Source organism: Vanessa cardui, chromosome 19, assembly GCF_905220365.1.
Source record: "Vanessa cardui chromosome 19, ilVanCard2.1, whole genome shotgun sequence".
In the NCBI taxonomy this organism is placed as follows: domain Eukaryota; kingdom Metazoa; phylum Arthropoda; class Insecta; order Lepidoptera; family Nymphalidae; genus Vanessa; species Vanessa cardui.
The window spans coordinates 2,602,498-2,830,312 of NC_061141.1; the positions used below are offsets into that span (position 1 = coordinate 2,602,498).

At 34.4% G+C, this 227,815-nt stretch overlaps 12 protein-coding genes, 1 long non-coding RNA gene and 1 pseudogene across 15 annotated transcripts; 9 read left to right on the top strand and 5 right to left on the bottom strand.

Moving 5' to 3' along the window:
- Positions 1 to 14,143: 14,143 nt before the first annotated feature.
- On the top strand, positions 14,144 to 16,918 carry LOC124538080. The gene is made up of 2 exons (XM_047115084.1): positions 14,144 to 14,197; positions 14,540 to 16,918. Exon 2 carries the CDS (start codon positions 14,540 to 14,542, stop codon positions 16,544 to 16,546), a length of 2,007 nt encoding a protein of 668 aa, XP_046971040.1. The 5' UTR covers positions 14,144 to 14,197; the 3' UTR covers positions 16,547 to 16,918.
- A 27,228-nt stretch (positions 16,919 to 44,146) lies between these two features.
- On the top strand, positions 44,147 to 45,718 carry LOC124538103. Its single transcript, XM_047115105.1, has 4 exons — positions 44,147 to 44,156; positions 44,777 to 44,835; positions 44,917 to 45,453; positions 45,624 to 45,718. Coding segments are annotated over exons 1-4 (693 nt in total). The 5' UTR covers positions 44,147 to 44,154.
- A 15,388-nt stretch (positions 45,719 to 61,106) lies between these two features.
- On the top strand, positions 61,107 to 63,484 carry LOC124538104. Its single transcript, XM_047115106.1, has one exon. The coding sequence runs from the start codon at positions 61,107 to 61,109 to the stop codon at positions 63,111 to 63,113; it is 2,007 nt and encodes a 668-aa protein (XP_046971062.1). The 3' UTR covers positions 63,114 to 63,484.
- A 10,066-nt stretch (positions 63,485 to 73,550) lies between these two features.
- Positions 73,551 to 77,426, top strand: LOC124538105. Its single transcript, XM_047115107.1, has 5 exons — positions 73,551 to 73,605; positions 73,730 to 73,909; positions 74,022 to 74,907; positions 74,985 to 76,420; positions 76,712 to 77,426. The coding sequence occupies exons 2-5, from the start codon at positions 73,902 to 73,904 to the stop codon at positions 77,424 to 77,426; spliced, it is 3,045 nt and encodes a 1,014-aa protein (XP_046971063.1). The 5' UTR covers positions 73,551 to 73,605; positions 73,730 to 73,901.
- Positions 77,427 to 86,056: 8,630 nt separating this feature from the next.
- On the top strand, positions 86,057 to 113,903 carry LOC124538106. The gene is made up of 2 exons (XM_047115108.1): positions 86,057 to 86,465; positions 113,020 to 113,903. The coding sequence occupies exons 1-2, from the start codon at positions 86,360 to 86,362 to the stop codon at positions 113,901 to 113,903; spliced, it is 990 nt and encodes a 329-aa protein (XP_046971064.1). The 5' UTR covers positions 86,057 to 86,359.
- On the bottom strand, positions 88,296 to 95,143 carry LOC124537901. The gene is made up of 3 exons (XM_047114862.1): positions 94,844 to 95,143; positions 94,138 to 94,512; positions 88,296 to 88,505 (listed from the first exon to the last, which is right to left on the bottom strand). The coding sequence occupies exons 1-3, from the start codon at positions 94,911 to 94,913 to the stop codon at positions 88,414 to 88,416; spliced, it is 537 nt and encodes a 178-aa protein (XP_046970818.1). The 5' UTR covers positions 94,914 to 95,143; the 3' UTR covers positions 88,296 to 88,413.
- LOC124537902 lies at positions 104,443 to 104,867 on the top strand. Its single transcript, XR_006966941.1, has 3 exons — positions 104,443 to 104,530; positions 104,621 to 104,722; positions 104,812 to 104,867. It is a non-coding gene; the product is annotated as an uncharacterized LOC124537902 (long non-coding RNA).
- A 292-nt stretch (positions 113,904 to 114,195) lies between the features above and the next one.
- LOC124538046 lies at positions 114,196 to 116,749 on the bottom strand (annotated as a pseudogene).
- Positions 116,750 to 126,643: 9,894 nt separating this feature from the next.
- LOC124538108 (piggyBac transposable element-derived protein 2-like) lies at positions 126,644 to 132,429 on the top strand. Its single transcript, XM_047115109.1, has 2 exons — positions 126,644 to 126,710; positions 130,433 to 132,429. The coding sequence occupies exons 1-2, from the start codon at positions 126,644 to 126,646 to the stop codon at positions 132,391 to 132,393; spliced, it is 2,028 nt and encodes a 675-aa protein (XP_046971065.1). The 3' UTR covers positions 132,394 to 132,429.
- A 10,408-nt stretch (positions 132,430 to 142,837) lies between these two features.
- Positions 142,838 to 145,563, bottom strand: LOC124538011 (telomere length and silencing protein 1 homolog). The gene is made up of 3 exons (XM_047115015.1): positions 145,035 to 145,563; positions 143,064 to 143,622; positions 142,838 to 142,973 (listed from the first exon to the last, which is right to left on the bottom strand). Exons 1-2 carry the CDS (start codon positions 145,459 to 145,461, stop codon positions 143,132 to 143,134), a joined length of 918 nt encoding a protein of 305 aa, XP_046970971.1. The 5' UTR covers positions 145,462 to 145,563; the 3' UTR covers positions 142,838 to 142,973; positions 143,064 to 143,131.
- Positions 145,564 to 146,367: 804 nt separating this feature from the next.
- Positions 146,368 to 157,637, top strand: LOC124538004 (malate synthase-like). The gene is made up of 7 exons (XM_047115008.1): positions 146,368 to 146,801; positions 146,934 to 147,192; positions 147,716 to 148,043; positions 148,434 to 148,608; positions 152,945 to 153,053; positions 155,188 to 155,442; positions 157,358 to 157,637. Exons 1-7 carry the CDS (start codon positions 146,551 to 146,553, stop codon positions 157,607 to 157,609), a joined length of 1,629 nt encoding a protein of 542 aa, XP_046970964.1. The 5' UTR covers positions 146,368 to 146,550; the 3' UTR covers positions 157,610 to 157,637.
- A 5,549-nt stretch (positions 157,638 to 163,186) lies between these two features.
- On the bottom strand, positions 163,187 to 167,069 carry LOC124537849 (AN1-type zinc finger protein 2A-like). Its single transcript, XM_047114795.1, has 6 exons — positions 166,815 to 167,069; positions 166,650 to 166,692; positions 166,004 to 166,190; positions 165,268 to 165,422; positions 164,137 to 164,239; positions 163,187 to 163,470 (listed from the first exon to the last, which is right to left on the bottom strand). Exons 1-6 carry the CDS (start codon positions 166,867 to 166,869, stop codon positions 163,330 to 163,332), a joined length of 684 nt encoding a protein of 227 aa, XP_046970751.1. The 5' UTR covers positions 166,870 to 167,069; the 3' UTR covers positions 163,187 to 163,329.
- A 410-nt stretch (positions 167,070 to 167,479) lies between these two features.
- On the top strand, positions 167,480 to 177,642 carry LOC124537847 (probable pyruvate dehydrogenase E1 component subunit alpha, mitochondrial). Its single transcript, XM_047114794.1, has 8 exons — positions 167,480 to 167,686; positions 167,797 to 167,871; positions 168,156 to 168,324; positions 171,264 to 171,487; positions 172,362 to 172,533; positions 174,407 to 174,556; positions 175,707 to 175,882; positions 176,894 to 177,642. The coding sequence occupies exons 1-8, from the start codon at positions 167,633 to 167,635 to the stop codon at positions 177,071 to 177,073; spliced, it is 1,200 nt and encodes a 399-aa protein (XP_046970750.1). The 5' UTR covers positions 167,480 to 167,632; the 3' UTR covers positions 177,074 to 177,642.
- Positions 177,643 to 182,036: 4,394 nt separating this feature from the next.
- On the bottom strand, positions 182,037 to 218,041 carry LOC124538034 (multidrug resistance protein homolog 49). 3 transcript variants are annotated; one of them, XM_047115035.1, is made up of 24 exons: positions 217,857 to 218,041; positions 204,519 to 204,701; positions 201,907 to 201,952; positions 200,564 to 200,757; positions 199,295 to 199,439; positions 197,437 to 197,537; positions 196,676 to 196,847; positions 195,781 to 195,905; positions 195,183 to 195,372; positions 194,421 to 194,642; positions 193,286 to 193,527; positions 192,889 to 192,976; positions 191,357 to 191,565; positions 191,108 to 191,274; positions 190,558 to 190,820; positions 189,610 to 189,761; positions 188,599 to 188,713; positions 187,761 to 188,010; positions 186,907 to 187,102; positions 185,543 to 185,705; positions 184,833 to 185,027; positions 183,884 to 184,093; positions 183,172 to 183,318; positions 182,037 to 182,581 (listed from the first exon to the last, which is right to left on the bottom strand). In XM_047115035.1, exons 2-24 carry the CDS (start codon positions 204,683 to 204,685, stop codon positions 182,342 to 182,344), a joined length of 3,999 nt encoding a protein of 1,332 aa, XP_046970991.1. In that variant the 5' UTR covers positions 204,686 to 204,701; positions 217,857 to 218,041; the 3' UTR covers positions 182,037 to 182,341. The 3 variants fall into 3 exon arrangements, with proteins under 3 accessions (XP_046970991.1, XP_046970990.1, XP_046970992.1); XM_047115034.1 differs by having other exon boundaries at positions 190,558 to 190,841; XM_047115036.1 differs by lacking the exon at positions 217,857 to 218,041 and adding an exon at positions 202,088 to 202,134 and having other exon boundaries at positions 190,558 to 190,841; positions 204,519 to 204,620.
- Between the last annotated feature and the right edge of the window lie 9,774 nt (positions 218,042 to 227,815).

Here is a 227,815-nt window from a genome sequence, read left to right on the forward strand (position 1 = left end):
TGGCCGAGAAGAAAATGATCAGAGAGATAGTAGTCCAAGTATTTGTAATCAGTTCCTCATGGCATCTAATGCTTCACTTGAAATGATTGATGTTATGCAGCCAACAGAAGCTTCACAAAGAGGGCCACAAACGCCACAAATATCGCCTAGGGTAGAAGACATACATCAGAGATTCTTTAGTCCGAGTATTTATGATCACAGTAAAGACAATATTAATGAAATGTCTGGTGAAGTACCCGGTCCCATAACTCCGGAAATGATTAAACCTTATCCTAAAGCCCCGCCACGTAAAAATTGCGCAACAGGACGAAAAAAAGGAAGTTCGCGCATCTTGACTGACACTCCAGAGAAGAATGCAATCGAAGCAGCACATTTAAATCGGATGAAAAAATTAGAAAAGCCTGCTATTCGTCGACGTACAAAAGAAAGCAAGCCAAATACCAAAGTAAAGAAACCTAGAAAAGGCAAGCAACTTCCTAAAGGCAAATCTAAATCAAAAAAGAGTTCTATATTCACATCAAGCTCTGAATCTGATGATCATGACAGTCACTTCTCCATGAATGACGACACAGACTTGGATGCGACTGATGCCAGTAGCAGTCAACATGAAGATGAAGAACTGCAGGATCCAGTTCACAATACTAATTTTACTAGCGAAAATCTGAAAGTAGGGGACTTTGTATTAGTTCAGTGTCCGTCAGAGAAACGAACAGCATCTGTAGCTTTCGTTGCTAGAATTGAAGAAAGGGACTTAAATACTTTTACTGTCAATTTTTTGAAGAGAAAAGGAAATCTGTTTTACTTTCCTGAAAAAGTTGATAGATGGCCAATTACTATTTTGGATATAGTAACAAAACTGCCAGCACCTAACGACGCACCTGGCACGTCCAGAACTGCATCAAAACTTTCTTTTAATTTCAATTTTTCTTTCTTTTCTATGGGATAGGTACCTTACATGTTTATTTTTAAAATATTCTGCAATGTGATTATTTTTGTTACCAAAGTCGAAGTCTGACTAAATTAAGAAACTATTATTTTAAATATAATTACTATAAGACAAGATTTAACTGTAAAAGTTTGATATAAGTTTATTTTATGTTTGATTTTGAGTCTGTGGCAATATATATGATTATATTAACAACAAACTAATACTTTATTCACTCTATTTCCTGCATTAAAACCAGTTTTTCAAAACTGCCCCATGTCGATTCAAATGTGCCCCCATGGAGAGGCAGATTTGAACAAATTTGGCTTTTAAAAAAAACAAAAATATCGTCATAAGACTTTTATCAAATTGAAACATCTCGTCATTTTTATATTAATCAAAGACTAAGAAAGCTAAGAAAAATATTTTGTTTAAATTTTTCTTTACAGTTGATTTGTTACAAGCCAAAATATAAAAAATGTGCTAAGGTGCCCCCTTCTCCCCTACACTGATTTTTAGATTATGAAACTGATTGTGATATCACGTTCCTTACGTACAAAATATAAGACTGATTTAAATATAATTATGTTGATTTTTGAGAAGATTTATATACATTTAGTTTATAAAAATTGTATGCATAACATATGTGACAGAACGCCTTATGACGTTCACGTCTATATCCGTTCTGTCATATCATGTGTTATTCTAATAGTTGCGCTGTGACTCTACGCCTATGGGCAATGTATGAAAAATAGTACTGTCTCAGCAACCATAACATGTGAGAGAGTACTGTCCGTCAACGTGTTAATAATTTATCCATCAAGTTGATTATACATAGTTGGTGTACCGGGGTGAACAGAATTTTAAATGGAAAGATATCCCGATTCAATTATGAAGAATATACATTCCTGTGTGAAAACAGCAACCGACAAACTTTTTCAGCATGCTTGCGATGAAGAAAAAGATTTGACTGCTGAACACCAAGGTGACGAAAACTCTACAAAGCTTACCGTGTCCGGCGATGGAACTTGGAAAAAGCGAGGATATACTTCCTTGTATGGAGTGACATCATTGATCGGATATTATTCTGGGAAAGTAATTGATATCCTCGTGAAAAGTGCCTATTGCAAACAATGCGAAACTTGGAAAAGCAAACTTGATAGTGAAGAATATCGACAATGGTATGAAAACCATCAAGATGATTGCAGTTGTAATCATTCAGGTTCTTCTGGAAAAATGGAAGTTGATGCAGTGATCGACCTATTCAAGCGTTCAGTGAAAAAATTCGGAGTGCAGTACAGAAATTACATTGGAGACGGTGATTCCAAAACGTACTCTGGGATTGTGAAAGCTGCCCCATACGGTGATCAAGAAGTCGTGAAGAAGGAATGTATTGGACACGTACAGAAGAGAATGGGAACGCGACTCCGAAATTGTGTGAAAAAGAAAGTGGAAACGGTGGAAAAAAAGATGGAAAAAAATACAAAAAAAAACTCTCGGTGGAAAAGGCAAGCTGACAGCAAAATGATCGACAAGTTGACAGTTTATTATGGCTTAGCAATAAGGAGAAATTGTGATTCGGTTGAGAATATGAGTAATGCAATCTGGGCCACATTTTATCATTACTGCTCGACGGACGAAAATCCACAACACGCAAAGTGTCCGATCGGATTGGACTCATGGTGCTCTTGGCAGCGGGCAGCAGCTGCTGATAACTTATCAGTTTATAAGCATGATTATCAGCCATTTCCACAAGAAGTTGCTGAGGCCCTGAGGCCCATTTATGAAGATCTCAGCAATGAAAAATTATTGGAAAGATGTGTGGGTGGTTTCACCCAAAACAATAATGAAAGCTATAACCAACTGGTGTGGAAGATCTCTCCAAAAGTACTTCCAGCCGGATCAAAAACGGTGGAAATGGCTGCATATATAGCTGCTGGCATCTTTAATGAAGGGACAGCTGGCCTTTTATTTTATATGAATGCAATGGGCATCTCACTTGGGCCCAATGCGCATTCATATACAGATAAAGAAGATGCGCAGCGCATCAAGATCTCCGACCTGAGATCACACGCGAGCACCAGAGAGGGAAGAATGGCTCGCAGACAGCATCAAATCGAATTATTAGAAGCTGCCAACGATGCGAACGGATTGTTATATGGCCCTGAAATAGATGACTCCAAGGGTTTTGATGTCATACGTCTTCCCCCCTATCACCCAGAATTAAATGCTATTGAAAATATTTGGGGTATTGTAAAAAAATATATCGCATCAAAGAATATCGAACAAAACATGACGAACATGGAAAGACTGATCTTTGAAAGCTTGAATAGAGTAACCAGTGAAACATGGCAAAAAACCTGTGCTCATGTTGAAAAAATTGAAAAAGAATACTTAAAATACGTCGACCTGGATTTTGAGTTCATAATTAACTTAGGGAACGATTCTGACGAAAGCGAATCGGAAATTGAATTTGATAGTGATTAAGTGCTGATTTTTTTTTGTTTCTTCTCTGTAATAAATAAAAATATTATTTACTTTCAACTGTTGTTCTTTTTCTCTGCAACTTATCATTCTAATAGCTAAATATTATTTACTTAAATTGTCTATATAATTTATTAAATAAATATATAATGCGTGTCAGATTTCTTTCCTAACGCTACCTACGTTTACACACACTAGCGCGCCTATCACTACACGTCACTACTACAACCAGAGCCAAACGGACTTCGTGAAATAGAATATCTATACCTGTGAAACAGAAGTTTTGTATAAAAAGCAAAGTAGGGTGAGTGGGGGGAAGATGAAAAACGGGGTAACACAAAAAGGCATCAATAAAGAAAAATTTTGTGTAATTTACCCAATGCAGGCACTTGTCGTATCGAGGGATCGGTTGTGTGTTACAAGGGAATATTTGCGCTGCGGAATTTACGCGAGCAAATCGGGTGTTTTATTTTACCCCGTGTCGCGTAACTTCATATACGAGGTAGGTACGAGTTTTTTGTTTGTATACATACTTATTATTTTTAATTGTTAGTTATGTTTTTAAGTTCAAATATCGCTACTTTTTGTATTTTAGGACTTATTGTAACATTCCGTCTTCACCCGCCAATATTTGAAGGGGTAAGATAAACATATAAAAGTTTCCATCTTGCCCCGTTTACAAAAGTCATACTAATGGTCACATGCTCTCAAAGTGTATTTGAATATATATTTTTATTGTTACAGTCCATATATAAATTGTCAGCAGTACCGAATAAATAAAAATTAAATTCAGTTTGTCAATTTAGAAACATTACCATGCCACGTAACTACGTCCGAAAATCTCTACGTGCAAGCTCCTACACTCATGAAGACGTGGCAGAAGCCGTTGAGAAAGTGAAAAGGAAGGAACTGACATTATACGGCGCGGCTAAATTTTTTAAAATACCCATTGCTACTCTTCATAATCGTTTGAATAAAAAAACCGGTGTTAAAAGTGATACACTTGGTCGCCCTCCCGTACAAGATTAGCAAATGGTCTTAAAGTTTTAGAAAAATGGGGTTTCGGTCTATCTAGAAAAGAAGTAATTTTATTAGTGGAACGCTATGTTCGATTGAATAAAATATGTACCCCATTTAAAGATAACACTCCAGGACCGGATTGGTTCACAAACTTCCGTAAACGACACAACCTTTCACTTAAAAAAGCTCAGTCTCTGGAACATTTAAGAAAAAATAACACTAATCCTTTTATTATAAATGAATACTTCACAATTTTGGAATCAACGTTAAAGGAATTAAATTTGGAACAACGGCCACATTTAATATGGAACGATGAAACATCAGTGTGTTTAAACCCTTCAAAAACAAAAGTAGTCGGAAAGAAGGGGGCCCCATCTTCTCGAATTACACATGGTACTGGCAGAGAAAATATCACTGTTTTAACGGCAGTTAGCGCCAATGCCAAGAAAAAGTCCTTTAATCATATTTAAGGGGAAATTTGTATGGGATTCATGGGTAGCTGATACCGACGGCAAATATGATTTTGAGCTGTCTTATGTCAAAGAGGATGGATGGATACACAAATATTTTAAAACTTTATAGAAAAAGTGTTTATCCCTGCCCTTGGAAAGGAAAGACCAATCCTTCTAGTTTACGACGGACATGGCAGTCACGTTGATCTCAATGTAGTCGAATTAGCTATTCAAAACAACATAACAATTTTAAAATTACCGCCTCACACATCCCATATCCTACAACCGTTGGACGTGGCTGTATTCAAGTCTTTTAAAAGTAGATGGGACGCAAAATTAATTGAAGGGCAACGACACAATACAGGTGTTAAAAATTTGGAACGATACCAAAGACGAAATAATATTAAACGGCTTTAAAAAAGTGGGAATATATCCTTTTAACTCTAAGGTGGTTCCGACTGATAAATACGACCCGAGAGCATACAAGCGTTGGGAAGAAACGCAAAAAAACAACCCTCACTCTTCACATCCACAGTCTGAAAATCCGTCAGTAAATGATACACAATACCCCCTACCACCACATGTAAATTAACAGTTATCACAACAAGATCCGCGATTTCATATTTTGTCAACGTTAAGCCCAGTTAGTTTAAAAGAAATTTGCATTAATGCTATCAATCTTCGGATGAGAAATGACATGTTTTTAAATTATGAAAATACTTCTTTAGACTTAGAAAATATTCATCTGTTGGCGGATGTGTCAAAGAATCACGAATACGCACGAAAATTCATAGCGTACCAGAAAGAAGAACTACCTGAATGTTTGACATCAGATAATGTTAAAATTCAAAATGTATCAACATCGGCAGCACAAAAATCAAAAATTAATATAATTTCTAATGAATTAGTCAGCTTCGAAGAACTTCTTCTTGAAACAGTCAAGCAAACCCCTCGACTCGATACGAAGATCAAAAGAAGGCGTATAGCGGTAGGAGAGGAAGTAATTACAGAGACTATGAAAAAAAACTATAATGAAAAATCAACACAAAATATACTTGAGACCAAAATAGAAATACCAAAGAAAACTCCAAAAAAGAGTGAAGTTGTAAAAGAAAAACTGGGAAATATTAAAAAAAGTAGTGAAATAAAAAAAGAACGTAATACTAAAAAATATCAAATGAAGAAAGAAGACCAACGGGAAAAGAAAATATCTAAAAATATAAAGAGAAAAATGAAAGTATTGTATAGCGAGACGGAAAGCTCTGAAAGTGAGATAGAAGCTAAAACTCTTGAATCTGATGATTCTGACTATAATAATATGGAAGAATTTATTGACAAATGCTTAAAAGAACAAGACGAAGATCAGGAAAATGTAAATCCTTGGCCAATTACACCATTGAGGCTAGGTGAAATTACAATGTTTGACGATAAATCTAGTGAGTTAAAGAAAGATGATTGGGTTGTAGTACAATTTACTACAAGAAAAAACGTCAAACATTTCGTCGGAACGATTTTGTCATATGAAAACCATATGCCTGTAATAAAATTTGTACGAAAAGTCAAAGAGACGAGGTCGAATACGATTATATCTTTCACCTATCCAGATGTGGAAGATATAAGCGTCCTAAAACATACGGAAGATATTGTTTGTATTCTTCCACAACCGGAAATTTCTCGTCGCGGCCAAATAAGGTTTGAAGTCGATTTAAAAAAAATCAATATTCAATAAGTCGTTAATTGTTGTTTTTGTTTTTTCTTTTGTTGATTTTTTAAAAAAGATTTATGATTAGTTTAAACAATTGTGTTTAGTATCTTATATTTTATATTAACTTTTTCCACTTCGTGTCAGTTTTTAAGCACATAGCTGGAGTAGATTTTTTTAATTATTATTTTTTTTATCTTTATGCCTGTGTACTCCGAACCCGGTGGGCAGAGGTGCAATAGCATCCATCACTGGCCGAACAAATTTTTAGGTCCCAATGTAATTGGTGGTCGCCTTATTGACATCGCTCGGGATTTCCAAACTCGGGGTTGTGCTAATAGGATTTCTTTACACGTACTACATCATAGTGCAGAAGAATGAAACATTCTGGAAAATCCGTAATCATTGATTTTTTAAGTTAAGTATTAGGTAAAATAAAGACTTGTTATCGGTATTTTAGTCAACATCAATTTGCAATTTGACTTTGACTTACAGATTACAAAATATAAGTTCCTAAATATGCCAAATTTAAGTTAATTATTTATTGTTTTTATATAGTACTAGCTTTGCCAACGACTTGGCTCGTGCAGAATAATATTTTTTTAAAATAAATAATATTTAAATGAATCTTATATTATAAAAATATGTTATTTTGGTACATGTATGTATGTATGCTATACGCATACGCTATATAGTACAGGATCCGGGGCCTATTTTGTCACTTGATTACTATCAAGCTAATTTTCCGTGAGTAGCTTCATTTTGATAAGACGCCCAACAATTTCCTGTGCGAAAATTCTCGATATTGGTAGCTAACAGAGGTAGCAATAATAAAATATGTCGATTTGATGATTCTCAAATATTAATTACTAACTGGATTGTTTTTTATTAAATCTTAAGATAATTATCTAAATTATTTGAAAAAATATTTGTCCTACAAAATCTATGGTTTCATCAAAGAGTCCTCCCCCTCCAACATGTATTGATAACGAGATCACCAAAAATTATTACTAACCAGCTGATTTTTTTTTTATTACTTAGTTAATATATATATATAATGTAACGGTCATATTGTCCTACAAATTCCGTGGTATGTTATCCCGGTCCTACGGTCGAAAGTAGTAGTACAGATCATAAATGTAAAAATAGCGTGGTACGCTATTGCGGTGCTCCAATTGAATATATATTGGAAAGTCATGAAATTAAAAATCAATTTATTTCTCAAGCGTGAGAAAAAAAAATCTTGACTTTTCGGTAGATTTCACTTAACAATAAGTTAAAAAATTACTGAACGCCAACTGAAATTAAACAAAACAATAACAAAGAAAACTTTGTGCCGCTTGGGTTTCTGTATTTTTCTACAAAAGCTGATTCACGCCGTTACGCGTGCGCAGAGCATTTTTACTCCGTCGTAGTAGGTATCCCACGTTTGTGTCGAGTATAAGCGTGTTAGTAAGCATTTTTCAGTTCACGTGCTGCAAAATAATTATGGAGTGTTTTTTGTGTAATTTGCTTTGTGAAAATCCTACTTTCCGAGAGAAAAGGGAAGAAGTGAAGAAGTTTAATGCAGACATTTGGCTTTCCTGTAAAACTTTTTTATCTGCTCGAAAACATCATCAACAAAAATATGGAGATGTTATATTACCTGAAAATTGGAATGACGAAGTAATAGGTTATCATTCCTCTTGTTACAAAGAATTTCGAGTGAAATCAAAATATTTGTCTTATGAAAGGTAAGTCGCTCGAATATTTTTTTACTTTATTTTTAAAATTATTGAAAGATAATGTTTATTATGAACTAAAATAGTATTTCATGAAAAACGCTAAAATAAATAAAAATCGTAGCGTGGTCACATTATTACCTAAAAACTGCTAGTTTTAGTAAACCAGAAGTAATTAATTAACTTTTATAATTACATTTTTTTTGAGACTTCCTTTTGAAAAACTAGTTTTATAAAAAAAATGTGGTAATAAAATAACAGAGTTTTGAATATATCACATCTTAAGACACTTCAAAAAGACTCAGTGATTTTTCTGCCATGATCCTTTGGAGTATAATATAAATATATTTAATGCAATAATAAACTAAGCCACGTGTTTATTGTTTACTCATTCAAGCCTCGGAGAATTCAAATACGTTCGGAAATGCTCGACTCTTCTCGGGAAGTTTTTTATTATTTACATTTGTTCTTGTATAACTATTTTACCAAATATTAATTTAATATGGGATCATTTTTTCAATATCGATAATCTTAAGTGATATTTATGTAGACTGTGTGTACTTGCATCTTTCTCAAATAAATAATTATTTATTTTTTTTAAAATAATTTCTCATATACACAGCACTGAGCCAGCTTCAACATCATCTACGTCTCAATCTACCGCAATTATTGATTCCTCGATTTCTTTAACGTCTGCTCCAAATGCAGAACCAGACCCATTGCCATGCACTTCACGGTTAGTTAATTAAAATTTTTTTTTTATTTGTTATACAAATCTCAAAAAATCTTCTTGACATTATTTATTTATTTTCCATTATAAAACTGCTGCGCACGTTATTATTTACAGAAATATTGACCAAAATTCAACATTAGTAAATGATGAAACCAGTAATATCGAAGACTCGGAAAATACTGTTGAGGGGGACAATACAGATTGTGAAGTAGATGTACAAAGTTTTCGAGATGATGAGTCAGCAAAGAAATGTTTTTTTTGTGAAAAAGTCAATATAAAACGTAAAGGGCGACAAATTTACTGTCGTAAAATTAAAAACAAAATGTCCTTTCTGGAAAAAATTAAAAATTATTCAACAGAACTGGGTGATATAGAGATGTTACTAAAAATTCAAGACGAAACTAACTCGGTTAACGATGATTTTTTGGCGTATCACAATATATGTAGTGTGAATTATTTTGCGAAATACCAAAGGAAAACGAATCCACCTCCAAGTAATGATTGGGCTACGAAACGAGAAGGCCATAAAATTGCCAGAGAACGATTGATTAATTATATTCAGCAAGAAATTATTATAAATCGACGAGTGATGTCATTAGCTCACTTGAAATATTGTTATGCTGAATTTGTGAAAGAAATGTATGACCACGCAAATTTAGAAGCTACCACATTCAGCAATAAAGCTCTTAAGGATTTTATACAAGCTCAATTAAGACACAAAATATCATTGGTTAATATTTCTAATCAACAATTTGTTATTTCATCTGATGTAGATATTGAAACAACCGATGATGAAGAAATCAGTAATATATTATTTCAACAAGAAGCACAGGATTTCGCCTTGAAATATCGAAAAAATATATTGAAAATTGAAAAAAAACCTTTAACTGATTTCATTGATAGTGAAGTATTAAATGAAGGAGAGTGCGATGTTCCAAAATGGTTGGATTTATTTTGGACTACTGCTTTGAACGGTATTGGCAAAGAAAGCTGCGATCGGGTTCAGAGATTGTCTTCATGTTATTCGCAGGACTCAATCTACAGTATCACTAAAGGTTATATTAAACCGCGAAAACATATTTTACTGGGTATAACAATGAAAAGCCTCACGGGAAGCAAAAAAGTTGTGGATATATTAAGCAGACAAGGTTACTGCATCAATTATCCAAGCGTACTGGAATTGGAGACGTCTGCTGCATATCCTTGTGCCACTAATAATCGATCATGTCCTGCCGGCATTCAACCAACTTCTTTATTATCATCTGGAGTAGCGTGGGATAATTTCGACAGATATGTAGAGACAAGCTCTGGTAAAAATACCTTGCATGACACTGTGGGTATCATTTATCAAAATATCCCTACAGAAGAAGAATTGAACATCATCAAAAGGAACGATGCATCTACAGAAGCTCAACAGAATTTATCAGTTAATGTTCGTGATTTGACTGGCCGTAGAAAACGTTCGTTTGAGGAACAGACATTTGAAAATGTACCGTACGCGAAGCAACGTCGTCCAGAATTTTGGCGTAGTAGTGTAGCGTTATCTGAAGAACCGCAAAATTTAATTAATTTTCAGCACAGATATTTTACATGGATACTTTCCCATTACTTTCAAATTTCAAACACGCCAATGTGGGTAGGATATAATGCCAAAATTTTAAAAGATGACAGTAGAATTCAAAAGATTGAGTATTTAACGCAAATTAATAATTCACCCACGGATCCGGCTGTTGTAAAGGAGACCATGCGAAGAAGTTTGCAAATCGCTTCGGAATGTCAGAAAAATTTCTTCAGCGTTACTTACGATTTAGCTATGGCCAAAATTGCTTTACGGATACAGAGTGCGGAGGATGAATTTCAAAAACTTTTCATTAATTTTGGACCTTTCCACATAATGTTATCATTCATGAAAGCTATCGGAAAATTTATAAGTGGATGTGGGTTAACAAATATTCTTATAGATAGCGAAATTTTGGCCAGTGGTTCTATCAATTCCTTTATAAGTGGGAAACACTTTAATCGGTGCAGGAAAATTCATCCTCTACTTTCTCTTGCTTTGCAGATTTTGCATTTGGAAAGGTTTTTACAACATTATCAGAACCTGGAAAATATTAAAGAATACTTAGAAATATTTAATGAGCAACAAAATGATGACCCACAAATAACCAATGGGAATTTAAAGATCTTATTTAACAAATATGAAGAATATAAAAATGAAACTTTAAATGGAAGTCATGGTAAAACACCTCAAATTTATTTAATGTACACAAGATTAGTAGAATATTATCTCCAATTAGAATATAGTATTCGTATAGGTGACTTCAGTTTATTTGTACACACTTTACCGAAAATAACAAATGTCTTTTTTTCAATGAATCATCATAATTATGCAAGGTATATGTCTATTTATTGGGATAAGTTGATAAATATTGAAACTACACATCCCGGATTGCTTGATGATTGTCAAAAGAGTTTCATAGGCATTCGAAGAACAATGAAACCTTTTTCAAGAATCCCAGTTGATTTAACACTTGAACAAACAATCAACGCTGACGCTGCTTCTAAAGCTTCTGGAATTATTAATATTACAAACTCGTTCTCTGCAAGACAAAAATGGTCAATTATTCATTCACTACGTACAAGTATTATATCTAAAGTAATGGAGTTTTGTAATATGAAATCAACAGATGATATTACGAATGATTTAAAGAAGTCAACTATTAATAAATCTACCAAAAACTTAGAAGTACTGATGCAACTGATAAAGCAGTATACCAATCCTTTTGCATTAGAGCTGTCAGAAGATCATCTTTACAATATATCGAAAGGTCAGTCAGTGAACGATGAAATATATAAATTTTTATCATCAGTTGAGATCGAAGGCGAAAAACAACAAAAGAATTTCATTGCTGAGACTCGAGCTACACCAGATAGGTTTGATAAAGCCATAACTAAAAATAAAATAATTAATTTTGAGTACAAAAATACGAAAAAAGTCAAAATTAATGGAAAATTGGACTTTTAATTGAAGATTGGACAAGGGACGAATTTATTATATTGATCACAGGAAAAACTGTTAAACTTAACTATGATCAATGTTACACTTATGAGGTGTCTAGTGAAAATAAAATAAAAAGAGTCATTGACTATAACCTCTCGTGTTATCATGAAGAAGCTGATACCAAAATTGTATACCACATTTGTCAATTAAATTCTAACTATCGTGTGCAGATACATTGTACAGATTCTGATATACCAATAATAATGCTGGCTAATTTTAAGTATTTAAAAGATGAAATTCAAGTAATAATTAATTTAAGCACGAGTAAAAAAAAAATGTACTTAAACATAAATGAAATGTATGAAAAACTTGGGGATCAATTATCTTCTCATCAATTCTCTACAGGAAATGATTATAATCCCGCTTTCTTTCGTAAAGGAAAAAAGAGACCTTTTAGTATTTTAAAGAAAAATAAAAAATTTCAAGAGGCTTTTATTCAACTCCTACACATTGAAAATACAGCATTAACAACATCGAATGAGGTATTTCAAATTATTGAAGAGTATGTATGCAGAGTGTATTCATTAAAAATAAAAAATGATATCAACAAAGGACGGTACGAGTTATTTGAAAAAGGATATAGATCAAAAAATCAGAATGAAAAAATTTTAAAACAAAAAATCGTAGGATATGATCCTTCCAGTTTGCCACCAACAAAAGAAGAATTGTTACAACAAATTAAAAGAACTGTATTTATCTGCAATGTATGGTGTAACGCACATATGCGGTACCCCACGGAAAAATTGCCGGAAAATTTTGGATGGACAATAATTGATGGCAAATATGAATACTATTGGTTTGATGGTCCCCAAAGTCTATCTTTTGAAGAATTATCTTCTGAAATACAAGGTAACCTATTTATACTATTGTTATTTATTGATTGATTATTCATTATTATATAATTTACTTAATTTTTTCATGTTATTATAGAGTCAGATATCACAAGTGCGGAAAGTGACACAAATGAAGATGACAGCGATGTTAGTAGCGAAGATTATGATTCATCGGATGAATAAGATGAAGATTAATTTTTATTATCTATAAATACACCAATACACCAATTTTTGTACCTCATTTTTCAAAAAAATAAACTTATTTAAATTTTAAAAAAGATTTTCTCATTTTATCTTATGTTAGAAATCGGAAAACGAAAAAATGACAATTTTTGTCGGACTAGTGATACATACCTGTTTTTTTGTAGGACATTGTTTTATTTGGGCACTGAACACACTAACCTATTATGTAATATTTTTGGCCTACAGTTAGTAATGAGAAAAATGGTCTTATGGTATTAACAATTTCTGACCGTAGGACCGGGATAACATACCACGGAATTTGTAGGACAATATGACCGTGACATTATATATATATTAACTAAGTAATAAAAAAAAAATCAGCTTGTTAGTAATAATTTTTGGTGATCTCGTTATCAATACACGTTGGAGGGGGAGGACTCTTTGATGAAACCATAGATTTTGTAGGACAAATATTTTTTCAAATAATTTAGATAATTATCTTAAGATTTAATAAAAAACAATCCAGTTAGTAATTAATATTTGAGAATCATCAAATCGACATATTTTATTATTGCTACCTCTGTTAGCTACCAATATCGAGAATTTTCGCACAGGAAATTGTTGGGCGTCTTATCAAAATGAAGCTACTCACGGAAAATTAGCTTGATAGTAATCAAGTGACAAAATAGGCCCCGGATCCTGTACTAATATACTTACTTAATATTTATCTTAATGTAACGGTCAGCCTTTCTTCGGGAGTTATAGTTGTTCTAAGTTTAGTATTTTGATTGGTTATATAGTCCTTAGTTAAATTCCGCAATAAATCAAATGATCTCGATTAAGTCTTAGCTTTATAAGGTACCTGAGGTAAATAAGGCCCAGGGGGTAATAAGGCCCACATTTAAAATTTCGTGTTATATATTTCTATGACACTTCACTGTTTACGCACACGTGCAAATTGTCGGTATGAATATCTCGGTACCCGTCCGCAGTCGCTAGCGCCGCCATCTTGCCAGTTACATGCGATGTGTTGACGAAGTGACCGGCGACTGTGCAATTTTATAATTTTTTTATCAAGAAACTGTAAGTATTTTTATGGTTAATTCATTATTTGACTAATATTGCTGTATTTATTATCTTAAGTATGTGTTGTACAATACAAAGAATATTGTTTTCCCTATCTAGCGTAAGAGTTTTTAGGTTTATTAGGTTATTTTGTAAAAACGTGGCATAAGGTTAATAAGGCCCATTATAAAGGTAGTTGGGCCTTATTGGCCTCTGAATATTTGATTATCAGATTGTAATTTTTTTGTGTTCCAGGTCATGTTACTATGTGAATTTTAATGCCAATAAGTAATTTATTTATTTATTTATATAAATAAATAAATAAGCACATGTTTAATATTGTTGCATATTTTAATTAAGATGCCTCCGAAGAGAGCCAAGTGGACAGAAGACAATTTAAGGGCCGCTTTAGCGGCAATAGAACGAGGGCAACTGACGCAACGAGCTGCAGCTGAGCGTCACAACATTCCAAGACGCACTCTCCGAAATCATATTAAATCAAAAAGTAATATTAGGCGCTTAGGTCGTCGTTCAATATTGACAAATCACCAAGAAAAAGATCTTGTACAGCGGATCATACGATTTGCTAACATTGGTTTACCTATTACTCCAAAAGTCATACGGCGACAAGCATTTTTATTTTGCGAGAATCATGGTATTAAGCACAATTTCAATAAAGACATTGGTATTGCGGGCAAAGACTGGCTTAAAATGTTTTTGAAAAGGAACCCAGAAATTTCCAAAAGAAAAGCCCAATTTATGAATCCAGGCAGAGCACAAAAATTAAACCGTCCTATTGTTGCTCAGCATTTCCAAGAAGTGAAAGACCTATATGAGGAATTAGACATTCTACAGAACCCGCAACGCCTCTATAATATGGATGAAAAGGGGTGTAGACTTACTATCCATCATCAACAAACTGTTTTGGCACAAAAAGGAGCTCGTCGAGTCCATTTGATTGCACCTGAGCACGCCGAAAATGTAACCATAGCAATGTGTGTTAATGCTGTTGGTACCGCTATCCCGCCAATGATCATCTTTAAAGGCCAAAGACAAAAACCAGAATATACAGATAATTTACCAGCTGGATCTATCGTAAAGATGGCTCCAAAAGGAAGCATGACCACGGAGTTATTTATAGAATTCATCAAGCATTTAGGGAAGTTTAAAACGCAGGGGAAAGTCTTGTTAATCTTTGATGGAGCGTCCTCGCACCTGGATTATGCAATTGTTGAAGAAGCAGATAAGCATGATATTGAGCTTTATTGTTTGCCTAGTAACACAACACATGAACTTCAACCCCTCGACAAGTCTGTGAATAAGTCTTTCGAACATCACTGGGATCAAGAAGCTATGACATACATGTATCAAAATCCTGACAGACGCTTGACGAAATCGAACTTCAACAAAATATTCTCAAAAGCTTGGTCGAGGGCACTGACTCATGAAAATATAATAAATGGATTCAGGGCGACTGGATTGTTTCCATTTAACCCTGATGTGTTACCAGATGAAGCATTTGCACCAGCGATCTTGACCGAACATCCACCTCTACAAACTTCAACTATTATTGAGCCAAACCTAGAGTACCCAGAAGTAATGTCACGTTTTGATACTGTTTCACCATCAATACTTAACAACGAAGAATGTACTATGGCTGACATTGTTACCCCAGAAAAGCAAATTGGTGTAATGGGTTTAACTGATATTGCTACGTCAACCTTTCCTGTGAAAGAACCACTAAGCAAAAATACTAATTGCAATGCTTCAACTCCATCGCCCAAAACATCAACATCTGGTATTGTAACAAAACGTCCTCTTATTTTAAGTTCAGACTCAGATACTGATATTGAGCCTGACGCTGCTGTACAGATGTTGAATAGAAATATTCACGCCAGAATCAATATATATACCTCCGAAGAAGACTCAGACGATGATACTCCACTAGCTAGTCTTAAAACAAAGGAAACTAAATCCCCGTTCCACGAACTTATGCCTACTCCAAACTATGCTGTAATCAAAGACAAGCCAAGAAGAAAGGCCATCAATTATAGAGGTCAACGGATCACTAGGGACCTTATTAAGAAAAGAGAAGAAATAAAAGAAAATGAGATGAAAAAGGTGAAAAAATCGAAAAAAGCCAAAGAGAAAACTAAAGATTGTAAGATTAAGCCTGGAAAAGATAGCAGTAAAGTAGCAGTAAATAAGTCAAAAATAATTGAATCTGAATGGTTCTGCCATGCTTGCAAGGAAGGACGTGTATCAGACATGCGACAATGTGTCCAATGTTTAAAATGGTACCACGAAGAGTGTGTCGGGCTCTCAACCGACGATAAAGATACGTTTTATTGCTGTGATTGTGATTAAACAAGTCAGAAAACTATATTTTACCGTCTCAGTATAAATAATTTGTTTGTTAATTGTTTTAGAGAGAGATTTATTTAAGATATGTTTTTTTTTTGTTTGAGAGTCTATTTTTTGATACTAGGAATATGATTAAAAGAACTGAGTTAAGTGCCTTTAATTAAAGTCTGATTTTAAGTGTTATAAATTAATATGAAAGTAATATCTTGTTTGTTTAAAAAGAAAAGAACTGATTATTTAAGTTTTCAAAGTTACAAAACATGTTGTGATTCTAATGTACCTTAATTAAGACCACTAGTTCCTTGAATTTAAATTGTCTACGAATAATATTAAGAGGGCAATAAGGCCCATGTTAAATAAATAAAGGAAAATGATTAAATTAGTTAATAACAGCAATTGACTTTTATTCTAACTTATTTCTAGGTAAATTTATGACGATTTACTGTAAAAATAAAGCAAATTTTTATATAGGCTTTAATATACTACCGTAGTATAATAAGGCCCCTGAGAAGGGTTTTTAAAAAGTGTATCTTCTTATTAAAAAATATGCTTTTCTTATTCTTTATACACAATTTATTACAGCAACATATACAAGCTATGTAAACAAAATGTTTTTGACATCCTATACACATTATACTCCGATTTAAAGCAATATTCTTTTAGGTGGGCCTTAATTGCCGCAGGTACCTTATAGGGAATGAAATTGCCCAATTTCTAGTCGACGAATATTTAAGGGATGGACCCAATAATTACGCTAACTTCTTCTTCTGCTTTTTCTTCGGATCCATCTCGAATCCACGACCACACCGTATAAGCGCAGGCAGCCGTGAGCCGACTGATGAGCTGACACTGAATATTCAGGGTCGCTGGTGCCGTATAGAACGGATTGACCGCCGCGGAAGAGAACTTCCGTCAAGTGTGGCAAGGCCCTTTATGTAAAGATGAACTCGAGAGTTAAATAAAATAAAATAAAAAAATGACATTCAAATTAAAAAAAAAAAACAAATTCATATCTGGTATTTTTTTATCTCTCCATTTGATATGAAGTTATGAAGCTAGGTGCACAGATGTATCCGACGGGTTGTAACTTGGATTATTAAAACCGTTAATTTTGTTAAACAGTTAGCACTGTGTTAAAAAATAACAGCGTTAGTTTGCAATATTATCAGCTACCAAGAAGACGTCTCACAAAAAATGCTGTCCCTACAATAAACTTAAATAAGATAGTCCACCAAACTGCAACCTTCAAAATCTGGGATTGCCTTACTGGATACTTGTTAGTATTTTTTATAACACTTTAGTTGTCCAACCTATCCAACTTGAGTTGTTCTGAGCCGGAAAGTTGTATATATACAGATTATTTGACACATTTCCTGTTCATTATAGAAATTATATACATTTCCTAGGAACTTTCTCATTTAAACAGATAAAAACTTTACTTTACTTCTTACATGCACTATAAGACCTCCACATTAAAGTTCTAAGTACATTGGAGTGGTTATGGTTCTGAATAGATTTTTATTTTCCATATCTCTCGTTTATGGGTATGGAGCTGCATAACATCCATGATTAAAACCACTCAGTAAGAGTAAAACTAAAATAATAATATTTTTAACCCCCTACGAAAAAAAGAGGGGTGTAATAAGTTTGACTGTTATGTGCGTCTGTCTGAGGCACTGTATCGTTTAAATAAGTGAACCCATTTGGATGCATTTCATTCAAGCACACGTAAAGCATAAAGGATGCTTTATTTTTTTATTGTTTGGTAACATTAACTACCTAGTTTTTCGTGGATTTCTCAGTCAATTTTTGAACTGTGACCACAGCTCCTGGTTGCATACCCTTTCAATAGATGTTATTACGTTAGGAAGTACTTAGTATAATGAGATTTATATTTATTTTCTAGATAAAAATCCCACATTAGAACAAGCTGTCACATCTTTGACATTGATGCTTTATTAGCCACAATGAACAATAATAAAGGTAATGATTTTTTGATAATGAATCAAAAAAATATGTAACTGGATATGTAATAAAAAAAATGAAATCGAAAATTTTCAAAAAATGCGATATTTGTGTACGAGATTTATGTAGATCAGAAGCTGATTTGCAATCTTTTAATTATGAAGTTGATTACACAAAACAATCATTATTCCACCCTAGCGATAATTTGAATAATTTGATGGATGATATTTATCACACTATTATAAAATGCGTAAGTGATTGTCCAGAAACATTACTATTAAATAAAAAAATCAAATATATGCTTAATTGTGCATGCGATTATAATTTAATTACTTGTGATCAACATAAGGAGGAGCTGATTGATTGTATTAATAATATTTATCAATCAAGTTGATTATACATAGTTGGTGTACCGGGGTGAACAGAATTTTAAATGATAAAATATCCCGATTCGATAAGAATGAGTATGTGCGTATGAATGTTATAAAAAAAGTCGCAAATAAAAAACATTACATTAAAACTGTGTTGTAATTTTTGGTACATACTCTAAAACATAATGATTATACAGGGTTACAGGGTAATATGTCACGATCCTTTTAAAGATCCCATATAAACCTATATCCCATATAAAACTCCCCCATAAACGGATTGGCGGGTAGACTGAGTTCTGCGGCATTTGCGGTCAAAAAAATTAGATTATTTACTGATGTTGATACGGCTCGACTAGTATATTTTAGTTACTTTCACAGTATAATGTCCTACGGTATTATGCTCTGGGGTAACGCAGCCGCTATCCAAACTATATTTGTGCTGCAGAAGAGGGCTATTCGCGCAATCTATAACCTAGGAGCCAAGGAATCATTAAGGTATAGATTTAAAGAAATTAAGATATTGACTGTTGCTTCTCAATATATATTTTGTAATGTTTTGTATGTACGGAAAAATATTAATGTTTTTATGAGAAAATGTGATTCTCATAACATTGGTACAAGGAACAAACACAATCTTGTTACTCCTGTTACTCGACTGCATAGAGTCAGTAACTCTTTTGTGGGGCAATGTATACGCTTCTACAATAGGATCCCAGAAAGCGTTCAAAATGCTTCTGTTGCCAAATTTAAAAAAATTGTCAAGGAACGCTTGTGTGCAAAAGGTTACTATACAATTAGCGAGTTTATGTTTGATGGCACACCTTGGGAATGAAACGATCGCCTCCTGGCTATTTCTAATCATATACTACTATGTATCTTATTAATTTGACAAAAAAAAAAATAACAAAAAAACAGATCCGCTGAGTTTCTTTCGCCGGTTCTTCTCAGGTCAGGGTGTTCCTTTTTCCGAACCGGTGGTAGTGTTTATTTGACAATCAATAAGTAAGTGTAATGCTTCTATGTTGAATAAAGGAATTTGAGTTTAAGTTTGAGTTTGAAAATAACAAATGTGTCCGTTCTCCAGATGAAGAAGATGTAATTATTCGTCATTTTCGAGAGGTCCCTTCAGTTTCCACCAATATTGTGGCAAACCGACTGGGCGTATCTCAATGGAGAGTCTGGTTTACTGTCCACGCGGCTGGATTGTATCCCTATCATTACACACCCGTACACGTGATTGAAGAGGGAGATCCTGCAAGACGTTTAGATTTTTGCCGATTTAGGCTACACTGTGATGCAGAAAATCCCAATTTTTGAGAAAAAATTCATGGACAGACGAGTCAAAGTTTGACAAAGATGGTATTACTAACTACCACAATATTCGATATTGGTCTCAAAAAGAACAGGGAAACCCTCACAAAAAGCGATTAAGCGGTTCACAAAGACGTTTCTCGGTAAACGTCTGGATGGGGATTATCAATGATAATCTTATTGGGCCACATTTCCTACCTGATAACTTAAATGGTGAAAGTTATGAAAGCTTGCTTAGAGAAATCCTGCATGAGGTACTCGAAAATGTTTCGCTGAAACTTAGGCAGAGAAAGATATTCCAGCATGATGGTTGCCCCGCACACTTTCGAATGTCCGTAAGACAGTGGCTAGACAGCAATTATCGTAATAGATGGATTGGCAGAGGAGGACCAATCCCATGGCCAGCGAGAAGTCCAGATTTGACTCCGATGGACTGTTATGTCTGGGGGCATATGAAAAGCCTGGTTTATGATGTTTCACCAGTAGGGGAGACCGAGGGCATTTGAAACAAAGGTGATTTGAAACAGTACAGATTTCTTGGAACTCAAAACCGTTAGCGAGCTGTTAACGTCGCTTTACACCAACTTCCCCCCTCCCGCGGACATGTCAGTTGGCGTCCGTCGCGTAAGTCGTGCGGTTGTGGAGTTTTGTGACAAAAATCGTGAAAAGTAAGTTTTTAACGTATTTTTAAGATGCTTATATTTTGTTAAGGGTTTTGTATTTTGGTTTAAGATATATATGTTTCAAAAGCCCATTAACTAATGATTTGTTATATATATTTGGTACAATTGGTTTCTGTGTATTTTCTTCTTGATCACAAATTTAATAAAACTTGGGAGGTTATTTCTTACTGAGGAGATTTGAAACAGGCTGTTTCAACTCTCCTCAGTACTCTCCGTTTTCAATTTTATATCACAAATATTTTGTTTGTTGATTTAATTAGGTTATTTTGTTTCAGCATGCCTACTGATTATAAACGAAAGACTGATAGAGGTATGGCGAGTCGCGAGATATATGATCTCGCAGCAGAAGAAGTGACCTTGCGACAGAAAAGTCTCCGTGACGCGGCTTCGAATTACAACCTGAACCATACCTCCCTCTACAGATATATTAAGAAAAAAACTGCTTATAAAGCTAACGAAACGGCGAATGCTCCAACGGTTGGATATCCAGAAAAGACTGTTTTTACAGCTACAGAAGAGAAAGAACTCTGTGACTATCTTTTAAACTGTGCTGCTGCTAACTTTGGCCTAAGAACTAAGGAAGCCAGAACTTTTGCCTATAGTTTGGCTGTCGAATATAATAAAAAAATTCCTTCTTCTTGGACTAAGCATAAAATGGCTGGAGAGGTTTGGCTTCGATCTTTTATGAAGCGTCATCCGGATCTTTCTCTAAGACTACCTCAACCTACGAGCATCGCTCGAGCTACAAGTTTTAATAGAACAAACGTGCAGCTTTTTTTCCAAAATTATACCTCAGTAGTTGACAAATACAAGTTGCAAGCAAAGGATATATGGAATGTTGACGAATCGGGCATCACGACTGTTCAGAAACCAGACTGCGTCATTGCCCGACGAGGACAGAAACAAGTGAGTGCCATGACTTCCGCAGAGAGGGGAACATTAGTTACTATAGCACTAGCAGGAAATGCCCTTGGGAACCACATACCTCCCATGTTTATATTTCCGCGAAAAAGATTTAATGATCACTTTATACGTGATGGACCTATTGGATCAATTGGCACTGCGAATGGGTCAGGGTGGATGCAAGAAGAAGACTTCTATATATTTCTTGCATTTTTTAAAGACCAAGTTAGGCCATCTAAAGATAATAAAGTCCTATTGTTATTAGATAACCACGCTTCACACACTATTGTTAAAAATATCGAGTTCTGCAAGGAAAATGGCATAGTCCTATTAACTTTTCCAACTCACTGCACCCATAAGTTGCAGCCAATGGACAGAGCTGTTTTTGGACCGGTGAAAAAAGCAGTCAACACAGCTTGTGACAATTGGATGCGGTCTAATCCAGGAAAAGTAATGACGATCTATGATATTCCTGGGATAGTAAAAACTTCGTTTGATACAGCCGTCACACCGCGAAATATATCTTTCGGATTCATCCATACCGGACTTTGGCCAGTTAACACTGAAATATTCCAGGACGCTGATTATCTTCCTAGTCAGGTTACTGATCGCTCTTTAGCCCTTTTGCTGTTAGAGGGAATATTTTTCCCACCATCTTTTATATAAAAAAAAACTGCAAATTGTAGTAACTTTTTAAATTTGGCAACACTAAATGAAAAAAGAAAGTTTATTTTTTTAATTTGACATTGACATATGACATATCGTATACGAATTTTTTCAAAACGGCTGCATTGAAAATTAAAAACAGGAGTTTTTTCAATTGCGAGAGAAATCGGTATAAATCTTCAAATTCACTTGGTGATTTATGGTAAGTTCTTTTAGTTTTTGTAGATATATTTCTAATATCTTGGAAATCAGACGTATTTTTGGTTTATCTTGCACCAAATTTTTTTTGCAATAATTTTTCTTGGTGGTAAGAATATTCCCTCTAACCGTAACCCTAACCTTACCGTAACCGTATTGTACAGATTGACTGAAAATGAGCAGGAAAAAACTAAAAGATAGTGAAATAGAGTCGGCTCTGGAGGAAATGTTCGGTTTACCATCAGATCCAGACCAGTCTGAAGACGATGAGGAATCGGATGAGGAAAATGTTTTACAATATCATAATGCAAAACTGCAGCGGATTTTGGAGGATTTAGATGAACCAGGATTGCGATCTTCAGATATAATGACGGCTTCTCCTCAACCTTCCACGTCGAGTGATGAACCGGACCCGCATTGTTTTGTAAGATTTGAAAGGGCATCGTTGTCGCCTAAACCTTCCACGTCGAATGCAGAACTGCCTAGTAGCGCCGATCCGTGTACAGTTCAAACTGCAAGGGGACAGGGAAGTGGATATGAGATGGAAACTGGACGAGAAATAGGACAGAGAAGGATAGCTGGAATAAGTCTGGACCATGGAGATAGTGGACCAGATTCATCAGAGTCATCAGAGTCAGAAGTAGAGTCAGAAACAAATGCTTCTGACGAAGATGAAGATACGTGGAAGAAAAAATTATGGACTGACAAGAGGCCACAACCAGACATCTTTGATAGTGTACCAATGACTCCAAGACGCATGTTACCATCAAGTGCCAGGCCTGTTCGTCACTTTGAAAATTTTTTTACTCAAGAAGTTTTCGAATTGATTGTTACAGAAACAAACCGATATGCTAATCAAAATAACGTAGTGGGGTGGACTGAAATTTATAACAAAGAATTGGAGGCTTTCTTGGGAATTCTAATTATAATGGGCTACCACATTTTACCTTCTTTAGAACTTTATTGGTCATCAGATCCTGGTTTTAGAGTTGATGAAATATCTTCCATTATGCCCTACAGAAGATTCAAGCAAATTCTAAGATGTTTGCACTTGAATGATAATTCAAAACAACTAGATAGGTCTGATCCCGCCTATGATAAATTATACAAAGTAAGACCATTGTTGACCCTACTCAACAGGGTATTTCAAGAAAACGCTCATAACTCATCATCACAGTCCATAGACGAATCGATGATTCTTTTCAAGGGGAGGTCCTCATTGAAACAATACATGCCCCTTAAACCTATAAAAAGAGGTTTCAAGGTGTGGTGCCGTTGCGACAGTTCTACTGGTTATTTGTATGAGTTCGATATATATACCGGAAAAGAAGGTAACAGTGTGGAAGACAATTTAGGAGCAAAGGTAATCACGAAATTAACTGAAAAATTGAAAGGAATGGCAGCTGTGCATGTCACATTTGATAATTTTTTTTGTGGTTTTAATATCATGAATTATCTGCATGCTAATGGCATTTATGCTACTGGCACCGTACGCAGACAAAGAGCAGACTTGCCTCAAATTGTAAAGAGCAAAAGGAAACTGAAATTAGAAAAAGGTCAATATAAATGGAGAGTAAAAGAAGACGTAGCTTTTGTGATCTGGCAGGACACAAAAGAAGTTCTATTTTTGACTAATGCTTTCCATCCAAAGGAAAATGAAACGTTCGTACCCAGGACACAAAAGGATGGTACAAAGGTTGAAGTTCGATGCCCTGCAGTAGTAAAAGAATACACAGGCAGAATGGGAGGAGTTGATTACTTCGATCATATCAAAGGTACATATTCAGTTGGACGAAGAAGCAAACGATGGTGGCTCCGCATTTTTTATTTTCTTTTTGATGCCTGCATCACAAATGCATTTTTGCTTTACAGTGCAAATGCTAATTCTGCAGCACTAAACAACTTAGAGTTTTGTGTTGCCTTAGCAAGAGGGCTAATTGCAGGATTTTCATCACGGAAACGGCGTTCAGCTGGAGTCAATTTTATTGTAAGAAAAAAAGTTGCGCTTTCCGAAAATCACCAAAAGTTGAAAATTATCAATGTTACTGCTCCAGAAATTCGATTTTCTAACGTTGGAGAGCATATGCCAGTTGATCTACCCTCGTATCAACGATGTCGTTATTGCAGCACTAAGATAAAAGATAAGCGGTCCAAGATCAAGTGTAGCAAATGTGATGTTCCATTATGTGTAACGCCTTGTTTCCTAAATTTTCATAAACAAACGCCAACATAATTTGTACATCCATTTATCTACACTTTTTCTTGGCCACTTGTCCTAAGTGTTTATGGACATTATGTTTTTATCTTGTGTGACATATGTATTCTAATTGGTATATACATATGTGCCTAACTTTTCTGTTTATTTTATTTACCTTACCTCCCACATCATTTCTACGTTGTATTCTTATAATATTCAATGTTCGTATGTTGTCTTAGTGCTTAGTTTCTTGTGCACTCTTCTCTGCATAGCTTTCCAATTACATGTTACATTTATTTAATTATTTTTTCGTATGATGTTAATTCGCCTCCAGGCAGAGGCAATATTTTTACCACCAATAGAAAAAATAAAAAATTTTTAATTTTTTTTCAAATTTATATTTTTAGGCATCAAAAATAATCTGAAGTCGAAATCAGATTTCATTTATCGTAGCTCGATCGTTATGTCCGTTAAGGGGTTAGCGACTTCCAATAGTCCTGGTCCATCCAGCTCTAACTTGGTCGGCATTTCAAGAAGTGAAGAACCCGTGCCATTTTCTACCCTTGCAGACAGTATTTTACACGATTCCCGTACACTTAGTCCATCAATCATAAATTTACCGGCTACTCCTCCTATATATAGCTACGATATAGAAGACGTACCTAAGCCTGCAGAAAACCCTCGTGAGAATTCGCCTGATCTGGCGATATCTGAACCCGTTGTTCCCTCTACAGTTATTACATCTGATGTAATACCTGTAGCATCAACATCACGAGATACTTCAGTTACTATGACAGCAATTCCATTCTCACCTGACTCTCTTCGACCCTTGCCAAAGGCTCTTCTTTGCCACAACTGCTTGTCAGATTGATATTTTTAATTTCCATAATATTTTTATTTTTCTCATTTGTGAGATGGTTGTATTGTTACTAAAATATTCTAAGAAATACTGATTAATCAAGACTGATTGTAAAAGTTAAGGAACGACTGAAAGCTAATAAGCATTTTATGTTAAAGACTTAGAACTTATATTAGGTAATGTTATATAAGATTGTAAAACATTTTGTTTATGTGAGGTTATCTATTATTTTGATTCATGTTACTAATAGGTCGATGTGATATTAGCGGTACTTTTAGCTACTTTAGAAGTAGATTATTCGTAGACTTGTAGTTACCTAAACTGAAAATTATATCAGTATAGAATATTGATAAAAAAGTTAGTTTCGTACTTGAAAAGTTTTATTTCAATAAATACCATTATATTATATCTTCATTTTTATTATAATATCCCTCAACACTTCTTCAAAATATATGTTTCAACTCTCCTCGACCCCTGTTTCATCTTACCTCGGTATGAGGGGAGTTGAAACAAATTAACTTGTTATGGTTTGGTCGATTTTTCACCGTAATATTTATCGCTTACCATTTCTTTATGTTAATCATTCGCAAGTGTAAAGAATGACCTATCGTTTGGTACTAATATCATATGATTTCTATCTACAGCGTTGGGTTTATGAAACAAAATGTCAAAATTGTTTCAATTCCCCTGGGATTCCCCTACAAACAATTGAAGAACTCAAAACAAGAATAATGAATGCTGCAAATTCTATTCGACATAGCTTGAGTAGTGTTGTAGTAAAAAGTGAATTAAGAAAAAGAATGCGTATTTGTATACGAAATACGAAATAATCTCATTTTGAACACGAATTATGAATAATAAACAGTGTAATTTCGAAAGTATGGAGTAGTAACTAACCAAGGAGGTGTTCAAGCAAATCAAACAAACCAACAAACCAATTTCAGGAATTCAATATGGGTGATGAACCACAAGCATGTTACATCCCCGCTTAAAAAGAGGTCAAAGCGTGGCCATTTGACAAAAAATGAAAAAAATGTTGCTATTAACATATATAAGCATGTTAGAAGCAACATCACGTCGTACCCATACGAGTCCGAGGTCTTAAAAACTACGGCCAATATTATGGGTGTGGCGCAGTCCACCATTTACAGAATACTAAATGAATATAAGAAAGTGCACAAAATAGACTCTCCCACAAAAGTAACAAAACCTTCTGTTTTTATGAAATAATCGATTAACGATTAATTAAATAAAAAAATCGATTATTCGATTATTTAATTACAGAATAAAAACTTCACACCTTAGTATTAAACTTATAGTAATTAAAACTGCACCAAATATGTTTACAATTCAATAAAAATAACTTTTAATAACTTGTATTAATATAATAATACTATTATTTTTTAAAAACAACCTTTTCGATTATCGATTCCACATCGATCAAAATCATTTACCATATAGTCTATGGTAACATGACATTGACACTTAACATCTGAGTCTCACTTGTTTCGAGTTTTTCGATGCGTTTCGAGTGCTTTCGCGATCATTTTATGTTTTCAACGACCACTGCTTTGTTTTTTACGGACTCCGAGCCCGCCTACGTTTTACGACCCTTGCTTTCACATTGAACACCGACGATCGCCTGCACGTTTGACTTGGAATTGTTAATTTGGATTATTTCGCCGGCTTGTGTATTGGATATTACTGAAACGATGGATCGCTGTGTGACTTGTGGGAAAGCAACTAGTAACTGCGATACATTACGTCGACGACCATTAAACGATGAAATAATTCTATCAGTGATTCGGCAACGGCTTGCATTGCCCCAAGCCTCGTCTACGCCATCGTCCCCTGAAGAGTTGACTGTAGTACAGTTGGACTCTAGTCGTTCCGCCGAACCAACACCTGGTTCGTCCCGGGATATGCCAGAGCAGCCGTCGTCTTCTGGTTCCAGTGGAACCTTTATATGATATTTTCTACACTTTGTAAGTTAGTCATTTTAACCTTTCGTTTATCTAAATTCATAGTTATAAAATTTTAAGCCATAAGTTATAAACTGATTAACTTACTGAACGTCATCAAAATATTCACACATATAAAGTACTTGAATTTGGTTTATAACAGTGGAATTTTTTCATATTGTTTCAGGTACTCATGAGCAATATATTGCTTTCGCTGAGCAGCGAGGCTTACTGCCAACTTCCAAAATGTGTACATACCACAAGCAACCTATGAAATTGAGTGAAACCACGAGTCATGGTCACGTGGGCAAGTTTATTTGCCGAAAAGGCAAATGCCGAACCGAATCCTACAGTAGGTCATTGGGAACATGCTTCGAAAACTCAAGGTTGCCACTACCTTTGATATTCCAATTAACATAATTATTTAGTGAGAATTACACTTATGAATTGGCACGAAAGGAGACAAAACATTGGAGAGAAACTGTAGTATCTCAAGCTACGATTGCTGACTGGTACAGCTACTGCCGATAAGCAATCGTAGTATATTATTTGGTAAATGAAGAAAGTCTTCAGAAAATTGGAGGCCCAGGCAAAATTGTTCAGGTGGACGAGTCCAAATTTGGAAGTAGAAAATATAATAGAGGACGGAATGTAGAAGGACATTGGGTTTTGGGCCTCATTGAAGATGGAAGCGATGATCTTCGCTTAGAAGTATGCCCCGAAAAAGAGCGAAATGCCGATGTTTTAGTGGGGCTAATTAAGAAACGTGTTCAGGAAAGCACCACAATACATACTGATTTTTGGAAAGGCTATAATTGCCTTCCCGAACATGGCTACATACATAAAAAAGTAAACCATAGTGATCCCGTCAATAAATTTGTAGCACCAGACGGGGTCCATACACAAAGAATAGAGAGTCACTGGAGAATAATGAAAAGATTGTATGCAAAAGAAAATTACAAAGGAAATTTTACAGAATGGTAGATAGAGGTGATGTGGAGGCGAAAAATTAAAATTAACCATTGTATAAAATATATCTATAAATAAAAATTTATACTTATAACACTCTTTTATTTTAATGGTATGTAGATCATCCAAATTAGTGACAGAACCGAATTAGTCAACCCCGACCCTGCATGATACTAGTATGCCCTACCCCTAGAGTGTATATAAACCCGGAGGCGCAGAGGGAGCAGCTCCCGCCCGCCATAACAGCAGACACCATGCGAGCCGAAACGGCTAAAGCTGGTCAAGCCGAAGCTGCGTAATATCTAAGAATATTCGTCAAACACACGCAACCAACCAAAGGAAACCCTGTGCTGCTTCTACTGGATGGCCATTGCAGCCACAAGACATTGGCGGCAATCAATTTTTGCAGAGAAAATCATATTCACTTGATAAGTTCGCCACCACACACTACGCACAAGCTCCAGCCTCTGGACAGGACATTTATGAAGCCATTTAAAGATGCATACAGCCAACGATGCGACTTGTGGATGAGAACAAATGCTGGATGTCGGATAACGGATTACGACATTGCTGGTTTAGTTAAAGAAGCATTTATAAAAGTAGCTCGATTGAATATTGCTGTATCTGGATTCAAATGCACTGGAATCCATCCATTTGACAGATATTTATTTTCTGACCTAGATTATTTGGCGGCAGATATGACCAATATACCACTAGAGCAAATAGAAACTTCATCGAACGCACTAAATAACGAACAAGATGTCGTGATATCAAACTTAATCATTGCAGAGCAAATGGAAGAATTTGAACAATCTATTAGTGAGCCTATAACCTCAAGTCCCAAACCGTCGACAAGTTCTGCTCCCGATCTTGTTGAGACAATCTTAACTTCATCGCCCTACAAAAAAGTGGCAGAAGAAAAAGAAAATGTAAAGAACATGAAACATAAAAAAAGGAAATAGAATCTATCTTGCGTATCTAACAGAATCTAAGTTTGAAGTTGCAATGCAAGGTAAAGGAAAGCAAACCAAAGGAATTAAAACCAAACGAAAGAGCGTAGACAAAGTAAAAGAAGCGACAAACGTGAAACCTAAAGCAAAGAAAGGAAGTGAAATACAACCATTAACTGAAACATCTAACACAAATATAACAATTTGCGTAGTTTGCTTCGAAGACACTGACGAAGACTGGATCCAGTGCTCATTCTGTCTTGGGTGTGTACATGAAGCATGTGCAGACATTCCAGAGTGTGGAGATGGCTACATATGTGATTGATGCAGGTTATTTTGAAATGTCCGGTGCTAGGGGTATGGCACAAATATTCGTCCGGTATTAGGTGCCACTTTTTAAAATTATATTTTTTGTTACCAAAGTTTGATAGTATTAATTATTTTTTAGCAGAAGTTGCAGTTTTGTTAATTTAATTTGATTTCTAAATTTGAAGACTTAATTTAATAAACATTTCTTAAAATATTTGTTGTTTTATTTATAAATAACCTTAGGTGTCCGGCACTAGGAGACTTCCCCCTACTCCGGGACATTTACAGAATACTAAATGAATATAAAAAGAGCACAAAATAGACTCTCCTACAAAAGTAACAAAACCTTCTGTTTTTATGAAATAATCGATTCACGAATAATTAAATAAAAAAATCGATTATTCGATTATTTAATTACAGAATAAAAACTTCACACCTTAGCATTAAAATTATAGTAATTTAAACTGCACCATATATGTCTACAATTCAATAAAAATAACTTTTAATAACTTATATTAATATAATAATACTATTATTTTTTAAAAACACCCTTTTCGATTATCGATTCCATATCGATCAAAATCATTTAGTATATAGTCTAAGGCAACATGACATTGACACTTAACAATTATACCAGTTGCATTGTTATCTTTTTTTTACCTGTGGCAACACTTACTAAATGTCATAAAAAAACTTCTCTCAATAAATTAAAATTATTTTATATTTTAAATTAATTGTAATTAGTTCTGATCTTACATTCTTATCAATGTATTAATCAGTTATATATAAAATATAACAATAAACTGAGTGTCGTGCGTTAATTGTGCATAGTGTTTCTTTTGTGTTGTGTTCGTCAGCTGACATTACGCAGGTAACGAACTCAATTTTGAAAAGTTTTCTTGTTCGACTTCTTATTATCCCTTTAACTCACCTTAGAAACCCATTTTAAAATATTTACATACTAAATATTATTAACTGATTGATCACACTGCTTACTGTTATATTATTTGTTCATACAACTTCTATTTTTTTTAATCAAATATGATGACTCGTAGTATCAAGGCACGTCAGGCGGAGGAACAACTCCAGCTGACGCTCCAGGAACTAAAGGCATCCAGGACACAGTGTGATTTATTACTAAAAGAAAGGGATGATAACGAACAAGAATTCTTGCAAATTCTTAATAGAAACAATAATCTAAAAACTGAGCTTTCTCAGTTACATTTGAAATACTTAGATATGGAAGAACAAAGAAATAATCTGCAACAAATAGTCAGTGGGTTTGATAATTGCAGAGATGAGTATGAGCAAGCCCTCATGCTCACCAATGAGTTAAAAATTAAATTACATAAGGCCCAACTATATATTTCTGAATTGGAAGATAATAGCTTAAACCTAAAGGCCTCTCAGACCCAGTGTCTATTTGATGAACTGGTGGGAAATTCAGCCTCTTTAGTGTCCCCAATCACCAATACCAATGACATCACAACAATTGATTTGACTGGTGATGACTCCGGCTCTTCCAGTCTAGTATTAGGTAAAAATAAATTAAAGAAATACGTTAAAATTAGTAAATATATTAAGAAAACTCAAAAATTAATAAAATCAAGAAATAATTGCTTAAATTATGAAAACATTTATAAAGAAAGAAACACACTCAGACGAAAAATCATTGAATATTCTAAGAATGTTAAAGTAATGAGACAAGGTTATGAGGCTGATGTGAATGCTCTTCAGGCTGAGATAACATATTTACATAAATCTTTAGATATAATGTCAAAAAAATATGAAATGTCTCAAAAAGAAATATCTAGTCATATTACTGCCGTGAACAATCTTCTAGACTTGAGTAAATACAATTCTGAGCGCTTTGACTCTCTTATAAAAAACTATACTTGTGATAGTCAGGGCCGTTCAGTCTCTGGGGATGGTTCGGGGCTGCTCAATGATGCAGTGTCCTTGTCTCAGTCAACAGCTCATGACAGCGCCATACCCAACATAACACATCATGTTCCCACCAAAAAATGTACTAAAATCTATAGTGATGAATTGGGAAGAAACATGGGTGTTTGGCTCAATGACATGTGTAAGGGACAATCAGTATCAAATTATTGTATGCCGGGTGCAAGTTATTCCCATATTATGAATAGTATTTTGAATAGTACTCATTGTCCTAATACTACACTAATTATATTAGTTGGGAGAAGGGGAAATGTAAACAAAAAAATTCTTGAAAATTATTATTCTAAATTATCAAATTTAAATGTGGATAGAATATTAATGTTCACATTTCCTTATATTAAAGATGTGCCACAGGAAAATTCTATTAGATTTAAATTAAATAATATGTTACATATCATGTCAAATACTTATTATGTAACAAAAAATGATATATGTAATAAAATAAAACTAATTGACATTAATAACATAATTAATTATAATTCTTGTATATTGACATGTGATAGGTGTCACCTATCTAATTTTTATAAGAGACAGATAGCTAGTTTGCTATCATATTTTATTATTAAAAAATCAACCAATGGTTTGGTTGACCAGACAACTGCTTCTATTGAGCAGTATAATAATAACAATTTAAGACCATATATTTTGGAACATGTTCCAAGTAATTTAAATTAAGTTCTAAGACAATAGAGGTAGTCTCTGGCAACGATAATAATTCTAACTATAATTGTAAAAAAATTGTTACTATAGAAGCCAATAAAAATAATAAGAAAGTAAATAACAAAAGAATTGTAAATCTGGTGCACCAAAATATTCAAGGAATGTTAGGGAAAGACTTAGAAATTGAATTATTTTTGACCTGTAATGGCATTGATATTTTGTGTTTAACTGAACATTGGCTTCTAAATTATCAGGTTATGTTTAACTTTAGTGGGCACCAGATTGCTAGTCTGTTCAGTAGAAATAAAGCTATACGTGGTGGCTCTTTAATACTCCTGTGTAAAAATATAAAATTTAAAGAACGTAAAGATATTGTGAGCCTTTCTATTGAGCAAACTATAGAAATAGCCTGTGCAGAGCTTGAGCGTGTCATTGTTGTATGCGTATACAGGCCCCCTAGTGGATTATATGAATTGTTTGAAAATATATTGGACAATGTTCTATCTAAATTATCTGGATCTAATAAAGAAATTATTGTTTGTGGAGATTTTAATATAAATTTATTATATAATTCAACCACAAGTATTAGATTCAGATCTTTGTTAAGTTCATATAATCTGGTAAATCTGTTCTTAGAACCAACTAGAATAACAGATTCCACAGCAACTTGCATTGATAACATATTTGCTACCTATATTCCACAAAACAAAATTATTATTAATAACCTAAGTTCAGATCATTGTGGACAACAAGCCTTATTTAATTTTCATGTTAAAAAAATAAGTACTTCTGAAAAGATGATGTTTGTTCCTTTGACCGCAAGTCGTATTGAGAAGTTTAGAAGTAATATTATGGCTAATCTCCCTCACATACATTTCAGTGATAATCCCAATGTATTATATAACAATCTATTTAAATTAATTAAAAACAGTTTTAAATCTATATTCACTTCTAAAACAGTTAATACAAAAAACTTTTTAAAATTCAGTGATTGGGCGACTATTGGAATTCATAAAAGTAGGCAACGAATGTATGAGCTTTACAATGAAAGAACGTACAATCATAGTGCCACTTTTGCCAATTATGTAAGTAACTATTCTAAATTATTTAAAAAAGTGTGCTTTTTGGCAAAATCTTTAACTATAAAAAATAAAATTAAGAATGCACATAACAAGATAAAAATGACTTGGAAAATTATTAATTGTGAAACTGGTAGAGTTGGCAGTTGCAACTCCGAATTGAGCCTGAATTATAATAATAAAGTAGTAAATAGTCAAAAGGAAGTTGCTACAGTTTTTGAAAAATTTTTTGCTGACATACCAGTTTTGACAACTAAGTCACTTATATCTTCTCCAGATGTTGCCGAGTCATTGATGAAAGAAAATGTAAGAGCTTGTAAATCTAACTTTAATTTTACCCTTGTAAACCCCAACGACATAATACGCGCCTTTAAGTCACTAGACATCAAGAAAACGGCTGATTTATGGGGTATTTCTCTAAAGGTGATAAATTCGATTATTGATGTAATTGCACCTTTTCTTGCTTTAATATTTAATAGTTGTGTCCAACGTGGTATATTTCCTGACCTGATGAAACATAGTAAAGTTATTCCAATGTTTAAATCTGGTAGTTCTTCAGACCCTAATAACTATAGGCCAATTTCGATTCTACCTACCCTGAGCAAAATATTTGAGAAAATAATTCTGAATCAATTATTAGAACATTTTAACAAACATAATCTGCTTCATAGTAAACAATTTGGATTCACGAGGGGTCGCTCGACAACAGACGCTGGTATCGAGCTTATTAAGAATATCTATGAAGCCTGGGAGGAGTCACGGGATGCCTTAGGGGTTTTCTGTGACTTATCCAAAGCCTTTGATTGTGTTCAACATGAGACTCTGGTCAGGAAACTTTATCACTATGGAATTAGAGAATGTGCGCTTGACCTTCTGACTTCTTATCTTAACAATAGAATTCAGAGGTTTGACGTTAAAGGAAATAGGTCTCCTGGGGTCTCAGTTGGTATGGGGGTTCCTCAGGGATCAATTCTTGGACCTTTTCTGTTTCTCACATATATAAATGTTCGACACGCATCCAATAAAAGCCACCTAAACTACGGGATTACACTCAGTAAAACAACCGTTGCAAGGTGAACTGACTTTATTCACACTTGAGAGAAAAATGCCCCGTATGTAAACAAGGCGACCCTTATATACCTTCCCGCGAACACAATGCCTGCGCGATTCAGAAAAGAGCTGCCGTTGCTTACCGCCTATGACATATATAAAGATTCAGTTCAAAACTTCGCTAGCGCGATTCAGGATGACTCGTGACTTGTTTTAGTGACATACTACATATTTTATTTCATACATTTTATCTTATTTTATATTGTATTTTATTTTAAACTTATTTATTATTTTATGAATATTTACATAAAATGTGAGGCTTTAACATTCCGCCCACCATGGACAGAATGTCCATTAAACATGAGTAATGAAAACAATAAACAAGATCAAAGCACTAAATTAAACAATGAAAACACTTAAATGGCTAAATTTATTCTAACATAACTCCTTATTCTGTTATTGGCAGAATACACAGCTTTGACGTTGGTCTTTTAATTATATTACCTTTACAACGCAAACTAACTACGCGAGTAATATTATCCACCCCAGGATGCTTATCCACGACTAAACCAAATAACCACTTAGCTGGAGGTAAATCATTCTCTTTTACTAGTACTACATCCCCAACTTTAGGCTCTGAAATCTGATGTGCCCATTTGTATCTATGGAAAAATTGAGTTAAATACTCTTGTTGCCATCGGCGCCAAAAATGCTGCACCATACGCTGAGTTAATTGCCATCGTCGAAGATTACTTATGTTACTAGTTTCGTAATTCGAGTTTGGCACAAGCACTAAAGGTTCGCCTATCAAAAAATGTCCAGGTGTAAGTGGAAAGGGATCCTCTGCATTAGAACTGACTTTGGATAATGGCCTGGAGTTAAGACAAGTTTCGATTTGAGATAAGACGGTGGTAATTTCTTCAAACGTAAGTGTCGAATCACCAATAACTCTTTTCATGTGGTACTTGGCTGACTTTATTCCTGCCTCCCAAAGTCCTCCGAAATTAGGAGCGTGTGGAGGAATAAAGTGCCAACGAGTATTATTTGTTGCCAGACAATTAGCTATTTCGTCTGCTATACCGGACCTTTCATCAGTGAAGAGAGTTTTTAACTCCCGTGATGCACCGACAAAGTTTGTACCATTGTCACTCCAGAGGTCAGTGCAATGACCACGTCTTGCTACAAATCGTTTAAAGGCTGAAAGAAAACCTTGAGATGTCATGTCACTCACAACTTCTATATGAATTGCACGGGTAGCCATACATATAAACAAACATATATAGCCTTTATATGAGTAGTAATTTGTAGTACGTAGCGAGATAGGCCCTGCGTAATCAACACCGCTCTGAATGAAAGGTCGACAAGCACTAACTCTAGCTGCTGGTAGTTGACCCATTAATTGATGAGACGTACGAGCATTGTTGCGAAGACATATTACACAATTACGGACGTAATATTTGGTTAGATTTTTACAATCGATAATCCAATATTTAGTTCTTAAAAAAGTTATCATTATTTGTGGACCGCCGTGCATAGTTCTTTCGTGGGCATCGGCTATTAACAAATTAGTTAACGGTGATTTTCGAGGAATAATAACCGGATGTTTCATATTATCCGCGATATCAGATAACTGCAACCGCCCACCAACACGGAGAATTCCAACTTTATCCAGAAATGGATTCAGTGAGGTAAGTTTGCTTTTATTATTTACAGTTCCTGATTTCGCTAAGCTCTCTAATTCAGAATAAAAATGTTGTGCTTGACATTGACGAATACATATGTTTAATGCTTCGGTTAGTTCTTCAGAAGCAAATGTTTTGCCATAAGATAATCTAGGTTTATTATGTAAACAGTTCTTAAAAAATCTTCTACAAATAGCTATTATTTTCAAAAGTTTATTTATCGACGAAAATCTTTCCCATAAATGAAATGTATCCTGAGTAACTAAATGATGTGTCTTGATCTTTTCTTCTAAATTTGTTTCTAGTAAATAATCTCCCTTTTTATAAATTATTTCCTTATCTTTCAGCCATTTTGGACCTACCTTCCATAAATTATTCTCAGGGTAATTTAAACCTTGTACACCTCTAGATGCACAATCTGCTGGGTTATCTGCAGACTTTACATATGCCCATTGTGTTCCATTCATATAGCTAAGAATCTCTGATGTTCGATTCGCAATGAAACATTTCCACCTACTTGGATGGCTATTTATCCAAGCCAGCACAACCGTAGAGTCAGTCCACGCATGAACATTCTGTTTTGAAACATTGTAAATTTCCGCTACTTCTCGAAGCAATTTTGTTAACAGGACAGCACCGCACAACTCCAGACGCGGAATAGTGACCTTTTTCACTGGAGCTACCCGCGTTTTTGACGTAATGAGAAACACGTTTACTTCACCTGACTTACTAATAACTCGAGCGTATACAACTGCCGCATATGCATCATTCGAAGCATCGCTGAAGCCGTGAAGTTCAAGCAAGGAATCATTATCTCTGGTATGTATCCATCTAGGAATTTGAAATCCGGTAAGTAAATTTAAATTATTTCTATATGAAATCCATTCATCTAACAATTGTGGTGGAAGTGGTTCATCCCAATTTATTCCAGATATCCACAATTTTTGGATGAATATTTTAGCAACAATTATAGTTGGTGCGATCCAACCCAACGGATCGAATAAACGAGCAATATCTGACACTACTTTTCTTTTAGTTACAGGGTGATTCAACGGTGGCAGCTGCACGGAGTACTCAAAATCGTCGGATCTTCGGTTCCAGGTAAGTCCTAGTATTTTTCTTATTTCATCTGTTTTTAATTCTAAAAATTCCTCATTACAGTTTGTTTGTACATTTTCATTTTGTAAATGTTTTAATAATTCATCATTATTACTACACCATTTCTGCATTTCAAAACCCGCTCCCTTTAGTAAAATCTTCATTTCTTTGCATATTTTTCTTCCTTCCGCAACATTCTGGCATCCAGTCATTAGATCATCCATGTAGAAATCCTGTAAGACTCTTTGTGAAACATACGGCATATTACAACCATCGTCAAGAGCAACTTGTTGTAATGCCTTTACAGCTAAATAAGGCGCGGAAGCCGTGCCGAATGTTACAGTTAATAATCTTAAATGTTCTAAGTTGCTTTCAGGATCATCTGGGTTACGCCATATAATTCTTTGGAAGTCTGTATCTTCTGGATAAACCTTAACTTGGCGATACATTTTAATAATGTCCGCTACGAAACATATGGGATGAGTTCTCCAACACATAATAATATGTCTCAAGTCCGATTGAAGATTGGGACCAACCAACAAGTCACTGTTCAGTGATTTTCCATTAGTGCCCGGACAAGACGCATCGAACACTACCCTCACCTTGGTTGTGGTTTTGTCCTCTCTAATTACAGCATGGTGAGGAAGATAAACGGCATCTTTTTTGTCAATTTCATCATTTGGCACACGCTCCATGTGTCCGAGATCCAGATACTCCTTAATTACACTTACATATTTTGATTTTAGGTTTGAATTTTTTAATAATCTTTTTTCTAACAATAAAAATCGTTTAATAGCGATATCCTTTGAATTTCCGTACTTGCAAGTAGGATCTGAATCTCGGAAAGGGAGTTTCACAACATACCTGCCAGTTGAATCTCGTTTAGTCGTGGCAGCAAAAATCTCTTCACATCTTACTTCTTCTTCAGTAAGTATTTTCTTATTCATGTCATCTTCTGATTCCAGCTCCCAAAATTTGCGAAGCAATTCATTATCATCAAGCTGAGTATGTAGGTTAATAACATTAGAACGATGACCATTACCACTATTATCCACACATCCTGAATAAACATGTCCAGATAAGATCCAACCTAGTTTGGTTTTTTGAGCTACAGGAGAACCAGGTGGACCTTTGATTAAACCATCTTCCAATATCTGGGCATATACCTCGGCACCCAATAATAAATCGATTTTATTGGGTACATTGAATGTGGGATCGGCTAAGTCTGCTTTAGATAGTTCTTTAACTATTTCGATAAAAACCTTTCTTTCAGGTAAGAAAGACGTAAGATTACGCATGACGTGAGCCTTAACGCGCAAAATAAAATTGGAATGAAGTGATTGAATGGTTAAATAAACAACATACTTGGATTCTATCAATCCATTATGATCACTTCCCAATCCTGAAATCACACCTTTGTGTGGGATTTTCTTAAGCCCATACAGTTGAACCGCAGCTTCGGTAATGAATGACGCCTGAGACCCTTGATCGAGCAAGGATCTCAGTGTCATAGTTGCTCCTGTTCTACTCTCGACCTTGACTAAGGCAGTGGCCAATAGTACTTGGCTTTGACTATTCGCAAAACAGGCAACAACGTTTGAGTCACCTCGCAAAGAAGTCGTAGGTGCAACATCTTTGGCATCCGAGTTCTCGTTTGCAACATTAAATTGGACGTTTTTAGGGTGTAAAAGAGAATGATGCCGTTTTTTACATACCTTGCAGCAAGTGAATTGGCGACAGGAAACAACAGAATGATTGGATCCTAGGCAGTTAAAACACAAACCCTTGGACTGAACAAAATTACGTCGCGTGTCTGTATCTTCCTTAGAAAACTTTTTACAAAAACATAACTTATGATTTTCATTACAGAAAGGGCAAACAATTGATGAAACATGGTGTGACTTTACAGTGGCTTGTTTATTATAAGCTAATTTAGAACCTTTATTATCACAAAACTCTAAAGATCTGAATCTCTGTTCTAAAAATTCTTTAAACATCTCTATATTTGGCAATTCTTGTGTATAATTACATACCTTTGCTTCCCATTGCCTCCTAGACTCTATATCTAATTTTAAACATAAAATATATATAATTAAAATATCCCAGTTATCTATGTTTATCCCTAAATTTTTTAAAGCATTCATACATTCGTTAGTATTATCTAATAATTCCCTTAACGCCTGAGATGATTCTGACACAATGTTTTTCTGACTCATAAACCTCTTTAAAATACAGTTGACTATATATCTTTTATTATTGTAACGATTCTCTAACTGATTCCAACATAAATTATAATTTGAACTAGTTATAGGTATATGACGAAGCAGTTGTTCTGCTTCTCCAGACAAATGTGACTTTAAATAATGCAACTTTTGTACATCATCTAAGGAAGCGTTACTATGTATTAAGGAAACAAATAAATCACGGAAAGAAGTCCATTCGGTATAATTCCCAGAAAAAGTAGGGATTACAATCTTAGGCAATCGCACACTTACGGTATTACTTTGACCTATTCCGTTATTTATTTGTAGACCAATATTACATTTATCATTTATGTGCAAGTCTTTAAGTACATCTTTCAATATAGATTTATATTCCATATAAGCCTCCTCAGTTACATCAAATGTGTCTTCCTGAAAATAATCCGAAGACTCTAAAATTTCTTGATCAAAATCAGATAGCATTTTAAAGTGACTATCTTTAAATAAAATCCATTGTGTCTCTAAATTCTCAAGACGAGTTTCAACATAAGATATTGTAAGACGCTCTTTCGGCGACTTCTTGAAATTAATTTTACCTCTAGATATTGCAGAAGCAATGTATTTTTGAATTCTGCTTAATGTTTCCATTTTAACCAAATCAATATGTATTTTTACAATGAAATCAGATATATTTTAACTTAATGTAATCTTATACTAACACTTAACAATTGAAATACTTAAAGTCCTTATATAATGTGACAAAATTTTTCTAAGTCCAATTTTTTTTTCAAAATTTTTCTAAGTGTTTTTACATGTAATGTCTAGTGGAAATCCGGCATAGGTTCCCCGTAGTATCACTTTTTAACGAATTATTCTAAGTCCTAAACTACTTAAACTATCTTGAAATATTTTACAAGTCCGGAGTTAACTTTACTACTATTTGCACTTTATTGGTAATCTCACTGCACTATTTCTCGAAGTTATTAATGAAACAATAGTACTCACGATTTTCCACGAGCTCACTCACTACTCACTTCCCTTTGATGTTTGGGTTCCTTTACTGCTTAGCCGCTCGCTGCTTTTATTGTGACTTTTCATCCGCTTGGCTTTCTCGTACTGATGAATTGATGATGATTCTTGTGATATATTTGCTGCCTCACCGCGTCTTCCAACACTGTGTCAAGAACCATACACCACCGTAGTAGGGGCTGGAGAGGTGCCCCATATAACTACCAGAGGGCACCTCTGTTATGCTGTCTTCCCAATCCGGCTCGAAGGACCAATATGTTCGACACGCATCCAATAAAAGCCACCTAAACTACGGGATTACACTCAGTAAAACAACCGTTGCAAGGTGAACTGACTTTATTCACACTTGAGAGAAAAAAGCCCCGTTACATACGGGGACCCTTATATACCTTCCCGCGAACACAATGCCTGCGCGATTCAGAAAAGAGCTGCCGTTGCTTACCGCCTATGACATATATAAAGATTCAGTTCAAAACTTCGCTAGCGCGATTCAGGATGACTCGTGACTTGTTTTAGTGACATACTACATATTTTATTTCATACATTTTATCTTATTTTATATTGTATTTTATTTTAAACTTATTTATTATTTTATGAATATTTACATAAAATGTGAGGCTTTAACAATAAATGACTTGCCCTTTCTTGTTGGGAACAAACATGATATAGTATTGTTTGCTGATACCTCCTTAGTTTTTAAAATTAATAGAAAACAGGTACAGTACGACGACGTAAACAATGCTATAGCTGATATAGTACATTGGTTTAGCGTAAACAATCTTAGGCTTAATAATAATAAAACAAAAATTGTGAAATTTAGTACACCAAATGTACATAATGTAAAAGCCGATGTACTCATTAACGGGGAATCTATGGATCCAATTGATTCTGCTGAGTTTCTTGGCCTTACTGTTGATGCCAAGTTGCAATGGGGCCCCCATATTAACGGATTGGCGAGTAGACTGAGTTCTGCGGCATTCGCGGTCAAAAAGATTAGATTATGTACCGATGTTGATACGGCTCGCTTAGTATATTTCAGTTACTTTCACAGTATAATGTCATACGGTATTATGCTGTGGGGCAACGCAGCCGCAATCCATACTATATTTGTGCTACAGAAGAGGGCTATTCGCGCAATCTATAACTTAGGAGCTAAAGAATCGTTAAGGAATAAATTTAGAGAAATCAAGATATTGACTGTTGCTTCTCAATATATATTCTGCAATGTTATGTATGTACGAAAAAATATTAATGATTTCATGAGAAAATGTGATACTCATAGCATTGGTACAAGGAATAAACACAAACTTGTTACTCCTGTTACTCGACTACATAGAGTCAGTAACTCCTTTGTGGGGCAATGTATACGGTTTTACAACAGGATCCCAGAAAGCGTTCAAAATGCCTCTGTTGCCAAATTTAAGAAAATTATTAAGGAACGCTTGTGTGCAAAAGGTTACTATACAATTAATGAGTTTATGATCGATAGCACACCTTGGGAATGAAACGATCGCCTCCTGGCTATTTCATCTCATATTAAATTGTTTAAATAATATATGAGACAAATAAAAAAAAAAAAAACCGCTGAGTTTCTTTCGCCGGTTCTTCTCAGGTCAGGGTATTTTCTTTTCCGAACCGGTGGTAGTGTTTCAATTGACCATCAATAAGAAAGTGTAATGCTTCCATATTGAATAAAGTTATTTGAGTTTGAGTTTGAGTTATCTCAGTCTCACTTGTTTCGAGTTTTTCGATGCGTTTCGAGTTCTTTCGCGATCATTTTATGTTTTCAACGACCACTGCTTAGTTTTTTACGGACTCCGAGCCCGCCTACGTTTTACGACCCTTGCTTTCACATTGGACGCCAGCCACGAATATCTGTTTCGAATGTTTACTGTTCGAAAGATTATATTAAACTTATTAACTTAATGAACGTCATCAAAATATTTACTATAAAGTACTTGAATTTGGTTTATAACAGTGGAATTTTTTCATATTGTTTCAGGTACTCATGAGCAATGTATTGCTTTCGCTGAGCAGCGAAGCTTACTGCCAACTTCCAAAATGTGTACATACCACAAGCAACCTATGAAATTGAGTGAAACCACGAGTCATGGTCACGTGGGCAAGTTTACTTGCCGAAAAGGCAAATGCCGAACCGAATCCTGCAGTAGGTCATTGGGAACATGGTTCAAAAACTCAAGGTTGCCACTACCTTGTATATTCCAATTAACATAATTATTTAGTGAGAATTACACTTATGAATTGGCACGAGAGGAGACAAAACATTGGAAAGAAACTGTAGTATCTCAAGCTACTATTACTGACTGGTACAGCTACTGCCGGGAAGCAATCGTAGTATATTATTTGGAAAATGAAGAAAGTCTTCAGAAAATTGGAGACCCAGGCAAAATTGTTCAGGTGGACGAGTCCAAATTTGGACGTAGAAAATATAATAGAGGACGGAATGTAGAAGGACATTGGGTTCTGGGCCTCATTGAAGACGGAAGCGATGATCTTCGCTTAGAAGTATGCCCCGGAAATGAGCGAAATGCCGATGTTTTAGTGGGGCTAATTAAGAAACGTGTTCAGGAAAGCACCACAATACATACTGATTTTTGGAAAGGTTATGATTGCCTTCCTGAACATGGCTACATAAATAAAAAAGTAAACCATAGTGACCCCGTCAATAAATTTGTAGCACCAGACGGGGTCCATACACAGAGAATAGAGAGTCACCGGAGAGTAATGAAAAGATTATATGCCAATGAAAATTATAAAGGAAATTTTACGGAATGGCTAATAGAGGTGATGTGGAGGCTAAAAATTAATATAAATCATTTAGATCCTTTCGAAGAAGTAATAAAATGTATAAAATATATATATAAATAAAAATTTATACTTATAACACTCTTTTATTTTAATAGTATGTAGATCATCCAAATTAGTGACAGAACCGAATTAGTCAACCCCGACCCTGCATGATACTAGTATGCCCTACCCCTAGAGTGTATATAAAAGTCCGGAGGCGCGGAGGGAGAGCAGCCCCCGCCCGCCATAACAGACTGCAGGCACCATGCGAGCCGAAGCGGCTGAGGCTGGTCGCCGCAGGCGGCCAAAAACCGAAGCTGCGTAGGCGAGTTTCAATCGCAACAGCAGTGGTCAGCAATCGAGCAAAGCCTCGACATCGTAGTCGAAAACGATTGCGAACAAGTCGATATTGGCCTCGGCGAAGCATCTTCGGACGAACGAAGATTCCGCCTGAGAAGAGGAGGTGATGCCGCCGAAGAAGAAAAAGACTCAGAGGGAAGCAGCGGTGGTGAGTTCGGACAGCGAGGAAGACAACTCAGAGAACTTAATCGATATGCTAGACGCAGCTATAGGCATGTATCCACTAAGAACAAATGGAATGGATTAAATGGTCAAAAATTTTATTTCTGTGTTTAGTTTCAGAAATATAAATTAATTCAATGAAATATTATAAGATTGATTTCGCTATGTTAAAACTTCGATGTAAGTATACAATAGTGAAATATAATCATTATAAGATAAATCCTCAATCTTTCAATAACGTTATCTATAAAGCGTTATTTATTGATTGGTATAATAATTACAGTATTGACATATTTTAAGGTTAGAAATACAAAGCAAAATATACAAAAATGATACTTTTACACGTTAACTACTACTTTAGTCTTTACTTTTACTTACTTCCAGCTTGTCTAGTTGTAAAACATAATAGAATAATAAATCAGCTGCTTCTCATAACGTATAGATCGTAAGATCCAACCCCAGGAATCCTATTTTGGTTGGATGGATGTATGGATGTTTGCTACTCTTTCACGCAAACACTACTGAAGGGATTTGGATGAAACTTGGTATACATATAGTATATATCCTGAAAGAACACATAGGATAGTTTTAATCCCGAAAAAGCAACGGGAACGGGAATTATCGCGGGTGAAACCGCGGGCGTCAGCTAGTCATAAAATAATTTGGAAACCATGTCAAAGGCAATAATACTAGCCAGCCACTCTCAAACTTTAGTCAAATATTACAACTGCTTTTCACTGTAAATGTTAAAAAATGGGATTATTGCACCTACATACTTATATTAATATATTTAATTTCAGGTCCTCACGAGATTCATATGGAGACGATGCTGTGAGCTATGTACAAGTGAAACGAGAGGGTAAACTGTGTATAGTGAAGTGCAAAATATGCCCGGAGCATAAAATTCATGCAAAATTATATAACTGTACACTTATTTTAGATGAAGAAGAAGAAAATGTTCTCTCTGTGAGGTGCGAAGACTGTGTAGCTTCCCAGGGGGGATGTAAACATGCAATTGCATTTCTTATGTGGATTCATCGCAGAAGTGAAGAACCTTCCTGCACTTCTATCGAGTGTTACCGGAAGAAGTCAAAACTTTCCAGGGTTGGTAGTAGCCTTAAATACATTACGGCCAAAGAACTTTCAAAGGGTAATCCTGTATTTCCAGGGAATTCATCTGCCCTCAAGAAGTTTTTACAAGAAGCTAAGAAGAGAAAAATTGCAGATTGTGAGCTTTTGAAATATCAACCCACACATTGTGTGAGTGATGTAGAAGCTATTTCAATGCACAAATTTGCATATAGTCATAAAGAGAAAGATGTGGAAGATTTTTTGGGAAAAATACAGATAGCAGAGTCTGTAATACAGAAAATAGAGGAATTAACTAGGGAGCAATCAAAAAGTGCTCTTTGGTTCGAATTAAGATATGGTCGAATAACTGCTTCTAAAGCATTTGAAGTAAGCAGATGCAAAACAAGTGATGTAACACTTATAGCTGTCTACTTGGTGGCAAAATACCCGACACGCAATCTATGAAGCGTGGCCGCAGTTTAGAAGATGATGTGAGGAAAACTGTGATAGAGAAATTAAGAAAACCAATTTATAAATGTGGTCTCTTATTGAGCTCTAAATACCCAATGATTGCAGGTTCCCCAGATGGAATTTTTGAAGATGGCATTATAGAAATCAAATGTCCTCTTAATGAAAAGACTTACAAGAACTATGTCAAGAATGGAACATGAACAAGCCACAGAAAAATACAACGCACAAATGCAAATTCAAATGTACCTATCACAAAAGAAATATTGTTATTATTGTATAGCTGACCCTGACTATCCAAATAATAAAAAAGTGAATATAATAAAGGTATCATTCAACCTTACTTATGTTGAAGATTTAATTAATAAGTTAATAAACTTTTGGAAAATAAACATATACCCTTTATTAAATCAAAGTGTAGAGTAAGTAAATGTGCTTATATGAAAAGGAGTGTTTATTTAAATAAAAAACTTTTTATTGAATTATAAACTAGTTTTATTTTATCAAAGAATCTTGCAAATTAACAAGCGCACATGCTATGATAATTATGTCATCTAGTATTTTAATAAATTTAAAATTAACACATACATGTGGCTTGAGCATATAAAATTCACGTAAGCGCCTAATTACTCTTTCTACGTGAATTCTAAGGCTTGCAATCTGTTTTGTAACTCTTGCTTGGTTCTTTGTCATTTTTACCCCTGTTTCTACACTAGGAGGTCTTACCAGAGTTACATTAGCTTTCTGTAGAAATTTCTCTACATGTTTAAATCCCCTATCTGCCATTACTATCATGCCACTTTTTAATGTTTTTATAAAATCACACGATTCAACTATACATGTGTCAGTTGTTCTCCCTCCAAATCCAGGAGAAATATAATTTATGAGTCCATTTGGTGTGCATGATATCAAATACTTAATTGTATTTGCCTTTTTATACTCTGACCATGTCATGGCCTGGTTTATGGCCTTCGACGGTTTTTGCACCTCTATCTCAAGGCAATCTATGATACAACCGACATTATTGTATCTGTGTCTAAAAGCCATTGGTAAAGTCCTTTTTATCATATCTTTATCAAGTTCCACAATAAAAGGACGCATCAAACTAGCAATTAGAGGTATGTTTTTTAATATTCGTCTGCCAGCTGATTAAATGTAACATCTAATCTTATCTTGTTTAAACATAATAATAAACGATGTTTTGGAATTTTTAGCTCATCTTTTAAAATATCAATTAAGTAATAACAGTCACTGGGAATACCAAGATACAAGCGTGGCTTTTTTTCAATTTTTTTAATTGTGTACTCCAACATCATATCAGCTTGACTTTTTCTTTCTTCTGCAATCAATTCACTATCTGAAGATGACTTCACTTGCAAAGAATGTACGGATGATGAACAACTAGAGGATGGCTCGCATGGTGTATATAAGGAAACGTCACTATCTGAGTGCACTTCCTCAATCAACATTTTTTTTTTAAATTTTGTTCAGGTTTGAGCCAGAAGGATATAATTTTTTAATGGTCTCATCTTTAAATGGGGATGTAAAACTCGATGTTACTGATGGCTTCAAGGGTGACAATGCCTGGCTTACTGTTTTAATTCGGGTCTGACTTGCTTTGCTCCTGAACTTGTGTGTGATATGTACTTGAACTGATTTGTCCACTTTCTGTTCACATAAAGGTTCAGGCTCATTCTGTCTGGTTGTATGAAAATCTGAAAAATAAATAAAAGTAATTAGTTTCATAATCATTACTGAGAAATTATTGTAATGACAAATGAATGCAATATGTAATCAATCATACTTAAATCCTCACAGAGGGTGAATCAGACTATCAATATGAACAGCTCTTCCTATAGGACCAAAGCTGAAATTTGGCATTCCCATAAACCTTGCCGATGGGCCTAGCTCTTGTATTAAAATGTAAAACAAATAATTGAGTTCTCAGCATTGGTCCCATAGGAAAAGTTGTTCATATTGATGGTCTGAGTCACCCTGAGAGTTTCTTAGCATAGTTGATTACACATTGCATATTTAAACATACCTGAGCTTGTATGTGGAATATCTTTGAGACTTTGCGAACAAGTTTGTTCTGGATTTTCCAGACGCTCCATATTTTTTTTTGTATTCTCTTCAAGACACTCTGCTATTATCTCCATTCTCTTTTTTTAAACATAAATGGTCGTTCTGTGCTGCTACATGTCCGTTTCCTTCTGTCTTCCTGACATTCAAATTTACTTGGGGTACATCCTGGTTTCAATAGCACTTTTGATACTTTTCCCATGATATGATACTCAGTATAATTGAGCATATCATTAGGCAACTACAAAAAAACAAGAAATGGTGCTTATTGTGTACAATAAATAATGTGGGACAACAGAACTCCATGAAAAACCTTTACTAAGATCTAACCTCAAACCATATTTACAAAAATTATGTAAGAAAAATAAATATCTTTTTCTATTATTACGTGTTCGCTGGATTGCATTTTATTTAATACTTACATCGAAATGGTCTTCACAAAAGTACATTCTTGAAATTGATGATAAACAATTTGCATCATTTCGCCTTGCAAGATTTAGCCACTTTTTCCTTACTTCTGCGTTGCTTGGGACAAATATAAATAATTTGTTTGGCGTTTTAATGCTTGTGCTTTCACACTGGGGCACCATACAGTACTTATAATACGACGCATCCATTTTTTATCATGAAATATCAACAATCGCCATACACAAACAGCTGTGTTTTGCACGGGATGACGTCATACTGACGCCATGACAGTTTTGAGCATTTTCGGTGGAAAATAAATGTCATTTTTATAAATGCAAAATACAAATTGAAAATCGATATATTTTCAAAAAATCATATTTTTTCCATGTATAATGGATACTCAGGTATATTAATTAGCAATCAATCAAATTTAGGCAACTACCCTATTCAAGCGCAATGTTCACTCCGGAACACTGGGTCAATCTCACAGAGTATGTCCTTGAAACACCTAGACAATGTTGTGACATTGAAATCGCGGGGCGAACGTTGTACGCAAATGGTGAAGTTAGAAATCTATCCCTATAGCGAATGCTTGAAGAAAGACAACAAGGATAAAAAAATGAAAAAAATGTTGCTATTAACAGATATATAAGCATGTTAAAAGCAACATCACGTCGTACCCATACGAGTCCGAGATCTTAAAAACTACGGCCAATATTATGGGTGTGGCGCAGTCCACCCTTTACAGAATACTAAATGAATATAAGAAAGAGCACAAAATAGACTCTCCTACAAAAGTAACAAAACCTTCGAGATCAATAATAGCAAATCTGGATGACTTTACGCTAACTGAGATCATAAGAAAAGTTCACGACTTTTACTACCGCGGTGAACTCCCGACGGTCGACATGATTGTTGAAGCGGTCAATTCTGATCCCGATTTTCCGTCACTATCGTGGACCACTATGTGTAGGATTTAAAAAAAATCAATTTTAAATACATTAAAAGATCAAGGCGAAGTTTGCTCCTCGATAAACCAGATTTGCAAATTTGGAGGTAGAGGTATTTGCTCAAAATGGAAGCATATCGGCGGGAAAACCGAATAATCTATTACTTAGACGAAACTGTGGTTAATGAAGTTGTCTTGTTATTTCATATTATAGATATAAATTATATTCCGTTTTTTAACGTTAAATTTTTTTAGGACATACTGCTAATTATATTTGGGTCGACAACGACATCGAGAACTCCCGTCGAGCCTTTTTAAGTGGGCTCACAACAGGCCTCACAAATCCTGTAAAAGGAAAACGAATCATAGTCGCTCATATAGGGAGCGACGACGGGTTTTTTCGATGACAGTGAACTCATTTTTGAGTCTAAAAAGCAAGAAGGCGATTACCCTGGAGACATGGACGCCAATTATTTTGAAAAATGGTATTATTCTCTATATAACACTCTTACTCTCCTTGATGTTCATAATAATTTTATTAATAAATAATTTTATTAGTAATGGTATCTAATAATACGTTTTTTTTTTCTATTAAGGTTCCTCGTTATACTTTAATTAACAAGTTAGAACCAGGGTCAGTCGTCGTAATGGACAATGCCCAGTACCACTCACGCCAAGTGGAGCGAATGCCAAATATGTCTTGAAGGAAAGAAGACATACAAGCTTGGCTTACGAATAAAAGAATAGCTTTCGAACGAAGCGAAATAAAAGCACAGCTTCTGAGCAAGATAGATAAAGAAACATTTAAAATAAAATATATTGACTATATAGCCAATGCTAAAACATAACAATTTGTCGTCTTCCTCCATATCATTGCGAGCTCAACCAAATCGAATTAATTTGGCCTCAAGTTAAATCTTATATTGGCCGAAAAAATAAAACCTTTAAAATTCTAGAGGTTAGAAATCTGCTCCACGAGACTATTAAAACGATAGACAAAAATAAGTGATTACGGTGCATTGACTATGTAATAAAAGAGGAAAAGAAAATGAAAGAATTGGACGGAATTTTGGATGTCACGACGTCGGACCCTACCAAATGTATTATTGCGGTTTCTGACAGCTCAGCAACCGAATGAAAATAAATATTTATTTCATAATTGTTGTTTTATTTTACCTGCAATAAAATAATTTAAATTCATATTACTATTACGACATAACAAAATGTGGAGTTCACGTTGCAGATAAGTTGTGCGCTTCGTATGACGCGTGTCGTAACTCAAAGAAGTGGCCGCTGACAATCTTTTATGCCATGTCAAACATGATGGCAATTAATGGACTCATTAATTACTATTTTATAGCATAAACAATAAGTCAAACAGAAAACGACGCCGTTATTGGAAAAATCTAGGCCTTGCTCTTGTGATCACTTGAAATTCCGCCGGAATGTTCAAAGTTTGCCACGAGAACTTCGAAAAAAAATTTGCCAATTTTCAGAGGAATCTACAGAGGAGCCCTCAGCAAAAAAAAAACAAATGCTCGTAAGAGGTGTCAAGAGTGTCCTGCAAGCAAAGGTCGCATAACTACACGCGTGTGTGAAAGATGCAACAAGCATATTTACCCTCAACATATAGTGCCTTTCTGGGCTAATTGTATTGGTAATAATGAGTCTGACTAATTTATTTTTCATTCTTTTATCTTAGAAGATGTAGTGGGTGAATTTTGAAGAGTTAAGTTTTTGATGTTGGCAGCATGTTGGCTAGTTATGGCGCCAAACGTCACCTGTCGAAGTGAAAAATTTTCAGCATACTCTGCCATTTCACCATGGAAAAACTTACAAACGAGCAAATCGTTGAAATTTATTATCAAAATTCGTGTTCTGTGAAAAATATGCATCGTTTGTTACGCCCATGTTACGGTCGTCATAATCGACCTGGTGAATCAACAATTCGTGCAGTTATGAAAAATCTTCGCACTAAATTTACTTTATTAGACATTAAACTATCGACACGCATGCGTACAGTGCGTACCGAAGACAATATTGTAGTCGAAGCGTTTAGTGTAAATGAGGATCGTGAAATATCAATTCGTCGCCGATCTCAGCAATATGGCATGTGTTACTCAACCTGCTTTGTTTTTTACGGACTCCGAACCCGCCTACGTTTTACGACCCTTGCTTTCACATTGGACACCGACGATCGCCTGCACGTTTGACTTGGAATTGTTAATTTGGGTTATTTCGCCGGCTTGTGGATTGGATATTACTGAAACGATGGATCGCTGTGTGAATTGTGGGAAAGCAACTAGTAACTGCGATATATTACGTCGACGACTATTAAACGATGAAATAATTCTATCAATGATTCGGCAATGGCTTGCAACTCAGTCTGTAAGTAAATATAAACTCTCCTAAGTAATTAGCTACTTTAACTTAATGTATGTATTTTAAATCTACCTTGGGAGAATTAAAGGCTCACATTTAGATTAGAAAGCCACGAATATCTGTTTCGAATGTTTACTGTTCGAAAGATTATATTAAATTGCCGAAAAGGCAAATGCCGAACCGAATCCTACAGTAGGTCATTGGGAACATGGTTCAAAAACTCAAGGTTGCCACTACCTTTGATATTTCAACTCACATATTTATTTAGTGAGAACTGTACTTACGAATTGGCACGAAAGGAGACAAAACATTGGAGAGAAACTGTAGTATCTCAAGCTACGATTGCTGACTTTTACAGCTACTGCCGATAAGCAATCGTAGTATATTATTTGGTAAATGAAGAAAGTCTTCAGAAAATTGGAGGCCCAGGCAAAATTGTTCAGGTGGATGAGTCCAAATTACTTCCAGTAGAAAATATAATAGAGGACGGAATGTAGAAGGACATTGGGTTTTGCGCCTCATTGAAGATGGAAGCGATGATCTTTCCCTAGAAGTATGCCCCGAAAAAGAGCGAAATGCCGATGTTTTAGTGGGGCTAATTAAGAAACGTGTTCAGGAAAGCACCACAATACATACTGATTTTTGGAAAGGCTATGATTGCCTTCCTGAACATGGCTACATACATAAAAAAGTAAACCGTAGTGACCCCGTCAATAAATTTGTAGCACCAGACGGGGTCCATACACAGAGAATAGAGAGTCACTGGAGAGTAATGAAAAGATTATATGCCAATGAAAATTATAAAGGAAATTTTACGGAATGGCTAATAGAGGTGATGTGGAGGCGAAAAATTAATGTAAATCATTTAGATCCTTTCGAAGAAGTAATAAAATGTATAAAATATATATATAAATAAAAATTTATACTTATAACACTCTTTTATTTTAATGGTATGTAGATCATCCAAATTAGTGACAGAACCGAATTAGTCAACCCCGACCCTGCATGATACTAGTATGCCCTACCCCTAGAGTGTATATAAAAGTCCGGAGGCGCGGAGGGAGAGCAGCCCCCGCCCGCCATAACAGACTGCAGGCACCATGCGAGCCGAAGCGGCTGAGGCTGGTCGCCGCAAGCGGCCAAAAACCGAAGCTGCGTAGGCGAGTTTCAATCGCAACAGCAGTGGTCAGCAATCGAGCAAAGCCTCGACATCGTAGTCGAAAACGATTGTGAACAAGTCGATATTGGCCTCGGCGAAGCATCTTCGGACGAACGAAGATTCCGCCTAAGAAGAGGAAGTGGTACCGCCGAAGAAGAAAAAGACTCAAGAGGTAAGCAGCGGTGATGAGTTCGGACAGCGAGGAAGACAACTCAGAGAACTTAATCGATATGCTAGAGGCAGCTATAGGCATGTATCCACTAAGAACAAATGGAATGGATTAAATGGTCAAAAATTTTATTTCTGTGTTTAGTTTCAGAAATATAAATTAATTCAATGAAATATTATAAGATTGTTTCTAATTTTACGAAACAAAATTTGTAAATTTAGGCATTAAGTCACGTGACATTGAACACCAATCAGGAAGCGTTACGTCATCCCGTGCCAAACACCATTGTTGTTATGAGCGTCAGAGTTATTGTTTCACGGTTTAATCTTTTGTTGTCAGTTTTATTTAATTAGCCAAACCATTATTTAGAAAAAGAACATGGAATCTGGATTCACGAAAGGAAACAGCAATAACTTGCCCAGGATTGACGTTGTTATGCTTGGCAAGTTTTTCGCATCAAACAGCGACTTCTGCTCATCGGAATTTCGCAATATTAAAACTTCGATGTAAGTATACAATAGTGAAATATAATCATTATAAGATAAATCCTCAATCTTTCAATAATGTTATCTATAAAGCGTTATTTATTGATTGGTATAATAATTACAGTATTGACATATTTTAAGGTTAGAAATACAAAGCAAAATATACAAAAATGATACTTTTACACGTTATAGTACAGGATCCGGGGCCTATTTTGTCACTTGATTACTATCAAGCTAATTTTCCGTGAGTAGCTTCATTTTGATAAGACGCCCAACAATTTCCTGTGCGAAAATTCTCGATATTGGTAGCTAACAGAGGTAGCAATAATAAAATATGTCGATTTGATGATTCTCAAATATTAATTACTAACTGGATTGTTTTTTATTAAATCTTAAGATAATTATCTAAATTATTTGAAAAAATATTTGTCCTACAAAATCTATGGTTTCATCAAAGAGTCCTCCCCCTCCAACATGTATTGATAACGAGATCACCAAAAATTATTACTAACCAGCTGATTTTTTTTTTATTACTTAGTTAATATATATATATATAATGTAACGGTCATATTGTCCTACAAATTCCGTGGTATGTTATCCCGGTCCTACGGTCGAAAGTAGTAGTACAGATCATAAATGTAAAAATAGCGTAGTACGCTATTGCGGTGCTCCAATTGAATATATGTTGGAAAGTCATGAAATTAAAAATCAATTTATTTCTCAAGCGTGAGAAAAAAAAAACTTGACTTTTCGGTAGATTTCACTTAACAATAAGTTAAAAAATTACTGAACGCCAACTGAAATTAAACAAAACAATAACAAAGAAAACTTTGTGCCGCTTGGGTTTCTGTATTTTTCTACAACAGCTGATTCACGCCGTTACGCGTGCGCAGAGCATTTTTACTCCGTCGTAGTAGGTATCCCACGTTTGTGTCGAGTATAAGCGTGTTAGTAAGCATTTTTCAGTTCACGTGCTGCAAAATAATTATGGAGTGTTTTTTGTGTAATTTGCTTTGTGAAAATCCTACTTTCCGAGAGAAAAGGGAAGAAGTGAAGAAGTTTAATGCAGACATTTGGCTTTCCTGTAAAACTTTTTTATCTGCTCGAAAACATCATCAACATAAATATGGAGATGTTATATTACCTGAAAATTGGAATGACGAAGTAATAGGTTATCATTCCTCTTGTTACAAAGAATTTCGAGTGAAATCAAAATATTTGTCTTATGAAAGGTAAGTCGCTCGAATATTTTTTTACTTTATTTTTAAAATTATTGAAAGATAATGTTTATTATGAACTAAAATAGTATTTCATGAAAAACGCTAAAATAAATAAAAATCGTAGCGTGGTCACATTATTACCTAAAAACTGCTAGTTTTAGTAAACCGGAAGTAATTAATTAACTTTTATAATTACATTTTTTTTGAGACTTCCTTTTGAAAAACTAGTTTTATAAAAAAAATGTGGTAATAAAATAACAGAGTTTTGAATATATCACATCTTAAGACACTTCAAAAAGACTCAGTGATTTTTCTGCCATGATCCTTTGGAGTATAATATAAATATATTTAATGCAATAATAAACTAAGCCACGTGTTTATTGTTTACTCATTCAAGCCTCGGAGAATTCAAATACGTTCGGAAATGCTCGACTCTTCTCGGGAAGTTTTTTATTATTTACATTTGTTCTTGTATAACTATTTTACCAAATATTAATTTAATATGGGATCATTTTTTCAATATCGATAATCTTAAGTGATATTTATGTAGACTGTGTGTACTTGCATCTTTCTCAAATAAATAAATATTTATTTTTTTTTAAATAATTTCTCATATACACAGCACTGAGCCAGCTTCAACATCATCTACGTCTCAATCTACCGCAATTATTGATTCCTCGATTTCTTTAACGTCTGCTCCAAATGCAGAACCAGACCCATTGCCATGCACTTCACGGTTAGTTAATTAAAATTTTTTTTTTATTTGTTATACAAATCTCAAAAAATCTTCTTGACATTATTTATTTATTTTCCATTATAAAACTGCTGCGCACGTTATTATTTACAGAAATATTGACCAAAATTCAACATTAGTAAATGATGAAACCAGTAATATCGAAGACTCGGAAAATACTGTTGAGGGGGACAATACAGATTGTGAAGTAGATGTACAAAGTTTTCGAGATGATGAGTCAGCAAAGAAATGTTTTTTTTGTGAAAAAGTCAATATAAAACGTAAAGGGCGACAAATTTACTGTCGTAAAATTAAAAACAAAATGTCCTTTCTGGAAAAAATTAAAAATTATTCAACAGAACTGGGTGATATAGAGATGTTACTAAAAATTCAAGACGAAACTAACTCGGTTAACGATGATTTTTTGGCGTATCACAATATATGTAGTGTGAATTATTTTGCGAAATACCAAAGGAAAACGAATCCACCTCCAAGTAATGATTGGGCTACGAAACGAGAAGGCCATAAAATTGCCAGAGAACGATTGATTAATTATATTCAGCAAGAAATTATTATAAATCGACGAGTGATGTCATTAGCTCACTTGAAATATTGTTATGCTGAATTTGTGAAAGAAATGTATGACCACGCAAATTTAGAAGCTACCACATTCAGCAATAAAGCTCTTAAGGATTTTATACAAGCTCAATTAAGACACAAAATATCATTGGTTAATATTTCTAATCAACAATTTGTTATTTCATCTGATGTAGATATTGAAACAACCGATGATGAAGAAATCAGTAATATATTATTTCAACAAGAAGCACAGGATTTCGCCTTGAAATATCGAAAAAATATATTGAAAATTGAAAAAAAACCTTTAACTGATTTCATTGATAGTGAAGTATTAAATGAAGGAGAGTGCGATGTTCCAAAATGGTTGGATTTATTTTGGACTACTGCTTTGAACGGTATTGGCAAAGAAAGCTGCGATCGGGTTCAGAGATTGTCTTCATGTTATTCGCAGGACTCAATCTACAGTATCACTAAAGGTTATATTAAACCGCGAAAACATATTTTACTGGGTATAACAATGAAAAGCCTCACGGGAAGCAAAAAAGTTGTGGATATATTAAGCAGACAAGGTTACTGCATCAATTATCCAAGCGTACTGGAATTGGAGACGTCTGCTGCATATCCTTGTGCCACTAATAATCGATCATGTCCTGCCGGCATTCAACCAACTTCTTTATTATCATCTGGAGTAGCGTGGGATAATTTCGACAGATATGTAGAGACAAGCTCTGGTAAAAATACCTTGCATGACACTGTGGGTATCATTTATCAAAATATCCCTACAGAAGAAGAATTGAACATCATCAAAAGGAACGATGCATCTACAGAAGCTCAACAGAATTTATCAGTTAATGTTCGTGATTTGACTGGCCGTAGAAAACGTTCGTTTGAGGAACAGACATTTGAAAATGTACCGTACGCGAAGCAACGTCGTCCAGAATTTTGGCGTAGTAGTGTAGCGTTATCTGAAGAACCGCAAAATTTAATTAATTTTCAGCACAGATATTTTACATGGATACTTTCCCATTACTTTCAAATTTCAAACACGCCAATGTGGGTAGGATATAATGCCAAAATTTTAAAAGATGACAGTAGAATTCAAAAGATTGAGTATTTAACGCAAATTAATAATTCACCCACGGATCCGGCTGTTGTAAAGGAGACCATGCGAAGAAGTTTGCAAATCGCTTCGGAATGTCAGAAAAATTTCTTCAGCGTTACTTACGATTTAGCTATGGCCAAAATTGCTTTACGGATACAGAGTGCGGAGGATGAATTTCAAAAACTTTTCATTAATTTTGGACCTTTCCACATAATGTTATCATTCATGAAAGCTATCGGAAAATTTATAAGTGGATGTGGGTTAACAAATATTCTTATAGATAGCGAAATTTTGGCCAGTGGTTCTATCAATTCCTTTATAAGTCAAACACTTTAATCGGTGCAGGAAAATTCATCCTCTACTTTCTCTTGCTTTGCAGATTTTGCATTTGGAAAGGTTTTTACAACATTATCAGAACCTGGAAAATATTAAAGAATACTTAGAAATATTTAATGAGCAACAAAATGATGACCCACAAATAACCAATGGGAATTTAAAGATCTTATTTAACAAATATGAAGAATATAAAAATGAAACTTTAAATGGAAGTCATGGTAAAACACCTCAAATTTATTTAATGTACACAAGATTAGTAGAATATTATCTCCAATTAGAATATAGTATTCGTATAGGTGACTTCAGTTTATTTGTACACACTTTACCGAAAATAACAAATGTCTTTTTTTCAATGAATCATCATAATTATGCAAGGTATATGTCTATTTATTGGGATAAGTTGATAAATATTGAAACTACACATCCCGGATTGCTTGATGATTGTCAAAAGAGTTTCATAGGCATTCGAAGAACAATGAAACCTTTTTCAAGAATCCCAGTTGATTTAACACTTGAACAAACAATCAACGCTGACGCTGCTTCTAAAGCTTCTGGAATTATTAATATTACAAACTCGTTCTCTGCAAGACAAAAATGGTCAATTATTCATTCACTACGTACAAGTATTATATCTAAAGTAATGGAGTTTTGTAATATGAAATCAACAGATGATATTACGAATGATTTAAAGAAGTCAACTATTAATAAATCTACCAAAAACTTAGAAGTACTGATGCAACTGATAAAGCAGTATACCAATCCTTTTGCATTAGAGCTGTCAGAAGATCATCTTTACAATATATCGAAAGGTCAGTCAGTGAACGATGAAATATATAAATTTTTATCATCAGTTGAGATCGAAGGCGAAAAACAACAAAAGAATTTCATTGCTGAGACTCGAGCTACACCAGATAGGTTTGATAAAGCCATAACTAAAAATAAAATAATTAATTTTGAGTACAAAAATACGAAAAAAGTCAAAATTAATGGAAAAGTGAGAGAAGTTAAGATACAAAGAGATGTTTTTGGTCGTCTACTTTATGCGTCACTACAAATAAAATTGATATAGAAAAAGCATTAAGTTATCCTCTAGCTCCTATTCCATTTTCACTTTGTCACACAAATGGAACAATTTGCAAGACCCCCAAATCTGTGGTTATTAATGAATTACTAGAATATCAAACTGAAATACTAAATCCTCCAGAAGCAGACATTCACTTAGTAGATGGATTTTATTTATTACATACATTGAAGAACCTTCCAAACAAATATGGTAAAATCTCGATGCATATATTAAAAATACTTACATATAACAGAAAAGAAGTACATATTATATTTGACAAATACAAAAAACCCAGTATTAAAGATTTTGAACATGATTTGAGAGGTGAAGAGGACACACAGTATGACGTAATACGTTAAGACTCTAATCGTCCTGCAGATTTCTGCAAATTATTTGAGGAGCAACAACTTTAAAGAAAAATTTGTCGAATTTTTAATTGAAGATTGGACAAGGGACGAATTTATTATATTGATCACAGGAAAAACTGTTAAACCTAACTATGATCAATGTTACACTTATGAGGTGTCTAGTGAAAATAAAATAAAAAGAGTCATTGACTATAACCTCTCGTGTTATCATGAAGAAGCTGATACCAAAATTGTATATCACATTTGTCAATTAAATTCTAACTATCGTGTGCAGATACATTGTACAGATTCTGATATACCAATAATAATGCTGGCTAATTTTAAGTATTTAAAAGATTAAAATCCAAGTAATAATTAATTTAAGCACGAGTAAAAAAAATGTACTTAAACATAAATGAAATGTATGAAAAACTTGGGGATCAATTATCTTGTTCACTCGCTATATGCCATATTTTTACAGGAAATGATTATAATCCCGCTTTCTTTCGTAAAGGAAAAAAGAGACCTTTTAGTATTTTAAAGAAAAATAAAAAATTTCAAGAGGCTTTTATTCAACTCCTACACATTGAAAATACAGCATTAACAACATCGAATGAGGTATTTCAAATTATTGAAGAGTATGTATGCAGAGTGTATTCATTAAAAATAAAAAATGATATCAACAAAGGACGGTACGAGTTATTTGAAAAAGGATATAGATCAAAAAATCAGAATGAAAAAAATTTAAAACAAAAAATCGTAGGATATGATCCTTCCAGTTTGCCACCAACAAAAGAAGAATTGTTACAACAAATTAAAAGAACTGTATTTATCTGCAATGTATAGTGTAACGCACATATGCGGTACCCCACGGAAAAATTGCCGGAAAATTTTGGATGGACAATAATTGATGGCAAATATGAATACTATTGGTTTGATGGTCCCCAAAGTCCATCTTTTGAAGAATTATCTTCTGAAATACAAGGTAACCTATTTATACTATTGTTATTTATTGATTGATTATTCATTATTATATAATTTACTTAATTTTTTCATGTTATTATAGAGTCAGATATCACAAGTGAGGAAAGTGACACAAATGAAGATGACAGCGATGTTAGTAGCGAAGATTATGATTCATCGGATGAATAAGATGAAGATTAATTTTTATTATCTATAAATACACCAATACACCAATTTTTGTACCTCATTTTTCAAAAAAATAAACTTATTTAAATTTTAAAAAAGATTTTCTCACTGTATCTTATGTTAGAAATCGGAAAACGAAAAAATGACAATTTTTGTCGGACTAGTGATACATACCTGTTTTTTTGTAGGACATTGTTTTATTTGGGCACTGAACACACTAACCTATTATGTAATATTTTTGTCCTACAGTTAGTAATGAGAAAAATGGTCTTATGGTATTAACAATTTCTGACCGTAGGACCGGGATAACATACCACGGAATTTGTAGGACAATATGACCGTGACATTATATATGTATTAACTAAGTAATAAAAAAAAATCAGCTGGTTAGTAATAATTTTTGGTAATCTCGTTATCAATACACGTTGGAGGGGGAGGACTCTTTGATGAAACCATAGATTTTGTAGGACAAATATTTTTTCAAATAATTTAGATAATTATCTTAAGATTTAATAAAAAACAATCCAGTTAGTAATTAATATTTGAGAATCATCAAATCGACATATTTTATTATTGCTACCTCTGTTAGCTACCAATATCGAGAATTTTCGCACAGGAAATTGTTGGGCGTCTTATCAAAATGAAGCTACTCACGGAAAATTAGCTTGATAGTAATCAAGTGACAAAATAGGCCCCGGATCCTGTACTAATATACTTACTTAATATTTATCTTAATGTAACGGTCAGCCTTTCTTCGGGAGTTATAGTTGTTCTAAGTTTAGTATTTTGATTGGTTATATAGTCCTTAGTTAAATTCCGCAATAAATCAAATGATCTCGATTAAGTCTTAGCTTTTTAAGGTACCTGAGGTAAATAAGGCCCAGGGGGTAATAAGGCCCACATTTAAAATTTCGTGGTAATATATTTCTATGACACTTCACTGTTTACGCACACGTGCAAATTGTCGGTATGAATATCTCGGTATCCGTCCGCAGTCGCTAGCGCCGCCATCTTGCCAGTTACATGCGATGTGTTGACGAAGTGACCGGCGACTGTGCAATTTTATAATTTTTTTATCAAGAAACTGTAAGTATTTTTATGTTTAATTCATTATTTGACTAATATTGCTGTATTTATTATCTTAAGTATGTGTTGTACAATACAAAGAATATTGTTTTCCCTATCTAGCGTAAGAGTTTTTAGGTTTATTAGGTTATTTTGTAAAAACGTGGCATAAGGTTAATAAGGCCCATTATAAAGGTAGTTGGGCCTTATTGGCCTCTGAATATTTGATTATCAGATTGTATTTTTTTTGTGTTCCAGGTCATGTTACTATGTAAATTTTAATGCCAATAAGTAATTTATTTATTTATTTATATAAATAAATAAATAATCACATGTTTAATATTGTTGCATATTTTAATTAAGATGCCTCCGAAGAGAGCCAAGTGGACAGAAGACAATTTAAGGGCCGCTTTAGCGGCAATAGAACGAGAGCAACTGACGCAACGAGCTGCAGCTGAGCGTCACAACATTCCAAGACGCACTCTCCGAAATCATATTAAATCAAAAGGTAATATTAGGCGCTTAGGTCGTCGTTCAATATTGACAAATCACCAAGAAAAAGATCTTGTACAGCGGATCATACGATTTGCTAACATTGGTTTACCTATTACTCCAAAAGTCATACGGCGACAAGCATTTTTATTTTGCGAGAATCATGGTATTAAGCACAATTTCAATAAAGACATTGGTATTGCGGGCAAAGACTGGCTTAAAATGTTTTTGAAAAGGAACCCAGAAATTTCCAAAAGAAAAGCCCAATTTATGAATCCAGGCAGAGCACAAAAATTAAACCGTCCTATTGTTGCTCAGCATTTCCAAGAAGTGAAAGACCTATATGAGGAATTAGACATTCTACAGAACCCGCAACGCCTCTATAATATGGATGAAAAGGGGTGTAGACTTACTATCCATCATCAACAAACTGTTTTGGCACAAAAAGGAGCTCGTCGAGTCCATTTGATTGCACCTGAGCACGCCGAAAATGTAACCATAGCAATGTGTGTTAATGCTGTTGGTACCGCTATCCCGCCAATGATCATCTTTAAAGGCCAAAGACAAAAACCAGAATATACAGATAATTTACCAGCTGGATCTATCGTAAAGATGGCTCCAAAAGGAAGCATGACCACGGAGTTATTTATAGAATTCATCAAGCATTTAGGGAAGTTTAAAACGCAGGGGAAAGTCTTGTTAATCTTTGATGGAGCGTCCTCGCACCTGGATTATGCAATTGTTGAAGAAGCAGATAAGCATGATATTGAGCTTTATTGTTTGCCTAGTAACACAACACATGAACTTCAACCCCTCGACAAGTCTGTGAATAAGTCTTTCGAACATCACTGGGATCAAGAAGCTATGACATACATGTATCAAAATCCTGACAGACGCTTGACGAAATCGAACTTCAACAAAATATTCTCAAAAGCTTGGTCGAGGGCACTGACTCATGAAAATATAATAAATGGATTCAGGGCGACTGGATTGTTTCCATTTAACCCTGATGTGTTACCAGATGAAGCATTTGCACCAGCGATCTTGACCGAACATCCACCTCCACATACTTCAACTATTATTGAGCCAAACCTAGAGTACCCAGAAGTAATGTCACGTTTTGATACTGTTTCACCATCAATACTTAACAACGAAGAATGTACTATGGCTGACATTGTTACCCCAGAAAAGCAAATTGGTGTAATGGGTTTAACTGATATTGCTACGTCAACCTTTCCTGTGAAAGAACCACTAAGCAAAAATACTAATTGCAATGCTTCAACTCCATCGCCCAAAACATCAACATCTGGTATTGTAACAAAACGTCCTCTTATTTTAAGTTCAGACTCAGATACTGATATTGAGCCTGACGCTGCTGTACAGATGTTGAATAGAAATATTCACGCCAGAATCAATATATATACCTCCGAAGAAGACTCAGACGATGATACTCCACTAGCTAGTCTTAAAACAAAGGAAACTAAATCCCCGTTCCACGAACTTATGCCTACTCCAAACTATGCTGTAATCAAAGACAAGCCAAGAAGAAAGGCCATCAATTATAGAGGTCAACGGATCACTAGGGACCTTATTAAGAAAAGAGAAGAAATAAAAGAAAATGAGATGAAAAAGGTGAAAAAATCGAAAAAAGCCAAAGAGAAAACTAAAGATTGTAAGATTAAGCCTGGAAAAGATAGCAGTAAAGTAGCAGTAAAGAAGTCAAAAATAATTGAATCTGAATGGTTCTGCCATGCTTGCAAGGAAGTACGTGTATCAGACATGCGACAATGTGTCCAATGTTTAAAATGGTACCACGAAGAGTGTGTCGGGCTCTCAACCGACGATAAAGATACGTTTTATTGCTGTGATTGTGATTAAACAAGTCAGAAAACTATATTTTACCGTCTCAGTATAAATAATTTGTTTGTTAATTGTTTTAGAGAGAGATTTATTTAAGATATGTTTTTTTTTGTTTGAGAGTCTATTTTTTGATACTAGGAATATGATTAAAAGAACTGAGTTAAGTGCCTTTAATTAAAGTCTGATTTTAAGTGTTATAAATTAATATGAAAGTAATATCTTGTTTGTTTAAAAAGAAAAGAACTGATTATTTAAGTTTTCAAAGTTACAAAACATGTTGTGATTCTAATGTACCTTAATTAAGACCACTAGTTCCTTGAATTTAAATTGTCTACGAATAATATTAAGAGGGCAATAAGGCCCATGTTAAATAAATAAAGGAAAATGATTAAATTAGTTAATAACAGCAATTGACTTTTATTCTAACTTATTTCTAGGTAAATTTATGACGATTTACTGTAAAAATAAAGCAAATTTTTATATAGGCTTTAATATACTACCGTAGTATAATAAGGCCCCTGAGAAGGGTTTTTAAAAAGTGTATCTTCTTATTAAAAAATATGCTTTTCTTATTCTTTATACACAATTTATTACAGCAACATATACAAGCTATGTAAACAATATGTTTTTGACATCCTATACACATTATACTCCGATTTAAAGCAATATTCTTTTAGGTGGGCCTTAATTGCCGCAGGTACCTTATAGGGAATGAAATTGCCCAATTTCTAGTCGACGAATATTTAAGGGATGGACCCAATAATTACGCTAACTTCTTCTTCTGCTTTTTCTTCGGATCCATCTCGAATCCACGACCACACCGTATAAGCGCAGGCAGCCGTGAGCCGACTGATGAGCTGACACTGAATATTTAGGGTCGCTGGTGCCGTATAGAACGGATTGACCGCCGCGGAAGAGAACTTCCGTCAAGTGTGGCAAGGCCCTTTATGTAAAGATGAACTCGAGAGTTAAATAAAATAAAATAAAAAAATGACATTCAAATTAAAAAAAAAAACAAATTCATATCTGGTATTTTTTTATCTCTCCATTTGATATGACGTTACGAAGCTAGGTGCACAGATGTATCCGACGGGTTGTAACTTGGATTATTAAAACCGTTAATTTTGTTAAACAGTTAGCACTGTGTTAAAAAATAACAGCGTTAGTTTGCAATATTATCAGCTACCAAGAAGACGTCTCACAAAAAATGCTGTCCCTACAATAAACTTAAATAAGATAGTCCACCAAACTGCAACCTTCAAAATCTGGGATTGCCTTACTGGATACTTGTTAGTATTTTTTTATAACACTTTAGTTGTCCAACCTATCCAACTTGAGTTGTTCTAAGCCGGAAAGTTGTATATATACAGATTATTTGACACATTTCCTGTTCATTATAGAAATTATATACATTTCCTAGGAACTTTCTCATTTAAACAGATAAATACTTTACTTTACTTCTTACATGCACTATAAGACCTCCACATTAAAGTTCTAAGTACATTGGAGTGGTTATGGTTCTGAATAGATTTTTATTTTCCATATCTCTCGGTTATGGGTATGGAGCTGCATAACATCCATGATTAAAACCACTCAGTAAGAGTAAAACTAAAATAATAATATTTTTAACCCCCTACGAAAAAAAGAGGGGTGTAATAAGTTTGACTGTTATGTGCGTCTGTCTGAGGCACTGTATCGTTTAAATAAGTGAACCCATTTGGATGCATTTCGTTCAAGCACACGTAAAGCATAAAGGATGCTTTATTTTTTTATTGTTTGGTAACATTAACTACCTAGTTTTTCGTGGATTTCTCAGTCAATTTTTGAACTGTGACCACAGCTCCTGGTTGCATACCCTTTCAATAGATGTTATTACGTTAGGAAGTACTTAGTATAATGAGATTTATATTTATTTTCTAGATAAAAATCCCATATTAGAACAAGCTGTCACATCTTTGACATTGACGCTTTATTAACCACAATGAACAATAATAAAGGTAATGATTTTTTGATAATGAATCAAATATATGTAAAAAAAAAAAAATGAAATCGAAAATTTTCAAAAAATGCGATATTTGTGTACGAGATTTATGTAGATCAGAAGCTGATTTGCAATCTTTTAATTCTGAAGTTGATTACACAAAACAATCATTATTCCACCCTAGCGATAATTTGAATAATTTGATGGATGATATTTATCACACTATTATAACATGCGTACGTGATTGTCCAGAAACATTACCATTAAATAAAAAAATCAAATATATGCTTAATTGTGCATGCGATTATAATTTAATTACTTGTAATCAACATAAGGAGGAGCTGATTGATTGTATTAATAATATTTATCAATCAAGTTGATTATACATACAGTCAAAACCGTTTATAACGACATCGATTACAACGACCTATCGGTTATTACAGCCAGATTGTATGGTCTCGTCCGAATCCCTAGTAAACTATTCAGTAAACAAACCGCATATAACAACATCGGATATAGCGAAATATCGCTTACAACGACGAAACTTTATCGATATTCATCGGCTACAGATCGGCTATAACGACCAACCGCTTCTTGTCTCAGCAAAACAAAACAGTACAAACAATTTTAAATCTTATTGATAAGTATTGAAGGAATATTTAGGCATACCTACGCACTTTCTCCCACCTCATCCGAACCTCTTCCCGGCCATTTGACCTTGCATACTTTACACCGATTGTTTAGTGGGCTAATTGACTGCATGAGTGATAGCTTGATTTGAAAGTGTTGGTGTTGTTTAGACTGTGCATTTATGTGTTATTATGTCGCAAAAAAAGAGGAAAGTGTTTTCTGTTGAAGAAAAATCTCATGTTATATGGAGATTAGAAAATGGCGAGTCGAATAGTGAAATTGCCAAGGAATGTGGAGTTTCGCACTCGACGATATCAACGATTTGGAGGAATAGAGATAAAATAAAAGTTCTTTTCGAAAACAACTCTTTAAAACTTAAACGAGCAAGGACAAGTGAACACAAAGTTATAGAAGATGCTTTATTAACATGGTTCAAACATCAGAGAGCAAACAACGTCCCAATAAGTGGACCGATTCTGCAGCAAAAAGCCAATGACTTTGCTCGTCTTATGGGTAAAGAAAACTTTGAGTGTTCGTCGTCTTGGGTACAACGTTTTCGTGCTCGTCATAATATTGTGGCAGGAAAAGTTTGCGGTGAAGCAGCTGGCGTTCCTGAAGGAGTGTCTGAAGAGTGGCTCTCTCATAAGTGGCCTGCACTGTGCGAAGGATACACGCCAGAGGAAATCTTTAATGCAGATGAAACAGGATTGTTTTACAATTTAACTCCTGACAAAACACTTAAATTCAAAGGCGCGGCATGCAAGGGCGGAAAGTTGTCCAAAACCAGAATTACAGTATTGGTTGCGGCAAACATGACTGGTTCATGTAAAAGAAAATTGTTGGTGATAGGGAAAGCTAAAAAACCGCGTTGCTTTAAGAACATTCAATCTTTGCCTGTAACTTATGAAAACAACACTAGGTCCTGGATGACATCCCAAGTTTTTGAAAAATGGCTGCGTAGCTGGGATGCGGAATTGAAGTCTGGAGGAAATAAAATTCTTCTCCTAGTAGACAACTGTCCCGCTCACCCTGTAGTCTCCAATCTGAAATGCATAAAGCTTGTGTTTTTACCGCCCAATGTCACTTCTGTTTTACAGCCCATGGACCAAGGAGTGATAAAAGCTTTAAAAACACAATACAGAAAACTTCACGTGTTACAAATGATACAGAATATTAAAAACAGCAAAGATATTAAAAATCTTTCTGTTCTGGATGCAATTCTAATGATATCGGAAGCTTGGGAAACGGTCACACAGACCACTATAGCCAACTACTTTCGCCATGCAGGTTTCAAAGATCTCTCTCCATCACAAGCGGAGGACGACGATGATATTCCACTAGCGAGACTGATACAATCTACAGATGAAGACGACATACCACTTGCTGAACTGGTTACTCAGTTGCAAAGATTTACTGCTAAAGAACAAACAATTGAGATAGAGGAATTTATTGGAATAGATGACAGTGTCGCCGTGTGCGCCTCAGCTACTGAGGAAGAAATTCTTGCAGAAGCTGAAAGTAACAACCGTAACACTGACGAAGAAAATGAAGACCAGCAAGACCCTGAAGAACAGTTTCAGCCAACAACAGTTTCCGAGGCTCTTAACGCTATAACAGTTTTGCAAAAATTTGTTACCTTTAATGAACAGTTTGATATTGATGATACTCATACCTTGAGGAGTATGAAACGTAAAATGCAAAAATTATTTGAGACTGGGCTAAAAAAAAAACAGACCAAAATGACTGATTACTTTAAAATCTAGTGTAGATTTATAATCTTTAACTGTAAGCACCTAAGTACATTTTGTATTCTAATTACATATTTCGTAATAAATACATATTTTGATTTCCTTTTTGACTCGTTTACATACATACATAACCTATACCTATTCTAGATAGATGACTATGATAATACATATACATAACTATGTACTGTACTTGTGTATTATAACTGTATTGCTTATAACGACTATCGGATATAACGTCGGCAACTATACGGTCCCTCCAATGTCGTTATAAACGGTTTTGACTGTAGTTGGTGTACCGGGGTGAACAGAATTTTAAATGATAAAATATCCCGATTCGATACGAATGAGTATGAGCGTATGAATGTTATAAAAAAGTCGCAAATAAAAAACATTACATTAAAACCGTGTTTTAATTTTTGGTACATACTCTAAAACATAATGATTATACAGGGTTACAGGGTAATATGTCACGATCCTTTTAAAGATCCCATATAAAACTCCCCCATATAAACGGATTGGCGGGTAGACTGAGTTCTGCGGCATTTGCGGTCAAAAAAATTAGATTATTTACTGATGTTGATACGGCTCGACTAGTATATTTTAGTTACTTTCACAGTATAATGTCCTACGGTATTATGCTCTGGGGTAACGCAGCCGCTATCCAAACTATATTTGTGCTGCAGAAGAGGGCTATTCGCGCAATCTATAACCTAGGAGCCAAGGAATCATTAAGGTATAGATTTAAAGAAATTAAGATATTGACTGTTGCTTCTCAATATATATTTTGTAATGTTTTGTATGTACGGAAAAATATTAATGTTTTTATGAGAAAATGTGATTCTCATAACATTGGTACAAGGAACAAACACAATCTTGTTACTCCTGTTACTCGACTGCATAGAGTCAGTAACTCTTTTGTGGGGCAATGTATACGCTTCTACAACAGGATCCCAGAAAGCGTTCAAAATGCCTCTGTTGCCAAATTTAAAAAAATTGTCAAGGAACGCTTGTGTGCAAAAGGTTACTATACAATTAGCGAGTTTATGTTTGATGGCACACCTTGGGAATGAAACGATCGCCTCCTGGCTATTTCTAATCATATACTACTATGTATCTTATTAATTTGACAAAAAAAAAATAACAAAAAAAAAAGATCCGCTGAGTTTCTTTCGCCGGTTCTTCTCAGGTCAGGGTGTCAATTTGAGTTTAAGTTTGAGTTTGAAAATAACAAATGTGTCCGTTCTCCAGATGAAGAAGATGTAATTATTCGTCATTTTCGAGAGGTCCCTTCAGTTTCCACCAATATTGTGGCAAACCGACTGGGCGTATCTCAATGGAGAGTCTGGTTTACTGTCCACGCGGCTGGATTGTATCCCTATCATTACACACCCGTACACGTGATTGAAGAAGGAGATCCTGCAAGACGTTTAGATTTTTGCCGATTTAGGCTACACTGTGATGCAGAAAATCCCAATTTTTTGAGAAAAATTCATGGACAGACGAGTCAAAGTTTGACAAAGATGGTATTACTAACTACCACAATATTCGATATTGGTCTCAAAAAGAACAGGGAAACCCTCACAAAAAGCGTTTAAGCGGTTCACAAAGACGTTTCTCGGTAAACGTCTGGATGGGGATTATCAATGATAATCTTATTGGGCCACATTTCCTACCTGATAACTTAAATGGTGAAAGTTATGAAAGCTTGCTTAGAGAAATCCTGCATGAGTTACTCGAAAATGTTTCGCTGAAACTTAGGCAGAGAAAGATATTCCAGCATGATGGTTGCCCCGCACACTTTCGAATGTCCGTAAGACAGTGGCTAGACAACAATTATCGTAATAGATGGATTGGCAGAGGAGGACCAATCCCATGGCCAGCGAGAAGTCCAGATTTGACTCCGATGGACTGTTATGTCTGGGGGCATATGAAAAGCCTGGTTTATGATGTTTCACCAGTAGGGGAGACCGAGGGCATTTGAAACAAAGGTGATTTGAAACAGTACAGATTTCTTGGAACTCAAAACCGTTAGCGAGCTGTTAACGTCGCTTTACACCAACTTCCCCCCTCCCGCGGACATGTCAGTTGGCCTCCGTCGCGTAAGTCGTGCGGTTGTGGAGTTTTGTGACAAAAATCGTGAAAAGTAAGTTTTTAACGTATTTTTAAGATGCTTATATTTTGTTAAGGGTTTTGTATTTTGGTTTAAGATATATATGTTTCAAAAGCCCATTAACTAATGATTTGTTATATATATTTGGTACAATTGGTTTCTGTGTATTTTCTTCTTGATCACAAATTTAATAAAACTTACTGAGGAGATTTGAAACAGGCTGTTTCAACTCTCCTCAGTACTCTCCGTTTTCAATTTTATATCACAAATATTTTGTTTGTTGATTTAATTAGGTTATTTTGTTTCAGCATGCCTACTGATTATAAACGAAAGACTGATAGAGGTATGGCGAGTCGCGAGATATATGATCTCGCAGCAGAAGTGACCTTGCGACAGAAAAGTCTCCGTGACGCGGCTTCGAATTACAACCTGAACCATACCTCCCTCTACAGATATATTAAGAAAAAAACTGCTTATACAGCTAACGAAACGGCGAATGCTCCAACGGTTGGATATCCAGAAAAGACTGTTTTTACAGCTACAGAAGAGAAAGTACTCTGTGACTATCTTTTAAACTGTGCTGCTGCTAACTTTGGCCTAAGAACTAAGGAAGCCAGAACTTTTGCCTATAGTTTGGCTGTCGAATATAATAAAAAAATTCCTTCTTCTTGGACTAAGCATAAAATGGCTGGAGAGGTTTGGCTTCGATCTTTTATGAAGCGTCATCCGGATCTTTCTCTAAGACTACCTCAACCTACGAGCATCGCTCGAGCTACAAGTTTTAATAGAACAAACGTGCAGCTTTTTTTCCAAAATTATACCTCAGTAGTTGACAAATACAAGTTGCAAGCAAAGGATATATGGAATGTTGACGAATCGGGCATCACGACTGTTCAGAAACCAGACCGCGTCATTGCCCGACGAGGACAGAAACAAGTGAGTGCCATGACTTCCGCAGAGAGGGGAACATTAGTTACTATAGCACTAGCAGGAAATGCCCTTGGGAACCACATACCTCCCATGTTTATATTTCCGCGAAAAAGATTTAATGATCACTTTATACGTGATGGACCTATTGGATCAATTGGCACTGCGAATGGGTCAGGGTGGATGCAAGAAGAAGACTTCTATATATTTCTTGCATTTTTTAAAGACCAAGTTAGGCCATCTAAAGATAATAAAGTCCTATTGTTATTAGATAACCACGCTTCACACACTATTGTTAAAAATATCGAGTTCTGCAAGGAAAATGGCATAGTCCTATTAACTTTTCCAACTCACTGCACCCATAAGTTGCAGCCAATGGACAGAGCTGTTTTTGGACCGGTGAAAAAAGCAGTCAACACAGCTTGTGACAATTGGATGCGGTCTAATCCAGGAAAAGTAATGACGATCTATGATATTCCTGGGATAGTAAAAACTTCGTTTGATACAGCCGTCACACCGCGAAATATATCTTTCGGATTCATCCATACCGGACTTTGGCCAGTTAACACTGAAATATTCCAGGACGCTGATTATCTTCCTAGTCAGGTTACTGATCGCTCTTTAGCCCTTTTGCTGTTAGAGGGAATATTTTTCCCACCATCTTTTATATAAAAAAAAACTGCCAATTGTAGTAACTTTTTAAATTTGGCAACAATAAATGAAAAAAGAAAGTTTATTTTTTAATTTGACATTGACATATGACATATCGTATACGAATTTTTTCAAAACGGCTGCATTGAAAATTAAAAACAGGAGTTTTTTCAATTGCGAGAGAAATCGGTATAAATCTTCAAATTCACTTGGTGATTTATGGTAAGTTCTTTTAGTTTTTGTAGATATATTTCTAATATCTTGGAAATCAGACGTATTTTTGGTTTATCTTGCACCAAATTTTTTCTGCAATAATTTTTCTTGGTGGTAAGAATATTCCCTCTAACCGTAACCCTAACCTTACCGTAACCGTATTGTACAGATTGACTGAAAATGAGCAGGAAAAAACTAAAAGATAGTGAAATAGAGTCGGCTCTGGAAGAAATGTTCGGTTTACCATCAGATCCAGACCAGTCTGAAGACGATGAGGGATCGGATGAGGAAAATGTTTTACAATATCATAATGCAAAACTGCAGCGGATTTTGGAGGATTTAGATGAACCAGGATTGCGATCTTCAGATATAATGACGGCTTCTCCTCAACCTTCCACGTCGAGTGATGAACCGGACCCGCATTGTTTTGTAAGATTTGAAAGGGCATCGTTGTCGCCTAAACCTTCCACGTCGAATGCTGAACTGCCTAGTAGCGCCGATCCGTGTACAGTTCAAACTGCAAGGGGACAGGGAAGTGGATATGAGATGGAAACTGGACGAGAAATAGGACAGAGAAGGATAGCTGGAATAAGTCTGGACCATGGAGATAGTGGACCAGATTCATCAGAGTCATCAGAGTCAGAAGTAGAGTCAGAAACAAATGCTTCTGACGAAGATGAAGATACGTGGAAGAAAAAATTATGGACTGACAAGAGGCCACAACCAGACATCTTTGATAGTGTACCAATGACTCCAAGACGCATGTTACCATCAAGTGCCAGGCCTGTTCGTCACTTTGAAAAATTTTTTACTCAAGAAGTTTTCGAATTGATTGTTACAGAAACAAACCGATATGCTAATCAAAATAACGTAGTGGAGTGGACTGAAATTTATAACAAAGAATTGGAGGCTTTCTTGGGAATTCTAATTATAATGGGCTACCACATTTTACCTTCTTTAGAACTTTATTGGTCATCAGATCCTGGTTTTAGAGTTGATGAAATATCTTCCATTATGCCCTACAGAAGATTCAAGCAAATTCTAAGATGTTTGCACTTGAATGATAATTCAAAACAACTAGATAGGTCTGATCCCGCCTATGATAAATTATACAAAGTAAGACCATTGTTGACCCTACTCAACCGGGTATTTCAAGAAAACGCTCATAACTCATCATCACAGTCCATAGACGAATCGATGATTCTTTTCTAGGGGAGGTCCTCATTGAAACAATACATGCCCCTTAAACCTATAAAAAGAGGTTTCAAGGTGTGGTGCCGTTGCGACAGTTCTACTGGTTATTTGTATGAGTTCGATATATATACCGGAAAAGAAGGTAACAGTGTGGAAGACAATTTAGGAGCAAAGGTAATCACGAAATTAACTGAAAAATTGAAAGGAATGGCAGCTGTGCATGTCACATTTGATAATTTTTTTTGTGGTTTTAATATCATGAATTATCTGCATGCTAATGGCATTTATGCTACTGGCACTGTACGCAGATAAAGAGCAGACTTGCCTCAAATTGTAAAGAGCAAAAGGAAACTGAAATTAGAAAAAGGTCAATATAAATGGAGAGTAAAAGAAGACGTAGCTTTTGTGATCTGGCAAGACACAAAAGAAGTTCTATTTTTGACTAATGCTTTCCATCCAAAGGAAAATAAAACGTTCGTACCCAGGACACAAAAGGATGGTACAAAGGTTGAAGTTCGATGCCCTGCAGTAGTAAAATAATACACAGGCAGAATGGGAGGAGTTGATCACTTCGATCATATCAAAGGTACATATTCAGTTGGACGAAGAAGCAAACGATGGTGGCTCCGCATTTTTTATTTTTAAGCTATTGCATAGCTTCTATCGCAGGCCTTGAGCGCGGGGACTAAATCCAGAAATTCCGTAACGAAAAAACCTCACGCTCCCCACTCCGACGGGCACGGAGGTGTGGCTTGAAGGCCGTGCATCGTCTAACGTCGTGTCAGTTCGGCAGTCTTCGACACGGCGCTGTGTGTCGTGCGATTAGACGTATTGTACGACTTTACGGAACTCGCCCGAATCGAGACGAGCTGCTCCGAAATCGGACGAATACATAATCAGCTGTTTGTGAGAAAGTATATAGGTGTATAAGTATTTATCTACAACAGTGAACGGCTGTACTTGTAAAATTTGTGTATAAAGTGTTTTGAATATGAATGAACAAAGTGCATTTATTATTAATGAAGAAAGTCACGAAAAAATAGTGAAAGAAGACGAGTGAGTACTCTATATACATACATTTTATTATTATCACAAATGCAGTATTAATTCTAAATTGAAAATATAATACTGCTATAAAGATAACCTCAATTATTTATACCTAGATATTTTCGTTTTATAGAGAAGAAAAGCGTAAAGAGCTAAAAAGAAAAAAGACTAATGCACGTCAAAGGGCATATTATCAGCGTCAGAAAGATTTGAAAAAAAATGCAGGAATAATAAAAAAAACAGTACCAAAATCAAATGCTGAACGTCAAAGGAAATTTCGTCAACATAATGCAGAAAAATCTTACATGGATATGTAAGTTGATTTAATAATATTATTTCTTATTTATTTTTATCTATCTACAAACAAATTGTAATATATGCTTCAATATTATTTAATTTAAGGATTGTATCATTTTTTTTTACAGAAAAAGACGAAAATTGTGCAGTAATGAAGACAATATCGTGCGATGTAGCGCTGTTGAAAATATAGAAAATGTAACGCTACAAGAAAATCAATTTCACAGCCAACAACTTCATATTTATGAACAGCGTAATGAATGCATTACTCCTGAAGTTATTCTACACAGAAACACAGCAATTCCTGGCGATGGTAATTGTCTATTCCACTCGCTCATAAGTGTTTTGCAACTTAATATTGAGAGTTGTGACTTGAGAAATCAGTTGCGCGATTCACCCTATTTAAACTCCTGCCACAATCCGCAAGAAGCATATAACATTCTATCCAGCAGTAATGGTTACGGAGATTTGGATTGTTTGTACTTATTCTCTAAAATGTACAATCAAAATATTTGTGTACATTATTGTTTTTACAACATAACTACAACGAATGAAGACACTATCTTTTGTCATTTTAAAGCGAATGATACACAAAACTGGATTCATCTTCATCTTCGTGAACAACATTTCACACCTTTTTATGAAGTATCAGATTTATTGGAGACAGTACAAGACGCTACCCAAAATGAAGCCCATGTTGATGCCAATATTGAACTATTGCGTGATAATTACGATGAAGATCCTACAGAAGATAACCATAACAATCATGGAAATGAAATTGGGATTGATAGAGAAGATCGAATTGGTGAAAATAATACGGATTTCATTGATGATGATACTATTCCAGTTTATACAAATTATCGTAAACACAGTACAAGTCATATTGATTTTTATAACGAATTTACGAGTAATTCATTCGGTCATTCTTGTATTATTTGCGACAGACTATGGTGGAAAGGAGACTTGAAAAAGTCGACCAGTAAACATGAAAGTATTTTGAAAACAATACTACAGGTAATTTCATTTCTTAATTATTCACTTTATATTTTTTTCTTTCTATATCTTGATAATACGAACTTGATTTTTTTTAGAATTACATACCTGGTGAAATTGTTCAAGTCTGCTCTACGTGTTATACATCTCTGCAGAAAGAAAGAATTCCTCTCATGTCAACCTACAATGGTTTTGCATATCCGAAACTTCCATCACATTTACCAACGTTAAACCTTATCGAGCAACGGTTGATTTCCCCGAGAATACCGTTCATGCAGATTCGTAGACTGAGACACGTTAATGGTCAGTACGGTATTTATGGCCAGATAATTAATGTACCTGTTGAAGTTAATACAATGGTGAAACAATTGCCAAGAAACATTGAAGATGACCATTGCTTTTATGTGCATTTGAAAAAGAAGTTGATTCACAAAACTAGTTATGTCCACGGGCTTATAAATAAGAGCCATATTAAAGAGTGGTTGTCGTATTTAGTATCTACGCCTCTTTATATTTATCATGACATTAAAATCGATGAATCTTTTTTCACGGGCAATGAACGTACTTCGCAATTGAATATGGATGAAATAAGTGAACATGTGCCAATTGAAGACAATTTAGTTGCGCAGCAACAAACTCTTTTGTGGAATGATGATTATTTTTTGAGTATAGCACCCGGTGAATATAACAGGCCAATCAGTATTTTAATGGATGAACATGCGGAAGAACTATCTTTTCCGACAATCTACGGCGGTCAGTTTCGAACATACAGAGATGGTGTTATTGTTACTCCGTTCATGCAAGCTACCAGCGAACTTCGGCGTACTGATAGGCGTGCTACTGACCCACAACACCTTTTATACATCGCTGCTAAAATCATGAGGTTGAGAGTTAGTAAATGTGTCAATGTTGCGTTTAAGCATGTTGGACAAGGTACTTCAATTACAAAAGAGACCATTCAATCTGAAGAATATATAAATAATTGTTTAGAAACAAATCTCGCATTTCTTCGCTGCATACCAAATTCTGCTTGGTTTTGGTCAGATCGCAAAAAAGATGTTTTTGCAATGATCAGGCAATTAGGGCCACCAACTACTTTTATGACTCTCAGCGCCAATGAAACTGGCTGGGAAAATTTATTGAAATTATTGTACAAATTAAAAAACGAGGGAACGGAAATTTCAGGTGAGTTATTAGCAGAAATGAGTTATGTGCATAAAGCTCAACTTGTGAATGAAGATGCCGTAACTTGTGCAATCTATTTCAATAAAATGGTAAATTGTCTGTTAAAAATTTTGCAATCAAAGAAAAGAAATTCATTCGGAAAATATAGAGTAATACATTATTTCAAAAGAATAGAATTTCAACATCGTGGTAGCCCACATGCTCATATTCTTCTTTGGTTGGACAATGTTCCTGAAGATTTATCAAGTAATGATCCCGAAGTAATTAAATTAATCGACGAATTAGTTTCTGTGTCAGCGTCAGAGGCGTCTGGAAATATAAAACTAGTAACACACAAACACACATTCACGTGTTATAAAAAAATGAATCCTAATAAAAAACAAGAATGTCGATTTGGTGCACCATTTATGCCAACAAAAAAAACTATTAATTTGATACCTATGAAAAACACTGATCCCGATTACTCAGAAGCACTTTTCAAAGAATATAAGGAACGATTTAAGTTTATAAAAAATAATCTCGAAAATATTGACTACACAGATTTTGATGAATTTTACTCGCATAATGGTATTATTTCTGATGATCATTACTACGATATTATTCGTGCTGGTATCAGTAGACCAAAATTATTCTATAAAAGGACACCAGCCGAAAAATGGCACAACACTTTTAATCCATTCGTATTACATCATTTGAAATCCAACATGGATTTTCAGATTATACTAGATGAATATGCTTGTGCAACATATGTTGTTGAATATGTCAATAAGCATAATAGAGGGATAAGTAATTTGCAAAGACAAATAATTGACATAATGGACGAGCATCCAGAATTCGACATTGTCGATATCACGAAAAAAATGAGTATTGACATACTTCAGTCTGTTGAAATGCCGGCACAAGAAGCTGCTTGGTATTTATTAAGAGAACCTATGGCTAAGTCATCGGTGGTGACAGTCTACATTCCAACGGTATTTCCTACTGAACGCGCAAGAATTAGAAAATCTATGAAGGAGCTTGAAGCGTTAGATGATGATTGTACGAACGTTTGGAAAGAGAATTGGCTTGATAAATATGAGAAACGACCTGAAGAACTCCGCGATGTTACGTTAGCACAATTCGTTGCAAAATATTACCTAAATACAAAGGGGACTTACACTAAAAGAGACACTGCAAAAATAATAAGATACAGGAACTACGATATGGCTGACAATTACAACGATTACAGGCGTGAGATGGTTCTGTTGCATGTTCCTTTTCAAAGTGAAGAAAATGATATTATTGCTGAAAATAAGTTCATTCAAATATACGAGGACAACAAAGATACGATATTAGAACGTAGGAAAGAATTTTAATCAAATTTGGACATAGAGAAAACTTTAGAAATTTGTAGACAGTTGTGCCGAGAAAACGATGAAGAACAAGAAGACGAAGAATTATTAAGAGCGGTTGATATATTGCATGAAAGAGATCCTTATGACTTATTGCTACGCGATCCAAACTCAACTGCTAACGTTGATTTACAAAATGCATCTCTGCATAAACTTGGCGCTGTAGCTAAAAAAAGAGAAAATTTAATGGATTATCAACAATTCTATAATTTAATGCGGATGGCCAATGATCAACAAAGAGATATTCTTATGACTATAATCCATCATTTACAAACTTCAATTCAAGAACCGTTTCAAATTTTTTTTACGGGACCAGCAGGTACGGGAAAATCATTCGTTATCAAACTGATTATGGAAATTTACAATAGGTACACTGATAATGATGGTTACTGCAATGCCTATATTACATGTGCTTCAACCGGCAAAGCTGCCGTGGCCATTGACGGTACAACTGTTCATACAGCGCTGAAAATTTCTCTTTCAAAACTTTTGCCTCTATCATCAGAAACGTTGCAATTGTACAGATCTCTCTTCAGATATGTCAGAGTACTGATCATTGATGAAATTAGCATGGTTAGTGCTGAACTTCTACATAAAATCGATAATCGTCTAAAACAAATAACAGGCAAAAACACAGATTTCGGAAGTATAGATGTTATTTTGATCGGAGATTTACGGCAATTGCCACCAGTAAGATCGACACCAATTTACAAGACGATCAGAACCAGCATGATTGGGCCGCATTTATGGAGAAAATTAAAATTTTATCAACTCACCACAGTAATGAGACAAGCTAATGTTGCATTTTCACAAGTTTTGACAAAAATAGGTAATGGAGATGTACTAGATGAGCATGAGTTTCAACTTATTGAATCGAGATTTTTCAAAAAAGAGGATGTTGCTACATTATGTCCTGATGGAGTTCGTTTATTTTTTAAAAATGAAGATGTTGCCGCCTATAACAATTTGATTTTAAGCCAATGTGAAAACAAAGTTCTTTCAATGTCCGTAGACGTCATTATTGGCGCTAAAAGTGCTGAGCAAGAAGCTAATTTTAGACTTAAATTACATAAAAAATCTGTTATTGACACTGGAGGACTGCCTTATCACATTACTTTTGTCGTTGGAAAACATTATGTTATTACAACTAACATCGACGTTTCTGATGGTTTGTGCAATGGTGCTGTTGGGAAATTGGTACATCTAGAATTTGATGAAAGTAACACATTAATAAGAGTTTGGCTAGAGTTTTGTGGTTCAGATAAAGTGGGTAGAAAAAAAAGGCAAAAAGCAGCCGCTCTAGCAGTGCAAAACAGAGTTGGCAATCTCGCTGTTCCCATTGAATTACGAACAGCAAATATTTCATTAACATCGGATAGAAAATGTATAGCCAAACGCAAACATTTTCCATTAACTTCAGCTCTTGCTCTAACTATACATAAGTCGCAAGGTGGAACTTTTGACGAAATAGTATATGAGTATAGTAAAGCACATTCTCAGGAACTCGTTTATGTTGCGCTCTCTCGGGTGACTAATATTGAAAAATTGTATATCACGACAAAAAACGATAATTCTACATTCAGGTTTTATCATAATCGAAAGCAAGCTGCATCGACTGTATCTTTGTTGCAAGAATTCAAAAGACTGTCTTTAAATAGTGTTGAGACGATAGCTCAAAGTGTATTAGATTTTATTAGTAATAGAAATGGCATTTCAATAATGACTTTCAACTGCCAAAGTCTAAATAGTCATAAATACGATTTACAAGATTCAGTTACGAGACAAACAAATGTGTTACTTCTTACCGAAACTTGCATGACCCATGATAATCCGATTGAAATACCTAATTTTAATTGTATTGTTCACTTCAAACGAGATACTGTTTCAAAAGGTGGGGTAGCTATTTACCAAAATGAAAATGATATTACTAATATTATGACTCCGAATATTGAAATAAATATTGCACACGTTAGCGATGTTAATGTTAGGCGCTCAGTTGTTGGAGATATTTGTGCGTGCTTATGCAAACTTAGAAATGGCCTACAAATAGTTATGGTAGCAATTTACATTTCTCCGAATCCAAAATTGGACGAGGTAGAGCATTTTATTCATCGCACTTTACTGGAGTATACTGAAGAAGGGTCGAAAATACTTGGCACAAATGGTAATAAATTTCCACTTATCTTGGCTGGCGATTTCAACATTAACTTCGCTGATAAAAAATCAGAGCGGTTGACAACTTTTTTATCAAAAACATTGAATTTAAAAATGAATAATAATCCACAAGAGTCCACAACGAAATATGGGACCACCATTGACGCAGTATTTTCTAGGTATTTAGAGGATATTAAGTCACAAACTTATGTTTCTTATTTTAGTTATCATAAACCTATAGTTTCAATGATAAATATTCCTGAATAAGCAACAGCTACTGTAAGATAATAAAACCCACATGTATTGTAAAATAATAAAAAATATTTTAAACAATATTAACTTTTTATTTATTTAATAAAAGAAAAATTTGTTTCCCTATCCGTCACCACGCTCAAAAAGTGTAACTTGAATTAATATCAAAGAAAAAGAAATATTGTATGAATAAAATAAAAATAAAAAATAAATAATTATAATTGCATAAGTTGATACAGAATGCTATGCAATAGCTTTACCGCGGCAGTCCCCGAGTGCCACACGTATTTTCTTTTTGATGCCTGCATCACAAATGCATTTTTGCTTTACAGTGCAAATGCTAATTCTGCGGCACTAAACAACTTAGAGTTTCGTGTTGCCTTAGCAAGAGGGCTAATTGCAGGATTTTCATCACGGAAACGGCGTTCAGCTGGAGTCAATTTTATTGTAAGAAAAAAAGTTGCGCTTTCCGAAAATCACCAAAAGTTGAAAATTATCAATGTTACTGCTCCAGAAATTCGATTTTCTAACGTTGGAGAGCATATGCCAGTTGATCTACCCTCGTATCAACGATGTCGTTATTGCAGCACTAAGATAAAAGATAAGCGGTCCAAGATCAAGTGTAGCAAATGTGATGTTCCATTATGTGTAACGCCTTGTTTCCTAAATTTTCATAAACAAACGCCAACATAATTTGTACATCCATTTATCTACACTTTTTCTTGGCCACTTGTCCTAAGTGTTTATGGACATTATGTTTTTATCTTGTGTGACATATGTATTCTAATTGGTATATACATATGTGCCTAACTTTTCTGTTTATTTTATTTACCTTACCTCCCACATCATTTCTACGTTGTATTCTTATAATATTCAATGTTCGTATGTTGTCTTAGTGCTTAGTTTCTTGTGCACTCTTCTCTGCATAGCTTTCCAATTACATGTTACATTTATTTAATTATTTTTTCGTATGATGTTAATTCGCCTCCAGGCAGAGGGAATATTTTTACCACCAATAGAAAAAATAAAAAAATTTAAATTTTTTTTTCAAATTTATATTTTTAGACATCAAAAATAATCTGAAGTCGAAATCAGATTTCATTTATCGTAGCTCGATCGTTATGTCCGTTAAGGGGTTAGCGACTTCCAATAGTCCTGGTCCATCCAGCTCTAACTTGGTCGGCATTTCAAGAAGTGAAAAACCCGTGCCATTTTCTACCCTTGCAGACAGTATTTTACACGATTCCCGTACACTTAGTCCATCAATCATAAATTTACCGGCTACTCCTCCTCTATATAGCTACGATATAGAAGACGTACCTAAGCCTGCAGAAAACCCTCGTGAGAATTCGCCTGATCTGGCGATATCTGAACCCGTTGTTCCCTCTACAGTTATTACATCTGATGTAATACCTGTAGCATCAACATCACGAGATACTTCAGTTACTATGACAGCAATTCCATTCTCACCTGACTCTCTTCGACCCTTGCCAAAGGCTCCACCCAGGAAAGGAAATCAAACAAATAGACGCAAAGTGAAATCCGCTATCTTAACCGACACTCCTGTAAAATATGAACTAGCTGCAATCGAAGCAGTTAGAATGGCTAAGAAAAAAGTGAAAAGACCTAACTTTGAAGAAACCAAAAAAAGGAGATCAAAACCAGATACTAAAACTAAGAAGACCAAGGTTGGCAAGAAACAAAGAAGAAATGAAGACAGTGAAGAAGAAGAGGAATCTTTTTGCCTTTGTTGTTTTGAGTCATATTCTAATAGCAAAGCCAAAGAAAAATGGGTGCAATGTCTGGAGTGCAAACAATGGGCTCATGAAGCTTGCACTGGTGGGGAACTTTCTTATGTTTGCCACAACTGCTTGTCAGATTGATATTTTTAATTTCCATAATATTTTTATTTTTCTCATTTGTGAGATGGTTGTATTGTTACTAAAATATTCTAAGAAATACTGATTAATCAAGACTGATTGTAAAAGTTAAGGAACGACTGAAAGCTAATAAGCATTTTATGTTAAAGACTTAGAACTTATATTAGGTAATGTTATATAAGATTGTAAAACATTTTGTTTATGTGAGGTTATCTGTTATTTTGATTCATGTTACTAATAGGTCGATGTGATATTAGCGGTACTCTTAGCTACTTTAGAAGTAGATTATTCGTAGACTTGTAGTTACCTAAACTGAAAATTATATCAGTATAGAATATTGATAAAAAAGTTAGTTTCGTACTTGAAAAGTTTTATTTCAATAAATACCATTATATTATATCTTCATTTTTATTATAATATCCCTCAACACTTCTTCAAAATATATGTTTCAACTCTCCTCGACCCCTGTTTCATCTTACCTCGGTATGAGGGGAGTTGAAACAAATTAACTTGTTACGGTTAAGTCGATTTTTCACCGTAATATTTATCGCTTACCATTTCTTTATGTTAATCATTCGCAAGTGTAAAGAATGACCTATCGTTTGGTACTAATATCATATGATTTCTATCTACAGCGTTGGGTTTATGAAACAAAATGTCATAATTGTTTCAATTCCCCTCGGTTTCCCCTACAAACAATTGAAGAACTCAAAACAAGAATAATGAATGCTGCAAATTCTATTCGACATAGCTTGAGTAGTGTTGTAGTAAAAAGTGAATTAAGAAAAAGAATGCGTATTTGTATACGAAATAGGGGATCTCATTTTGAACACGAATTATGAATAATAAACAGTGTAATTTCGAAAGTATGGAGTAGTGAACTAACCAAGGAGGTGTTCAAGAAAATCCAACAAACCAATTTCAGAAATTCAATATGGGTGATGAACCACAAGCATGTTACATCCCCGCTTAAAAAGAGGACAAAGCGTGGTCATTTGACAAAAAATGAAAAAAATGTTGCTATTAACATATATAAGCATGTTAGAAGCAAATTCACGTCGTAACCATACGAGTCCGAGATCTTAAAAACTACGGCCAATATTATGGGTGTGGCGCAGTCCACCATTTACAGAATACTAAATGAATATAAGAAAGTGCACAAAATAGACTCCCCCACAAAAGTAACAAAACCTTCTGTTTTTATGAAATAATCGATTAACGATTAATTAAATAAAAAAATCGATTATTCGATTATTTAATTACAGAATAAAAACTTCACACCTTAGTATTAAACTTATAGTAATTAAAACTGCACCAAATATGTTTACAATTCAATAAAAATAACTTTTAATAACTTGTATTAATATAATAATACTATTTTATTTTTTATTTATTTTATTTATTTATATAAGTTTACAAAACTGACTTACAACTATAACTTACAAAATTAAATCTTAGCATAAGAGACAATACTTTTGTTGCAGTCTTCTAGATGTAAACCTAGCGCTCTTTAAAATAAATTTAAGTTACTCAAAGAATAACCGTACTTGTTTAAATCCTACTACTATTATAAAGGCGAAAGTTTGTATGTATGGATGTATGGATGTTTGTTACTCTTTCACGTAAAAACTACTGAATGGATTTGAATGAAACTTTACCACAATATAGCTTATACATCAGAATAACACATAGGCTACAATTTTTGAGGTTTCTAATGTGAGGTCGTAAAAAAACACATTTTTTGCGCTTACATTGCAAACGCTGACTGAATCCTACAAGATAGATCAAAACAATGTACTACAGTATTGTACAACTTAAAAAGGTCTACAAAAAAGTCCGTGATAGTATATGTTTATCTCTTAGGAACCACACTAATAACGAACCCACAATAACCATTTTTTATCCTTTACTTTGTACGACAAATAATGACTTATTTACGAAGCGATTTTAAGCGATTACTAGACTAAACGGGACGAACCTGAAGTCCACGCGAACGAAGTCGCGGGCAAAAGCTTGTACTACATAAAATATTTGTTTAATTTGCTTTTAATAGAGCAAGTGGACTCACCAAAGATATCTAAGTATTGACGAGTACAGTTCACAAGCGAACAAATACGGTAAATTGGTGAATGCTGACCAAGATTCGATTTGGTGTCGGCTGGGGTAAAAACTTTACGATTTTGAAGACGGCTGCCTTGGCGCGGTATTGAGAAGGTAATCTTAGCTAGTAACTCTGGTGCATCAATGAATCCGTTTAACAGCTTATATAAGAAGAGAAAGTCAGCAGCATCTCTTCTATGTTTGAGTGTTTGCATTTTATACTTAGCTAGGCGAGCGTCGTAGGAAATATATTTTTTAGCATTGAGATCTATATAAGCAAGGTGATAGAGAAACCGTTTCTGTACACGTTCTATTCTGTCTGACTGTACTTCGTAGCCAGGATTCCAGACAACAGAACAGTATTCTAAAATACTTTTTATTATACTATTGTATACTAGTATTGTTAGGCTTGGCTCTTTAAAGATTTTCATAAGTCTTAGTATAAGACCAGATAGTTGTGAGGCTTTTGATATAATATAATCAATATGGTATCTGAAACTTAAAGTGTTATCATATACTATTATTTTTTAAAAACAACCTTTTCGATTATCGATTCCACATCGATCAAAATCATTTACCATATAGTCTATGGTAACATGACATTGACACTTAACATCTGAGTCTCACCTGTTTCGAGTTTTTCGATGCGTTTCGAGTGCTTTCGCGATCATTTTATGTTTTCAACGACCACTGCTTTGTTTTTTACGGACTCCGAGCCCGCCTACGTTTTACGACCCTTGCTTTCACATTGAACACCGACGATCGCCTGCACGTTTGACTTGGAATTGTTAATTTGGATTATTTCGCCGGCTTGTGCATTGGATATTACTGAAACGATGGATCGCTGTGTGACTTGTGGGAAAGCAACTAGTAACTGCGATACATTACGTCGACGACCATTAAACGATGAAATAATTCTATCAGTGATTCGGCAACGGCTTGCATTGCCCCAAGCCTCGTCTACGTCATCGTCCCCCGAAGAGTTGACTGTAGTACAGTTGGACTCTAGTCGTTCCGCCAAACCAACACCTGGTTCGTCCCGTTATATGCCAGAGCAGCCATCGTCTTCTGGTTCCAGTGGAACCTTTATATGATATTTTCTACACTTTGTAAGTTAGTCATTTTAACCTTTCGTTTATCTAAATTCATAGTTTTTAAATTTTAAGCCATAAGTTATAAACTGATTAACTTACTGAACGTCATCAAAATATTCACACATATAAAGTACTGGTTTATTGGTTTATAACAGTGGAATTTTTTCATATTGTTTCAGGTACTCATGAGCAATATATTGCTTTCGCTGAGCAGCGAGGCTTACTGCCAACTTCCAAAATGTGTACATACCACAAGCAACCTATGAAATTGCACTCAATTTACAAAAACCACGAGTCATGGTCACGTGGCCAAGTTTACTTGCCGAAAAAGCAAATGCCGAACCGAATCCTACAGTAGGTCATTGGGAACATGGTTCAAAAACTCAAGGTTGCCACTGCCTTTGATATTTCAACTCACATATTTATTTAGTGAGAACTATACTTACGAATTGGCAAGAAAGGAGACAAAACATTGGAGAGAAACTGTAGTGTCTCAGGCTATGATTGCTGACTGGTACAGCTACTGCCGGGAAGCAATCGTAGTATATCATTTGGAAAATGAAGAAAGTCTTCAGAAAATTGGAGGCCCAGGCAAAATTGTTCAGGTGGACGAGTCCAAATATGGACGTAGAAAATATAACAGAGGACGGAATGTAGAAGGACATTGGGTTCTGGGTCTATTGAAGACGGAAGCGATGATCTTCGCTTATAAGTATGCCCCGGAAATGAGCGAAATGCCGATGTTTTAGTGGGGCTAATTAAGAAACATGTTCAAGAAAGCACCACAATACATACTGATTTTTGGAAAGGATATGATTGCCTTCCTGAACATGGCTACATACATAAAAAAGTAAACCATAGTGACCCCGTCAATAAATTTGTAGCACCAGACGGGGTCCATACACAGAGAATAGAGAGTCACTGGAGAGTAATGAAAAGATTGTATGCAAAAGAATATTATAAAGGAAATGTTACGGAATGGCTAATAGAGGTGATATGGAGGCGAAAAATTAATATAAATCATTTAGATCCTTTCGAAGAAGTAATAAAATGTATAAAATATATATATAAATAAAAATTTATACTTATAACACTCTTTTATTTTAATCGTAAGATCCAACCCCAGGAATCCTATTATGGTTGGATGGATGTATGGATGTTTGCTACTCTTTCACGCAAAAACTACTGAAGGGATTTGGATGAAACTTGGTATACATATAGTATATATCCTGGAAGAACACATAGGATAGTTTTAATCCCGAAAAAGCAACGGGAACGGGAATTATCGCGGGTGAAACCGCGGGCGTCAGCTAGTTATAAAATATTTTGGAAACCATGTCAAAGGCAATAATACTAGCCAGCCACTCTCAAACTTTAGTCAAATATTACAACTGTTTTTCACTGTAAATGTTAAAAAATGGGATTATTGTACCTACATACTTATATTAATATATTTAATTTCAGGTCCTCACGAGATTCATATGGAGACGATGCTGTGAGCTATGTACAAGTGAAACGAGAGGGTAAACTGTGTACAGTGAAGTGCAAAATATGCCCGGAGCATAAAATTCATGCAAAATTATATAACTGAACACTTATTTTAGATGAAGAAGAAGAAAATGTTCTCTCTGTGAGGTGCGAAGACTGTGTAGCTTCCCAGGGGGGATGTAAACATGCAATTGCATTTCTTATGTGGATTCATCGCAGAAGTGAAGAACCTTCCTGCACTTGTATCGAGTGTTACTGGAAGAAGTCAAAACTTTCCAGGGTTGGTAGTAGCCTTAAATACATTACGGCCAAAGAACTTTCAAAGAGTAATCCTATATTTCCATGGAATTCATCTGCTCTCAAGAAGTTTTTACAAGAAGCTAAGAAGAGAAAAATTGCAGATTGTGAGCTTTTGAAATATCAACCCACACATTGTGTGAGTGATGTAGAAGCTATTTCAATGCACCAACTTGCATATAGTCATAAAGAGAAAGATGTGGAAGATTTTTTGATAGATTTTTGATAGATTTTTTGAAAATACAGATAGCAGATAGTCTGTAATACAGAAAATAGAGGAATTAACTAGGGAGCAATCAAAAAGTGCTCTTTGGTTCGAATTAAGATATGGTCGAATAACTTCTTCTAAAGCATTTGAAGTAAGCAGATGCAAAACAAGTGATGGAACACTTATAGCTGTCATACTTGGTGGCAAAATACCCGACACGCAATCTATGAAGCGTGGCCGCAGTTTAGAAGATGATGTGAGGAAAACTGTGATAGAGAAATTAAGAAAACCAATTTATAAATGTGGTCTCTTATTGAGCTCTAAATACCCAATGATTGCAGGTTCCCCAGATGGAATTTTTGAAGATGGCATTATAGAAATCAAATGTCCTCTTAATGAAAAGACTTACAAGAACTATGTCAAGAATGGACAAGCCACAGAAAAATACAACGCACAAATGCAAATTCAAATGTACCTATCACAAAAGAAATATTGTTATTATTAAAAAAGTGAATATAATAAAGGTATCATTCAACCTTACTTATGTTGAAGATTTAATTAATAAGTTAATAAACTTTTGGAAAATAAACATATACCCTTTATTATATCAAAGTGTAGAGTAAGTAAATGTGCTTATATGAAAAGGAGTGTTTATTTAAATAAAAACCTTTTTATTGAATTATAAACTAGTTTTATTTTATCAAAGAATCTTGCAAATTAACAAGCGCACATGCTATGATAATTAGGTCATCTAGTATTTTAATAAATTTAAAATTAACACATGCATGTGGCTTGAGCATATAAAATTCACGTAAGCGCCTAATTACTCTTTCTACGTGAATTCTAAGGCTTGCAATCTGTTTTGTAACTCTTGCTTGGTTCTTTGTCATTTTTACCCGTTTCTACACTAGGAGGTCTAACCAGAGTTACATTAAGCTTTCTGTAGAAATTTCTCTACATGTTTAAATCCCCTATCTGCCATTACTATCATGCCACTTTTTAATGTTTTTATAAAATCACACGATTCAACTATACATGTGTCAGTTGTTCTCCCTCCAAATCCAGGAGAAATATAATTTATGAGTCCATTTGGTGTGCATGATATCAAATACTTAATGGTATTTGCCTTTTTATACTCTGACCATGTCATGGCCTGGTTTATGGCCTTCGACGGTTTTTGCACCTCTATCTCAAGGCAATCTATGATACAACTGACATTATTGTATCTGTGTCTAAAAGCCATTGGTAAAGTCCTTTTTATCATATCTTTATCAAGTTCCACAATAAAAGGACGCTTCAAACTAGCAATTAGAGGTATGTTTTTTAAAAATATCTTACTTAAATTTGCTGAAGTTGTTCCATATTCGTCTGCCAGCTGATTAAATGTAACATCTAATCTTATCTTGTTTAAACATAATAATAAATGATGTTTTGGAATTTTTAGCTCATCTTTTAAAATATCAATTAAGTAATAACAGTTACTGGGAATACCATGATACAAGCGTGGCTTTTTTTTCAATTTTTTTAATTGTGTACTCCAACATCATATCAGCTTGACTTTTTCTTTCTTCTTAGTCCAGTCAAAATAGACATTCCAGTTTGCATTAATTCCCAACAAGCTGGATTTTTGTGCAGGTCTTGAATACGTCATTACAAATGATATGTCAAAAGTCCCCATCGATCCCGCTTGTGCGTTGTTTTTTATTCGAGGTCAAAGGTCACAAATTTGCGTTTTTTGCGTATATCTCTGAAACAACGACGCTATCGAAAAATGGTTCAGACAAAGTTTGTAGAACGTAAAATTGTCTACAAAAAATATTTTAACACTTTTTCTTGTACGATGCACTGTTCTCGAATTATGGCTATTTTAAACATAGAAAATACGAATATACACTCATACGTGGCCAGTATGCATCATCGGGTTAACCATTTGAACAGAAAATATTAGAATATAGTTTTATTTGCCCCATGCACACAAGTACGTGAAAAATATACAATTCTGAGTGAGTCATCGTCCGTCTCTAATTATATTGGGCGGTTGGCCTTGAGAAACATCTGCCTGCGACACTCCATTGTTCGGGTCGAAACCTGTCTATACCTGCTTTCCGAAGGACATAGCTCTAGTAAATGCAGTCAGTTTTGAACGGTTTTTCGTAGTGAATAGACGTGTTTGTGCATTATATTCTCTTTTTAAACAGTGCCATTACAAAATTTTGTAAAAATGTCAGAAGTTTGCTTTATTTGCAATGAATCTTTGACTGAAGGCGAAATTGTGGTTGTTGATCGTGGGCTAAAGACTTTAATGGATTCAAGTACTGAAAGGGGTGATGGGTTCAATGAATATTTGAAGGACAAAACATCTGTAACGATACATAAGCAGTGTCGTAAAACATACACCCGGAAGAGCAGCATCGCTGCAGCTAAAAGACAGCGTGAGGCGGAGATAGCTACCACATCTGGGATTAGTCCTACTCGTACTAGAGTACGAGGTAATGAATCGTCTTTTTGTTTCAAGAAATACTGTTTGTTCTGTGGCAATGAAGCAGATAAAACGGCTGAAATGAAAAAAGCGCAGCATCTTCGACGAAGAGTGTCTCAAGTTTCAACCCTTGACTTCAAGAAAACCATCTTGAAGGAAGCTCAGACTCGTTCTGATAAGCTAGCAAAAAGTGTCATTGCCCGCATTCAGTATGAATATGACTTAGTTGCTGCTGAGGCTATGTACCACAGTGATTGTTACACTTCGTTTCTAAAACCCATTAGTGGAGGTAAAATCGGTCGTCCTGAAAGTGATTCTATTACTTCAGCGATGGAAGAAATATTTGCATTTATTGAAAATCATGATGATTGTCAATTTTCAATACAAGAATTGAAAGATATTTGCAAAGAACCATCGATCGATAATAGAACAATTAAGTCAAAACTCAAGTTAAAGTATGGTAATAGAATCATTATAACTGAGAAATTGGGAAGTTCAACATTCATTTGCTTCATCGACAATCAGCATGACGTCCTCAGCAAAGCTTGGTATGAGAATAAAAAGCAAAATGAAAAGGAAGAGAGGTTGAGAATACTTGAAGCAGCTGCAGCAATCGTTCGAGAAGATATTCAGTCGATAGTGTTTGACACTGATAATTATCCTCCACCTACTCAGATGTTCGAAGATATCAATAGTGATATTCCAGAATCTTTGACTTACTTGTTAGAGCAAATAATTTTGAAAAATAAACGATGCAAATTGGAACACTTGAAATTAATATGTACAAATGTCAGCCACTGTATTATGGCTGCTGTTCGGCCTAGGTCTTTCAAATCACGGTTACAATTGGGTCTCTCAGTATTTTTTCATCGACGGTTTGGATCAAAACGTCTTATTCAAATTTTTTCATCTTTTGGTTTGTGTGCATCGTATAATGAAACTATGATGTGTGAGGCAGCAGCAGTTCTTCATCGTCCACCTCATATTCTACCACCAGAAACTGGAACAATTATTCAATATGCTGCAGACAATGCTGACATTAATGTACATACCCTAGACGGTCATAATACGCTCCACATAATGGGTATCATTCAAATTATAACTCCAAAAGCATCAGTTATAGCCGAAAAACCCATATCACGAGTAAACAGAGTCCTTTCAGCGAAAGATTTTGCAGCAAAAGCTCATATACCGATAAAAGTCTATCAAAATGATGGCGCAGTTGGGTATAGTAAAATAGTTGCACAAAATATTGATTATGAAAGTAGCTCAGCAGTATCTTTACTGAAAAATGATATTTTATGGTTATATGGGAAATGGAAAGATTTACTATTACCTGGTTGGAACGGTTACATTGAACGTTTAACGAGTAATATCATGGATTTTTCAAAGTCTCAAATTCTCTTTTTACCATTCATTCAGCAACCAGCAAGTAACTACAATACTATCTACACAACTTTAGTCTGCGCTTTGGAAAATGCAAAACGTTATAATCACGATGTATGCATTATTACTTTTGATCAGCCTTTGTATGCAAAAGCTCGAGAAATCGTATCAGCAGCACCTGAAGGATCTGAGGTATCGAAGATCGTAGTAAGACTTGGAGGTTTCCATTTACTCATGTCTTTTTTTGGAGCAATTGGCCAAATTATGCAGGGAAGTGGCATAAAAGAGGTGCTCTGTTTGATTTATGCCACTAATTCATTAGACAAAATGTTGAATGGCCATGCTTATGCAAGAGCAGTTAGAGCACACACATTACTCCATCTCACTTTAGCAACAATAATATCAGAAGAACTTGTCATCGATGACGAGATGCATGCTAATCTACAAGATACTGTAGACCTTATAATGAATAACACAATTTCGTACGTTAATATTGAGAATGGCGATGAGATGGCTGAGGCATTACTTGAGCAGTTCAATCAAAAATTAAAGGAATATGAACAACGTGGACCAACTGCAAAATTGTGGACGCAATATTTTCACATGGTATCAATTGCTAAGGAGTTTATAAGAGCTGAACGTATGGGAGATTGGAAAGTTCATTTGAATAGCATTCGAGAAATGCTTCCTTACTTCCACGCATCAGGACATTTTCCTTATGCCAAATCTGCACATTTATATCTACAAGATATGTTACAATTGGAAAACTTGATTGATGATCCTGAGGTTTTCGAGAGATTTACACGGGGATTTTTCACAATTAGACGTTCTGATAAATTGAGTTGTGGAACTTCAACGGATATGGTCATTGAGCAATCGATGATGAAGTCAATGAAAACAGATAGAGGTGTTGCTCGAGGAAGAAGTACGCAAGAGAGCGTCATAAGTAAATGGATTTATGGCATGCATGCAATGAATACTGTGTGTGAAAGATTGGAGGATTTAGCGGATGTAAGAATGGACACGACAGATCAGCATGTCGATGCAAGGGATTCCCGCGTAAAGAGAGATACTGGAGACATCAAGAAACTTCGTGAATGGTTTTCGTCACATGATCCTTTTCCTGAATTGAACAAAATCATGTCCATTGCCAATGGAGTCGTCGGGGATGATAAAATCAATTGCCATAATGCTCGTGAAGTGGGTATTGCATCTATGAGTAAAATGATGGGCCAAACATTTAATAATATTAAATTGAAACGTGCTGATAAAGTACTACTTCTATTATCTATGAACAGTACCATGAAGATTCATGATGAGAAGGTACCAATAGATCCTGTATTATTATTTCAACGCATGAGTATTACGAAGACATTTCAAGATGAGCTTGAAAAATTCTTCGAGTACGAATAAGCCCCTTACCCTTTATCGCTCTTTGATGCAATTGGAATGCGTAAGACACAGAAGTCAGCCATTTATGATTGCTTTGAATGTGTGAACATTGATATCGAAAGTGCAAATGCTACCTACATCATCGATGGAGGATACCTGTTGCATCGTGTTGTGTGGGATCGAGAGAACACATTTGAGGATATTTTGGCCAAATATCTTCAGTATGTTCGTAGACACTTTGGTCACAACGTTACTATAATATTTGACGGTTACACTGATTATACAAAAAATATCAAAGCTGCAGAACAACGTCGTCGAGCTAAACAAACATCTTCATCGTCTGATATCGTTTTTGATCGATCAATGACTGTTCCGACAAACCAACAGCAGTTTCTTGCTAATACTCACAATAAATCTCGTTTGATTTCGATGTTATGTGAAGAATTTGCAGCTGCCAATGTTGTTGTGAAACAAGCTCAAAATGACGCTGATGTCCTCATTATTGAAACCGCAATTGAACAATTCCATAGCACCAATCCAACTATCGTTGTTGGAGAAGATGTAGATTTGTTAATAATATTAACTGCACGAACACCTAGTGATAAGATCATTTACTTTTTAAAACCTGGGAGAGCTCAAGTTCAAACGAAAATATATTCTTCACAAAGTTTAACTGCATATCCAAAATGTCAGCCTCATATATTATTCCTTCATGCGATAACTGGCTGCGATACGACATCAGCAATTTTCAAAAGAGGCAAAAATACAGTATTCAAATTGTTTGAAAAACGTGAAGACTTGATTGATAACGCAAAAGTATTTACAAATATTAACTCGTCAGCAGATGTTATCCTCACCAATGGAATTCGTGTTCTCCTTGCTATGTATGGAGCTCCAAAAAAAATGGAATCGATAGACAAGTATAGATATTTGAGTTTTGTGAAAAATACAAAAAACAATAAGAGAGTGCAGTTATCTTGTCTCCCTCCAACATCTGCTTCTGCTAATCAACACTTGTTTCGTGTGTTCTACCAAGTGCAAGTGTGGCTAGGCAATGATCTAAATCCTGAAGATTGGGGCTGGAAATTGATGAATAATAGTTTGGAGCCAATCCAGACTTTACTGCCACCTGCTCCAGAAAAATTACTCCATACAATTTTTTGTAATTGCAAAAAAGGCTGCACAAACAATTGCGGGTGCAGAAAAGTTGGATTGTATTGTTCATCGGTATGTACCAATTGTCAAGGCCAATCTTGCACCAACATTGAATCAAATACAACAGATGAAGATTGTTTCGAAATTAATGAGGATATAACTGATATATCTCTCTTCTTGGAGCAGTCTACACAAATCGAGCAAGAAGAGGAAGAAGACAGTGATGAAGAAGAAATGAGTGACTATGAAGAATTTGATGTTGAATGATGATGTAATTTTCTTGATGTTAAAATTTTCATTAAATTTAAATAAAAAAAAAATTTCATCAATAAAATAGTGTTCCATTACATTCCCTCGATCAAAATATATTGTGGAGTATTCCTACTGGGGAAACCACGTTAAAAAAAAAGCGCCGTGTACACTACCTCAGAGGTGGTTCGGAAATGTGTGCATATAGTCGAAAATACGACTTTCCTGCGCTCTAAAGTCACGATATCTCGAAAGCGATGCTTTGTAGGAGAAAAATGTTGAGATATTTTTTGTAGACAATTTTACGAACTACAAACTTTGTCTGAACCATTTTTCGATAGCTCTCGTTGTTTCAGAGATATACGCAAAAAACGCAAATTTGTGACCTTTGACCTCGAATAAAAAACAACGCACAAGCGGGATCGATGGGGACTTTTGACATATCATTTGTAATGACGTATTCAAGGCCTGCACAAAAATCCAGCTTGTTGGGAATTAATGCAAACTGGAATCATAATTTAGTCTATTTTGACTGGACTATCTGCAATCAATTCACTATCTGAAGATGACTTCACTTGCAAAGAATGTACGGATGATGAACAACTAGAGGATGGCTCGCATGGTGTATATAAGGAAACATCACTATCTGAGTGCACTTCCTCAATCAACATTTTTTTTTTAATTTTGTTCAGGTTTGAGCCAGAAGGATATAATTTTTTAATGGTCTCATCTTTAAATGGGGATGTAAAACTCGATGTTACTGATGGCTTCAAGGGTGACAATGCCTGGCTTACTGTTTTAATTCGGGTCTGACTTGCTTTGCTCCTGAACTTGTGTGTTATATGTACTTGAACTGATTTGTCCACTTTCTGTTCACATAAAGGTTCAGGCTCATTCTGTCTGATTGTATGAAAATCTGAAAAATAAAAAAAAGTAATTAGTTTCATAATCATTACTGAGAAATTATTGTAATGACAAATGAATGCAATATGTAATCAATCATACTTAAATCCTCACAGAGGGTGAATCAGACTATCAATATGAACAGCTCTTCCTATAGGACCAAAGCTGAAATTTGGCATTCCCATAAACCTTGACGATGGGCCTAGCTCTTGTATTAAAATGTAAAACAAATAATTGAGTTCTCAGCATTGGTCCCATAGGAAAAGTTGTTTATATTGATGGTCTGAGTCACTCTCTGAGTGTTTCTTAGCATAGTTGATTACACATTGCATATTTAAACATACCTGAGCTTGTATGTGGAATATCTTTGAGACTTTGGGAACAAGTTTGTTCTGGATTTTCCAGACGCTCCATATTTTTTTTGTCTTCTCTTCAAGACACTCTGCTATTATCTCAATTCTCTTTTTTTTAAACATAAATGGTCGTTCTGTGCTGCTACATGTCCGTTTCCTTCTGTCTTCCTGACATTCAAATTTACTTGGGGTACATCCTGGTTTCAATAGCACTTTTGATACTTTTCCCATGATATGATACTCAGTATAATTGAGCATATCATTAGGTAACTACAAAAAAACAAGAAATGGTGCTTAAAAAAAAAGTAAAGTAACAGCCTGTAAATTTCCCACTGCTGAGATAAGGCCTCCTCTTCCATTAAGGAGAGGGTTTTGGAACATATTCCACCACGCTGTTCCAATGCGGGTTGGTGGAATGCACATGTGGCAGAATTTCGATGAAATTAGACACATGCAGGTTTCCTCACGATGTTTTCCTTCACCGCCGAGCCCGAGATGAATTATAAACATAATTAAGCACATATATATGGTGGTGCTTGCCTGGGTTTGAACCCGCAATCATCGGTTAAGATGCACGCGTTCTAACCACGGGGCCGTCTCAGCTCAAAAATGGTGCTTATTGTGTACAATTAATAATGTGGGATAACAGAACTCCATGAAAAACCTTTACTAAGATCTAACCTCAAACCATATTTACAAAAATTATATAATATATAAATAATATAATAATTGTATAATTATATAAATAAACAATTTAATATGAGATGAAATAGCCAGGAGGCGATCGTATCATTCCCAAGGTGTGCTATCGATCATAAACTCATTAATTGTATAATAACCTTTTGCACACAAGCGTTCCTTAATATTTTTTTTAAATTTGGCAACAGAGGCATTTTGAACGCTTTCTGGGATCCTGTTGTAAAACCGTATACATTGCCCCACAAAGGAGTTACTGACTCTACGCAGTCGAGTAACAGGACTAACAAGTTTGTGTTTGTTCCTTGTACCAATGTTATGAGTATCACATTTTCTCATGAAATCATTAATATTTTTTCGTACATACATAACATTAGAGAATATATATTGAGAAGCAACAGTCAATATCTTGATTTCTTTAAATTTATTCCTTAACGATTCTTTAGCTCCTAGGTTATAGATTGCGCGAATAGCCCTCTTCTGTAGCACAAATATGATATGGATAGCGGCTGCATTGCCCCACAGCACTATACCGTATGACATTATACTATGAAAGTAGCTGAAATATACTAAGCGAGCCGTATCAACATCGGTACATAATCTAATTTTTTTGACCGCGAATGCCGCAGAACTCAGTCTACTCGCCAATCCGTCAATATGGGGGCCCCATTGCAACTTGGCATCAACAGTAAGGCCAAGAAACTCAGCAGAATCAATTGGATCCATCGATTCCCCATTGATGAGTACATCGGCTTTTACATTTTGTACATTTGGTATACTAAATTTCACAATTTTAGTTTTATTATTATTTAGTTTAAGATTATTTACGCTAAACCAATGTACTATATCAGCTATAGCATTGTTTACGTCGTCGTACTGTACCTGTTTTCTATTAATTTTAAAACTAAGGAGGTGTCATCAGCAAACAATACTATATCATGTTTGTTCCCAACAAGAAAGGGCAAGTCATTTATATATGTGAGAAACAGAAAAGGTCCAAGAATTGATCCCTGAGGGAACAATTTAAGTCTCCCGAGAAACGTGGATCGAAGCACTGTTTCAAAGACAAATTTGACGATTTTACTTTTGCCGCTATAAGGCGCAAAGTCCATCAATTTTTTTATGAAAATGAGCCACCCACCATCACAAAGGTAACTTAAACTTTATTTCTTTTATTGCATTATATTATTTGTCTACCAGAATATTCTTAAACGAAATTATTATTTTGCGCACATTTGCGTAATCAAAAACTTTGTTTTATGACTTTACAGATTCTTAAGGTTGTCAATGAAGTCCCAGACATACCTAATTTTTCTTGGAGTACATTAAGAAAGGTTATGAAACATTTAAATTTCAAATATGTCACAAAGTCAACAGTCGACATAGCATTTTAATTGACAGACATGATATTATTTTATGGCGTCAGCGATACCTTTGAAAAATTAAAGAGTATCGAAGGGAAGGAAGGTATATTTATTCCGAAGATGAAACCTGGATTAACGAAGGTATTTATTACTTATTTAAAATTTATTATTTATTTAAAATTTTCATCATATTTTAATTTCAATAATACTTTTTTTTTACTATTTAATGTCATGCACCGAAGAAAGCATGGATTGACCAGACCGTGTTATCGTCCCGCTAGGCCTTCCTAGACGGCTTGACCACTGGCTTAAAACAGCTTACAGGAAAGGGAAAAAGATTAATTATCGGCCATATAGGCGGGGAGGAAGGATTTGTTGAAGACAGCTTATTAATTTTTGAAGCCGAAAATAATAAAGAAGATTATCATCAAGAGATGAATACCGATTGTTTTGAGAAAAGGTTTAGTGAGGTCTTGCCAAAGTTAAAACCTCAACCCGTGTTTGTGATGGATAATGCCCCCCACCACTCCAGAAAACTAGAATCGCTGCCTACAATGTCTTGGACTAAAGCTAGAATACAAGAATGACTAACAATCAAAAGTGTTTCATTTGAAGCAACAATGGTTAAAGCAAATCTTATAGACATTGTACGGCAGCACAAACGAGAACATTGCAATGCAGCATGGGATAATTGTTTTACGTCTGCCTCCATACTACTGTGAGCTCAATCCCATTGAATTTATGGGCGCAGGCTAAAGGATATGTTGCAAAAAATAATAAAACTTGCAAAATGGCAGAAGTAAAAAAACTTTTAGAAGAAAGACTTCAACATATCACGGCTGAAAAATGTTGTAGCTGCATTGCTCATATAATTAAAGAAGAGGATAAAATGTATGGTCTCGACAACATGATCGACAATGTTTCAGACAGATTTATAATTAATGTCACCGAGAGTGATAGTGATGATTTCTCATCTGATAATGAATAAATACAAATTATGTATTCAGCATTGTTTATTATTTTCATTTACATTATGTATTGAAAACAATATCGGCAGATTTGAACACTAACTACTTAACAATTCAAGCAATTTCATTCATTTAAGAGTTTTTGAATCATTCACTTTGTTACATTAAAAATTATTTTCATAATTTTTAACTTTTTTTTATAATTATATAAAACGTCAAAAAAGTGTCAATTCGCTAAATTCCATGCCATTGACCCATTTTCCACTTAATTTATGTCGGTGTTGCTAGTACAACGCTTCGACTTGGCATTTTCTAAAATTTTAATTAATAAAATAAATTACATTTATTTTAAAGGTGCATTAAAACAATTATTAAAATAAGATTTTAATCATCTAATTCGTTTGCTGAATTTTATTAGAGGTAATTTCACATCGTTTCAGATTAATTTAATAGCTGTCTTACAGTTTAAAGGTTAGTTCTTCGATGTAGGTGTCGGAGTCTAGTTATGATAAACTTACTTTGCCTCAATTTTGACTTTTCTTAATTTTAATAATTATTCCAAAATTATTTCCCTGATTTAATTATGGATATAATTCCTTTTTCATTAAGGGTATTTTGGTAGTGATACTGGTCACATTCGCTAACCTTTCAAAGGTTCGTGACCTTTCGATTTCGTGCTTTTTGAATTTTGGAACTATCGGCTTCACACCGAATCCAAACTTCTAATTCGATATACTGAATATATCGAATTTATATTAACAATGAAGTTTTGAAGTTTGACAGAACTTTATATCATGTTTACCGACTCGTAAAAAATTTGACCCTTTGAAATGGTTCTCCGGAGTTGAGATCGTCAATTTGTGTAAGCAGGACTTTGAACCTCCAGAAGGAGGTTTTTTTTTTAATCGGATTTACCCACCACGTGGACTTCTTGAATGGAAATATTAAGAGTGAACAGCTCCAGGTTCCTGGTTAAGTGTGCCCAGATAGCGGCTGGTGTAACTCCAAGGACGGCAGGCCTGTTCCCTAAGCCGTTGTCGGTATCCACGTGTAGCTGGAAACTTTGGTGATGTACCCCCTTTCAATTATATTGTAAATTTCGTCTACACCGGTCTGGCGAACGGTGTATTCGTTCAAACCACATCAATTATTTTATTCGTCAGTGGCGCCTAATTTTCAACCTTAAATTTTAGATTAGTAACATTGAATTTTTAAACTTGCCTTTTATCCCAAGTGACCCACGCTGAGTCTAGCTGGCATAATTTATATAATAGTCATTATAATAAGTAACTAGTAAATTAAGTAATTGGTTGTTTATAATACTATGTTACTGTGCATTAAAAATTTTATAACCTAATATTGTTTCTTTATACCCACCCCGAAAGGTAAAGGTAACTTTGTCACAACACTATTTTTTTTTTCACTAAAAAGTGACAACACAGTAAATGTCAGTTGACTTCGTTTAATTAAAAATACGACTATATATAGAGATTTGCCCTGCCTTTGGGACCTGCGACTGCGACTGCGACATGCGAGTCGTACAAATACTTGACTCAGAAAAAAATGCGTGGGATATTTTAGCCAAAAAATTAAAATATATTGAGCCAACGGCCAACGTCGCGTCTGCAAAAAAGAAGATAGACAATCTAAGAATTTCTTATGTACGGAAATCAAAGAAGGTAAGTAACTTACTATTAGGTAATACTTTATAATGTAGGTACCCACATAATCTGTAGATACCCAGTAACAAATCACTTCCTGAAAGCAGTTCATCCCTAGAGAGCAACTTGGATGTCAGGGCTGCACCTGTTGAGCCATACACTGAAATCTTAACCTTATTACGTACGTAATAAAGTTTAAATTTAGTTGAAGAACGGAATCGAGAACCGTATGGATCCTTAGCCAACACAAAAACAAAAATCATCCGGAATATTGGTAGTTTGTTACAAACAGAGAACAGCCATATTTGTTTTCGACATTTCGAATTTGACAACGTGTTTGTGAAGTTCGGTGTATCTTGAAAATTTTATTTTCATTGATAATAACTGTGTTATTTGATTACTAATTGTATTGTAAAGGAGAATATACGACATTACAATTATAGGAAGTGTGCGATTTGTGGTGTGCGAAAGTTTTTCCTTTAGACCCAGATCAGTAAGTTAAATACCATATTTATTTTAAGTCTTCATTATTAAATTTATCAAAACGTCTAACATTTTAATGTTTATAATTTTACAAGTTTACAACAGAAAAACTTAAGTATCTGGTCGCATATTTGAATCGAACCGACTTCTGAAAAATAAACTTAGAAACATGCTACCCTTAATTTAACGAAAACATAAGCTTATGGATTCTAAATAATGACAATAAATACAATTTTAATTTAACTTGGATATATTTTTCAGATGACATACTGCCACAGGGAGACAATGAAATTAAAGTCCAGAGCTATACACGCTTAAGAAAGAATGATTGCAATATGGTATGTATTTGATACTATACAATGGATTTCTTTCCATTTTTTTTCATTTCCCATTAGCGTTTACTGCTGGACACCTTATACATACTGACTTGGTATTGTATAGTGGTTGCGTTTGTCTGGTTTGTTATTTCTAGCCAAAACATTTTTCCTATAACTTTCTGTGTTTATCTATGTTTACTGCCACTATGACTGAATTTTACTTTCATTTTAACTTAATTTGTTTTTATGATTGTTTTAGGTGTAGAGATTTTGACTAAACGAGAAAAACTGTTCCTGAAACGTCTGCAAGATACCAAAATTACCTTAAAGAGGATTGAAAAATCATCCTTAAATTTGGACAAATTAGATTCTGATGTTTTGAAATCCATTATAGATAATGCAGTAAATAATCAGGAAAGAAGTTCTGATGGGAAGCGCTGGGATCTAAAACACAAAATCTGTGCTCTAGCTATCTTTAAGAGATCTCCTAAAGCTTACCGCTTCAAGCAGAGTGTGCTACCACTGCCTAGCACAAGAACACTACAAAGAATTTTGAAGGAAATTCCCATGGAAACTGATATTCATACCCAAGTTATGCAGATATTAGAAAGGAAAGGTCAAGAGCTGGAAGATGATGAAAAGCATTGTGTTCTTTTGTTTGATGAAATGGCATTAAAAAAAAAGATTGATTTACAACGACTCTATGGATAAGGTTGAAGGGTATGTAGACTTGGGAGATGGAGAGAATATGGGTAGAAGAAATAAAATTTTTGGACATGCTTTAGTGTTTATGATTCAAGACATAAGAAAAAAATTTAAACAGCCTATGGCACATTATTTTGTTGAAGGAACAATAGAAAGTGAAAAATTAGCAGTGCTGATAAAAAACATAGTGGATTGCCATACACAAATCTAAATTTAACGTAGTCGCAACAGTTTGTGACCAAGGGCCAACCATCATGGGTGCACTTAACTTATTGAAAAAAATTGATGCCAGAAGCAAATTATTTTATTGTCAATGAAAAAAGGTGTTCATTATGTTTGACATTCCACATCTTTTCAAGTCAATTAGAAATAACTTCTTCCAAACTGGCGCGATGGAGTTTAAAGGAAAAATTGCTAAATGGTGTCATTTGAAAGAAGCAGAAGAAAGAAATAGAAACTTTCTACATTTCCAAAATATTAATTTATCAGTTGTGAATCCTACTTACAAAACTAAAATGCGTGTTAAATTTGCAGCTCAAGCACTAAGCAACACGATGGCAGCAGTTTTGAAGATGATGGCGTGGGGCGAAACCGACACCGCGAAGCGTGAAGAACTTAATGACACCGCATTTGTGATTGAACAAATGGACAAACTTTTTGACTACACTAATGGACCAGCATCACCAAAGTACGTCAAAAAAGGCATTCGGGAAAATGTATCAGAAAATTCAAAGCACGAGGAATCTTGGAATTATTATTTAAAATATATAGACACAATAAAATTTTTAAATTCTGACTCGCAGATTCGATTGCGAAATGACCGCTGCATAAAAGGTTTTCAAACAACTTTAAAATCATTAAAAGATATTTGGCATCTTCTTAATAAAGAGGCTAATTGTAAATATTTGAATTTACGCCAACTTAACAAAGATGCCTTAGAAAATTTGTTTGGTAACATAAGACAACACAGTGCAACAAACAGAAATCCTACATGCTCTCATTTCAATGCTGCTTTAAAATCCAGCGTTATTTCAGGTTTGTCAGGTCCACATAGCCGTGGTTCTAATTGTGAAGTTGATTATAACAACTTATTTGTATCTTACCAAGAACTAAATCAGAAATCCAAACCCGACTTAGAGCCAACTTCTGTACCAGAAAATGTAGATTCCGGGAATGATGTTAATGTTTGTTACCCTGTGTTGTCTTTACCTGAAGATTCTGAAATAGAATATTTTGAAAGTTCGCTCTGTAGCTTTGAAGAACAACCAGTCGTATATGTTAGTGGGTACTTAGTTGCAAGAGTCCTCACTAAATTTAATTGTGAATGTTGCAATTTTTATTTGAAAGAGGTAAATCCAGATTTTGACAATCCTCTTTATAAATATATCTCATTGAAGGAACGGTGGCAGGGTAAAATGTAACTAACCTATCCAAAGAAAGAATTATGTAATCTAGTAAAGGAAGCAAAAAATATATATGAAGAATTTGTTGCCCCTGACCTATTCAGACTAAACATTTGTCAGTATTCTATATTACAACTAAGTACACGCTGCAATATGACATGGTTTAAATGCGAAGCTCATTATAAATATGTAATGGAACATATATTTAGTTTAAGCCAACTCTTCATTAGAAGATCATATAAAATTATTAATTCTGATTTTGTAATATCAGAATGTGATGTAGCGGATAAAGTTAAAAAGGCACAACAGCTTAATAAAGACAAATAAATGTTCCTGGCTTTTTCTCATTAAGTACAGTATTGCTTAACCAGGTATAGTCTGTTTTTTCTTTGTTTGGTGCGATCTAAATCTTTTTATTCAATGTAAAAACTAATATTTAATTTACTTCATTTTGTTTGTATCGTAATTATGATACCAAGTAAAAGTAGTCTTTAACTCACTTGACGATTTTAAAAGTGCTTGTAACAACATATGTAAATAAAGTACATTTTGAGTTAAAAGTTTGTGCTTTTATTTATTTAAATCCAAAACTATAAAATGAAAAATACAGACATGATCTATTTTATCGACAGTTACAGCACATCCCTATTTTATCGATATCGATACATTTATTGTCGACACCACCACCTCCCTACAGTTGACAAAAAAGTGGTTAGGTTGGCAGTACTTTACTTCCGTATTTTACTTCCAATAGGTTGGTAAAGCTTTCCATAAGGTTCATATATGTGTACTTTATATAGGGAAAGGGGGCCCAAAGAGGGCACAATGCTCAAAGCGGGCATTCTATACAGTATTGCCATTTCAAATAATGGCGCGCTATCGGCGCGTGAGCGCGTTCCCCGCGGCCCTCCCACCTCGACTCAGTCGCTCAGTCCGCCTGCGATCACTCGTGTAGAATCTGCTACAGCGAAATGATTTTCACAAGTTTTTTTTAAATATTGCAAGGTATGTTAAATGTGTTCTCTTTGTTTTGATTTTTACAATCCTGTAATTGCAATATTTTGGTTATTAACGGCCTTACTTATAAAAATCAACTAATCAACATCTTAGAGACTAATTAACTAATCACTTATTAACTTCTTAATTAGTAATTAACTACTTCTTACTTAAAAACGTAGTTTAAGGTTTACTTAGTTAATGAACGGTTAATTAACGGGATTTTTATTTTACTCTACCAACACTGACCAATTAGTCATGTTGCACTGCCAAAATGCCGTCACCCAAGGCAAAAATTAAAAATACGAAATGTCAAACTGAAATCATTTCACTATTTTTGCTGTCAAACCGGCGTGCGTGGTAATTTAATCGAGTGTAACTTGTTTTGAATTGTTTCAATCGTTCGACAACAGTATTTCTCTTCCTCACTCGACTATTGTTTATTATAATGGAACATCAAATAGAAACGAAGCCCACTAAGAAAAGGGCCCGCTCTTCGAACTGGAACGAAGAAGAAAAGGTATTTTCATATTTTTACTTTTATATGTATTTTCACGTGCTACATTGGTGTTGTTATTCATCTTTCTATTCAGACCGTTTACGTTTGATGTTTTAATCTTGTTACTTTCTTGCAGAGACTATTAAGACAACTTATAATTGAAAAAATTGATATTATAGAGAAGAAAGACTGCTCTACAAATACGCATGCACAGAAGAAAGCGGCTTGGCAAGAGATACTGTCTAGGTAACAATAAATTTATAACATCGTGCACTTATAATTAGGAAATAATATTAACTAGGCATGTATAAAATTAATGAAATTAACCTATTTTTACAGTTTTAACAGTCTGAACAATAAACAACGAGACCTGACTCAGTTGATAACCCAGTGGCGACATACAAAAGGTCAAGTAAAAAGTAGGGAGTCGGAATATCGACGCGCTAGGCTGATGACAGGAGGAGGGCCTCCACCACCAAGCCCCCCACCTGAAAACATTGAAATCATTCAGTCTATACTAAATGAGTTTGTGGTGGACAGCAATGCATTTGACAGCGACAGTGCATTTATGAAAACAATAAAACAGGTATGTATTGTTTATACTTAATTGGTTACTCATCTATATTAAATAATTGATAATTAATATTAAATATTTTAAAACATATTTTTATTGCAGTCGCACACAGCTGAAATTAAAAACGTACATCGGCCAGAATTAGAAGTGCCACCAATACTATCCTCAGTTAATGTTATTTTAGATTCTGAGAAATCAATTGAGGTATTGTATACAATTATTGATTTTCACTTGATGAACTTTTTTTTATAAAATTATTTGTTCATGCTCATATGCTTTTTTTTCATTTGCAGTTAGTAAATCCTGAAGCAGAAATACAAATCACACCACTCGCTTCAACATCAGAAACTGTTCTGAGAAATAAAAACAATATAAAATATATAAATAAATATAAAAACATATATAACAATATAAAATAAATAAATAAAAACATATAACAAAAAAAAGGAAACTTTATAAACCCTCAAAAAAACAAACTAAAATGGTAAGCCAATTTAGTCACAGTACTTTATTTAGTAGTTAGTTACATCAGAAAGTTTGATAAATTTGTTCAAGAATGAGCAATGAAGTTAATATTTGCTACTTTATTTGACTTGGTATATATATTTATGCCCAATGTTTGTTTTGTTACAGGATGATTATGAACACCAATTATTTTTATTAACAAAAAAGCAAAGGAAAACAAAGAGCTACGAGAGGAAGAAATACATAAAAAAAGGAAGAAAATTTTGGAGTTGGAATGGCAATTTTGGGAAAAAAAGTTAAAGATGCTGGATTGAAACTGTTTTTTTTTATTAAATATGTTTTATTTTATTAAAAGTAAGTTTGCAAGACATAGCTGAAAGATTAGCAACAGCGATAACATTCGCAGAACATAAGATATACCACTATAGTATACTTAAATCTCAAATTTTAAAAGAAACAATTAGTAATATTCCGAAAGAAGTAATAATTTCTGATAACATTAATGATATAGAGCCCTTTTTTATGTAGAAAGTAAGATTATTAATCTAATTTTGTATTTCATAATTAGTATACCTTTAGTTAAGTTAATATAATACAAGAAAAATTGTTCCTATAATCCAAAACAATCCTTCCTGTACCTATCCTATTATGCGAAAAGTTACTCTAGCATGCAAATTCATAATTAAATTTGTAAAGGCAGCATTATACTTTCTGTGAAACAGAAGTTTTTTATAAAAAGCAAAGTAGGGTGAGTGGGGGGAAGATGAAAAACGGGGTAACACAAAAAGGCATCAATAAAGAAAAATTTTGTGTAATTTACCCAATGCAGGCATCATTCATAAGACCGCCATTTTATTACGTCCCACACCTCAGTCGACACTTGTCGTATCGAGGGATCGGTTGTGTGTTATAAGGGAATATTTGCGCTGCGGAACTTACGCGAGCAAATCGGGTGTTTTAATCTTACCCCGTGTCGCGTAACTTCAAATACGAGGTAGGTACGAGTTTTTTGTTTGTATACATACTTATTATTTTTAATTGTTAGTTATGTTTTTAAGTTCAAATATCGCTACTTTTTGTATTTTAGGACTTATTGTAACATTCCGTCCTTACCCGCCAATATTTGACGGGGTAAGATAAACATATAAAAGTTTCCATCTTGCCCCGTTTACAAAAGTCATACTAATGGTCACATGCTCTCAAAGTGTACTTGAATATATATTTTTTTTGTTACAGCCCATATATAAATTGTCAGCAGTACCGACTAAATAAAAATTAAATTCAGTTTGTCAATTTAGAAACATTACCATGCCACGTAACTACGTCCGAAAATCTCTACGTGCAAGCTCCTACACTCATGAAGACGTGGCAGAAGCCGTTGAGAAAGTGAAAAGGAAGGAACTGACATTATACGGCGCGGCTAATTTTTTTAAAATACCCATTGCTACTCTTCATAATCGTTTGAATAAAAAAACCGGTGTTAAAAGTGATACACTTGGTCGCCCTCCCGTATTTGATCATGAAACGGAAACAAGATTAGCAAATGGTCTTAAAGTTTTAGAAAAATGGGGTTTCGGTCTATCTAGAAAAGAAGTAATTTTATTAGTGGAACGCTATGTTCCATTGAATAAAATACGTACCCCATTTAAAGATAACACTCCAGGACCGGATTGGTTCACAAACTTCCGTAAACGACACAACCTTTCACTTAAAAAAGCTCAGTCTCTGGAACATTTAAGAAAAAATAACACTAATCCTTTTATTATTTATTTATTTATTTATTTATTTGGATAACCAACAAAAGTAACATTATTACATGCATTATATTATAAAGCTAATGACAATGACTTAAATGTTCTTTTAATTATAGGTTATCACATCATGCAAATATATATATTGTAGTGTATCAAAATTTAAATTAAGAAACAATAATGATTAAAAAACACAAGAAATCTTTTACATTATAACAAATAAATTAAGAATAATTATAAATGAATACTTCACAATTTTGGAATCAACGTTAAAGGAATTAAATTTGGAACAACGGCCACATTTAATATGGAACGATGAAACATCAGTGTGTTTAAACCCTTCAAAAACAAAAGTAGTCGGAAAGAAGGGGGCCCCATCTTCTCGAATTACACATGGTACTGGCAGAGAAAATATCACTGTTTTAACGGCTGTTAGCGCCAATGCCAAGAAAAAGTCCTTTAATCATATTTAAGGGGAAATTTGTATGGGATTCATGGGTAGCTGATACCGACGGCAAATATGATTTTGAGCTGTCTTATGTCAAAGAGGATGGATGGATACACAAATATTTTATAACTTTATAGAAAAAGTGTTTATCCCTGCCCTTGGAAAGGAAAGACCAATCCTTCTAGTTTACGACGGACATGGCAGTCACGTTGATCTCAATGTAGTCGAATTAGCTATTCAAAACAACATAACAATTTTAAAATTACCGCCTCACACATCCCATATCCTACAACCGTTGGACGTGGCTGTATTCAAGTCTTTTAAAAGTAGATGGGACGCAAAATTAATTGAATGGCAACGACACAATACAGGTGTTAAAAATTTGGAACGATACCAAAGACAAAATAATATTAAACGGCTTTAAAAAAGTGGGAATATATCCTTTTAACTCTAAGGTGGTTCCGACTGATAAATACGACCCGAGAGCATACAAACGTTGGGAAGAAGCGCAAAAAAACAACCCTCACTCTTCACATCCACAGTCTGAAAATCCGTCAGTAAATGATACACAATACCCCCTACCACCACATGTAAATTCACAGTTATCACACCAAGATCCGCGATTTCATATTTTGTCAACGTTAAGCCCAGTTAGTTTAAAAGAAATTTGCATTAATGCTATCAATCTTCGGATGAGAAATGACATGTTTTTAAATTATGAAAATACTTCTTTAGACTTAGAAAATGTTCATCTGTTGGCGGATGTGTCAAAGAATCACGAATACGCACGAAAATTCATAGCGTACCAGAAAGAAGAACTACCTGAATGTTTGACATCAGATAATGTTAAAATTCAAAATGTATCAACATCGGCAGCACAAAAATCAAAAATTAATATAATTTCTAATGAATTAGTCAGCTTCGAAGAACTTCTTCTTGAAACAGTCAAGCAAACCCCTCGACGAAGATCAAAAGAAGGCGTATAGCGTTAGGAGCAGAAGTAATTACAGAGACTATGAAAAAAAAACTATAATGAAAAATCAACACAAAATATACTTGAGACCAAAATAGAAATACCAAAGAAAACTCCAAAAAAGAGTGAAGTTGTAAAAGAAAAACTAGGAAATATTAAAAAAAGTAGTAAAATAAAAAAAGAACGTAATACTAAAAAATATCAAATGAAGAAAGAAGACCAACGGGAAAAGAAAATATCTAAAAATATAAAGAGAAAAATGAAAGTATTGTATAGCGAGACGGAAAGCTCTGAAAATGAGATAGAAGCTAAAACTCTTGAATCTGATGATTCTGACTATAATAATATGGAAGAATTTATTGACAAATGCTTAAAAGAACAAGACGAAGATCAGAAAAATGTAAATCCTTGGCCAAATACACCATTGAGGCTAGGTGAAATTACAATTTTTGACGTTAAATCTAGTGAGTTAAAGAAAGATGATTGGGTTGTAGTACAATTTACTACAAGAAAAAACGTCAAACATTTCGTCGGAACGATTTTGTCATATGAAAACCATATGCCTGTAATAAAATTTGTACGAAAAGTCAAAGAGACGAGGTCGAATACGATTATATCTTTCACCTATCCAGATGTGGAAGATATAAGCGTCCTAAAACATACGGAAGATATTGTTTGTATTCTTCCACAACCGGAAATTTCTCGTCGCGGTCAAATAAGGTTTGAAGTCGATTTAAAAAAATTCAATATTCAATAAGTCGTTAATTGTTGTTTTTGTTTTTTCTTTTGTTGATTTTTTAAAAAAGATTTATGATTAGTTTAAACAATTGTGTTTAGTATCTTATATTTTATATTAACTTTTTCCACTTCGTGTCAGTTTTTAAGCACATAGCTGGAGTAGATTTTTTAAATTATTATTTTTTTTATCTTTATGCCTGTGTACTCCGAACCCGGTGGGCAGAGGTGCAATAGCATCCATCACTGGCCGAACAAATTTTTAGGTCCCAATGTAATTGGTGGTCGCCTTATTGACATCGCTCGGGATTTCCAAACTCGGGGTTGTGCTAATAGGATTTCTTTACACGTACTACATCATAGTGCAGAAGAATGAAACATTCTGGAAAATCCGTAATCATTGATTTTTTAAGTTAAGTATTAGGTAAAATAAAGACTTGTTATCGGTATTTTAGTCAACATCAATTTGCAATTTGACTTTGACTTACAGATTACAAAATATAAGTTCCTAAATATGCCAAATTTAAGTTAATTATTTATTGTTTTTATATAGTACTAGCTTTGCCAACGACTTGGCTCGTGCAGAATAATATTTTTTTAAAATAAATAATATTTAAATGAATCTTATATTATAAAAATATGTTATTTTGGTACATGTATGTATGTATGCTATACGCATACGCTATATACGCATTAGGTAAAAAACGATTTTTTAATATTACAAATACACACTAATTTTTTTATAATACGCTTTTATAAGCTTTGGCTCTGTGTAACGGAATCTTTAATCGCGACTTTCAGCTATTAACAGAAGTCAAATTAATTCGAAACTTAAAACGTGTTAAGTGACAATGCAATTAGTGTGTTTTTTTATTTTTTTTTTAAATTATTATTTTTTATTTGAATACATTGAAGATAAATGATATTTCTTTTAAAGTTTTCCTGTTTTTTGTTAAGGCAATTTTTTAAGATTTTATTGAATGGTTAGCTCTTTAATTTTGAAATATTTATCCATTTACGTTTTGTGCTACATATTTTGCTGAAGAAAATGATACAAGGTACATCTACATGATTGTGTTTCAAATTATTTTGGCAATAAACAATAAAAGATTTTATATATTTTTCATTTTCTGAATAATCTTATCTATTTATATGTTTTATAATAAAACTACCGAGGTAAGCCTTAATTGTAAAGAACATCAAGAAATGGTATGGACAAAAGGATCTAATATATTAATCGGTGAAAATTCTCAATTAAATATTTCTGGCATCTTATGCCATAATTATTCATACTGAAAAATCCAAAGATAAAATTATTATTGCAAATATAGAATTACAAAAATTGGAAGTGGCTACTGAAATAGAATTATCCTACGACACTTCAAAAATAAAATCAAAACTCAAGCAATTAAAACAGATTAAATCTTTTGATGAGAATGTTCAACATAATATTATTCAATACAGTTGGATAAGTATTGTGACGATAATATTAATAGTTATAGTTTTTCTGCAAATTCTCAGATCCAAGGTTCGTGTGAAAACATGAACTTCAAATTTAAAGGGGGATAGTCACGCCACCGAGATGCAAGAACTTAATTTTAAAAGGAATGTAAATAATGATACATCGAACGAGGGTCATATTCAGAATGTAATTAAGAAACAATAGAACATTTGCATATTTTCGCTGAGTCCCACCACCATCTACAGCTGCCTATAGAAAGCCACACATTTGGAAGTAAAGTCAAGTGAGTAAGTTTTCTTGCCGAAAAGGCAAATGCCGAACCAAATCCTACAGTAGGGCATTGGGAACATGGTTCTCAAACTCAAGGTTACCACTACCTTTGATATTCCAATTAACATATTTATTTAGTGAGAATTACACTTATGAATTGGCACAAAAGAGACAAAACATTGGAGAGAAACTGTAGTGTCTCAAGCTACGATTGCTGACTGGTACAGCTACTGCCGATAAGCAATCGTAGTATATTATTTGGAAAATGAAGAAAGTCTTCAGAAAATTGGAGGCCCAGGCAAAATTGTCCAGGTGGACGAGTCCAAATATGGAAGTAGAAAATATAATAGAGGACGGAATGTAGAAGGACATTGGGTTCTAGGCCTCATTGAAGACGGAAGCGATGATCTTCGCTTAGAAGTTTGCCCCGGAAATGAGCGAAATGCCGATGTTTTAGTGGGGCTAATTAAGAAACGTGTTCAGGAAAGCACCACAATACATACTGATTTTTGGAAAGGCTATGATTGCCTTCCTGAACATGGCTACATACATAAAAAAGTAAACCATAGTGACCCCGTCAATAAATTTGTAGCACCAGACGGGGTCCATACACAGAGAATAGATGGTCACTGGAGAGTAATGAAAAGATTATATGCCAATGAAAATTATAAAGGAAATTTTACGGAATGGCTAATAGAGGTGATGTGGAGGCGAAAAATTAATATAAATCATTTAGATCCTTTCGAAGAAGTAATAAAATGTATAAAATATATATATAAATAAAAATTTATACTTATAACACTCTTTTATTTTAATGGTATGTAGATCATCCAAATTAGTGACAGAACCGAATTAGTCAACCCCGACCCTGCATGATACTAGTATGCCCTACCCCTAGAGTGTATATAAAAGTCCGGAGGCGCGGAGGGAGAGCAGCCCCCGCCCGCCATAACAGACTGTAGGCACCATGCGAGCCGAAGCGGCTGAGGCTGGTCGCCGCAGGCGGCCAAAAACCGAAGCTGCGTAGGCGAGTTTCAATCGCAACAGCAGTGGTCAGCAATCGAGCAAAGCCTCGACATCGTAGTCGAAAACGATTGCGAACAAGTCGATATTGGCCTCGGCGAAGCATCTTCGGACGAACGAAGATTCCGCCTAAGAAGAGGAAGTGATGCCGCCGAAGAAGAAAAAGACTCAGAGGGAAGCAGCGGTGATGAGTTCGGACAGCGAGGAAGACAACTCAGAGAACTTAATCGATATGCTAGACGCAGCTATAGGCATGTATCCACTAAGAACAAATGGAATGGATTAAATGGTCAAAAATTTTATTTCTGTGTTTAGTTTCAGAAATATAAATTAATTCAATGAAATATTATAAGATTGTTTATAATTTTACGAAACAAAATATGTAAATTTAGGCATTAAGTCACGTGACATTGAACACCAATCAGGAAGCGTTACGTCATCCCGTGCCAAACACCATTGTTGTTATGAGCGTCAGAGTTATTGTTTCACGGTTTAATCTTTTGTTGTCAGTTTTATTTAATTAGCCAAACCATTATTTAGAAAAAGAACATGGAATCTCGATTCACGAAAGGAAACAGCAATAACTTGCCCAGGATTGACGTTGTTATGCTTGGCAAGTTTTTCGCATCAAACAGCGACTTCTGCTCATCGGAATTTCGCAATGTTAAAACTTCGATGTAAGTATACAATAGTGAAATATAATCATTATAAGATAAATCCTCAATCTTTCAATAATGTTATCTATAAAGCGTTATTTATTGATTGGTATAATAATTACAGTATTGACATATTTTAAGGTTAGAAATACAAAGCAAAATATACAAAAATGATACTTTTACATGTTAACTACTACTTTAGTCTTTACTTTTACTTCCAGCTTGTAAAACATAGTTGGTAAAACATAGTTCCAGCTTGTTAAACTAGTTGTAAAACATAATAGAATAATAAATCAGCTGCTTCTCATAACGTATAGATCGTAAGATCCAACCCCAGGAATCCTATTATGGTTGGATGGATGTATGGATGTTTGCTACTCTTTCACGCAAAAACTACTGAAGGGATTTGGATGAAACTTGGTATACATATAGTATATATCCTGGAAGAACACATAGGATAGTTTTAATCCCGAAAAACCAACGGGAACGGGAATTATCGCGGGTGAAACCGCGGGCGTCAGCTAGTTATAAAATATTTTGGAAACCATGTCAAAGGCAATAATACTAGCCAGCCACTCTCAAACTTTAGTCAAATATTACAACTGTTTTTCACTGTAAATGTTAAAAAATGGGATTATTGTACCTACATACTTATATTAATATATTTCATTTCAGGTCCTCACGAGATTCATATATATATCATAAGTGAAACGAGAGGGTAAACTGTGTACAGTGAAGTGCAAAATATGCCCGGAGCATAAAATTCATGCAAAATTATATAACTGTACACTTATTTTAGATGAAGAAGAAGAAAATGTTCTCTCTGTGAGGTGCGAAGACTGTGTAGCTTCCCAGGGGGGATGTAAACACGCAATTGCATTTCTTATGTGGATTCATCGCAGAAGTGAAGAACCTTCCTGCACTTCTATCGAGTGTTACTGGAAGAAGTCAAAACTTTCCAGGGTTGGTAGTAGCCTTAAATACATTACGGCCAAAGAACTTTCAAAGGGTAATCCTGTATTTCCAGGGAATTCATCTGCTCTCAAGAAGTTTTTACAAGAAGCTAAGAAGAGAAAATTTGCATATTGTGAGCTTTTGAAATATCAACCCACACATTGTGTGAGTGATGTAGAAGCTATTTCAATGCACCAACTTGCATATAGTCATAAAGAGAAAGATGTGGAAGATTTTTTGGGAAAAATACAGATAGCAGAGTCTGTAATACAGAAAATAGAGGAATTCACTAGGGAGCAATCAAAAAGTGCTCTTTGGTTCGAATTAAGATATGGTCGAATAACTGCTTCTAAAGCATTTGAAGTAAGCAGATGCAAAACAAGTGATGGAACACTTATAGCTGTCATACTTGGTGGCAAAATACCCGACACGCAATCTATGAAGCGTGGCCGCAGTTTAGAAGATGATGTGAGGAAAACTGTGATAGAGAAATTAAGAAAACCAATTTATAAATGTGGTCTCTTATTGAGCTCTAAATACCCAATGATTGCAGGTTCCCCAGATGGAATTTTTGAAGATGGCATTATAGAAATCAAATGTCCTCTTAATGAAAAGCCTTACAAGAACTATGTCAAGAATGGAACATGAACAAGCCACAGAAAAATACAACGCACAAATGCAAATTCAAATGTACCTATTACAAAAGAAATATTGTTATTATTGTATAGCTGACCCTGACTATCCAAATAATAAAAAAGTGAATATAATAAAGGTATCATTCAACCTTACTTATGTTGAAGATTTAATTAATAAGTTAATAAACTTTTGGAAAATAAACATATACCCTTTATTAAATCAAAGTGTAGAGTAAGTAAATGTGCTTATATGAAAAGGAGTGTTTACTTAAATAAAAAACTTTTTATTGAATTATAAACTAGTTTTATTTTATCAAAGAATCTTGCAAATTAACAAGCACACATGCTATGATAATTATGTCATCTAGTATTTTAATAAATTTAAAATTAACGCATGCATGTGGCTTGAGCATATAAAATTCACGTAAGCGCCTAATTACTCTTTCTACGTGAATTCTAAGGCTTGCGATCTGTTTTGTAACTCTTGCTTGGTTCTTTGTCATTTTTACCCCTGTTTCTACACTAGGAGGTCTTACCAGAGTTACATTAGCTTTCTGTAGAAATTTCTCTACATGTTTAAATCCCCTATCTGCCATTACTATCATGCCACTTTTTAATGTTTTTATAAAATCACACGATTCAACTATACATGTGTCAGTTGTTCTCCCTCCAAATCCAGGAGAAATATAATTTATGAGTCCATTTGGTGTGCATGATATCAAATACTTAATTGTATTTGCCTTTTTATACTCTGACCATGTCATGGCCTGGTTTATGGCCTTCGACGGTTTTTGCACCTCTATCTCAAGGCAATCTATGATACAACCGACATTATTGTATCTGTGTCTAAAAGCCATTGGTAAAGTCCTTTTTATCATATCTTTATCAAGTTCCACAATAAAAGGACGCATCAAACTAGCAATTAGAGGTATGTTTTTTAATATTCGTCTGCCAGCTGATTAAATGTAACATCTAATCTTATCTTGTTTAAACATAATAATATATGATGTTTTGGAATTTTTAGCTCATCTTTTAAAATATCAATTAAGTAATAACAGTTACTGGGAATACCAAGATACAAGCGTGGCTTTTTTTCATTTTTTTTAATTGTGTACTCCAACATCATATCAGCTTGACTTTTTCTTTCTTCTGCAATCAATTCACTATCTGAAGATGACTTCACTTGCAAAGAATGTACGGATGATGAACAACTAGAGGATGGCTCGCATGGTGTATATAAGGAAACGTCACTATCTGAGTGCACTGCCTCAATCAACATTTTTTTTTTTTAATTTTGTTCAGGTTTGAGCCAGAAGGATATAATTTTTTAATGGTCTCATCTTTAAATAGGGATGTAAAACTCGATGTTACTGATGGCTTCAAGGGTGACAATGCCTGGCTTACTGTTTTAATTCGGGTCTGACTTGCTTTGCTCCTGAACTTGTGTGTGATATGTACTTGAACTGATTTGTCCACTTTCTGTTCACATAAAGGTTCAGGCTCATTCTGTCTGGTTGTATGAAAATCTGAAAAATAAATAAAAGTAATTAGTTTCATAATCATTACTGAGAAATTATTGTAATGACAAATGAATGCAATATGTAATCAATCATACTTAAATCCTCACAGAGGGTGAATCAGACTATCAATATGAACAGCTCTTCCTATAGGACCAAAGCTGAAATTTGGCATTCCCATAAACCTTGCCGATGGGCCTAGCTCTTGTATTAAAATGTAAAACAAATAATTGAGTTCTCAGCATTGGTCCCATAGGAAAAGTTGTTCATATTGATGGTCTGAGTCACCCTGAGAGTTTCTTAGCATAGTTGATTACACATTGCATATTTAAACATACCTGAGCTTGTATGTGGAATATCTTTAAGACTTTGCGAACAAGTTTGTTCTGGATTTTCCAGACGCTCCATATTTTGTATTCTCTTCAAGACACTCTGCTATTATCTCGATTCTCTTTTTTTAAACATAAATGGTCGTTCTGTGCTGCTACATGTCCGTTTCCTTCTGTCTTCCTGACATTCAAATTTACTTGGGGTACATCCTGGTTTCAATAGCACTTTTGATACTTTTCCCATGATATGATACTCAGTATAATTGAGCATATCATTAGGTAACTACAAAAAAACAAGAAATGGTGCTTATTGTGTACAATAAATAATGTGGGACAACAGAACTCCATGAAAAACCTTTACTAAGATCAAACCTCAAACCATATTTACAAAAATTATGTAAGAAAAATAAATATCTTTTTCTATAATTACGTGTTCGCTGGATTGCATTTTATTTAATACTTACATCGAAATGGTCTTCAAAAAAGTACATTCTTGAAATTGATGATAAACAATTTGCATCATTTCGCCTTGCAAGATTTAGCCACTTTTTCCTTACTTCTGCGTTGCTTGGGACAAATATAAATAATTTGTTTGGCGTTTTAATGCTTGTGCTTTCACACTGGGGCACCATACAGTACTTATAATACGACGCATCCATTTTTTATCATGAAATATCAACAATCGCCATACACAAACAGCTGTGTTTTGCACGGGATGACGTCACACTGACGCCATGACAGTTTTGAGCATTTTCGGTGGAAAATAAATGTCATTTTTATAAATGCAAAATACAAATTGAAAATCGATATATTTTCAAAAAATCAAATTTTTTTTCATGTATAATGGATACTCAGGTATATTAATTAGCAATCAATCAAATTTAGGCAACTACCCTATTCAAGCGCAATGTTCACTCCGGAACACTGGGTCAATCTCACAGAGTATGTCCTTGAAACACCTAGACAATGTTGTGACATTGAAAGCGCGGGGCGAACGTGGTACGAAAGTGGTGAAGTTATATATAGCCTATAGCGAATGCTTGAAGAAAGACAACAAGGATAAAAAAATGAAAAAAATGTTGCTATTAACAGATATATAAGCATGTTAAAAGCAACATCACGTCGTACCCATACGAGTCCGAGATCTTAAAAACTACGGCCAATATTATGGGTGTGGCGCAGTCCACCATTTACAGAATACTAAATGAATATAAGAAAGAGCACTAAATAGACTCTCCTCCAAAAGTAACAAAACCTTCGAGATCAATAATAGCAAATCTGGATGACTTTACGCTAACTGAGATCATAAGAAGCGTTCACGACTTCTACTACCGCGGTGAACTCCCGACGGTCGACATGATTGTTGAAGCGGTCAATTCTGATCCCGATTTTCTGTCACTATCGAGGACCACTATGTGTAGGATTTAAAAAAAATCAATTTTAAATACATTAAAAGATCAAGGCGAAGTTTGCTCCTCGATAAACCAGATTTGCAAATTTGGAGGTACAGGTACTTCCTCAAAATGGAAGCATATCGGCGGGAAAACCGAATAATCTATTACTTAGACGAAACTTGGGTTAATGAAGGTGAGTTGTCTTGTTATTTGATAAAATAGATAAAAATTATATTCCGTTGTTAAACGTTTAAATTTTTTTAGGACACACTGCTAATTATATTTGGGTCGACAACGACATCGAGAACTCCCGTCGAGCCTATTTAAGTGGGCTAACAACAGGCCTCAAAAATCCTGTAAAAGGAAAACAAATCATAGTCGCTCATATAGGGAGCGACGACGGGTTTTTTCGATGACAGTGAACTCATTTTTGAGTCTAAAAAGCAAGAAGGCGATTACCATGGAGACATGGACGCCAATAATTTTGAAAAATGGTATTATTCTCTGTATATCACTCTTACTCTTCTTGATGTTCATAATAATTTTATTAATAAATAATTTTATTAGTAATAGTATCTAATAATATGTTTTTTTTTTCTATTAAGTTTCCTCGATATACTTTAATTAACAAGTTAGAACCAGGGTCAGTCGTCGTAATGGACAATGCCCCGTACCACTTACGCCAAGTGGAGCGACTGCCAAATATGTCTTGAAGGAAAGAAGAGATACAAGCTTGGCTTACGAATAAAAGAATAGCTTTCGAACGAAGCGAAATAAAAGCTGAGCTTCTGAGCAAGATAGATAAAGAAATATTTAAAATAAAATCTATTGACTATATAGCCGAAGCTAAAAACATAACAATTTGTCGTCTTCCTCCATATAATTGCGAGCTCAACCAAATCGAATTAATTTGGGCTCAAGTTAAATCTTATATTGGCCGAAAAAATAAAACCTTTAAAATTCCAGAGGTTAGAAATCTGCTCCACGAGGCTATTAAAACGATAGACAAAAATAAGTGATTACGGTGCATTGACCATGTAATAAAAGAGGAAAAGAAAATGAAAGAATTGGACGGAATTTTGGATGTCACGACGTCGGATCCTACGAAATGTATTATTTCGGTTTCTGACAGTTCAGAAACCCAGTGTGGCAAGGCCCTTCATGTAAAGATGAACTCAGAGTTAAATAAAATAAAAAAATGACATTCAAATTAAAAAAAAACAAATTCATATCTGGTATTTTTTTTATCTCTCCATTTGGTATGACGTTACGAAGCTAGGTGCACAGATGTATCCGACGGGTTGTAACTTGGATTATTAAATCCGTTAATTTTGTTAAACAGTTAGCACTGTGTTAAAAAATAACAGCGTTGTTTGCAATATTATCAGCTACCAAGAAGACGTCTCACAAAAAATGCTGTCCCTACAATAAACTTAAATAAGATAGTCCACCAAACTGCAAAATTCAAAATCTGGGATTGCCTTACTGGATACTTGTTAGTATTTTTTATAACACTTTAGTTGTCCAACCTATCCAACTTGAGTTGTTCTGAGCCGGAAAGTTGTATATATACAGATTATTTGACACATTTCCTGATCATTTTATAAATTATATACATTTCCTAGGAACTTTCTCATCTAAACAGATGAATACCATTATTTTACATGCACTATAAGACCTCCACAATAAAGTTCTAAGTACATTGGACTTCGTTATGGTTCTGAATAGATTTTTATTTTCCATATCTATCGGGTATGGAGCTGCATAACATCCAAGATTAAAACCAGTCAGTAAGAGTAAAACTAAAATAATAATATTTTTAACCCCCTACGAAAAAAGAGGGGTGTAATAAGTTTGACTGTTATGTACGTCTGTCTGAGGCACTGTATCGTTTAAATAAGTGAACCCATTTGGATGCATTTCATTCAAGCACATGTAAAGCATAAAGGGTGCTTTATTTTTTATTGTTTGGTTACATTAACTGCCTATTTTTTCGTGGATTTCTCAGTCAATGTTTGAACTGTGACCATAACTCCTGGTTGCATACCCTTTCAATAGATGTTATTACATAAGAAGTACTTAGTATAATGAGATTTATATTTATTTTCTAGATAAAAATCACACATTAGATAACTATACGCGCGAACATGCTATCACGAAGATTCAGACTATGCACTGATGAGGTGAAATCTATATTATTTCGCACCTATTGTATGTGTCTCTATACAGCCGAATTGTGGATCAAATACACACAAAGTGCCATTAACGCTATGCGGGTGGAATATAACAACGCCTTTCGATTACTGTTCGGACTACCACGATACTGTAGCGCATCAGAAATGTTCACTGAAAGGAGAGTACACGGTTTCTGGGCACTGATGCGTGTAAGAATTGCGAGCACCTGGAAAAGATATACTCAAAGCAATAATTCATTAGTAAAAGCATGCTCGAGCATTAATGTAGGATATTTGTTAGAGCATTGGTCCGAAATACACACACATTATCAAGGGGTATGCGAATGGTTATTGTGCGGTCAAGCTTGTGCTCAGAATATTAATAATATTAAGTTAAGGTCTTTGTTTTAGTTTTTAAGTTCCTATTTGTCGATTTGAAGTGTAGCAAAGTTAAAAATTACATAATAAGTGTTTGTAAAATTGGAATTTTGGTTCTGGAACTAAAGTGATTTTATTATTTATTTATTTTTATTAGAACATGCTGTCACATCTGAGCCTTCGACATCTGTTACTTCTGTGCAGCCTATTCGTAAGTATTTTTTTTTATTATTTAGCATGTTTTCATCTATTACACACTAATAATATAAAGGCGATAGTTTATGTGTGTGATTAATTATGTAAGTTTATTACTTATTCACGCTCGAACGGCTGGACCGATTTGAATTAATTTCGGCATGTAGATAGCTCATTTTGGATTAACACAAAAAAAAAATCTCAGGTGAAACTGCTAATGTAACTATATATCTGTTACGGTTTAACGGCTAAACTACTGAACCAATTTTGATGAAATTTCTTATAGAATAAACTTAAACACCACGGAAGAACTTACTCTAGTTTTATCTGGCTTCGACTATGAATATGTTTGCAGCCGTAATAATCGATATTCATGCGGACGAAGTCACGGTTTAACGCTACTATTGTACAATGTACATATATGATATAGATAGATAATAATGTATGATATATTATATGATGATGTTGTAACAAAAACTAAACGGAAGCATTCTAATCCTGAATGCAGAAATTCTAAATTGATAAATAAACTAAAATTAAAATTAGGTAAACTTGCTATCAAATATAAAGATCAGAGGAAGAGAATTCAAGCAGCTAAAAACCTGTCAATGAATAAAACATTTTATAGAGCCATTGAAAAACTACCAGAAGAAATTAAAATCTTTACTAAATTGCAACTAAAAAGTGTAGCGAAACCGAGAGGAAGACGTTTCTCAGATCAAGAGAAAATCATGGCACTGACTATACTAAAGCAAAGCCCAAAGGCATACAAATTGTTGCAAAAAATGTTTGTCCTGCCATCAATACGTTGCTTGCAAAAGTTACTGAGCACATTAAGTGTACAACCTGGATTAAACCAGCACATATTAGATGATTTGGAAAACATTGCAAGAAATTTGGCACACGAAAAAAAGTATGTTAATATTTTATTTGATGAGGTTTCATTGGCCCCAGGCATAATATATAATGAATTTATGGACAAAATAATTGGTTTTGAAGATTTTGGATTATGTTTGAAGGTATTAAAAGTAAATGCAAACAGCCCTTTTGTAAGGCCTCAACAAAGAGTTCAGATTTGAAGAAATTATTAATAGAAATTATAAAACAAATTAATAGAACAGGCCTGAAGGTAGTGCCAACAATCTGTGACCAAGCGACAACCAATATAAAAGTGGTGCGAGAATTACACAATGTCACAAAAGCGGAATATTTGAGAAGAGGAATTGAATATAATTCAAAAGCATTTGAAATAGAAAACTTAAAAATATTTCCACTATTTGATACACCTCGCCTTCTTAAAGGAGTAAGAAATAATTTATTAAAAAAAAAAAGCTAAATATATACAAAATGGTGATACTAAATGGGCTGACTGGGAACATTTAAAAATGTTATGAGAAGTAGATGATGGAGACGATGAAATAAGATTGCTTAGTAAATTAACAGAAAAGCATGTCATTGATTTTAAAATACCTAAAATGAAAGTTAAATATGCAGCACAAGTGTTTAGCCCGAGGGTGTCTAGCGCTTTGCGGTTTTTATCAAGTTGGTATATTTATAATTTTACATACTTATAAGATTATATTTTTAACATAATTAGCAAGAGTAATTGAAAAATATTAATATTTTGTTTCAGAACACAAAATTCTACCAGAAGAATGCAAAGGAACAGCAGATTTGCTATTACTATTCGATCAACTTTTTGACTCCTTTAATGGTCATTCTTACGACGGTTCGACTAAAAAATATAAGCAGTGTTTAAAAAATAAATCACCCCATTTCCAACTAAGGTATGATTTGTTACCGATTTTAGAATCTATTGAATTTGAATCAGTAGTTAAAAAAAAATGATTCTCTGTTGATTAAATATGAATCGATTCCACCAGTAAAAATTTGGATACACAATATCAAAACCTTTATTAACTTTATTAACTAGAAATTTCAATCAGGATCCCTTAGAAAATTTCTTTAGTAGTATTAGAAGTAATGGTGTTCGTAATATTAATCCTTTTTGCAATCAGTTTATAAATGCGTATAAGACTTTATTAATCAATAATTTTAATTCTGTTCATTCTGTAAGAGCTAATTGTGAGAACGATTGTAATAAATCATATCAATCAATGGGAAATATGCTGAATAATAAATGTGATGATTCAGAGAATATTGATTTTGCATGTGAAATTGATGCTTTATCAACCATAATGAACAATAATAAAGGTAATGATTGTTTGATTTATAGTGAATCAAAAAAATATGTTACTGGATATGTAATAAAAAAAATGAAATCGAAAATATTCAAAAAATGCTATATTTGTGTACGAGATTTATGTAGATCAGAAGCTGATTTGCAATCTTTTAACTATGAAGTTCAAAACAAATACAAAACAATCATTATTCCACCCTAGCGATAATTTGAATAATTTGATGAATGATATTTATCACACTATTATAACATGCGTACTTGATTGTCCAGAAACATTATCATTAAATAAAAAAATCAAATATATCCTTAATTGTGCACGCGATTATAATTTAATTACTTGTGATCAACATAAGGAGGAGCTGATTGATGTATTAACACGTTGACGGACAGTACTGCCTGTAGGCGTCAAGCCAGTCAGAAGTAATACGACAGTACGCCCTTCGACGTCGATCTTTTGACTAGTTTAAACACAGTACGTCATAAGACGTGAAATTTTACAGGCATTCATAAGGAAGGGCATGTTGTACTGTCACCGAAGATATATTTTAGAGTTTGTACTGTCACCACACAATGTTTAAAAATCTGTTCAAAGAAAGTACCTGCACACACACATCCACATTTTTTCGGCACCGCCCTCACACACACTACGCCCATAGCCGTCGTGTTTTCATACATTTTGTTTAGTACTGCGCCACGGCGGTGCGCCGACAGGTCGTTACGTGATTTCGCGCGCAATTATTTTTTCCGAACGTAAGCATTGTTTGTTTTTAACGTAATTTTATTGTTTTATGAATATAAAATACTAAAACTAGTATATTTGTATATGCAAATAACTTATTTATGTTGCTAATGTATGTTTTCAATACCATTTAGTTGTAATACATTGTAAACTAATATTTTTGCAGATGGCTTCCCGCGATTCATATGAAAAAGAACAAAAGCGGATTCAGGACCTATTTGACGCTGCTTTGACTTCTGAATCTAGTCATGACCCCTTTGAAGATGATGGAGAATTCGGATCCGATGCCGATTTTCAACCATCTGGTGAAGTATCTTCGAGTTCCGAGGGTGAAGCTCAGGCATCACAAATGAGACACTAACAACATAGAACAGCTGCAGTATCCTCTGGTGAGTCTACATCCTATTCATCTAGTGATACAGATGACCCTGATGAACTTAGTAATAACATTATACAAAGTTCTGAGATCTCTGTAAACCAAGAACCTGCTCCATTAGTACCTGGTGTGTTTGTAAATGACGAAGAGAACACTAATGTGGATCAAGTCACCTCTGATCAACCGAACCCTAACAATACGAGTCCTAGGGTATCAGACATACCTCTTGCAAATGAATCATGGTCTCACACAATTGCCGAAATACCAGATTTCAATTTTGATAGCTCTCAATGTGGTATAACCGTAAATGTTGATGACATGAACGGAGTTCTTGATTTTTTCTACCTTGCATTTCCGCAAAATTATATAGAATACCTGGTAAACTGTACTAATAGTTATGGGAATGCTTTATGCAATAGTAATAAACCTCACACCAGACATAGCCGCAAAATGGCATACCTTGAAGTCACTTCTGAAGAGATTATGAAATTTTTTGGACTTAGCCTGCTCAAAGGTCATGTAAAATGTCCTAAACAAAGAAACCTTTTTTCATTATCCGATCCACTATATTATCACCCCATATTTAGTTACATAATGTCAGGACGAAGATATGAGCAAATCCTACGCTGCCTTTATGCATCGGAATTGGAAGCCAAAGGAGAAAATAAGGTTGTAAAATTTATTGATATGATGACTCTAAACTTTCGTAAAATTTGCAATGCTGGAAAAGAACTATCATTGGATGAGTCGCTTCTACTGTTTCGAGGTCGTTTGCACTTTCGTCAATACATCAAGTCGAAAAAGGCTCGCTATGGCATCAAATTTTATGAACTCACCACGTCTGATGGCTATGTGCTAAATATGAAAATGTATTCAGGTAAAGAAGCACCTGAGCAAAACTTGGGTGAAAATGGGTCTAAGACAGAAAAGCTCGTATTGCGATTAATGCGTCCGTATTTGCTACATGGTCATCATCTTTTTATGGATAACTACTATAATTCTGTGAATTTATCACAGAAACTGATTGATTTGAAGACTCACTGCACTGGAACCTTGCGGGCAAATCGTAGAGAAAATCCTGTATATATTGTAAAGAAAAAGCTGAAGAGAGGTGAGCACGTATGGGCACGTAAGAATAAAGTTTACCTTTCAAAGTGGAAAGATAAACGTCCAGTAATGATGATTACCACTGGCCAACATAATCGATTGTGGAAGTGAGTAACAGATTTGACAAGAGAAGACAGAAAGACGCAGAAGTGGAACTTTATAACAGGTACATGTCTGGCATTGATAGGACCGATCAAATGATATCTTATTACTCGTGCCCCCGAAAAACTATAAGATGGTACAAAAAGGTATTGTTTCACTTGCTAGATATTGCGGTATGGAATGCTTACTTTCTATATAAAAATTTAAGAAAAACAACGCCTCTTCGTATCATTATATTAACTTATATCGAGAGGAACTGATCAAGGTGATGATTGGGATTCATGATCGAAATATCAAAGGAAAAGACATGGTCAATCAAAGCAGCATTTATGATAACAGACGATTCCGACCAAGCACATCATCTGCTCCACAGGCAGTCAATATTTCTGGTACTGTAAATATCACAACTGGTCATTGGCCAGAACAAATTTTATCTAGACCTGGTACAGCAAAAACGTTTGCTTTCCTGAAGTGCAAAGTTTGTACTAAAAAAAATATTCGAAAGGAAACGAGCTATCGCTGTAAAGGATGCCCCGATAAACCCCCATTGTGTCCACCATGTTTCGAATCTTACCATAATAGTATTGACAATAATGAATAATTACACTGATTTTTAGATTATGAAACTGATTGTGATATCACGTTCCTTACGTACAAAATGTAAGACTGATTTAAATATAATTATGTTGATTTTTGAGAAGATTTATATACATTTAGTTTATAAAAATTGTATGCCATTGCAATAACTGTGATTGTTTTGATATTTGTAATAAATAAAACTTAATTTTGACTGATGAAAACTTTCTTTTATTTTTTACTATCACATAGACATAGACGCCTGAGGGCGTAAGTGCACAAAGCATATACTTAGGGCATATAAAATATGACACTACGGATATAGACGTTTACGCCTCAGAACGTACTGTCATATATCTACAAAAATACATAACCTATGTGACAGAACGCCTTATGACGTTCACGTCTATATCCGTTCTGTCATATCATGTGTTATTCTAATAGTTGCGCTGTGACGCTACGCCTATGGGCAATGTATGAAAAATAGAACTGTCTCAGCAACCATAACATGTGAGAGAGTACTGTCCGTCAACGTGTTCATAATTTATCCATCAAGTTGATTATACATAGTTGGTGTACCGGGGTGAACAGAATTTTAAATGGAAAGATAACCCGATTCGATAAGAATGACCATGTAAAACGCCAGGCGTATGAATATTATAAAAAAAGTCGCAAATAAAAACCATTACATTAAAACCGTGTTTTAATTTTTAGTAAATTCTCTAAAACATAATGATTATATTGAAATATTAAAAAAGTACTAGATTGATTGAAATTAATATTCTAATTGACAAAAGATCAATGTTTGATTAGAATTTTAATTTCAATCAATCTAGTACTTGTTTAAAAAGTAATTAAAGTCTCAGCTGGCGGCCAGGGTCAAAATCTCTTGATTCACATTTCCATTCATAGAGTGGCGCATCTATCTCAGTATGTATATATCATCTATGGTTGTCGGTTTTTGTCCATGCTCAAAGGCGCCTCAGTACGTTTGCCGCGCTCACTCAAGACGGTAGTGTTTTGCCTCGCTTGTTTCGTTGCGTGCTAGCGTCATGGATAAAGAACAGTGTCTTAAACCAACTATATGGTGAATATAGACGACTTTGGGATGCGCAATGTCCCGATTACGCTAATAGAGGACTAAGAGAAGATGCATGGAGAAATATAAGCCAGGAAATGAATATTCCAGTAGCTGACCTAAAGAAGAAAATTATAGTAGGTTTTTCTGGTTCTAATAGTAGCGGCTTCCTCAGTACTCTGAAACGGGAGCCTAAAATGCCAAAGGCATTCTCCACAACTCGTCTTGCTCTGGATAACCTGTAATTGAAGATCCTTTCCATTGAACCTCTTTCCGGATTACCTTCATAAGGTTTCAATATGTACTCATTGAGAGCAAAAGCTTTATCGCCTAGAATAAAATATGGGACTACAATTTTATACGGTATTTGTAAAATTTCTGGCGGAGGAATTCCAAATTCCTTCTTTTCGAGTTTTTATATAAATTGGTGTTTTTAAACACACCACCATCTGATATACGTCCCTTGCTGCCAACATCTACGTACATAAATTGGTAATTGGCGTCAACTAAAGCGAACAATACTATACTGGGAAACATTTTGTAACAGTCATAATCATTGCCACTATTTATCGGCGACTGTAATACAACATGCTTCCCATCCATTGCTGCTACGACGTGTGGGAAACTCCATTTGCTCTCAAACTCTTTTGCTTTGGTAAGCCACTCTTCTTCGGATGATGGTAACTGTAAATAAAATAAAATTGCAATTTTTATCTTTACAGAATGGAAGTCTGGATAGTACTCGAACTACAGTCATAGTAATGAAAAAACAAATGCAACTTCAAACACGGCAACAACGGAAGGACCAAAGTCAACTACAAGACCTAAAAAGAGAACCAAAATAAAAGATTCTGATGATCTTACTGATAACGCTATATATGTGAAGCATTAACACTGTTGCAGCAGTGTAGAATAGACAATGCATCAAAAAAAAAGATTCCTATGATATGTATGGCCAATACATAGCGAATGAATTGCGGAATTATGATAAAATTACATTAGCATACGTAAAAAATGGAATAAATAAAATTATTTTTGATGCAGGCATGGGAGCATACAGTGGTTATGGTTATTATACTCAGTCATATAGTGGACACGACAGTTTAAGCTACATGACTCATCCCTCTTCCTCACCGATGCCTAATTGGTCCAATCTGGTATGGTCTGACGAATCAAACTTTTAAGCCTATTTTACTGCTTTTGTTATAAATAAGAATCACTTATTTTTTTCACTTCAATCGTGAAAGCTAAGATCATTTAAAAAAAAAAACTTCTGTGTTTAAAAAGCGCGCGCTATAAGTCTTTGTTGATAAAACAGTATTTATCGTGGTCATCCGATCTAAGTCCGTCATATGCCGGTCTTACCTTTATTATAGATATTGACAACCTTTATAACAGATTGTTTTTTATGCGAATCGTTCATCATTCTGATGGTTTTTATCTTTTAGTCTATTATTATTATTTTACTATTTGAACTATATTTAGAGAATTAGAGACAAGTACAACGCGTTCTTACGTTGGCTATAAAATATTTATATTGATTCTTTTGTCAGAATGTGTTAAGTACTGAGAATACCTGATTTTTTGGAAATTGACCGATTTTTAAGAAGACAAGATTTTGTTTTACTATCCCAAAAGAAGTGGCCATGGATAATTACCCACTTCATACTTGCAAATCATTGTCATAACTGTAACTAAGATCTGGATCTACATTTGCCACATCATTTTCTAATTCATTAAAACATTATCCAAGATTTGTTAAATTTAAACTTTTTTTGATGCCGAAGCTGCTACCAATTTGCCATTTCTGACGACGAGTGTGACTATTGCTAAATAAAAATAATTGATTAGCTTAGCTTATCATCATGGTTAGCAATTATAGAAGGAAAACGACAATAGCAGCATATTCGAAAGAAAATCTAAAAGCTGCAGTTGAATTAGTCAGAAATGGGTCTTTAAGTGGATATATGGCTGCAAAAAATACGGAATCTCTAGAATGACCATAATGGATCATGTCTGTAGAGTCTGGCAAATGAAAGATGAGAATGAGTTTTTTGTGGAGCTTTTTATATGACAACACCAGCTGAATTGTCAAACGTCATTGTTCCGCCATTGATTCGTTTTGATTACATTGTTCACTTTCTGCAATTACTACGTTTTAGAGGGTTTACGATGAAGAAAACTATCAAAAGTAATGTTCGGAAGTTGTTGCATACTATGATGCGTAAATACAAAGAAAAACAAGAGGAGAGAAACATTGCTTTCAAGAAGAAACAAGAGTATTAACATGCGATATCGTCGTTTTTAGGTTAGTACGAATTATCAATTTTGATACTTATGTTTATGCAATAAATTTACTCGTCGTTACTCACTATTTAATACGAGCATAATAGAACTATGCGTGTATGTAGGTACTTATGTCAGGTTAAGATAATATTGTTATTTGCTTTTTAACAGAAGGACTCGGGGATGTCAAGGGAGTCGATATTGTCAAAAACACTTTAAAAAAGTTATGTGAGTTGGAGAATAAAGAAATTTCATTGAGCGAAAACCAATACATGGCAGAAATTGCTTTTTACACTGGTACGTACATATTTAAAGATGTATTTGAAATTTGATAAGACTCAAACTCTAAATCAATTGCCATATTTTAAGACAGACATGTTCATTGTTCATGCCCAACAATATGAAAATTTATTAGTCACTGTCAACATATCAAAGTGAAAATTTGAAGATTGAAATAGAACATTAACATACTAGAATAGAATAGAATTCATATTGTTGAGAATATAAATAAATAATGAAGGTAATAGGTATATGTGGTTACATACCACATCTGTATTATGTGTGAAGTAATTATATTCTTGGGGCGTAATTATGTACAAAATACCTGTAAACTTATATTTTCTTTATTTTTTGTAGAAGTAAGTATGTCAACACTTAATAGAATCAAACATGAGGGGTTAATCAATGAAGGTGTATGGAATACTCCAGGAAAAAAACGCCCTCACAAGAAAACTGTTTCAAACTTGGATAGCTTTGACATTCATGCATGCATTATACGAAACAAAATCAATGAATTTTATACCGTAAAAAAGAAGTTCCAACATTAAGGAGTCTCTTGACAGACTTACAAGAATCCATTGGTTTTCGTGGCTGTCGTGAAACACTGCTACATATATTGCTTTCAAATGAATTTCAATTCAAAAACAACAAAAATGAAAGCTCATTGTTAATTGAGCGTTATGATATTGCTGCATGGAGGCACAAATTTCTCCGAACAATTGCTACAAAAAGGGCAGAGGGTAAGCAAATTGTATACCTTGATGAGACTTACATTCATAAAAACTATAAACCCAAGAAATCATGGCAAGGTCCATCTACGAGTGGTGTTGTGGAAAACATATCTTCAGGAAAGAGGTACATTATTGTGCATGCTGGGCACCAAAATGGCTTTGTACCTAATGCGTTATTGCTTTTTAGCACCAAATCTAAGAGTGCTGACTATCACCATGATATGAATAGTACAAATTTTAACAAATGGTTGACCGAGAAGCTTATTCCGAATTTGCACAAGCCCAGTGTAATAATCAAATAAGAAAAATAAGACCCCGACAATGACAAACCGCAAAGCCGATATTCAAAAGTGGCTTGATGAAAATAATACAGAGTATAAAGAATTTTTCTCAAAAGAGGAATTGATGTGTGTAGTAGAGAAGCATAAACCAGACCCTATATATGTGGCAGATGACCTTCTCCAGCAGAATGGCCATGAAGTATTAAGACTTCCTCCGTATCATTGCGACCTGAATCCAATAGAGTTGATATGGAGTTCAGCGAAACGACTAATCGCAAAGAAAAATATTGGCTTATCTGCAGCAGACACAGAAGTACTTATTAACCCTTAATTTGGTAACGTCCGGTGGGACGAACATTACTTTTAAAAAAATCCTGCTCGTTTTTCATTCGATGTTCACTGACGCGTAATAGATAAAATATTTTTTTATATCATAAACTAATAGTAAAAAATAATTGTTTGATTGTGGCAACATTGCATTTGTCAGTCGTGACACAAAATGTCGGCGAAGAGGCGGCCACCTGTTTTGCTCAAGGTATTTATTATTGTTTTTCCGTTTTTTTGCAAATAATATTATTTAATTTTACATTATATTATAAGTTAACTAACCTATAAATCATTTTAATTAAAAAGCATCTACGCTTCATTTTATTTTTATTGTGTTTTTTGGTACTAAAATGTTTTGTCCGTGACAGCGCACATTGCCAAATATATAGAAAAGTACAACTTTATTATCGTGTCCGCTGTGGCGGACAATGCCAAAATGTGTGTGCTATTGGTGTTTTGGTTTTTGTGCTGAGATTGGTTTTCGTTTCTTTGTCAACAGCCTAATCGTGCTAGTAAGATCATAGCTTTAGTGCCGAATGAACATGCACCTTCCGATGCTAGCGAAATATCTGATTCTGAAACAGAATTGCATGATGAACGTACTAACTCTTCCACCCCGCTTTCTTCTCCTGCACCATCAATTGCATCTTCTCTTGCTAACCTTACAATAGATTCAACGGATAACGAAGAATCAAATGTCGATGTTGCTGATATTATACCGGATTCTATAGTGCGTGAAATTACCGAATCAAATTATGAAAATGTTCCATCCCTATCAGCTATTCCTTCTTTGCCATCAACGCCCATAGCGCCATTAGCTTCTTCATTATCAGTGTCATCTCGAAAAACTAGATCCAAGAAACCACCAACAGTAAGTGCCAAAAGAATAAAGAAGGCTAAAAAGTTTCAGCTGACATATAACTGGCGTTTAGCTCAATTCCGTCACCAAGTGACCATAGAAGCGGATGAGAATGAGAATTACAATGACCTGCCTGCAGATGATTCAGCTTTGAGTTTCTTCTACGTTTTTTTTTCTTCAAATATTTTGAGCAGTATTGTAGAACAAACGAACTTGTATTCCGTACACGAAACCGGCAAGTCAATTCAGCTATCAGAGGAAGAATTTAGAGATTTTTTAGCTTTGCATGTAATTATGGGTATTGTTGTAATGCCTTCTTATCTCGATTATTGGTCGGATAAATTTAGATACGCTAAAATTGCAGATATAATGTCTTTGAAAAGATATCAGCAGATACGACGATATTTACATTTTGTTGATAATAATATGGCTGATGGAGACAAATATTTTAAAGTTCGTCCAGTTGTAGAACAAATACGACAAAATTGTCTCAAGCAACAGAAAATAGAGTCAAAATTTAGTATAGACGAAATGATGATCGCGTATAAAGGTTCTAAGGCAGGAAAACGTAAGCAATATATGAAAGACAAGCCAAACAAATGGGGTTTTAAAAATTATGTACGAGCCGGTGTATCAGGCATAATCTATGATTTCATATTATATGGAGGTGACGATACATTTCGTAATCATATGTTTAGTGAAGAGGAATTGTCCCTTGGTTTTGGCGCTCAAGTGGTCGTAGCTTTATGCCAAAGCATTGAAAGAAAACCAGCGACAATATTTTGCGACAATTTTTTTTCTTCTCCGGAGCTACTTTTCATACTTCGGGAAAAGTACGCAATCTTTGCCTTAGGCACTATAAGAAGCAATCGCCTTAGAGGAGCAGATGCTGTTCTGCCTACAGAAAAAGTAATGAAAAAAAAGCCTCGCGGAAATTTTGTTGAAGCTGTATGTGACCAAAACCGCTTAGCAGTTGTTCGTTGGAACGATAATAAGGCTGTCACATTTATCAGTTCATTTGTAGCAAGTGAGCCTTTAGAAAATATACGCCGGTATTGCAAAGATGCAAAAGAAAAAAATAACGTTCAGTGTCCACAAATTGTGCGACAATATAATAGACATATGGGAGGAGTTGATCTTGCTGATATGCTAATATCTCTCTATAAAACACCGTTTAAGAGTAGGAGATGGTATTTATCCATATTTGCACAGATGCTCGATATATGTATAAATAATGCTTGGTTACTATACCGCCGCAAACATTCAAGCAATGCAAAAGCTAAAATATCTCTCAAAGCGTTCAGATATGATATCTATGACTTATTGTTGAAGGAAAATAGATCCGCTAAAAGAAATAGAACTGAGGCAACCAAAATAGTAAAACCACATGTAGCCCGACCTCCGAGTCCAGTCAAATATGACAACGTAGGTCATTTCCCTTCAACAATGGAAGAAGGCCGCTGTAGGTTTTGCCTAAAAAAGACTGTAGTGTATTGTATAAAATGCAATATAAGATTATGTTTTGTAACGGGCAAAAACCCAAGAAATTGTTTTCTTAATTTTCACACCAAATAAATAAGTTATTAATTCTTAGATTTCTATTTTTATATCTTTGTGTAGTAAAAAATTAAAAATTACCGTTTGTTTTATTATTTCCGTAATTTGACAACGTCCGCCGCAGCGGACATGCAAAGCTGACCATCAATGGCGAAGTTATTGGCAATGTCCGCTGTGACGGACATGGCTTTCCCCAGCAGTGGGCTATTATAGATTTTTTTAAAGATTTTTCTGGGACTTTTTGACACATCCCTAAAGTCATACAATAATAGAAATTAAATATTTTGAACTTTTTTTTTCTTGCCAAATTAAGGGTTAAGGAGATATTCACGAACATAACTGCCTCAGATTGGAAAACAATTACTAACCATGTCATTACTGTAGAGGATAAGTATAGAGAAAGAGACAATAATGTCACATTAAAAGAATTCATAATAAATGTTGGCAGTGATAATGATACAAGTAGCTCAGAAGAATCGTTATATGAATTTTTAGAGTCTGATTTTATTTACTCTGAATAAATAATAATAATATTTTGTTTTTATTTATTAATAATTGAATTTACTAATAATTATTGTACATGAAAACTACTGAATGGGTTGGCATGAAATTTGATATGAGAATCGATTTAGATAATATTTTACGTAATAGGCGTCAATATTTGGGGCTTCACTTTTTAACTCATGAATTGGCCAGGTTCACATTATTTATTTATTTAAATCAACCGGACGAATATTAGTTTGAATTGTACAATATAGAGGCAAATTGGTAAACTTGTTTTAAAATTTAAAATAAATTAAAAGTATCAAGACTGTACAAGACAAGAATTTGCCGCACTTTCTCATTCTCATCTTTCATTTGCCAGACTCTAATAGGAGAACTAAATCAAATACTTTAGGTAGAAGCACTGTACTGTCGGAAGAAGTAGAAAATAAATTTATAGGCAAAGTTATGTATATCTATAATATCCCGTCTATTACAAAAACTGCCCTCGATGAGGCGGTCACTGCAAAAAATATTAGCGCTGATTTTGCTGCAACAGGAACATGGCTTGTTAATACAGATATTTTTGGAGAAGCAGATTTTTCGCCCAGCCAAGTTACAGGTCGCATTTTGACCAATCCAGTGCCAGAACAAGCTTCCATTGTTGCAGAAGAGGCATTGACGGAAGATCCGGAAGAAAGTGTCTCTGCCCAAAATTTGTCAGTTGATATAGTTGAGAACGACGTTGTTTTTGGGGAAGAACTAGAAAATAGAGATCACACAGAGCAAGTTGGATTTGAAGAACGTAATGTGACTCCTCCCGTCATACCAGGCGACAGCTCTAAAGACCCTGCAAATATTGAACCTGTTGCCTCTACATCTGTTGTTCGTAGTCCACTTGCCATTTAATCTAATATTTTCTCGCCAGAAACAAAAAGGCGGTTGCCAAAAGCTACGCCAAGAAAAGGCACGCAAAAGAATAGACGTAAGATCAAGTCTGCCGTGCTAACAGATACACCAGTCAAGGATGAAATTGCTGCCATAGAGGAAAATAGAAAAGCAAACATGAAGAAGCGAGTTTTTACTGATAAAAATGCGAACAAACCAAAGGAAAAAAGACAAATAAGAAATCAAAGACAAAGAGTATCCATGACGAAGAGGAGGACGATAATGACGACACAGATATTGAATGTTTTTGCTTATGTTGCCTCGAACCCTTTGCCAATAGCTGGCCTAGCGAAAAATGGGTGCAGTGCATCAATTGCTAAGGGTGGGCACATGAAGATAGTACTAGGGGAGAGCTGCAGTACGAGTGTCATAATTGTTTGTCGGACTAAACTAATATCAAATACTTTTATTATATCTGTGCCATTTAGAATGATTTATGATTTATCTTGTTAATTTTTGATAATTATGTTACTTAATTAGCCAAAGATAATGATTAAAATGTTTCGTAATTACTTGTTGATTTTTACTATATGAAAAGTACCAATAAATTCCAAACACTGAAGTGTCACAACTCACCTCGAGCACTGTCACAACTTACCTCGTTACTAGGAGAATTGTCACACGGGAAGCCGCATTGGTTTTTGTGCATTATCTCGGGAAACTTATTAGTTTTGTTCATTTTTGTTTTTGCTTCTAATAGAGAATAGAACAAGCTTCACGCCGATGTAAAGTTCACAATTGTAAGTCAATTTATAACCGATATATGTGAGTGAAAGCAAAAATTGTCACAACCCTCCTCGGTTTCCCCCATATATTTCCTCGGAACTTTTTTACAAGCGGCTGACCGAACATTTTATATCCCGCAAGCCTCCAGGAAAGGTATTACTCATTTTAGATGATCATTCATCTCATTCCAGTGCTGTCAACATGCTAGAAACTTCTCGTGACAATGATGTGATACTGCTTTGATTACCAAGTCATACTACTTCTGCTTTACAACCTTTAAATATATCTGTATTCGGACCATTTAAAAAATACTATTATGCAGAGACAAACAATTTTATTCGCACCAATCCACAAAAAAAACCGGTACAATTCTGGTCAACTGATAGCAAGGGCGTGGATTCGAGCAACTACACCTGCCAATGCAATAAGTGGTTTTCGCGGTAGCGGAATCTATCCAGTCAATCCAAATGCTCTGTCTGATGCTGAATTTGCTATATCAGATATTGCATTGGGAGAACTTACGCCGGAACAAGAGTCTGTAACTACAGGGTGGACCACAAGTCCGGTAACATTTGAATGGAGCGCTGCTTCCAATTGCGGGGGATAGGGGGGAGCGGGGCGTTACTAAGCGCGAGAGCGGCTTGTTGAAATTCAGTGCAATGACGTCGTTCAGCGGAGCACAAAGCGCGTTTTGCGTACGCGAGTACTATCGCAACAACGATTTTGCGAACAACGAAAATTTTGTACACAGTACAACATACGAAATAAAAATCAAGCTCCATCAACTCGTGCAATTAAAAATTGGGTACAGAAGTTTGAGAAGACGGGTTCAACATTAAATCAACCACGATCCGGCCGACCTAAGACGTCGAGAGAGCCCGCAAACATAGAGCGCGAACGAGCATCTGTTAAAGAACAACCTGGCCTGTCTACTCGAAAGCGGTCTAGTGTTTTTAATGTGTCTAGGACATCTTTAAATCGTATTCTTCACAAGGATTTACATTTACACCCGTATAAAATTCAAATTGTACAACAATTAAGGCCAAATGACTACACTCAAAGACTGCAGTTTGCCAACGAAATGCTTGCGAGGTTTACGAGCTTCAATAACATCTTTTTCTCAGACGAGGCACATTTTCACATAAATGGGCATGTGAACAAGCAAAATTGTAGATACTGGAGTGATGCTAACCCGCAATTGAAGCCCCAAAAGCCCTTACTCTCGCCCAAAGTTACTGTATGGGCAGCTTTATCAGCCAGTGGAATTATCGGTCCGTATTTTAATGAGGATCAGAGAAGCCGTCCCGTTACCGTCAACACACAGCGATACATTGTCATGCTACAGAACTTTTTTGCTTCAGCATTACAGGACTACTCTGGTTTTAATCAACGGACATGGTTTTAAAAAGATGGGGCCACATGTCACACCTCCAACGACTCAATAGCAGCGGTTCGTGAAATTTTTGGGCAAAAAGTCATATCCAAAAGAGGTGAAATTAACTGGCCACCCCGCAGCCCGGATTTGTCACCAATGGACTTTTTCCTTTGGGGATACCTCAAAAGTTCTCTCAAAACATTAGTTTAACAGACTACATGACCTCTGCGTAAGCCGTGTCCAGTAGTGTTCCCACCGCTCCCCCGCCCTGCCTCCCGCAGTACCTTCCTCATTGGTCGAATTAGTCACGCGTGCACTTGCATCGCGACAGCACGCTTATTATTTCCGGAGTTTTGTCGTCTCTCAGACTAATGTTTAGTGATTACGTAAGGCGAGCGACCAAAGGTACGTAAATGTATTTTTTAATTATTTTATATAAATTAGAAAGAAGAAGAAGAAGAAAGAAAAAACATTTATTGACATACACACATATAAAGAAAAAATTGATATAAAAAAACATAAACAAAGAAAGATATAATAATAACGAAAATATATATATATATATATATATATATATATATATAATGAATATAAAACTTGTGTGCAGTCAAAAGGAGACAGCTCAGGCTATGAGGGATTTTTATCCCTCTGCTGATTTTCAGCTGTCTCCCTTGTAGCCACGCAATGACAGTATCAACTTAAACATAAACATACACATAAACATTTGAGGGGTACGGGACGCGAGGCGCAGGTTGCGACCGATCACACCATCGTGTCGTCTCGGGAGTGTTTATGAAAAAAAAAAAAATCAGGTTTCGCGCGGGGCGGGGGGTGCGCGGCCGCAACGTGGACGTGGACATAACGGAACACCGTCGACGTCAGTGTGATCGTCACCGCACGCCCGTGTAGATTGCGTCACGTTGCGTCATTATAAACCTATTATGTTACTTATTCTGTGACGTGTTATTACTACCTTAAAGTAATTTTATTTGCTTACATTAATTGTAAAAAAACAATAAAAAGTGAACAACAAACATAGTAAAAGCAACATAAAAGAACTACCATAGGTTAATTGAGAAAATTATTCCATATTTATACACTAAACGATATTCAGCAACACATAATGCAAATGTCCTGTGCTACTGTAAGGTATGTTATGTATTATTTTATTTAGTATATCTGTTAATTATATATAAAATTTAATTATCAACTTATTTATAGTCAAATAATCTGTTTGTGTTATATATTATTTGATTTGAAATATGCATATTAATATTGTAATCGTATTTTTGTATGTATTTTCAGGGAGTGAAACATCATAGGCGAGTCAAGGCAATCCGGCATCCGTGTTCAAGTACTACGTATATTTTCAAGTATTACGTATATTTGTATTCCAAAAACTGTTATTTATATTAGAAGATGTTATTATTTATGTATTACTAATGTCATCATACGCAAGAATTTGCTATATATACATTTCCAGTGTAAAATGCATGTTGTTCTTTGTTTTGTTTTAGATGGATTTAACAAGAGATCAAAATAAAATATTGCAGATTTTGAATGAGTGTGACGATGAAAGTGAAGATGAAACTGTCGCACAACATGACGGTGGAATTTCGGATTCGGAGAGTGACGATAACTTGGAAAATGACGTTCACATAAACACTGATCAAAGTGAAGAAGAATCTTACGAGTCATCTGACGAAGAAATCAACGTGCCTAGAGCTAATCGCAATATAAACATGATTATTGACTCTGATGAAGATTCTTATCAGCGCTCAGAACGTGCTGCGCCAGTTTCTTTGCCTTATGATCCAGTAATACGTCCCAGACAGAACCATATATATGGGAAAAATAAACACAAATGGGCTACTACACCGCGAAGTTCATCTACTCGTACTTCATCTAGGAACATCGTTCATTTCATACCTGGACCTGTAAATGAAGCGAAGGATACAATTGATCCGACAGTTTTATTCCATTTATTTATAACTGAAGATATGATTAATGATATTGTTATACATACTAATGCTAAAATCAACGTAAAAAAGAATAACTACAAGACAGAAACTCATACGACTTCAAATACATCCGCTAATGAAATAAAAGCACTGCTCGGCCTTCTTCTTCAAACGACGGTAGTAAAAAGCAATCATTTGCCTACCAGAGTCTTATTTGATATCAAGCGAAGTGGAAACGTTTTCAAAGCATGTATGAGTGCTGAAAGATTTGATTTTTTAATTAGATGCCTTCGTTATGATGACGATTCTACGAGGCCAGAACGGAGAGCTACAGATAAATTTGCACCAATCAGGAAATTTTGGGAACAATTTAATAACAATTGCAAAAGATGGTACAAACCTACGTCTAATCTGACTGTCGATGAACAACTGGTGGAGTTCAGAGGACGTTGCCCATTTCGTATGTACATACCAAATAAACCAAACAAGTATGGAATAAAAATTGTGATGCCGATTCCCACTCAAAATACGTTTATAATGCTACTCCATATTTAGGTAACGGAACCACTGCTGATAATATGCCTTTGGCAACACATTTTGTAAAGCACCTTTGTGAACTAGTCTTTGGATCTAATAGAAATATAACAATGGATAACTGGTTTACATCCATTCCATTAGCTTCAGAACTATTGCAGCCTCCTTATAAACTTACCATCGTTGGCACATTACGCAGTAATAAAAGAGAAATTCCGCAAGAAATGAAAAATTCAAAACAGCGACTGGTCGGCGGGCACATCAATGTTTTGTTTTGACCATGAAAAGACTTTGGTGTCATATAAACCTAAATCTAATAAAGTTGTTTACTATCTACTGCTCATGACCAGCCACACATAAACAGTACCACCAACAAGCCAGAGATAATTCATTTCTACAATAGCACAAAGGGGACTGTGGATACTGTTGATCAGATGTGCTCAAATATGGGTTGTAATCGCAAAACTAATAGATGGCCTCAATGCATATTTTACAATGTTTTGAACCTATGTATGATTAACACATACGTAATATGTGCATCAAATAAAGTGAGACAGAGACAAAAACCTATGAAACGCAGAAAATTTGTGCAGATATTGGCAGATAACCTAGTTGAACCCTGGTTGAGAGAACGTCTAGTGACTGTTACTTTGAAACGGAGTATCAAAAGCAGTATCGGAGATATTTTAAAAATTCAAGAAAATATACCAAGCACATCTGAGCCTCAACCCAAAAGGCGTAAAATTTGCTCATTTTGTCCATATCAGAAGCACAGGATGACCAAATACTCCTGCCACTCCTGTAAAAAGGCCATTTGTGGCGAACATTCTACGCAAATATGCGATGAACGCAAAGATTAATTGTTCGGTTTTTTTTTTCATTATTTCGTTAATATAATAAGACATCTTTCTTATTTTGTAATTTCGTAAACATTGATTAAAATTTAATACTAAAAAAGTGGTTTCAATTTGTAGTTTTTCAGACTAATACTTAGTGACAGTGTAACACCAAAATATGTTTAGTGATCTAGGGTTAATGACAACCCTCAGTGTATTGAAGAATTAAAAAAAAATATACGCGAGGAAATTCAGAACATTTCTCCAAACACTTGTCGGGCGGTGATGGAAAATTTCCGCTCTAGATTACAGGAGTGCCAAACTAAACAAGGGACACATTTGGACGACGTTAATTTTAAAAAACAAAACCCTGATTTTTGTACTTTTATATTTTATTATTTGAATAAATAAACATATTTTCTCTCATATCTCTTTTGTATTTTTTATAACCATTCGAAATGTTACCGGACTTTTGGTCCACCCTGTATATACGATCAAGTACCAGGCGCTTCTGGAGAACTTGCGTTACGTGAGCGGATACAGGAATCTGAATATAACCGAGGTAATGTACGAAGGCGACAGAACAAAGTAACTTTACAAGGCCATCAAGTCTCAAGCTACTGTGATAAAAATAATCCAGAAATTATCATAAATGAAGCTGAGCAGAACTGTATGAACCAGAGTTGCACGCCACCAAGGCCGTCGTCGAGTCTTTTGGCTCTTTCTCATGATTGTTTAGCCTTACATTTTAGATAATACTGAACTATCATTGCCATCGCTGATATCTTTAAATGTGTCACAGAACAAAGATCAACAAAAAGAAACACCATCTAAATTTTTACATCAATCATCTCCATACCAAAAATTCCGCTGAGTATGTCTAAAAGGGCTAAACAATCAGCAGAAATTTTAAACTCGAATGATAAAATAATTGATAAGAAGAATAAAACTGAGAAAGTAAAGACAACAAGCGTAATGAAACAAACGAAAGAAACAAAAAACAAACCAGTTGGTAGTAAAGAAAATATTACGAAAAAAAAGGAGCGACAGCAAAAAAATAAAAAATCGAAACAATATAGAGATATTACCATCAGTGGATCAGCTAGCACAGATTTTATTTAACTGACTGAAGGAAGGGCTGTAAGGAAAAAAAACTCGTATCTACAGTTCTTACAGTGAAAATGAAGAAAATTTTATAAGTTCAAAAATATCTCAAGGAAAGCAACTAAAGGGCTACTAATCAAAGGCAAAAAAATAAAACTCTGAAAAAATACTAAAAGTAAAAAATGTTAGTTCAAAAATAGAAAATACCAAGAAAGAAGTTTCAGTTGATGATTATTGTGTAGAATGTTTTGAAAATTATAATTTAAATAAATCGACATCAGATTGGATTAAATGTCAGATGTGTCGAATGTGGTTGCATGAAACTTGTTCAACACTCAAAAACCATTTCATTGATTGAGATGTGGCAAGTTGAAAAGCTTGACTTCTAGTGATAATTAATGCTAATGCCAAAGTACCATATTTTTAATATTTAAGATGAATACTTTTAATTAAAAAATTACATGTTCATTTTAAACATCCACCACGTCTAATTGACGAACATGTCGAGAAGCACATTCGTCCTCTTTACGAGGACTTATCCAAGGACGAGCTGCTTACGAGTTGTTTGGGTGGACACACACAAAATGCGAACGAGTCATTCAATTCCACTGTGTGGCGTATGACGCCTAAACACCTTCACTCGAGAATTAAGATCGTCGAAATTGCCGCTTACAACGCTGGACTAATGTTTAACGAAGGCTACAGTGCAGCATTGAGAACCATGCAGTTAATGGAATTAAAAATTGGACAGCAATGCAACAATTTCGCCAAGGGAGCCGACGAGGAGCGCGTCACCCGACAAAACATGCGCGATTCGTTGTAAAGAGGCCAGAACAGCCCGCAGACTCGAACAACAGGGCGCAAACCAGTTTTTTGAAGAGTCTGAAGGTCAACTTTATGGAACAGAAATAGCTGATTAGCATGTTAATGCGATACTTTTAAGAAAATTACGATATTTTACTTGCGAAAACTTTGACGCGCGTTTTCTCGAATTTTCATTTTTACGATTTTTCCTAATTGGCGCGGGCAAGATAGGAAAAACTGATGATATTTGGGATAAAATTTTCTTCTAATTGATCCTAAAAAACCTTAAGAAAGTTAAGATTAACATTTTTAAACAATCTTAAGTCAATTCAAAAAAAAATAACTTTTTTTTCAATTCGCTAAAAATTATTGAAATTTTCACGTTTTTGTGAATTTTCTTGGTTTAACTAGCAGCTATATTATTCAGGAATAAAAATATTTTTGGTCTTTTTGTATCAGATAAAAATTGCGACCGCCATCTTGCCAGCCGCACAACAAAAGCGCTCGCGAGACGCCTCGGGAAATACCTGTACCGGCCATAATATTTTATAAATCTTAATAAAAAAATTTGAGAAGACTGCTGAAATATGTCACTACAAAACCTGAAGTTTCGTTCTAATCGGATATTCCTTTCCATCCCAAAAAAAATCTCTAAAAAATCGATTTTTTGAAGCCTCCAAAGCAGGCTTAATCTTCAATCATCTTCTTCAAAAAAGGGGGCAAATGTAGCATATCTCCCTCAAAGAAAAACAGGCGCACGAAAAATGAGTGTTCCAGATGCCGAAAGTTACTATGCAATGAACATTGTACATATCTTTGTGAAATCTGTTTTGATAAAGCGTATCCTGTAGATTTGGAAAATATATAATTTTGTTACTTTTTCCATTTTTTTAAATATTAAAAAGTATTATGAAACATAAGAGAAAAAAAGTCAATTAAAATATTAAGTTTTCTAAAGTCTTTTGTAAACCAAAGTTTATAGAATAAAGTTAAAAAGATATGTTGATTTATTATAACTATTTATTAAATATTTACTGTTTATTTTTTTAAATCGTTAAAGAAAAAATATTAAATTGCTGTATTACTAGTCAAAATTGTCAAAGAAAATGATGACAATCTACACAAATCAAAAGTGTTTCACTTATCACTTTTGATAGATTGAAAAAAAAATTGTATGTAAAAAAACATTTTAATACAGTTGTTCTAAGCACCTAGCGCAATAAGATATTATTTATTTAATTAACATTTTTTTTACATGTTGCTCAATCTATTTTTGAATAGAAGTTAAACAATGTTAAAATCTGACCCAAAGCATGGATTTGATGATGTCTGTAAAAGTAAAGTCTTAAATTTTCTGTTACATGTATGTGAAAGATAAGGAGAATTATATCTTAACTTCTTAATTAAACTAAGAAGTTAAGATATCATTCTGTGCTCTTGCACAACAATTGATATTAATTATATAAGATCTGGGATTGATTATTACCACCCTTCTGATGTGGTGCTTTTGTCATAGCAGTTGTACTGACATTATACTTGAAAGCATAGTAATATTTATTAAATAAAGATTAAATACTGTCAATAAAAAGTGTATATTTTCATATAACCTACAACTAGGTATGTGTAATAAAGATATTATACTCTCCATTTGCAAATAAATACTTATTGTTATTATTTATTATTGTAGGTACCTGGTATAAAATTAATAAAGTTATGTGTTGCAAACATTCTCGCATTTTAAAAGATAAACTTCCAGCACATTTCTTGCCCCATTTCTTCCGAAGCAGTTATCTCGGCTTTCAATAAATTGTACAATGTACATGAGGTCTGTTGAATAAAGTATTATTAAATACTCAAACTAATAATTAAAGTAGAGAAGCGGGCAAAACCCATTCAACACCACTTGTTTTGACTTACCGTTTATATGAATATAAAACTTCATCCACATGTATATTAGCCTTATTTAAATTCAAATAACACTATCTTCAATATCTTCTAAATTGTTTCCTGAATTTCTCATAGTGATAATCATCTGTAGCTCGTTCACCCTTTGCTTTCTTAACTATTTTATTAACACTTTCATCGATCACATTCGGTTCAACCTTTTTACTTTCTGGCTTTTCAACTTTTCTTTTTTTTGAATTAGCACTATCTAAATTAAATCTATTGTGTTGAACAAAGTTGACTGCCATATTCGTGGGTACAAACTGCGACGGTCCATCTTTTTTGTTATGCCTTTCCCACAAAAGTTTCATTTTAGCTTCCTCAGTTGCTTCAATGTTTTTTATTTTCGCATCAATACCAAGATCTACTTCCGGTATACCACTTAGCATTTGGTTGGACAACATCTCTTCAGATCTGTGTGCAGCCGACGCACGTAAGTGTTCTGGTAGAGAAAGTAAAGCTGCTTCCTCAGGTGCTAAGTATTTCAGTGCCTCACCTTCATCATTATCTTTTTTGTTATCATCATTTCCTTCTAAAAATTTTATATTACCATTAATGAATATTCATCTTAATTTAAGTCATAAATAATTATGATAAATAAAATAAAAACTAACATTTAACAAATATGCAACCAAATTGGCTCAGTAACTATTACAATAGTAATTATAAAATCAAATTGTAGCGAATAACCTATAACTTTACCCGCTGGTAGAGTTTTGTACCCATAACCCAAATAGTATATTATATTCTACTGGCAAGCAGCAATATTTGTCAATTGTGTTCAGGTTTAAAAAGTAATTAAGCCAGTATACTACAAGCACAAGACCCATAAAATTTAGATGCTATGGGACTCGTGGTTGTTACCTAATCTGGTGACACATTGCTAACATGAGGATTGACTAATATTTCTTACAATATCAATATGTATGGTCAGTGGTAACCTGCAAGCTTTATGAAATAAAATAAATAAAAAATAATTTAATCATTTAAATTAAAAACTTGACTGATCTTTACATATATATACAATTTACATACAAATTCGCTTCTTACATCACTTATGCACCAAAAACTAATAAATCTAAGATGTTATGGATAATACACATTACAATCATACAATCTGAGAGCTATTACATTGATCAATATTTAATATACTTGAAATAGAATTTGGCTCTGAGTATAGGAATTATATGATGCTGCATAGTGATTAATTTTTGATAAAAGTTAGCAAAGAGATTTCCTTCTCAAACCAACATAATTTTTTTTTTTTTTTATATGATTTTTTATTTCAATATGATACATCTACTGTGGATTAGTATCATAGCAAAGCCTATTAGACATTGTCCTGCCTGTGTACATATACCTACCAGCATAAATGATGTGCTATGGCGAGTTAGAACATAAAAATACATATATGTAACAAGCATTTTTCATCTATTTGTAACATCAGTTGATACAGACAAATGGGCTAACTAATACGTGATGTAAGAGGTTACCATAGTTTGTTTAGATAATAAATATAAATATAATACCTTCACTAATGGGCCACCATTCTTGGTAGCTAAGAAGTTATACCAATTGTGCCTGTAGTTAACTACAGTAAATAACTTTTAATTTACATTAATGATATATCAAGGGTAAATTTAATATTGTTGTATAAAACTTAAATAAATATCATTACGGCCTATTTGACGTAATTCCGAGTCCATAAGTTATGATATTTTTTCTTAATTTTCTCCAAACGCTACAGTTTCGCTTATAGCTAATATTGTTGTAAACAGGGACCGAACCTCTAACATATACAACACAAACTCGTGGTGTTTTTTACTAAAACTAACTCGAAATAAATAGTAAACATTTCATAAAACTACCCACATTGGTTTCGACAAAATACCGATGAGTTAAAAATTAATATACTAAGAGATAAAATATCACATTCGAACTTACCTTTTCGCTTGGCTAGCTGCTCTTCTATGTATTTCATCATTTCTTCATCTTCGTCACGTTTATTTGTTTCAGCAGAAAATTGGGTGCCAATGCCAGTGTCGTATGCGTCATCAACCTGTTTAACTTTCCCACTTTTCAAAGCCTGCATGTTCACCATACCACCAGCTTTTATATTATATGGGTCCTTGCAAGTAACTTCTTCAACCAACGACGTTTTTTGTCCTGTTGCTAGAGCAATAATGCTCACGCCATTCGGTCTTTCTCGTAATTTCTGTATTTCTTTGGCCTCCTGTAGCCTAGCTAAAATAAATTCCTCGTCTTCAGAATCGTCATCTTCAGTTTTTATTCTTTGCCGTATGTTTTTCTTTTTTTTTGGTTTAAATTTAATTTCTTCTACTTCGGCTATGGATTCTTTAGATTCGTCCATTATTTATTGTTTTTATAATTGATATTTTACAGGAATTTATAGTTATATATTATTATATGTGGACTCCAGAAAACAATAACTAATTCGTATGGTAGAATTGTTAGAACTACAAAAATGAAAAAAATCACGGACGAGAGTCGAGACTTCACGCGTTCACATGGTTGACGTTAATAAAATGTTACCAACTCGAACGTTGACTTAGCTTGAAGGATTGGATATTATTACTAAATATTATTATAATTAAAAATAAAAACAAATTGAGTTTGTTAATTGTTCTTCAATGTTCGATTTAAATTGTATTTCTTTATTTTGTGTTTTTTCTCTTTCTTTTTTAAACTAAGTAATTAACATGTTAACTCTAAAGTTAGTGACAACCTAATTTTGTTAAGTTTTTTTATACGAATTATGATTGCGCCATTGTTGGAACGATAATAGACATATTTCGTTCATCTTCTTGTCTTGTAAACTTTTAAGCAACTTTTTATATTTCATCAAAATTATTCATATTTTTGTAGGCAACACATAAAAGTCGGTAGAATAAAAGTAGATAAAAAAAACTCAAGTTTAAATAACGTATTTTTATATTTGAAAATTTCTGGTTACAAATAAAAATATATGTAATACACCGATTTGAAGTAGAAATTAACTCGTAAAACTTGTATAAAGACAATCTTAAAGTAATATTTCAAAATATTGGTTTGATTTATAAATATATCAGTAACGTATTTTATTTCGCAGTGGGATAATTTTCCGTTCCTTACAAGTATTGTTTTGACCCAGTATATTATAATACTTTGGGCGAGTATGTTTAATATGTACTTAGCTTTATGGTCATTTGAAATAATCTTTGTCTACGATAGTCTTAACTCATTGTTATCTATGTGCTTATCAGCTAAACTTCAAACTTCAAAATAAACTTTGATAAGCAGAAGATAAATAAATATAACATACAATGATAAATTTATTTCAGTTCGATATTGAGAAGCTTAAATGCGGTTGCTTTTATAGTTTAAAATTTCGTAAAAAAATTATTAGAAAATATTAAATTTGTATAATTTATAGTGTTAACTAGAACGAAAGTATTAAATAATGGCTGGTGTTTTATTATTACAATCTTCCCCGCCTAAATTGGAGGAAATTCAAAAACGAATTTTTAATAAAGACGCTCTCGAGTTCTTAGCAAAGTTGCATAGAGAATTTGATTATAAAATCGATCAACTTTATAAAACTAGGCTAAATACAGCAGTCGTTTTAAAATCAGGTTCGCCTTTAAAGTTTAAAGAATCTGCGGAAAGGAAAGACAGTACATGGAAGATAGCTCCATTACCTCCTAGGCTAAAGTATGTATTTTTCTTAAAATCTATTATTAATTAGCTACATATAGAAATAAAACACGTAATTAGCTCTTATTAATAATTAATATGTATGGCACACGTTCACAAATAATTGTACAGTTGTAATTTTTTTTCTAGTAATCGTCATTTAGATTTAGGCGATGTGTCAGCATCGAATTCAGCACATTTCATTGCTGCGTTAGACTCAGATGTTCAAGGTGTACAGGTGGACTTTGACGATGGACACTGTCCAACATGGAGAAACCAATTGCTTGCGTACAACAATATCAATCTTGCTGTGAATGGTAAACTTCCTGGAGCGCCAATTAGTATTACCACTTGTCCCATTTTAATGCTTCGACCAAGAGCATGGAATATGATAGATCATGATATTCTGGTGAGTATTTATTTTTATTTCCATATATATGACCTATGATATGAGACATCACATAATGTATGTGATGTTGTCTCATGTATATGATAATTAACATCTAAATTCACAGCACTCACACAATTAAAAAAAAACAGATTCGTATCTAAATTTACAGCACTCGCACATTTAAAAAAAAAATTTATTGCATTGTATGAAATCACGAATAAACCTCCTTTGAGGAAGAGAAAGTTTCGTACGCATATTATTGATAGAGTTGGCAATTGTCAAGCTATAAATGTTAAAATTATATTCTATAAACCACGGAACACCAACCACAAATATATATAACATATACAACATTATTATTTACCATATAATCTTACAGGCATAGAAATTAAAAAAATATATTTCTTATAAGCTACACATATCATGACTGCGAGATGGCAATAATGCTAGCATTTAACAACATCGATTTACTAAGCAAGATATAAAGCCTGTTACTATATAATTTAATAGAATTCAATTATAAGTTTTATAATTTTTGTAGATAGATGGTAAAGAAGCAATAGGCGCTCTAGTTGATTTCGGTATTCTCATGTTCCACAATGGCAAGAAACTGTATGAAGCGAACAGTGGTCCATACTTTTATCTATCCAAGTTAGAAGGGGCATCCGAAGCTCGTCTTTGGAATGAAATATTTGTATGGACACAGAAACAACTTGACATACCTCAAAAAACTATAAAGGCATGCGTGTTGATAGAAAATATTGTATCGACATTTGAAATGGATGAAATATTATATGCACTGAAGGATCATTGCATCGGTTTAAATTGTGGTATTTGGGACTACTGTGCTTCAATTGTCGCTAAGTTTGGTATGGACCATTATATTTTAAAGACTAACAGACTAAAAATTCAAATAATGAATTGCTGCATAATTTTTTTTTTTTAATTGTTCATAATTCTTTCAGACAGTATTTGCCTGTGTTATATTTGTAAATTTTAAAACAACCTAAGGATTTATTTTTATGACTAAGGGTAAACTTACACTTATTATAATGCGATAGATATAACCATACAACATGTCTAAGTTTTACACTGGCTCACTCAACCTTTTAAATGAAACTCATTTGTGATAAGTTTTGCTTATCTTGTTAGTTACTAAGTCCTTAGTCAATATAAACAACAGAATAATTTCTTTACAAGTTTGACTCACTATATTTACATACACCGGGTTACCAGTAAATAATAAACATTCCTTACAGGGGATCGAAAAGAGTTTTTATTGCCCGATAGAAATAAATATGTGAATATGGATCAAAAGTTTCTAAACAGTTATATGAAATTAGTTGTTAATACTTGCCATTCGCGGGGCGCTCTGGCGACAGGGGGCATGGCGGCCGCTGTGCTCCAGCCGGGCACCGATGGAACTGACGAATCGTAAGTCTATCACCTATATAACCCATCAAAAAGCTTGTATCTTATGTGTCTAGTGGTTACCTTATGTGCAATCCCAGAGTCGGATTTAAAGGTCTGGAGGCCCCCGAGCCACAAAGCAATGGGGGCCCTAGACAAACAGAAGCGTAAATACCCTAATAATCATATTATTATGAATTAATTAGATCTTTTTATTTCAATCAGTCAGCTATTTACTTTTATCGGTAACTTTTAAAATATTAAGTAGTAACTTTATTATAATTTGGTATGATATTAGTAACATTACTATATCTCGGTATTTGTTAACTCGTTGAAAACTGACGTGGCCCCCTCATGTGGAGGCCCCAGGCAGTTGCCCCGGTTGCCCTCCCCTAAATACGGCCCTGTGCAATTCCCAAAATCCTGAGGTCTTCCCCCGTTCAGATCATTTAAAAGCAGTTTAGGCTTCCAGATAATAAAGTCTCAATGATTGATTAACAGCAGTATTTCTTCGCGTTGTTATTTTTTTTTATGGCATAGGTTGGCGGGCGAGCATATGGGCCACCTGATGGTAAGTGGTCACCATCACCCATAGACAATGAAGTTGTAAGAAATATTAACTATTCCTTACATCGTCAATGTGCCACCAACCTTGGCAACTAAGATGTTATGTCCCTTGTGCCTGTAGTTACACTGGCTCACTCACCCTTTAAACCGGAACACAACAATACTGAGTACTGTTATTTGGCGGTAGAATAACTGATGAGTGGGTGGTACCTACCCAGACGGCTTTGCACAAAGCCCTACCACCAAGTATTGTTACTATTTTGGCGTTCTATAAGCAGGGCCGTTTTTAACCTATCGGATTTATAGTAGGATAATGGGGCCCTTATGACTGTCAGAACTCTCTTTTGTTAGAATAGATAAAGAAAGTACATGAAAAAGTTATAGATTTATTTTTATTAACATATTTGTATACTATCTACTTATTTATTTGATTTGAAGGGGCCCCTATCGATCGTGGGGCCCTACCCTAAGGGCCCATTGGAAGAAGGGGTCTGTTTATGAGTAATACGTAACCTATAGCATTTGGTTGACTTCAAAATAAATATTCTTATCTTGTAACCAATAATACTCGTACTAACCGGATTAAGTATATGATACCAAAGATCAATACTGATAAAAATATTTATATAACAATAGAGAACAATACTTTATCTAATTAATTTAAAAAATCACGTTTACAACGTTGTTATCGTTAATTTCTAATGCACATCGTTACAATGTTATAGTCTTAATTATAAAATAACTCTTATTGCTATTAGTATAAAGTACATTTTGTATTGTAAATAGTTGTGTCAATAAATAGCTTATCTGAGAATTTTATGTAACAAGGCAGAGGTGATCGGTTCACTTGCTTGTACTTACAACTTTAATGTCTAGTTGAAAATCATTTCCTAACCAATTTCAAACAGAAGATTCTCAAAAGAAATTAGCCATCACATATTTACACAGCATATGTATAGTACGACACAAATTAGATGTAGCATCGGAAAATGCAATGAAACCGATTACTGCCGATTCACACAAACAATAGAAACAGCTGCCTATCGCGCCATTCGACGCTATTCGTAGCTATAGATTCTCGCATCAGTTCGAACAGTGAAAGCAAGTGCATGTAAATTGACGAATATATTAGGTGATATGATATTACAAGTTATTACGTTTGCGTAAAGATTATATTCACGTAAGAAATAAATATTGATAATATGAGAGAGCGTATTTAATTCGGATGTGATCGGTTTTACGAATTTTGCCGATGATACATCTAAGTTGTTTCGTATTATACACACATCTACAAGTATGCATAAACAATATATTACCTTAGCCTCATAATCTAAGGGACAGCAAATTAACCAATGGCCTTACTTTAGTTCCAAGCATACCGCTATTTTGTAGAGTCCAGAGTCGAGATGGCCCAGTGGTTAAAACGCGTGCATCTTAACCGATGATTCCGGATTCAAACCCAGGCAAGCACCGCTGATTCATGTGCTTAATTTGTCTTTATAATTATATTAATATAATTGTCTTTATCTCATGCTCAGCGGTGAAGGAAAACATCGTGAGGAAACCTGCATGTGACAAATTTCTATGAAATTCTGTCACATATGTATTCCACCAACCCGCATTGGAACAGCGTGGTGGAATATGTTCCAAACCTTCTCCTCAAAGGGAGAGGAGGCCTTTAGTTCAGCAGTGGGAATTTACAGGCTGTTATTGTTATGCCGCCATTTTCTTGTCTGCTAATGAAAATATTCCGACTAATAATCTAATAACTAATTTTTGCACTGTGATTGAAAGTTCAGAGTCAAAAATATACATTTTTAAGATTTATAACAAAATAAAAACAGTTAGGATTATATTATGTAACGGGATGTCTCTTAAGATTCACCCTATTCCAACAAAGAATAAAAAAGCGGAATAAATAGCATTTGACAGATATACGCGATATCAGTGCGCGATATACGTCGCAATGTGAAATATATAGTATCATAAATAAAAGATATTTTAATCAAGATCTGTATGTAGTGTATAAAACAGCATAATACGCATTTTTAACTTTGCCGATTCGTAAATTCAAATCGTTTGTAAAAATACATTGGTAAAAAAGACATATTATTCTATACATGATTTTATAGATGTTAAAAAAAGCGTGGAGTTAATACCTGTTGACTTCCAGGCAGGATACATTACATACGTCATACATATATAATTGTATTTAACTAATATGATTTTTAAATGTTGAAACAGAGTAGCTACTGAGTTCCTTGATCTATTTTCCGACCCGGTGGTAGCTTCACTTCATTGTTAAATGACGATTCAAAAGTGCTTGTAAAAGCCTACTTGAATAAAGTTTATTTTGATTTGATTTGATATATTAAAATCAATCAGTACAGACATATCTATTGTTAATACAGTTTATTGTTACAAATGACATTTAGATATTTTAACTTAATACAATGAACATTATAATCAGTATGATAATCTTACCCTCAATTACTCTCGACATCCGAGCCCCAAACTAACTGGGAACTAATGTATTCACAGTGCTTTTAAAACCTTTAACACTCCTTACATTATTAAATTTATTGATTTCGAGATATTTACTATGTTTTTTATTTTTGTTGGGTGGAGCTCGATATTAGTGTACATAAAATAAATATAACTTGTGACAATGGTAGGGGTGAAAGTGACAATAGTAGTGGTGACCGGTGTTTACGCAGCAAACGTACGAGAAAGGAGGTAGTCCGATATGGGCACTTCTAACATTATCAACATCTACCCGCAAACTTCATTCTCGTGAACAAGACATTTGTAGATAATGACAAAATATCGAGCTCCACTGGACAAAAATAAAAAACATGGCAAATATCCCGAAATCAATAACTTTAATAATAAATATAACCATGTTAATTTAAAATCTTACTCCTTACATTTTGTCAAACTCATCGCTACGATCAACCCGCATATAACTTAGTATTTATATTACTAGAATTAGATTTATATTCTTTAGAACCTTGTCTTTTTCAAGTTAGCTGGTTGTAAATACTGTTTCGATGTTATTTCTCAAAATATTTTTTTACATCTACCGTCAATCATAACTATTTGTATTTTTTATAAATAGCGATGAATTTACAATAAAAGTAAAAAGTAAAGTAATAGTCTGTGAATCTGCCACTGCTGGGATAAGGCCTCCTTCCATTATGGAGAGGGTTTGGAACATTTTCCACGCTGTTCCAATGCGGGTCGGTGGAATGCACATGTGGCAGAATTTCGATGAAATTAGACACATGCAGGTTTCCTCACGATGTTTTCATTCACCGCCAAGAACGAGATTAATTATAAACACAAATTAAGCACATATATATATTGGTGCTTGCTTGGGTTTGAACCACTGGGCCATCTCAGCTCATGTACAACATATATTGCTTATTTTTAAATAGCTTACAGTTGTTTTTTATTGCCTTGACCTGATTGTAATTATAGTCCCCGGAATCTGTATAAGCGAATCGTTAAATAAAAGAAGCAGTTTAGATCAGTGGCGTAGCTAGGTGAGGAAGGGCCCCGGTGCATAGAAAAATAATCGGGCCTCTCTTTCCCATCCCTCTTTAACTAATAATGACCCTTTAAAATTATTGATGCCAAATAAGAAATCTTGTGCGCAGGGTCGTGATTTTCTAGCTTCAGAAGCTTAAGGTTTAGTTTAGGGGGCCCCCTGAACTCCGGGGTCCTGGTGCACTGCACCAACTGGCCCTACGATAGCTACGCTTCTGGTTCAGATATAAATAAATATTTCCAGGTCAAAGATCATAGTGAACAAAGTGCTCGAAGCCAAGCTGAAGGAAATAGAGGCCGGTGTCGACGGTTTCATGGTGTACGATTCGCGTATCGTACCACATGTAAATGAGGTTAGTGATCCTTTATAACTTAACGTATTCTTTCTTTATTCTAGAGTCGAGATGGCCCAGTTGTTAGAACGCGTGCATCTTATGATTGCGGGTTTAAAACCAGGCAAGCACCGCTGATTCAAGTGCTTAATTTGTCTTTCTAATTCATCTCGGGCTCAGCGGTGAAGGAAAATATCGTGAGGATCTGCATGTGACAAATTTCATAGAAATTCTGCCACATGTGTAATCCACCAACCCGCATTGGAACAGCGTGGTGGAATATAATCCAGACCTTCTCTTCAAAGGGAGAGGAGGCCTTTAGCCCAGCAGTGGGAATTTACAGGCTGTTGTTGTAAGGTATTCTTCCGCCAACAGCAGTACGCCAAGTTTCCGATTCCGCAAAGTCAATAAATCCTTCTTGGGGCAAGGTATCCGTTTCTCTAATAAAATTCCGCAGACATTTTTAACTTTGTCGTTTCGTAAATTCAAATCGTTTGTAAAAAATTCATTGGTAGAAAAGGCATATTATTCGATGCAAGATTTTATAGATGTTAAAAAAGCGTGAAAATTAATACCTGTTGACTTCCAAGCAGGATATATTAATTTAAATAATTGTATTTAACTAACATGACTATATTTTACAAATGTTGAAAAAAAAGTACCTACTGTGTTTCTTGCTGATTCTTCTCAGTAGAATCTACTTTCCGAACCGGTGGTTGCTTCACTTTATATAGTTTAGTGACGATTCAAACGTTCTTGTAAAAGCCTATTTGAATAAAGTTTATTTGACTTTGTGTACTTAATTATTATTGCTAATTAATGAAATATACATTTTATTTAATGTTCTACTGTATTAAAAACTAAAACAAAAACCGATGTACGATCGGCTTATGATAAACATAGCACGGGTTCAAACCCAGGCAAGCACCATTGAATACTCATGTGCTTAATTTGTTTTTATAATTCACAAAAATACACTGTGACGAAACCTACATGTGCCTAATTTCATAGAAATTCTGCCACTTGTGTATTCCACCAACCCGAATGGGAACAGCGTGGTGAAATATGTTCAAAAAGCACCTTCTCCTCAAAGGGAGAGGCCTTAGCCCAGTTGTGGGAAATTTACGGGCTGTTGTTGTTGTTGTTGTTGTTGTTTTTATGGTCGACGCCCCCAATCGTCTTACATAATAAATGGCCTCTAACTGGGATTACTTCTCACGGTTCAGCTTCATGGTTTTAGTTTTTTTTTAATTACATGATGCCTTGAGAACTTCTATTGTTAGCGATTTTTTTGTTTTAAATCTAAGGAAATACAGCACAATGATTTTTTTGTATTTTATATTGAAATGTAACAAAAAGAAAATCGATGCCGATTTTGTAGCAAAAAGTTTCTATAGCATGGAATTCACTACCATCATTGAATTCCGAATTGTCTGAAAATGTTGGCGTTGATAAATCGTGATCTAGAATGCCATGGAATAAAATGTACAATTTAACCTTTGTTGATTAAAATCTTTAACTTTTATTAGTGCAATGTACAGTAGCGGATTTACCAGTAGGCTAAGTAGGTTGGAGCCTATGGCGGCAGATTTAGAGGGGCGGCAAATTTAGCCCAATTTTTTTAATCTTTCAGTAAATCTTATATGTAAACACATTACGTCCGTAATTCGTATACTCGTCAGTCGTCACTACATAGCGATTTGTAAATATAAATATAATCTAGTAACTAACAGAAATATCAAATAATTTATAATCATATTAATGATCGGAAAAACCTATCTAATGAGGACGGTAGAACACAAATCATAAAGTTGCAATTCAAGATACACTATGTTAGTTAAACTACATGTATACTATAGCATATATTATTAGAAGTATTTGATCCACGCTTTTTTATAATATACATAATTTTGTGTTAAATAGTATGCCTTTTTATTTAAACTTTCAACAAATGAATTTAAGAATCGGCAAAGTTAAAAGTATTTTCCGTATTTTACTATAGACACGCGTACCATGCTCCAAGAAGGATTTATTGATTTTTGAGAGTCGGAAACTGGGTCCAAGCCTTACTTTTCGAAATCACCGAATATAACTGATTGTATCAGTGATCAATGTTATAGTAATACAACTACATAGATAAATTATATAATTTTAGCTCTGGAAGAAAAGCGGTGCAAGTCCAAATCAGATTCATCGCATATTAGACCTTAAGGTAACACCAGAGGATCTATTATTGATTCCAAGCGGTGGCGTGACTATGCAAGGTTTGAAACACAACGTGGCGGTTACGATCCTCTTCATATACCACTGGTTGGCGGGAATCGGACATTTCTTCTATAACGGTAACGTCGAAGATTCGGCGACTGCAGAAATTTCTAGAACACAGATCTGGCAGTGGATTCGGTTTTCGGTTAGTTGCATGTTTTTTTTTTTTAAACTTTTTTATATTTTATACGCATTATATGGAAAACATGTCATGAAAACACTAAAGAAATCCATTTATTTGATGAACCTTGTATTATAGAATAGTAAACATCTATTTTTCTTTTCATTTAGAGCGGGATTGATAATTATTTTGATAAAATAAAATTACGAATTTCAGATGTTTGCCATATTATGTTAAGCACCAATCACAGCGAATGACGTCACCTTTGAATACAAGTGTATTCTGTGGCATAGTAATACAATGGAGAATGTTCACTAATTTTGATTATTAGCGCTCTATATTGTCTGTTAAAAATAAAAAATAATAGTGAAAGAATTAATTCGATACGTCAATTAGTTTCCGAGTTATAAGTAAAACAAGTTGTAACGCACGACGCGGGCTGCCGGTGACGGTCTGACGTCATTGTACAACACGCTCAGTCTAGCTCACTCGGCCCGCCCGCGATTGCGCGCCCGCGCCGTCTATATTATACCTAAATGCTTTTAAAAATGTCTAATCCAAATGCTAGGAAATCATGTGTTTTGCTTAAATGTAAAAATACAACTATCAATTCGCCGGAAAAGTTGTATTTTATAGTTCCAAAAGATGTTCAAACGCGAAAAAAATTGATAAAAGTTATGAAGCGATTAGATTTAATCAATCTAATATATACAATAGCGTATTCATAGTACATATCTCGTCGCAGAGCTCGATACTATCGAACATGTATTTCTCATCTATATCACGCACTACCTGAGGAGAGGAATAAAATCAAAGGACGACCTACGGTCGACAAAGTAGACGAGCCGATTAAGGTAATTTATTCCTTACTGAAAGAAAACTCCAACTAATGTCAATTTTCTATTAGCGAGTTAATGAAAAAGATGAAAAACGTGTCACAAAAATGACCACGTATAATTATTATTTTTGTAATTATTACGAATTTGTAGGTCGGAACACACCCTATAATTTTCATTACAGTAATTTTTCGATACCTTTCACGAGAAAAAAGGAAACGTTGCCGTTTCGTAAATTCCAATCGTTTATAAAAAATACTTTGGTAAAAAAGGCATATTATTCGATACAAGATTTTGGATTACATACATATGTAATTGTATTTAACTAATATGATTGTATTTTTTAAATGTTGAAAAAGAGTAACTACTGAGTTTCTTGCCGGTTCTTCTCGGTAGAATCTACTCTCCGAACCGTTGGTAGCTTCAATTAATTGTTAAATGACGATTCAAAAGTTCTTGTAAAAGCCTACTTGAATAAAGTTTGTTTAGATTTTAATAGCGAAAAAATATTTTTTTCTGCCAAAATTCGTGTATTTTTTATCGAAATCTCGGTAACTATGATCGATACATGAAAAATGTATAGGACCTTAATTGTAGATCGTACAAAAAGCAAAAAAAAGAACTCCATAAAAAAATTCGTATCTCGATCGGGAACCGAGTTATGATAAAATGTGATACTAAGCGGTACGCTTCCCGCGCGGCGCGTTGTGAAATGACGTCACAGCACTCGCGCGGCTGTTAGCGGGACTCGATATTTTTCGAAACTTTGAATGCCTATAAAATCAAAACTACTAGGTATTTTTGACAAACAAAAACTAGTGTATTTGTATTCGTACAGGCTTTACTGAGAAAAAAATTTAAGTGATTTGGCATACCTAGTAACATTCTCCATTATCCCAGCTACTGCACTACTCAACCGTGACGTCTTTAGTGACGCCATGACACTGGCTTGCGTTTTGTTTCGAATTTTAAATCCAAAAACTAAAACGTCCTCTTTTTCCACTAAAACTTAACTGAAATCAAAAATATATGTATGTTTTCGAACATCATAGGATAATTTTTCAAAATGTGTCATCGTGCCTATTATTATCGAATTCCTCCAGCCTTATTTAGAAGAGGATCCAAGCCAGCAAGTGACGTTAAAACTGGTAGAGAAGGTGGCTTCTAGCTTCGCTGCGCATGCGCACAAGCAGCTGTGCCGCTCGGGCGCCGAGCGCAAGCGCCTGTCGGCCGCGCGACACATGAGCGCGGAGCTGTGCGTGAGTCGACACCCGCCGGAGTTCATAACCAGCTACCTCAATGACAACCACAAGTTCAGAACCTTACATAATAAATCGCTTTTGAGTAACCTTTAAGTTTTATAACGCCTATTCGTTATAATAAATTCAATTTTTTTTTCAAATTCAAATTCTTTATTTGTAAAATTTTTGAAAACAACAAAAATTTCGCCACTAGGCATACAAATATAAATTGGTACACATTATTACTTTACATTAATTGCAATATAAAAAAAATAATTAACTGCTAAAACATAAAAAAAAAACAATAATAATAATAATAAAACATTAATTAAAATATGTCAAAATATAATATAATTAGAAATAAGATTAATTAGGAAATTAGATAGGAACTTAGGCAAACATCATTAACTAATATCAAAAAATTCAGAGATTTTGTAAAATGTCTTTTCGATGAGGTATACTTTTAATTTACGCTTAAATAGAGGAACCGGGTAATGATTTTATGTATTCTGGCAATTTATTAAATATCTTTACTGACATTCTAAAAATTCCTAAAATTAAAACTAATATTATACATTGCAAACGGTTCTTGATTAATACGTCATTATTACAATCTAACTGGTCAGATTGTAAACTGTTGAAATATAGTCTGCACGTTAATATACTCGGGCATAGTCACAATTTAAATCGTAAGAATACTAATGACTGTTTTTTCATTACTTTTTTTTTAATTAGTTTCGAACAAAAAAAACTAATTAAAATAAAATTGGATGTAGGATGTTTACTAGAGTTAATTTTAAAGTTTTTAATTAAAATTAAAGATTATCTTATACATTTAAATACTCACTTATATTGTTAATGCGAAATTATTCGCTGTCTGTCCGTCTGTTACACTTTTACAGCTAAAGCACAAAATAAGTAAGATTCAACCCATGGGGTGCTTTTATTGTTAACACCTAAAGTAACAGCCTGTAAAGTTCCCACTACTGGGCTAAGACCTCCTCCCATTGAGGAGAGGGTTTGGAACATATTCCACCACGCTGTTCCAATACGAGTTGGTGGAATGCAAATGTGGTTGAATTTCAATGAAATTAGACACATGCAGGTTTCCTCACGATGTTTTCCTTCACCGCCGAGGACGAGATGAATTATAAACACAAATTAAGCACAAATATATAGTGATGCTTGCCTGGGTTTGAACCCGCAAGCATTGGTTAAGATGCACGCGTTCTAACCACTGGGCCATCTCAGCTCTCACCTAACACCAAAGCAACTATAATATTGATGTTACTTTTGAACAAATGCCAATATTGATTTAGACAATAAAGGGACCAAATGTTTTCCACGATTAATTATTGATATGGCCTTATAATTAAACAATATACTCTTAGAAAAAGCATGACTTTACTCTTTTCTTTATATATTAACAACTCTTTGAAGTCTGACATAGATTTTCAAGTTATATTTTTTTGTTTTTATTTTTATAAAATCAAGGATATATTTTTTTTACATTTTTTCTTGTTTAACTCTTTGTTGTGGGTTTTAGTGATGATTCGTTTATGTAATCTTGTTATCAATTGTAAGCTTTAATTATACCAAAATGTTATACCTTTATTTATAATTACTCAATAAAAATTACATATTTTAATATCGTTTTTATTCTATCGCCTCTCCTACTATTTCCCTCGTTGTTTTACCTACATTGTATTATAATTGAAATAAATATGTACTTAAAAGTAAAGTAAAGTAACAGCCCATAGATATCACCGCCGAGCACGAGATGAATTATAAACACAAATTAAGCACATGAATCAGCGGTGCTTGCCTGGGTTGGAACCCGCAATCATCGGTTAAGATACACGCGTTCTAACCACTGGACTATCTCAGCTTAACTCAGCTCAACATAACCTGGAAACTTATAAAGAATAAGTATCTTCAGTACTTCACAGTTTGAATATATTAGTATATAAAATTAAATTGAATAATAATGATTATTATTGTAGTTATTAATTATATTATTTAGAGATGAAATGAGTCTTGTTAGAAAATATAAAATATAAAGTCAAAAATAAAATACATTAATAGATACTAACAAGTCTGATCTCAACTTTATTTTATTAAAGGAAATAATATGTAAAATTTTATGTTACTTATTATGAAGTAATAAAAAAATGTTCATAAATATAACATATGTATATCAAATGACATATGACCGTTTCAGTTTTTTTAGCAAAATAAAACATAAGATTACCTTAAAACCAAATAACTTTATTCAAAATGAAATTAAATATAAGAAATGTCAATAATTATAAGAAAATAATTACAATCAACTATTGTATTATAATTAGATCCCGCGTCTCATTGATAACTAAATGACGTCACATCGGTAATAACTCTAATCTATACATATTATAAATTGGTAATTTAGTGTCTGTTTGTAATATTAAAATAGCCCTTATTTATGTATGTATACACGGAACATATACCAAAATAACATTTTTTACATTTTGTCTGTTTGTTTGGTCCGTCTAAACTCTGGAACGGCTGGACCGATTTTGACGGGACTTTCACCGGCAGATAACTGATATAATGAGGAGTAATTCAGTCTACAATAATTTATTTTCTTTGTTCAATTTAAAGGCGTACATGGTCGCTGGCACAGCTTGTAATCAATATCTTAGTATACATATCAACATTCAGGGACACTTACGCTCTTTTCATTTATATAAGTTGATCAGATATACATGGCTCAACTTACTTTAATTAATTTTAAAAAGGCTTTAAGAACACATGGGACCAAATTGTAAGTGGTCAACTTGGCTAACGACACTTCAAATTAAAATCACATCTTGCACTGTCAATGCCTAACTAGACATCAGACCTAAGATGTTATTTTATTGTGCCCATTATACCGCTACATACTATTACATACTTATTCGCCCTTCAAACAAAAACACAGCAATACAGTACCCATAGACTTTCACAAATAATCCCCACTTTTACATAAAACTATATATAGTTTGTCAAATCTTTTTTAATGTTGCCAGTGTACGAAACATGATTGATTACGGGATCTTACTATAAAACACAATAAAACATTAAATTCATGCAATCATTAACAACAATAATAATGTCAATTGTTTAACATTCAAAGCACGTGATTCGTGTAACAGTTTTATAAAAACATTATATCTAAAGTAATATTTACAAAGCTTATATCGTTTAAAATTAACAGGACACTATTTTATTTGGTCATTATACATTTAAAGAGACAAAACAAACAAGAGATGTGGCTTGCGAGTGAGAAACCTTTAGGCATGTGTCCGATATATTGAAACTAATCTAACATCGGATGTCATCGGAAAATCAGATGTCATCGGAAAATGAGATGTCATCGGAAAATCAGATGTCATCGCAACATCATATATCATCGCAACATCAGATGTCATCGGAACATCAGGTGTCATCTGAACATCAATGTCAACGGAACATCAGATGTCATCCATTTGATGATAACGAGTAACGGTTATCACTATCTAGGGGGCTATTCATTTATTCTCTTCATGAGGAAAAAAAATAAGATTTGGTCCAAGCCCTCCCCATCGTGTATTATTTAGTACGTAAGAATTCAAAGGAAAAAATGAATTAACATATTATTATTTTATTTATTTTAGTGTTAATTTTTCAAACAAATTTTAAAAATTTTACTTGTAATTTCAAAGGTTCTAAATTCAAGCGAACTTCGGCAATCACGTGGTTACCCGCTTTTTTTATAACATAAGATTATGGTCGAATTAGAGATTATCTTACGTAATAAATGAATGCCCCCTAGAGAAAAATGAGCATTCAAAGTACAATAACATTAAACTCATAAACTATTCGCCTTATCTCTCTTCAACTTTACAGTAACCCGTCTGTGAGAAAGAGATAAAGCAAACATTAAACCGATTTCGATATAGTCATCTCTTTCTGACATATCGTACAATGTCAAGTTAAACAAAGACAGGGCGATATCTGAAAACGGATGTTACAAAATTCGGATATCGCCTACCTAGTTACTTTTATGTGTCGAAATAGTTACATTAATATATTACACAAAATAAACACACACAAATTCGACCTAGAACTTCCATTGTACAGTAACACTAAAAAAATACAATTAACGGCTTAGATTTACAATTGTGCTATTAAACAAATATTTTTTTTAGTGTTTTAAAGCATTTTTCATGATATATCTTTAGTACATAGCTATACATTAGACTATAACGCACTTTATTGGACAATTTTATACTTTAATGTGTCTTTTACATCGGCTGGACTTAGAAATATATTAAATTCAAGCATATTAATTGTTACGGCTAAATTGTTAACATAGAAAAGCCCTGTCAATTGTTGCACAAAGATTAATTTCGATTGTTTTATTCAAAATTCGTTCGTAGCGGATTGACAATTCACTGAACTATGTCTAATAGGTAATCAAAATAAAAACAGATAATGCTAGTAACAGTAATTTTTTATAAGATGTGAAGTTGGTACTAGAAATTATGTTTGTTTTTTTTTTCAATTTTCGTAAACGGCAAAAGGAGCGTTAGGAGCGTGTTGTAACACTCCTGAGCTACTAAGGTACTAAGCGAACAGTAATAAATTATATATATTGACCATACTTTAATTGTTTAATAGATATGTCACATGATCAAAGATTTCAATATAGAAATTGCTTGGATTGATATTGTATGTCAAGAGCTCGGTGATATGTCTGTAAATCTATAGATTATTGGACTATAGTCCATTCCAATAACAACGTTTTTCAATATCACAAGTGTTTTGTTGATAATTCCGCTATATGATTAACTAAAAACAGTTCTTGATTAATATATCTTCATTTGTAATACAAAAATATTCCACTAAACTGCATAATTCCACTTTAATTTAACTTCTAAAGTAACGAAAACAACTTTGTCGACATTCAAGACGCCAGTTTTCGATGAACGAACATTTAAAAGAGAGGCCTCGACTATGGATGTTCTACGACGATTGAATGAATTTATACAGATAAAAAATATATTATTTTAGTTTTAAGATACTTACATACAGGATACAGGTTGGAATATATTATATGAATTATTTATTAGAAACGTAAAAAGTTACCTAACGATAGATAAAAAAGTTATTTTTTATACTATTATATTATTTTTATAGTTGGTTTTTACATAAAAATAATATTTTTACCAAAAATGTTAAAAGAATTATTTTACTTAAAATTTGTGCACGGGTGCTTATTCGGAATTCTCTAAAGTTTTTTATTACGACCTGGCTTTGTTCAAATAAAAAAATATATATATATCGTTCTTTAGCATTCATTACCCATTCATTCAATTATTTTCACCTCACTAGTCGAACGCAAATGACATATCAATTCAAGGTCAAAGTTGTTTATTTACCTTTTCTCCTCTTCCCATTGGAATAGACTATACAGACCTCATTTCGGTTATCAAAAACATATGAAATATAAAAATTGATGAAACAGTCGACATTTGAGAATAAGGCATTGTCACCATTTAAGAGCTCACAGTGAAAGTACATCTATACATATAAATGGAAACCTAAAATTATTAGGTTTATGTAAATCACCGCTAGGTGGCGTTGTACCACAAAAAAAAAAAATTTAATACACTCCACCGGTTGTTAAGACAATTGATATAATTACACTGGCAGGAAAATAGTGCTTTATAGTGCTTGCATTCAGCTTATCTATGAGAACTAAATTCAGCCGTAACATACAACTAGCTGTGACTATGCGGAGAGGGGAGCAGCGCGGGTTGGGGGGCGGAGCGCTAGGACACGGAGCAGCGCGAATTCTGTTCGCCGCCCACGCGCTGGCGGGCGAGCGCTCGGGCCAGGGAAGCATCGCGCACCCCAGGGCTCTGTTCCTGGAGCGACAGCGCCAGCGCTCGTGCTAATGCCTCGTCCTCCGACTGCAAGGTGACAACACACGTTGTAGACGCTTATCACTTAGCGATAGGCACATTGAATGGTATAAACGATGCTGGTTAGGCACCACAGAGTCGAGATGGCTCAGTGGTTAGAACCGATGATTGCCAGTTCAAACTCAACAAGCACCACTGATTCATGTGCTTGATTTGTCTTTATAATTCATCTCGTGCTCAGCGGTGAAGGAAAACATCGTGAGGAATCGTGCATGTGACAAATTTCATAGAAATTCTGACACATGTGTGTGTCCACCAACCCGCATTGGAACAGCGTGGTGCAATATGTTCCAAAAACCTTCTCCTCAAAAGGAGAGGAAGTCTTTGGCCCAGCACTGGGCCACTAATAGAAGTAACATCTTAGATCATGGTATCTAAGATGTTACCGTCTCACACTTCAACTATGGAGTTGACAATGTAAGATAATAATTATCAGTATTCTATCTGTTTGTAACCACTTCCATTAGGTGTAACAAAAACATTCCTATCATTACATTAAATATATTATCCAGTACTAAGTATTAAGCTCAAACTAAAACTAACAATGATTTGATTGACTGATTAATAAAATACTGCCTCGGCTATAGTTGTATCATCTAGTTATTGCATCACAACAAAGAAAGTTTTGTCACAAATTATTTCAGATACCCTTACCATATTTCCTTGTACTTCTGAGAATGCTGTTACAGGAGTGGGGACAGTTGTACCATTTGCCAGATTTATTTCTTTCGCTTTTAAACGAGCCATCGCTGCGTTACTGTGAAATAATAATATCAATATAAGATTATAAATTAACATGATTATTTTTATTATTTAACAGCATACATGAATAAAACATTCATAGATAATGTCAAAATATCGAGCTCAACTAAATAAAAAACATGGTAAATATCCCATTTTAAATAACTGTAATAGTAATAAAAATGTTAGTTCAGGCCAGTTGTCTTTGTTTAACCACAGGACTGTACACTGATAAGCACTGTTATCATAACAACGTTATAGCTATAGCTCTTTAATACATAGCTAGTTTATATCATCACCACAATTTACACAACAATAGACTATTTGACTGGTTTTTAAAATCCATTTTATATTATTTAGTCGAGGTTAAGGAACCCAGTAAAAGTTGATTTTTTTATTTCTAGTACATATTTGCCGAAAAATATCATATAAAAATTCCATATTTAAATAACGCGCGAAAACGCTACTTGGACAATATGGCGCTGCAATGGGGTTGGTGACGTCACTTTGCTGTATTTTAATCTGTGGTACGTATACATAGAAAAGCAAGGTTTACAAACAAAATGACTTCTTTAGCTTAAACGAAACTTTTGAAAAAATTAATTTTTATTTATTGATTTTTGAATAAATTAAGTATGTATTATTTTCAAGTTTCGTTAGTAAATAACCATTTTTAAAGTCATAATATACACTGATTACAATAATTCACAATTTATTTTTCGCATTGTCAAATAGCCTATTTAAAAGATTTTATTTTAAGGGGGAATATCAAAACTTATACACAACTTATCAGTGTCAAAATAATTAAGTATCATTATTATATCACTTATTCTTATACACATGTATGTATGTGTTTATTCCTACACAAGCACATTCATTACTTATTTTTGTTAGATTTGCTCTCAATAAAATTGAAGTTATGAGAAGGATTACAACTGTTTATTTTATGTATATTATTTAAAAATAAATTTTTCACTTAAAATTTATCAGGACAGCCTATTAATATATCAGTTACTATAATCAATAACTTTAAATTATACTTACGCAGCTTGTCTTCTTTTAGCTGCTAATTTCCCTTCGCAGGAGTGATCAGCAGCATGTCGGTGACGGAGACAATAATTAAGTGCACATTCACTACAAACTAAGGGAACCATCTCTTTCGTTTTGCATCCTTTGTAGGAGCATCTGTTTGTGAATACCTGAAAAATACATCACATTTTGATAATTACACAATATAAAACAAAGTCACTTACCTTTACAGTATATGTATATGTAGTATGTCTATGTATGTTTAGATCTTTAAAATTACCCAACTGATTTCGATGAGGTTTTTTTAAAAGAAATAATTCAAGAGAAAGGTTTTTATATCTAATACATGGACAATAAACACTGATAATTATAGAAATTTCTAATGTATTAGTATATTTACTACAGAATTAGTTAATATACAGTATCACTATTACAGCCGTGTGAAGCAAGGGCAGGTCGCTAGTATATTATACAAAACAGATTTATTTCATAACATACTTTCTCTCCTCAGCATAAAATCGAACCATGAACTTTTGACAACAAATTTGATGCACACACTTTTAAAATTAATTTAGGTGTCTAGTTCATACTAAAAATATGTATGCAAATTCGTAATTATCCTTTGAAATTTCATCATATAAACCCTCTTTTGCAGTTATAATATTATTTAGGACAGTATGAGTATGAATTTTACATCATAGAACTATCATATTGCCTCATACTCGGACAAAAATAATGGAAGTTAGTTTACCTTATTTCTCCTCTCCCTGGCAGGATCTGAAGTACATTGGTTGTCTATGTGAGCACCCACAGCGACATCAGGAGGTTCTCCTCTCTTCCCAGGAACCGGTGCACCACATAACGGACATTGTGGGACTTGCACATCTCGTCCATTAGGTGCTGGGCACTCATGTTTAACATATGTGAAGTGGTCAGAGCTGTAAATGTTAAAATGTTTTTTTACTTTAATGGACTTATAATTATAACTTTTCATAGTGTTGCAATAAACAACTTGAATTTTATATAAATAATTCATGAGGGTATTGAAATGTTTTTAGTAAACCTTGAATGCAGTTACTAATATTTTAAGGTCAATGCCTATGAAAATTAAGTTTTGCAAAAATTTATCCTGATTTTGCAATTATCGACACTTGAGAATAATATGTAAACAAACTAAATTTAATAAATGTTATCTAAAAATTTCAGAATCAAGATTGTTTTAGTAGGTTCTACCCACATATATTTTTTATTGTAATACCTACTAAAAATCAATGTCATGATTATGACTCATTGAATGACTGACTCATTTATTATTATTAAATTAAATCAAAATTGTTAAATGTTATTTATTAATTTTTTATATTAAATGTTGAAATATTTCCATGGTCAAGGCTTACCAATATACATCCTTGCAAGCATCACATTTCATTGGCAGAAAGTCTGAAAAATAAAATTTTGTTTAATTTCATTCTGAAACAAATATTCTATTTATCAGATTTACTTACAATATAACTCAAAATTTTATACAAAGATGAAGTATAAGGTTTATTAAAGTTACTTACCCAATTTATTACAAGATTTATATGAACAGTTCTTTCCAATATGAGGAAACTCCATTGTTTAAATGATTAAAACGATTTTAAACTTAATGCGACTGAACGTGTCAAACGTTTTTATAAGAATGGCGAAATAATACGAAATTAAAACAATAAATATGCTAGACACTCATGCAATAGTCATCGTTGTTTGACGAATAAAGTTAAATAACAATGAAACGACATTTTTAAGTTGAAAGTTGGAACTCAAGTCAACGTCAGACTGACATTTAAGATACAAATATCTAGAATATTCAAAGTACTATTCAAATTCTTTTAAAGTTATGAAATATATAAAATGCTATAAAAGTTAACGAAAATATTTTTATGTTAAACTAAAAAAGTCAAATAAGACTGTTAAATAAAAGTCCAAGATAATGTGTGATACGGTTTAGTCTAAATCGTACGCAATTTTATAAATTTTATATGCAGCTATTTTTATCGTTACTACAACCTTGTTTTTGTGAGAAAAAATGTTAAATTTTAATAAGTATAACATTCGTTTATAAATATTAATTGTAATTAAATATAGCATACATTCTTCTTTGATACTTTTTAATAATCTCCTTTTGTTTCTGATCATATGCGAATGACCTTTTGTCCTAAATATCCGTGACAGTATGAATGACATTTAAAAGCTGTCAACTTGTCAACGCACATCACTATCACATATGTCTGGGGTCGGCCAAGATCTTTGATAGTCCCATAAAATTGTATTTAAATAACAAATCCATAAAACAGGGTACTTAATAAATCTGGGGTTTATCGAAAATATAATCAAAACAATGAGCAAGCTCATCCCTTCCGCCGCTAAGCTCCTTAGCGGAACTTCGATCACGGTGGGCTTGTGTTTTTTTTTTTAATTGAAATTTAAAAATTAAGAAAAATAAATATGCAATTTGTGCCGCTATTAGGCTTGTGTTAAAATCGGCGTGTGTTTGTGTTCTAGAAAGCGGCCGGCCCAGTTGTAACCACTTCGAACGCAAAGTATAGTACAAAATCAGAATCTACATTCGAAATTAAAGTAAGTATTTCTAAATTTTTTTATTAGTGCACTGTTTTTACGTAATTACTTGGTCCTTAATTAATAAAAATTCAATTAATTTTGATTTCAACGTTTATGTAGTGAAAGTTTATTTAAATTATGTAACCTAACCTTCAAAATGTCAAGTGTAAACTTGTTATCTATAGCAATTTTATGGAATATTTGTGATTCTGTATGAATAGTAAAATAATAAACTTAAACACTGTTAAATAACTTAATAATGCTTTGACTTAAAACAACTTATTCTTTTTTTTAATATTTAGCCTTATAAACTCCACAAATTGGATAAAGGTCCTGCTCAATCAGCCACACTTACAGCTGAAGATGCACTCAAATTATATGAGAAACTGGCAGCACTCAGGAGAATTGAAACAGCATCAGGAAATTTGTACAAGGAAAAGATTATTCGTGGCTTCTGCCATTTGTATTCAGGTATTTATAAACAATTTAAATATTCAGCTAGCTTTTGATGAAGAATAATTAAACTATGCATTATTTTATGGCAACATTTAAAAAAGTTTTAAATTATTTTCTGTATAGAAATTATTATATTGTTTCTTTATTTAATTTGTCAAAATGAAGATTCCTTTAGTTTATCTATACTCATATTATAAATGTGAAAGTAATTCTATCTATCTGTCTGTCTTTTGTTTTTTCACAACCGAACCAATGAGCTAACTTTGATGAAATTTGGTATGAAGCAAATTTGAACTCTAAGGGTACTTGACATAGGGTACTTTTTTACCTAACACATAAGAAACTATCCCCTAAAACGAGTGAACCCACGGGTTACTAGTTTATTATATATATGCATATTATATAAAGTAACATTTAAAAAATATATTCAATTTTATCTCAATTTTGTCTGCTGTGATATTGCTGATAGCAATAATGCTGACTTTTCTGTAGTTTTATTAAGTTTATTGTTCAACCTTTTATTTATTCACTTGTGTATACACAATATTTTTCTTCAATATTGTCTAATTCTTTAATTTTGACAATTTATTACATATTCATATAAATCGGTATTTACTTTTGTCTGTTAAGTTGGTATGAATGGAAATAGTAAAATCTGATAAAGGAAATGTAAACTTATCTCATACAAGATTAAAACCAGTGATTGCTATCACGTTTAAAATTTCCATAGATAACTAAATTTATATTTATGAATGAATTACATGTATGTTTAAAGTTGTTGTAACTGATATATTTGATTTTATAATATTTATAAGATGAAAATTGTGGTCAATTGAAATTTCAATAATTGTCAGGTAGTAGCCAATAAAAGGCGAAATTTTAGAATAGTAGTGTATGGTTTCCAATCAAAGTTGTAAAGATAACAAACCTATAGACTATTTCAATGAGAGAAGGAATGAAATAAGGCTAAACTTGGGCTTACATATTTCATACAACTCACAAATAACTGTGTCATTGTGTTCTACTAATAATTCTCGATTAATATAATAATAATAGTAAATTTTCCTGGAAATTTTGTGCTCTTGGGGTAAGGCTATGAGGAGAAAGTTACGAGCATATTTCATCATGCTGCTCCAATGCTTGTTGGTGTATTCTTGTGGCAGAATTTCGTTAACAATTAGTCACATGCCTCCTTTGCACTTTGCATTGCAACCATGCAGGTTTCCTTCACTGCCGAGCTCATTGTGATTTATAAACATATATTACGCACATGAAAATTCAGTGATGCCTGCCTGGGTTTGAAACCCCAATCATCATCATTAAGATGTACACGCTCTAACCACAGAACCATCTTGGCTCTCTTGATTAGTATATTATTATTACTAATACATAACCAACAATACTACTTATATACTTTAATTATACTATTATTATTTTTAATTTTCTGTTTTATTTTATTTTTATGGAATAGGTTGGCGGAGGAGCATATGGGCCACCTGATGGTAAGTGGTCACCATCACCCATAGACAATGACGCTATAAGAAATATTAACTATTTCTTCGTCAATGAGCCACCAACCTTGGGAACTAAGATGCTATGTCCCTTGTGCCTCTAGTTACACTGGCTCACTCACCCTTCAAACCGGAACACAACAATACTGCATACTGTTGTTTAGCGGTAGAATATCTGATGAGTGGGTACCCAGGCAGACTTGCAGAAAGTCCTACCACCAATTAAAATGATATCAATTTTATCAATGTTCCATATACTAATTTATTGCAGATCCATAGTACTAGTAATAATGTTATAGATTAATCAAGATCTAGACTAATGATATTGTGTTTATTTGATGTCAGATGTTATTTATTTGGCTTTTGTCCTTTTGTCGTTGAAAGAGATGATAAGATTTAAACACACTATGATATTTGCTCTCCTATATATATACACTACAAAGTAATGTATTAATGTATCTTTATATATACAATGACATCTTATTTGACTACTTCCGTCCACTTTATTTTTACAACCAAAATTCCGATGGCAACTTTGTTTGCATCGATACTGAATGTCTTTCAAAATATCAACCAATGACGTTGCATCTCAACGTCCAAAGTTGTTTATTTGTCTTTTCTACTCGCCTGTTTCAAATACATATGCTATGTATGAAACTGCCATTTTCGGTAGTGACTTCTTGCAATTTCCGACTCAAGAGTTGGTATCGTTGTGTGTAAATTAGTTGTTGCCTGCGGTTTCGCTCACCTTTAGGGTGATGCTTGGAGTACAAAGTTGCTTCATACAAAATTTCATGAAATTTGTTTCACTGGTTTGGACGCGAACGAGCGACTGTCAGACAGAAAGAGTTACTTTCACATTTATAATAGTATAGTATAGATCTAGAGTATGTGTTTTATTTTCAAAATAGTTGTAACCGTGACTTCGTGTGAGTTATAATTTAACGAAGTTATCGTTGTAGCCTAAATTACTCCTTATTACATCAGCTTTCTACCAGTAAAACTCCCGTCATAATCCTTTCAGCCGTTCCAGAGATTAGCCAGAAACAAACAGATAGACAGACAAAAATTGTAAACAATATATTTTGGTACATGTACCATGTATACATATATATGCATTTAGTAAATTGCGGTTATTTTAATATTACAAATAGACACACTCCAGTTTTCTTATATAGCTGTGTCCGCGACCTTATAGGCGCTTGTTATAGGCTAAGTTACTCCTTATTTCATCAAATTTCTGCCGATAAAAGTCCCGTCAAAATCGGTCCAGCCATTCCAGAGATTAGCCGGAACTAACAGACAGACAGAAGAAAATTGTAAAAAATGTTACTTAGGTATATGTCTCGTGTATATCGTGTACATTAAAAAAAAAGCGGTTCTTTTAATATTACAAACAGACACTCTAGTTTTATGATATGTATAGATTAATATCATCTTCAGGTCAGGAGGCTGTGGCAGTTGGCATGCGGGCAGCAATGCGCGATGTTGATTCCGTCATCACTGCATACCGCTGTCACGGGTGGACACACTTGATGGGCGTCAGCCTGGTCGGAGTCCTGTCTGAGCTAACGGGAAGAAGAACAGGATGTTCCCGGGGCAAGGGTGGTTCTATGCATTTGTATGGACGCAACTTCTACGGAGGCAATGGTATCGTTGGAGCTCAGGTATGATATGGATATTAAATCATCATAATAAATAAATATTGGACAACGTCTCATACATTACTCTGATCACAATGTTAGGACCTAAAGCACTTAGGAAAATCAGAAGTAACGATGGTGCCACAAACACTCAGACCCAAGACAAAATAGAAAACTGATGATATTTCTGCATCGATTCGTCCGGGAATCGAACCCGGGATATGTCGGAGTGTACATCGGTTTTGATGGGTACGCCACCCATTAAACCGGTGTACACACTACTCGACCACGGAGGTTGTCAGAGTTTCTGTAGGTTACTTTTTATGTCGTCTACTTAAGAAGCAGATACCGCCAATGCTATAATGATTTTTGTCTTTTAATAAGGTATTTAAAAGATAACCTTAAAATTTACATTTGTGATAGATAAAATGTAAGCACTTATTAGTTCTTCGAACTGGAACACGTAATAAGTATTCTTGTGTAGTAGAGTATCTGATGAGTGGGTAGTTCCACCGAGGTTGCCGAGATGGCCCAGTGTTGCCGACATGGCTCAGTCGTTAGAACGCGTGCATCTTAACCGATGATTGCGGGTTCAAACCCAGGCAAGCACCGCTGTTTCATGTGCTTAATTTGTCTTTATAATTCATCTCGTGCTCAGCGGTGAAGGAAAACATCGTGAGGAAACCTGCATGTGACAAATTTCATAGAAATTCTGCCACACGTGCATTCCAGCAACCCGCATTGGAATAGCGTGGTGGAATATGTTCCAAAGCTTCTCCTCAAAGGGAGAGGAGGCCTTTAGCCCAGCAGTGGGAATTTACAGGCTGTTGTTGTTGTTGTGGGTAGTTCCCCCGGGGGGCGTGCCCCGGGCTGTGTGTGAGGCGGGCTGTGTGCGCAGGTGCCGCTGGGCGCGGGGCTGGCGTTCGCGCACAAGTACCGCGGCGACGGCGGCGTGGCCTTCGCGCTGTACGGCGACGGCGCCGCCAATCAGGGCCAGCTTTTCGAGGCCTACAACATGGCCAAGCTGTGGGACCTGCCCTGCGTGTTCGTGTGCGAGAACAACGGCTACGGTGAGTCAAGACTGAAATAACGGATCCAAAGTGTCATGTATTCTACATCATTCACATCGACTTAAGACGTTATTGATGTGAAGGAGGCTCATTATATCCGGCGTGATCCCGTAGAGTCTGTGAAATATAAATATTGGACAACAGCACATACGTCACTCTGATCGCAATGTAAGCAGCTAAAGCGCTTGCATTATGGAAAATCTGAATTAACGACGGTATAGTACGACACAACTTAGATGTAGCATCGGCCGGTTTACACAACCAACAGAAACAGCTCCCTATCGCACCATTCGACGATATTCGTAGCGTACTTAATTTGGATGTGATCGGTTTTACGAATTTTGCCGATGCTGCATCTAAGTTGTGTCGTTCTTTACCACAAACACCCAGACTTAAGAGTACATAGAAATTTAATGAACTTTTTCAACATCGACTCGGCCGGTAAACGAGCCCGAGACCTCAAGGTGGCGTAATCATGAAAACCGGTGTACACACTACTCCACCAAAATTAATACATGTCTTAGTAGTCTAAAGGTACATATATGACACTATAAGTATTATTTAACAAAGTATGCTCTACCGAGAACTTTCGTAGGGTTACTTTGTGAAATTTGAAGTGCGAGGTTGACTACCACCGAAAGTTCCGTATATCACCTGTCAGATAGACATATGGACTCATGTAACACCAAATTTCCAATTTTCGAATTTTAATTTATACATGTTCAATATATTGCTTTTTGTCAAATAACATGATTCTAGTTAAATGATAAATAATCGTAATTTGCACGATAATATGCAAAGGCTTGTCTTTACAAGCTGTTTATACTAAGATAAGGCACGTATTGCATTGTATAAAATTAATATATTTGGAAATCGATTTTATGGGTACTTTTGCTTGTTATGCTGACGTTATTTAAAATTTCAAGGTCATTAGAGTTACTAAGGTATGTACACAACTTAGATGTAGCATCGGTAAATTTAATAAAAACGATTACTGTCGATTTATACAACCAATAGAAATAGCTCCCTATCGCGCCATTCGACACTGTTCGTCGCTATAGATTCACGCGTCAGAGAAAGCAAGTGCATGTAAATCGACGCGTCAAATTGACGAATATATTAGGTAATATGATATTAAAAGTTATTACGTTTGTGCAAAGTTCATATTCGCATGAGAAATAAATATTGATAATTTGGGATAGCGTACCTAATTCGGATGTGATCGGTTTAACGAATTTTGTCGATGCCACATCTAAGTTGTGTCGTACTATAGCTCACGTGATTTATTTACAACTCGTATAAACTTCAATAGTTAGTACTAAGCATTCCCCAATAACCTTTGGTTTACCTACAATCCTTAACATTCCTTTAGTAAAAGACGTTATCCTTAAGAAAAAAATTAAAAGACATTAATTTAAAAAAGTATAGTTTGTTCTAATACCAATGAATTGTCCAAATTGTCTTCGTGTGGTAAGATTAAAAAATGTAAATTTTTATTTTTAATTTTTCGATCAACAGATAACCTAAAAGCGTAGATTAAGTTCCATTTTCCCGCTTTTATGATTTTAATGTTATGGCCTCTCCACACTTAGGCGCGATCGCGAATCAAAATCAAAATCAAAATAAACTTTATTCAAGTAGGCTTTTATAAGCACTTTTGAATCGTCATTTTACAATTAAGTGAAGCTACCACCGGTTCGGAAAGTAGATTCTACCGAGAAGAACCGGCAAGAAACTCAGTAGTTACTCTTTTTTAACATTTAAAAAATACAACGTCATGTTAATTAAATACAATTGTTTCAATTAATGTATCCTGCTTGGAAGTCTTGAGTGTTCGTGTTTGAGTCAGTGAGATGGATATTTTTTGGGTAAGGTATGGGCACGAGCGTGGACCGGGCGTCCGCCAGCTCGGACTACTACAGCCGCGGCGACTACATCCCGGGCATCTGGGTGGACGGCATGGATGTCATCGCCACCAGGGAGGCGACGCGGTTCGCCATCGACTACTGCACCAGCGGGAAAGGTGATATATCAGCCGAGATGTTATAGTGGTTAGAACGCGCGCATCTTAACAGATGATTGCGGGTTCAAACCCAGGCGAGCACCACTGAATACTCATGTGCTTTGAAATAAAACTAGTTATAACGGATTTGAATCGCGTATATTAATTTTTTTTTAACACCGTGGTCACGGGTAGACTCAGTCGACCCGTGACCACGGTGACCACGAACGCTGTAAAGTGCTCGAAACGTTGGGATGTTAAAAAAAAAATTAATATACGCGATCCGTTATAGCTAGTTTTATTTCAAAGTGTAATCGCGAAAATTTAAGACAACATTATACTCATCTGCTTAATTTGTGTTTATAATTCATCTCGTGCTTGTCACCTCTTGGAGTTCATGTTTGGTTAATAAAAAAATTTATCAAATTCGGTTAATCGGTTTTGTTGTGAAAGAGCGACATACAGTGTTACTTTTACGTTTATAGTATTATTATAGATTGAAGCTAAGAATATGTTATATAATATGCCCGTGACCTTGTAGGCGTTTGAATTTAACAAAGACAAAGTATTATTGTAGCCTAAGTTACCATGTTATATCAGTTATCTGCCAGTGAAAGCCTCGTCAAAATCGGGCCAGCCGTTCCAGAGATTAGCCGGAAAAAGGGCTATTTTAATATTACAATATTACCGGTCAAGAATTTGGCATTAGATTGGCGTTAGACATTTGAATTTTTATCTAATTCTAATTTGTTTCAATATCATGGCACTTTGATAAAAAACTATTCTGGTGTTTTAATGGCTAATAATTGTTCATCGTACATCACACAGCAGCAATGGCGATTGTTATTCGTTATTTACCCAAAACACTAAATATTTATAGCTGTTAACGTTGAATGAGTGCCAGTGCATACACTAATGTTGTTTTTTATGCATATGACGTCACCAATATGACTGACAGCTCTTTTGCGAAAATAAATAAGGAGTAAAATTTTATCTAATTTAAGCCAAGAAAATAAATTTCCGAAATATATTTTTTGAGGCTTTGTATTAGGAAAATTTATGTTTTGAAGTCACTTTTCAAACATAATAGAATAATCTATTGGTAAATGTGAAATATACTTAATGTATTGTGTGTCAGTGTGAGTGTGTGTCAGCGTGTGTGTGTGTGCAGGTCCGCTGGTGATGGAGATGGAGACGTACCGTTACTCGGGGCACTCGATGTCGGACCCGGGCACGTCGTACCGCACGCGCGACGAGGTACAGGAGGTGCGCCAGACGCGCGACCCCATCACCTCCTTCAAGGAGAAGATCCTCTCCAACGAGCTCGTCACACCCGACCAACTCAAGGTATGTGGTATCTTAACAGGACCTAGTTACCAGAGTCGGATTTAAAGGTGTGGAGGCCCCGGGGCCACAAAGCAGTGAGAGCCCTAGACAAACAGAAGCGTGAACACCCTAATAATTATATTATTATGAATTAATTAGTTTTTTTTAATTCAATCAGTAAGCTATGAATGGTTTCGTATTTGTATCGGTAACTTTTAAAATATTAAATAGTAACATTATTATAATTTGACTATATCTCTGTATTTGTTAACTTGCTGAAAACTGTGGCCCCCTCTCATGTGGAGGCCCCCTCTCATGTGGAGGCCCCAGGGCAGTTGCCCCGGTTGCCCTCCCCTAAATACGGCCCTGCTAGTTAGTATCCACGATTATAATCTGTGCGCTTGCAGAATGCTGTGGAACTTTGTCAAAGTATATCGAAAATTAAATTAGCGAAAAAATCAAAAGGAATCCATTTGAATAGATTTTGATTCTGATGTAAATATTATTTAATATTTGTTCTGTTATAGAAAATATTTCTTGAATATGACTTAAAACATTGTTCTTAACCAATATTATATTTACAAAATAACACTGAAATATCGTGTACAACTTTAAATATCTACACTAACACAGAAGCAAACTAAGACCAGAAGATTGCACCATTCTGATCGCGTGGTTTATATTTATTAAAATATTCTGAACTCATATTCGTTTTAACGTGGGTAAAACCACAACACAGACAGCCTTCTGACGTATTGTTGATTAAACCAAAGATATTACGATGAGTCCATAGACGATTATGACCTTCATTTAACCGAGGTGTCACATAATAAGAGATATGCAACACTCCAGCGTCCATGGTAATGTAGTCTAGTATATGTCCTACAGAACATATACACCGAAAAGAGCAATAATAGAATACAAAGTTAAAGTCGTGTTACCCAATAGCATATGGGCTGCTTGACGGTAGGTGGTCACCTCCCATAAACATTGCCTACCGCTCGCAATATTAATGGGCCACCATTTTTCCAGGAAATTGACGCGCAAGTCCGCAAAGAAGTCGACGAGGCAACGAAGCTGTCCAAGTCGGAGCCCGAGGTGGGCGTGGAGGAGCTGGCGGGTGACATCTACTACAGTAACTTGGAGCCGCAAATCCGTGGCGTCACGCCGCACGCGCCGCTGCAGCACGTCGAGGTCGTCGCGCGCAACTGAACCCATTCGTTCATTCATTCATTCATTCTTCCATTCATTCATTCATTCATTCATTCATTCATTATTCCGCAATGATCATTTTTTTGTATATATATTAAAATTCATTATTAAATGAATTCAATTAAATATTGCCATATTGGATAGGGAGCTTTCGAGTATAACGTAACGCAATTTTTAACCCAAAAATACCCCCCCCCCCTGCTAATGCACTGTAGCGTTTTACGAGACAACCCCTCCCCCCATATTGGGTTACGTAATACCTAAACGCTCCCACTGTTATAGCGGAATAATAAAGAACATTTACATCTTTTGGATACATAGATCTTATAGAAATGTTAGTTTAAAATTACCAGCAACATTGTATTAGAGAAAGTTAGGATTATTAAAAAATGTATCTTTTGTTTATTTCATATTGCGACGTTTTTAGGAAATCGTTTTTTTTTTTTAATCTTTATTTATTTTTTTGTTCATATTGAAACTGCCACTTTATAATTTGTCAAAAATATACGCACGTTATTGCAATTTTGTTCTACGTTTAAGGGTAAATAAATATTTATAAAATATTCTTATTAAATTGTTTTTTATTTTAATTGCTTTGACCAAATCGCCGTATCTTCCCTCTTGCTGAGCCCTAGTCTTCTCTTTCTCTCTTCTCTTGCTGAGCTAAGGCCGTCTTAGCCCATTGCAGGCGTAGGGTCCATGAGACTATAGTATGGACTATAAAATGACTGAACTAAATAGACTATAGACAATAAATGATAGTGATGATTTTGTTACTTTTAAAACAATAAGTAATATATATAAATAAATAAATAATAAAAAAAATATCGTATACTTAAAGAAGAGCTGAGATGGCCCAGTGGGTAGAACGCGTGCATCTTAATCGATGATTTCGGGTTCAAACCCAGGCAAGCACCGCTATGTATATGTGCTTATTATGTTTACAATTCATCTCGTGCTCGGCGGTGAAGGAAAACATTGTTAGGAAACCTGCATGTGTCTAATTTCATAGAAATTCTGCCACATGTGCTTTCCACCAACCCGCATTGGAACAGCGTGGAATATGTTCCAAATCCTCTCCTTAATAGAAGAGGAGGCCTTAACCCAGAAGTGGGAAAATTACGGGCTGTTACTTTAAGACGAATACTGTAATTTTTAATACAGTATACCAAATATATCTGGCTTTACTACAGCTAGACGCCTCAAGACAGTACTGTCTTTACCTAAACATATGACGAAATTTTCTCTCACACACATTGGGATCCTGAAAAACTGACATCCAGCAAGAGATTAATCATGAATATAAAAATCAAACTCATAAAAACTCTGTCAAAAATCAAAATCAAAATAAACTTTATTCAAGTGGGCTTTTACAAGCACTTTTGAATCGTCATTTTACAATTAAATTAAGCTACCACCGGTTCGGAAAGTAGTTTCCACCGAGAGGAACCGGCAAGAAACTCAGTAGTTACTCTTTTTCAATATTTAAAAAATATAATCATATTAGTTAAATACAATTATATATGTATGTAATGTATCCTGTCTGGAAGTCAATAGGTATTAATTCCAAGCTTTTTTATGATCTACAAAATCTTGTATCGAGTAACATGCCATTTTTACCAAAGTATTTATTATAAACGATTTGAATTTACGAAACGGTAAAGTGATAAAAAAACATAAAATGTATTTCTAGTATTTCTTGTACCGTCGGCATCATATACATAAATATATAAATTTGTGAAATATACTTAATGTATTACAATGAGTTTCATGGCGTTTCATGTGTTGGATAATTTAGATGCTTAGAAAGGAAGTATGTTTTCCATGCATTTGGGACAAACGAGTGTTTTCAATATTTAAACGATTTTGGATGTAAGAATTGCATTGATCTTTATTTTTTTTTATATAATGGTGGACGAGCATATCGGCCACCTGATGATAAGTGGTCACCATCACCCATAGACAATGACGCTGTAGGAAATATTAACTATTCCTTACATCGTTAATGCGCCACCAACCTTGAACCTTAGTAACAACAGTACGCAGTATTGTTGTGTTTCGGTTTGAAGGCTGAGTGAGCCAGTGTAACTACAGGCACAAGGGACATAGCATCTTAGTTCTCAAGGTTGGTGGCGCATTAACGATGTAAGGAATAGTTAATATTTCCTACTGCGTCATTGTCTATGGGTGATGGTGACCACTTATCATCAGGTGGCCGATATGCTCGTCCACCATTATATTATGCAAGCCGCCTGGGTAGGTACCACTAACTTTTGGTACCTACCCAGGCGGCTTGCACAAAGCCCTACCACCAAGTTAAACTCACTTGGTCACTTTAGATGTTTCTATGTATTTGATATCTTAAGTATTACTTCATATTTGATACTGACTATGACAGCCACTTCAAACAACATGAGAAATCAAAATGTGATCATCAACTTCTTATATTAATTTTAAAACATATCATAGATATACTTAAAATAATCCTTTCTACGTCCAAGTTTTTTAAACTAAACAGATTGAAAAAAATCCACAGAGTAAAGAAAACGTGAATTTGTTTTAGTAAAATGAAACGAAATCTTAAATTCCACAATTTATTTCGATTACAACCCTACGAATTACAAGTCGGCTAACGCATTAAACGCAGTACAGACGTCATGATTTCATCAAAATATTTCGTAATCACAATTATTATTTGAGCTGTTGTATTCACATCCTATTGCTAAAAATGCTAGAAATATTAAAGCGATTTATATAGATTTTTTAAATCACGCTGTATACTATTTATTAGCTTATATATCTAGGCAAATTATATTAGGCATCAAAAGTCACACGATTCGTATAAAGGCACAATTCAGCTAAAATTAACAACGACTATTATATTTGTTTATTGTCGTTAAAATAATTCTCTATACAATTTAAAGTATATATTTTTTTAAATCTTTAGTTATAAATTCTAAAGGCCTCCATATTCCCACACGAGTTCACTGGTCGAATCCCGCTCCACATTGATGTTCTGGGCCCTAGGGCCTCCATAAGAAAGGGGCCTTCACAATAGAGGTTCCAAGGAGTTAACACTTTTAATGTAATATAATGTTTAAATATCTGGATATTATAAAATTATAATTATATTAACATTAACTGTTTTAAAAGATACCGATACAAAGAGTAAAATAATTAATTTGTAAAAATTATAATTAGGGGCCTAAACTCCTACAGTTGCCCTGGGCCTCCACTCATTTGGCGCCAGCCAGAACCTGCAGACTTCTAAATCCGGTTCTGCCCTCTTCCGTTCTCGAAAAAGTTCGCGCACATTGTTTAAAAATACATAATTATTCAAATATATAATGTTTGTGCGTGTAGGAGTATATCTAATCTCATGTTTTGCAATCGTGCGTAAATGTGAAGAGGCCATAACATTAAAATCATAAAAGCGGGAAAATGGAATTTAATCTATGCTTTTAGGTTATCTGTTGATGAAAAAAGTAAAATTAAAAATTTACATTTTTGTAATCTTACCACACGAAGACATTTAAGATTTAAGATTAGTACAAAAAATACTTTTTTAAATTAATGTCTTTTAAATTTTTCTTAAGGGTAACGTCTTTTACTAAAGGAATGTTAAGGATTGTAGGTAAACCAAAGGTGATTATTGGGTAATGCTTAGTACTAACTATTGAAGTTTATAGGAATTGTAAATAAATAATGTGAGTTATAGTACGATACAAATTAGATGTAGCATCGGCAAAATTCCTAAAACCGATCACAGCCGAATTAAGCACGCTATCCCAAATAATCAATATTTATTTCTTATGTGAATATGGTCTTTACACAGACGTAACAACTTGTAATATCATGTGACCTAATATATTCGTCAATTTGACACGTCGATTTACATGCAGTTGCTTTCATGCATGCAGTTCTCGGGTTGAACTGACGCGAGAATCTATAGCGACGAATAGCGTCGAAGGGCGCGATAGGGAGCTATTTCTATTGTAATCGGGTTTATTGAATTTGCCGAAGCTAAGTTGTGTTATACTATACATATAAACCTGAAATTATTATATACGAAATTAATAACATTTTTATATGATATAAACATTTTAAAATAAGTTATTTGTAAATAAATGGATTGGTATAAAATGTATGCCTAGTTATTGTTACACAGTACACAGATAAGCAAGATAATTTTAGAGGATTATTTCTTAAAATATATAATTTAAGGCAATTTTTGTACATTGTGTTTGTAACGCAAATTAATTAAATGAAATTATTGTTAATATTTCGGTAAATCGACAAAATTTATATTTATTATATAAAATGTTTTCTAAGAGCTAAATAATTACTAATATTAAGAAAGTGACTAGAGAAACAAATCACGTAATTATTTATGTCTAACTACACTATACACTTATAACAATTTATTTTATTTCAATTATTCGAGTAATAACTTTTTACAGTGTTCAATTACACTTAGGTACATAACCGCGTAAAATTAAAAATGGACGACACGAAGCAACGATGAAGGTTTCGTATTTTTAAAAAACGAATGTCAGAACGTTATTTACACAGTTAAAAATTCATGCAAAAGTCGCCTTATATTCTGCCAGCCTAATTTGAATGTTGCACTTTTTAAAACTATGCTTATTATTTTTATATTTTATTATTTACAGTGCAAGAATTAATATTAATTAATATAATTATTGACTTTTTCCGTAAAAATATCAAAATCTCATGATTTTGTAGGCAGTAACTCTATCATTGTCTTCTAAATCCAATCTTTCTTACTTAATACAGACATGCATTTAATGACAATCAAACTGACAGATTAATTGTCAAACATCAGCCACAAACAGTATATTTTATTTACAGTAAAATAAACATATATATAATCAACGTTGAATAGTTCGTGTATTAAATGAATATCCGTTAAATTCCTTTGATGCTTTTTTTTTTTTTTTTTTTTTTTATTTCCAACAAAGCGGATAGGTAACAGCTAGTTCCTCAAACATTTTCTCGTCACAATTCAAATGTTTCACTTTTTGTTTGTAAAATAATGGGGAACTATTCAGTTAAAGCGATTAACTGAATAATGATTACTGGACATTCACTGGTTGCCTGTTGTATGAACGTCGCCCAATTATCATTCAGATTAAAACCATATTATTTTGTTATGGTGGTTGATTTGTTTGACAATTAGTCTGCAATGCAATTTATCTTTTGTTCTAATTTAATTAAGGAGTTCGTTTTATGTTAGTGAGTTATAACTTAAGGATTCTCTTCGTTTTCCAAATTCTCCTCACTCTCCTCAACGAAGCCGCATTGTAACTCGTATAACCTGGCGTAGATTTTCTTGAGAGCGATAAGTTCCTTGTGGGTGCCCATTTCCGCGACCACTCCCTGATCTATGACGCAGATGACGTCAGCGTTCTGTATGGTCGCGAGGCGATGGGCGATGATGAGACATGTCCTGCCTTCACTCGCTCTATCCAACGCTTCTTGGACAACCTTCAATGGACACAATAAAAATGTTTAATTTAGAACAATAAAGTCGGCTCTTCATAACCTTTGGGACGTAGGATTTGACTGTCAGTATAATTACGCAAAATATGTGATTCGGAATAAATTAAAACGTCATCGTAAAAACCAAAAGTTCCAATCTAAACTATGGGGTTGACACGGCCCCGTGGATACACCATATGTACCTAATCTTTGATATCTTAAGCGCTTGTTCGAAGTACAAGGTGATATATTGTATACAAGAAACTACTGAACAGTGTAGTCTATCTCCATCGGCTAGCATTTACTGCACGCGATTTATATAACATCATAAACTGATCATTTCGTCTGTTATCTAAATCTATAATGAACGCAAGTGTCAATCGTAGCAGTAAATGTAGACGCGGCGGCTAGAGTGTTGACGTGTCGTGTGTGTGTGTGTATATGTGCGTGTGTGTGCGTGTGTGCGCGCGCGCGTTACCCGCTCGCTGTGCGTGTCGAGCGCGGAGGTGGCCTCGTCGACGCGGCGGCTAGAATGTTGACGTGTGCGTGTATGCGTGTGCGTGTGTGACGTATGCGTGTGTGTGTGTGCGCGTTACCCGCTCGCTGTGCGTGTCGAGCGCGGAGGTGGCCTCGTCGAGCAACAGCACGCGCGGGTCGCGCACGAGCGCGCGCGCGATGGCGATGCGCTGCTTCTGCCCGCCCGACAGCTGCGACGCGCGCTGCCCGATGCGCGTCGCGTAACCCTGCACGACCACGACATTACTCAATATTGACGACCTCCGTGGTCGAGTGGTGTGTACACTCAGATTCCGGGTTGGATTCCCGGCCGAGTCGATATAGATTATCATTAGTTTTCTATGTTGTCTTGGGTCTGGGTGTTTGTGGTAGCTTCGTTACTTCTGATTTTCCATAACACAAGTGCTTTACATTGAAGCTACTTACATTGGGATCAGAGTAATGTATATGATGTTGTCTCATATTAAAAAAAAAAAAGATGAATGTATTGCCTGTGTTGGAGTCGGTACCTATCGACTCGAATACGACGACGTGCACAACAATACCAGCCTGCATCAGCAGCTGGGCTAAACCCTTCCCTTTGAAGACAAGGTTTGGAGCATATCACGTCGCTCTATGCGGGTTAAATTCATATGTGCCAGAATTTCGTTGAATTTTGGAACATACAGGTTTCCTAACGATGTATTCCTTCACCACCAGTACAAGATGAATTATAAATACAAATTGAGCACTAGGGCATCTCGGCTCTTGCTGATCCGTAATCTAAAAACGAAAATCATAACGTTTTCTCACATCTGGTAAGGCAGCGATAAACGAGTGCACGTTGGCGGCCTTGGCGGCGACGACGATCTCCTCGATGGGAACGTTCCTGGTGTTGTCTCCGTAGGCGATGTTCTCGGCGATGGTGCGGTCGAAAAGCACGGGCTCCTGCGACACGATGCTGAGGTTGCGGCGCAGAGTCGTCAGCCGCATGTCGCCCACGATGCTGTGGTCGTCTAAATACTGGAATTGTACTCTTACTTTAGTATTTACACTACATATATAGTTTAGTACTTTACTTTGCTGTTTCGTTTGAAATGGTGACTTAGCTATTGTAATGTTAAGGACACTGCATAAGGGATAAATCTAACCAGTTTTGAAAAAAGGTCTCTGATTAATTTCAGTGATATGTACCGTAGCGTCATGTTGTTAGTGTTATTCACCTTTTACCTTTCATATTCACCATTCATATATCACATTCACCATTCATATCATATTCACGATTCATATTTCATATTCAACTTACATATTTCATATTCACCATTCATATATCATATTCACCTTTCATATTTCATATTCACCTTTCATATATCATATTCACCTTTCATATTTCATATTCACCTTTCATATTTCATATTCACCTTTCATATTTCATATTCACCTTTCATATTTCATATTCACCATTCATATTTCATATTCAACTTTCAAATTTCATATTCACCTTACATATTTCAATTGTTGTTTTATGGGAGAGTAAAATGTTACAGAATAATTGTAACGAATCAACTATAGTTTAGAAACTGGCTCTATTTCAAGCAAGAAACTTGTTTTCTTCATATTTCACATTCACCTTTCATATTTATATTCACCTTTCAATTGTTTTGTGGGAGAGTAAAATGTTACAGAATGATTGTAACGAATCAACTATAGTTTAGAAACTGACTCTATTTCAAGCAAGATACTTGTTTTCTCGTGCACGTACCACGTGGCCGTCGTCCGGGTCGTACAACCTCTGCAGGAGTTGGATGAGGGTTGACTTCCCGCAGCCGCTGGGCCCCACGAGCGCCACGCGCTTCCCGCTCGGGATGAGCAGCGACAGGCCGCGCAGCACCTGCACCTCGCGCCGCGTCGGGTAGCGGAAGTTTATGTTTTTGTAGTGGATTTTGCCGTCTGCTACCTGAAAATCGGAACGCGCTTTGCTACCGCTTATGTTATATATTATTTTTGTTTGTAGTATTTTGTAATATCAACTTGTTATCAGCTAGTGATTTTTTTAATGAAATCTTAGCTTTAGCTTAAATATTATATTATAGTGCGACACAACTTAGAAGTAGCATCGGCAAAATTCGTAGAACCGTACACATCGGAATTAAGTACGCTATCCCACAGTACCCAACATTTATTTCTTATGTGAATATGATCTTTACACATACGTAATAATTTGTATTATAACCTAATATATATAACCTAATATATCCGTCCATTTTTTATGATACTCTATTAATGCTTTCTCGGATTGAACTGACGCGAGAATCTATAGCGACGAATAGCGTCGAATGGCGCGATAGAGAGCTATATCTATTGGTTGTATAAATCGGCAGCAATCGGTTTTATTGAATTTGCAGATGCTCCATCTAAGTTGTGTCGTACAATAATTTTACAATTAATATATTATCCTCTCGATGCACTCACGTAGGCGTCGGGCACGGAGGGCGCGTGCGTGCTCTCGACGAGCGGGCGGCGCGCGAGCAGCGTCATGACGCGGCCGGCGGCCAGCACGGCGGCGCCGAAGTTGGGCGCGAACGCCAGCGCCTGACCCATCATCCACGCGCCGAATATCAGCGCCTCCGACACTCTGCCAGTTAGCCAGTAACACTCAGTGGAAGTTATTTTCCGTTGTCACACGTATAAGTACATTTCTCAATTTTGAAACTATACTAGTAATAGTATAATAAACTATATTTTACTTTGTGTAAGCCCGTCTGGGTAGGTACCACCCACTCATCAGTTATTCTACCGCCAAACAACAGTACTCGGTATTGTTGTGTTCCGGTTTGAAGGGTGAGTGAGCCAGTGTAACTACAGGCACAAGGGACATAATATCTTGGTCCCCAAGGTTGGTGGCGCATTGACGATTTAAGGAATACTTAATATTTCTTACAGCGTCATTGTCTATGGGTAATGGTGACCACTTACCATCAGGTGGCCCATATGCTCGACCGTCAAACTATACCATAAAAAAAAATATTAGTATTGCCCACAATGTTCGCCGCAACTTGACAGAGTTATAACGTTAACGTAATTATAACTGGCTAACATTTTTGTTTTATAGCAGGATAAAGCGCATTGCCAGTATTTTTGGAAATAATACAAATCAAATCAAATCAAAATAAAATTTATTCAAGTAGGCTTTTACAAGCACTTTGGAATCGTCATTTTACAATTAAGTGAAGCTACCACCGGTTCGGAAAATAGATTCTACCGAAAAGAACCGGCAAGAAACTCAGTAGTTACTCTTATTTAACATTTAAAAAATACAAAGTCACGTTAGTTAAATACAATTATTTAAATTAATATATCCTGCTTGGAAGTCAACAGGTCCACGCTTTTTTATCATCTATAAAATCTTGTTACGAATAATATGCTTTTTCTACCAATGTATTTGTTACAAGCGATTTGAATTTACTAAATTATAATACAGAGCTGAGATGGCCCAGTGGTTAGAACGCGTGCATCTTAACCGATGATTGCGGGTTCAAACCCAGGCAAGCACCACTATATATATGTGCTTAATTGTGTTTATAATTCATGTCATGTTCGGCGGTGAAGGAAAACATCGTGAGGAAACCTGCATGTGTCTAATTTCATCGAAATTCTGCCACATGTGCATTCCACCAACCCGCATTGGAACAGCGTGGTGGAATACGTTCCAAACCCTCTCCTTAATGGAAGAGGAGGCCTTATCTCAGCAGTGGGAAATTTACAGGCTGTTACTTTACCTTTACTTTACTTTTAAATTATAATACAATCGACTTCTCCCCTTTTTCGGCACTCACTTGATGACGTCCTTGTAGGGCACCTGTTGGTCGGCTACGAGCACGCCGCCGTACCACAGCGACAGCGCGTAGCCGGCCACGGGCGCCGTCTGGCCGAACGCGAACACGGCGCCGCGCCAGCGCAGGCTGCTGCGCGCCGCGCGACGAGCGCTGCCGCCCGCCGCGCGGTACCGCGCCAGCGCGCCCTCCTCGCCGCCTGCGACAAACCAGCTCATACAACCGTTACTGTCTCATCACGTCAAGTTTAATGATCACGCTCACTTTAGGGAGTTACGATTTTACAAAACGTAGGTACACCATTGGCAAGCTAGGATGACGTTGATGATGATGCCGTAACCTTGATAAATCTGATATATGTTTGTGTACAAAAAGAATTTGGTGAGTTGTGATTTTACAAAACGTAGGTACACCATTGGTAAGCTAGGATGACGTTGATGATGATGCCGTAACCTTGATATATCGGATATATGTTTGTGTACAAAAAGAATTTGGTGAGTTGTGATTTTACAAAACGTAGGTACACCATTGGCAGGCTAGGATGACGTTGATGATGCTCGCCTCGCCTTGATAGTGATATATTTGTGTACGAAAAAAATAATTAATAATGAACATGAGACAACATCACATACACTACTCTGATCTCAATATAAGTAGCTAAAGCACTCGTGTTTTGGATAATCAGAAGTAACGACGGTACCACAAACACCTAAACCCAAGACAACATAGAAAACTAATGATAATCTACATTGATTCGGCCGGGAATCGAACCCGGTACCGGAGTGGCGTACCCATGAAAACCGGTGTACATACCACTCGACCATGGAGGTCGTCTAATTGAATTGAATTTGACTTACAAAACGCAGACACGGTTCTAATATTGGTGATAGCCTCCGTCGCTATCGTGGTCGCCTTGTTTGATGCTTCTCGTATTGTGGCGATACCCTCGGCTAGCACTCGGCCTTCCAGCACGACCGCAATTATGACCATCGGCACTGATATCAAGGACACTAGCGTCATGCGCCACGTGTAGTACATAGACACCATGATACCGATCAGGATTGTGGCTGATGCTTGCATGAGCGCACCAATTCGGGTACCAGTGGCCTGTAATTAATAACATTACTTGTTAATTTTAAGACATTATCATATTTTCGATGAATACTACTGCTGGCTACTGCTTACAACCAGACTACTCATAAGGCTAACTGCATCGTGATTTTAACTTATTCGTATATTGGAGGTTTAAGATTCACCTCATCCGTAGTATGATTGTATTTTATAAGTTAATATTTATAAGGGCACAATATTAATGGAATTACACACAAAATGTTATACAAATTTTTCAAATCGCTAGGAAATTATTTTACAAGAATTGATAACACCCGAACTTAAGATTTATACCAAAATTAAGGAAAAAAATAACAACAACCTGTAAATTTCTCATTGCTGGGATAAAGCCTTCTCTTCCATTGAGGAGAGGGTTTGGAACATATTCCATCACGCTAGTTCAATGCGGGTTAAATTAAGGAAAAAGTGACCTAAATGTCTACCGATTTTGACTACAATGATTAAGCGCAAAATTGGTTAATAATTCCTTCAACCGTTTTGATGTTAATATCAACTAATTAGGTAAAGTAATTCTTTTAAATCTGATATATGGTATATGACGCTATTTGTTTGGCTAATACATACACCTTGTACAGCAGCAGCATCAGAGGCGAGCCTCGCACAGAGCGCTCCGACGCCGTTCAGAGGATTGTCAAACCAACCAATCTCCTGTTGCAGCATCGCCCGAAACGCAGCTACCCTATATGCAAATGTATTGATGGCCAATAATTCCCAACATGAAAGATAAATCAGGATAATTTTGCTGCGCTGAGAATTTGTTACAAAAGGATTTAAAAGTAAATATTTAAACTATTATGTTAATTTTAAAGGATAATAATATACCCAAAGTCGATTTTCTTGATACATGAGGAAAGAAAAAAGAAAGAATTAGGAAAGTTGAATGAAGTAATTCTTATAAGTCGTGGCTAGATACTGGTAATTTATGTGTCACAGCATTGGTGATCCCTATTCATTACTTTCCTTTGCGTACTTTTTCTGTTATGGTTATTTTTTAAATGTAATAGGCTATTCGACAATGCGAAACATAAAGTGTCTATTATTGCAAGCAGTATATATTATGAGTTTAAAAATTGTATTAACGAAAGTTGAAAATTTATTAAAAAATCCATAAACGTGTGTCACGTGACACAAAACGCTCCTGATTGGTCGGGCTTATGATGAAGTCACTTGCTTGTTAACCTTGATTGTCTACTATATGTACCACAGATTAAAATACAGGCAAGTGACGTCACCGACCCCATTGCAGCGCCATATTGTCGAAGTAGTGTTTTCACGCGGTGTTTAAATATTGAACTTTTAATATGATATTTTTTGTCTCGCACTAGAAAAACAAAGCAACTTTTACTGGGTTCCTTAACCTCTGCTAAATAATATAAAATGAATTTTAAAAACCAGTCAAAAAGCCTATTATTTATAGAGCAACAATAAAGTATTTCTTTTTCTTCTATTGCAACAGTAATTGGTCATTATTATGCTGTCGAAACTGATGATAATTACCTTTGAACTGTTGGCTTTATTGTTTTTCTGCTGATATTAATAATTTTGTGTCATTTTTTAATGGAATACAAATGTTACCTTAGTCTAGCAGTGAGTCTCACGCCCGTGATGTTGAACACAAAGATTTGGAAGAATATACCGATGCCAGTGTACACTCCTACTAGTAAGAAAAGTATAGCTATGATGTTGGTACCACCTCGCACATAGTCTTCATCCTTACTTTCTAATAACTGTAAAAGAAATATACTTTAGACCAAAACATGCTATCGAGTTTTATAGCGTTCAACTGTTTTCAATGCATTTTGATAGAATTTTTAATATGTAAGAAATCTTAATACCAGAAGTTTAGTCAATGGCTAGGGTTCATTGTTTATGGTTATTGGTAAGGTACCATTGACTTATTAGATATTCTACCGCCAAATAGTTGTATTTAGTATTCGTGTGGTCCGGTATAAAGTGTGAGTGAATCATTGTAACTAGGGGCATATGTGACGTATCGTTTTAGTTGTCAAGGTTTTATTGTAATATATTTCTACCAATATCTATGGGTGGTGGTGATGAGTTACCCTTTGTCCGCCCTTTTTATATCATAACAAAAATATTTCAATTCCTTTATTAGGAAAAAACTTCTATGTAGCCTCAATTTTGAATCCAGTTTAGGTCCTAACTGATTACTTGGTGGTAGGGCTTTGTGCAAGCTCGTCTGGGTAGGTACCACCCACTCATCAGTTATTCTACCGCCAAACAACAGTACTCAGTTGTGTTCCGGTTTGAAGGGTGAGTGAGCCAGTGTAACTACAGGTACAAGGGACACAGCATCTTAGTTCCCAAGGTTGGTAGTGCATTGACGATTTAAGGAATAGTTATTATTTCTTACAATGTCATTGTCTATGGGTAATGGTGATCACTTACCATCAGGTGGCCCATATGCTCGTCCGTCAACCTATACCATAAAAAAAAATTCTTCTGATCTGGCTTTATTTGTGTAAGTCTTAAATAAAACAATCGTATAATCATATTACTTACACCATATGTTTCACCGAAGAGTATAGCAAAGCACGGAAACGAAGATCCCACAGCGATAGCCGCTATAATTCCTATGGCCATCAGATGTTTCTCCGGTTCACATAGTTTCAAGATTTGCCACGTCGTCGGTTCGAATTCTTTTTCCTCCTTCTCGTCGAGAACTACGCTGTCCTCAGAACCTGAATCCTCTTCCTCCATAGAATTACTCTTCATCGAATCAAGGGAAACCATCTTTTGGAGTTTCGATCTTCTCATTTTTGCATCTGTGGTTGGATCAAAGTTAGCTGTGAATTTTTAACGGTTAGAATGTTAGTTCTACGTTGGAAAGCCTATCTGAAAGAGAATCGTGCCATAATTATCGTCATGTTGATTGCTTGTGAAAGTGCGTGATTGACGATTTGAATTCATGCACGTAGATACTACACTGGAAAACTAAACAATATTTTATAAGCAGTTTTTCTACTGGTTAGTAGGGATAGTTCAGCTGTTTGGAATGTCGATGCAAAAGTTACTGAATAAAATGTCAAATCATTATTATCTTCATACTTACTTTTAGGGGCTCCTGTGTTCCCATCAGGTGCGATGCTTGGCTCGTTTTCTAGTACCAATTGATAGTATCGACCTCTTAGACTTAACAGTTCTTCATGGGTACCTTCTTCTACCACTTCACCCTTTTCAATGAAAACGATCCTATTCGCATTAAGCACCGTTGCTAATCTTTAAAAGGAGATTTCAGTTATAATATTTATGAATGTTAACTAGCATAATCTAACTTCATTGATAATATTATGTGAATTACCTGTGGCTAACCATGATAGTGGTTCTTCCATACGCAGCTGCGTCCAAAGCTCTCTGAACCTTTGCCTCACTCTGCGAGTCAAGAGCTGATGTAGCTTCGTCGAGGATGAGAATCTTCGGTTTCCGGACCAACGCCCTGGCGATTGCGATTCGCTGTTTCTGTCCACCAGATAGTTGAGCACCTCTTTCACCAATCATGGTATCATATCCCTATTAATATTAAATGGTATTAAATAAACGCCCCATTTTGTAAAGTAAAAAAGTAAAGTAACAGCCTGTACATTTCCCACTGCTGAGATAAGGCCTCCTCTTCCATTAAGGAGAGGGTTTGGAACATATTCCACAACACTGTTCCAATGCGGGTTGGTGGAATGCACATGTGGCAGAATTTCGATGAAATTAGACACATGCAGGTATCCTCACGATGTTTTCTTTCACCGCCGAGCACGAAATGAATTATAAACACAAATTAAGCACATATATAATAGTGGTGCTTGCCTGGGTTTGAACCCACAATCATCGGTTAAGATGCACGCGTTCTAACCATCTCAGCTCTTTTGCATTTAAGTAAATGTGATGTCTATACAATTAGTGAGTTTATGATTGATAGCACACGTTGGGAATAAAACGATCGCCTCTTGTATTTCTATTCATATCCAATTTGTTTTTAAGTAATTCGACAATCAAAGAAAACGTCCCGCTGAGTTTCTTTCACCGGTTCTTCTCAGGCCAGGGTGTATCTTATTGTGAAAGGGTGGTAGTGTTTAAATTGACTATTAAAAATAAGTGTAATGGTTCTACATTGAATAAAGTTTGAGTTTGTCATTCTCTAATTATTAAATTAGTTTTTAGTAATTTACACATACAAGATATAAATTATGTCATTCATTTTGTGAATCTCAATTGTACACCGGTTTTCATGGGTACACCACTATGAGGTCGCGGGTTCTATTCCCAGCTGAGTCATTGTAGAAAATTAATTAGTTTTCTATGTTATCTTGGGTCTGGGTGTTTGTGATACCGTCGTTACTTCTGATTTCCCATAACACAAGTGCTTTGGCTACTTACATTGAAATCAGAGTATGTGATGTTGTTGTTGATCACTTTGCCGTTTCGTAAATTCAAATCGTTTATAAAAAATACATTAGTAAAAAAGGCATATTATTCGATGCAAGATTTTGTAGATGATAAAAAAAGCTTGGAATTAATACCTGTTGGCTTTCAGGCAAGATATATTACATACATATTTAATTGTATAATGTTGTCTTAAATTTTCGTGATTATTACACATTTAAATAAAACTAGTTATTACGGATTTTAATCGCGTATATTAATTATTTTGGACTTGGATTTAGTAAGTAGTAGCTAAAGCACTTGGCTTTAGCTACTACTTACTACTACATTGGGATCAGAGTAATGTCATATGATGTTGTCCCATATTTTTTATTATTATTATTAATTGTTCTAATTAACGAAAACTTGTTAAAGTAGAATAATTATCTGTTTTATTTACACGATCATTTTAAAACTTACATTAGGTAAATGTCTGATGAATCCATGACAGTACGCTTGCTTTGACGCTATAACGATTTCTTCGTCCGTGCAGGTGGGATTGCTCATACTATATAACAAAAAGATAATTTAAACAATTACTTCACGACATAGTAAAAAACAAAGTCGCTTTCTCTGTCCCTATATGCCTATGTATGCTTAAATCTTTCAAACTACGCAATGGATTTTGATGCGTTTTCTTCAATAGATAGAATGATTTGAGATGAAGCTTCTTATATATAATACATGGTAAATTTAGTAAAGAAAGAAGTTTCCACTCATATCATTACACCCGTGCGAAGCCGGGGCGGGTCACTAGTATCCAATAAAGGATGATTAAATTGAGTTTCTGGAACATCATCATATGAATACTACTTACCGTATATTCTCTTTAATAGATCCAGCGAATAGAACAGGTTCCTGGCCCACAACTGCGATATGACCGCGGTAGTGTCGCACGTTGATATCTCTGAGGTCATTATCTGATGCGGTCACGGATCCCAAGTCCGGATCGTACATCCTTTGCAAGAGCTGCAGTACCGTGGACTTGCCGCTGCCACTCGCACCGACAAGCGCTATCGTCTCGTTACGATTTATCTTCAGACTGAGTCCGTTTAGGACCTATATGTAAATTATATTTATTATGTAATTTGGATTTTTGTTACTTTAATTTAGGAAGGTAAATAAGGAAATGGTCGATCATTTGGAATGTTATAAGGCTTAACTTGAATTTCGCAACAATAGAGAAACGTTTTTAATTCGTTGTTGTAATTGTGTTAATTTTAGTTCTCTTGGTGTTAGGGCTTAGTGCAAGCCCGCCTGGGTACAACCCACTCATCAGACATTCAAACTTTAATTTGTAAATTGTAAATTGACCACTGACCAACAGGTTGGCCACCTGTTGGTCAGTGGTCAATTTACTCAACAACAACAACAACAGCCTGTAAATTCCCACTGCTGGGCTAAAGCCCTCTCTCCCTTTGAGGAGAAGGTTTGGAACGTATTCCACCACGCTGTTCCAATGCGGGTTGGTGGAATGCACATGTGGCAGAATTTCTATGAAATTTGTCACATGCAGGTTTCCTCACGATTTTCCTTCACCGCTGAGCACGAGATGAATTATAAAGACAAATAAAGCACGTGAAACAGCGGTGCTTGCCTGGGTTTGAACCCGCAATCATCGGTTAAGATGCACGCGTTCTAACCACTGCGCCATCTCGACTCTCAATTTACTCGTTTTACATGTATCACAAAAAACCCATAATTTACGAATTCCTGTCTCAAAACTAATATACAATTTCATTCAATATTTCAAATAAATACTTAAGTTATATTGACCTAGCTGAAGATGAAGCTGAAGTAGCTTATAGATTCACTTTATATTAAGAAACAAAATGTATAAGGTAATAATGCTTACAAAATTTGTTTCTTTAATAATTAATTTACAAAAGTTTGTGTTAATATATTTTATGAAGAAATTAATTCTCCTGTATAAATAGTAAAAAAGCAGTTACCTGGACATCAGGTCGAGCTGGATATCTAAAGTACACATTCTTCAACTCCATATCTCCTTCCAGTACAGGCTTACTGCCTTCAGTCGAGAGACTATCTATTGTTGGTTTCCTATCAAGTACAGAAAAGATCGCTCCTGCAGACGCCCGGGCGCTTGCTATCGCTTCGAGATGTGGCGCCGTCAGACCTACATTCTGCGCTCCTTGGAGGACGCTGAAGAAGATCTGCGGAATTAATTCAGAAGGTTATACAAACTGGTTTCAAAACTCATTCCAAAAACATTCTGGAAGATGAGGGTCAGACAGGAGGCCCGATTATGTATTTGTGTTGTAATTGAAATAATAATTTGTTCAATTTCTGGACTAAGCCTTCCTCTTCATTTATGGAGAATATTTTGAAGTTATTCCCATACGAATTAGTTTCCTCGAAGTGTTTTGAATGAATCTTAAAACACAAATTAGTCACCAAAATATTGAAGTGTGTTTTACGGATGTAAGCCAGCAACTTTAGTTCAATTAATATTGTCTAACCTCTGGATTACCTTGGTCATAATTATTATCAGACTATCAATTGGGATACAAGATCAGAAAAAGATAATGTTCGGTAGTAAGTGTTAGAATAAATGGGACAAGGGATATCTGCTATTATCCATCTTTTACCAATAATAATTGTCTATGTCTCATACCAATTAATAGTAGTTGTCAATGTCAAGTTGAAATGGTAACATAAATGGTTTTTTGTTGAAAAATTAATAGTCTACTCACAATCATCAGAACAGCTGGAGTGTACACCGGTTCCTCTTCGTGTCGGCTGTCCAGGATCAAACCCACGCCGTACCAAAAGGCCAACGCGTATGTAGCGTAGATAATAAGCCACATGAAACCACTACCAATGCCCGAATACACGCCCTTTTTAATACCAGTTTTCTTCGCTGGATCAAGACGTTTTTGATATCTGTGAAATTGGATAATTATTATTGGATTATTGGAATGTTTGAATGAATTATAAAAAGTTATATCAAATTAAGTGTCTAGTTTGGAGATTTTTTTTTATGTTGTAGGTTGGCGGACGAGCATATGGGCCACCTGATGGTAAGTGGTCACCATCACCCATAGACAATGAAGCTGTACGTAATATTAACTATTCCTTACATCGTCAATGTGCCACCAACCTTGCGAACTAAGATGGTATGTCCCTTGTGCCTGTAGTTACACTGGCTCACTCACCCTTCAAACCGAAACACAACTAGCGGAAGAATAACTGATGAGTGGTTGGTACCTACCCAGACGGGCTAACACAAAGCCCTACCACCAAGTAAAAAAAGATATGTATTAAATGAAATATATAAAGATGTTTTCTTACCTATCGATCTCCTTTTCTTCCCCCCCAAAGGCGACCACGGTTCGGATGGACGAGAGGACTTCCTCCGCGATGACACCAGCGACGCTGTACGCTTTCAGCTCTTGTGACGTCAACGACGATTGAACCTATCAGATGTTTTTATGTAATACTAGTTGTCGCTCGCGGCTTCGCTCGCGTTATAGAGTGCTAGTTGTCATGTGTCAGGCAAAAAAAAGCCTGTGAAGCAATTTTAAACTCTAAGGAAGGACTTCCTTAGAGTTTAAGTTTGCTTCACACCAAATTTCATTAGATTCGTTTCATTGGTTTGGTTGTGAAAGAGCGACAGACAAACAGAGAGAGTTACTTTCACATTTATATTATTAGTACAGATTATTTGTTTTCTTAATTCAAAAGAAAATAAATTAGTCGTACAATGATATAACATTATAAAGTAATGTGAAAATCATGCATTTTATTTTTTAAACCTAACTAGTAATTATGTAACAGTAAGATTAAAAAAAACTCTATGACAAAAAATAGACTGAAATTTATTTTACTTTTAAATAAGTCGAGTCGATGAGTCGAGATAACCCAGTGGTTAGAACACGTGCATCTTAACCGATAATTGCGGGTTCAAACCCAGGCAAGCACCGCTGATTCATGTGCTTAATTTGTCTTTATAATTCATCTCGTGCTCAGCGGTCAAGGAAAACATCGTGAGGAAACCTGCATGTGACAAATTTCATAGAAATTCTGCCACACGTGTATTCCACCAACCCGCATTGGAACAGCGTGGTGGAATATGTTCCAAACCAGCTCAAAGGGAGAGGAGGCCTTTAGCCCAGGACTGTTAATTTACAGGCTGTTGTTGTTATTGTTGTTGTTTAAATTAACTTTCAGCATAGTAGTGTAGTACCTTAGCCACGATAGCCGTAGTGGCGATAATAATCGGCGCACAGGAGAGTATGACGAGAGTCAGCTCCCAGCCGTAGACGCACGATATGATGACCGCGGTGACGAACGACATCACGAGATAGATCAGCATCGGTATCTTCTCGCCGATACCTTCGCGATATTTTTCTACGTCACTGAAAAACAATTCGTTATTCAAAATCTTTATTCAACATTGTACTATACTTGCTTACTGGTTGAGAAAATTATAAACTTTTGGTAAGAAACACCTAAAAGGGACAGGCGGGCATCTCAATTCAGTATTTAAAAAACAAGAAAACTTGGATTTGTGTTAAAAAAGAATCCTAATATCCTTTAAACTTAATAATTGTAATAATTTTATTGTATAGTCTTTTGTTATGATTTTGAATTAATTAAATTAAATTGTAACTTTTCATTCTACTTTCCTTTACGGAAAAAGAGGACATGCATTGGATCATCTTCCCTGAAATGTAAGGCAGCCAAGCTATGAAATTGGTCATTGGATTTGACGTTTAAAATACGTCTATAAATTTGACATGTAGGTATATATTTATACAAAAATCATTGTCAATTCAGATTTCAGACAACGCCAGCGACTTGGATTACTAAGACTCTTTTCTATTATACCAAAACTACATAGCGGAGTATCTTTAGATTATAAATTATCTAATAAAGTCATAATATATTTGTAACTTTATCTAAATATGTAGGTACAAAAGTTACCGTCACAAACTGGGAGCTTACTCTGAAACTTTCGTTGCGAAATTCATCGAAGTGTTCAAGTCGTACCACGTGATATCTTGGCGCAGGACGGCTTGTAAAAACTTCTCTTTGACCCTGTCGATCTGGAATAATATTAACATGACATTTGACCTTATAGCCTAAGAGCCTTTTTACATTATCCGATCCGATATCGGAAGAAGTAAAATGTATGAAATATGTCTTTGATATCGTCCGATACGATATCGGATATCATAGCCGACACCGATATATTGGTGACAGAGTATTGAACATAGACATCATCGAATGTCTATGTTCAATACTCTGTACCAATCATTGTTTGCGTCTCAAATATCATAGACACAGTAAATAATTTTTTTATTACGTAATCTATGATTACCGTATAGGAACGATTTTGTCGGAAATATTTGAAAATAGAATATGGTGTCGGTTATCGGCTATCATTGCCTGACATCGGATCGTTTAATGTCAAAACGCTCTATTAAACTATTTCAATTGTCCCACAACAAAGTATTAAAACTGTTTCCATCATAACATTTTATAAGATATCTCTATAGATAGAACACGTTTTTAATCATGGACTGGGAATGTCATCCCAATTAAGCGTCACTATATTTTTATGTACTTTAGTAATAAGTTTCTACATAGCATTTAATTCGTTAAAACCATGGAATAATATGATGTATCACAAAAAACAGTCATATAAGTCCAGTAACTCTAACACTTCTTCTGAAAAGGAGCAGCCCAGTGGCATAATTCACAAATTGCAAAAAATACTAAATTTTAATTAAAAAAAAAGTTTAATTAAGCTATTTTATGCAACACGCGCAAACGAATTTACTTTTTTCATGTTAAAATGAATTTATAGAACACAACTATTTTCATAGCTCTGATTGGCGTGTTTTGGCGGCGTGTTTTATGTTTACGGGGAGCGGCTCGTGTCGGTCAGGGTTTCCGTTAAGTCTCCTCCACACCTGGCTTTTAAAGTTACAATTTGGAGCCGCACAGAATAGGTCACAACATCAGCCGTATCTATCTCCACACAGTAATCATGTATCATTATCATTATATAGTGTAAATCCAATCGCTTACCGCTGTCTATCCCTATGTATGCTTAGATCTTTAAAATTACGCAACGGATATTGATGCGGTTTTTTTAAATATATAGAGTGATTCGAGAGGAAGATTTTTTAATATAATACATGGACAATTTAATATTATTTGATTTTAAGTGAAGCTTGTGAATTTGACTAATTTCCTTAATGTGGATAGATTAAGCGTTCCGTTTATATGAGTCAGAAACTACTTCGAGGACAATTTCAAAGGAAACTTGCGAATAAAGCAAAAATAGACTTTCGAAAATGCGACTTTAATACGTCATGCGGCATAAACTACAAGGATCCCTCGAAAGAGCTGTAATCGACCTCAGCAAAAAAAGTTTGAAAAAGAGCTAATATATGTCGTACATCATATTACATTACATCACATACACAAAATTTGATTAAAGATAGTAAGAAATTCTGCCCCATATCGCACCCTAACTGTGAGCCGTTTTGGTGTTTCATTACTACATAGTATAAAACAAAGTCGGTTTCTCTGTCCCTATATCTTTAAATCTACGCAACGTATTTTGATGCGATGATGATTTTAATAGATAGTGTGATTCCAGGGGAAGATTAGTATATATAATACATGAACAATATAGTAAAGAAACACTGATAATTTTAGAAGTTTTGTGATGTCGTAAATAAACAAATCCTGTAGAATATTTAGTATCAGTATTGCAACCGTGCGAGCCGGGGCGTGTCGTTAATTCTTATAAATGACATCTAAGCGTCTAAGTAAGGTAATGTATAAATACCTGTTTAAGTGCAGCATAATTAAAAAGATCAACACTGATGACCCCCACGAGGAACTGCAGTACGGAGAACACTGTGCAACCGATGCCGAAAGCCTGCGAGTCTTCGATCAGGGCTTGACGATTCTCTTCACGGCTTGCGTTTGTACTGAGTAATAAATAAATATTGAACATCACATACATTACTCTGATCCCAATGTAAGTAGTTAAAGCACTTGTGTTATGGGTAATCAAAATTAAGAAGGTACATACACCCAGACCCAGGGCAACGTAGAAAATTACTAAACAGTTTTTACATCGACTCGCGCAGGAATCAGAAGTGGCGTACTCATAAAACTGGTGTACACACTACTCGACCACGGAGGTCGTTGTTGAGCGTTTATAATTCTAGTATACAATAATACTTACATATTTTTTGTAACTATAAATTACTATTACTTTGTGCAAAATGTTTTTACAAATTTTCGCTAACAGTTTTAAAAAATGATCCTTTTTTTAAAAGGTAGTTGAAATGACAAATAGGTCATCTAAGGTAAGTCAGCACCGCTTTGGATATTGGTGTTATAATAAATATTAATACATGGTGTATTAATATTTAAATTGTACAACTAAGATGTTATATTATCCTGTAAACTTGAATGGAATACTACGTGGATAACGATACACTAATGGATGAATTTATTTCTGCTTAAATACTAAAACAATTAGTAGGTAAACTATAATATGTCTGGCGAGACAAGTGTCTAAAAAATACCATCTGACTGAAACTGAATGTTTAAATACTAAAATTTGTTTGGCAAAATTTCTTAAGTATGATGAATACAAGAAAACTGATAAGTTCTTTTATTCACAAAGAGATTATAAAATATATTTTGCAGGTTCTTGTACTAGTAACGGTTTTAATTTAAACACTATAATACTTAAACGAGGCGAGATGGCCCAGTGGTTAGATCGCGTGCATCCTAACCGATGATTACGGGTTCTAGCACCACTGAATACTCATGTGCTTAATTTGTGAATATAATTGATCTCGTTCTCGGCAGTGAAGGGAAACATCGCGAGGAAACCTGCACGTGTCAAATTTTACAGAAATTCTGCCTCAGTGTATTCCTCGAACCCGCATTGGAACAGCGCGGTAGAAGATGTTCCATACCTTTTTCTCAAATGGACCTCTCCATTTGCTTTAGCCCAGCAGTGGGCAATTTACAGGCTGTTGTTGTTGTTGTTGTAATACTTAACTATTAGAATTTAATTAAAGATCCTCATACTCACAGTATCCTGCCTCCGCCAAACCACGCAATAGTGAGCGTGGGAGTTGAAGTCCCATTCATCACGGTTCGGTCTATGAGCAGGGATGTGAACTCGCCGTAGATGATGACACCGACTGGCACGAAGAGACCGTTCAACGAGGCGAATATCACGCCCAGGAATAGCAGAACGAACTCCCATGGCTTAGCAAATCTAAACTATATTGACATTTCATTACGGTATTATTTCCATTACCACTTATTCTTTACTTATGATGTGGGTTTCCTTACTTCTTCCCTCTAGTCAAATTCAAAACTACCACCAGTTCGGAAAAGGAAAACTGAGCTGAGAAGAATCGGCAAAAGAATTTCAGCGTGTCAGTAATCCAAAATGTTCTACTAAGCCGGTTGATGTATTTAATGAATTATATTTAACTATAGGTGGACGAGCAAATGGGCCTGATAGTCAGTGGTCACCATCAACCATAGACAATGACATTGTAAGATATATTAACTATTCCTTACATCGTCACTACGCCACCTACCTTGGAAACTAAGATGCTATGTCCCTTGTGCCTGTAGTTACACTGGCTCACTCACCCTTCAAACCGGAACACAACAATACTGAGTACTGTTGTTTGGCGGTAGAACAACTCATAAGTGGTATCTACCCAGACGGTCTTGCGCAAAGCCCTATCACCAAGTATCCTCTTAACCAATTTTGATTAACGTGAAAATCTTAATTTGATATAATTTGGTTATTATTTTGCATTTTTGTTTGTATCTTGTAAATAGAGATTAGAGATTAATAAATTCAGTTACTCTGTGATTGAGCATGTTATGAATGTTTTTAGTCTGTGTCGCACGCGTTCCTAACCCATTCTTTCAACTAATTGAGTTGACACTTAGTACAATTGTTCATACTTGTGCGAACATTTCTGGTGCAGTATCATCAACTTATGTATGATACTTGAGACAAACGATTGTTAATTAAATTACTTTGAGTATACTATTAGCATTACGATTAGTCTTTATTCTACAATTTTCCGATAAAAATAAAGTAAAATCAAGTAAGCAAAACAGAACACAACAATTTTATTATCATTGCTGTTTGGCTGTAGAAGGTATACCTCTAAAAATGGTCTAACATTCTACTAATAAATGGGTTATTAAGCAGGAATAGATCCATCAAAATCGGACTAGTTTTCACCATCATCACCATCTTTTCAGTATTATAAACTGAATAACATAGATTTTCATACCCTATTCTCTAAACGGCTATATCACTGATTATAAGAATGCCCATGAGGCGTAGTTGATGACACCCTAATGCCCTAAACTGAAGGTAATTTAATTAGTTATACTTACTAGACTGAACCAAGAAACTGCGTCTGTTTGACTATTAGGATCCGCTCTGTAAATAAAGTTGTTTAATTCATAAAATATTATTTAAATATGAAGCAAAGTTGAATGGATAATCTAGTGAATTCAAATTCCATGTGTCATGAATCATGAGCTATGTGAAAAGCGCGACTGTTCGGATTCATACCGTTTTGAAGATGCCATTTCCAAGGCTATATTTTTATCCTTGTGCTGCTAAACAGATCATGACATATTAACATTAATTTTAAATCAAATAAAGATCATTGGTACATAATTTTTGTTAAATTATTTGACGAAAATACCATATTATTCATTCTTTTAATGAAGTTTAGATACTATAATATATAATATAATCTTTTATACTAAGTATTACGTTATAAAATCAGATTTTAAATTGTAAGATTATTATTATTATAATATTTATAAGATTATGTTTTCCTTCACCACGTAATTATTAAATACCTATTCGAATATAATGAGATCTTCTATGACAAATTAAAATTAGATTTGCTTAACATTTCAATGTAACCTATTTTCTATTTTCATATTTAAATAAGTTTAAACACGCTGGGTTACCTAATAAATAAATAGAAGAAATGCAGTCGATCAAATGGACCAATAATACAAAATATTCTATTAGTTTAATAAATACTGATTGTTTAAATTAAGGTCGCATTTCATTTTCTGACATTTTAGAATCGTTTCCTGCGCTGTTCTTGCTTAGTTTTATATAATAACTCTACTATAAGAACGTTTCTATACATACAGACTAGTCTCGATTATATATATTAAGGAATGCCTCGCTGGTCTAGTGGCTAGGCAAAAGGTAACTTGATTTTGTTATAGGGTTTTTCTGTCAAAAAATTCTTTATAACAGGTCTGTGTCTAGAAATTTGGAGGATTATCCCATCAGATTATGAGTGTAAGGAAATAAGAGTGTATGTGTATTTACGCACACACGTACGCTCTATAATTTGTCCGATGTTGGCTGTTCTCCCTTGAGATTGGTGAAACGAGGACGAATTTACAGTATTTAACAGTGTTATAATGTAAATTTAATGTAACTATTTGATTCAAGTTGACCAGATTCTTAGTATATAAGTTTTCAATCCATGCAAATCTTCACAAATTCATTATAAACATTCCTACCAAGAACAAAACGTAGCAATACAATGAAATATTGTGTAGTTTTGCTAAAGTTCAACAATTTTGTCTATACTAATATTATAAATGAGTATGTAACTCGCCGTTAACTTTTCACTCTTAAACCTCTCAACCGATTGCGATGAAATTCGGTACGGAGATATTTCTTTTAATTCACCTCTCGAGAGAGTAAAATTAGTGTGCTAATGGTAAGTTTTATAACCCGGGTAAAGACGCAGGTTTATCTAGTAAATTATAATAAATAACTTCATAAATAAAACTAGTTTTATCTCATCCCTGTTACAAGTCACAAGCATAATCAATTCGACCGTTGAACGAATGCCAAGTTTCTTTGATCAATGTTAAGAGAAAATATTTATTGGAGATGTTTTTTTTACATTCCAAATAATGTTATTTGATGGTCTTACTTACTTAGACACAGCTAATAAGTTGAAATAGAAAACGAAATATTTGTAGATTACTTCAATAGCTATATTTAATATTGCTGCAAGCAATATTTTCCTAACTCCGATATAAGAAATAGTTGACTCTTTAAATCTATGGCATATGTTATATGTATCTATGCGAAAATAACGTCGATTGAGGATTGAGTAACCACCGAATTTTTTTATATATTATATGTATATTATAATATATGTATATTACGATACAGCAAAATCAAAGATCAAAATAAACTTTATTCAAGTAAGATTTTACAAGCACTTTTGAATTGTCATTTAATAATCTAACTACCGGTTTGGCATGTATATTCTAACCGATAAGAACCGGCAAGAAACTCAGTAGCTACTCGTTTTCAAAATTAAAAAGTAAAAATGAAACACAGCGCTTATTATTACATCCAGCTTTACTAAGTCAAGTTGTCCGTTCCGATTTAGTATCGGTAAAATTCATATAAATCTACTTCTCCCATTACAGTTCTAAAAAAGATTTTTTCAAAACAGAATAAATTTCCAAGAATAGTAAAAGAATTACTTTATAAATTAACGCATTTACTAAATTCTAACTTTATAGGCTCAGTGTGTATGGCTGTGCGTTTGTTTGTAGAAACGATTCTACATATTATATACATAGATACACGATAAGACAATCAAAGAGTAGTAACTGGGTAAGCAAATATTTACATTGAAATTACATATAAGCAATAAGTATCTATACATATTATGTATATAATCGGAGTATCTGTTTGTAATATTAAAATAGCCCTTTTTTACTCAATGCATATGTATATACACGGTACATATACCAAAATAACATTTTTTACAACTTTTGTCTGTCTGTCTGTTTGTTCCGGCTAATCTCTGGAACGGCTAGACCGATTTTGACGGGACTTTCATTAGCAGATACCTCATATAATAATAAATAACTTAGGCTAAAAAACACGGATTATACAATATATATATATAATAAAATAACGGATAATAAATAAAGCTCACCCTTCTGAATCCTTAAGCGCTTTCTCCGTTAGAAATGCAGACTGCTGAGCGAGCGAGCTGATGGTGAGCGAATTCTGGCGGAAGCTGAGGGTCAGCGCCGGCCGCTGCGAGCCCCGGCGACCCGAGTACCTTGACGTGACGCTTCTAGACGACTCATTGCGTTTCATTCTCGGGTTAACCGTTCTGCAACAAACAAAAACAACAGCCTGTAAATTTCCCACTGCTGGTCTAAAGCCTCCTATCCCCTTGAGGAGAAGGTTTGGAAAATATTTCACCACACTGTTCCAATGCGGGTTAGTTAGTGGAATACAAATGTAGCAGAATTTCTATGTAATTAGACACATGCAGGTTGCCTCACTATGTCCTTCACCGTCGACAACGAGATGAATTGTAAACACAAATTGAACACATGAATATTCAGTGGTGCTTGCCTGGGTTTGAACCACTGGAACATCTTTAGTTTACAGTTCTATAAGTTACAATCAAAATTAGTTTGCAGTAAAATATAAACTACTATTTGTTCGTGGCTTCGCTCGTTTTTTAGAGCGTTGATTGTTGTGTGTCAGGCTAAGAAAGTAGCCTATCCTTCCTTGCAGTTCAAGTTTGCTTTACACAAAGTGAAAAAGCGACTGACAGACAGACAGGGTTACTTTTACATTTATAATATTATTATAGAAGATTTTCACCCTATCAATGTGACATCAATGATGGGATCTAAGATGTAGTATTTTTCAATAAATGTGTTAAAATTAAATAATTGAAAAGGAAGAAAGGCTCAAGCGTCGAAACGGTACGTTTGGGAAATGAAGTTTATTGAAATCAGTTTAGATCTCATTTTTCCAAATCGCACGAAATATCTGCAATCCCATTGAACTACGAAAAGAAGTAAATGGTATTAAAGATTTAGTTTCAATTCAGTAGTAGAAGATCATTGCTGTATTTATAGACCTCTTCTACTTTATCGCATTGGCTTCAATTTACAAGTATAAAATTTAAAATTAACTAATTACAGTTATCTAATACACCACCACAGATATTTACCATGATTTTTATTTTTAGTTAGTGGAGCTCGATATTTCGACATTATCTACGAATGTCTTGTTCACAATACTCACTCGTATTAAATAACTGTTATTTACAGGTTTTGTATTATATTAATGAATCTGCCTTGTAGTACACTGTCAAAATCATAATTACACAGTCAAATTCAGATGAATGTAGGTATGGTAGTGGAGTGTAGGTCCCTACTTATTATTTGACAAATGTAATACTTATTTGTATCAGTAACATTTGTATTTTAAACATTATTAATTGCATTTGTCTTTTATTTATTTTTATATTTCTATATCCCGATTGTCAGTGGCGGATTTACAAATATGCCGCTAGTAGGCTAGTGGGCTATCCATCTATCAGGTTTTTTCCGTTATTAGTTTGATTATAAAATAGGTGATATTTCAGTCAGTTACTAGATTATTTTTCCAACCCGCTATGTAGTGACGAATACACGGATTACGGATGTAATGTGTATACATATAATTATAAGTTTCTTTTTTAATTTCCGTAAGATAATAACAAATTTGGGCTAAATTTGCCGCCCTAGGCTCCTGCCTACTAAGCCTATTGGTAAATCCGCCACTGCCAATTGCCCATCCCATCATCTAGCCTCAACATTACACATTACATTAACTTGGTAGTAAGGTTTTATGCAAGTCTGGTAGCTAATACCAATCATCATATATCCTACCATAAAATATCTTAGTTCTCAAGATCGGTGGCACATTGGAGATGTAAGGATTAAAGTTTCTAACATCGCTAACGTCTAATGGAAAGTAATTATTTACAATTAAAATTATATATTAAATCAATTTCTAGATAAGTATTGAGAAAAAAAGCGTGGAGTTGACTTCCAAGCAGGATATATTAATTGAAATAATTGTATTTAACATGACTTTGAATTTATAAATGTTAAAAAAGAGTAACTACTGAGTTTCTTTCCGGTTCTTCTCGGTAGAATCTACTTTCCGAACCGGTGGTAGCTTCACTTAATTGTGAAATAACGATTGAAAAGTGCTTGTAAGAGCCTACTTGAATAAAGTTTACTTTGATTTGATTTGATCATTAGTCTAATTTAAATCACGGTGACAATTTGCAATAAAACGAAACGAAAGGTATCGTGGGACGCCGCGTTGGAATGAAGTTGCTTTCGCTATACATTATATATTACATAAATGACAACATAATACAAATGAACAAAGTTTGGAAATAATTAAATAACGATGAGACAATTATCATTAAAGAACAGTGTAAATTATAACAATAACAAAAAACTAGTACGTCTCCAAGAAAACTTCGGGTTTTTGTCCAAAAACATCTCAGAATAACTTTTTTACGCCATCTAAAGTTAACTATTTGTTAAATAGTAACAAATTAGTAAGTAATAAGTGCAATCAATAATCCTATTTAATTTTCTACCACCCTTCAAACCGGAACACAATACTGAGTACTGTTATTTGGCGGTAGAATAACTGATGAGTGGGTGGTACCTATCCAGACGGGCTTGCACAACCTACCACCAAGTAAATAATAATAAGAATAAGATAATTAATTACTTACGATCAATAATATAGTAAGATACATCATAAGAACATGTTTTTAAAGGCACGTGATTTATTTTAAGCATATTAGATTGTGTTTTAACACTTGCATATGTTATATATGCCACAAATTAACTTATATGCTGATAATACGATTATATTCTTACAATTTCACTTTGATGTAAATTGTCAAATCTCAGTATGACGTGTATTTTTTCGTATACACTGATAGAAACTTCTTATTATTAATTGTCTTATTCCAAAATATGTTTTGTCCCATTTGCTATTGAAATATTTGGACAATGGAGTAGTTGTGCTTTATGAAAAGTATAAGATCGCCTTATTGCCTCCACTTGAGACAGTAGGCTGTTTCGTTTCTTGCCCAGAGGATCGGAATTGCGATTCAACGGGGAAATGCTGCTAGCATTCTTGCCACCATTCCACGCGGTCATGATTTATACATAAACTATTTTTATATAGTTTATTGACCGGTGATAATTCTTATGTAAATCAATATATATATTTTTTACATCTCTGTGTATATTTTATTATATTATTTAGAATTATTTACTTTACTACTAGATTTATTTACTAAATACGGTTATTATATTATACATCAAAATTATCTTAGTAAAATTACAAATAATTCGGGACGTATTCTCCTAATTAATTCATAAAATACAGGGTAATTTTTGTGATAGGTTAAACAAACAAAAAATTGCATTATTTAATGCTGCCTTTTCGTTTGAGACTTTCCGCGCGTTTAAAGAACGTGTGTTGAGACAGAGTATAAGCTATGTAAATTCCAAAGCTATCTAAATCCGTTGTGTAGTTTTTGCGTGAAAGAGTATCAAATATAATGCATCATATAAGTAAAATAAGTATTACGAATATTAAACGAAATTCAAACATTTGTTAAACTCTTAGAGATCTTAAAAAATTAATTGTTGCTGAACACATGATTTTATATTTAGATTGATAACATGAAGTTGAACAAAAATACGTTTGAAAGTTTTCACGGAAAACCCAATAGTACGAAAGCTACGCGAGGCAGAAAGTCTCAAGACCGTTGTTAAAAAATAACACTATAATATAAAAAAAAATAATGAGAATTTAGCTGTACAGCCTGTGCTAGTTCGAAAATTAAAAAAATATATATTTTAATTATCTGTGAATGGATTAATTCGTTAAAATGGGTTGCAAAGATCGATTGATAGAGTAGTGCTGCATTGCGGCGCGACGCCTCACGCCCGGCTGCTATCCAACGATTTTACCATTCTCAGCCGACTGGATAAAATAAAGAGTTGTGTATTTGTGTATATACACTAGTACAATTGTTTTATTTCTGTAAATTTCTATAACAATATTTCAAAATAGAAATTCTTAGTGTAATAGATATGTATTATAAACAAAACAAAATCAATATATTTTATTCAATAAAAAATTCACGAAAACTTTTGAGTCAAGTAGTTGATAATCGAACACATTTTTAAAAATAAACGCACTGTAAAAAAAATGTACCTTCTCTTTTTAATATTAAAATAAATATACTAAGGTAACTATGTAAACTAAATGAAATCAAATTAATATTTAATTATTAAGGTTGGAATCTATGGGATTGTCATTTATTTTTCTTAACAAATGTCTTGAAAAAAAAAACTAATTAATTGTACTATAAGGAACAGCAATGCTCTTAATATAACAACATATAAAAATATCTTACGTCTATTGCAATCTAATTTTAAGAATAGACCAATAGTATAATATAGACCAGTAGTTTAATAAACACTTTCGTTTCTATATTGTTAATATTTTTCAAAATAAAAATGTTGAGAACTAAAAAGTCAGCTCTATAAACAGTATGCTAGATTAAAAAGCTACCAAATTCCATCAAATTTAGTACAATAGATTAGTCGTGAAATCGTAACAGATAGAGTATTTTTCGTATTTGTAGCATTAATATAGATGTCGTAAAAATGTTAATGGGTAAAATAAAAGTAAGGTCATGCGTTCAGGCGTCAGGGAGCCTACATTTTAACCAAAGATATAGAGTTAATAATTTTTAGACACGGAATCTTTAAAAATAAAACTCTGTAGGAAATTATGATAGATTCCTCTGTTATGTGGTATTATTTTTGTGTATACCAACTGAACACTTTGTAGTTAGTAAGTTATAAGCTTAGATTAAAATGCTTAATGGCTTTATAGCAGGTCTATATGTTTCTATAGTCTGTGGCGCTGCTGTGTAATCTTAATTTAATATTATAAGAATAAATTATTATTATAACATTACACATACACTATAACATTATTCATAATAATATAATAAATACAAAAGTAAGTCAGTCTTTTCTCTTTCACCAAATCAATCCAATAAAACCAAATTAGATAATTTATTTGTGTTTATTTTCGTTTTGCATCCAGAGGAAAGACTTTTAAAAGAACTTTTAATTATATATTATCATCATCCTCCTGCTATTATCTTAATTTTATTTGGTATCGGTGCAGTATGTCTTCCATACTCTGACGTCATCTCAAAAGTAACGTTATTTTCAGCGTTCATACAAATCATCAATTATTTCTTGGTCGTTCTCTTCCTCTATATCTATCCACATCCAAGCAAGACCTTAATTACTTTTACTTTGAGTACATATAGATACAGTTCTTTTACAAATCTTACAAAAAAAAGCTACCACCGGTTCGGAATGTACGTAGATTCTAACGATAAAAACTAACAGGAAACACTTTAGCTTGCTAACATTCTATTTTCATATCATCATTTGAAATAAATTATCTTAGTTAAATATAATTATAAATATCTAAAATATCTTTCCTATATTAAAGTTAATCTGCCTTTTATTATTATATGCCTTATAAATTTAAAGAATCTACTTCTACTACTAGAATTTATAAAAAAAAAAATATTGTAGCCTAAGTTACTCCTTATTATGTCAGTTATCTGCCAGTGAAAGTCCCGTCTAAAATCGATCCATTCATTCCAGAGATAAGCCGGAACAATCAAACAGACAGACAAAAATTGTAAAAATTTTTTCATTGTTATTTTGGCATATGTACCGTGTATACATATATATGCATTGAGTAAAAAAGCACTTTTTAAACACTCCAAGTTTATTATATGTTATAAAATCACTCTAAAATATATCACTATAAAAAGTGATAAAAAACAATGAGCTTTAGAAATAGACAATTTTACAACTTTTCCGAGACCGATGTCACTTATATATGAAAATGAAACTCTCGTACTTATTGGGATAACTTACGACGCTCTCATTTTATATTTTCTTGGTTTATATATTTGTCAAATTATTGTTTGAAGGATTTGGACAACTTGCTCGATTACAGCTTACATTTTATCGAAATGTCTAGTAATTATGGTCCTTTCCATAACAATGTAACCGATTATGAGTCAGCCGAGAAAGCCGAGGTGACCACTACAAGAAATAAGGGATCCAAAGTGTCCAGCATCCTACATAATGCACATCGACTTAAGACTTTATTGATCTGAAGGAGTCTACTCATGTCCGAAGGCGTGACATCGTAGAGTCTGTGAAATATAAATACTGAACAACATCACATATGTCACTCTGATCCCAATGTAAGTAGCTAAGCACTTGTGTGTGAAATCAGAAGTAACAACGGTACCAGAAACACGCAGACCCAAGACAACATAGAAAATTAATTAACTTTTTTTATACATTGATTCACCCGGGAACAGAGTCGGATTTAAAGGTCTGGAGGCCCTGGGGCCACAAAGCAGTGGAGGCCCTAGATCAACAGGAGCGTGGAGATCCTAATAATTATATCATGGATTATTGGATTAGCTTAAGCTTTTATTGATTTGAATCAGTAAGTATTTCTTGACTGGTATCGATAACTTTTAAAATATTAAGTAGTAAGATTAGTTTGACTGTATCTCGGTATTTGTTAACTCACTGAAAACTTTTGTGGCCCCCACTTATGTGGAGACCCCAGGGCAGTTGCCCCGGTTGCCCTTCCCTAAATCCGGCCCTGCCCGGGAATCAAACCTGGAACCTCGGAGTCACGTACCATTAAACCCGGTGTACCCACTACTCGACCATGGAGGTTGTAAAATTATGTATTTCAGAAATAACGCTGCTACTTATTATATATATAGCTACTTTATAATATACATTACCTACACATAATATGTGATTGATACAGATAAAGTTAACTCAAGTACTGACTTCTAGCGACAATTGTCTAGTGTTTTGTTATGTATTTGCTTTTACCGGGTTCCGTTTTTATCAGTCAAGTACGCTTTGTTTATAAAGATTATGTAATAACTGGCAACATTATGAACATAATCGAATTCGTCGATTTAAAAATAGAACGAAAGTGAATCTATTTTCAGATAAGTTATGCAAAACTTAAGGCATCTTCCAAGCGTTCTCTGAAATGCTGAGCTGAAAAATCGTTTTAGTATAAAAAGGTAATATGTAATATCTAATAGGCTATTTGACAATGCGTAAAATAAATTGTCAATTATAGTAATCAGTACATATTATGAGTTTAAAAATGGTTGTTTATAAACGAAAGTTGAAAATAATACTTAATTTATTCAAAAATTCATATATTTTTATGGTATAGGTTGGCCGACGATCATATAGGCCACCTGATGGTAAGTGGTCATCATTACCCATAGACAATGACGCTGTAAGAAATATTAAATATTCCTTACCGATGTAAGCAATGTAACCAATGCGCCAACCTTGGGAATTAAGATGCTATGTCCCTTGTGCCTGTAGTTATACTGGCTCACTCACCCTTCAAACCGGAACACAACAATACTGCGTACTGTTGTTTAGCGGTAGATTATCTGATGAGTGGGTGGTACCTACCCAGGCGGGCTCACACAAAGCTCTCACCAAGAGCTTCATTTTTGCTATTCATAAATAAAATAGCATTTTTTTAAACGTTTGTCACGTGACACAAATTGCTCGCGATTGGCCGGGCTTATGATGAAGTCACTTGCTTGTTAACCTTGTTTGCCTACTGTATGTACCTCAAATTAAAATACAAGCAAGTGACGTCACCGACCCCATTACAGTGCCATATTATCCAAGTAGGGTTTCACGCGGTATTTAAATACGATTTTTTTAATATGATATTTTTCGGCAAATATGTACTACAAATAAAAAAAACAACTTGACCTCTACTAAATAATATAAAATAGATTTAAATCAAATCAAATCAAAACAAATCAATTTTATTCAAGTAAGCTTTACAATGAAGCGTTTTTGAATCGTCAATTATTAAATACTACCACCGTTTCGGAGAGCACCTTCTAGCGAGAAGAAACGACAAGAGACTCGCATAGTTGCTCTTTTCATTTAAACAAATTTACAATGCCGTTATTTACAGTAATTAGTGTCCTATTATGAAACCTATATATAATTTTAAAAACCAAATAGCCCATTGTACAATCGACTAGAGACATTGCTAGACGCAATGATATTGTAATCAACAGATATGTCATACCCATACTAAACAGTGTGCCGCGCCGGGGACCGTTTATTTTACATTTCGTTACAAGTAAAAAGGATAGCTTGATAAAAACAATAAGTAAAAGGGATAACTAGATGTTTTAATTACGCAAAACGTATTACTACATAATTGTGATGTATCATAACGTATTACTGGCATAATTATGATGAAAACGACTAAAGGCAAACGTCCTAATTAGGACGTTTTCTAGTCTTCAATTTTTGCGCGTTAATGACACATCTGTTTACTAGAACATCATTGGCTAGACGGTAGACGTTTTATTTTGGTTAACAAAATTGATTTAGATCAAGGGCCGGTTAAAACCGAATAGGACTCGTTATTGTTGGACATTGTGACAAGCCAAGTGCATCTGCCAGTGCGACCACGCTATTATTATAATCGAGTTACACGGAATTGAATCTTATGTTAGGTTATCAAATTATCGTGACGTGTTACAGTCAGGTGTGGGGTTGTGTAACGCGTTGACGTTCGTCGTTACGTAAGGCTCAGGGATGTGACGTCATTAGTTTTTCAGACCAACGGTTGTTGTTCGAACGAACTTGGTTTAAAGCATACGAAATATCGTTAAATAATATCAAACGTCACACAATGAAAATTGTTATCTATGATAGATATATTTAATAGCAAATAGCAATATACATATATACAAGATATTATTTTAATAGATATTATTTTATAAATAAAAATCAATGAAATCTTTTTATAGAATTTTTGGATGAATAGAGAAATTCTTTGATCAATATAAAAAAGAGTTTAAAAAAAAACGGAATGCATTTATGGCAAAATCAAGTTCAAGTCAAATCAAGTTGATCGGTGGCTGCGTGAATGAAGGACAGGCCGTTAATCGCATCACACATGGCATTTATAAAACCAGTGCCGTTTAATTCATATAGAGTAACACAGTTTTGCTTAAAGTTGCGTACATATATCAGATTTTTTGTCTCAATAATCAAAGACAAACAGATTATAAATTTCAACAATAACTATTTGGAAATTAAAAAAAAAAATCTCTCGAACAATTTTATTCTTTATAAGATTTTAAATAAACAACAATTTTATAAAGTTATTGATTTCGGAATATTAACCATGTTTTTTTTTTATTTTCGTTCGGCGGAGCTCGATATTTCGACAATGTTATTTTATTCTTATTTCAAATTTATATTGATTACTATTTCGTCATTAGCAATTAAAGAATAAAGAAACAATTGACAAACTGTAACTGTATATATGGACTTTGTAAATATGTAAGACATAATTAAAAAATAATTTGCAAAAGACGATATATAAATAGTCTTTTGTGCTTAAAAACGCTTTGTAGGCGGAACAGTCGCCTCGCCCGAATTAGTCGAGCGCTTGCTTGTATGGCGCTATAGAAGTTTCTACGTTTATAATCCCTGTTAAGTACGCCCGTGCATTTTTGTGGAAGTCGACATGGAAATAATATAAAGCTAAACTAAGAATAGATTTCTATTATTCAGAATTTTGATTAAACAAATATTATTTTCTCGAAAGAGTAAGATCTTAGTTGAATATGTTCAATATACGTATGTATGAATTGACCCAAGATGGCCCAGTGGTTAGAACGCGTGCGTTTTAACCAATAATTGCGGGTTCAAGCCTAGACGAGCACCGCTGTATTTTCATATACTTAATTTGTGTTTATAATTTATTTCGAGCTGAGCGGTACATCCAGAAATACTAGCAGAAAAACTTTACTAACGGGGAACTCAAAACTATGACATCTGCACTAATATGTTAAATGATATTGAGCTGAGATGGCCCAGTGATTAGAACGCGTGCATCTTAACCGATGATTACGGGTTCAAACCCAGGCAAGCAACACTATATATATATGTGCTGAATTTGTATTTGTAATTCATCTCGTGCTCGGCGGTGAAGGAAAACATCGTGAGGAAACTTGCATGTGTCTAATTTCTTCGAAATTCTGCCACATGTGCATTCCACCAACACGCACTGGAACAGCGTGGTGGAATATGTACCAAACCCTCTCCTTAATGGAAGAGGAGGCCTTATCCCAGCAGTAGGAAATTTACAGGCTGTTACTTTACTTTACTTTACTTTTATTATAAATGAAAGTAACTCTGAATGCCTGTTTTCATATCATTGAATATCTAAACTGTTTCATTAATTTGATACAATGTGTTCTGAAGCAAGCTTGAATATGAGTTATTTTTTATAGCCAACGCTTGGCGACGAATCCTTAAAATACAGACTATCACCGAAGGCACGGGCGATGAGTTGTAAATAAATTCCAAATATTTGGCGCTTTAAAATTTTTATACTGTAACCGGCAGTGCTCTAACATATTAACTATTCCTTACATCGTCAGTGCGCCACCAACCTTGGGAACTAAGATGTTATATCCCCTGTGCCTGTAGTTATACTGGCTCACAAACCCTTCAAACCGGAACACAACAATACTGTGTACTGTTATTTGGCGGTAGAATAACTGATGAGTGGGTGGTACCTACCCAGACGGGCTTGCACAAAGCCCAACCACCAAGTATTCTCTTAAAGAGAAGCTTAAGAACCTATACCATACCATTTCTGCAGCTGTGGTGATTGTTTAATTATGTTATTTTTTTAATTTATTAGCATTTGGTTTGATTTATGTAAATTACATCGATATATTTTTTGTTCTTACGAGATAAGAAAAGACAAATTAATCACAAAAAGGCGCAGTTAAAGTAATTATTTTCCTGTATTTTTTTCAAGTTCTTTATTCAGTCCACTTTGCCTTGTTAACTTGGAGAGCAATTTTTGGAACACTTTATACGATAATATATCGAATTTCATGTCACTTTCAATTATTGGTTGCTAAGTATATTAAACGAAGTTAAATAAAATAAAATAATATATCGTTCCAAATAAATATATTACTTGAGTAAATTTACCAAGTATTCTACCACCGAGTTACATTGTTCTGTTCCGATGTAAGATGTATTGTTTTTCCGGTTTAAAGGTGAGTAAATTATTATAATAAATAGAAATGTAAACACCAGCACAAAATATTATTGGTTGGTATCATTGGCGTATTTTTATCTTAGAAATGATGAAATTTTCATAAGGCACTTTTTCAAATCAAATCAAAATAAACTTCATTCAAGTAGGCTTTTACAAGCACTTTTGAATCGTCATTTTACAACCAAGTGAAGCTACCACCGGTTCGGAAAGTAGATTCTACTGAGAAGAACCGGCAAGAAACTCAGTAGTTACTCTTTTTAACATTTAAATTAACTAATTATTGAGGATAGACATCACCATGAAGATGCCTTAAAAAATGTAACAAACAAAGCAAAATTATAAAAAATCGTAATTATAAAATAACTGAAAGCAAAAAAGTCAGAAAATATATTTGATACAGACGATACGAGAACGAATGCAAAGTTATGCGTCGCCAGTGTCATATCATCGTGCAGTACTGCAGAGGTATTCTGTAAGAGCGTGGAATGTCATATAGCATGTGACTGCATTGCCTGTCATGATTATAAAAATTATAGGATACAAGAATTAAAATGGCATATACCATAAGTGGTCAGATATATGAAAATGTTTTTGGCAAACGAGCGTGGTTTCAACTCATGAATGAAAATGACTACCACCCATGGACATTTGAAACGTTGCTTTCAGGTGTGATGCGTGCATTGCCGCCATTTTACGTGTGAGATACGAAGTGACTCCAGAATCGCAAATCTAGTGACAAGTGTAGCATTCGTAACTTTCTTAGCGTTTACGTTCGTTTACGCAACCCTAATAGGCCGTCTGAGGATAACTCCTCATATCAGCAATGCGACACAAATCCTGGTAACGTAAGATGTGATGCCACATGTGCTTTTTGTTACACTTGCTCACTCATTCGAATAATTTGATAATATTGACAACAGTTGTTTTAATTTCGCCGTATTAAGAAGAAAATGAAAATGAAAAATATTGAGTTAAGATAACAACTGCCCCATAAATCCAAGAGCCCCGTACCTAATTGGCCTAGTTTCATCGCAGACAAGTAAATGCTACTTAGTTAAGCTCTAGGTGTGACAATAAATATACAGAACGAATAGTTAATCAAAATTAATTCAGACAAAAGATTTATCAGATCCTTCACACTCAGTAAATATGATTTCAATGATGGAATAATTCAATCGTAATCTTCGGCCGGCGCCGAGACGACGCCGGGCTGGCGTCGTTGTCCTTTTTCTATGCCAATCGTTGAGTATCGTCAACCCTTAAACTATATTAGGGAACATTTAGCACATCATTTGAAGGATTATTGGTAATCTTCTCTAATTATAATAAGCATAGCGACATTTTATGTATGTAGATTTTAATATACTATTTATTTAATATTGTGAATATTATGAGTAAAACTAGTAAGGTCACCTTATAGGTTTGGCAAAAATTGTATTCTCATTTTTCAAGGATACCCTTAGTACAGGGTAACCTACTTTGAGCTCCTGCCTCACACACTATTTATTATAAAGACGCATGAAAATAATGTAAAGTGAAATGTTTGTAAGAATAAATAAATTTATTAAAGCTAAGGTATCGTGTGGTTATTAGGAATATATATTTGTTCTTAAATGTTATTGCTATTTTACGAAGAATAATCGTGATGTTTGGAAGGCTATGTTAACACGTGTCCATCTTTTTTTCTAATCAACTTGATCAGCCCTACTAATTTTATATAAAAATAATTCAGATATGTTTTTGTGCGTAACTATCGTTGTCACCAAGTCGTTATTAATCATTGTCGTACGACCTTCTCATAGCGTTATTTGGCAAGTTATATTTTCCATTATCAAAAGCTACAAAGGTTTTTGACAAATGAGGTTTTATTAAAAGGCGATTGGTTTTCGTGAAAAAAAAAATAACTTGATTGTTTACATAACGTATGTTTAATAGAATGCTGTTTAAGTTTTGATTATTACTGCAGGTGTTATTGTTATGGTATTAAAACTGGAACTATTAAAAAATTATTGCATGCCATCAAAGGCCTAAACAAAGTCAAATTGTTATAGTACGCGAGAAAAATATTTTGATTCTTGGAACTTTGCCAAAATTTCGAATAGGCTGTACATTTAACTCTTAACCTACAGACTAAAAAAAGGAGAAATCGTTACCAAAGATACGTTGTTAAGTATTAAATTATTTATAAAAAAATAATAAAATATAAACTTACCTAGTATTCTGTAAAAGTTGTTATCCTGAAAATATCTATTACTTGTCAGCTCCCAAAGAAGATATGAATTTACTTCCTTCATAAGGACACTAATTATTTCTTAACTCGAGGCGGATGAAAATGATGGAAACGCGGGAAAAACGATGCAATATGGCGACGGGCACAGGACGTCAACCCTGCGCAAATGTTGGCAGCATACTGGGTGGTTTTGGCAAAAGAGCGACTTATCTAGTGGAATGATTGAAGTCACATCGAATATTATATCTATATCTGTATCAAGGAAATGAACGAAAAAATCTTGGTCGTCATTCCATTGATGATTGTTTATTGTCTAGCGAGGCACATAGTTATATTCGCAATCATAATTCTATTCAGGGGTGAACTATAGTAGCGTTAATCTATATCTAGTTTATTTATAAATGCAAAACAAAGTACCTATTAAAAACAGCTTTAAGAAAACAGGAAAATTAAGTAATGTACAATTATAACAGTTTGCAATATTTATATTTTCCAGTTTTGCTACAATCATTTATTATCTTCCCTTTTCTTAACTAAGAATTTCGGAGTAAAATTTTATTATTATATTTATTTTGTTAATAAAAACGTCAAACCAAAAAGTATTTATTACATTTATGTAATTATATGATTGAATATAACTAAATTAGCTAGAAGCTATACAGCCTTTAATGTTTATTTATATATGTTTAATGTAATTTATAGGCTTACAGTATTTTGATATAAAGAATGATTTTATAAAGAGTTCAATAAACAAATATTATTTTATACAGATTACTGTAACGAAATAAATACAGACTCAAAATCCTTGAAAGCAGGTTATATATATTTCGAAACGGTTATTATTAATATAGGTAATAATTCGAAATTTTTGTAGATTATTATTTATAATAAATCTTTAATAAGAAATTTGTTATGGCTTTGACCTCAAGTTTACACAACTGCAGACGACATGATTAATATCGGTACGCTGAGTACTGGGACTCAGACTTTTCAGACACACTTCAACCTATAATTGGCAGGAAGAATGTGTTCAAGTAACGCCTTGAAAATTGGAATCTCTAGTATTTTTACTTCATTTCCAAGTTTACACAATGTTTTATTTTAATACCAAGGGATTTATAGGATAAATATTTTGTACCTAACGCATTAAAAATAACACTGGAGACTTTAATATATTCAACAACAACAACAGCCTGTAAATTCCCACTGCTGGGCTAAAGGCCTCCTTTCCATTTGAGGAGAAGGTTTGGAACATCTTCCACCACGCTGTTCCAATGGGGGTTGGTGGAAAACACATGTGGAGAATTTCTATGAAATTTATCACATGCAGGTTTCCTCACGATGTTTTCCTTCACCGCTGAGCACGAGATGAATTATAAAGACAAATTAAGCTCATAAATCAGCGGTGCTTGCCTGGGTTTGAACTCGCAATCATCGGTTAAGATGCACGCGTTCTAACCACTGGGCCATCTCGACTTTAATATATTCATGAATCTATATTTCAATATTAATATTTTAAATGTGAAAGTAGCTCTATCTGTCTGTCTATCTCTCGCTCTTTCACTATCAAACCACTGTATCGAATTTGATTAAATTTGTTATGAAGAAACTTGAGGCTACTTTTTATTGCCTAAGATATGACACCCCCTAAAACGCGAGCAAAGGCTAGCCAAACCACTAGTGATTAATAAATGTTCATTGACAATACTTATTGTAATCCCGTCTGAGATCCACCATAAGAGTCTCGTAACATTGGACTAATATAATTGTGTATTCCTGGCACAAATAAAAGCCACAAAGAAAGTTGCGCGAATAAATACAGAAAAAGTAACAAATATCTAGACAGAATCTTCCGCATTAATAATGAACGGGCTTATACCTTCGCTTTAATCATGTGGGTGTTTGTAACAAAAGTTTTTCCGCGCTTTATCGGACGATTTTGTGAAACTTATTAAAATTAATTTTAATTAGAGAAGCTTTTATGAGCTTTATGGAAGCCCGCCTGGGCAGCACTTATTCTATCGCCAAATAGTGATCATTAACATTTTGTATATCGTTTTGAATGGTGAGCCAGTGTAACTACAGATGTCGCATTGGCGACATAGAATTATTAATATTTCTTACAACACCAATATCTACGGGCGGTTGTGATCACTTTTGTCGATATACTAATACTGGAGCTGCAATTGGCTGAAATTCGACCCCCTGGTTTACACCTCATCATCGCCGATGACGCAATCTAAAAAAAGTAGTTTGTTTATTCATATGCTACTTTCTTATTTGTCGTAAATCCTTCCTTCATCTATATACATATACCAAAAAATATTTTTTTTTATTTTTGTGTGTTATATCCGGCTAATCTCCGAAACGGCTGGACCGATTTAATAAGGAATAACTTAGACTACAACAATAATTTTTATTAACAATGCGGATTGGTGGAATGCACATGCAAAGATTTTCATACAACGTAGGTAAGTTTTGTTTTTATCTAATTGTAATCAAAATTAAGCATATGAATATTCGATCGCACTTGCTTGAGTATGAGCCCTCAATGCGTGTTCTAATCACTGGTCCATCTCGGTTCTTATATAGAATATAAATTAGGCAAATTTCTATGTTTTTACATGAATAAAAACAGAGCTGAAAAAATGATGGCCCAGTAGTTACAACGCGTGCATCTTAACCGATGATTTCGGGTTCAAACCCAGGCAAGCACCACTATGTATATGTGCTTAATTTGAGTTTATAATTCATCTCGTGCTCGGCGGGGAGTAAAAACATCGTGAGGTGTTGCATGTGTCAAATTTCATTGAAATTGTGCATTCCATCAACCCGCATTGGAACAGCGTGGTGAAATATGTTCCAAACCATCTTCCTAATGGGAGAGGAGGCCTTAGCCCGGCAGAGGGAAATTTACTGGCTATTACTTTACTTTTTTTTACATTAATAAAAATCGAAGGGAACTGTAGGTAGCTCAATTTTATACGGACTCTTTAGTGCATACAATTACAGGTATTGTAGTGCCGCCGTACACTGTCCGAAGTAAATCGATAATCTGCTGGGGAAATACGGTAATGTGTAATTTTAACGAAATAACTAGAACATTCACATAGTTTGTAATGCCGTACTGGGCATCAAAATACACACATATTAATACTATTAATATAGTAACATACATATTACTTTATTAATAGTATTAATGTAGTAATATGTAGATATGTATTTTGATTCCAATAATAAAATGTAACAGGGCCATGTAGACAGCGGGGATTTTGGAGTATATTCCTCGATATCGAATGTATGTCCCTTTCAGGGACCTCTTCGTGAGGATAACAGTCAGGATAGAATTCAGAGAGTTTCTCGAATTCGCTTATTAATACTTTATTATACAAAATGTCTTACTTATAACTTAGCTATTGAACTGTTTAAATTTTATTTTAAATTAAGTAAGTTAAGTAATTTTTTTTTCATTGGATGTTATTTTAAGTTAATTTTTTGGGAATTTTAAAGAGCGCCCTTTAGTACGAATTTCCACTAGCGGCCTTTCTGATCATTTTATTTCGGTTGCTTTGAAATAAATTGCTAGTTTTTATACATTTTCGGAAAGCTAATAAAACGTTTATGTTTTTTAGATAATCTACAAGTTTCATAATGATTATTTTTTGTTTTTATAGCATTTATGAGGAAATAGAAATGAAATAATGTGGTTTTGCGTCCCGCTTTTTTAATTTGGACCGATAATTATTGTTTAAATATTCAGAAATATCCAGTGTTTAATCGTTTTAATAAATCAGAAGAAAAAAGTAGATTTTAATTGATACTTTTTTAAAATAAATGTTTGATGTTGCATTTTTGACAAATTTTGAAAAAACAACTAAATAACGTGATAACTCAAAAACGGTTCACTTCTACATGATGCTTATGGGGGTTAAAAACATTGCAAATAGTCACCCGTATCACCTTCTAACGTATACGTTGAATTACTAATAACCCAGTATATTTTATTGAGTAATTCTTGGAAGATTGCTTTGGTGCATCCGATGCCTATAATTGGACGGGTTTGAGCATCCGCCAAAACCCTTCAAATTATAGACCTCTAGCCATCACCTCCTGTTCTCGTTTTCGTCGGGGCCGTTCAGTCGATGATCATCTAGATTACCTCATACTCATAGATGGGCGGAAGCAGTTGAGAGCAGGGAAAGCTTTAGTGCATAATTTCTACGGGTTTCCCGGGAAATTATGCTACTGGATCACCAGCTTTTTCGCAGATCGGAACATTAAAGTCGTCAGACATATATGATGAATGCTCTGATTTAAAATTCGTCAATACTGGTGTTCCACAAGGTTGCGGTCTATCACCCATTTTGATTCTGCATTTCAATAACTTGCTGTAAATTTGTAACATTCACTACTATGCAGACGACAGTACTGTAGACACATCATACACCAGCCCCTGGCTGGAGAATACCGGAACAAACTTGCGTCTGAAATCGAGGTCTTAATCTAACAAATTTACTTAGTAAATATATGATTGCTTTATTACTCTATTAACATATCTGATGGCGGGGAAGTAGACCGGCTCCCTGCCTTCACCGGCTCACTTAGTAAATACGGAAATTCCTGACTAAACTTCCATTTCAACCCCAAAAAGACGCAAGTTTGCGCGTTAACAGCTAAAAAAAATACCACTTGTCATATCTCCACGATATCAGAAGATTCCTATAGCCGCCACAGCTAGTATAGGAATATTTGACGTAGATATTTCAAGCCTCGTTCAGTTTCGCGGTCAATTGGAACGCAAAGGCGAATTGGCTTCAAAAAAGCTCGGTGTGCACATGGAATATTGCTCCCATCACTGGGCGGGTGCTCCCCAGTACCATCTCCTTCCATTTGACGTACGTATTTGACAACGTAGAGCGGCTCGAGTTATCGACGATCAAGCTTTTTCGGACCTGCTTGATCCCTTGGCCTTGCGTAGAGATGTTGAATCACTCTGCATCTTCTACCGAATTTTCCACGGAAAAGGTTCCGAGGAATTATTCAGATTTCACCTTCGGACATATCGTCAAAATTCATAGTTTCACCCGCACCACCTCAATGTCTTAAAATCGACAACAGCGCGATTTCTAAGACATTTTCTGCTTCGCACAACCACTTTGTGGAACCAGCTTTGGCCGGCGGTTTTTCCGAACCGATACGACATGGGAACCTTCAAGAAAAGAGCGTACTCCTTTCTTTAAGGCCGGCAACGCACCTGCGATCCCCCTGGTGTTGCAGATGTCCATGGGCGGTGGTAGTCACTTTCCATCAGGTGAGCCTCCTGCTCGTTTGCCACCTATTACATAAACAAAAATTCTACCTCACACAACATATATATATATATTATTTACAACTACCGCCTATTTCTTTTGTTCCTCAAATAGACAAATGCCACCTTAGTCTACCCGTGACCACGAACGCTGTAAGGTGCTCGAAACGTCGGGATGCCAAAAATAATTAATATACGCGATTCAAATCCGTTATAACTGGTTTTATTTAAATGTGTAATAATCGCGAAAATTTAAGACAACACTATCTTCGGTTGTCTTTAAATAAATTTGTAAAAATTACGTATAATTTTAATACATTGCTTGTTTTAAATTAAACCTGTTGTTTTTTTTCTGGAGCACGAATCACGTTTCGTCATGTCTGTCCTGGCTAGTTCTCCGCCGTTTCTGCACCGATGGCCCTTGCATTCAAAATTGGTGGAGAGATGTATACTGATAATCCAAAAATTGGTTTTTAAAATTATTTTTAACAAAATTAAATTGTTTGACTACCAATCCATATTAGTATGAACCACACAATCGATTTAGATTAAATTTGGAATAGACATTGTTGGTATATATGGTAGGGAAGGATAAAGGATACTTTTTAAACTACGCCCCGAAGGAGTAAAATGATAAAGAAGTGCTTTAATGAGCCTACATGGATACTAAAAGTCAGTATATACCATTAGATATTTATTAAGGCTTTTTCATTGAATAAATTTACAAAATCACAATTTAATAAATACAGAATAAATCGAACAATAATTTTAGTGAATTCGCAAAACACATACAACTTAGAAGATAAAATTTGATAAGCCTAGTAAATTATTTTATACAACTAAAATTAACTATAAAAATAATATAATATCCTTATATTTATACTCACAATTACATACATTTAATTACCCTAACACTAGGTGTGAACGTGACGTTATATTATATAGGCTTATAGTACGACACAACTTAGATATAGCATCGGCCAATTCAATAAAACCCATAACTGAAGATTTATACAACCAATGGAAATAGCTTCTTATCGCGCCATTCGACGCTATAGAATCACTCGTTAGTTCAACCCGAGAAAGCAAGTGCACGTAAATCGACGTGTCAAATTGACGAATATATTAGGTCATATGATATTACAAGTTATTACGTTTGTGTAAAGATCGTATTCACGTAAGAAATAAATATTGATACTTTGGGATAGCGTACTCAATTCGGATGTGATCGGTTTTACGAATTCTGCCGATGCTACATCTAAGTTGTGTCGTATTATAACTAAATAATTTCTTAATGGAGACCACACACTAAACATAATTCAATATATTTGATAAATAATACACAATATTGCATATAAGAAAGAAAATATATTACAAGATGGCGGCTAATTTACAGTGACATCAAGACGTACATACAGAATAAAAAAAATATTATACATCCGTAAAATAATATTTGCCGCAGAGTATAAGCAATAAAAAGTAGGTAAGAAATGACAATTGTATGTTTATAAGTAAATTTATTTAGTCTGTGGTCCATTCGAATTTTAAATATACTCTGTTAACTAGATTCTTTATTGCACTAGAGTTACGATTTTAAGATAAAAATCTAAAAAATAATAATAATAATCGACAAATTTTAGTGCGGAATTAGTGAAGGCGCACATTAACAACTTAATCAACGTACTTATATTTTAACACCAAACACTAGTCTAGTAACTTTATTGTGATGTTTGAAAACTAGCAATTTCAGCGTACGTAATTTTGTCAATATTATTAAAAAAAGAACCATAACAGTGGCAATACTGTTTCTAAACTGATTTAATAAATTAACTTTTGATTTATCTGTATCAAATATGAGATTGGATAAGGTAATTTAAGTTCTATCAAATTCGTTTAGAAATCAGCACAGATATAGACTTAAATAGTATAACAATGTACCGTGTATTTTAATTTAAAAAAAAGAAGATTTTTTTATGAGAATTTCTGGACGTGAATCTGTCAAATTCGAATCAATTTTTTTCAACTGATGTTTTCAGTTACTGGATTGTTCCAGACGTTCTTAGTTTCAATTTCTTGATACATAAATAGCACATACATATTAGTATTTACAAAATATATATGATGAACATATAATGACACCCAGTTATACCATAATTAATAAAATAAATAAAAACATATATGAATATTAAATTCAAATTATTTACCCTTTTATATATATTTACTATATTATAGACGTGGTCTATGTTTATCCATGGTTGAATTGTTTAAGAGACGAAATGCGTCCCTACAAAAAACTCGTTTATCTGAAACTAGCAATCCGCTCCCGCTTCGCACGTGTGCAATGCTGATACTATTTTTTCTTTCTTATGGTATAGGTTGGCGGACGAGCATATGGGCCACATGATGGTAAGTAGTCACCATCACCCATAGACAATGACGCTGTAAGAAATATTAACTATTCCTTACATCGTCAATGCGCCACCAACCTTGGGAACTAAGATGCTATGTCCCTTGTGCCTGTAGTTACACTGGCTCACTCACCCTTCAAACCGGAACACAACAATACTGAGTACTGTTATTTGGCGGTAGAACAACTGATGAGTGGATGGTACCTACCCAGACGGGCTTTACTATATTGTCCATTGATTACACAAAAACCTTCATCCCTAATAACTCTGTCTATTAAAGAAACCGCATCAAAATCCGTTGAGTAATTTTGAAGTTATAAGCACGCATAACAGACAGCGATAAGCGACTTTGTTTTATACATAGACTATGTAATTACGAAAGATCGGTAACTGATATGAAATAACGATTTGTCAAATATAGGAACCGGTAATTCGTTAAGCAAAATATTAGAAGTATGGACGCATATTTATGATTAAATATTCTAGGAATTCATCGGTTTACTGATCTCTTGTAGTATATAATTAAACAAATTCTAGACCTAGTAAACATTGGCATAACTGAGTCAGAATAAACTTTATAATTAATTCAAAACTACATATAGCCAAAGAAATATTACAAATCAATGTCAATTTCGTAAATTTAAATCCGAGTTGTCTAAATTAATACTGAACGCTCATTGGTCGCCTATGACGTCACCGTGTAATCAACCAATGACAATTCAGAATGAAGTCCACTTGTAATCAATTTCAATGGCGAGTAAGAAAATCTTGGATTTACATGTTCTAATATGTCCCATACAATTCTTGTTTCATATATTTCATATCAACTTTAATTTAGCTTTCAGATTTCAAACTTTAATAAAAACACACTTTGTTACGAATCCGTAATAAATACTTTTTGGTATGTAGTTATTTTAAATTTCGAACAATGACGTAATACCAACTCAAGGTTGAAATCTATTTATTTATCTTAACTCGTCTCGCCATTGGAATAGACATTTCGGAAATTGACTAAATTTTTTTTTGGACCATATGACATATATTACTCTGATCCCAATGTAAGTAGCTTAAGCACTTGTGTTATGGGAAATCAGAAGTAACGACAGTACCACAAACACCCAGACCCAAGACAACATAGAAAACTAGTGAACTTTTCTATACATCGACTCGACCGCCCACTACTCGACCACGGTAGTCATCAAAGTGTTTTAAATGTATTATTACATCTTATATAACAAAATCAAGCATAACATACAGATTTTCGACAAATCGCTAATCTACAAAAGCTGAGATCGCTTCATACTGAAATTAATTCATATGTGAAAAATTACATACACAACTTAGATATAACATCGGCAAATTCAATAAAACCGATACTACAGATTTATACAACCAATAGAAATAGCTCCCTATCGCGCCATTCGACGCTATTCGTCGCTATAGATTCTCGCGTCAGTTCAACCCGAGAAAGCAAGTGCATGTAAATCGACGTCAAATTGACGAATATATTAGGTGATATGATATTACAAGTTATTACGTTTGTGTAAAGATCATATTCGCATAAGAAATAAATATTGATAATTTGGGAGAGCGTGCTTATTTCGGATGTGATCGGTTTTACGAATTTTGCCGATGCTACATCTAAGTTGCGTCGTACTATACGCGTCTACGATTCGAATGAAAATGTCTTTATGTTAATAAAATAGTAACTAGCAACGTATTTAATTATGTAAAACATGTACACGTGACATGCACATGTTTCGTAATAACATAACCTATCCGTAGTTATTTTCATAAACACCAGTCTTTTATCAGACGATTGATAAGGAAAATTAAGCACCCCTATTTGTATATATATAAAATATCAATCAATTGATACTATTACAGTAATTCGATCGTCATTCATTCTACTACCAACCGTAAGTTTTTTTAATGATGTTATAAAAAACATTTGAAAATCATATTTTCTTATGTTTTTTTTTTAAACGAGGTAGCACATACCTATACATTTATGGAATATATTAGAATGACATATTAAGGAGGTCGAAAGGTCAACGACCTGTATTACCATGTAAATTGTTAAAGGAGGTCGCATGCTGAGTCTTTATAATAAAAATTGAAATTGGAACTTTGGTACATACTTTTCAGAAACATCTGCAGAAATGACATACATGCGTGGAATTTAAATATTTAAAATATTTAAAAATCAACTCTATAGGCAAGAC

Coding starts and splice junctions, on each gene's coding strand:
- LOC124538080 (XM_047115084.1), top strand. CDS start 14,540: ATGCCTCCGAAGAGAGCCAAGTGGACAGAAGACAATTTAAGGGCCGCT.
- LOC124538103 (XM_047115105.1), top strand. Junction 44,836..44,916: donor TGTACAAGTGAAACGAGAGG/GTAAACTGTGTA, acceptor CACTTATTTTAG/ATGAAGAAGAAGAAAATGTT. Junction 45,454..45,623: donor AGTAAGCAGATGCAAAACAA/GTGATGTAACAC, acceptor CAATGATTGCAG/GTTCCCCAGATGGAATTTTT.
- LOC124538104 (XM_047115106.1), top strand. CDS start 61,107: ATGCCTCCGAAGAGAGCCAAGTGGACAGAAGACAATTTAAGGGCCGCT.
- LOC124538105 (XM_047115107.1), top strand. Junction 74,908..74,984: donor TTTTGAAAACAATACTACAG/GTAATTTCATTT, acceptor GATTTTTTTTAG/AATTACATACCTGGTGAAAT. Junction 76,421..76,711: donor ACACACAAACACACATTCAC/GTGTTATAAAAA, acceptor ATTCTATAAAAG/GACACCAGCCGAAAAATGGC.
- LOC124538106 (XM_047115108.1), top strand. CDS start 86,360: ATGGGATTATTGTACCTACATACTTATATTAATATATTTAATTTCAGG. Junction 86,466..113,019: donor TGTACAAGTGAAACGAGAGG/GTAAACTGTGTA, acceptor TGAAACGAGAGG/GTAAACTGTGTACAGTGAAG.
- LOC124537901 (XM_047114862.1), bottom strand. CDS start 94,913: ATGGAGCGTCTGGAAAATCCAGAACAAACTTGTTCCCAAAGTCTCAAA. Junction 94,513..94,843: donor TATTCCACATACAAGCTCAG/GTATGTTTAAAT, acceptor TTTATTTTTCAG/ATTTTCATACAATCAGACAG. Junction 88,506..94,137: donor AGATAGTGAATTGATTGCAG/ATAGTCCAGTCA, acceptor GACTGGACTAAG/AAGAAAGAAAAAGTCAAGCT.
- LOC124538108 (XM_047115109.1), top strand. CDS start 126,644: ATGCTTCCCATCCATTGCTGCTACGACGTGTGGGAAACTCCATTTGCT. Junction 126,711..130,432: donor TCTCAAACTCTTTTGCTTTG/GTAAGCCACTCT, acceptor TTTTGTGCTGAG/ATTGGTTTTCGTTTCTTTGT.
- LOC124538011 (XM_047115015.1), bottom strand. CDS start 145,461: ATGGACGAATCTAAAGAATCCATAGCCGAAGTAGAAGAAATTAAATTT. Junction 143,623..145,034: donor GCAGCTAGCCAAGCGAAAAG/GTAAGTTCGAAT, acceptor TAAAATTTTTAG/AAGGAAATGATGATAACAAA.
- LOC124538004 (XM_047115008.1), top strand. CDS start 146,551: ATGGCTGGTGTTTTATTATTACAATCTTCCCCGCCTAAATTGGAGGAA. Junction 153,054..155,187: donor TCGTACCACATGTAAATGAG/GTTAGTGATCCT, acceptor ATATAATTTTAG/CTCTGGAAGAAAAGCGGTGC. Junction 155,443..157,357: donor GGCAGTGGATTCGGTTTTCG/GTTAGTTGCATG, acceptor GAATTCCTCCAG/CCTTATTTAGAAGAGGATCC.
- LOC124537849 (XM_047114795.1), bottom strand. CDS start 166,869: ATGGAGTTTCCTCATATTGGAAAGAACTGTTCATATAAATCTTGTAAT. Junction 166,191..166,649: donor GCTTGCAAGGATGTATATTG/GTAAGCCTTGAC, acceptor TAACATTTACAG/CTCTGACCACTTCACATATG. Junction 163,471..164,136: donor CAGAAGTACAAGGAAATATG/GTAAGGGTATCT, acceptor GTCACCTTGCAG/TCGGAGGACGAGGCATTAGC.
- LOC124537847 (XM_047114794.1), top strand. CDS start 167,633: ATGAGCAAGCTCATCCCTTCCGCCGCTAAGCTCCTTAGCGGAACTTCG. Junction 171,488..172,361: donor ATGGTATCGTTGGAGCTCAG/GTATGATATGGA, acceptor CTGTGTGCGCAG/GTGCCGCTGGGCGCGGGGCT. Junction 174,557..175,706: donor CTACTGCACCAGCGGGAAAG/GTGATATATCAG, acceptor GTGTGTGTGCAG/GTCCGCTGGTGATGGAGATG.
- LOC124538034 (XM_047115034.1), bottom strand. CDS start 204,685: ATGAAACGCAATGAGTCGTCTAGAAGCGTCACGTCAAGGTACTCGGGT. Junction 191,566..192,888: donor TCATCAGACATTTACCTAAT/GTAAGTTTTAAA, acceptor TAATATTAATAG/GGATATGATACCATGATTGG. Junction 188,714..189,609: donor AGACTCACTGCTAGACTAAG/GTAACATTTGTA, acceptor ATTTGCATATAG/GGTAGCTGCGTTTCGGGCGA.